This window comes from Brassica rapa, chromosome A04 (genome assembly GCF_000309985.2).
Source record: "Brassica rapa cultivar Chiifu-401-42 chromosome A04, CAAS_Brap_v3.01, whole genome shotgun sequence".
Taxonomy (NCBI): Eukaryota; Viridiplantae; Streptophyta; class Magnoliopsida; order Brassicales; family Brassicaceae; genus Brassica; species Brassica rapa.
In genome coordinates, this window is record NC_024798.2 from 17,191,245 (window position 1) to 17,410,955 (window position 219,711).

The 219,711-nt window shown below is 33.3% G+C and overlaps 31 protein-coding genes, 5 long non-coding RNA genes and 6 pseudogenes across 48 annotated transcripts; 25 read left to right on the forward strand and 17 right to left on the reverse strand.

Annotated features, from left to right (window-relative positions):
* Nucleotides 1-509: 509 nt before the first annotated feature.
* On the reverse strand, nucleotides 510-3,223 carry LOC103865203 (mitogen-activated protein kinase kinase kinase 17). Of its 2 annotated transcripts, XR_004457586.1 has the most exons (2): nucleotides 829-3,223; nucleotides 510-776 (listed from the first exon to the last, which is right to left on the reverse strand). XR_004457586.1 is itself a non-coding variant. In XM_009142996.3 (1 exon), the coding sequence occupies exon 1, from the start codon at nucleotides 2,710-2,712 to the stop codon at nucleotides 1,639-1,641; it is 1,074 nt and encodes a 357-aa protein (XP_009141244.1). In that variant the 5' UTR covers nucleotides 2,713-3,223; the 3' UTR covers nucleotides 510-1,638. The 2 variants fall into 2 exon arrangements, 1 of the variants encoding a protein (XP_009141244.1); XM_009142996.3 differs by having other exon boundaries at nucleotides 510-3,223.
* A 7,373-nt stretch (nucleotides 3,224-10,596) lies between these two features.
* On the reverse strand, nucleotides 10,597-11,989 carry LOC103865204 (protein usf). Its single transcript, XM_009142998.3, has 4 exons — nucleotides 11,782-11,989; nucleotides 11,553-11,695; nucleotides 11,086-11,407; nucleotides 10,597-11,017 (listed from the first exon to the last, which is right to left on the reverse strand). The coding sequence occupies exons 1-4, from the start codon at nucleotides 11,827-11,829 to the stop codon at nucleotides 10,811-10,813; spliced, it is 720 nt and encodes a 239-aa protein (XP_009141246.1). The 5' UTR covers nucleotides 11,830-11,989; the 3' UTR covers nucleotides 10,597-10,810.
* A 1,244-nt stretch (nucleotides 11,990-13,233) lies between these two features.
* Nucleotides 13,234-18,526, forward strand: LOC103865205 (cellulose synthase-like protein B3). 2 transcript variants are annotated; one of them, XM_018658654.2, is made up of 9 exons: nucleotides 13,234-13,730; nucleotides 14,935-15,253; nucleotides 15,350-15,475; nucleotides 15,712-15,834; nucleotides 16,455-16,655; nucleotides 16,725-16,860; nucleotides 17,117-17,298; nucleotides 17,429-17,639; nucleotides 17,707-17,783. In XM_018658654.2, the coding sequence occupies exons 1-9, from the start codon at nucleotides 13,468-13,470 to the stop codon at nucleotides 17,781-17,783; spliced, it is 1,638 nt and encodes a 545-aa protein (XP_018514170.1). In that variant the 5' UTR covers nucleotides 13,234-13,467. The 2 variants fall into 2 exon arrangements, with proteins under 2 accessions (XP_018514170.1, XP_009141247.1); XM_009142999.3 differs by adding an exon at nucleotides 17,862-18,526 and having other exon boundaries at nucleotides 13,246-13,730; nucleotides 17,429-17,779.
* A 4,588-nt stretch (nucleotides 18,527-23,114) lies between these two features.
* LOC103865206 lies at nucleotides 23,115-29,854 on the forward strand (annotated as a pseudogene).
* A 191-nt stretch (nucleotides 29,855-30,045) lies between these two features.
* On the forward strand, nucleotides 30,046-34,609 carry LOC103865207 (annotated as a pseudogene).
* Nucleotides 34,610-34,929: 320 nt separating this feature from the next.
* On the forward strand, nucleotides 34,930-39,565 carry LOC117133663. Of its 3 annotated transcripts, none has more exons than XR_004457598.1 (4): nucleotides 34,930-37,441; nucleotides 37,711-37,874; nucleotides 37,989-38,618; nucleotides 38,721-39,565. It is a non-coding gene; the product is annotated as an uncharacterized LOC117133663 (long non-coding RNA). The 3 variants fall into 3 exon arrangements; XR_004457597.1 differs by having other exon boundaries at nucleotides 37,989-38,201; nucleotides 38,299-39,565; XR_004457596.1 differs by having other exon boundaries at nucleotides 37,989-39,565.
* A 252-nt stretch (nucleotides 39,566-39,817) lies between these two features.
* Nucleotides 39,818-49,061, forward strand: LOC117133654 (receptor like protein 23-like). Its single transcript, XM_033290378.1, has one exon. It carries the CDS (start codon nucleotides 42,214-42,216, stop codon nucleotides 44,833-44,835), a length of 2,622 nt encoding a protein of 873 aa, XP_033146269.1. The 5' UTR covers nucleotides 39,818-42,213; the 3' UTR covers nucleotides 44,836-49,061.
* On the reverse strand, nucleotides 48,157-48,622 carry LOC117133377 (protein yippee-like At3g08990). Its single transcript, XM_033289404.1, has 2 exons — nucleotides 48,441-48,622; nucleotides 48,157-48,367 (listed from the first exon to the last, which is right to left on the reverse strand). The coding sequence occupies exons 1-2, from the start codon at nucleotides 48,620-48,622 to the stop codon at nucleotides 48,157-48,159; spliced, it is 393 nt and encodes a 130-aa protein (XP_033145295.1).
* A 3,264-nt stretch (nucleotides 49,062-52,325) lies between the features above and the next one.
* Nucleotides 52,326-60,667, reverse strand: LOC103865210 (condensin complex subunit 2). 3 transcript variants are annotated; one of them, XM_009143002.3, is made up of 13 exons: nucleotides 56,272-56,810; nucleotides 56,090-56,191; nucleotides 55,880-55,997; nucleotides 55,466-55,530; nucleotides 55,326-55,386; nucleotides 55,049-55,249; nucleotides 54,659-54,954; nucleotides 54,430-54,574; nucleotides 54,078-54,337; nucleotides 53,938-53,968; nucleotides 53,631-53,776; nucleotides 53,408-53,518; nucleotides 52,326-53,318 (listed from the first exon to the last, which is right to left on the reverse strand). In XM_009143002.3, exons 1-13 carry the CDS (start codon nucleotides 56,533-56,535, stop codon nucleotides 53,112-53,114), a joined length of 2,007 nt encoding a protein of 668 aa, XP_009141250.1. In that variant the 5' UTR covers nucleotides 56,536-56,810; the 3' UTR covers nucleotides 52,326-53,111. The 3 variants fall into 3 exon arrangements, with proteins under 3 accessions (XP_009141250.1, XP_009141253.1, XP_009141252.1); XM_009143004.3 differs by having other exon boundaries at nucleotides 52,329-53,318; nucleotides 54,078-54,334; nucleotides 56,272-60,667; XM_009143005.2 differs by lacking the exon at nucleotides 56,272-56,810 and having other exon boundaries at nucleotides 55,880-56,001.
* Nucleotides 60,668-60,900: 233 nt separating this feature from the next.
* LOC103865212 lies at nucleotides 60,901-62,073 on the forward strand. 2 transcript variants are annotated; one of them, XM_009143007.2, is made up of 2 exons: nucleotides 60,901-61,126; nucleotides 61,501-62,073. In XM_009143007.2, exon 2 carries the CDS (start codon nucleotides 61,527-61,529, stop codon nucleotides 61,938-61,940), a length of 414 nt encoding a protein of 137 aa, XP_009141255.1. In that variant the 5' UTR covers nucleotides 60,901-61,126; nucleotides 61,501-61,526; the 3' UTR covers nucleotides 61,941-62,073. The 2 variants fall into 2 exon arrangements, with proteins under 2 accessions (XP_009141255.1, XP_009141254.1); XM_009143006.3 differs by having other exon boundaries at nucleotides 60,995-61,126; nucleotides 61,492-62,073.
* Nucleotides 62,074-63,277: 1,204 nt separating this feature from the next.
* Nucleotides 63,278-67,050, forward strand: LOC103865213 (receptor like protein 22). Its single transcript, XM_009143008.3, has one exon. The coding sequence runs from the start codon at nucleotides 64,629-64,631 to the stop codon at nucleotides 66,942-66,944; it is 2,316 nt and encodes a 771-aa protein (XP_009141256.1). The 5' UTR covers nucleotides 63,278-64,628; the 3' UTR covers nucleotides 66,945-67,050.
* Nucleotides 67,051-67,299: 249 nt separating this feature from the next.
* Nucleotides 67,300-68,989, forward strand: LOC117133661 (annotated as a pseudogene).
* Nucleotides 68,990-69,626: 637 nt separating this feature from the next.
* Nucleotides 69,627-72,185, reverse strand: LOC103865214 (receptor like protein 22). Its single transcript, XM_009143009.3, has one exon. The coding sequence runs from the start codon at nucleotides 71,963-71,965 to the stop codon at nucleotides 69,737-69,739; it is 2,229 nt and encodes a 742-aa protein (XP_009141257.1). The 5' UTR covers nucleotides 71,966-72,185; the 3' UTR covers nucleotides 69,627-69,736.
* A 367-nt stretch (nucleotides 72,186-72,552) lies between these two features.
* Nucleotides 72,553-75,342, forward strand: LOC103865215. Of its 2 annotated transcripts, none has more exons than XM_033290405.1 (10): nucleotides 72,553-72,709; nucleotides 72,776-72,932; nucleotides 73,032-73,305; nucleotides 73,421-73,511; nucleotides 73,606-73,730; nucleotides 73,799-73,998; nucleotides 74,081-74,238; nucleotides 74,551-74,665; nucleotides 74,744-74,929; nucleotides 75,003-75,342. In XM_033290405.1, exons 2-10 carry the CDS (start codon nucleotides 72,912-72,914, stop codon nucleotides 75,180-75,182), a joined length of 1,350 nt encoding a protein of 449 aa, XP_033146296.1. In that variant the 5' UTR covers nucleotides 72,553-72,709; nucleotides 72,776-72,911; the 3' UTR covers nucleotides 75,183-75,342. The 2 variants fall into 2 exon arrangements, with proteins under 2 accessions (XP_033146296.1, XP_033146297.1); XM_033290406.1 differs by having other exon boundaries at nucleotides 74,744-74,923.
* A 9,772-nt stretch (nucleotides 75,343-85,114) lies between these two features.
* LOC103865216 lies at nucleotides 85,115-87,386 on the forward strand. 2 transcript variants are annotated; one of them, XR_004457592.1, is made up of 5 exons: nucleotides 85,115-86,596; nucleotides 86,701-86,793; nucleotides 86,894-86,987; nucleotides 87,090-87,247; nucleotides 87,333-87,386. It is a non-coding gene; the product is annotated as an uncharacterized LOC103865216 (long non-coding RNA). The 2 variants fall into 2 exon arrangements; XR_004457591.1 differs by having other exon boundaries at nucleotides 85,115-85,953; nucleotides 86,372-87,247.
* Nucleotides 87,387-90,534: 3,148 nt separating this feature from the next.
* On the reverse strand, nucleotides 90,535-91,015 carry LOC117133667. The gene is made up of 2 exons (XR_004457604.1): nucleotides 90,838-91,015; nucleotides 90,535-90,692 (listed from the first exon to the last, which is right to left on the reverse strand). It is a non-coding gene; the product is annotated as an uncharacterized LOC117133667 (long non-coding RNA).
* Nucleotides 91,016-91,257: 242 nt separating this feature from the next.
* LOC103865217 (vesicle-associated membrane protein 725) lies at nucleotides 91,258-93,802 on the forward strand. 2 transcript variants are annotated; one of them, XM_018658615.2, is made up of 5 exons: nucleotides 91,258-91,795; nucleotides 92,193-92,334; nucleotides 92,468-92,588; nucleotides 92,727-92,789; nucleotides 92,962-93,802. In XM_018658615.2, the coding sequence occupies exons 1-5, from the start codon at nucleotides 91,573-91,575 to the stop codon at nucleotides 93,106-93,108; spliced, it is 696 nt and encodes a 231-aa protein (XP_018514131.2). In that variant the 5' UTR covers nucleotides 91,258-91,572; the 3' UTR covers nucleotides 93,109-93,802. The 2 variants fall into 2 exon arrangements, with proteins under 2 accessions (XP_018514131.2, XP_009141263.2); XM_009143015.3 differs by having other exon boundaries at nucleotides 91,262-91,762.
* A 69-nt stretch (nucleotides 93,803-93,871) lies between these two features.
* Nucleotides 93,872-96,849, reverse strand: LOC103865218 (receptor-like protein 42). The gene has a single exon (XM_009143016.3). It carries the CDS (start codon nucleotides 96,593-96,595, stop codon nucleotides 94,022-94,024), a length of 2,574 nt encoding a protein of 857 aa, XP_009141264.2. The 5' UTR covers nucleotides 96,596-96,849; the 3' UTR covers nucleotides 93,872-94,021.
* A 751-nt stretch (nucleotides 96,850-97,600) lies between these two features.
* LOC117133378 (vesicle-associated membrane protein 725-like) lies at nucleotides 97,601-98,421 on the forward strand. Its single transcript, XM_033289405.1, has 2 exons — nucleotides 97,601-97,840; nucleotides 98,109-98,421. The coding sequence occupies exons 1-2, from the start codon at nucleotides 97,654-97,656 to the stop codon at nucleotides 98,246-98,248; spliced, it is 327 nt and encodes a 108-aa protein (XP_033145296.1). The 5' UTR covers nucleotides 97,601-97,653; the 3' UTR covers nucleotides 98,249-98,421.
* Nucleotides 98,422-98,919: 498 nt separating this feature from the next.
* Nucleotides 98,920-102,096, reverse strand: LOC103865219 (annotated as a pseudogene). The gene has a single exon (XR_632388.3). The product of XR_632388.3 is annotated as a receptor-like protein 40 (transcript).
* Nucleotides 102,097-104,486: 2,390 nt separating this feature from the next.
* On the reverse strand, nucleotides 104,487-108,711 carry LOC103865220 (receptor-like protein 41). Its single transcript, XM_009143017.3, has one exon. It carries the CDS (start codon nucleotides 107,308-107,310, stop codon nucleotides 104,650-104,652), a length of 2,661 nt encoding a protein of 886 aa, XP_009141265.2. The 5' UTR covers nucleotides 107,311-108,711; the 3' UTR covers nucleotides 104,487-104,649.
* Nucleotides 108,712-109,003: 292 nt separating this feature from the next.
* Nucleotides 109,004-109,969, reverse strand: LOC103865222 (glycine-rich protein 23). Its single transcript, XM_009143018.3, has one exon. The coding sequence runs from the start codon at nucleotides 109,884-109,886 to the stop codon at nucleotides 109,239-109,241; it is 648 nt and encodes a 215-aa protein (XP_009141266.1). The 5' UTR covers nucleotides 109,887-109,969; the 3' UTR covers nucleotides 109,004-109,238.
* A 7-nt stretch (nucleotides 109,970-109,976) lies between these two features.
* Nucleotides 109,977-115,480, forward strand: LOC103865223 (annotated as a pseudogene).
* A 1,263-nt stretch (nucleotides 115,481-116,743) lies between these two features.
* Nucleotides 116,744-118,876, forward strand: LOC103865224 (cyclin-dependent kinase inhibitor 4). Its single transcript, XM_009143021.3, has 3 exons — nucleotides 116,744-117,430; nucleotides 118,093-118,311; nucleotides 118,401-118,876. Exons 1-3 carry the CDS (start codon nucleotides 116,988-116,990, stop codon nucleotides 118,468-118,470), a joined length of 732 nt encoding a protein of 243 aa, XP_009141269.1. The 5' UTR covers nucleotides 116,744-116,987; the 3' UTR covers nucleotides 118,471-118,876.
* Nucleotides 118,877-120,310: 1,434 nt separating this feature from the next.
* LOC103865225 (cytochrome b5) lies at nucleotides 120,311-122,129 on the reverse strand. Its single transcript, XM_009143022.3, has 3 exons — nucleotides 121,886-122,129; nucleotides 120,909-120,975; nucleotides 120,311-120,818 (listed from the first exon to the last, which is right to left on the reverse strand). Exons 1-3 carry the CDS (start codon nucleotides 121,970-121,972, stop codon nucleotides 120,568-120,570), a joined length of 405 nt encoding a protein of 134 aa, XP_009141270.1. The 5' UTR covers nucleotides 121,973-122,129; the 3' UTR covers nucleotides 120,311-120,567.
* Nucleotides 122,130-122,844: 715 nt separating this feature from the next.
* LOC103865226 (26S proteasome non-ATPase regulatory subunit 1 homolog A) lies at nucleotides 122,845-127,774 on the forward strand. Its single transcript, XM_009143023.3, has 13 exons — nucleotides 122,845-123,110; nucleotides 123,497-123,566; nucleotides 123,725-123,830; nucleotides 123,996-124,104; nucleotides 124,181-124,349; nucleotides 124,506-124,990; nucleotides 125,100-125,235; nucleotides 125,334-125,582; nucleotides 125,675-125,895; nucleotides 125,985-126,243; nucleotides 126,351-126,583; nucleotides 126,667-127,171; nucleotides 127,249-127,774. The coding sequence occupies exons 1-13, from the start codon at nucleotides 122,965-122,967 to the stop codon at nucleotides 127,573-127,575; spliced, it is 3,015 nt and encodes a 1,004-aa protein (XP_009141271.2). The 5' UTR covers nucleotides 122,845-122,964; the 3' UTR covers nucleotides 127,576-127,774.
* Nucleotides 127,775-128,009: 235 nt separating this feature from the next.
* On the forward strand, nucleotides 128,010-130,819 carry LOC103865227 (probable xyloglucan galactosyltransferase GT13). The gene has a single exon (XM_009143024.2). The coding sequence runs from the start codon at nucleotides 129,093-129,095 to the stop codon at nucleotides 130,515-130,517; it is 1,425 nt and encodes a 474-aa protein (XP_009141272.1). The 5' UTR covers nucleotides 128,010-129,092; the 3' UTR covers nucleotides 130,518-130,819.
* A 291-nt stretch (nucleotides 130,820-131,110) lies between these two features.
* Nucleotides 131,111-133,949, forward strand: LOC103865228 (UV radiation resistance-associated gene protein). Of its 2 annotated transcripts, none has more exons than XM_009143025.3 (6): nucleotides 131,111-131,550; nucleotides 132,036-132,242; nucleotides 132,505-132,685; nucleotides 132,879-133,018; nucleotides 133,103-133,330; nucleotides 133,429-133,949. In XM_009143025.3, exons 1-6 carry the CDS (start codon nucleotides 131,359-131,361, stop codon nucleotides 133,543-133,545), a joined length of 1,065 nt encoding a protein of 354 aa, XP_009141273.1. In that variant the 5' UTR covers nucleotides 131,111-131,358; the 3' UTR covers nucleotides 133,546-133,949. The 2 variants fall into 2 exon arrangements, with proteins under 2 accessions (XP_009141273.1, XP_009141274.1); XM_009143026.3 differs by having other exon boundaries at nucleotides 132,882-133,018.
* Nucleotides 133,950-133,983: 34 nt separating this feature from the next.
* On the forward strand, nucleotides 133,984-135,110 carry LOC103865229 (small ubiquitin-related modifier 5). Its single transcript, XM_009143027.3, has 3 exons — nucleotides 133,984-134,337; nucleotides 134,610-134,759; nucleotides 134,859-135,110. Exons 1-3 carry the CDS (start codon nucleotides 134,239-134,241, stop codon nucleotides 134,913-134,915), a joined length of 306 nt encoding a protein of 101 aa, XP_009141275.1. The 5' UTR covers nucleotides 133,984-134,238; the 3' UTR covers nucleotides 134,916-135,110.
* A 280-nt stretch (nucleotides 135,111-135,390) lies between these two features.
* On the forward strand, nucleotides 135,391-137,667 carry LOC108871645. The gene has a single exon (XM_033290446.1). It carries the CDS (start codon nucleotides 136,037-136,039, stop codon nucleotides 136,262-136,264), a length of 228 nt encoding a protein of 75 aa, XP_033146337.1. The 5' UTR covers nucleotides 135,391-136,036; the 3' UTR covers nucleotides 136,265-137,667.
* A 398-nt stretch (nucleotides 137,668-138,065) lies between these two features.
* Nucleotides 138,066-140,743, reverse strand: LOC103865230 (F-box/LRR-repeat protein At2g43260). Its single transcript, XM_009143029.3, has 2 exons — nucleotides 139,575-140,743; nucleotides 138,066-139,488 (listed from the first exon to the last, which is right to left on the reverse strand). Exons 1-2 carry the CDS (start codon nucleotides 139,966-139,968, stop codon nucleotides 138,632-138,634), a joined length of 1,251 nt encoding a protein of 416 aa, XP_009141277.1. The 5' UTR covers nucleotides 139,969-140,743; the 3' UTR covers nucleotides 138,066-138,631.
* A 1,396-nt stretch (nucleotides 140,744-142,139) lies between these two features.
* LOC103865231 (beta-galactosidase 9) lies at nucleotides 142,140-147,916 on the reverse strand. The gene is made up of 19 exons (XM_009143030.3): nucleotides 147,658-147,916; nucleotides 147,493-147,588; nucleotides 147,285-147,397; nucleotides 147,138-147,204; nucleotides 146,972-147,064; nucleotides 146,670-146,813; nucleotides 146,254-146,342; nucleotides 145,984-146,089; nucleotides 145,550-145,637; nucleotides 145,335-145,456; nucleotides 144,960-145,136; nucleotides 144,429-144,661; nucleotides 144,118-144,233; nucleotides 143,819-143,916; nucleotides 143,628-143,738; nucleotides 143,386-143,496; nucleotides 143,090-143,298; nucleotides 142,679-143,027; nucleotides 142,140-142,593 (listed from the first exon to the last, which is right to left on the reverse strand). Exons 1-19 carry the CDS (start codon nucleotides 147,871-147,873, stop codon nucleotides 142,450-142,452), a joined length of 2,682 nt encoding a protein of 893 aa, XP_009141278.2. The 5' UTR covers nucleotides 147,874-147,916; the 3' UTR covers nucleotides 142,140-142,449.
* A 2,131-nt stretch (nucleotides 147,917-150,047) lies between these two features.
* On the forward strand, nucleotides 150,048-153,480 carry LOC103865232 (beta-glucosidase 33). Its single transcript, XM_009143031.3, has 13 exons — nucleotides 150,048-150,400; nucleotides 150,500-150,569; nucleotides 150,677-150,735; nucleotides 150,831-150,906; nucleotides 151,042-151,119; nucleotides 151,212-151,299; nucleotides 151,386-151,641; nucleotides 151,748-151,869; nucleotides 151,947-152,164; nucleotides 152,249-152,277; nucleotides 152,533-152,635; nucleotides 152,740-152,848; nucleotides 153,001-153,480. The coding sequence occupies exons 1-13, from the start codon at nucleotides 150,107-150,109 to the stop codon at nucleotides 153,293-153,295; spliced, it is 1,797 nt and encodes a 598-aa protein (XP_009141279.1). The 5' UTR covers nucleotides 150,048-150,106; the 3' UTR covers nucleotides 153,296-153,480.
* On the reverse strand, nucleotides 153,416-155,588 carry LOC103865233 (protein RALF-like 17). The gene has a single exon (XM_033290445.1). The coding sequence runs from the start codon at nucleotides 154,285-154,287 to the stop codon at nucleotides 154,057-154,059; it is 231 nt and encodes a 76-aa protein (XP_033146336.1). The 5' UTR covers nucleotides 154,288-155,588; the 3' UTR covers nucleotides 153,416-154,056.
* Nucleotides 155,589-157,266: 1,678 nt separating this feature from the next.
* On the reverse strand, nucleotides 157,267-161,392 carry LOC103865234 (zinc finger CCCH domain-containing protein 26). Its single transcript, XM_009143033.3, has 7 exons — nucleotides 159,589-161,392; nucleotides 159,181-159,341; nucleotides 159,053-159,109; nucleotides 158,659-158,775; nucleotides 158,335-158,571; nucleotides 157,988-158,167; nucleotides 157,267-157,901 (listed from the first exon to the last, which is right to left on the reverse strand). Exons 1-7 carry the CDS (start codon nucleotides 159,650-159,652, stop codon nucleotides 157,491-157,493), a joined length of 1,227 nt encoding a protein of 408 aa, XP_009141281.1. The 5' UTR covers nucleotides 159,653-161,392; the 3' UTR covers nucleotides 157,267-157,490.
* Nucleotides 161,393-170,665: 9,273 nt separating this feature from the next.
* Nucleotides 170,666-178,496, forward strand: LOC103865236 (E3 ubiquitin-protein ligase COP1). Its single transcript, XM_033289406.1, is given in 6 exon segments — nucleotides 170,666-170,845; nucleotides 171,033-171,088; nucleotides 171,345-171,423; nucleotides 171,522-171,806; nucleotides 171,876-171,986; nucleotides 172,073-178,496. Coding segments are annotated over 6 exon segments (882 nt in total). The 3' UTR covers nucleotides 172,244-178,496.
* Nucleotides 178,497-183,012: 4,516 nt separating this feature from the next.
* Nucleotides 183,013-187,056, forward strand: LOC103865238 (tyrosine-protein phosphatase DSP2). The gene is made up of 6 exons (XM_009143036.3): nucleotides 183,013-184,226; nucleotides 184,326-184,419; nucleotides 184,787-184,876; nucleotides 186,329-186,386; nucleotides 186,486-186,529; nucleotides 186,625-187,056. Exons 1-6 carry the CDS (start codon nucleotides 183,940-183,942, stop codon nucleotides 186,808-186,810), a joined length of 759 nt encoding a protein of 252 aa, XP_009141284.1. The 5' UTR covers nucleotides 183,013-183,939; the 3' UTR covers nucleotides 186,811-187,056.
* A 196-nt stretch (nucleotides 187,057-187,252) lies between these two features.
* Nucleotides 187,253-188,556, reverse strand: LOC103865415. Its single transcript, XM_009143205.1, has 2 exons — nucleotides 187,782-188,556; nucleotides 187,253-187,722 (listed from the first exon to the last, which is right to left on the reverse strand). The coding sequence occupies exons 1-2, from the start codon at nucleotides 188,554-188,556 to the stop codon at nucleotides 187,253-187,255; spliced, it is 1,245 nt and encodes a 414-aa protein (XP_009141453.1).
* Nucleotides 188,557-190,269: 1,713 nt separating this feature from the next.
* Nucleotides 190,270-198,163, forward strand: LOC103865239 (annotated as a pseudogene).
* Nucleotides 198,164-202,197: 4,034 nt separating this feature from the next.
* Nucleotides 202,198-207,964, forward strand: LOC117133666. Its single transcript, XR_004457603.1, has 3 exons — nucleotides 202,198-202,616; nucleotides 206,168-206,617; nucleotides 206,927-207,964. It is a non-coding gene; the product is annotated as an uncharacterized LOC117133666 (long non-coding RNA).
* Nucleotides 207,328-208,921, reverse strand: LOC117133665. Its single transcript, XR_004457601.1, has 2 exons — nucleotides 208,048-208,921; nucleotides 207,328-207,435 (listed from the first exon to the last, which is right to left on the reverse strand). It is a non-coding gene; the product is annotated as an uncharacterized LOC117133665 (long non-coding RNA).
* A 5,829-nt stretch (nucleotides 208,922-214,750) lies between these two features.
* On the forward strand, nucleotides 214,751-219,457 carry LOC103865417 (putative F-box protein At5g51000). The gene is made up of 2 exons (XM_033289408.1): nucleotides 214,751-216,538; nucleotides 218,033-219,457. The coding sequence occupies exons 1-2, from the start codon at nucleotides 215,445-215,447 to the stop codon at nucleotides 218,703-218,705; spliced, it is 1,767 nt and encodes a 588-aa protein (XP_033145299.1). The 5' UTR covers nucleotides 214,751-215,444; the 3' UTR covers nucleotides 218,706-219,457.
* The last annotated feature ends 254 nt before the right edge of the window (nucleotides 219,458-219,711 follow it).

Sequence of the window (219,711 nt, forward strand, 5' to 3'; positions counted from 1 at the left end):
TTTTTCCACCAACAGTTGGGTTTAGTAGAGATATACGGTGGATGGTTATAATGTGCATGTTCTTTGGTTATAATATTGCTTTCCCTCACTGTGTTTAAACTTTAAACTCCTGCCCTCATTATTGTAAGACTGTTTCCAGGGGAAATTCAAGTGACATCAGAGTTACACTTCAATCTATCTGAAGTGTGAAGCTCAAGCTTGAAGCCCTAAAACCATCGAACCAAGAACTAAATGTTAAGCCACAACACACAACATTCTTAGGATTTTTCTTCTAGCAAATAAAAAAAAATGTTTACCTCAGACACACTTCTTTGAATAATAGCTGCTTGAGGGAAATCCAGTAAAAAGCAGAGACAGACTCTTGTCGTCAAACCAAAACTCAAATGACTCAGCTACCATGGAGACTTCTTACAAAAAAAAAAATGGAACCAACAACCATAACGGAGAAGTATGGAAACCGCGGAGACGCAAATTTGTCCTTATCTACTAACAACAATATCTTATCTTCATGGCTCTCCTCTGCAAATTTCAACTAAAACTGAGAAAGAAATCTTATTTGGGATTATTCCAAATGTAATACAAATCCAGACGGAACAAAAACAAATTTAATTATGAAATTACAAATCCTGATTCCATTAAAACTCCATTACCAAACGTTGAACGAATCCTTGGCATATCACTTTGATCTCTACTCTTTGACTCTTCATCTTCACCATTTATAATTTTCACCTTTGTTCCAATCTGGATCTCCAATCCTACACGCGATCGTGTCATATCTGATTTAAGATGTTGAACATCATTTGGATCCAGCTCACGCGCGAACTTCACCGTAGACGTCGCGATCATTATCTCTCATTTTTTGGGTGACAGTGAAGGGATCGTAGGGGAAGGTGGCGGGGAGCTGGTTGGGATTCTCAGGGAGTAAAGCAAAGTTGAAAAACAAAGAGAGATGGGAAACAGAAGTATATGAATCGAGACAATATTATTAGTTAGGGAAGATGAGAAGAAAAACGATCTAAAATTTATTAGACAATAAAGCAATACTTTTGGATGAATATTAGTAGAATGACGTGGTAATACATAGCACATAGCCTAATTTCATTGGCCGATTTTTTTCTGAGGATGTGGCAGCCTCACAATAGAGTATATTGGCCTTTTAGTATTGTGATTAGTTTTGGATCCATGCAGTGATTTCTAATATACTGACATCATATACCTATAACTCTCAATAATATGCCAGCTTGTTTAACAAGTTCATTTATTCGTTATATAATTGAGAAAGTAGACATTTGAGACATTGGGAAAAGCTTATAATTAAAGTATATTATTCTCAAGACTAAATTTGAGTAGTCAAACAGAAACAGTAGTAAAACGTGGAATAATAAGATTTCGATGTAATAGTTCAACATTAATTCTCTTGTGCAGGCCAACAAACCTTGAAACTCTACAGAAATCTACATTGGATTTGGTTTTTAAAAAATCGTGATTTTAATTATGTACATCAATAGAAGCTTCAAAGACTAACAAGCTACTACATTGATCTCTCTAAATTGGAGATCTTCACTAAGACCAACACCCAATACTTTTTCTACAATTCAACAAAATGACCCCAAATCAACTTACAATTCTCCCAAATACTCATGTGAGTGACCCACTAATCATTGTTCCTTCACAGCTCACCCTCACCGTGACCCAGTCCCCACCTTCCATATCCCATCTGGGCCCATCCAACCCACCAACACATCTCAGCCGTCCGATCCTCTCCAAATGAAAAGCCCACAAGTTTAAACGGTCTAGATTTCTTGACTCATCTTGCAAGTCCACTGCTTCTTCTTCTACTATTTCATCCTCCACTGATCGCCAAAACGTTTGATCTGTCACACTTGTCGGTGAGCTCGAAACCAAACCGGAACCTAAAACCGGTTCAATGTCCGGTTTACCTATCAGAAACGGATGGTTTAGGAGTTGTGTAGCCGTCCATCTCTCTTTCGCTTCTCTCTTAAAGCACATTTTCAAGAAATCCTTTGCTTCTTCCGTAAGCAAACAAGGAAGCTCCGGAGTCTCACCCGAATACCCGACCCGGTAAAGAACCGAAACCGGATCCTCTCTTGAACTCGCCTCCGTCCACGGCGGAGAACCCGTAGCCATCTCAATCACCGTACACCCAACAGCCCATATATCACTCTCACTCCCCTGTTTCTCCCCACGCGCTACCTCCGGAGCCATAAACGCCGGCGTACCCGTCACCGCCTCCGAGCCCACCCGTTTGGCACACCCGAAATCCGCAAGCTTGGCCTCACCCTTCTCCGCAACAACCACGTTGCTCCCCTTTACATCGCAATGCGCGATCCCTTTCGAGTGAATATACTCCAAGCCTCGTAGTATCTCGCGCGTGTACTTCACGATCATAGCTTCCTCGAGTCGGCCTCCGTTTTTCTTTGCCGCGTCGGTCAACGTTCCGTACGGTGCGTACTCCATCAAAAGATTATACGTAACGACGCCGTTTGACTCTATCTTGGTTTCTGATCCTCTGTACCCGATCACGTAAGGAGAATTCAAAGACGAGAGGATCTTGGCTTCTCTTTGCAAGAACTCTGACCGGTGAATCTCGGAGGATTTGACGGCGAGGATTTCGTTTGAATTGTGACACATGGCGGAGCAGACGGTGGCTGTGGAGCCTCGGCCTAGGATTCTTCCTCTAGTCCACTCCATTAGGACAAGACTAGAGAAGTTCTGAAGGAAAAAATAAATGTTTTTTATATGTCTTGTTTTGTTTCTTACACTCTGCTACAATGCAACAGAAGGTTTATATAAGGATGGATTAGATAGTGTATACTTTTGGTAACATCGAGTTTTAATTTCTACCAGCTTATGAATATAATAACACGTAAATATGTTCTTGTGTGTACACGTGAATTTCTTTTAAAAGTTGATAACCAAATGAAAACCTGTTTCGATTTGATATATAATTATTTATTAATTTCTGAAAAATCCAAAAATAAAGAAGAAAATGTGAAAGTATCAAGTGCACAAAAAGAGGTGTTTTGAGAAACGTGAGTGAAATATCAACTGGCGTATGACGTGGCAATAGAACGTATCTAACGTAATAAGTTCGTTGAGTCTTGTGACGTGCCACTTCTTTGGTTTTGGCGAGTCTGTACTCTTCAGATTACATTCTCTAGAAACAATGACGTGTCGACCTCTATGTGGTCAGAAAACTTTTAGTTCTTGCTCCGACCGTAGTTCCGACTTTCCGTATATCTCTGGAGCCACGTGTCCAAAGATGTTATATGCTACGTGGTGTTTAGTATTTACGATTGGCGTTTTGTTTTTTTTTTGTTTTTGAACACTTTTTGAACACCAATTGGCGTAATGTTTATTTGAATCTATTTGGTTATTGTAAAGAAAATAATAATTATAATAATTTGTATAATTTTGATTTGTGGTTTCTTATGAGTTTGGTTGGTAGAGGAAAAAAAAAGTAGTGGAGATGAGAAGTTGGGCACATTGGTAGATTTTGATCGATCATCTGCACACTTGGAGCTTTGGTGTTACACTTCGTAATCGTCTATATATATGTGTGTGCATATGGTTTTCTTCGAATTTTTTCCAGATTTTTCTGGTCTTTTATTATTTTATAAAATATAAGTCTTGTCTGACAGCGTCTTAAATCTGTTGTCTATTATTTGTATCCTTTATTCTGTCTATTGTCTTGTTTTCTTATTCGTTTATGATATCGTTGTTATTATTATTATTATTATTTATTTAGCAAGCTGTAAATAAAATATCAAAGTTTAAATTTGTCTTCATGTATAACCAAAAAAAGTCTTCATGCTACAAAGTACAGTACATATATTATCATGGAAGACCTAACATTGTAAAGAAGACTTTCTGACGTTCGGAGACTTTTCCTGGTTTTGCTAGTTGTGTAGTATATAATTTACATTCCTAACAAAATCACTTCAAGGATTCGGGATATAATTTGTTCCACCGGAGGCCAAGACTATAATATTTAACTAGATATTTTTTCTAATTTAGTCAACTTGTTATCATATAGATAATAGACGTTCGTTAAACAAATATTCTGACAAGAATACAAAAATAAAAATAAAATAGATTAAGAATCTTCGTTGATAAATCGTTTAAGACTTGGAAAGAAAATAAATGACAGTGAGCGGTGGGTTTAACCACCATTATCGGTTGAGATTTAAGAAATAAATAATCACTTTCAAATATGATTAGGTCTGTTTTATGGTTCAAACTTGCAACTTACATTCAAATTAAAGTTAAGTTCACATAAAGCACTACGACTAATTAGCCTAATGATGATCTTTCTTCATCTTTCTTTCGTTATTTGCACTCCAAATAGCTATTTTTCAATTTACATATGGATTTTTAAAAAACTTTTATTAGTGACTAAAAGTTTGAATGCCATATCACTTATTGATTTTATAAATTTGGAATGAAAAAATGGTACATAACGCTTAAGCAGAGTTGGATGTCATAACTTCGTCGTGTAAAATGAAGATTATCTTCATTATATATATAAAATATTTTATCTAAGAGTAAACACATTTCGGCCAAGATATCTCCAGACATCGATCTTAGATATTACAGAATCAAAAGTTCCATACTTCTATAAATAGTTCTCATCATATATAATTTTTTCGGTGAGTAGCTAAGATTTCAAACATAGTTCTTCTAGCTGGGTATGGATCAACTCGGCGTAAGCAACTTGGATATATTGTTACGCATATGCTATGATTTTCAGAACTATTTTATAGGTTAATTATTCAAATGCTGAATCGTATAACTCTGCGCGCTTATATTTTATTTTTCCAAATAACACGTATAACTTGTGTGTTGTTTTGTAAGCTTTTCCAGTATGTTCCTACCATATATATACAAATCATATGAAAACGGAAATTTGTATAACTATTGCGTGTATGTAACACATGGCATGAGAACAAGAAGGGATGTAAAAGGGCGAGAACTCCTGCTTCAAGCAACAACCTACTCAATTTTAATAGTAGACATCTCACTAGAAAAATATACCAAAAAGGTGGAAAGGAAAAAAAAAAACTATTAAACGAAACAAATATTTCAGAGAAATAAAAGGAAGCACTTATACCTACGACTTCTGGTGGTTTAACGCCAACCATTCATGTACAGCCAATCCCTTATATATTAATTGAGGAACATTTGAAAAGATGTAACCTCAATTTTGTATTAATTAAAAGAGGCCCCAATGCATAGGTGGCACTCAATTAGATAGTCAATTACATTCAATTGAAAATAAAGTAGGTCCACATTCGATTTTTATATGTTGTTAAATACATAAGTTGGTCAAACTATATGATATAATGATATGATATGCTATTTTCTTTCCTTAAATAAAACCTACGGAATTACCATAAATGACTAATATATATATGACAATTAATGATTTTAATGATAAAGATTTGATAACAATTTATATCTCCTCCATCATTTTTTGTTTAATTTTATATTATTAAAATAAATTAAACAATCAAATTAGCTATAAAAGTAAAATTTAGATTTTTTCGTATATGTTATATTTTAAATTTTTAAAAACGACAATAAATGACTAAAACTATTAAAATTATTATGTTAAAAATTAATGATCAATGGTTTAACATTTTTATTATAAGAAGATACACATGATTAAAACCATATGAGTAAAAAATATCATTTAATAATAAACTAAATATATATATATATATATAGATTAAACACTATATACCATAAGATAACATAAATATTTTAATATTAAAACTTTCAATGAATTTTCAAGAACATTTATAAATTATAAACTTATTAAAGATTTCAGATTGAAAATTTTGTTATCGATGATTTAAATATTTTGTAATAAAACGATATGAATGATCATAGAACCGTATGATTATAAATTCTTATTTAATAAATAACTATATAAAATATACTATTCTTAGAAAAATAGGTTGATCCATCTTAACTTATATTACACTTTTTATTAAACTAACTATCGAATTGATAAATAACGTACCAAAAAATATTTTGCACTTTCCTTAAATAAAAGCTACGAAATTACCTAATATGATTAACATATATGTGAAAATTAATTATTATGAATAATAAATATTTGATAACACTTTTGCGTATCTTAGTTATATTTTTAAATTTTATATTATTAAAAGATATTAAAAATCACATTAAATATATAATAAAAACATTTACATTTTTTCTTATATGTTATATTTTAAATTTTTCAAAACGTCTATAAATTATTAGAAATTTGAAGATCCCACTCTGAAAATTTTGTGATCAATAGATTATTTTTTTGTCATAATAAGTTACAAATGATCATAAAATTGTATTAATATGAACTTTTATTTAATATTATAAGAAGATACACATGATTTTAAAACCATATGAGTAAAAAATATCATTTAATAATAAAACATATATATATATATTTATAGATTAAACTATATACCATAAGATTACATAAATATTTTAATATTAAAACTTTCAATGAATTTTCAAAACATTTATAAATTATAAACTTATTAAAGATTTCACATTGAAAATTTTGTTATCGATGATTTAAATATTCAGTTATAAAACGATATGAATGATCATAGAAATGTATGATTATAAATTCTCATTTAATAAATGACTATATAAAATATACTATTCTTAGAAAAATAGATTGGTCTATCTTAACTTACATTATATTTTTTATTAAACTAACTATCGAATTGATAAATAATCTACCAAAATTTTTTTTTGCACTTTCCTTAATTAGAAGCTACGAAATTACCTAATATGATTAACGTATATATGAAAATTAATTATTATGAATAATAAATATTTGATAACAATTTTGGTATCTTAGTTCTTTTTTTTTTAATTTTATATTATTGAAAGATATTCAAAAATCACATTAAATATATAATAAAAATATTTATATTTTTTCTTATATGTTATATTTTGAATTTTTCAAAACGTTTATATATTATTAGAAATTTGAAGATTTCCACTCTGAAAATTTTGTGATCAATAGATTATTTTTTTTGTTATAATAAGTTACAAATGATCATAAAAATATAACACATATGAATTTTTATTTAATAAATATTCAAACTAAATAATATATATATATATAAATTCTAATGATTTAAAGCAACAAGATTGGCTGATCAATTTAGTCGTCCAGCTGAAATCTTTCAAAAATATGTGAAAGACTAAAGTCAAAGCAAATATGGATTTAGAATAGTAGTTATATTTTACTAACCGAAATACCGAAAAAAAACCGAACTGAACCAAAACCAACCCGATATCTGGATTGAACACCCCTAATCCAAATGAAACCAAACTATTGTTTCATTCTCCAAAATATAATAAAAATAATAACTTAATTCTGCGCAAGGCGCGGGTCTTATCCTAGTGGGCTTATGATTTAAGAGACTGTTATAAAGAACATGTAATATAAATTTTTAAAATCCATTTAATTTTTGACTAGTTCTCTATTATATATTCATCAAGCAAGGTTTTATTCTAAAAACTTGTCTCAACCACAGAAATAGGTTTATTAATAAAAATTGAAGAGAAGACTATAATGCGTGAGAAAAGCAATATAGACCTCTTTCGTTGCTTCAAAATATAAACTCTAGATATCAAGAGTAAGAGTAAGACGTAAGGAACTTATATTCCCTTCTCCCTTTTATAGAAAAAGAAAAAGATTTCATTTGCTTTTCAGATTAGAATATTGGAATAGTGAATCTATTTCATATGGACCATATATTTCAATTTACTTCAATCGACCGATGTTTTAAACACTTATGTAACTCGTAAACTTGTATGATGAAAAATAAGTGCAAACGATTTGCTCATTGCACACTAGTCATCGATGGTACTCAAAACCCGTGACAATACTTTATTCAGAAACTATTTTAATTTATTTCTTATCCGTAGAATAAGACATCCAGCCAATGACAGGCCAAAACACTCATCTCCAATGATTAGAAAAATCAATATTAGCCCAAGATATACGTGTACTCTGGGAAATCGACCAATTCCTACATCAACAAGGACCAACGGTCCCGATCAGTACATAAACATGTTACCTGTGCGAAAACATACATCAACTACTAGAAAGTTTAATTTTCATACGCAAACTTTCAAAATTTAGTTTTATCATACATTGACTTAATTTCCGTTAGTCAAACGTTGAGCTGTCGTTAACCAGTAACAGAAAATCGGCTAATTCCTACATCAACAGTGATCAATGGTCCAGATCAATACATAAACACTTCACCTGTACAAAAACATACATCAACTAATACAAAATTTAAATTCAATACATGAACTTTCGAAATCTGTTTTTAACATACACTAAAGCTTGACATGCGCGTCCGTGCGGATATTTGTTGTTAATTTTTTTATAAATTGTTTAGTGACATTCCTAAATATATAAATTTTTGTTAATTATTATGTTCCTATACATAAAAACCAAAGCCATCTGGATCTGAAAGACCCTATTCGAATCTCACCCAAAATTTTATAATACCCGAACAAAGCATAATTTTAAAACCTAAAAAAATTTGATATCCGAAAGAACCAATCCATACCCAACCGTATACTTGATATCCATATCTTAATGAAGTAGTTAAGAAGTATAAAAAAATGTAAAAGATATAATAAAACACTTAAAAATAGGTAAGTTCTGTTTTATATTTTTATAAGACATGCTGTCAAATTATTTGAAAAAAATGCAATTAATAAAGTAGTTAAGTTGAGTGAAAATAAGGAAAGAAAAGATGTAATAAATCTGTTGAAAATAGTGTTAGTTTTATTTTGTAATTAAATTTAATAAAATAGATTTACCTAATTTCCACTAGTCAAATAATACCGAAAATAAATGGTATGTCATGTATTGATTAAGTAAAGTTTTTTATTGTATTATGTGATAATTAAACCATAGTACGTAGTAATTGATAGAGAGAAATGAAAATGTTTAGCTTATCGAAGAAATTCTCTTTTCTCTTTGTTCAATTTTGTCTTCTTTCATTTTTTTGGTGTTAGTGTTTTCTGTTGTCGTAAAAGTTGAAGAAAAAATTAAAGAGAAAAACTAACTAATAAATTACACACAAAAAAAAATCGTTTGACATACATGATTTATTTTTCTCATTCAATTACCGCGTAATACAGTTTAATTACCACATAATACATTAAAAACCTTACTTAATCAATACGTGACAGACAATTTATCTTCGATATTATTTGACTAGTTGAAGTTAGGTAAATATCAAGCTTTAGCGTATGTTAAAACCAGATTTCAAAAGTTCATGTATTGAATTTGAATTTTGTATTAGTTGATGTATGTTTTTGCACAAGTAAAGTGTTTATGTATTGATATGTATCATTGGTCCCTGTTGTTGTAGGAATTAGCCGGTTTTCTATTACCGGTTAACGACAACTCAACGTTTGACTAACGGAAATTAGGTCAATGTATGATAAAACCAAATTTTGAAAGTTCATGTATGAAAATTAAATTTTGTACTAGTTGATGTATGTTTTCGCACAGGTAACATGTTTATGTACTGATCGGGACCGTTGATCCTTGTTGATGTAGGAATTAGCCGATTTCCCCGTGTACTCTCTTTAGGTGTCAATGTAGATTTTTTTTGTCCAATTAATGTAGATATTGTTTTAATATTTTCAACGTAATTTAATAATGAAGTAAATATGATACTTTATTAATTCTCTTTAAAAACAGAAAGATCTTGAATTTCTGTTTTGCAATGTTATGATTTACTTAAGTTTAATTAGTATAGTAGGAATCTCTATCAGCATAATCATCCCACGCCCTTGCGACCGGATTCCCAAGTTAAAACTTGATGGTCATGGACCTCGTGGTTCTATCTAGATTTCTACGAGGATCAAATTTGATTTCCTTGATTCTACTGAGTTTGGGAATAGGAGAGTCATGGACATCTCTTTTCATAGGAGTGTTTCTACCTTTAATGGGTTTAGTTTCCACCTTTTTATCAGTGTAAATGTTCATCATGGTGAAACTTTTCTAACTTTATGGTTTTCCTATTTTTGATATGTGTTTGATCAATGGATCTAATACTCAAAATTTTCAACATATATTTTTTAACTTCTTTTATTTTCAACATATATTTTATGGTTTTCAGATTTATAGTGTCACCTGCCGACAAAAAAAAGTAGAAGAATACAAAGACAATGCTGGAACACGTGCAAAATCTAATTTCAATATTCTTTCGGGTACTAGTAGTCCCAATCTTGTTGGTACAATTTTTTTAATTTATGTTCATTATAAATCAAATAAAGAAAGGAAGAAAATCGGTTATCCCATCATTTTCGAATTCCTTGTTAATATCATAAGAGTAGCTAAAATTTGTACATATGAATACATACTGCCCTACAAGTAAATGGTTTCGACTGATTAATTTCAAGCTCAATTCATGACTGGTTACAAAGTGACAAATAAGCCCAACAAACTTAGCAGAGATCCAGTTTATCTATATACACATTGGGCCCGTTTATTATTTATTGGAGACCGTGCTCTATGCCGATGATAGCCCCGACACTATCACTTAATAGTTTCCACAATTATAAAATCAACAAACACCAATTTCAGCTAAAAGTCCACACAACAAGCAAACCACTTTATTCGATTCTGATAAAAGTCCTCAGTGCAATCTCCTTATTTTAGATCTATCTTGGGCATCACAAAACGTTTCAGGACATAGAAGAACACTATCTGAGAGAAAGCATAAGCTTAAGCCAAGTAACGTTTCATCCACGAAGTGAAGCGAGACCAAGCAAGCTCCACCGCAGCTTCATCTTCATCAGAAAGCCCCATGCTTTTCCTCCTGCTCACTCCTTCAGGACTCCTGTTCAAGAACGCGTGCCCGTTCCCCTCGTAGATATGAACCTCGTGCGCCACCCCAGACGCTTTCAGCTTCTCTTCAAGACTCTTCGCCGCCTGCACAAAACACCCTCAGCTAAAAACTTTCCAAACAACTCAAGAAAATAACTAACTCAAACCCTTACCGTGACATCAGAGAAACCGACAAAGTTATCAAGCTCCCCAAAATGAGCCTGGACAGGCGCCTTGGCTTGCGCCGGATCCGCAAGCTCGGAGGAAGGAGTGCCATAGAAGCCAACAACAGTGTCAACCTCAGGAACCAAAACAGAGCTAGCTATAGCTAATGCACCTCCCATACACATCCCAGTCACACCAACCTTCTTGGATCCATTAGCTTTAAGCCAGTTAACAGAAGCGCGGATGTCTTTAACAGCTCCTTGCCAGTCAAGTCCATCCATAAGATGCTGCGCCTCCGCAGTATCAAGCCCAACCTTTCCTCGATACAAGCTACACGATGATGAGAAGAAGAGACTCAAGTTTGTATTTATACATATGGTTTAGTAAAAGTAAGCTAAACCAACGGTTAAGCAAAATGAAACATAACCAAAGTACAATCTAATTAAACCGGGTATTGGAATACATATGAACTCACTCGGGTATGAGAGCTTTGAAGCCAGTGTCGAGTTTCGAGATTTTGACGGCGTGGTTCTTGATCTCGAAGTCAACACCCCACCATTCTTGAATCACGACGATTCCAGGTGCGTCGTCTTTTCCGACCACATACGCATCAAATGTCTGAACAACATATCACATAAAGGATACGATCAGACCAAAAAAAAAAAAGCTCATGGAAAGAGAGAGAGAGAAGAGGAGAAGCTTACGGTGTCGTCTCTTTGGATTTGGATTTTCTTGAAAGCGGAATCGGCCATTGATCTGATTGATGAACGATAAAACGAAGGAATCGAAGATCTACGGAGAGACGAAGAGACGAAGAGGAGGAGAAGAAGAATCTGGAAGATGAAGATGATACACTAACTTTTCAGGGTCAGCCCAAAAGGCCTCGTAATGGGTATTATGAATATATGGGCCCATAATGATTTTATGGGCCTTTAGGTCCAGTTGATTATAATGTCATTTTTTCTTCAAAAATAAATCCATGAAGATAAATACGTTGATGATACTAGCCGTGTATATGATGGATTCGTGAGTGTAAAGAAATGGATGGTGGACATCACCTCCTAATCTACGGACTTGTCTCTTCTGTGTTTTGGATTGTATCAGTTTGTCTATTTTAATTTTACTCCCAATTATAAGGTGAAGTCCACATGAATACAAAGTTTTATCATTGTATGCGTTTTAACAATCACAACTTATTGGATTTCGTTTTTGGACATTCTTGGTTTCTTGATTGTACGAAACTGACTCAATAATCAGGGCCAGTCGTGAGTTTTGCATTAAGGAGTCCATGTGACGGCTCCACGGACCACCATCTTACACCAATAGTACCAAATCTTCACGCAAACAAACCCTCAACGATGTGACGCCTCTTCTTGTTTTCTTGTGTCCACATCATTAATGTTATACACTGATTTGTCTGATTCTTGCTAAATCATTCAACCATTAAATCTAGACCTACAAAAAAAAATCTCAGAAAACATCATAAGAAAATCACATTATACAGCATAAAAATCACAAAATAACATGTGTTAGATAGCAGAAAAAAAATTATATTACTTGCCAATAATAACTCTAATGTAAACAAATACTTTAACTAAAATATTTGTTATCCCAAACCCTAATTCTTTAACCTTCACAACGAAACCATTATCCCTAAAAACTAAAACTTAAATTAGGGTGTCTAATAGATGGTTAATCTAACTATCTAAGTCATATTATAGAAGCAGAGAAGTGAGATCAGAGCATGTGTCGAAGGACAAAGCCGCTAAACAAATCCGGAAAAATGAGAGTCCATCACGTATGTGTTTGTGTTTCCATTCCTAAACCGCCCATGATGGAACCATTACTTGTCGTTAAACTTCGTTTTCTTACTAATAAATTTTCAAAATTCAATTGATTTTTTCTTTTGTTACAATGATAATAACAACCATTACGTGACTTCATTTTCTTTCTGCGACAACTACTCATCCATTATTCAATCACCACAAAATCAAACGGAATAAAAAGACAACTTTATCGTCATCCTAATCTGAATCTGACCACACAAAAAAACCACAAAGATATACGCTTCTTTCAGAAGTTCATAACTTAATTATATATACTGTTTTATTTATGAATTGGTTATTTATATGACATGACTCACACCACACAAAGGGTTCACTAAATCTCGATGATAGTAACGACTAGTTTTTGCTTTGTCCATTTTCTGTTAATAGTTTTAACAAAAAAATCCACTCAAGTTAACCTGATCTTCTCATGCACAACTCTTTTTTTTTTCTGTTGTATGTACATAGTTAAGCTAGTATATATAACGCACTACTTTACTCTAATCCTTTAGAAACATATCCAAAAAAACGCAAGAAGTTAAAGCTCATAAGAAGGCTCCTCCCATGGCGGATAAAAGTTCTTCACTTCCTCCTCTTTGCGAAAGGATCTCATACAAAAGCCGTTCTCTAAGAGCTGTGGATCTCACGATTCTCGGGCTTCTCTTTTCTCTTCTATTGTATCGAATTCGACATATGAGCCAAAACGACACCGTTTGGGTCGTGGCTTTCCTATGTGAATGTTGTTTCACTTTCATATGGCTGCTTATTACTTGCACAAAATGGAGTCCTGCTGAACATAAACCATATCTAGATAGACTTGATGAAAGGTACCGTTTTACTTATACCTGCAAACAATTATATATATAACAAGCATATCATCATATCATCTTAGTATATTTGCATATCATTTTAATTTTAAAGGGCATGTCAAAGCCGTTCTATTTTTTTTCTTAACTTGAGTTTATCATGTCTGGTATAAAACACAAAATTACGCGACTGATGAACGTGAGAAGCCTTTAAAAGAAATACATAAACGTGAGAGAAATTTTTTTGAACGTAAGAGAATTATGAGATTTGTTTTTTCTTTTTGTATTGTGAATAGATTGGTTATTTTCTATAACTATATTAGGTCACACATAATTCTATTCATTATTGAATGAAAGTATTTTAACAATTCCAACCTCATGTCATAAATTCCTATACATTATATACACCCGTAAAACATTATATTTATATACATATACATTTAAGTTTATAGAATATAAAATTATTAGAATTGGGATTAGTACATGTTAGGTCAAACAACATATTTGTTTAGTTTTTAGAATGGCTCTCTTTTAATACTACAAATCACAAATCAAATATTTTATTCAAATTTATGTACTATTAAAGCGTATATCATTTTTTCTAAAAATATATCAGCAGAATTATATAGGTTTTTATAGGGCAAACCATTATCTAATCAGTGGATTAATGATGGCTTTTGAGTTTGTACCAAATTTTATCAGATTTTAGTTATCACGTTTTAACTAAATCCAAACCGGATTATACATAGATCACTGAAATTACCTATTTGACTAATGGGCTGGGTCGTGTACAATAACACTGATAAAAATTATTAACAACCAAAAAAATCTATAATAAGTAAATCTTATGTCTCATCAGCTCAAAAATTTTAATTTTTATAAAATATACACCAAATATGAAGATGACTTTGAAAAGAAAAGTGTCCATAAAAATCTCAAATAAACTAATTGATAAATTATATAATTTTAAACAATAAATCATTTTCTTTTCTGATATAATACAACTTTGTAACTTATTAATGTACATCAAAACCATGATATTAATTTATATCTAACATTGTTATTATAGAAAAAAACCCGTCAAAATCTAGTAATCTTATTATATTTGTATATAGTTCTAGGGTTGTAATTAACTCCTACCATGCTCTAATTTTACTTTTGATCGTATAGTGAACATTTCCACAACAAAGCTGTAATGAAATAACCTAATAATTATTTATATCAGGGTTCATGAGCTTCCATCGGTAGATATGTTCGTAACCACGGCGGATCCGGTTCGCGAGCCACCGATTCTTGTCGTGAACACCGTGCTTTCGCTGTTAGCTGTGAATTATCCGGCGAATAAACTAGCATGTTATGTTTCAGACGATGGATGCTCAGCTCTCACTTACTTCTCTCTCAAGGAAGCTTCTAAGTTCGCCAAGATTTGGGTTCCTTTCTGCAAGAAATACAACGTTAGAGTTAGAGCTCCTTTTAGATATTTTTTGAACCCTGTAGACGCAAAAGAGGATTCAGAATTCAGTAGGGATTGGGAAATGACAAAGGTAACTAAAGAGCCATGCTATGTTTTTATGTGTACTTTAACTTCTCATGTTTTACCTTTCTTGAAATTATATCTTTGTTGTTGTAACAATATATAGAGGGAGTACGAGAAGTTAGTGCAGAAAGTGGAAGACGCCACCGGAAATTCTTATTGGTTGGATGCTGGCGATGATTTTGAAGCTTTGTCAAACAAAAAACCAAGTGACCATTCAACTATAGTGAAGGTATTTCTACAAGCTATTTAAGTTTACAAAAGATCTAATATAATATATACTAATATTTACTTACATAGCAAAAGGTTAAAGTCAACTTGGACTAGGCGATGTATCTTTGTAGAGTGTTCTTTTTTTCTGGGTTGGACTAATCAATCTAGGATGTTCGTTCTAATATAATGTATAGTTGACAAAAAGATTAATTATAAGATTAGATGTAGCTGAAATTGTGGTTGTGTGTTTGAAAGGTGATATGGGAGAACGAGGAAGGTGTGGGAGACGAGAAAGAGGTCCCTCATTTTGTTTACATTTCAAGAGAGAAAAAACCGAATTACCTTCATCATTACAAAGCTGGAGCCATGAACTTTTTGGTTGGTTAATTTTCTCACACATCTCTATTTTTTAAGACAGAAGTTTTCATAGTACATAAGCTGTGTTAATTATTCCGGTGAGTCCATACAATCAATATTGGTTAGAATTAGATATTGACTATCATAAATCATACATCTATTTGGCTGAAATGGTATACATTCGAAGGAAGGTAACATAGTAATGGAGAAAATGGCACCTGCTTCCCTGATTAATATCACTTGATTGATGGGCCCAACTATTTAATTTATAATACAATGTTTCATGTGATATGACCATTAATTGTACATTTTGTTGCATGTGACATTCAGTTTAACTGTTGAAATGAAAAGGTGAGTAACAAACCATGCATTATGGGTAGATATATCTGTGATAAGCATGCATCTTAAACTAAACAATCCTGGTGACATTGCCTTTGAATATAATGCGATACATATCTTATACATAGTCTTTGAGTAATCCTGAACATTTTTTTTCTTGAAGTAATCCATGGCTTTTAAGACGCATCATATATTGTAAGCGCCATGCATGAACAACTATCATATACTGTAGATCTTTCTTTTCTTGGTTATAATAATTAAAATATCTGATGATGGAGCGAATAATAAATTATTTTGAACAGGTAAGAGTGTCAGGGTTGATGACAAATGCACCGTACATGCTGAACGTAGACTGCGACATGTACGCGAATGAAGCAGACGTAGTGCGGCAAGCAATGTGTATATTTATGGAAGGATCTATGAATCCAAACCATTGTGCTTTTGTTCAGTTCCCTCAAAAATTCTATGATTCTAACAGCGATGAAATCGTCGTCTTACAATCAGTAAGATTTCTCTTCCTTTACTTATTGATACTTTGGATCAATTCGATGTGAATTTTAACTGGAAAGTAGTATGTGGGACGAGGTTTTGCGGGAATCCAAGGACCAGTTTATGCAGGGTCTGGATGTTTCCACACTAGAAGGGTCATGTACGGTCTTTCTGTAGACGATTTAGAAGAAGATAGAAATCTTTCTTCAGTTGCTACAAGTAAGTATATAAATTTATAAACCACGTTCTCATAGATTTTAAAACGTCAGTAAGAGTTTTTTTAAAGAAAAAATCATTCACAATAAAACTAAACTTTCATGATTATCTGAAAATTTTCCGATTTTTTTTCTAAACAGTTTTATCCCTGTTCTATCGTTCTTTTGACAGACAATGCATATTATGTTCGTTATTCGGTTATTCCACCATTCTATCATTCATTCACGGCTCATGCTATGTTTTTATTTCACTAATTAAGGGAAGCTTTTGGCTGCGGAGAGATTAGAAAGAGATTTTGGGAAGTCTAAAGAGATGGTGAAATCGGTGGTCGATGCATTACAAAGAAAATCAAATCCCCAAGACACCCTTATAAACTCTTCAGAACCGGCTCAAGCTGTGGGGCATTGTCATTACGAATACCAAACTAGCTGGGGCAAAACCGTAAATCCCTCTTTTTGTCTATAAAATAAATTAGTCTATAAAATCAAGCAATATACATTTTGCGTTCTTAAATCTCTTTTTTGCAATATTTACATTTTCATAATTATTATTTTGTTACATAATCGTCCAGGTCGGTTGGTTATACGATTCAACGACGGAAGATGCACACACGAGTATTGGGATTCATTCAAGAGGGTGGACTAGTTCATATATATCTCCGGAACCACCGGCGTTTCTTGGATGCATGCCCCCGGGAGGACCCGAGGCAATGCTTCAACAGCGGCGATGGGCGACGGGTTTGCTTGAAATCCTTTTTACCAAACAAAATCCATTGAACGGAAGTTCTTGCAAGAAAATCAGATTCCGACAAAGCTTGGCTTATCTTTATATTTTCACGTGGGGTCTGAGGTCAATTCCTGAGCTCTTTTATTGTCTCTTGCCTGCTTATTGTGTACTCCACGGTTCTGCCTTATTTCCCAAGGTAAATTTTATCTCTATATGTATGTGGTGCTTTTAATGAAACTAATACTAAATGGTCTTATATATTTTTTTTGTGGCTGTAGGGAGTTTGTTTAGGTATAGTCTTCACACTTGTGGGAATGCACTGCCTCTACACTTTATGGGAATTTATGAGCCTTGGGTTTTCCGTACATTCATGGTATGCCTCCCAATCGTTTTGGAGAATTAAAACCACTGGTAGTTGGTTATTTAGCATCCCTGATATCATACTTAAGCTTCTTGGAGTTTCCAATACCATCTTCATAGTCACTAAAAAGACCATTTCTAAGACAAGGTTAGAGTCCGGGGATAGACCATCTCAAAAAGAAGATGATGGTTCAAACCCAGATTCCAATAAATTTGAATTCGATGGTTCACTTTACTTTTTGCCGGGCACATTCATTCTGTTGGTGAATTTAACCGCTATAGCCGGTTTTTCAATGGGTCTACAACGGTCGAGTCGTAGCTATGGAGGAAATGGTTCGAGCATGATAGATGCTTGTGGATGTATTTTGGTGGTTATATTGTTCCTTCCATTTCTAATTGGTTTGTTTGAGAAGGGAAAATATGGCATCCCACTGTCTACTCTTTCTAAAGCTGCCTTTTTAGCAGTTTTATTTGTTGTTTTTTCTGTAAGAAACTAATATATATATTTGGGGTTGCTAGGAAAAGTGTGCTAAGTTTATCATGACAATAAATCCTATTTATGCAATTAATCGTTAGTTTCTTATTACTTGTGTATAGTAGAAACTCAACAAACTAATATTCGATAAATGAATAACCCGATAAATTAATAAATTCTGGTACCGAGAGTTGGGCCGATTTAAAATATAACACAAACCAATAAAATAATAATAATTTTTTTTTAAAAAACTATGTAAATATTTAATCTCACATAAATCATAAATTATTATATAATAAAAACAAAACATTATATTTTTTATTAACGATAAAATTATCTCTATATTTATTAATACTTCAATATACTTTGATAATATTAAGTAAACTAAAACATACCTATTAAATTCTATGAAAGATATACTCCATTCGTTTCTAAATAAATGTCACTTTGACACTTTTCACACAGACCAAGAAAGTAGCATAAATATATGTAAATTGTTATTAGTTACATATTTCTAATCAATAGTATTTGAGATAAATAAAATTATTTATAAAACCAATGCAGTTTGCAATTAATTTTCAGCTGAAAATAGGGGAAATTACATGTTTACCACTTTCATGGTACCACTTTTCATTTTTACCACCACTAATGAGACATTTTCAAAAATACATTCTCCATTAAGTGTCAAAAGACTCATATGCCCTTGTTATTTATATATATAATAAAAAAATTAAAAAAAAAAATTAAAAAAAAATTTTAAAAAAAAAATTAAACAAAATTTTTAAAAATTTAAAATTTTTTTTAAAAATATAAAAATTAAAAAATGTATTTTTTATGTTTTTGAATTATACTTTTTCAAATTCAAACTTTTTTATAAATTTTTTTTTGAATTTTTTTTATTTTTTTCAAATTTCTTTTTGAAAAACGAAAATTATGTTTGAAACTATTTTTAAAAAAAAATTATATATTTTTTAAGTATTTATATTTATTAGAATCATAAATTTCACATTCTAAAAACCCTACTCCACCCCTCAACTCTAAACCCTAAGTCTAGATTAGTTAACCCTAGGGGTATAATTGTATTTTACCTTTCATTAAAAGTGAGGATAAAATTGATTAGTGTAAACATGAAAAGTGGTACTATGAATGTGGTATTTGTGGCAATTTCCCCTGAAAATAAGTATAATTTACATTGAAATTGTAAAATGACACTTTTTGTGTAACAAAAAAAAAGCTAAAATGACACTTATATGAAACAAAAAGAAGTATTATATAACCTAATAATATAATAAACAAATATAAAGTCATGTTTTAAAAATCTATCAAATATATCACCAGTAAAATCAACTATTTGTCTTATTTTATAATAAATAATCTCTTGTTTATTATTAGCTGGAGTCTAAGAGCAAAATGATCTCCCAATCTAACTACATTAAAAGTTCTACAAATTAATATTGTTAAATTAATAAATACAATAAATTAATGATTTTTGATCCCGAATTGAGTCGATTCAAAATTTAATATAATTTGATAAGATAACAAGATAATACATTCTAATTTTTATAGAAATAAATAATCCCATTAATATCATGAATTAATTATTTTATTTAAAATATATAAAAGAAATTACCTTATTCTATTATCTTCAAAGTGAAATTCATCCCTAATGTTTTGGTATTACTTCATTACATTTGATGTAATTTGTATTTAAAATACATCTTCATACTAGAATGAATATTTTAATACATAAAAATAAAGAATTTAATAATGAAGAAAGATAAAAACCAAACTTATAAAGCTTATAACCAATATATAAAAAATTTTAAACATACATTTGTGTTATTTTAAATCAAAATAATTAAAACTATATATCAAAGCAATTTGTACCTAATAACTTACAAATTAATAAAATACCACTGGTACAACAGTATCCCTTATATATTAATTGAGGAACATTTGAAAAGATGTAACCTCAATTTTGTATTAATTAAAAAAGGCCCCAATGCATAGGTGGCACTCAATTAGATAGTCAATTACATTCAATTGAAAAATAAGTAGGTCCACATTCGATTTTTATATGTTGTTAGATATATAAGTTGGTCAAACTATATGATATAATGATATGATATGATATTTTATTTCCTTAAATAAAACCTACGGAATTACCATAAATGACTAATATATATATGACAATTAATGAGTTTAATAATAAAGATTTGATAACAATGTATATCTCCTCCATCATTTTTTGCTTAATTTTATATTATTAAAATAAATTAAACAATCAAATTAGCTATAAAAATAAAATTTAGATTTTTTCGTATATGTTATATTTTGAATTTTTAAAAACGACAATAAATGACTAAAACTATTAAAATTATTATGTTAAAAATTAATAATCAATGGTTTAACATTTTTATTATAAGAAGATACACATGATTTTAAAACCATATGAGTAAAAAATATCATTTAATAATAAAATAAATATATATATATATATATATTAAACACTATTACCATAAGATTACATAAATATTTTAATATTAAAACTTTCAATGAATTTTCAAGAACATTTATAAATTATAAACTTATTAAAGATTTCAGATTGAAAATTTTGTTATCGATGATTTAAATATTTTGTTATAAAACGATATGAACGATCATAGAACCGTATGATTATAAATTCTTATTTAATAAATGACTATACAAAATATACTATTCCTAGAAAAATAGGTTGGTCTATCTTAACTTATATTACACTTTTTAATAAACTAACTATCGAATTGATAAATAACGTACTAAAAAATGTTTTGCACTTTCCTTAAATAAAAGCTACGAAATTACCTAATATGATTAACGTATATGTGAAAATTAATTATAATGAATAATAAATATTTGATAACAATTTTTGTATCTTAGTTCTTTTTTTAATTTTATATTATTAAAATATATTTAAAAATCACATTAAATATATAATAAAAACATTTATAATTTTTCTTATATGTTATATTTTGAATTTTTCAAAACGTCTATAAATTATTAGAAATTTGAAGATCCACACTCTGAAAATTTTGTGATCAATAGATTTTTTTTTGTCATAATAAGTTACAAATGATCATAAAATTGTATTAATATGAACTTTTATTTAATATTATAAGAAGATACACATTATTTTAAAACCATATGAGTAAAAAATATCATTTAATAATAAAACATATATATTTTTATATATATATATAGATTATACTATATACCATAAGATTACATAAATATTTTAATATAAAACTTTCAATGAATTTTCAAAAACATTTATAAATTATAAACTTATTAAAGATTTCACATTGAAAATTTTGTTATCGATGATTTAAATATTCAGTTATAAAATGATATGAATGATCATAGAACTGTATGATTATAAATTCTCATTTAATAAATGACTATATAAAATATACTATTCTTAGAAAAATAGGTTAGTCCATCTTGACTTACATTATATTTTTTATTAAACTAACTATCGAATTGATAAATAATCTACCAAAATTTTTTTTGCACTTTCCTTAATTAGAATCTACGAAATTACCTAATATGATTAACGTATATATGAAAATTAATTATTATGAATAATAAATATTTGATAACAATTTTGGTATCTTAGTTCTTTTTTTTAATTTTATATTATTGAAAGATATTAAAAAATCACATTAAATATATACTAAACATTTATATTTTTTCTTATATGTTATATTTGAATTTTTCAAAACGTCTATATATTATTAGAAATTTGAATATTCCCACTCTGAAAATTTTGTGATCAATAGATTATTTTTTGTTATAATAAGTTACAAATGATCATAAAATATAACGCATATGAATTTTTATTTAATAAATATTCAAACTAAATATATATATATATATATATATATATATATATATATAAACACTAATGATTTAAAGCAACAAGATTGGCTGATCAATTTAGTTGTCCAGTTGAAATCTTTCAAAAGTATGTGAAGGAATAAAGTCAAAGTAAATATGGATTTAGTATAATAGTTATATTTTACTAACCAAATACCGAAAAAACCGAACCGAACCGAAACCAACCCGATATCCGGATTGAACACCCGTAATCCAAATGAAGCCAAACTATTGTTTCATTCTCCAAAATATAATAAAAATAATAACTTAATTCCGCGCAAGGCGCGGATCTTATCCTAGTTAAATTATATAAACTAAACAAACACAAAGGTACCACAATCCTAATATTAATAATTTATAGTATTTTTACAGTAATGTGAAACCATTTAAAGCGCTGAACTAAAAGTTGAAGAAATTATTATGATAAACATCATGATACATAGAATTTAAAATATACTCCCTCCTTTTCGTTTAAATTATCGTTTTAAATCTGTACAACACACCTTCAGAAAATATTTAATTTTTTATATTTTTATAATAAAACATCATTACATATATATCTAATCATATTTCAATCAATATAAAAATATACTAGAGAATAAAAAATATTATATAGCTTTCAAATTCACTAAAACTAAAATGTTAAAACATTGCTTATTAAATGTTAAAACATATTAATTTTGTAAATTAGATTTTGTTAAAAATATTTTTAACGTTTTTAAAACGTAGGTTAAAATCTATTTTAATTACATTACGGTCAGCATATTGTGCGGATTAAAATATATTCAAAAAAATTAAGATAATATCAAAGTATATAAAAAAAAAATATCAGCATATTATACGGATTAAACTCTTGTATACTTTATGTAGTTAGCAAATTGCAGAAATTTAAATTGCACAAATTTAAATAGCATAAATAAAATCGGGAGGCTCTGCCTACCACATGATCCGAGGAGTCATTGACTACCATATTGATCATTTTTAAAATCCGAGGAGACATGGTCTACCATTTTGACTTTTACTTATTTCAAGGTCCGAGGAGACTTAGTGTACCATTTTTGACCTTTTTTTTTTATTTACGGAGGCAAAGCCTTTCACGTAACCCTTTTTTTCAGTTCACGGAGGCAAAGCCTACCACGTGTTTCTCTGATCATGAAGGCATAGCCTACCATAACGATTAATCGGAAAAGGCAACACCTATCATCTCGAAAAATAAACAGAGAAGGTCTAGCCTCTCACTCCGGAACAATAATAAAATTTAAATAAATTAAGTATATTAAAATACATAAATTTAAACATTACCTCGGCTGGTTTAAAAACTTTTAGATTGATAAACCTCAGTTAGTGAGAGCTTCGTACTGATAACGTGTTGTGAACTATTAGCTCAGATGTATATCTTTATATATCTGTATGTATGTATTATATGTTTTGTATTTTGTGACCGAAGAAAAGGAATAAACGTGAGGGAAAGAGAGAGAGCTGAGAAGAAGAACAAGTGATGAAGTTAAATTATATTATTGACTTACCATCTCTTACTTTCGATATCTCTTTAAATAGGAGAGTAAGGTCGGTTAACATATCAGATATTTTTCTGAAATTATGGGCAAAGAGATACATGTCTGATGAGAAGGATAATATTTTACATGTGTTTGAAATATGAATAATCATTATCCTCTAACATACGTGATGTTTTTCTCTTTTTTTTTGCGACGACCACTCATCCATGACTTTAGACTTATCACTACACACAAGAGAAAACGGAGTAAAAAGACAAAACTCTATCGTTATCCTAAATCGAATCAGACCACAAAAGAACTTCCTCAAATACCCAAAGATATGTACACATCACTGAGAATATAACTGTAATACGTTTTTTTTTATTTAAAGTATACGGTTTAATAACCATTTTATTTAATCATTGTATCTAAAGGACACAGTATAGTCCATTTTTGTTTACTTGTGGCTAAAATTTCTCGTCACTCGTTTTTTGTCAACAAAAAATCTACTCAATATCTTCTCACCGGTCCTTTTTATTATAATACATATATACCCCGTTTCAGAACACTATACACATTATGACTACAAGCTTTAGTAGACGTAAAACTATTTAGAAAGCTCACAAGAAAGCTCCTCCCATGGCGGATTCTAGCTCTTCGCTCCCTTCTCTTTTCGAAAAGATCTCATACAAAAGATGTTTTCTGAGATCTGTTGATCTCACGATGCTCGGGCTTCTCTTTTCTCTTCTCTTGTACCGGATTCTACATATGAGCCAAAACGACAACGTTTGGGTCGTAGCTTTCTTGTGTGAATCTTTTTTCACTTTCATATGGCTGCTTATTACTTGCATAAAATGGACCCCTGCTGAGCATAAACCGTATCCGGATCGACTTGATGAAAGGTATCATAGTATATATATGCACATAGAAAGCATATATGCTTATCAATTTTTGTATAAAGATCTAGGCCTCTAGGTAGCTGCTACCATGCTCTAATTAAGTCTATTTTTATGAACTAACTTTTGATTTCAGGGTTCATGAGCTTCCATCGGTAGATATGTTTGTAACCACGGCGGATCCGGTTCGGGAGCCGCCGATTCTTGTTGTAAACACTGTGCTTTCACTGCTAGCTGTGAATTATCCGGCGAATAAATTAGCATGTTATGTTTCAGACGATGGATGCTCACCTCTCACTTACTTCTCTCTCAAGGAAGCTTGTAACTTCGCCAAGATTTGGGTTCCTTTCTGCAAAAAATATAACGTTAGAGTTAGAGCTCCTTTTAGATATTTTTTGAACTCTCTCGACGCAAAAGAGGATTCAGAATTCAGTAGGGATTGGGAAATGACGAAGGTCAGTATTTGATTATATTTTTAGGTCTTTGAGTTTGTTTCTACGTTTACAACAAAATAATTATATCATCTTTACTTTAAAGTAAAACACAAGACCTTCCCCTTTTTTTTTTCTAATTATCAACATTAAAACTGCAAGCAGATGGAAAGTTTACAAATTCCTTAAATGATGGTTAAAAAAAAAGAAGAAATCAATCTTTATAGAAAATAGAAGAAAAATAAAAATTAATCAGTCAACAAGAAACATAATGTTCAAAAAAAAAAAAGAGAAAAAAGTTTTCTGAGAAATTGCTCTTAGCTTTCCTGTTATTAATAAATCTACAAAATCTGATGTTCTTATTCTTTCTAATTTATGTAATGATATGATATTCAAGAGGGAGTACGAGAAGTTAAGCGGGAAAGTGGAAGATGCCACCAGAGATTGGGACGCTGACGATGATTTTGAAGCTTTCTCAAACACAAAACCAAATGATCATTCAACTATAGTTAAGGTATTTCAACAATTATATTATAAAAGAGTTAGTTATAAAAATATTATAGTTACCGTCACATATATAAAATCTGAAGGTGGTATGGGAGAACAAAGGAGGTGTGGGAGATGAAAAAGAGCTCCCTCATTTTGTCTACGTTTCAAGAGAGAAAAGGCCAAACTATTTACATCATTACAAAGCTGGAGCCATGAACTTTCTGGTAAGTGATTTCTCACATATCTCTTTTTTTTTTCATTTAGTGTACTTTTTGGTACCTAATTGTGTTAAAGTCCCATGCTACCATTACAATATTGGCTGAGATACGAGATCAAACATTTGACCTCATTATTTTAATTTTGCTATAACATGCTTGCAAAATAAATCATGAGCGTTGATATATATAATATGTATATGTATATATATATATATATATATATATATTTATATTTATATTTAAGGGAAGGTAATATATAAAATGACTATAAGAATCACATGATCGAGTCGTACTTCAGGACGATAAGAATCTCATTAAGAAACATTCTAGTCAAGTTACAAAAAAAAAAAACATTCTAGTCACAAAAAAAGTAAGATAATGAGATGATCTTCTTCCCTACCCCTTATATATTATTTGATTGGTGTCATTAATTTTATAATATTAAAATAAATTAAACAATCAGATCGACCAATAAAAATTTAGATTCTTCCTTATATGCTATATTTTTAAATCTTCAAAACAATTATAAATTAATAAAACTGTTACAAATTCCACATTGAAAATTTTGTGCTCAAAAGCTTTAATTTTTTTTTATAGCAAAATACAGATAGTCATAAATTATATTTGTAAGAAGTCTCATTTAATAAATATTTAGATTATATATATTAATATCATTTAAATTTTAATATATATCATATAAAAATACATGAGTAGTTAAAATTCAAAAATTGCATTGAAAAGTAGTGAAAATTTAATATTTTAATTTTACAATTTATATTGAAATTTAAAACCAATTATAAATTATTAAACTATTAAAATTTATATATTAATTTGTTTGTTAATTACTTTAAAAATATTAAATTAATTTAATTTTTTTTGTTATAAAATACAAATTATCACAAAACCCATATGAATAGGAAACCTCATTTAATTGATAAGTATATTAAAATACAATAAATATCTGTTGATTTCTTTTAAATTAAATTAGATATCATATACAATAGATAAAAATCATTGTTTGGATTTATTTACATAAATAACAGCGATTGTTTGATTAAGGTGCTCTCACCAATTTAATTCTATACATATTTAATTATATACATAATATTTATCAGTTTCTCAATTATTTGATATATATATATATAATAATTATTCAAGACACGGATCATAATCTAGTTATAATGTATTTTTTGAGTGAGATAATTGAGCCCAACTATTATTTATTTTTTTGAATAAACATTCAATTTATTGGAGGTGACATTTTAAAACTAATAATTGTTGAAGTGAAAAGGTAACCATGTATTATGTTCAATTAATAATCATGTAATAACCAATTATAATCATGGTGGTCTTGCCTTTGAAATTTATATTTAAACATCATATCGTATATATGACATGCCATACAAACTACATTAGATCAATAAAATTTGAATGGAAGTCTATATAGTTTAATTTTTTTGAAGCATCAGTTTTTGCAACTATAAATGATTGTAGGTCTTAATTAGTTTTATTTGTTTGTTATAATAATTAAAAATGTAATGATCGCAAGATGAATTTGAACAGGTCCGAGTGTCAGGGCTGATGACAAACGCACCATACATGTTAAACGTAGACTGTGACATGTTTGTGAATGAAGCAGATGTGGTGCGGCAAGCAATGTGTATATTTTTTGCAAAAATCAAAGAATTCAATAAATCATTGTGCTTTCGTTCAATACCCTCAAGATTTCTATGATTCTAACTGCGAGGAACTCGTCGTCTTACAATCAGTGCGGTTTCTCATCCTTACTTTTATTTGTTTATTTATATTATCCATATATAAAATTCATTAATTTTTTCAATCAATGCTTAATCGGTCTTTGGTTGCTACTATTTTGTTTGTTTTCTTGTGGAAATTAGCATTTGTCACGAGGATTTGCGGGAATCCAAGGATCAATTTACTCAGGGTCGGGATGTTTCCACACTAGAAGAGTTATGTACGGTCTCTCAGTAGATGATTTAGAAGAAGATGGGAGTCTTTCTTCAGTTAATGCAAGTAAGTACTATTGGCAAAAACCATAAGAGATACTAGGTATATCACACTGTCATATACTATAATTTCGTTAAAATATTATTTTAACAAAGTTTCATGCATATATCACTATTATATTCACCTTTTTATTCTATCATACAAGATTTGCACAATAGTTTTGTTGTTCTACTAGTCTATTATAATCATGGAAAATTAGGTCTACTAACCAAAAAAGCACAAATTCACTAACTACCCAAAAACCACCCCCTCTCTCCTACTCTCTCTTCTATCTTTCCTTACCCTCTCTTTACAAATCTAATTTCCATTTTTTGGTTATTTGGTAAATAAGCCCTATAAATTATTCATTTATCAAATCATTTACTGCTCATCTTATTTCATCAAGGGAAATTTTTGGATGAAGAAAGTTTGGCGAGAAAATTTGGGAGTTCAAAGGAGATAAGGAAATCGGTGGCCAATGCATTGCAAAGAAAATCAAATTCTCAAAATATTCTTACGAACTTTCTTGACGAGGCCAGAGAAGTAGGGCATTGTCAATATGAGTCCCAAAAGAGTTGGGGGAAAACCGTAACACTCTTCTCACCTTAATCATAATAGTCTATAATAAAACACAAATATTTATATTGTTATTATATATATATCATGTAGATCGGGTGGTTGTACGATTCAACAGCGGAAGATGTGAACACGAGTATAGATATCCATTCGAGAGGATGGACTAGTTCATATATATATCCGGATGAACCCGCATTTCTAGGTTGTATGCCACCAGGAGGACCAGAGGCGATGGTTCAGCAACGGCGATGGGGGACGGGCATGCTCGAAGTCCTTTTCAACAAACATAGTCCTTTGATTGGTATCTTTAGCCAGAAATTGAGATTTCGACAACGATTGGCTTATATACACATCTTCACTTGGGGTTTAAGGTCAATCCCTGAGCTCGCTTATTGTCTCTTGCCTGCTTATTGTTTACTCCACAACTCGGCCTTGTTTCCGAAGGTGACTTTTCTCTCTCTCACTTTAATATACTGTTTGTTGTTTAATTTTTTTTGCACACAAATAAATTTATTTTATGTTTTATTTCTATTTGATATACATTATTTTGTTTGATTTTGCTAATTAATAAACAACAAATAAGAGAAGAATTAGATAATTGATTTAATATTTCATTAAAAATGTAAAAAGGCATTTATCATGAAACGATGGTAGGATCATAATTTCGTTATTAGTGTGGTTCTATTTTTATATCATACTAATAATTAGAAATGTCCTTGTTCTGTGTTGCTTTAGGGACTTTGTTCAGGCATAACTGTCACACTTGTGAGTATGCATTGCGTTTACACTCTATGGGAATTTATGAGCCTTGGTTTTTCGGTACATTCATGGTATGTCTCCCAGTCATTTTGGAGAATAAAAGCTACTTGTATTTGGTTATTTAGTATCATTGATATCATATTCAAGCTTCTTGGAGTTTCGAGAACCGTGTTCATAGTTACAAAAAAGACTTTCACCGAGACAAGATCAGGGACTGGGGATGGACCATCTTGTAGTGCGGACCCAAATGCTGGTAAATTTGAATTCGACGACTCAGTTTATTTTTTGCCTGGCACGTTCATTGTGTTGGTCAATCTAGCCGCTATAGCCGGGTTTTCAGTGGGTCTACAACCATTAACTCATATCTACGGAGGAGGTGGTTCGACTTTTGTAGAGGCTTGTGCATGTATTTTGGTGGTTATGTTGTTTCTTCCATTTCTAAAGGGTTTATTTGAGAAGGGAAAATATGGTATCCCATTGTCTACGCTCTCTAAAGCTGCCTTTTTAGCAGTGTTATTTGTTGTTTTTTCTGTAGGAAAGTAGTCTATATAGCGATGTGGGCTTGCTATGAAACAAAACTAAGACCATCCGCAATAGTGAGACTCATTGGAGTCCTTAGCACAAGGGCATTTCAGATTAATCTTGGATATTTTGGATTTTAAAAAAAAAAAAATGACTATTCACGGACCGCCGTACGTAGTCAATGGAACCCGTGAACAGTGTAAGGATCAATCCTTATCAAAGGATTTTAAGGATTCTTTTTTGCACAAACTCTAAGAAAGTGGGTTCCACACCCTCTAAAGATTCCCTTAAGAGTTTCCATTGTGGATGCTCCAAGGTTATCATTACATTGTCCCAATGAAGAATTAATGATACTTTATGCACTTAGTTTTTATTATTATATAGTCATATAAAATAATAGCTCCACCAACTTGAAGAACAAGGTTCGTCACGTGAGCATGGAACATGCTGAGATGTATATGAATCGATAGAACCACGTTAGCACTGGCGCATTTCAAGGACTTAGCGGTAAAACCTCGGAATTGATCAGTACACCCGTTTTCGTTACTTATAAGTTTATTATTAATTAGTTTGCAGTGCTAACTATGTAAACATACATTACTTAACGCTAACATCTCCAAACCATCTACGCTTTCTTAGAAGTCAAACACCTCACGTGCTTATATTTTAATCAGTAGCATTTTCGCCTCGGACATCAAGATCATACATTAAAGTATTTGGCTAAATATTATTATACTAATATAGATTCATGTTCCTTAATTTCATATTAATGATATAATATTCACATAGGCAAAAACAAATCATATCACATAGCTTGATTTTGCTTTATGTTAATATACACATTTATTGCTTAATTACGGTCCACGTATTGACGTATAATAACATCACGTTGATGAATATAATACTTTGATAGGATACTAGATAGTAGATACTAGTAGAATTATATAGTAATAGTATATATAGACGTGACGCATTTAAACTATTCAGAACATATACAAAAAAAAAACCTTAATAAAGCTTCTCCTATGGCGGATTCAAGCTCTTCACGTCCTCCTCTTTGCGAAAGGATCTCACACAAAAGCTATTTTCTAAGAGCTGTGGATCTCACGATTCTCGGCCTTCTCTTTTCTCTTCTCTTGTACCGGATTCAACGTGTGAACGAAAACGAAACCGTTTGGGTCGTGGCTTTACTCTGTGAATCTTGTTTCTTATTTATATGGCTACTTATTACGTGCATTAAATGGAGTCCTGCTGAATATAAACCTCATCTACATAGACTTGACAAAAGGTACCCTTTTCTGGTTAGTGATTTTGCTGGTTAAGTAAACAATAAAATTTAAAAATCAACATAATTTTATTTTTAATATATTTAAATTTTAAAACTTTTATTTATATACATGGTACATGAAAACTCTTAGTTTTATGTATAGCTCTAGCTAACTGGTACACCATGGTCTTTTCGGTTGTGAAGTTAATACTCCAAACTTTTTATGAATTTACCTCGTAATTATCATTTCAGACTTCATGACTTTCCATCGGTAGATATGTTCGTAACCACAGCGGATCCGGTTCGGGAGCCGCCGATTCTTGTTGTGAACACCGTGCTTTCGCTGCTAGCTGTGAATTATCCGGCGAATAAACTAGCATGTTATGTTTCAGACGATGGATGCTCACCTCTCACTTACTTCTCTCTCAAGGAAGCTTCTAAGTTCGCCAAAATTTGGGTTCCTTTCTGCAAGAAATACAACGTCAGAATCCCTTGAACCCTCTGCCCTCTTCAAGGGATTCTGAATTCAGTAAAGATTGGGGACTGATGAAGGTAATGAGTTCAATTGTTATCTTTTATTTTTGGAACTCAAAACGCAAAATAAAAACGCAAAATGATAACAATTGAACTATAGTTGTTTTCAGATGCGTTAAATTTAAATATGAAAAAAAAAAATCAAAACTAACTCAAAATTAATTGGAAATGATGGATTAATTTATGTCTTATATAGCTGTTATTTACAGCTTAGCTGGACGTGTATTTTTTTTTTAAACAGTGTTATTGAGTATTTACTTTGAATTTTTTATCGACTAATATATAGACGGAGTACGAGAAGTTATGCCGGAAAGTGGAAGATGCCACTGGAGATTCCCATTGGTTGGATTCAGACGATGATTTCGAAGCTTTCTCAAACACAAAACCTACTGATCATTCAACTATAGTCAAAGTATGTCTAGAATTTAGTTACCAAAATATTTTGTTAATCTCCTACAACTATTGTTACATAACAAAAACTTTCAAAATGAATATTACAATTATACGACTCTATCTTGTTATATATGTGTGTGTGAAGTTGGTATGTGAAAACAAAGAAGGTGTAGGAGACGAGAAAGAGGTTCCACATTTTGTATACATTTCAAGAGAGAAAAGAGAAAATTACCATCATCATTACAAAGCCGGAGCCATGAATTTTCTAGTTAGTTATTTTTCTCTCCTATATCTCTCTATATATGTTTTTCTTAGTTTTAAAGTAAGAGCATAAGTTCTGTTAGTCCGCTAATGAAATTATTATGCAATTCCTTAAAATATCATTCAGAAGAAATTGAATATATCTGTTAATCTATATGTCTTTTAAGCAATTTTCTATATTATGAACCCTTTATGTATTCTCCCCAACTGACCAAAAACCCCTCAAAAGAGGTTAAGCTGAAATAAACCCTCCAAGCAAGTTTCAAACAAGATTTGAATGTACTGAATGGAAATCAAGATGTGATAAACAGTTAGTCCTGCAAGATAAATAGTGGACTTTTGGATACCTATCTTGAGGCCAGATTGGTGTTCAAAAAAAAAAAAAAAAATCTTGAGGCCAGATCTCCATGTTGAACAACTATCAATTATTGTAGATCTTTGTTTTGTTATAGTTTTTTTCATACTAATGAATGTGATGAGTGTATAATGATTTGACCAGGTAAGAGTATCAGGGTTAATGACAAATGCACCATACATGTTGAACGTAGACTGTGACATGTATGTAAATGAAGCAGATGTGGTGCGACAAGCAATGTGCGTATTTTTGCAAAAGCCAATGAATCCAAACCATTGTGCTTTTGTTCAATTCCCTCAAGATTTTTATGATTCTAATGCTGATGAATTCATCATCTTACAATCAGTACGATTTCTTCTTACTTTTTATTTATACTTTTGATCAATTCAATATCTTTTCCAATAAATAATTTTTCTTTTGCTTATTGATTTTTAGTATTTGGGACGAGGAATTGCGGGAATCCAAGGACCGATATTTACAGGCTCTGGATGTTTTCACACTAGAAAAGTTATGTACGGTCTTTCTATCGATGATTTAGATGACAGTGGAAGTCTTTCTTCAGTTGCTACAAGTAAGAACTTTTCATTACTCTACCTATATACATCCAGCTATTTTGATATTCACTTATAAAACAAAATATATTTATGCCTCTCTTAATATGTGTGATTAAGAGAGGATGTTAGCTGAGGGGAGTCTAGCGAGAGAATTTGGGAGTTCTAAAGAGATAGTGAAATCGGTGGTCGAGGCGTTACAAGGAAAATCAAATCCCCAACAAACCATTACAAACTCCATAGAAATAGCCAAAGAAGTGGGGAATTGTCACTATGAATACCAAACCAGCTGGGGCAAAACCGTAATTCCCTCAAAATTTAATAACAATAGAATAAAATCAAAATATAATATTTTACAGTATGCTTTTGTTTTATTATATATAATTGGTTTAGATTGGTTGGTTATACGATTCAATGGCTGACGATGTAAACACAAGTATTGGAATCCATTCGAGAGGATGGACAAGCTCATACATTTCTCCAGATCCACCAGCATTTCTTGGCTGTATGCCGCCAATGGGACCGGTGGCCATGGTCCAGTGGCAGCGATGGGGGACGGGCATGCTCGAAGTCTTTTTCAACAAACAAAGTCCGTTGATGGGACTATTTCACCAAAAAATGAGATTCAGACAACGATTGGCTTACATTTCCATTTCTATGTGGGGTCTAAGGTCAATCCCTGAGCTCTTTTATTGTCTCTTGCCTGCATATTGCCTACTACACAACTCTGCCTTATTTCCCAAGGTGACTCTCGTTTATTATCTCTATTCATAATCATATGATAGTTTCATAATTAATGTAGTTCTGATTTATTTTCATGTATAACTAAATAAGCTAATGTTTTGTGTTGCTTTAGGGACTTTGTTTAGGTATAATCGTCACACTTCTGGGGATGCATTCTCTCTACACTCTATGGGAATTTATGAGGGTTGGTTTTTCCGTACAATCATGGTATGTCTCCCAATCAATTTGGAGAATAAAGGCCACTTCTTGTTGGTTATTTAGCATCCTTGATATCACACTCAAGCTTCTTGGAATCTCGAAAGTCGTGCTCATAGTCACCCAAAAGACTATTCCTGAGTCTAGGTCAGGGTCAGGAGACGAACCACCTCAGCATATAGATCATGGCTTAAGCCCATCTTCCGGTAAATTTGAAATCGATGGCTCACTTTATTTCTTGCCAGGCACATTTATTGTGTTAGTAAATCTAGCCGCAATAGCCGGTTATTGGGTAGGTCTGCAATCGTGGAGTTGTAAGCATGGAGGTGGTGGTTCAGGTTTGGCCGAGGCATGTATTTGTGTCTTGGTGGTTATCATATTCTATCCATTTTTAATGGGCCTGTTTAAGAAGGGGAAATATGGTATCCCGTTGTCTACTCTATCTAAAGCTGTCTTTTTAACAGCTTTATTTGTTGTTTTCTCTGTGAGAAAATAGTATAGTGATATGAGTTTGCTTGGTAAATTATCCTGACACTGTCTCAAAATTCATAGTATTATTTATGCAACTAGTGTCATTTATCACCACCATATACAGTAGAACCTATATAAATTAATACTCGATAAATTAATAAATTTCGTCGGTCTCAACTTGGACCGGTTCAAAATTTGACACAAATCGATAAAATAATAAAATAATAATTTTTTAGAAAATTCTATGTATATATATGATCCTCTTCAAATTATAAATTAAGAATTTATATGTATAAGAACATGTTTTTATATTGTTTGTTTTATATTCACAATGAAATTATCTTTATATTTTCTTTATACTTCATATATTATTTTGATGAGATTTTGTAATATAATATCTAAAACCACATTTAAGTTCTATGCAATATATATTATATACAATAAATAATATAATAAAATTAATATAAATGTCAAATTTTAAAAAGTAACAAATAATGTTTATACACTAAAATCAGATATTTTTCTTATCTTAGAATAATTATATCTTAAAATAAAAAATTAAAATAAGGAAACTTTTGTAAATTAAAATCTTTATAAATTAATAAAATTTCAAAATCTCAACATTATTAATTTATAGAGGTTCTACTATATGTAAGTTTTAATTTGCGTGCAAATTGTCTTTCTAAACTGATGTGAAATAATTTAGATCCGGCTCTTAAAACACTACACTAATGTGACCAATCCAGAAATATAAACATGATCCTGGTAGTTATGTCCGAAGAACTGTATATACTATATCCTCCAAATTCTCTAACTCTTTGCAGGCAGTGCACAGATCAATATACAGTAAAAGGGTAATAGTTTTTATTCCTGCATATAACACAAGTAATACATAAGAATAAAGTTTTTGAATATATGATATTAATAAACATATATCTATGAACAATGGCAGTTTGGTATAAAAAGGTGTAAACTATTAAGTATACCAAAATCTAAACCGTAAAATATAATCTGAGCAACTATATATGTATTATAAGAAAATCACGTTTCTTTAAATACTGTAAAAGCGTTTTCTCAATTGAATTTGATTTTACATAACATATAAATAAAAAGGCTTCGTCAGAAATACTAGCTAGGGTTTGATTTGCAAAGCACTAGCATAAGCAGTATGCTCTATATTATCCAATCAATAATTTTTTTAAAAAATATTTAAAATAACAAATGCTCTTGACCAAATGTTTTCATATGAAACTTTTGGTAGATCATTTGCATTTAGAATATATAAAGTCTTTATTTTGTATATCCAAAACTATATAACATTTTAAAAAATATAAAAATTTTAAAAAATTTCTATCTTTAAAAATTTCTTTTAATTTTAAAAAAAAAATTTAAAAAATTTAAAATTTCTTTACAAAAACTAAATTAAAAAAATTAATTTCTTAAGTAACAATTGATTTTTTGAAAAAGGAAAATTTATTTTCCAATAAAATATATCATATTTAAAATACAATTAAATTAAATTAAATATAACTTTTTATTGTCAATAAAAATATATAAATTAATATACATATATATTATAAATATAATATATCTATATTATTCATAAATAAGCAAATTATATATCACATACTAATTTTATATGATACTTTTATATATAAATCATTAACTGCTCGCCAATCATGTTATTAATTGCATTTATGAAAACATACTACTTCTGTAGAAATTGCTTCTACAGCAAATTGTTATCGTTTTGCTATCAGCCTTACCAATCGAGGCGTAGAAAACATAGAAAATCTCTTAAGCTAAAACAAAACATAATTACTACAAACAAAGCCACAGTATGACCGGGTCGGAAATGGAAAACAATGAGCATATTTGTAAGTTTACTGTGGAGATTTTGACAGAAAAAAAAAGATATTGCAGTTTTGACGAAAAATGATTTTCACCATTTCAAAGTTTTTATTTGTAATTCTTGTGGGTTTTATCCAAGCATAGTAGATCTATAACATAAACTATAAAAAGAAATAGTTTATTTTGATTTTTTGCAAGTTTTTTCAACTCGTTGCTATTATGCAAAAAAAAAAAAAAAAAAAAATCCTTCAATATAACAAGTTGTCGACGAAAAAAAAATTAACAATAAGTTGTCCAAAAATCCCGAAAAGTCTTCAAACGGCACTTCCTTTGAAAAGAATGAATTAGTATCTATCTATAATAATAATATAGAGTTTTCTCTCACCTCCTGCAGCCACATCAGCATTCTCATATGGGCAATTTGTGACACCTGTCCACTTTCAATTAAATTGTTTTCGTTTACCAGATTTCGTGGGCTTCATAACAGATCACAATTGGTAGGGCTTAAGTATAACTCCGTACACAACCTGTTTATAGGCTTCGTTTGTTTCTGTTCAAATAAAGCCCATCAAATGATGCCCTTTCTTCTCCCTGGAGCTTCAATCGACGTGATTGTCAAACCTGAAACCTAACGATCCCATTCCACTTCCCCGATGAAACAACTCTCAGTAGTTATGGCATTCAATCAACAAAACCCATTAATCCCACTATCATCTCTTCATTGTATATTTAATCCATTGTTCTTAAACTTTTTCCAGTGTATATATATATATATACTTTCTCAGTGGCCTCTCCAATTCCTTTAGAATGTATTTAGATATTCTGTGATTTATTGTTCGAAATTAAGTCCAGTGTCTAAACTTCTGTGCACCTTTAGGTATCGTATTTAGAAATGCGATTAGCCAGTAGCTTCCGTATGAAATGATTGTATCTAGAAGATTTTTTTTAAAAAAAATTTCTTCTTATTTGGTGTGTTGAGGTTCTGTTTTATGAGATGCAGATTAGTTGTAGCGAGTTTGGGAGATGCCTGTGACGAAAAGATGGGAATAGTTTAGGAACAGTTTCGGTTGCTGGAAAGGACTATGGTGAAAGGTGATACTGCCAAGGATAATTCCTTTCTAGATAATTTTCTTCATTCCATTATTTTTTCATGATTGCAGTTTCATCATGATGCATATTTTATTATTCATCATAGTTTTTCCTCTTAGCAGTGAATATATATCTGATAAATGTCAGTGAAAGGAGATCTTTCTATATTCTTTTCCAAGATGTGAACTGTTGATTGTGAATTGTCTGTATTTGTAAAATCAGGTTTAAAGTTATTTAATGTCTTTATACTAACGAGATCTTTGTTGTGTCAGATTTCTTCTATTGTGGTGAGGTTACGAAGGGAATCTGTTCAGACGAAGAATCATGTCCCTACAAAAGGGGCGTATTGCCCTGCTGTAGAGAAGGCTTTGGAGATTATTAAGTAGAAGAGAGTTCATCTCTTGGCAGCAACTGAACTGTTACTAGAAATTTGCAGGTAAAATTTTAAATAACAAGCAGATGAGATATTATCATCTTATTCAATCCCTCTCTTTCTCTCTCTCTCTCTCACGTTATCTCAATTCACGTTTCGGATTTTTCACAATTGTAGAAGGCACTGGTGAGTTTGCGTGGATGACCAAGGCAAACAAAGAGTTGTAGCAGCAATGATACATCATCGGACCTTGGAGATCCTGAGAAGAAGAAGCTTTACGAAGCGAAATTGTGGGTGAAGCCATGGTTGAACTTCAAAGAGCTGCAGAATTTAAGCTTGGTGGTGATGATGGCCCTACCATTACTCCCTCAGAGAGCTTGGATGAAAAAGGTATGACTACAGGATACAGACGTTACATATATATATGCAACATAAAGATCGATCTTAAGAAAGTCTGATCATGAAAATTTGGTTTTATATGGATCAGATGACAATGCATCTGGAAGGAGGAAAGTTTTACAAGATTGTCTAGAAGACACCTCTCAGTTCAAGGCAATATATTTTGGCTTCTCAGATTACAATGACCGTCTACTATCAACTCTCCAATTATAGCCAGAAATTAATAAGAATGTTCTATACATGCAACGATGATCCGACGGTTCCAACAATGCGAAAAGCCTGAACACCTTTCGAGCCCTGCTTAAGGAAGATTCTATTTACTCAATAAATGCGGTTGACGTAGCACGGAGCACCACCACCTTCAAGCATTGTGATTCATCGCTTTCCATACTCTTCAGTGACCTTGCGGTATGTATCATACGAGGCTGGGTCTTAAAACCGTATCTTTTTCCTTCAGTATGGTAATATAATGTGTCTTAAAATGTGAGGCCGGGTCTTTCTGATTATCAGGTATGGTCTCTTTTGTACCGGAAACAACACCTTTAACAAATGCTATGGAAGTCATTTCCATTTCTCTGGGATGGCGTTTGTTACATAGATTAAAAGACGTTGTAGGTATTATAACTGTCCAAGATCTGTATCTTGTATTATAATTGTTTTGGCTTCTAAGTTCACTAAACAACTTACTTTTTGCTGACTTTGTAGGTATGAACGCTTTGTCAACGCCCTTGATGAATCATCTAAGGCTTTAAAGGTACATTCTATTTTCCACTCTACACCCCTAGCCTCTTACAGGCACTGTGGTTTTTAAGAGTTTTCATATTGACATTTGAGTGGTAGCAATTTAATACTGTTATCTGAACGATGCATGATTTCATGGTCGATGTCTCAGTTTTCTGATATATACGATTTGTTTTTTTTTTGTTAACAAGATCTGGATCTTAACAAATGTTGTTGATTTTTTTAATTCGGTGTTAGCCTATCTGTTTCATGTTGACAAGCAAATCAGAACAGGAGCACAAATTGCTTGTGTCATTGGTGAAAAGGTATTTTCAATTGTACTATGGAATATATATATATATAGTAAAATTTGATTAACTAATACTTGTGTCATCAGTGAATTACTTTACACAGTTAGGAGATCCTCAAAACAATACTGCATCTAATGCTGATTTTCACCTGAAAAATCTTTTGGCTGATCATCCTAATATGAAGGTGTGACTGTTTAGGTGAAAGCTGTGAGAGATGTGAGGGAGGTGATGAATCAGTTGGCATGGAAACAGGTCCCAGCTTTACCAGGGAAGGTTGCTCCACCAAAATCTAATACTTCTTCTAATGTTATCTTTCCTCCATTAGATTTTTAGCCAAATTAGGAAATTATTTGTTTCATACTCTTACTATTCTTGGTTAAAATCCTTTGTCTATTAGCTTTGTTTGGATGTGTTACTTGATTTTAGGTGATGCAAGTGATGGACGATACCCTTTATAAGGCTCTAGAGTTGTGTCAACACCTGCATTAGATCTTTAGACTCCACCGGGGAGTTTAGTAGCCACCACAGCTGGGAAAGAGACTAATATGGTAAGCAAAGTCTGAAAAAAAACAAGTTCAGTTCCATCGCATACAGAATTTAACATAAGAAAACTGACATGTTTTAGTCTTCTTTCTGCAGATTTGAGGCTACGAGAAGAATAAGGGATAAGGAAGAGGAAATGAACAAGAGAATTATGAGTAGTCAGGCTTTGACAGTAGAGTATGTAAACAAATCAAGTTGGCATCTTTCGGTATTTGAATTGTCGGCAGACGCGATTCAAGCAACCGATGAGAAATTTATGAAGTGTGGAATGGATGGGTATCAAAACCCTTTTGAAGCAGAACATCTATACCGGGTAGTTTCTCTCTTTTTTAAAAAAATTGTCTTCAAACACATAATCATAAGGGATGGAAGAAGAAGGGTGTCTCTCTTTTCATCTTGAAGTAGTAACAAGCATATATATATTTTTTTCTTCCCATCTAAATTAGTTCTCAATTGCCAATAGTGTCATGTGCCAAGTAAATAGTTGGTGGTGATTCTCCTTCTACCACTACTGAATCGTAACAATGGCAACCATTATGAGACTGTGAAAAACTGTAAATGCGAGTGCCACTTCTTGCAGTCATTTTTACTTTGATACACAGACTGCTTAAAAGAAAATGATGAATATCATGAGAACGTTCATCTATATGGCATATCGATGCTGGACCAAAAGGCCCATCCAGGCTTTCGCTAAAGTTGTAAGACATCCACCTGTACAGACCTGAATATGTATTATAGGATGACGCTCATCTTAAACAACTCATTGTCTTTACATTTTCTTGAAAGGTCGAAGTTGATGAATCAGTGACTGTAAGAATTTTTTTCACTAACACGATCTGGTTAGAAGTAAACATTCAAAATGGACACATCATCAACGACGGGTTATTGACTTCCAAAAGGGAATTTGTTTAGCACATAATTTCACTGAAAATAATCTGAAACATTATATATATTATTTCAGCTAAACAAGAATATCCAATAAATAAATAAAACCATTTTAATAATATGTATAACAAAGTTGCCAAAATATAAAATATACTTATAACATAAATAATAAGATAATATAAAAATAAATATCAGAAGTTATTTTATAAAAACATTTTAAATAATGAGTACATATATATCTAAAAGCAATATTATATTTGTATGGTTCTAGGAAATGTTTTTACAAAAAAAACGAGGAATCAATGCCTATTAATTTAATAGAAACAGAGATAATCAACTGTAATATATTAATTTAATTTTATTCACTATATAATAACTATTGAAAGATGTAAAACAACTACATTTGAATAAACAAATTTAGTGATGAGAAAAACCTATGCTTTTTAACAAGATCAACAAATACAAATAGTTAAAATTATTATCAGCTGCATAAATGAAATTTTAGCATATTAAAATAAATAAATTATTTCGTTAATTTTCATTTAATTTTCCTATCATGAATAAAAAATATAATTAATTTATTTTTCCCTTAAAGTTACAAAATATATTCCTACTCCCTCCTGACTCTTAAATTAAACATATAAAAACTGTAATACATACGTAAGCCAAAAAACTGGCATCTAACACAAGTAAAAAAGCTCATTGATATTACCTCATGACATCTACTGACATGCACTCCTAAAATATATTATTAGTTCATGACCCCCAAATCTTAAATGGCAACAACTAATAATTCAGACTCAAATGAACTACCAATTAACAGAAGAGAATCAAATAAATGGAATGCATAAGAGAAATTAACGTCTGATCCCGGCGCGTAGCGCCGGAATACCCCTAGTAACCAATATTCAACAGATATTTCAATCACAACGTAATCACTTTGACAAAATAAACTAGGAGCTAGACCATAACGTGTTCACTTTGTCATAGTTACTGACTTGATGTTTCAAAACGCTCTCACTCAGTCATAATTACCATGCTTTTTCGCACAAATATAAACGAGACTGTTAAAGAATCAAAAATGAAGAATCAGAGGATTCTATTTCTCCACACTATACTACATTACACATACCAAGAACGATTCCGTTTCATTAGCTGATGAATTTTCATAGTTCAGGATCGTGCTTTGGTTCGGTTTAATGATATTTTGTTAGCTAAACCATAATGTGTACGTAATCATTTTGACAACAACTTTGAAACCTGACAATCTACAAACAAACAATACTCATTAGAAACTTGTCTATTCGTTTTACTAACTTGACTTCTGTAACTTTGAACATTTAATGTAAGAAATTTCAATGTGATGTCATTCTAAATCCAAATTTCACGTCAGAAATTGAGTGGCTCTTAGACATTCTTCTTCACAAGATACCTCAAACTTCTTCTAAGTAGACTTTTATTCCAATGCAAAACCACATATCTCTATTTATACCAGTTTGTTTTCTTTCACTTTTCTTTAAAACAAATTTTCTTTAAAAGATTTTATGGCCACCATGTCCGAATGGCTTGTGCGTTTGCATTTTCTCTTGCTAGTCTTGCTATGTTGTGTCTCCCCTTCAAGCTGCGCCACTATAAAATTCATTACAAGTGATCCTCTTGTTGGTCTTGTCGGTTGTCATCCCCACCAGATTAAAGCCTTTACGCAGTTCAAGAACGAGTTTGATGCCCGCCGTTGCAACCACAACTATAATGGAATCTGGTGCAATAACTCGACAGGTGCAGTCACGAAGCTACGACTCAGGGGATGTCTCACCGGAACTCTAAAGTCCAACAGTAGCCTCTTCCAGTTTCACCATCTTCGGTTTCTTGATCTTTCTCACAACAACTTTGCCTCCTCTTCACTTCCTTCCGAGTTTGGATATCTCACCAAATTAGAGGTTTTATCTCTTTCCTTTAATGGCCTCACCGGCCAAGTTCCTTCCTCATTTAGTAACCTAAGCATGCTTTCTAAACTAGACCTTTCCCAAAACGATCTCACTGGTAGTTTCCCACTTGTGCGGAATCTAACCAAGCTCACAGTCTTAGACCTTTCTCACAACCACTTCTCTGGAACTTTGTACCCCAACAATAGCCTCTTTGAGTTGCACCACCTCCTCTACCTTAATCTAGCTTTCAACAACTTCAATTCCTCTATCCCTTATGAATTTAGCAATCTCAACCAATTAAAAGCCCTTTCTCTTTCCTCCAATGGCTTTAGCGGTCAAGTTCCTTCCATATTTAGTAACCTAACCCGGTTAACTTTGTTGTACCTCGACCGAAACAAGTTAATTGGTAGCATCCCATTTTTACAAAATCTAACCATGCTCTCTGTTCTAAATCTTTATGAGAATCACTTCTCTGGACCCATTCCTTCTTATCTCCTCACTATGCCATCCTTAACATATCTTGATCTGCGTGGAAATGACCTCACCGGTTCTATCAAAGTTGATTACTCATCTAGGCTCCAATACATGTACCTTGGGCATAACCATTTTGAAGGAAAGATCATAGAGCCTATCTCAAAGCTCACCAACCTCACACATCTAGACCTTTCTTACCTAAACACAAGCTACCCAATCGACTTAAACCTCTTCTCCTCTCTCAAATCTTTGTTGCACCTTGATCTTTCTGGTAACAGTATATCTCCAGCCAGCTTACGTTCAGATTCATCCATCCCGTTGACCTTATCAATGGTGTTCTTCAAGCATTGTGGAATCAAGAAGTTCCCAAACATGTTGAAAAAACTTCATAGCATGCAGTTTATAGACCTATCCAACAATAGAATCAGCGGGAAACTTCCTGAGTGGTTATGGAGCCTTCCTCAACTAGGCACCCTAAACGTTGTAAACAACTCTTTAAACGGCTTTGAAGGCTCAACAAAAGCTTTATTAAATTCGTCAGTGCGGATATTACTTTTGGAGTCAAACAAGTTCGAAGGAGCACTCCCAAATCTACCACTCTCCATCACTGTCTTCTCCGCGGGTACTAATAACTTCACAGGGGAGATACCTCTCTCAATCTGCACCAGGAGATCGCTCACCGTCCTTGACCTAAACTACAATAACTTCACCGGTTCAATTCCTCAATGTGTGAGTAACTTCACTTTCGTGAATCTCCGGAAGAACAACTTGGAAGGAAGTCTTCCAGACATGTTCTGTGTTAGTGCCTCTCTTCGGACACTTGACGTTGGCTACAATCAACTAACCGGAAAGCTTCCAAGGTCGCTTCGAAACTGCTCCTCTCTAAAGTTTTTAAGTGTTGACAACAACAATATCAAAGACACGTTTCCTTTCTGGCTCAAGGCTTTACCGAACTTACAAGTTCTTACTCTCCGTTCAAACAAGTTCCACGGTTCGATATCTCCTCCTAATCAAGGTCCTCTTGGGTTTCCGGAGCTACGAATATTAGAAATATCTGATAACAAATTTACCGGAAGCTTGCCACCAAGATATTTCGAGAACTGGAAAGCAGCATCATCATCACTCACAGGGAAAGAAGATGGGAGTTTATACATGGTGTATGAGAAGAATCCATACGGCTTGATTGCATATACCTTCACGGATCATATAGATTTGCGATACAAAGGTTTGCGTATGGAGCAAGCGAACGTCCTCACTTCGTATAGTGCTATTGATTTTTCAAGAAATCTTTTGGAAGGACAAATTCCTGAATCTATTGGTCTTTTAAAGTCGTTGATTGCACTAAACCTATCAAGCAACGCCTTCACAGGCCATATTCCTGAATCGTTGGCTGATCTTAAGGCTCTCGAGTCTCTAGATATGTCCAGCAACAAACTCTCTGGAACTATTCCCAATGGACTTGGGAGCGTGTCGTTTTTGTCGTACATAAATGTGTCTCACAACCAACTCAAAGGTGAAATACCGCAAGGAACACAAATTACTGGGCAGCCTAAATCTTCATTTGAAGGGAACGCAGGGCTTTGTGGTCTTCCTCTTGAAGAAAGTTGCTTCGACACTAGTGATGAACCTCAACCACAAAAAGAAGAAGACCAAGACCAAGAAGAAGAAGAAGTGTTGAACTTGAAAGCAGTGGCCATAGGGTGTGGATTAGGAGTGTTGCTTGGATGGGCTATAGCACACAAGTCGTATCATTTGTTCGTCCGTTGATCGACTATCTATTAGGAAGATTAGGCCTGTTCGTTTAATAAACGCAAGCGACAGCGGCAAATGCAACGCTAGAAATAACAGCGGTAGCGGCAACTCCGGTTTACTTCCGTAGTAGCTTTATTTATTGCCGCTGACTGACGCTAGTTGCTGCGTAAAACGAACATGCATATTGTGTCAAGTATAGATACATCTGTTTAACCGATATGACAAGTCATTAATCATAAACTCGAGCTATGCTTTCTTTTTTCTTACAGAACACCTGTTTATTATCTAGAGATTCTTGTGATTTTCGCAGATATTGATCTGGATTTGGTTTACGTTAGAAATTTTTCTAGAGATGTATTTTCTCTTTTGACTCGCAGATAGTGAAATTTTTGGTGATTAGCGTTTAATCATTTTAGCTTACATTTCTTCCTTCGTAGCTCTTTAAAGTCTTTATTTTCTTATTAGTTTTGTTGAATACAGACTAGGAATTTGCTCCGAATTGCTATTTTCAACATCCTGAGAGAAGTATTTCAATGATAAATCCGTTTGAAAGAAAAATATCACTGGAAAAAAAGTTTTGTTTATGATTATTTTTTATTGTAAAATTTCTTGCAGAGCATAATTTTGCATTTCATGGTATTAGTGCTAAATTAAATGAAAATAATAATGGGAATTGTTTTAGGATTAATTGAAATTTTAGTTGAATTTGATTGAATTGTCTAAGAAAATGTGGAAAGAATAATTGAAGAGGATATCTATTTTTATTATCTTGGTTATAATATTCAAAATGAATTGATAATTTTGATTGCTTCTACAATTAAATCTGAAATTTAAGTAAAATAAAACAATCAAATATTTTTCTATGAATTAGGAACTTATGCAAATATTTTTTTTTGGTCGTATTCTATAAAGCTTCAGAGTATAAAGTTTTAGAGTATGATTAGTAATGAATTCTCGAAGAGTTTGTCACCATCAAAAATAAAGAAAAATAATTAAAAAAGAGAAAGAATATAGAGGATAACTTTTGAAAAAACTTTTTACATCTTCAGAAATCAATTCTACATGTGGTAATTAATTAGTGTGCCAACACTTATAAAAAGTAAGAAAAACGGAATAATATTAGTTTGTCTTTCAGAGAAAAACTTGGTGGCTTTCTACCACTAATGTTGGCTTCTTGCAGAATACAGAGAATGATTTATATATACTAATAATGGGCTCAATGACAAACGGCTAGGCCCAATATAATTCTACCAAGCCCAAGCTTGTCACTTAATTAAATTCACCGTCTCCTCTGCTGGTACTAATAATTTCACAGGGGACTGAGGGAGGAGATACACCTCTCTTAATCTGCAACAAGATATCACTTACTGTCCTTAGATCTAAACTACGACAACTTCACCGGTCCAATTCCTCAATGTGTGCGTAACTTCACTTTTTTTTGTGAATCTCCGGAAGAACGACTTGGAAGGAGACATGGAACATGATGATCTCGGCTTACGTTCAGCGCGGTCTGATGTCGGAAGCTCGCCAGGTGCTCGATCAAATGCCTGTGAGAGACGTGGTGTCATGGAACACCATGCTCATAGGTCTGAAGAAAAGCAGAGATAATGATGGTGAGAGAGCGTTCGGTGAAATGACGGAGAGGAACATCGTAACGTGGCACACAATGTTGATTGGGTACGTAAACAACGAGGAGATGAGTAAAGCTAGGGACTTTTTCGATAAGATGAGTCAAAGGAATGTCTTTTCTTGGACTGTGATGATCAATGGTTACGTGCAGTGCACGGAGTTTAAAGTAGCCTTGTTGCTTTTCCGTGAAATGGTTGAGTCTTGGAGTAACAGGCCGAGTCATTACACGTTTTCGAGTGTTTTAAAAGCGTGTGCAGCTTCATCGTCGCTTCTTATGGGGAGACAAGTGCACTCGTTGCTGCTAAAGGAATCTCAAGGTTGAGAAGAGAGCATCCCGCAGCTTATGATGTTCTGTGTAGAGTTCATGGCGAGAAATGGGATTGGACTAGTGTTATGGAGTTGAGGAGATTGATGAGGAAGACTAAAGCCAAGAAACAAGACGCTAGTAGCTGGATTGAATAGAGCTGATGTGAAACAGGGCTTTTTGGTCTTCCTGCTCCTTTGAAGGTAATGCAGGACTTTGTGGTCTTCCTCTTGAAGAAAGTTGCTTCGACACCACACAAAACCATAAGCAAAAAGAAGAAGACCAAAGTTATCTGGATTTAGTTTACGTTTGAAATTTTCCATTTTCTCTTTTGATTCTCGCAGATAGTGAAATTCATCGTTGCTTCCTAGTGATTAGCGTTTATTATTTTAGCTTAGGTTTTTGATGGTTCCTTTTCTTTATCATTGATTCTATGATGCCCTGCAGAGGAAGTCGCTCATGTTCTGCATATGTTAAACAGTAGATGGTCCAATGCTTGCAAGTTCTGGCGAGATGATGATGATTAGCTTGAGAAAAAAAGTGTAGTTAAGTGGTCGATAGCTGAATTAATTGCTGTTTCATGGCAGTTTACTCTATAATTCGCGAGTTTGTCTTATGTTTTGATTGAGAACTGGTTCATAGTTCACATGCTTTATGATTTTCATAGAGATCAGGAGTTCATCTTGCAAAATGGTTCCTACACTACGATGATCACTACATTTTGCTTCTGCTCCAGCGCACCATTGTGATGAAGCTTCTGTACTAAGATGATGTGACAGTATGGTTATAGCCTTGTAAATTCTATCAATCCTGGTGATAGCACTGCAGCTTGAATAGAGAGAGCTTCTTAACTCTGACTTCCAGACAAACGATAATAATAAGCATTTGAATACATTTCCTAGTTTACTGATTAGGTTTGCACACTTGTAATACAAGTATGCAAGTGTACAACTTTGCCTAGGTTGCTGATTACTGGTTAACTACATGTACCAAAATTATTTCCCTCTAATACTTGAACCATAAGTTAAAAATATATAGTCAAAACCATAAAAATCTCTTTAGCATCAACAAAAAACACATGGTAACACCATTATGATTCAGACAGATATCTCTCGATTGTAAACACAGAAGAGAACTGAAAATGAGGAACCTAAAGTTTCAACACAGTAACTCCCAAAAAATAGTTACTTGTCAGTCTCGCTACCATCTAATCACAAGATGCACTGAAGTAAGGGAAAGTATGTATATATATAATGCCAAATATCTCCTAAAAATCTCATCGATGCTTCCTTGCAGTCCAAGAAACTCAAGACCCCTAGAAAGAAGAAAACGTTTTGATTAGAGAGAGAGAGATAGACCCAGTCCATCAAAATCAAATCAAATTCATTATAGAGTGAACTTACTCAATCTTGTGGTAGATTATCCGGTGGTGGAGCAACACGGCCATGCTCAAAGACGAATGCTGGCATGATCTCATCTCCTGGTAATTGATCTGGCGGCGGTGCTGGATTTCTCCACCCGAGAAGTGCGCAACAATTGACGCATGACACCTCATGGCCGGAGAAGAGATCGTCGTGGTAGAGAACAGGGACTTCGGCAATCACGACATTGTACCTGCAGACAAAATCCTTTACATTCATTTTTTTTTCTTTTTCAAATTTTAACAGTTGAAGAAAGGGAAACTTACACAAGGTAAAACTGATATAAGTCGAGCCATGCATCCAAGAGATCTTCACTTTTTGCGATTTGAACGTTGCATGTAGCGCATGTATAGACTGGTCCGTTGTTTTCGATCAAGAACACTCTTCCCATAACTCCAAAACTGCAATCATTAACGTATACTACTTTGACTCGGAAGAAAGAATCCATGGAAACGTATACTACAAGAAACACAGAGAGTAACTCAAAAGATTTCTATTGCCGACAAGTTAAAGATATTTCTAAATGTTGAGGTTTAATAAAGAGAGTGATGATCACTTTCCTGAAACAATACGGGAAGAAACAGATAGAAGTTCCAAGATTCCAAGAACATGCGCTAAACATTTATATCAGATACTATTATTAAAAAGACTGATCGGAAGATAAGGAGAGATCAAGAGAGATAGACAATCACCTTAGAGGGTGATATTAGCGGGAAACGCGACGAGAAATGACGAGAGAGTCAGAGAGAGAGGGAGAATCTCAGAGAGAATGAGAAAGACGAGAGGGTATTTCAAAATTTCCCAAGGATTTATATGAATTTAAAACTTAAGGCCCAATAAGAAAGCCCAATACGCACGCAAAGTTTTGTCTCATTTCTATTTAACGTCTCTCTCTCTTAAAGCATTCTCGAATTCTTCTAGAATTTATTACTTTCTAGGACACTTTTTGTCTTTCAAATTACACTATCAGGCACTTGTGGCTGGAGACACACTTCTTGCTTGTGCAATGTCCTACTTGCCCTTTAAGTAAATACACTCTCTCTTAACTACAACTCTTCTCACTTCACCAACTATAATAGTTTTATGTTTTTTTTAAATGGATAAAGCTTCCTTTTTTTTATCATACGTAAACCAAACCAATATTCTTTCTTCATCCTTTTTCTTTTGAAATCAGATCCACATTCCCAAATATCTTTTAACGCTAATCCGCCAACCCTCTCCTATTTTTCAATTGATTTTCAAAATCATTTTTCCAATTTTATGAACCTTAATTATGGTGATTTTCTCTGTTCCTCTTTTTCTTCTCCTTGCGCCGATCTATTGACGTTGTTGGTAACGGAGGCGTCGCTGCCCAGCTCTGTTCTCTTGAATCTTTTCTTATTTCTGGTTCCATTTCTCAGCCATGGATACAGCTATGGAGTCAACCAAATCTCGTTCGTCGAATCAAAAGTGACATCTCCAAAGTCACCGAAGTCACCTCCATCAAACTATCTGAGCTCCTCCGTGGTTACTGAAACCAAATCTGGTAAATGATTGTCCAGTGGCCAAATCCCCTCCTCACACTACACCTTCCGTTATGGAGGTTTTAGGTTCTTCGGCTTTCAGTTTTTATGGTATCAGTAGCTGAAGCTTTCACTTTGAACATCTCCGAAGACTTACAAAAAAAGGTGTGAGAACTAATCTGAATTGGCATACGGTAACTCTAACACAAAATTTCCAGATTCTTCTTTTTTTCTTCATGCATTAAAACCCAAAACACAAAGGGATTATGTGTTTGTGATTCTGTTTGCTTCCAAAAAAACCCAAATTCTTTTTCTTGTTCTTTCACAATGAGTTTGTGATTATGTTTTGTAATGTGTCTATTAGAGATTTTACTTAAAAAATTTACAGATGATGTAAGCTCTTGTTTGTTGACTATTATAAAGCCTTGTAATATAATCGGCCCTCCTCTGTTTATTGAACATGTTATATTTGTTGGTTAATTGTCTTCATGTCCACAAATTTAATCATATTGACTAGGGAAAGAAAAATCATTAAAAGCTTTGTTTGACAGAATTATAACCTATCAGGCACTTGTGGCTGGAGACACACTTCTTGCTTGTGCAATGTCCTACTTGCCCTTTAAGTAACTACACTCTCTCTTAACTACAACTCTTCTCACTTCACCAACTATAATAGTTTTATGTTTTTTTTAAATGGATAAAGCTTCCTTTTTTTTATCATACGTAAACCAAACCAATATTCTTTCTTCATCCTTTTTCTTTTGAAATCAGATCCACATTCCCAAATATCTTTTAACGCTAATCCGCCAACCCTCTCCTATTTTTCAATTGATTTTCAAAATCATTTTTCCAATTTTATGAACCTTAATTATGGTGATTTTCTCTGTTCCTCTTTTTCTTCTCCTTGCGCCGATCTATTGACGTTGTTGGTAACGGAGGCGTCGCTGCCCAGCTCTGTTCTCTTGAATCTTTTCTTATTTCTGGTTCCATTTCTCAGCCATGGATACAGCTATGGAGTCAACCAAATCTCGTTCGTCGAATCAAAAGTGACATCTCCAAAGTCACCGAAGTCACCTCCATCAAACTATCTGAGCTCCTCCGTGGTTACTGAAACCAAATCTGGTAAATGATTGTCCAGTGGCCAAATCCCCTCCTCACACTACACCTTCCGTTATGGAGGTTTTAGGTTCTTCGGCTTTCAGTTTTTATGGTATCAGTAGCTGAAGCTTTCACTTTGAACATCTCCGAAGACTTACAAAAAAAGGTGTGAGAACTAATCTGAATTGGCATACGGTAACTCTAACACAAAATTTCCAGATTCTTCTTTTTTTCTTCATGCATTAAAACCCAAAACACAAAGGGATTATGTGTTTGTGATTCTGTTTGCTTCCAAAAAAAACCCAAATTCTTTTTCTTGTTCTTTCACAATGAGTTTGTGATTATGTTTTGTAATGTGTCTATTAGAGATTTTACTTAAAAAATTTACAGATGATGTAAGCTCTTGTTTGTTGACTATTATAAAGCCTTGTAATATAATCGGCCCTCCTCTGTTTATTGAACATGTTATATTTGTTGGTTAATTGTCTTCATGTCCACAAATTTAATCATATTGACTAGGGAAAGAAAAATCATTAAAAGCTTTGTTTGACAGAATTATAACCTCCAATGTTTTACAAAAAAAGATTCGTCCACAAGAATTTTTTTGCTAAGCTTCCGAAACCACAAACACAAACGATTTTTGTGTTCGAGTTTTCAAAGTTTTTTCACCTTTCTTATCTATCCATGTCCACATCTTTTTTCTTTACGTATTCTTTTGTACATGATCAAAATTTTCTCATCCACACTTTTTATGTCCATGCATTTTTATATAATTGCTAAAAATATATAAAATATATATACGAACATGGATCTTAAAATATAGAGGAAAAAAATTATAATTTATTGTAATAATTATATTTCTTTTGTGTATCTTAAAATCTGAAAAGAAACAAATAAAAATCGAAACCGGAATGAATAATAAAAGTATAAATAAACAACGGTAAATTGACCTTTGTATGATTTGTCTAATCATGGACCGGTGCTTTGAACCTTTGTATGATTTGTCTACAAACTTTGTCCACAAAAATCTTTTCCACAAAAGTTTTTACATAAAATTTGTAAGATTGAAATTTTTGTCCATAAAATTTTGTACATTAAATGTTTCTGCCATATCAGTAGATATTTTGAATTTGTCCATCAAAAATGTATCTACAAAATACCAAAACACTATCCACAAAGCACATGTCCACGACTATTTCAAATGTGTCCATCAAAAATGTATCCACAAAATTGTATCCACAAATAGCAAAATACACAGTATAAAATTTAAATTTGATTTTTATAAATATTAAAATACATATATACATATGGATATCAAAATATAAAGAAAAAAATTAATAATTTATTTTATGTGTTTATATATTTATTTATATAGTAAGATATAAAATAATGGCATATATAATATGTTGGAAAATTTAAAAAGTTACTTTTAGTATAAAATATTCTTGTTAGATATAAAAAGAGTCAAAAGAATACTCTCTCTCTCTCTCTTTTATTTTTGTACGTGCTTTCATTTTTTTATGGCAATCGTGCTTTTTCAGCCATTGGATCTTCTTTTAAAATTTTAAACTTGTGGCCATAATTACTTCTCACATGCTTTCATAACTCATACAAAGAAACGAAGCCATAACAAAAGGCTCTGGTCCCACTAACTCAACTGAATCAAACAAAAAAAGAAAACGGTCTAGTTAGGTCAAATAGAGGGCATTCTGGTCCGAAAATTACTTTGGGAACCGGGAATGTGCTCCTCCAGCGAGAAGTGTCTTATACTGTCAAAAAAGAGAAAAATGTGTCTTAATTGGTAACGCACTCATTCTTCTATTGGTTCTCTGTGACTTCTTCCTCATGCTTGATTCCTTGTGGTTGGTAGTAGATATAAAATTTTAATACTAGTTCTGTTAATTTTATCATTAATAAGAAATGATTTTAAAATCTTAGGAGGTAGGTTTTGATTTTTGAACTATAATTGACTTATGAAACTATATTTAAATCCATTCTAACAATTTTCAATCCAAATTATTGTAATAATCTATTAAACACGAATTACACCAGAAATTTAAATTCTTTTAATGAAAAGAAATTGTAAATCTAAGAACCAATAATACAAGATCTCAACATCTTTTAATTGAGGCATTATATATTCTGAATGTAATAACCAATAACACTAGGTTTTAATATATAAATTACAATCAATCATCTAATAACAATGGATTATAAAATCAATAGAATTTGCTTAATAAATCTACTATTGAATAACACCACCTTAGCTACGACATAAAACTTAATAGGCAACATAAAACACTTGGCTTCTCTTCTTGGTTTCGCTTCACTTTTCTTTCAGGCATGCTGGATCGTTAGATCGTCCAAGTCTTGAGAGCCAATTAGTCTGAGATTGTGCTCATTCGCCAAGTGCAGCAAACAGATGAAACATAGATGTGGAGAGATGTCTTTGGTTGTACCAGCCGCTTTGCAATCATCTGGAAAGCTAGCCAATAGCTCTTTGAACGATCTATTTTCAAGTGGTTCTTGTTGGTGTTCCTCATCCTACCACAGATCAGATTATGTCAATTTCATCACAATAACGGGTAGAAAAGACGAAGCAGAAAGCAGGAACTGTGTTTATGTTAGTTAACCTGAATTGGTGGTTGAGGAGATTCCTGAAGACACTCCCAAAGGGTTTCCTTTAGCACTTGCACATCAACTTGTTTTGAAGCTTTATCATATTGAACCTCGATTTTGTTGACCTGAAGCATGAATTGTGCAGGTCAATTACATCAATGTTTGATTGCTAACCATAGGTCGATTACATTCTTTTGAATTGTAACGCAATGACCATATGTATATCAATATACATACCTGGCGTGGCTGAGAGATTAATGAGTTGGTGGTATCCTCTGCATCACTATGATCATTTCCATTATCAAACGGGCCATCATCATAGACATTATCATTTTCCCAAGATCCCGCATGTTCATAATCATCATTTTGCTGTCTTGCTTCACCTGGAATACATAACATAATAAGTGAAACCTAGGTTCTTTTCTCAGAGTCCCAAAACAGTATTCACTGATATTTTTAAAGCCATTTCTTTGTAAAGGCAATTTTATAACGGTAAGGACAACAAAAAACTGGTATGTGCCTTGCCTCATGAATGACTTGTTACCTGAGCATTTTCTTCTCTTCCTCCCAATGCACTGTTACCGTTCAGAAAATTTACTTCAGAAGAGATGGCAAATAATGGATGGAGACAGAAAGGAAAAAAATAGCAAATAGTGCGCAGGTCAGTGTTTAGCAAGCCTTTACCATCACATTTGGTAGTAAAAATAGCTTTACTAGATTCTCAGGTTGATAATGGCAATCCTCTGGAAGCTGTGTTTGACAAGGGGCTCTACTTGCAGGGAGAAGTAAAGACTTTGGGTTTTTTGGAGGGGCAAAGATATCAGGCATCTCTTCCTCCAAAGCTTTTGTAAAATCTAGTTCAGGCTCTGCTTGTTTCTTTTTCCTGGTTTTCTTTGCTGGTGGGGAAGATCCGTTTTCAGAAGCAAGGTGATCATCTGGACCTGCTAAGAAGGTTCAGAGAATATAAACCCTCAGAGAAACTAGACAACCAAGAGGACTTGTCTTATTGCTTGAAACTGGAGATATATGAGAATACCTTTTGTTTTCCTATACTTCCAGTGATCAGGACCTGCCCAAGAATTTTGCTTAGATGAAATTCCCAACGACAAAAAGAGATATTTATCAACATTCTCGACTCTGTCATCTGAATCTAGGTCTTGCAGTGAGTCTGGTTCCACTTCCTGCAAAACGTTAAGGTCAGAGTCAGGTTTTTACGGCACAAAAGAAAAAAACGATGTGAACATTAGAAGAGAGATGGTTAGAACCTCGGGAAAATTTGAATAAGCTGGCTCTGCATCATTGTGGCCGAAGTTTTCCTCAGCAGCACCAGCTTGACCATCATAATCAAAAGAAGCTCCAAAGTTATCATATCCATCATCATCGTCGGCATAGCTAGCTTCATTACCATGTGATATATCAAATGACTCGGTCCTCTTCTGACCACAAGAAAACGTATCAGATGGTCTTTGGTTCTCTTCATCAAATTGATTGATTATAGCCCGAAGAGATGGTACAATCTCATTCTTCTGTCGCATGTTTAGCACCATTTTCTCCACAAATTCTGCAAATTCAACCACGAAATCAGAGAAAGATTAGTGCAGAACAGATCCTCTGTACAATGGTACAGCGAGGCATATTAGCCAACAAAGGCAGACCTTTAGCAAAGGATAGATCGATTGTTTCTGATTTATCATGCTGATTTGCAGAGGAAACAAGCTTTCCAGGGATTTCTTGTGAATCAAATAGAACTTGACACCCTCCATAGACTCCTAAACTGTTTAGCAGAAGACCCTTTGCTCCACCTTCATCAAACTGTGCTGAAGTTTGATGATAAAGGGGATCCACTGCAAACGCCACTGTAACCAAAAACGAAATGTTATCCTGTATTTTTTCACAAACGACAAAGGGAGTTAAGCTAAGTCAATATAATACCGTCGAACTTCTTCACGTTAAGGGCATCAAAGGAATGTTCCAGTGTTGATAATGGCGATATCTGCAGTTTTAAAGCTCATCAGTAAGTACTAAGTAGTGCCCTCTACTATATCCAGAAATGGGATTTGTCTATAAACTACCTTTCTCTCTGTCTGTTTCTTTTGGTTTGTTGCATTTCCTACAGAACCAGCAGCATCCTCGTTGTCTAGGTTCATGAAAAAAAGAATCAGAAAAGGGCATAAGATACAATTTTACTTGCAGTACATTCTTTAAAAATTAGAGCTAAACAAATTTAAAATTAATGCATAGCATAGCCAATAACTGTAGTTCTTCAGATGTCCTCTTTGATTTTAAAATAGAAGCCAAACAATAAAGAAACATATTCATCTGCATACGTCACCAATCAAAAGACTAGTTCGCCAAACCAAAAATACATGAAGAAAACACTTCCACAAATTGACAAAGCTAATATCTTTTCAGTCAAAAGCTTACACTGGCAGATATAACCAATGCTAAATCTAACAATAGTTCCGTGTGTAAGATATGGAAGTAACCTCCGGTGTCATCATGGCCAGCTCGAGTAATCCCACCCAAAACCTTGTAAGCCTCTGAATGAACCGAGTCAACCCTCATCGAGTAAATCTTAACTCCAGCTTCAAGAGTGCAACTTGCCTGACTTTGAGTAAAAAACAATTACTTCTCCTTTTTCTTTCATCCTTTTGTAAGTATCCTCCAAAGAAGAATTAAACCAAAAAAGCCTTTACCTTTTGAAAATTAGTTTCCGCATTGTTCTCATCCTCAACTTTAATGATCTCACAGAGATGGTCAATCAAATTCAACTCCCACGTGTTCTTCTGATTGATTTTCTGCTCAACACAAAAACCCACACAACATTAATAAAAATCAAATACCCAAATAAAAAATGTACGAACTTGCAATTACTTACGTTTTCGCTAGCCAATTTGATACAGTTCTGGAACAACTCGAGAATCTGCTGCTTGTCGAAGCACGGATCGGACTCCTTCTCAGGCTGCTGGGGTCCACGAGCGAAGACCACTGATTTACGACGGCTAGCTGCGACTCTGGCGGCTCGGGCTTGCTCTCGCTCCAACCTGTCGTCGTTGGATCCCAGGAAGAAGGGACTCGTCGGAGCTTGGATCCGAGTCGAAATCGGCTTTTGCTTGGGGTTTGGAGTTAGGGGATCCTCCATGATAGAAGTTCGCCGGAAAGTTACTACACTGTTTGACGAAACGTCGGTTAGGTTCGACGGAGGTTGTGAGAATTTGGGAATTAGGGATTTTTGATTTTCCCTCCGCTTTTGCTGTTTTTGAATTTCGTTTAGTTGAAGCAGCTACCTAGGTAACGGCTGTGTCGACGTCAATTTTTTTAATAAACTTTTGTTCGTTTTATTGATGTCGGTACTGCGTCTGCGTCTAAACGCTGCGTTCTCGCGTCGATCGCCGAAAAAATCTTTGTCTGCGATTAAAATTGCGTCGACGTCGACGTCTACGAAACGTTAATGCCGACACTGACGCCAACGCCGACACTAAAAACTGCGGCAACCAAACGAACATAACTGATACTGTTGAAGCGCGTTTTACGTCGTCCCTTAATTGTTTAATTTTTGGTTTACTCGGTTCATTCGATTAAAACACGCACAATTAATTGGATAAAATCTAGTCAAGTTCGGTTTATTCCAGTTTACTAAAATTATTCGATTTATTTGATGCTCTTTATTTATCCGGTCTATGACTGTCGAACTGATTGATATCTGCTTGCCGAACCCAACACCGATTAAAATTTTCTAATCTCGCTGATTGTTCTTAGCTAAACCGGATGTGAAACACGAAACCAAAAAATTTTCAGTTCAGACGGTTCGGTTCACTTAAATGCTAGTGATGAACCGATATGTTCAATTGCCCTATTCGGATATTCCCCAATGCAAAAAAACAAACGAAAATTTATTTAAAAGAGAGAATCAAACATGTCAAAGAGAGTCAAGTTAATACATGTCAACCTTATGACAATAACTATCAATATATCATGTCAAGGTATTTTCTTTAACTTTCTTTTTTTGTCATTTGATTACTGAAAGATTTACATTCTGCAAATATTTACGGATTCATGGCTCTAGTATGTCAACATATATTACTGGACATTGTCGGCTGATCATGTTTCACATCTGTTTCAGGTTCCTAGCGCAGAGTCAACCTCAAAATTCTTCTCTCACTGGGATCCAGACTCGAAGATGTTTACTGTAAGTCCTTCTCATCATAACCCCATAGCTTTGTTTTATTTTCTAAGATCTAAAAACGTTTATAAATGATGTACGTATAGCCGAGAATCGTGTGTTATGTACACCAAAATATATGGTTCTTATTTGATATCTTTTTGAAAATGACATTTTTATGGAGTGGACCATCTGTGTCCGCACATGAATAAATAGTGCAACAAATACAACACCGTAAGGAAGTTTTTATGCATCTATTCTCATTGTCCTCTCAACCGTCTCTTCAAAAAGGTCTCTTTCCTTCACCCTTTATTTTTGTTTTGTTTAGTTTCCACGCATCTTATGAAGAGAAACAAAACATAGTAAACCAAACAACAAATGATTCGATTTCGACTTCTTTGCCTCTTTGTTCTTCTCTTCACTCTTGTTTGTGTTTTCTCCAAAGCCCCAAGCACTCATGCTGCTGGAAGACGAAGCTTTTTCTCAGGACCTTCTAGAAGAGAGAGAGAGTTCTCACACTCTTATGCCACACGTGTAATCGGCTCTGGACAATTCAAGCCGGAGAAGAGAAAGATTCCGACGGGGTCAAACCCTTTGCATAACAAGCGATAATGAAGGGTTTATTTATATGCCGGCAACAAATTAAAGAATATTAGTTTCCTTTTTATCTTTTGTTTTGGGTCTCTCTCCCTCTCCTTGTTTTTAAACTGGAGAATATATGTAAAATGTCTAAATATATAAACTTATGTGATGTATACATACTCCCATATAACTGGAGTAGCTAGGAGTTTTCTAAACGTAAATTTAAGGATTCAGATCGATTGCAATTGATCATATGATGTTTATGTATGTAGAAGTAAGTGTTGTATAGTTTGTGTAATTGTGTTCTAAGAATTATGATTCCTTTTTTTCATCAATTATGATTCCTTATATGGTTAAATAACACACATAACATGATTTTTTGTTTAATCGTACCATACTATAGTTAGCAAAGATATGTTTGATCAAAGATGATTTTCTGTTTATAGCTAATATATTTTACTGTTTAAAGACTATTATTTAAAATAATTTCATCTGCTTGAGAATAACAAATTTCAATGATTTTCTGTTGATAGCTCTGTTAAGGGCTGCGTCCTTGCGAGTTAGGAATTAGTCTATTCTCTGCAATCACTGTTAAATTATTTTCTGCAGGTTCATAAAAATAAATTTTCAATAATTAGCGGATCGTTAGCATAATATAAACAATATATAAGGGTGGGAAATTTTCTAAAATTTGATGTTGATTCTTAATTATTATGGAAATAGAAGAAGAAGGATAAAATAATTGTTATAGTTGTTGATGTAGAAAATTGTGGTTTAATTATTTGGTTTATGGTTAATGATGGAAAATAAGCCTGTAAGATTGACTACTCCAATCAACTCTATGAAAATCGAGCTTTTATCTAAAAAGAAACGTGACTAGATTATCTCATTTTAGATAAAAGCTCGATTTTCATAAAGTTGATTGGAGTAGACAATCTTTTTTTTTTTTAACTTTGGTATGGAGTAGACAATCTTACAGGCTCATTTTCCATCATTAACCATAAACCAAATCAATAAATCACAATTTTCTACATCAACAAATATAATATTTATTTTATCCTTTTTCTTCTATTTCCATAATAATTTCAGATTATTAAAAGAGAGTATGAAGAACTCACCGAAGGAATTTACACCCATTTTATATTCATCACGACTTCAATTTATTTTTTGTGTTTAGCGCAGGCGCATTTGTTTATTGTGAAATAGGAAAAATCAACTTTGATCAACAAAATTATTATGCAGTTGAAAGTGGAAAAAGGGTATAGTTTTCTTGATATCAATTATAGCACAAGGCATTATAATCCGAAAAAGGCTAACTCAAAGTCGTATACGTATCTATATGCGAATATTACAAACATAGAGTATATATATATAGTGTTTTTCTCAAAAAAAAGAAAGTATAGTGTTACTTTGATCTAAGTGTGACACTTCAAAAGATCAAATCATGTATGCATGTGTTGTTATAAGAAAAACACTAAACTAACCCGAAAAAAACATTTGGGAAAATTAATGACTACATGTACTGTGACAGAAGGACATGGACTGAACGCACAGTATCAACTTATCCAAGCTGACCACAAATTTCTCCATTGAGGCCTGAAGCAAAATAAGAGAACATCTTGTGTTTCTTTGGTTTGATCATAGAGGAGACAACGCAGGAATGTCCCAGAAGGTGACGAGCTTTCCACCATACGTACCAATCTTATTTTCATTTAGAAAATAGCCTATTTTAAATAAGCATCATGTCCAGTCAAAGTACCGTTGATATTCTCTTCCATTTTCTTTACTTTATCGCATAATAATACCGTACAGTCTCTCCCACTCAACCAAGTATTGGACCATGAACTGCATGCTACAACACTCCACAATTCAAGTCTTTAGCGCAGATAGCAAAAAGGCGATCTCAATGACTTATAACAACTAAGTTTATTACACAATTTTTCAAAAGAGATCAAAGAACTTGCAAGATTAAGTAGACAATTTCAGTCTTTTAGTCATTTTCATGTTCCTAGGGTAACTAATTCTGACAGTTGAATATTTGATCAAAAGTGTTACTTCATTTCGTGTGGATTTATATTTTATCGGTTGTTATGTCCAGACAATTTTATTATGCAATAATAGAATAATTAATCTTTTGTTGTAAAAAAACAAGTGTAAGCTCACGGTTCTACGCCAAGTTCTAACCCAAGCCTTTCTTAACAACTTCTCATTTATTTTATTTTAGAATGTAATCAAATTTCTTCTAAATCACTATATCACCAGTTTGAGCTTTTTACATGGACTAACCACTAGTAAATAATATATATAATTCAAAATTCGTGTTGCTTGGGATCCAAACATAAACACGAATACTTCAACCTAAATCGGAGCTTGCGGTACACCCAGCGAAGGAGCTCCTTCATCCACCACATGCTTAACCGTGGTGGTGAACTCCACCTTGTCACACTTCTCAAAACCAGATTTGAACCGGCCATAATTAGTCATCTCAACCGGTTTAAACGGACGTTCACCCAAAACTTTCAAAAGATCATCCTGATGCAACACCTCTTTCTCCAGTAAAAGCTCAGCAACCTGAGCCACTTACTCTTTGTGTCTCTTAATGAGCTCCACCGTCGTCGTAAGCCTTTCTCAACCATTCCCTAACCTCCTCGTCTATGATCGCACGTGTTTGGTCGCTATACGAATTGCAAAAATCTATACCAAATAAGACCAGCCCCACCTTGTCACTGAAACCATACACAAGCACCTTGTCAGGGAATGTAGCAAAAACAAAAACAATTGGGTAACAATAGCACAAAAAAAACTTCCGGTGTAAAATTAAACTATATCAAAATAGTAGGGTCGTTTCTGTAATTTATTATTAAATCCTCCACTCTGTTATAATCTCATCAAACTGGGAAGTGGATAAGCCTGGGCTCAGGGTTTTAGGGTTCTTGAAGTCACTCACTCACACTCTTCCATCTCTATCCACTATCTTCACCATACACAGGTAATCAAAAACTCATATAGATGAGAAGGATGTGTCTTAAATTCTGAAATTGATGACATTTCATGTAATTTTCTGATTTTAATCGACCCATATGCTCTGTTTGGAACCAAACTCGTGTTAGGTTCGGAACTGAAACAATCACCATGTTATTTCGAGATTTCGTTTCTCATTAGTAATTGAGCATAAAAAAAATCTCTTGAATCCTGAGTTTATTACACCTTGTGTCATTGATTCATAAGCTATTACACAAAGATTAGATAACAAAGCCTAATGCTTTACAACAATTCACAATCTTTCGATATGTGTTATAGAAATCTCATTGTGGGTCTAAGGAGATTCAATATCTTAACGTCTCTTCTCTATAGCTTCCACAGATTCTTAAATTTGAAGAGAAGCAGCCATGGCAAGTCTGATAATGTCCACACCATTCCCAGCTTCTCTCACTCAATCCAAGAAAACGAGTAAACTCTCTTTTCAGAGAGCCTTTAAGGTAACATCTATGCAGACACCGTTGGAGGAGCTATACAACGTTAAAGTGGAGCGTAAAGTGTCGCAGAGACGGTTAGACGAGCTCGGCGTTTCGAGATGGTCGGTTTGGAAGACGGGCAAGTGTAAATTGCCATGGGACTGGCAGGTGGATCAGCTGGTTTACATAGAAGAAGGAGAGGTTCGTGTTGTGCCCGAAGGAAGCAAGAGGTATATGCAGTTTTTAGCTGGAGATCTTGTTCGGTACCCGAAATGGTTAGAGGCTGATCTTTTCTTTAACGCTCCTTATAGCGAACGGTATTGTTTCAAGGCCTATGGTGATGACTGATTGAAGAGTAGAGTTTGAGTTTAGAGCCAAGAAAGTTTAAAACTTGTGTGTGTGTTGTTATAGCCTGATGGATCTTTTGTAACAATATAAGAAGACGGTTATCTTTTTCTTCTTCAAAAATTTGTATTACTAATCAGAGCAGAGATAAAGAAATCAATAGTGAGCTCTCAAATCAAAGTATCTTGTTTTGAAGAGAATGAAGCATTTTAAAATGAACTAAAGGACTTTTACAAAGGAACAATAAGGGGCCGTTTGTTTCACCATTTGTCATTTCCATTCAAATGATTCATTTGTATGATCTATTCAAATGATCCATTCAGATTTTTGTGATTGTTTGTTTGTCCATCCACATAACCCATCTAGATGAATCATCTAAATGGATCTTATGTTTGTTTCTTTATTTTCATTTCCATTCAAATGAGTTTAGCAAACAAATTACCAAAATACCCTTATGTTGATTTAATCATATGTTTGACATTAATTTTAACTATATTACATTTAATTATTTAATTTAATATATTTACATTAGAATTATTTCAAAATTAACGAGTTTTCTTTTTTGCGGTTTGAGCGGGAAAACAAGATTTTTCGGTTTTAGCGGAAAACAAGATTTTTCGGTTTTGGCGGGAAAACGAGATTTTTCGGTTTTGGCGGGGAAATACAAATTTTCGGTTTTGGCGAGAAAACAGGTTTTTTGCGGTTTTGTCGGGAAACACGTTTTTGGCGAGAAAACACGTTTTTGCGGTTTTGGAGGGAACCACGTTTTTGCGATTTTGGCGAAAAAAACGCATTTTTGCGGTTTTGGCGGAAAAATGCGTTTTTGCAGTTTTGGCGGGAAAACGCGTTTTTGCGGTTTTGGCAGGAAAACATGTTTTTGGCGGGAAAACGTATTTTTACGATTTTGGCGGGAAAACATGCTTTTGATGTTTTGGCGGGAAAATGCGGTTTTGCGGTTTTGGCGGGAAAATGCAGTTTTAGCGGGAAAGCACATTTTTGCGGTTTTGGCGAGAAAACGCGTTCGGGAAAACACGTTTTTGCGATTTTGGCGGAAAACGTGTTTTTGCGATTTTGTCGGGAAAACACGTTTTTGGCGGGAGCACATTTTTACGGCTTCGCGGGAAAACAAGATTTTTCGGTTTTGGCGGGAAAATACAAATTTTCGGTTTTGGCGAGAAAACACGTTTTTTGGTTTTGGCGGGAAAACATGTTTTTTTTTGGTTTTGGCGGAAAAGTACGTTTTTTGCAATTTTGGCGGGAAAGTACGTTTTTGCAATTTTGGCGGGAAAACACGTTTTGCGACTTTGGCGGTAAAACATGTTTTTTGTGTTTTGGCGGAAAAATGTATTTTGGGGTGTTGGCGTGAAAACATTTTTTTTTGTGATTTGTGCATGAAAACATGTTTTTCAATTTTTGCGGGAAAACACGTTTTTGCAATTTTGACGGAAAAATATTTTTGTGCAATTTTAGCGGGAAAATACGTTTTGGGGTTTTGGCGTAAAAAATAGTTTTTAGCACGGGAAAAAGTGTTTGTAGTTTTGTCAGTTTTCGTTTGTGACAAAAATGATTTTATTTTTAGGTTTGTAATTTGTGAATTACATTAGGGGCATAATAGACTTTATACCATTTTGAATGAACTATCTCCATCCAAATGATCCAAATTGGTTCAGCTGAATGGACTTTAAAATTAAGCCTAAATTTCCAAAAGTCATCCGGATGATCCATTTGAATGAATTGCACTTTTAGTGCCTAAACAAACAAAACTCTCATCTTCATCGAGATGATCCATCCAAATGGAGAAACAAACAGGCCCTAAGTAAAACAGAGTAGCTTCAGACAGATTTTGAGAGAGGAATGAAGAATCAAGAAGGATCTTATTTCCAAGAAGAGAATGTAGCATTTTAATTGAATTAAAATGACATTTTCAAAATGAACAATTATTTTTAAAATGAACAATTAGTTCTTGGAGCACTTTGGTCGATGACTGGCCCATTTTTTTTTTTTTTTAACTGGCCCATTTTTGGTGCAAACTTGGTAGGAATTTTTGGTGTGTCTTTGGTATGCTTGCATAGGACGTCTCCTTATGTTTAGGGTAGCCTAGACTTAAACGTTGGGTTTGCGTTTATTTTTCATGTTTCCAGGTTTGAAACTGATTCTCTTAGTACTTGAGTGTTTGTTTGACTCAGGAGATGTTTGCTTTGTCTCCGTTGTATGACTATTGCTTTGCCATAATATGTGAACACTTTGGTCGTTACTGGCCCTCATGTTACCAAGTCCGAAACAAATTAATTTATGTTCACATGTGAGAAATTTCAAACTGATTCCCATCCACGCTATAAAAATCAACTAACGTGGATTTCACTTCAGGATTGAGCTAGCCATACAAATTACGAAGACTTAAACTTAGCCCTATCTTACAAGTCAGCGACGGCCCATACTTAGCAAAGGCCCTACTCCAGTTTAGAAAATGTATGGCTAACATATATTTAAAATTAAATATATTTGAAATTTTCCTTTGTAATTAAAATAAAATTTGAAATATTTTTAAATTTCTTCTTTTTTCTAAGCAAGAAAAAAAACACACAAATTTTTGGGGCAGATGTATATATAATAACGTTCTGATCATCGATTCATATGCCAAAGAAAAAAAAACTCATTGCAATTTCTAAATTTTCACGCACATCCATCTAAATGTCAAACTCACGTTTGTGTTTGCTCTCAATCATGTCCATCTTATCCTTACTCATCACTACCACAACCAATCTTGTCGCCGCTCAGGGATGTCGTCCCGACCAAACCGAAACCCTCAAGCGTTTCAAAAACGAGTTCACCTTCTCCAGCAGCTGCAGCGACGACGCGGACTTCTTACGCGGTGTGACATGCGATAACGTGACCGGTGCGGTCACCATGCTAAAACTCCCCAGTGGATGTCTACGTGGCACTCTCAGAGACAATAGTAGCCTCTTCGAGCTAAGCCATCTCCGTTACCTCAACCTCTCTTTCAACGACTTCGCCTCTTCTCCTTTACCCTCTTCTTTTGGTCAGCTACACAATCTTGAGGTCTTGCTTCTCTCCTCTAATGGATTTTTAGGTCAAGTTCCTTCCTCTATACGCAACCTCACAAAACTAACTCAGCTACAGCTTTCTCATAATAAGCTCACAGGTGATTTAACCTTACTTCTACAGAATCTAACAAGCCTTGTAGCTTTAGACGTTTCTTCTAATGAATTCTATGGAACCATACCTTCTTTTCTCTTTACTCTGTCTTCTTTGTCTTATTTTGATTTGAGTGAGAATCATCTCTCTGGCTCACTTCAAACTCCCTTTTCTTTGCCTAATCTCCGAGTTCTCAGGCTCTCTTACCTAAACATAACCCACCAGCTTGACTTAAGAATCTTCTCCTCTCTCAAATCTTTGTCATACCTTGATCTCTCCGGAATCAGTTTAGCACCAACAAGTATGTTTTCAGACATCGACTTCACAAAGAACCTGAACGTCTTGATCTTGTTGGAATGCAACATAAGTAAGTTCCCTAGATTCGTGAGGTCTCTAAAGAATCTAGAGTATTTAAATCTTTCCCACAACAGAATTAAAGGGAACGTTCCTGATTGGCTATGGAGTCTTCCTCGTTTGACCACGCTTTATCTTTTTAACAACTCTTTCACCGGTTTCGAAGGCTCATTAGATCATGTTCTAGCTAACTCACCGGTGCAGGTTCTAGACATGTCTTATAACAGCTTCAGAGGATCATTCCCTAATCCACCACGCTTTATCATCAACTTGTCTGCTTGGAACAATAGTTTCACCGGAGAGATCCCTCTCTCAACCTGTAACCGAACATTTCTTGATGTTCTTGATCTGTCCTACAACAACTTCACTGGCTTACTCCCTCCATGTCTCGGTAATATGAACGTAGTGACTCTCCGGAAAAACAAGTTGGAAGGAAGCATTCCAGACGTGTTCTATATCGGTGCTTCTACGCAGACACTTGACGTGGGATACAATCAACTAACCGGGAAGCTTCCAAGATCTCTCCGGAATTGCTCACTCCTAAGGTTTTTAAGTGTGGATGACAACAGAATCAGTGACTCGTTTCCCTTCTGGCTCAAGGCATTGCCGAGTTTGAAAGTCCTTACTCTACGTTCAAACAGATTCCATGGTCCTATATCTCCACCTGATGGTCCGGGTCCTCTCGCGTTTCCTAAGCTCCAGATACTTGAAATATCGCAAAACAGATTCACCGGAAGCTTGCCAAAAAATTACTTTGAGAATTGGAGTGCAACATCTCTCAAGCCTAATGATGAAGAGAAGTATATTGGAAACTATACCAGTGAGGAGTATATCTATGAAGAGAATATGTATATGGGAGACTATACCAGTGCTAAGTATATGTATCAAGATACTTTGGATTTGCAATACAAAGGTCTATACATGGAGCAAGGAAAGGTACTTACATTTTACTCGGCCATCGATTTCTCTGGAAACAAACTGGAAGGGGAGATTCCTGAATCTATTGGTCTGTTGAAGGCATTGATTGCTCTCAACTTATCAAGCAACTCATTCACAGGACATATCCCGATGTCTTTCGCCAATGTGAGTGAGCTCGAGTCATTAGACCTGTCAAAGAACAAACTGTCTGGGGAGATTCCTCAAGAGCTAAAGAGGCTTTCGTATTTGGCGTACATAGATGTTTCTGATAATCAGCTCACTGGTGAAATACCACAAGGGACACAGATCATAGGGCAGCCTAAATCTTCATTTGAAGGGAATCTAGGGTTATGTGGTCTCCCTCTTGAAGAAAGTTGTTTCACAGAAAACACACCATCAATAGAAGAGCCAGATGAAGAAGAAGACGGAGGAGTATTGAAGTGGAGAGCAGTGGCAATAGGGTATGGACCTGGAGTTTTGTTTGGATTAGCAATAGGATATGTTGTTGCTTTGTACAAGCCTGAGTGGTTCATCAAGAATTATATTCAGAACAGGCTCCTAGGCATTGGACGCCTTTAGGATCAATTTGTTTCTGCTTATCTTTTTGTTGTTGTAATTTGATCTTTGAATGTGTGTTAAGTTAATCAAAAACATAATTCTGGTATGTTTAGTGTTACTTTTAATTCTCGTCTTAAAGTAGAGTAGTTGAAACCACAGACTTAGTTACTTGATTATCAAACAACATTCTCATGTAACTGTGGAAACATAAGAAACAAAATAAATTGTGAGTTCTTGTTTATTGACAACCCAAACATAAGAAACAAAATAAATTTTGAGTTCTTGTGTGTTGTTATAGCCTGATTAGATGTTTCGTGACAATACAACAAGAAGACAATTATTTTTCTCTTCTTCAGAATTTGTATTACTTATCATAACTAAAAAGAGCAGAGATAAGGAAATCGAAAGTGAGCTGTGAAAGTATCTTGTTTTGAAGAGAAGGTAGCATTTTAATTGAACTAAACAACTTTTCAAAAGGAAAAATAAGTAAAACAGAGTATATTCAGACAGTTTTTGAGAGAGGGATGAAGAACCAAAAAGGAACTCTCATACACGAGCCCTGGCGGCATCGATCAATGTATCAATATTTTGCATAGGTTAAACAGAGGAGATGGTTGAGGTTTTGGAAGCAGCAAAGAAAGCCTTGACGTGGCCAATGCCCAATGCTAAGGGGATTTTGTTGGGTTCTTGCTGCGTTGAGGCTATCTCTTTACTTATGAGGTTCAATGTCATTCCAGAAGCTGATGAACCAAGGAGGATGATGGAGAGACCGTATTATTTGCGGTGCTGCATCAGCCCTTCAAACTAAACCCACCAACATTTAATATTTTCTTAAATCTTAAGTTTAATGTAAAATATCTAATGTAATCTATAATGTTGGAAAGATATTTAATACATTTGGAAAGATATATAATTCTTGATTTTCTTTCTTTAGTCCAAAACAAAACGAACACTTTGGTCCACAGAAAAAACAATACCAACTCTTTGGAATCTGACATTAGGAACCAAGAATTCGTCAGGAAGGTTTGTCGAATGCTGCATCCCACACCTTTCTTCTCGTAACTGGATGTGCATCAGTGGTGTTCTTTACTACGCAGCTGCAGCCAACAGTTCTTCCGGGCGTACCATGGTAGCTTGTTTTGATTTGAGGTCTGAGAAGTTCAGCTTTGTGAATTTCAGTAGAGCAGTGCCCGGTTCGACAACTCTGGTAAATTACAATGGGAAACTGGGTTTGCTTATGGCTGGAGATTCTGGTGATATTGGTGAAGCAAGTAAAAGTCTTGAGCTGTGGGTTCTACGAGATGCTGGAAAAAAATGAGTGGTCCAAGCATGTCTACGTATTACCGTCCACCACCATTGTGGAAGGATGTAGTTGCCAGAAACATGCGCATTGCTGGACTGGTTGGTGTAAATGAAATCGTCTTGGCTCCTTGGTTCGAAAACGTGCCTTCCTATGTCATCTACTTCAACGTGGAGAGAAAGACCATCACAAAAGTTGGAATCCAAGGAATGGAAGTGTTTCAGGGTAAGAGATTGGACACCCATCTAAACTATGTTGAGAATGTGAAACTTATTTAAGCATATTTTAAGACAGAGAGACAAATGTAGTTTGAAAAACCCACCTGGTTTGGATGATAGAAAATCTTCTTGTTACAAAATATTTAAAAATTTAAATACTTACAACCATTTTGCTGAAAGCAACCTACAAAGGAACAGAATATGATTATGGTTTCATGTACATGCACATATATACAGTATTATATTTAACCATAGGTTTACATGTACATATATTAAGGCTATAGTTTGTGCTATTTTTTTTTAACAGAAGTCAAAACAAGTTCTAAAAGTAAAGTACGTGCATTAAAAACAGAGGCATGATGGAATAGGCTTTGTTGAAATCCTTGGCACATTTATCCGGAAGCGAAAAACCAAACCAAACAAAGCCTCAACACGGAAGCGAAAACCCATGAATCAAAATGAGGTTTGGTTTAGGTTCGGATCCTATCAATTATCTGAGCGGATTTTATATGTTTAGAACAAAAAAAAAATCAAATCAGAACCAAACAAAAAAATGAATATGTACCCAAATTTCTATAATATAGTTTATATACTTTTTAATATTAATTATATTTAATTATAAAATAATTAAATATTTTAAAAATACTATTTGTAAATCAAATGATCTGAAAACCAATAACTCGAATACTTTTTAAAATACTTAAAGTTATCTAAATTTCTTAATTTTTATCAGAAAACCGAAAAATCGGATATTTAATCCGGCAAATTTCTGATTTTTAAATCTAGATTAACTGAAAAATTGAAACTGAACCTAAACTAAATTGGACCCACAATTATCTCTAGCCCTTCTTCAAATTTGGAAGCAGAGGGTCAGAGAACAAGGATCTTTGTAGACGAGGTAACTAGTGATGTGAATCATAGTAAAAGCTCATGAACCATTGTATCAAGAGTATGAGTGTGCGGAAGAGATGGAATCCATTTGTAGAAGTTTATGAAAAACTTTCGCTAAGAAATTGCTTCGGTTGTCAATAAAAAAGATCCCACATTTTATATTTGATTCTTATGTCTTTATTTTGTTTCTTATGTTTCCACAGTTACATGAGTACGTTGCTTGATATGCAAGTAACTAAGCCAGTGAATTCAACTCCCCTGCTTTCAGACAAAAGTTTAAAGTAACACAGAACATACAAAAATTATGTTTTTGACTAACTTGGCACACATTCACAAACTATATTTTTGATTAACTTGGCACACATTCACAGATCAAATTACAAAAAAAAATAAGCTGAAACATCCTAACTCTTGAAGAACCACTCAGGCATGTACAAAGCAACAACATGTCCTATAGCTAACCCAAACAAAACTCCAGGTCCATACCCTATTGCCACTGCTCTCCACTTCAACACTCCTTCTTCTTCTTCCTCAACCTCTTCTATCGATGTTGTCTTTTCAGTGAAGCATCTTTCCTCAAGAGGAAGACCACACAACCCTAGATTCCCTTCAAACGACGACTTAGGCTGCCCTGTGATCTGCGTCCCTTGCGGTATCTCACCAGTAAGCTGATTATCCGACACGTCTATATACGCCAAATACGTAAGCCTCCTCAGCTCCTGAGGAATCTCCCCCGACAGTTTATTCTCCGACAAGTCCAACGACTCTAGCTCACTCACGTTAGCGAAAGACATCGGTATACGTCCCGTGAACGAGTTGTTCGATAAGTTGAGAGCAATCAAGGCCTTCAATAGACCGATAGATTCAGGAATCTCTCCTTCGAGTTTGTTTCCAGAGAAATCGATCGCCGAGTAGAACGTGAGAACCTTCCCTTGCTCCATGTATAAGCCTTTGTACTGCAAGTCCAAAGTGTCTTCGTAATTAAACCTATCGCTCGAGTAATCTCCCATATACATCTTCTCTTCATCGTTAGGTTTGAGAGATGTGTTAGTCCAGTTCTCGAAGTAGTTTCTTGGTAAGCTTCCGGTGAATCTATTATGCGAGATCTCAAGTATCTGAAGCTTAGGGAAGGCGAGAGGACCATAAGGTGGAGATATAGGACCGTGGAATCTGTTTGAACGTAGAGTGAGGACTTTTAAGCTCGGCAGTGCCTTGAGCCAGAAGGGAAACGTGTCATTGATTTTATTGTGATCCACGCTAACAAACTTTAGGAGTGTGCAGTTTAAGAGAGATCTTGGAAGCTTCCCGGTTAGTTGATTGTACCCCACGTCAAGCGTCTGCGTAGGAGCGTTGATGTGGAACTCGTCTGGGATGTTTCCTTGCAGCTTGTTTTTCCGGAGATTCACTATGTTGATGTTACCGAGACATGGAGGGATTAGGCCGGTGAAGTTGTTGTAGGAGAGATCGAGAACGTCGAGGAATGTTCTGTTGCATGTTGAGAGAGGGATCTCTCCTGTGAAACTGTTGTTCCAGGCGGATAAGTTGATGATGAAGAGTGGTGGGTCAGGGAATGAACCGTTGAAGCAGTTGTAAGCCATGTCTAGCACTTGAACCGATGAGTTGGCTAAAACATGGTCTAGTGGGCCTTCGAAGCCGGTGAGAGAGTTGTTGTAGAGATTCAGTGAGGTCAAATGAGGAAGACTCCATAACCAATCAGGAATGTTGCCTTTGATTCTGTTGTCGGAAAGATATAAGTAGTCCAGATTCTTTAGGGACTTCACGAATCTTGGGAACTTACTTATGTTGCATTCCGACAAGAGCAAGATCCTCAGAGACTTTGCAAAGTTGATGTCTGAATCCACACTTGTTGGTGTTAAACTGATTCCGGAAAGATCAAGGTATGTCAAAGATTTGAGAGAGGAGAAGACTCTTAAGTCAAGCTGGTGGGTTATGTTTAGGTAAGAGAGTTTAAGAACTCGGAGATTAGGTAAAGAAAAAGGTATTTCAAGTGAGCCAGAGAGATGATTCTCACTCAAAACAAGAAAAGACAAGGAAGGCATAGTGAAGAGAAAAGAAGGTATGGTTCCATAGAATTCATTAGAAGAAACGTCTAAAGCTACAAGGTTTGTTAGATTCTGTAGAAGTAAGGCTAAATCACCTGTGAGCTTATTATGAGAAAGCTGTAACTGAGTTAGTTTCGTGAGGTTACGTATAGAGGAAGGAACTTGACCTAAAAAGCCATTAGAGGAGAGAAGCAAGACCTCAAGATTGTGTAGTTGACCAAAAGAAGAGGGTAAAAGAGAAGAAGCGAAGTTGTTGAAAGAGAGGTTAAGGTAACGGAGATGGCTTAACTCGAAGAGGCTACTATTGTCTCTAAGAGTGCCACGTAGACATCCACCGGGGAGTTTTAGAACGGTAACCGCACCGGTCACGTTATGGCAGGTCACGCCGCGTAAGAAGTAGGCGTCTTCGGTGCAGCTGCTGGAGAACGCAAACTCGTTCTTGAAACGCTTGAGGGTTTCGGTTTGGTCGGGACGACAGCGCTGAGCGGCGACAAGATTGGTTGTAGTAGTGATGATGAGTAAGGATAAGATGGACACGAGTGAGAGCAAACAAAAACGTGAGTTTGACATTTGGATGGATGTGTGTGAAAATTTTAGGAGTTGCAATGAGTTTTTTTTTCTTTCTTTGGCATGTGAATCAATGATCAGTCCGTTATTATATATACGTATATACAAGTTGTAGATAATGAAGCCTTTTTTAATACAATAATGACGCCTTTCACGTTGCTTGAGTTCTTGAAATACACAATTCTTAGCATTATGGCATATATATTTTAAGAAAAAATATTGAAAAAGAAGAAATATATGATGAGGTCTATTTTTTTTTGAGCAACATATGATGAGGTCTATAATCTATTCTTTCAAGACGATGATGACGATAGGGCCGCGTTAATATTTTTTTTCTATTTCTTTGGTTTGTTAAATGTAGTGTTTACACAGTGAGAATATTGACTATTTTCGTAGTCAATCTATATATATATAAAATTGTTTGGTTCACTCCTGGAGTGTCCACGTGGAAACTCAATTGATATATGGTCGACACGTGTCCCTGCCTCTGCCCAAACCGTGCGTGTTTTATTTTTTCACGTGAAAACTCAATTCATATGCGAGTTGTTTTGGGCTTCGTTTAACAGGCCCGTAAATGCGGTGAAGAGGAACCCTAGATCGCGTTCTCAACGTCGCCTCCGTCGTGGCTTTACGTTTCCGGTAACAGTTCAGGAGAGACTTCACTCCCATTGATTGTTCTCTCCACGATGTGTCTTCAATGCGATCCTTGCGTCACAGAGGCGGTGAGTTTTTTTTGTATAAATAGATGTCAGATCTCTCATCCTCAACTCACCAAATCTTTGTTGCTTATTACTTATATAGATTCTGCTTTAGTTTTGTCATGTCTACTCCGAGAGTTTTCTTCTCAGACCTCAAGTCCGGCAAGTGCTCATCCGCTGTTGAGGCCCGGCTTCTGCGATTCTGGGAGGCGAAGAATGTCAAACGCGGTGGAGAGCTGATATAGGTCGACATGATCTTGATTGATGTCAATGTGAGTTATTTTTGTACATGATTACTCCGATTAACCTCTTCGTGTTTGTTTCTTTTTTCCTAAAGTTTAATCAAAAAAACAAAATTCTTCATGTATCAGGCGACAATGATGCAGGCCACCATCTATGCTAACCGTCTTTCAAGGTTCCGTTCCAAACTCGCCGCCGGAACGATGTACACCATCTCTGGATACGATGTGGCTCGATGTGCTCAGAATTTCAGGCTTACCGACTCCCCTCTGATGATCCGGTTCAATGATTCCACCGCCTTTGATGAGCTAGCCGAGCCGGTTAGTCCATTACCTGAAGAAGGATTCCGGTTCCGTGATCAGTCTGAATTGATTGGTCTAGCCAACACGAGTACACAGCTACCAGGTTGAGTTAGATTAGTTCGATTAATCATATATTATTTAATTTCGGTTTATAAATTGTAAATATTAATGAACGGTTAACCATATGGTCTACTGAGATATTCCTTGGCCTTGCACAGACATTGTAGGTGAGATCATTGCAGTGAAGAGTAATGTGAGTGATACTCCTGGAGAAAAGAGTCGTCTCATGGCAACTATCAAACTGGATAAGTACACCTATTTTTTTTTTATTGCTTAGATGAGTTTCCATGCGTTCCTACCGTTTTTTATATGATTTTTATTGATGTGAAATACATAATTAAAGGGATTCAACCGTCACTTTAAGTCTCTTTGAAAGTCAAGCTGAGGCTTTTCACAAAAGGCTTGAGGATATGCATGGTGACCCCAGAGTTGTTGTTGCAACCAGCATTAATCCAAAGATGATTGGAGGTATTGTGGTTTTCATTCTACTTCCTGCTTTATATTTCATGAGATATAAGTTTCTGTTATGATGGTAGGTGGTTTGTTCTTAAATGCGACATCTGGAACCCATGTCTACTTTGACAAGGAGACGAAGCCAGGGGAGGACTACTTCTATAAATTGGTCGCCAGAGACAATGGAGTCCCATCTGCTGCACCATTGCTGAAAGGATATGCAAAGGTGGAGACCTTGACCATATCGGAACTTATAAGTTTTGTCGCCTCTGCTCAACCACAGGTACCATATGCAGATATGATTTTTAAAAAAATTCTGTTTGGATTCTTTACTTAGTATGTAGAGTCTAATAAACAATCTGCAGGACATTGACTTTGTCTGCACCGGGAGAGTGGTTCGACTCGACGTGGACAAGGGATGGTGTTATGTTGCATGCGCTAAATGCAGTAAGAAATTGCAGCGTACTGTCTCTGCTTTGGAGTGTGTGCGATGTAGTAATCCTAATGCTGTCGGAGTTCTTCGGTATGTATTGTATACATTGTGTTTTCTTAACCTACACGTAAAAGATTGAAAACGATCTTTAGATTAAAAAGACTGAAAACGATCTTAACCTACATTGTGTTATATAGATTAGTTTAATAATGTAAAAAAACCAGTTAGTGCTTTTTAGATTAAAAAGAAAAAATAAAAGATTCCTATACACATATTTACATGAGTATCCTTATGATCGGTTTGCTCGGTTATATATATAGATATAGATACATAATCACATGCGTGTAGATTAGCTGGTCTTGAAATTGAATATTTGATCCTCTTTTCTGTAAACTTCCACAGTTATCGTCTGGAGTTGGCAATCGCTGATAGCACTGCTGAAGGTACATTCGTGTGTTTTGATGGTGTGATGACTAAGCTGCATAATCTCCGAGCAAGTGAGGCCGGTCAGATGTTGGTAAGATATGTGTATGTTTTTAAAAGCGTTATTCAAAATAAATGATAGCATGCCTGATGTTTTCAAACTTTCTAACAGGCGGTAGAAGGAGAGAATCCTGAGGACATGATAGTGCCACCGTTTATCAATGACATGGAAGGAAAAACTCTCACTTTCCAGGTCAGAGTTAGCGCGTTTAACTTCACCGCGCACCATCAGACTTTTACCATCACCCGCATCCTTAAGGAGCACGAGCGTATTCCAGCTCCTGATTTTGTCGTAAGTGTATGGGTGTATTTGCCAGCCTTTTAATAACTATGTACGTGTGTTTGTCTGTAACGCTGGCCATATGTATCAGGGAGGAAACGATGAGGATGATAATAACCTTGGAGGTGGTGGTCATGTTCCAGTCCGCAATGACTCTGGAGAAGGCAGCAGTGGTCCTGATAAGAAGGCTGATGGACCTCCAGCCGATACTGCGGTGGAGAAGAGTTCTCGCTCATCTACCAGTGCAGCCAAGAAAGCTCGTGTTGTTTGAAATTGAGTACCAGCAGTTATGGTTTCATGTTTCGAGTTGGAAAATTTCTTATCGTCTTACGTTCGCGACCTTTATTGTCTTTGTTTCAGTTTGCTCATTTCCCTTCATCTAAAACTCTGTTTCAGTCAGTTTGATGTTAATAAATAACTATTTTTAATCATTAAGTCATATAGAGTAGTTTAGTATCTTTCTAATGAAATAAAAAGTGAAAATTAATTAGCAATCATGATCACATCATTGTTTAGTTATTGTGAACGTATCATTTGGTTTAAGTACACATGTATTCCGACCAATAAAATTGATTCACACTCTTATTTGTATAACTAAGTTGGAGTTTTAGATTTATTAGGATTTTAGTTGTCCGTAGTTGGTCATAATTCGTTATTAATTGGGAGTTGATTGTATGGATAATTCGATCCGGTTTCATATATTATACTAGGGATTAACCCGGGCTACGCCCGGATTTTTTTTTTTTTTTTCTAATTTAAATTGTTAAATCATTTATATTTAGGTTATGATATATATTTATATAAATGTTAAGATACATGTCATAATTAAAATTTGTTTTTAAACTTTAACACGTTAAATTAACATATTTTTTACTATTTAAATATGTTTTTGTAATTTTGTTGGCTATCTATTTATCATATTTAGCAAAACTATATGTTGAGTGTTGGAATAAATGTTTTAGATATTTAATTAAACTGTAAAATATTTTTGGATCGACCACATGCTCAATAATCGATTGATCCGTAAAAAGATGGTCGATCTCCTTGGCCAGGTTAGTACAATTTTAGCAAAAATATCTTTGATTTTCAAATATTAAGTATATAACTATTCTTTTGAATATTGTTTATGTAAATATTTTTTGTGATGTTTGAATTTGTGATGTTCGTATACTTAACCAAGATGATATTGATGTTTAACAATTTATTGTTTTCTGGAAATAGAAAATAATGATATATCAAAACGTATCTAATACTTGTTAAATGATAGTATAATGTAAATTACATCCATTATTTGAAAATAACCATTTGTTGTTTTTATTTTTTTTTAAATCAGAAATTATTTTTATCTAAAAACATTATTCATATATAATATAATAGTTTAAGTTTGGAAGATTAATCTATATATATAAATTATGTATATTTTTTAAAAAATAATTGAAGATATTATATATTGAGTAACTAAATAAAAGCTGAATTTCTTATCTTGAAAATCAAATATTTATATTTTGTCTTCACGTTAGACTCACCAATCCATCATAGTGTGAGGTTGATGTTGATGTTATAATGAGTTTTATAGGGACTTTCTTGATGTAAAACTATACATTTTTATTTTTTTTGTTTAATATGGTATTTCCATTTTAATATAATTTACTACCATTTTAAGATAGATGTACATTTTAAGATAGATGCTTAAATCTTAATGTTCTTTTTCTATTTTTTAAAATGTTTATTTCCATTTCTTATATTTTTTTTATGTAATATCTATATTTTATATTTTAAAATAGATATTTAAATCTTAATGTACTTTTTCCATTTTTTCAAATTGTGTATTTACTTATATTATATATTTTACATTTTAAGATAAATGTTTAATGCTTAATGAACTTTTTCCATTTTTTTAAAATTTTTTGTGTATTTACTTATTATTATATAGATAATTCATATATTATATATTTACATTATTTACTTATTATTTATTGATAATTCATATATTATATATTTAATGCTTAATGTTTATTTCCACTTCATGACTTCTTATTTACTTAATATCTCTATTTTACATTTTAAGATAGATGTTTAAATCTTAATGTACGTTTTCCTTTTTTTTTTAAATTGTATATTTCCATTTGTTATACTTTCTATTTACGTAATATCTATATTTTAAATTTTAAGATATATTTTTAAATCTTAATGTAATTTTCCATTTTTTAAATTGGGTATTTACTTATATTATATATTTACTTATGATTTATTTTTCTTTATATTGTGTATTTCTATTTCTTATACTTTCTATTTACTAATAATTTTATATTTTAAGATAGATTTACATTTTAAGATAGATATTTAAATACTAATGTACTTCTTCCATTTTTTAAAATTGTGTATTTCCTTTTCTTATACTTTCTATTTGGGTAATATCTATATTTTACATTTTAAGATAGATGTTTAAATCTTAATATACTTTTTTCATTGTTTTTAAGTTGTGTATTTCTTTTTCTTATAGTTTATATTTACTTAATATCCATATTTTACATTTTAAGATAGATGTTTAATATTTAATGTATTCTTTCCATTTTTTAAAAATTATGCATTTACTTATTATTGGATATATTATTCGTATATCTATATATTTATAATATTTACTTATTATTTATTTTTCTATATATTGAGTATTTCTCTTTCTTATACTTTATATTTAGTTAATATCGATATTTTATATTTTAAGATAGATGTTTAAATCTTAATGTATTTTTCCATTTTTAATATAAAACGGCAATGTTTAATACAAGAACTTGGACAAATAGTCAAATAGTTATATTTATGTTTTTTTTCTTTTTTATATAAAATGGTAATGTTACATTATAAAGATAAGCCATTTTTTTTAGTGAAAATGGTAATCTTACATATGTTTAATGTAGTTTTTCTATTTTTTTATGTTGTATGTTTACGTATTATTGTTATTTTTAAATGTAAAATGGTAATCTTACATATGCTTAATGTATTATTTCCATTTTTTATGTTGTATGTTTACATATTATTTATTATTTTCTAAATTATATATGGAGATAAACCGTCTTTTTTTAGTGAAAAATGGTATATGTAGTTTTTCCATTTTTATGTTGTATGTTTACATTTTATTTTTTAAAAATGAAAATGTAAAATGATAATCTTACATATGTTTAATGTAGTATTTCCATTTTTTATGTTGTATTTTTACATATATTTATTATTTTCAAAATTATATAGAATGTTTTTTGTTTTTTTTATAAAACGGTAATGTTACATTACGAAGATAAGCCGTCTTTTTTTTTAAGTGAAAAATGATAATCTTACATATTTTTAATGTAGTTTTTCCATTTTTTGTGCTGTATGTTTACATATTATTTATAATTTTCAAAAATTAGTAAAATTAAAATGTAAAACTATATTTTATGCAACTTGTCATCTTTCGGGAGAAGTTTTTTTTGCTGATGTGGACGCTCTATGGAGCCTTAAAATGTCAATTTTATTAGTATCTTTTTTATAAAACGGTAATGTTACATTATGGAGATAAACCGTCTTTTTTTAAGTGAAAAATGGTAATCTTACATATCTTTAATGTAGTTTTTCCATTTTTTATGCTGTATGTTTACATATTATTTATAATTTTCAAAAATTAGTAATATTAAAATGTAAAACTATATTTTATGCCACGTGTCATCTTTCGGGAGAAGTTTTTTTGCTGATGTGGAAGTTCTATGTTGCCTCAAAAGGTCCCTTTTATTAGTATAGATTTTAATCTTATTACTTAAAATATCTAGCCACCTGGGATTAAACCGATAAAAGTATGTAAGGAGTTTATAATGAATTTACAAACATATTAGGTTGGGATCCTATTGGGCTGTGTTGGATTAAAATCCGTTAATGATACTCCTCTGAGCTTTGGGTTTGTGACGTTAATATAGAAAAGGAAAGAATAAATTTGGTACTCTATAAATTACGCTAGAGTAATTATCAGACAATTAAGGCATACTGTTGGAAGGTGAGGTGTCCTCCGAAGCTAAAACACTTTCTTTGGCAGCTGGTTTCTGGTTGTATAGCGGTGACAAAAACATTAAAAGCACGAGGGATGCAAGGAGACACCTGCTGTGCCAGGTGCGGAGCTCCGGAGGAATCAATAAACCATGTGTTTTTTGAATGTCCTCCGGCACGTCAAGTGTGGGCATTATCCAAGATCCCATCAAATCCAAACATTTTTCCAATTGGCTCTCTTTTTGCTAATATGGATCACCTATTCTGGAGACTTAATCCACAAATGGTGGATCACCAGTTTGCATGGGTATTATGGTATATTTGGAAGGGTCGGAACAACAAAGTGTTCAGTAATTTAGATATGGACCCAAGAGACGTACTGAGATTGGCAGAAGTGGAATCAACATTGTGGGCTGAGGCACAAGTTATTACAGATCGCAGATTGGTACAGGAAGTACAGGTACGGCCTGATATAGGGACCATAGGAAGATGGTGTTTTACGGATGGTTCTTGGAAAGATAAGGATCTTTTTTCAGGACAAGGATGGCATAGCACGCTGCCAGGGTTTGATGGCTTATTGGGAGCACGAAATGTAAGGGCATCCCTCTCACCCCTACATTCGGAGATGGAGGCTTTAATTTGGGCGATGGAATGTATGCGAAATTTAAGGCAGTCTCAGGTTACGTTTGCAACGGATTGTTCTCAACTGGTGAAGATGGTTTCGGAACCAGAGGAATGGCCAGCATTTGAAAGCTACCTGGAAGATATCAAGATTTTGCGACAAAGTTTTGTCAACTCAGAAATTGTTCATGTTCCTAGGACGGAGAACAAAAGGGCAGATAGTTTGGCACGGAGTGCTCGGCAACAACTGTCCTTCGTCGTGCACATGGATGTAGTTTTACCACCTTGGCTTACAGAGTCTACATGAGTCTGTAAATGTTTGCTGTAAATGTTTGCTGTCAAAAAAAAAAAAAAAAATTATCAGACAATTAGTTTACTAATTAGTTAACATACATACTCCCAGATGTATTCATCTCTTTGCTTTACATGATCGTACCAAAGGAATGAGGCACATCAAGCTCTCAGCAACAAAAAACTATAAGAAAGGTAAGTATATGTACGCACTACTTAAGCTACTCGCAGGTGACCATGTTGAAGGGATGAATCTTCTGGACGTTCATAAATGGAGAAGCAACACCTATGTGGTTGATAAGCTGTGGAAGCAAGTTAAGAGATCGTTGCATGAAGTTCCATTCATAAAGAACAGCTTCTATGGCACGAACATGATTCTTATAATGCCACCAAGAGTTTGCGAACTCAACAAACTTGAGGACAGATGCAGTAAGTGCTTCTATTATAAAGAGATGGCGAAGTTTATGGAGTTAGTGCACCGTGACTAACAACTCTCCTAAATTCACCCTTTATTAGTATTTCTATTACGATGCATGTTTCAATTACTACCTTTTTTTTCTTCCTTTTTCCTGTATTGTATGCATTGTTTCATGTTTACTTTAAAGAAATTACTAGATTTTGACCCGCGCTTTGAAAGCGCGGGTTTTTTTTTGTTTTTTTTTTCAATTGACAAATATTTAGTAAATGTCACATTTTCATATATTTGTGTTTTATTTTATAAAAGACTTAAAAAATTTATCTTTATTTATCGTATTTCATTTTAAATGACTATTTATGTTAAAAAAATTAAATTTTATTTTTTTAATGAATTAATTTGGTATAACTCTGATAAATTAATTTTATTATGGGGTTAATATTTTAATTAAAAAATTATATACTTTTAATAAAGATTTATACTTTTCAATAAAAAATTCAATTATTTTTATGAATGCTTAAATTATATTAAGAAAAGAAAAAAATAATAATTAAGAATAATTGAAAAAAAATATATTTGAACTTGGACTCAATGGCCCAAAGGAAAAAAAAAGTGAGAATTGAATCTGATTTTTTAATATGCCCAAATGGCCCAAGAGAGATTTGATTTGGGCTGGATCCAAAAATAATGACCCAATATAGATTTGTTATTAATATTACTTAATTGCTCTTAATGAAACATGCAATGTTAGTGAATGAAACATGCCCCTAAGGTAATTATGACAATAGGATCCTGCTTTAATAGTATAGATGATAGCTGCTAATTCCATATCTATTAGACTATATTTTAATCCTGTTTTACATATGCACATTCAATTATTCATATTAAAATTCTACGATATCATAAAAGTTAATTTTACTTCTACATAATTATCAATGACTCAAAACTTGTGGCACAAGTTAACATTTCAACGATTTGGGCTACTAATAACCCATACTAATAAACCGATAACTATTGGGCCTAGAATATTAACAATATATTTACCGTTCGGAAATCTACGGAAGTTATAGTTTCATCATGATGTATACTAATTCACTCAGACAAATAAAAGATACCACCACTACAGTATTTTGTTACAAACACAATATCAAACTTCGCCTTAGTTACCCAAAATGCAAATTCGGAAATCATATATTAAAGTTAGCGTACTCCACTGTCCATCCACAAAGTATGGAATTCAACCTTTAATTATTTCTTGCAAATTATAATCAGAACAACCAGTAAAATAATACCATTAGTATAATTAAAAATATATCAAAAATTAAATATGAGATCCCGCCCGTAGGGCGGGCCGACCCTAGTGTTGTATAAAGTAAATGAAAAACTACGAGTGTATACATAGCATACACGTTTCAGTTGACAAAAAAAGAAGAAGAAAGAATATCGTGTCAATATAACTAGTTGCACATCCTAACAACCGCCGTAAAGCTGACTAAAGATGTGGTCTGGACCACCTTAAATCTACAAAGAGAGTTAGATAAGGAACTTAGTAATGTGAAGAATGGCTGAGTAAAAGAAAAGAAATGAAGCCTGTAGGGAGTTCAAAGGGTTTGAAACAATGTATCAGAAGAGGATGAGCGTGTTAGGAAAAGATGAAAATCATTTGTTTGCATTGTTGAGTGAGAAGCAACTATGCTAGTGGGTTTCCGGGATGTTGCACCATCTTCTTTTGGATAACAAATTGGTTTATAAAAATATAATAAACTATAGTTTAAGAGATAGATGCAGTAGGTGTGAACGCATGGATTACCAACCAACCATTCATATGACCTCATGGCTTCTATCATATATTTGGTCAACTATATATTTTTTTTCCTTTTCTGGTTAGGAAAATATGAATATCGTTACCTAAATAGAATAGTTTCAGATTTGTAGGAACAATCTGGTGTCAGTGAAAGTCATATATCATATATGGATGGATTCTTAGTTCAAAAAGTCATACGAGGATTCAAACATTACCATATAACTTTTACCAAAAAAAAAAAAACATTAACATATAACGATATATTATATGGTTAATAAACTCAACCTTCAGAGTATCCAATTATTCTCGGACTCTCAGGTCCTTGTGTCGGCCCTGCGATCAGGGTCGGACGTGTTAGAGATTGCAGGTGTCCTTCACGACATCAGGAACCTTGCCACTCTCTTCTGTCCCCTATCTTTTAATTTTATTCCTCGTCTAGATAATCGTCAAGCTGACTCTTTGGCACGAGCAGCTCTTGAACGTTTGAATGCAGTGTAAACTCTTTTATTAAGTAATGAAGTAGTTGATTGACAAAAAAAAAGTAAAGAGCGATTTATTTCTGATGTTTCATAATAACCATACTTTAAAGTCCAGGAACCTACGTCAAGATTTAATTGCAAGCTATATTAAAAGGTTTAACAATAAATTTAATTATTTTCTAAGAAAAGGTTCATGCATTTCAAGAGCATGTTTTGATTGGTAAGTAATAGAGTAAAATGGTAGGATAAAAAAGTTAAAAAATAAGGAAGTTAAAAAGTGAAACTGGGAATAAAACTTTTCCTCTTACTATTATGAGAAGACGACCTATTTCCACATAAGAACTACAATATAATAACAAATGTACACAATTTTTTAATCTCGTCTTAATTACACACCAGTTAAATATAATAACATATTTCCACACACGATGAAAGTTCGAAACCCCGTTTCCACACAGACCAAGATTATGCTTGGTTTTAATGGTTTGTGAAATTAACCAATAGTAAACCAATTTGTATCGGTTGATATTTGTACAATCCGACCCAAACGAAGATCCAACTACAAATCGATTAAAATCAGACCAAACCCCTATTAAAATCCCCCAAATCGATTTCATCCTTTAGAACCTTAAAATCTAAAAATCCAGAAAAGAGATGTGGGAAAGACCAACCCATAAGATATTTCAATTTCCACACACTCTCTTTATTCCATTTATTCTTGAAGAAACTTGATAAAGTCTAAATGAGTTTGGTTTTGAGTTTAATTTATAAGTAGAAACGATTCATCTCTTCATTTTCCATCCTCATCTTTGGAATCATCATTGTATTCTTCGATCTTAAAGTCATTCTCCTCCTTTAGCATCATCTTTCATCACTGTCCTCTTCATTCTTAAAATTACTGTCTTGTAGAGAGACAGAGGAAGAAGATTTGGGGATTTAAGTTTTTTGGTTTCGAATTGGCTTCAGTTGGGTCTTGGGTTGGTTTATTAGATCCGATTGTATTAGGTCAATTTAATCCGGTTTATATTCTCTAATCGGGTCGTTTTTAGTTTAGTTAGGTTAGTCATTGGTTAAATTTTTAAAATAGAAACACACAAACCAACTTTAAACTACTATTTGTTGGTATTAGTTTGTCATTCAAAGTTTAGGGGGAAACGGGTTTTGAACTTTTATCGTGTGTAGAACTAGGTTGTCATACTTAATTTGTGTGCAATTAGATCTAGGTTGAAAGATTGTGTATATTTATTACTATATGATAATTCTGGTGTAGAAATAGGTCGTCTTCCCCATTATCAAAGTAACAAATTAATTTATTTTTTCTCTTCTTTGGTGTTAATGGGTGAAAAACACGTTGTACCTGACTGACTGGCTAAAAGTCAGAGTAACTGAGTAGAAAACACTTTTGCTCCAATTTATTATCGCTATATATACTTTTCACTCACAACCAATATAGTGGACATACAAATTTGCATTAAGTGATCGAAATTCTCTTTCTACAGTATATTATGTTGGTCATCTAAGACTAGTTTGAATTTCAAACTAGCTACTAGTTTAAAATCTATACTATTAAAAAAATTCATCTTAAAAATCTACTTATAAAAAATTGTTGCATCTATTTATTACTTTTTTTATTATTTTGGTCATACTCTAACTATGAAACATTATTACTATTTTTAAAGAATTCATATACACATTATACATCAAATACTAAAATGAGGGTACTTATTCATCACAACATAATATTATGCAACATATTATACAATATCATTTGAATACTTCCTAAATTTCCCGAGCCAACACGAGAAATACACAAAATCCAAATAAATACCAAAAAATATTTAAATACGCAAAACTTAACATTTTAAACGAAAAACTAAAAATATCCAAAGTTTTATCCGAATAACTGAAATATAATTCAAAATTTTTGAAATTTTACTAAAACCCAAAACTATAACCAAAACCCTGAATACGAAGCTTAAATTTTTTTGCAACACTGAAAACATATCTAAAATATCCATATATACATAATAAACACAAAAAAATTAGGGTACTTTGGATAGCCGGACTAGGAGAGAGACACGCGGATCCAAAAAAAAACTAATAGGTATTTTGCTCGATCCCGAACCGAACCTGTATTTTTGTGTAGGTTTAGTTTTTTTTTTGTCCAAGTAAAATGTATATGTTAAGAGAGAGTTACATAAGAATGTACATAAAAATCTAAAATAAATTTAAAAAATTTAAAAAATTTCTCTTATTTGAGATAATACGACTTTAGAACATAATAATATATAAAATTCCAAAATACTAATTAATATTAAACTTTGATTATAAGCCAAAAATATTGTGTTTTAGAACCGTAGATCAAAATCGAGTAAATTAATTATTATTGAAAAGAATGTAACTAACCCTCTGAGTCATCTAAGATAGAGTTTCAAAAAGAAATCCAAAGTCAAAAACTTGGATGTAATTCAAACATACATCATCCCAAAATCCACTGAATTTAAGATAGATGTTCATTACAAGTTTTTTTCAACTAGTCCATTACTAGTTTTATACAACGTAGAAAGCAGAAACATTTTGGGAAAATTTTACTTTTACACTTTGTTGGATACCACTTTTCAACTTTACCATCAGTCTAAGGACATTTTCAGAAATACACACTTTCATTAATGAGCAAAAGACAAGAACACCCTTACCTTATCTTCTTCTCCACTATTGGTTTCTCTCCCTGTCCTCGAGTCACCGTCATCTCTCTCTCACCGTCGTCTCTCTCTCTCACCGTCAATTTCCGGCGCCTCTCTCACCGCCTAGTTCTGGTGTCTCTCTCACCGTCGATCTCTCTCTCACCGTCGATCTCTCTCTCACCGTCGACTTCCGGTGACGAAATCGATTCAAAATCTCCAAGATGTCAACTCATATACGTGATTCACAACTTATGTCTCTAATTTCTGTATTTTTGTTTGATTCGATTTTGTGCTTTCTCTTATCGAAAAATCAAACAAGGTTCTCTTAGATATCTCATTTAAAGAGGTCGATCTAAGAGAAACAGATTTGATAGTGAAACGTTGAGAGTGAAAACATTGAGTATTTGAAAACTTAAATCTGGTTTTGAAATCATATTAAGATTGATCTGAATGGTTCCGGCTAAGAAAAGAGATTTTCCGATAGTAAAAACTGCATATTAAGGAAGAGATAATTTCCGATAGTAAAAACTGAATATTAAGGAATTATAACCCCTTATAAATCTGGGTTTCATGAGATTGTTGATAAATACAACTCAATGATTTATAAGGAATTATAACCCTTTATAAATCTGGGTTTCTACCAGGAAACCTCTTCTGCAGATCTGTTATGTCTACATAGGGACTCAACAAGGGCTTCGACAATTACTGAAGTGTTGGAGGTGGAGAAGAAAAATAATGTGAGTTTTTACTAAAGTTTATAAATATATTTGTACTGTATTGTTTAGAAAGAGGTTTATAAACATACTCCTTGAAAAAGGGTTACAAGCAGACGCCTTGGTAAAAAATGTGAAGCGTTTAGACATTTTAGAATATTTTTCATTTTGTACTTTTTCTGTAACACGTTGCTTGCATCATTCACACACTAGCCCTTAACATTCACATTAGATTATTGAGAATGGTTGCTCTGTTTCTTCTTGGCTTGTGTTTTGTGTGTTAACTCGCATGTTTCACTTGTCTTAACACCTTGCTTATGTCATGCCCTCATTAGCTCCTGCCATTTACATGAGATTACTAAGTTAACTATATTGTTTCATAATGGTTTATAAATAAGAGATTTACAGAGACTTATAAAACGTTGTTTTATCTTTGTTACAGGGTGTGGTTACTACAGTGTTTGGATTCTCTGAGGAATTCAAACATTTGGTGAACCCAACACATCCTCATGATAAGGACTTTGAAAGTGTTATACAACTAGTTCAACAAGGATACAATGTGTAGAAAATCGATTGGGAACAAGGATTTGTGGATGTTTTCTTACAACAGAAGACATTGGTCGACAAAGCAGGACAGAAGACAAAGATGTACAGCAAAACCTCTAAGGTCATTGTGTTTTTGATGTTTTATAAGACTTTATCAAATTTGAAATTGTTAAGTTATGTTAATATTATAAGCATTTATAAATCTCTTATTTTTGTTTGAAATAGGAGCAAACACAATATCAAGAAGAACAACAAGTGGAAGCTGATGCTGAATTCGGTGACGGTGATAAAGAAAGAGAAACATCAAAAATCAATGAAGTAAGCTAATATATAAACCCTTATAAATTTGGACTATCATTTAAAAAAAATTATAAGCCATCCTAAATTTGTTATTGTTTTTTTTCTCTCTTGGAAATAGGGTTGAGGAAGAATAAGAAGAACAAATGGAAGCTGATACAGAAGTTGAGGAGTCCGTGCAAGCTGAAAGGCAGAAATGAAGAAGAGGAAATAAGGTAAATAACTCTCTTTATAATGGTTTATAAATGTTATTTTCTGATCGTGTTCTCAAAATTGAATGATGAATATGTTTATATAGCCATCATAATACTGTTTAGGAACAAGAGCATAAGAAGAATAAAGAGAAAAGAAAAGATGAAGCGTATGAGAAAGCTAAGGAGAAATTTCAAGATGAAGATGGTTCCAAACTCGATAAGTTAATCCAAATGCTTTATGATTTGAATAAACGAGTAGAAGTAATCGAGAATGTCAAGTGGTAAGCAAATAACTTTACCAAGCACTTATAAATATTTTCACATGTTATTTTCTTTACCTATTATGACATGATTTTTTGAAGGCAGACGGTTATGAGAGTCCATGCAACTATGATGATACAAAAGGTGCACCAAATGATGAAAATGAAGAAAAGAAAATTCTGGTGGTAAAAGAAATGCAACAGATGATGAAAATGATGAAGAAGAAATTTCTGATACACAGCAACTAACGGAAGTGAATATTCTTAGGGAAAATGAGAATACAGAGAAAATCACTCCAGACGAAGACACTGAAAAAAGTGAAAAAAAAAGATGCATGGAACAAAAGTCACAGTTACAATTCTAAAAAATAGAATATAAAGGTTTATAAAATTTTTTATATTAAGCTTAACTAATCTTATCTTTTGTAGATGACGTCATCTACTCCAACATTCACTACTCCAAACTTTGATATAAGGGTATAAAATTTAATATATTTTATAAGGCCTTGTAAATTTTAATGTATAAAGCTTAAAATTATAGTTTCTAAATAATTTGTTTACAGATTACATCGCCTATAAATAAGTATTCGCAAGAGATGATTAAACCATTTATAAGCATTATCTATGGATTCATAAATAATAATGTATTAAAATTTATTAAACATCACTTATAAACCTTCGTAAAACTCAGATATACTAGTTTATAAAGTATTATATAAACTCATAGATGAAATTTAAACACAAAAAATGATATGTAAAGGCTGATAAATAACTTATAACCCTTTATATATCTTATAATAATATTTTAGAAAGCATTATGAAAATTAATGATAAAAAGTTTAAAAAATAAAATCGGTGATATAAATACATGAAGATGCTCGTTACTAATTTTCTTAAAAAATAAACTAGAGTAAATGTAAAGTGCAAATGATTTACAGCTTACAATCACTTATAAGAACACGTGCTACACATATATATTACAGAAAGACATGTGTCTTGTTTCTCTTATATGTGTCAAGAACATATATATTACATATAAAAACATGTGTCTTCTCTCTCTTTCTGCAACTCTTATCTTCTTGAACATTGTGTTTCCCTCTGAAAACATAAAAACATAAGGCTAAATATATATATTGTTTTAAGGTTTCTTTTATAAGGTCTTATAAATATAAAAATTGTAATAAATACCTCAAGGGGGTTTACTGTTTCCAGCAATATGCAAATTATGAGTAATTAAAACTTCATCCCGTGTCTGAATCGTATTTGACACAATCCTTGATGATAAATGAGTTCTTCTGTGAAACGTTAACAAAAAACATAAAGCTAATAGTAAATCTCCAAATGACATCATTATATTTATAAGGTCTTATAAATGTAAAAGTTGTAATAAGTATTGCTATGACATACTTCCGGCAATAAGCAAATCTTGAGTATTACATACTATCTTGTAAAATAACTAACTGATAACTATCATAAACGAAAACCTTAACAAGGAGTTCCATGTAGTTACCTTAATGGTTATACATAGATGAAGGCATCCATTCTCTTGAAGTTTGTTCATATATGATGCTACTTGACGATCATTCCTAATAAATACCGGAGGGAGCTCTTTTGAACTAAAGTTTAACTTTGAAGGTGAGACATAGCTAAGATTTATACTGTTTAACTTGGAAGGTGAGACATCGATTCCAAAATTTTCTAAAACAACCTCAATCAAATCATTGTAGCTGATATCTTCAAGAATCATACTAAGACAAGATCCCCTTTCATCATCGACTATGAAATCCTAATGAATTCCATTTATTAGTTTCCAGTCTCCACGTATAGAACACAATTTGATCTTCATAACCTGATTATAAGAACATGGAGATTAGAGAAGGAATGATCAACAAGATATATAAAAAAAAATACATAACACTATGTTCCTCATCGATAAAAATTTATAAGGTTTTATAAATCTGAGATTTGAAAATTTCATGAGAAAAACTTCGTCTCCTTTCCAGAAACCGATCGATCTTGAGAAACCAAGCAAAAATTACAAAAAAAAAGACGAAAATCACTATCTATTATCCTCTGACCTTTGTTACGCGTTCGTGAAGAGAGATTGTTATGTTCGTTTGAGCTGTAGTCTTCGCCAAATCTCGTCGGACGTCAACGTCGTCGGAACCGTCAAATCTATAAATCATTTATAAATGTTTATAAGAAAGTTATGAAAGTTTATAAATAATTTATAAGGGGTATGTATACTATTAATAAGAGTTTATAAAAACTGTATAAAAGATTATATTCAATTTATAAGAGGTATTATAAGAGTTGTATAAGTTTATAAATCAACTAAAAGAGTCTAAAACCATTTAGAAAGCCTTATAAGATAATTTATAATGGTTTGTATAATAATTTATAAGGGTTTATAAGGGTATGTAAATAATGTATACGGGTTTATAAAAATAATTTATTAAGTTTATACACCATTATAAAATATTATAAAATGATTTATAAGGGAATTTAAAATTTCTGAAGCGGTGGAGTCTTGATTGCTGTCCACATGTACCTCAGAATCTGCCACGTATCATCATCTCCTTACAAATCCTAATAAGGATATGTAAAATTATTTGTAAGAGTTTATAAACCATTAATAAATGCATATAAAACAAGTTATAAAATCTATAAACCATTTATAAATGTTTATAAGAAAGTTATGAAAGTTTATAAATAATTTATAAGGGGTATGTATACTATTAATAAGAGTTTATAAAAACTTTATGAAACATTATATTCAATTTATAAGGGGTATTATAAGAGTTGTATAGGTTTATAAATCAACTAAAAGAGTCTATAACCATTTAGAAAGCCTTATAAAATAATTTATAATGGTTTGTATAATAATGTATACGGGTTTATAAAAATAATTTATAAAGCTTATACACCATTATAAAGGATTATAATAAAACAATTTATAAGGATATGTAAAATTTCTGAAGCGGTGGAGCCGTGCTTGCTGTCCACATGTGCCTTAGAATCTGTCACGTATCATCATCTCTTTACAAAGCCTTATAAGGGTATGTAAAATTATTTGTAAGAGTATATAAACCATTAATAAAGACATATAAAACAAGTTATAAGATCTATAAAACATTTATAAATGTTTATAAGAAAGTTATGAAAGTTTATAAATAATTTATAAGAGGTATGTATACTATTAATAAGGGTTTATAAAAACTTTATGAAAGCCTTATAAAATAATTTATAATGGTTTGTATAATAATATATAAGGGTTTACAAGAGTATGTAAATATTTTATAAGGGTATAAAGAAGCCAACTCTGCAACTTTTATAAAGAGTTATAAATATTTAATTCTTTGATCGTACAAACCACATTCTGGATACTCCTCCCTAATCTTAGAGATCAAAAGCGTTCCCATCCCAGATCTAGTTCCTCCTCCCAACGAATGACAAAACTGGAAACCTACACAGAGATCAAAACCAAATGTATCACAATGATAACAGCATCAACGAAACCTAAATCAAATACACCACAGAGATCTCAAATCAAATCACGCACGACGATAAAACATATCGAGATTCAAAAACAAAATCAGTTATCCTCTCACCTTGTAGGCAATCTTTGTTCTCAGCTTCCTTCCTCACAACATCGAGAATTCGTTGAAGTAGACATCGATACGTTCGAGCTGGAGGGGAGAGTCGCCGACGTATTGGCCGGTGTGGTCAACGTCGTGCTCGTCGCAGATCACTTCCCAGAACTTGGCTCCGATCTGGTTTCCACATTGGTTGCCGTGGATGTGGAGGCTCTCTCTCATTTTCTCGCCGGAATCGTCTCGTCGAATCTCTAACTAGAGTCGTCGATCAATTTGGGAATTTTGAAAATTCTTGTTAGAGAATATGTTTATGTTTCATTAAATAAGGTTATAAATGTCTTTTACCCTTCATTAAAGATGAGGGTAAAAGTGGTTAGTGTAAAGTTGAAAAGTGGTATTAGGAAAGTGGTATTAGTAGCAATTCCCCAAACATTTTTAATTAAATTAACTAATTATATCAGATAGTTAAATTAGGTAACTAATATTAATTAACACGAACGAAACCGTGATAAAAGGAGAAACTTTCTCCCTCTGTCTCACAAACGTTTTCAACTTTTGTTGTTTGTTTGTTGTCTCTTCAACAAAGTCTCAAACGATCGCTGCGTCGTCCCCATCTCTCTCTCCCCCTTACATTCTCCCTTCTATTTTGGATCTTTCTTAGTTGCGTACACACCAAGGTAACAAAAACAAAAGAAGAAAATCAGATTTGTTGTGCGTTAGGTTTTTTTTTTCTCTCCTCTTCGGGACAAAATGGGACAAAAGAATTTGATCTACAGCTTCGTCGGTCGTGGCACGGTGATTCTCGTCGAGTATACCGAGTTTAAAGGCAATTTTACTTCCGTCGCTGCACAATGCCTACAGAAACTCCCTTCTTCGAACAACAAGTTTACCTACAACTGCGACGGTCACACCTTTAATTACCTCGTCGAAAATGGCTTCAGTGAGTTTCACTTCTTGATCCCAACACATTTTTGTGTGGATATGATTCTCTTTATGACTTGAATGTGTCTTTGTATTCGTATTGCAATCTATTACAGTGGATCTATATGGTTGTTGGTGGAACCAGTGACATTGGGGTGTATATTTGTTCTGCTTCTGTGAAAGTTTTTTTGTGTGTTTCCGTATTATAAGGTTTCTTGCCAAAGAAGTTAGCTTTCTTTTGTATTGATAGATGTATGTAGGATTAGATATTTTTATCTTTTTAATTATTGCTACATTTCTTGTTTTCGATCTCTCTGGTCTCTGTTTTAGGCTGTATTTGAACTAGGTAATGTATGACAATGTTTTGCAGTTTCTTACTTGTCATGGATCTTATTTTTCATGGATGAAGGATCTGACAAAAGAATTTTATGTGTTATGGTTGTGTGTAGCGTATTGTGTTGTTGCTGTTGAAGCTGTTGGGAGGCAGATTCCAATGGCTTTTTTGGAGCGAGTTAAGGAAGATTTCAGCAAGAGATATGGTGGTGGGAAGGCTACCACTGCTAAGCCTAACAGCTTGAACAAAGAGTTTGGGTACTTTATCTTTTCCATCAGAATGAAAAAAGAAAACTTCAATTCTTTTTTTTTTTTTTTTTTTTTTTTTTTTAGAAAACTTCAATTCTTGTCTCTGTGGATATGATTTTTAACTTGTTTGGTTATATAATAGGTCTAAACTGAAGGAGCATATGCAATACTGTGTGGATCATCCTGAGGAGATTAACAAACTTGCTAAGGTTAAGGCTCAAGTGAGTGAGGTGAAAGGAGTTATGATGGAGAACATTGAGAAGGTCAGAATAGTATATCTATGTCAACCTCACAATCCCGTCTTATTCTTTTAAGCATATTTGTGCTTGAATTTTCCTGCCCATTGAGGTAGAAGTGACCTACTCCTGCTGAACTCACTGAACTTATTCATTTATTTGAAGGTCCTTGACCGTGGTGAGAAAATTGAGCTTCTAGTGGACAAAACTGAAGATCTTCGTTCACATGTTAGTGCTTACCTTTCACTTATATGTGTCTTAGGTTTTTAATAACATTATTTTTCAGCAATGTTAAATTCATGCGAGAAGAATCAAAGAAAAACTTATGTGTATACATATAAAAACATAACAAGGCATTAGAGTTCTAAGGCTCTTGTATTTGCCATTTGAATATCAACAGGCACAAGATTTCAGAACACAAGGAACGAAAATAAGAAGAAAGATGTGGTGGGAGAACATGAAGATTAAGCTCATAGTCGCTGGTATCATCATTGCCTTGATTCTCATCATCATCATCTCGGTTTGTCCTGGCTTCAAGTGTACTTGAAAAGTAGAACAGTCTGAGAGATTATAAGCCCCTTATTGTTAAACTAACCTAACTCCTCCCGGTATTTGCCCTTCTATTTTGATCTTTTTGTTTTTGCAGTGTCTCTTTTATAGTTTATTTTTATTATTGTTAGGAAAAAGCAATATGATGGCTCAGTATTGAGAAATGATGATTTGGGTTGTGAATGTTTGGAAAGGGATATAAGCTGTTGGGGTTTGCTTATATATAGGCTAGGTCTTTGTGCTATTGGTGATCACATGTCTTTTTGTAATCTTGAATCGAATGTTGGGTTTTTGCTCCTTCAAATCTCCTTAATTTTCTCGCTAGGGAAAAACATATTTATATTAGATCTTTGTGCTCATGGTGATAAAATCCACTATACTTATTTGATAGAAGAAGAAATTAAGCAAAGTATTAGATTAAGATACAACAATCATAAGATAATGCTTTAATACAACTAGTTGACAGACAACGAAAGATCAAAGTCAGACCGCTAACAATTTCTACGATAGGCACAAAATAACACAAGGAAATGCTATAATACAAGATCAACAACTACTTGACAGACACTGAAAGCACAAACTTAAAATTGGAACAATCGTAACGGTTTATGCGGTCGCACCAGTTATCTTCAGGTCCATAGAATTTGTTTCAACTGAGGATAAGGACTTGGAAATTTCGTATAGCCATGAGCGAAAAAAAGAAGAAACTTGTATGTGAATATGTTGTGATCAACAACTAGAAACCTTAATGACTGAGAATATAGAAAAGACTTCGGAATCTTTATTTAAAAAAAAGGAGAAATAGAACAAAACATCAGATAATGAAACAACAAACATAAGGAAATGCTTGCATACATGAGCACTTAACTACTAGACATACATTCAAGGATTGCACTCAAACTGAAACAATATTAACGGCTTCTGCGCTTACTGGGACCAACTATCTTGACAAGCCACTCCGGTTTGTATGAAGCAATGACGTGCGCTATTGCCAGTCCAAGCAACACTCCAGGTCCATATCCAATTACTACAGCTTTCCAGTTCAACACTTCTACTTCTTCTTCTTTGTCTTCTTGCTTAGGTCGTTGTGTGGGTGTAGCATTAGTCCCAAAGCAAGTTTCCTGGAGTGGATGGCCACAAAGCCCTGCATTCCCTTCGAATGAAGATTTTGGTTGTCCCGTAATCTGTGTTCCTTGTGGTATTTCACCCTTGAGCTGGTTGTGGGACACATTTATGTACGCCAAAAATGAGAGGGTCCCAAGCCCATTAGGAATAAACCCTGAGAGTTGGTTTCTTGATAGGTCTAGTGACTCGAGATTGCTCAGATTTGCCAACGACAAAGGAATATGACCTGTGAAGGCATTGTTTGAGAAGTTGAGTGCAATCAGCGCTTTCAAGAGACCAATGGATTCAGGAATCTGTCCTTCAATTCTATTCCCAGAAAAACCAATGGTCGCGTAGGAATTAAGGACCAACGCTTGTTCCATATATAGACCTTTGTATTGCAAATCTACAGCCTCTACATTGTTATAGTACAAGTTCCCGTTAGTACTTTTTTTGCGTAGCATATAAAGACCACCATCTTCATTCATAGTAGGGGATGTTGCTTTCCAATTGACAAAGTATGTTGGTGGCAAGCTTCCAGTAAACTTATTATCAGATATCTCAAATATACGCAGCTCCGGAAACCCGAGAGGACCTTGACCAGGAAGAGATATAGATCCATAGAATTTGTTTGAACTGAGGATAAGGACTTGCAGATTTGGTAAAGCCTTGAGCCAAAAAGGAAACTTGTCTTTGATTCTGTTGTGGTCAACAGCCAGAAACTCGAGAGATGAACAATTCTGAAGAGATCCTGGAAGTTTCCCGGTGAGTAGATTGTGTCCAACATCAAGTGATCGTAGAGAAGAACTGATATAAAATGCGTCAGGAATACTTCCTTCCAAGTTGTTCTTCCGTAGAGTCACAAATGTCAAGTTACTCAAGCATTGAGGAACTGGACCTGTGAGGTTATTGTAACCTAGCAATAAATCCGTGAGAGATCTACATTTGCACATTGAAAGCGGTATGCTCCCTGTGAATTTGTTGTACTGTGTACTCAACATGCTGATAGAGAGTGGTAGAATAGGAATTTCTCCTTCGAAACAGTTTTGCTCCAGATTTAATTCTTTCACTGATGAGTTTACCAAAACATCCACTGGACCTTCGAAACCATTAAGCGAATTGTTTTTTAGAAAAACTGTGGTCAGACGAGGAAGGTTCCATAACCACTCGGGGATTTTCCCTTTGATTCTGTTGTGTGACAATGTTATAAGCTCCAACTTCTCAAGGTTCTTTAAGATATTTGGGAACTCGATGATGCCACAGCTTTGTAACAACAAACTCTCCAAGTTTGTTGGAATGTCTAAACTTGTATCTAAACTGGCCGGAGATATAGGATTACCGGAAAGATAGAGAACCGACAAAGATTTTAGCGGGGCGAAGAGGCGTATATCAATCGGGTAACTTGTGTTTATGAAAGAAAGGTCAAGAATCTTGAGGTTGATGAGCTTTGAGATAGGCTCTATGATTTTTCCTTCAAAATGGTTCTGCCCAAGGTATAAGTACTCGAGCATAGATGGGGTAGAGGAATTAGGAAAATTAATAGATCCGTTGAGATCGTTTCCACTAAGATCAAGATCTGATAAGGAAGGCATGGTGAAGAGAGAAGAAGGAATGGTTCCATAGAAGTGATTCTCATAAAGATGTAGAAGAGAGAGCATGGTAAGATTTTGTACAGGTGGGAAACTACCAGTGAACTTGTTTTTGTCAAGGTGCAACTCTTTTAACGAGGTTAGGTTCCTAATTGTAGGAGGAACTTGCCCGAAAAAGTCATTGGAGGAAAGAGACAAGAGCTCGAGTCTGTTGAGATTTCCAAATTCAGAAGGTAGTAACGACCTGAACTTGTTGTAGCTTATATCTAAAACTGAGAGATTTAATAGATTCTGTACAAGTGGGAAACTACCGGTGAGCTTATTTTCGGAAAGGTCTAAAACAGAAAGAAGGCTTAGGTTATTAAACGAGGAAGGAACTTGGCCGAAGAAGCTATTATTGTAAAGAGATAAGACCTCTAACCTGCTGAGATTGCCAAATTCAGAAGGAAGTGAAGATGAGATGAAGTTGTTTCCACTGAGAAAAAGGTAACGAAGATGGTATAACCTGAAGAGGCTACTATTGGGCTTTAGAGTTCCACTGAGACAGGCCTTGAGTCGTAGCTTCGTGACGGCACCCGTTGAGATATCGCACCTGACTCCGTTAAAGGGATCACTGAGGTTGCAGTGGCTGCTATCAAACTCATCCATGAACTCAGTGAGAGCTTGAGTCTGATGGGGACCACAAGCAACATAACTACTTTTATCGATGTTTAATGTGAATAAGCTTGAAGGGGAGACACAACAGAGCAAGATTAGCGAGAGAAAATGCAAACGCACACGGGATTCAGACATGGTCTTTATGAAAAGTTTTGAAGAAGATTTATTTTGGTTTAAAAAAAAGTGAGGGAGAAGGTTGGTGATATAAATAGAGATATGTGGGTTTCAACTGGAGCTATTATGTCACCCATACAACTCGACTTATAAGAAGTCAGAGCTGAGTGATGTCTTTGTATTCTAGCTTGGAAAAAAAAATATGGCTAAGTGGCTAATTTCCATTCATATCATGAAGTGAAATCCACGTTAGTTGATTTTTCTAGCGTATAACTTGGATTGGAATAGTTTAACAGAAATAAACAAAACTTGGTTCGAAATTTCTCACATGTGTTCAAAACGACATGCACATAATGTTTGTGGAGTGTCAATTTGCAGACCTGTTAACGTGAAGGACCGTCACAGACAAAGTGGTCACATATATATTGGTTTAGCTAACAAAAGACCTTACATGTCTGATGTATCACACACTAAGCGCAGTTTCTCGGAATCGCAACCGACGAACATCTCATGGACCTTAGCCGACTGATGATTATAGATCACTTTCAGTTTGTCGCCGGATTGATGATTAGATCTATTAACGAAATCATCGGAAAAATACAACCGCAGGCGATTGATGATTAGATTTAAATCTACATGTTCCATACCAGTCGGTCTGAATCACTTGATGATTCTGGCTATGGATAAACTTCGCTCCATCATGTTCATTCTAAAATAGTAAAAATCTACTCTCAAAAGATAGAAGATCAAAGCATAACCGATAACACAAAGAGATCTACACATCAATCCAACATTTGGAGCTTTCCGAAATTAGATCCGAAAGCTATATGAACATGCATAAGGTGAGGAAAATAAAGCAAAAACAAAGATAGCCGAATATAATTGGAGCGAGTTAAGGAAAATTTCAGCAAGAGATATGGTGGTGGGAAGGCTACCAATGCTAAACCCAACAGCTTGAACAAAGAGTTTGGGTACTTGAGCTCCACCGTCAGAATGAAACACAAAAAATTTCTTTCTAGTCTCTATTGATATGATATTAACTTGTTTGTCTTTCTCGTAGGTCTAAACTAAAGGAGCATATGCAGTACTGTGTGGATCATCCTGAGGAGATTAACAAACTTGCTAAGGTTAAGGCTCAAGTAACTGAGGTGAAAGGAGTTATGATGGAGAACATTGAGAAGGTCAGGATAGTATTATCTATGTTAATCTCACAGCTCTGCTTTATAATTAATTTGAGCATATTTGTCATAACTGGCTTGAATTTGTGAAGCTGACTAAGCTTTATGTAATTCATTTATTTTCAGGTCCTTGACCGAGGTGAGAAAATCGAGCTTCTAGTGGACAAAACTGAGGATCTTCGTTCACATGTTAGTGCTTACCTTTCACTTATATGTGTCTTAGGTTTTTAATAACATTCTTTTTCAGCAGTATTAATTCCTTTTGAACTAATCAAAGAAAAACTCATGTGTATACATATAAACACATAACAAGGCATTAGATTTATATTTGCCATTTGAATAACAACAGGCATAAGATTTCAGAACACAAGGAACAAAAATAAGAAGAAAGATGTGGTGGGAGAACATGAAGATTAAGCTCATAGTCGTTGGTATCATCATTGCATTGATTCTCATCATCATCATCTCGGTTTGTCCTGGCTTCAAGTGTACTTGAAAAGAAGAACAGTTTGAGAGATTATAAGCCCCTTATTGTTATACTAACCTGCTCCTCCCAGTATTTTCCCTTCTATTTTGATCTTTTTGTTCCGCAGTGTCTCTTTTATAGTTATTTTTAATTTTGTTAGCAAAAAAGCAATACGATGAGCAGTATTTAGAAATGATCCTTTGGGTTGTGAATGTTTGGAAACTGATTTAAGCTGTTGGGGTTTGCTTATACATAGGCTAGGTCTTTGTGCTCATGGTGATGGCATGTTTTTTTTGTAATCTTGAATCGAATGTTGGGTTTTGCCGTTTCCTTCAATCTCCTAATTTTCTCATTAGGGGAAAAACATTATATTAGATCGTTGTGTTCATGCTTATTTGATAGAAGAAGAAATAAGCAAAGTATTAGATTAAGATACAACAAACATAAGATAGTGCTTTAATACAACTAGTTGACAGACAAGGAAAGATCAAAGTCAGACAGCAACAATTCTAACGATACACACAAAAAAACACACAAGGAAAATGCTATATAATACATGATCAACAACTACTTGACAGACATTGAAAGCACAAACTTAAAACGGAAACAATCCCAACGGTTTATGCGGTCGCACCAGGTATAGCCTTGAGCCAAAAAAAGAAACTTGTATTTGATTCTGTTGTGGTCAACAACTAGAAACCTTAACGACTGAAAGACTTCGGATTCTTTACAGAAAGGATAAATAGAACAAAACATCAGATAATGATACAACAAACATAAGGAAATGCTTGCATACATGAGCATTTAAAACTAAGACATACATTCAAGGATTACACTCATACTGCTTCTGCGCTTACTGGGACCAACTATCTTGAGGAGCCACTCCGGTTTGTATGAAGCAACGAGCTGTGCTATTGCCAGTCCAAGCAACACTCCAAGGCCATATCCAATATCTACAGCTTTCCAGTTCAACACTTCTTCCTCTTCTTCATCTTCTTTAGGTTGTTGTGTAGGTGGTACATTATTAGTCCCAAAGCAAGTTTCCTGGAGAGGAAGACCACAAAGCCCTGCATTTCCTTCAAATGAAGATTTAGGTTGGCCAGTAATCTGTGTTCCTTGTGGTATTTCACCCTTGAGTTGGTTGTGAGACACATTTATGTACTCCAAAAAAGAGAGGCTCCCGATTCCATTAGGAATAGTCCCTGAGAGTTGGTTGCTTGATAGGTCAAGTGACTCGAGCTTGCCAAGATTGGAGAGAGAGAGAGGAATACGGCCAGTGAAGGCGTTGTTTGATAAGTTGAGTGAAATCAATGCTTTCAGAAGACCAATGGATTCAGGAATCTGTCCTTCAATTCTATTCCCAGAAAAATCAATAGTGGCGTATGAGGTAAGGACCCCCTGTTGCTCCATAGTTAGACCTTTGTATCGCAAATCTATAGCCTCCATAATGGCAGCGCTGAATTCCCCATGTATAAATTCTCCGTGTTGCATATATATATCACCATCTTCATTCATTGTAAGTGTTGGTGCTTTCCAGTTGACAAAATATCTTGGTGGCAAGCTTCCAGAAAACTTATTATCAGATATCTCAAATATTTGCAGCTCTGGAAACCTGAGAGGACCTTGATCAGGGGGAGATATAGAGCCATAGAACTTGTTTGAACTGAGGATAAGGACTTGCAAATTCGGTAAAGCCTTGAGCCAAAAAGGAAACTTGTCTTTGATTTTGTTGTGGTCAACAACTAGAAACTCTAGAGATGAGCAGTTTTGAAGAGATCTTGGAAGTTTCCCGGCGAGTAGATTGTGTCCAACGTCAAGAGACCGTAGAGAAGCACCCATATAAAACGTGTCAGGAATACTTCCTTCCAAATTTTTCTTCCTAAGATTCACAAACGTCAAGCTTTGACTCAAGCATTGCGGAATTGGACCAGTTAGGTTGTTGTTAGATAGCTTCAAGAGCGTCAGAGACCTATAATTGCAAAGTGAAAGAGGTATGCTCCCTGTGAATCTGTTGTCTGAAGCAGAGAAAAAGTTGATAGAGAGTGGTAGAATAGGAATTGCTCCTTCAAAATAGTTTTTCTCCATAAATAAATTCTTCACCGATGAATTTACTAAAACATCAACTGGACCTTCGAAACCATCAAACAAATTATCTGAAATAAACACTGTGTTTAGATGAGGAAGGTTCCACAACCACTCGGGGATTTTCCCTTTGATTCTATTGTCGGACAATGCTATAAAATCCAACTTCTCAAGGTTCTTTAAGGCATTTGGGAACTCGGTGATGCCACAGTCTGATAAGAGCAAGATCTCCAAGTCTGTTGGGATGTCTGACTTTGAACCTAAACTGTCCGAAGGTATGCTATTACCGGAAAGATCAAGGTGCACCAAAGATTTTAGCGAGGAAAAGAGGCTTATATCAATTGGGTAACTTGTGTTGAGGAAAGAAAGGTCAAGAACCTTGAGGTTGATGAGCTTTGAGATAGGCTCTATGATTTTTCCTTCAAAATGGTTGCGCCCAAGGTACATGGACTTGAGCCTAGATGGGGTAGAGGTGTTAGGAAATTTAATAGATCCGGTGAGATTGTTTCCATACAGACGGAGATCTGATAAGATAGGCATATTGACTACAGAAGAAGGAATGGTTCCAGAGAAGTAGTTATCATCAAGATTTAGAACAGAGAGCATGGTTAGATTTTCCACAAGTGGAAAACTACCAGTGAGCTGGTTGTCGTCAAGGTACAATTCGGTTAACGAGGTTAGGTTACTAATTGTGGGAGGAACTAGCCCGAAAAAGTCATTAAAGGCAAGATCCAAGAACTCAAGTTTGTTGAGATTTCCAAATTCAGAAGGGAGTGATGACCTGAAGTTGTTGGAACCTAGATCAAGGTAACTGAGGTGGTGCAACTCAAACAGGCTAGTATTGTTGGGATTCAGAGTTCCAGAGAAATGATTATGAGAAAGGTCTAAAAACGAGAGCTTTGTTAGATTCCGTACAAGTGGGAAACTACCAGTGAGCTGGTTGTGGTCAAGGTACAAATCGGTTAACGAGGTTAGGTTACTAATTGTGGGAAGAACTTGCCCGTAAAAGTCATTGGAGTGAAGATACAAGACCTCTAACCTGTTGAGATTTCCAAATTCAGAAGGGAGTGATGAGGTGAAGTTGTTTTGACTTAGATCAAGGTAACGGAGGTGGTGCAACTCAAACAGGCTAGTACTCTTGGGATTCAGACTTCCAGAGAAATGATTATTAGAAAGGTCTAAAAACGAGAGCTTCGTTAGAATCCTTACAAGTGGGAAACTACCAGTGAGCTCGTTTAGGGAAAGAGATAAATAGGAAAGAAGGCTTAGGTTATTAAATGAGGAAGGAACTTGGCCTACAAAGCTATTATTGGAAAGATATATGACCTCTAACCTGTTGAGATTGCCAAATTCAGAAGGAAGTGAAGACGAGATGAAGTTGTTTTGATCGAGGACAAGGTGACGAAGATGTTGTAATCTGAATAGGCTACTATATATTGGGCTTTAGCGTTCCACTGAGGCAGGTCTGGAGTCGTAGCATTGTGACCGCACCGGTCGATTTATCGCACCAGACTCCATTATTGGGATCACTGAGGTTGCAGTGGCTGCTATCAAACTCGTTCATGAACTCAGTAAGAGCTTGAGTCTGATTGGGATGACAAGCAACATAGATACTATCATCGTATGTGAAAGTGTAGAAGCTCGTTGAAGGGGAGACACAACAGAGCAAGATTAGCGAGAGAAAATGCAAACGCAAACGGGATTCAAACATGGTCTTTATGAAAAGTATTGAGGAAGAGGTATTTTGGTGTAAGAAAAGTGAAAGAGAAGATTGGTGCTATAAATAAAGATATGTGGGTTTCAACTGGAGCTATGTCACCCATACAACTTGACTTAGAAAGAAGATAGAGGAACTAAGTTGAAGTCTTTCTATTTTGGCTTCAGGTACAGTATGGCTAAGTGGCTAATTGCCACTCAATCCTGAAGTGAAATCCACGTTAGTTGATTTTTATAGCGTATAACTGTGGATACGAATAGTTTAACAGTAAAATACAAAAACAAAACTTCAATTCGAAAGACATCAGTTTGAAACTTCTCACATATGTTCAAAACTACATAAATCAGTTTAGCATAACGACATACTGTTAGTGGAGTGTCAAATTGCAGACTTGGTCATAGACAAAGTGGTCACGTTATGGTTTAGCTAACAGAAGACCTTACACGTATCACACACTAAAGGAACTAGAATCTTCATTTGGTATGTGTAATGTTGTGTGGAGAGATGTGTGAATTAACTGAGTTACATCTCTGTGATTCTTCTTTCTCCTTTGGTGTTACTGAGATTTCTGGAGGTTTTGTAGTCTCTGTACAATAAGATATTGAGTCGTATCGTTTCTTTTCGACAAAATAATGAGACTTTATAAGATGAGGAAAACTTTGGATTTGGAGTGAAAGTAACATAAAAGTAATTGTATAGTTGTTTTCTAAGGAATTCACAAGTTTGTGTGGAACGCAAACTAATTTCGTAAAGACATATCTGTTTCTTTCTGTTCGTATTGCAATCGATTACAGTTGACATATTGGTAGCACCAGTGACATTGGTTTTGTATATTTATGGCATTTGCTCTGCTTCTGTGAAGTCTTTTTTTGTGTGTCTCTCTGCATTTTAAGGTTTCTTGCCAATCAAGTTAGTTTTCGTTTGTGTGCATGGATGGATATGTATGGCGGAATATATTTTTCATTATATTTATTTATTAAATTGCTACTGCATGACTTTCTACTTCTTGCTTGCATAGTGTTAGTGTGTTAGTCGCAAAGAAACTTTCTTACAGAGGAAGACCACAGTGCCATGCATTCTCTTCAAAGGAAGATTAGGTTGCCATGTAATCTGTGTTCCTTGTGGTGTTTTTCATCCTTGAGTTGGTTGTGAGACACATTTGCTAACTCCATAAACGAGAAGGTTCCAACTTCCAAGTCCTTAGGAATCTGTTTTTATTTACACATTTAAACGTCATGACTGTTTTTATCCCTTATCTGTAAAAGTCAAGCCTAGTTGACTTTGATGTATCAACCAAATGATTTTCTTTTTATTAAGCTTTTATTTTGTGCGTATCTGACATCTGTCTTCTCTTCTAATAGTAGTGCTTAAGCGTTAAAGACGTTTCTTACTTCAGAAAATTTCCATGTCGTGTTCTTTTTAATCCCACTCCTTTGCTTGGTCCACATTAGACTTTGTATTTCAATCGCTTTGTATACCATATATAGACCACCATATACATTCATTCTAAATGATGCTTGGTGATAGGCTTCCAGTAAATTTAGTGTCAGATATTTCAAGTATTCTCATAGCTCAGGGAAACCAAGAGGACCTTGATGACGAGGAGATAAAAAGACCATAATAAAAATTGTTTGAATGAAAGATAAAAACTTGCAAATTTGGTAGAGCCGAAAGGAACTGTGTCATTAATTTTTGCTGTTTTCAAGGATAAGAAACACTACAGAGGAGCACTTTACAAGAGGCCTTGGAAGCTTCTCTGTTTAGCCGGTTATATCCAACTTCAAACGTCTGAATCGATGCACCAACACTGAACTTGCTAGGAATATTTCATTCCAGATTGTTGATAGAGACTGCCAGAGTGGTAGAATAGAGTTGATCCTTTATTTTTTGAGACATTTTTTAGTCCTCTGCTTTTAGCCTTTTTTGTATATAAGTCAACCCTAGTTGACTCTGTTTTATCAATGAAGTGATGAATTTGTTTTTACTTAGCTTTTATTTATCAACGATAATGGCATTTTTTTAACTTTTAAGTGCTAAGGACATTTCTGAATTCAGAAAAACTCCCTGTCGATTGCATATTTTGTAGTCTTGAAAAATTAACATGTTGTGATCCTCTGCTTTTCCTCACTCCTCTGCTTCGTCTACGTATACAGAATCAGGTTTATAATTTCTCTAGAAAGAGTAGCTTCCATATACGATCAAGATTTTGTAGTATCTTGAAGCTTGAAAGGCAGAAATCTCACACGGCCAACTTTAAACTAATAACTGACCCAATCACAAAGCTTTCTATACAAAACGGCCATTTAATATATTAGTTGTCTCTATATGGCATTAGGTCTCTACAGTTTCTTGGCTTCTTCTTATCGTCGTTTGATCAATCTAATCTTTGAACCCCAATATGACCACCATTCACCATCTTCCATGCTTTTGCCATTATAATGATCAGTAGAATAAAAAGAGAGACGCACATGAAATTGACTACAAAACATTCACCATTCTTACTTTATAGAAAACGAAATAGAAACAAAGCATCAGATAACGATACAACAAACATAAAAAGATGCTTCCATACAAGAGGAATCATCAACCACTTGACATACATTGAAGGATCATACTCAAACTGAAAACAATCCTAGCGATTTCTGCGCTTGTTCGGTCCAATTATCTTAATGAGCCACTCCGGTTTGTATGTTGCAGTGAGGTGTGCTATTACAAGTCCAAGCAACACTCCAGGTCCAAACCCTATAGCCACACCTTTCCAGTTCAACACTTCTTCCTCTTCTTCTCCTTCTTCTTCAGAAGGTTGTTGTGTAGGTGGTTTGTTAGTCCCAAAGCAAGTTTCCTGGAGGGGAAGACCACAAAGCCCTGCGTTCCCTTCAAAGGAAGATTTAGGCTGCCCCGTAATCTGTGTTCCTTGTGGTATAATCCCTTTGAGTTGGTTGTGAGACACATTAATGTACTCCAAAAAGGAGAGGGTCCCAAGTCCACCAGGAATGGTCCCTGAGAGTTGGTTGCTTGATAGGTCTAGTGACTCGAGATTGCTTAGATTGGAGAAAGACAGAGGAATATGGCCTGTGAAAGCGTTGTTTGATAATTTGAGTGCAATCAGTCCTTTCACGAGACCAATTGATTCAGGAATTTGTCCTTCAATTCTATTCCCTGAAAAATCAATAGCCGCGTATGAGGTAATGATCCTCTCTTGCTCCATCAACAGACCTTTGTATTGCAAATCTATAGTCACCATAACGTAATAGTAAAATCCCCCGGAGCTAATTTGCCCGTGTACCATATATAGACGTTCGTCATTTTCATTCATTGTAAGTGACGATGCTTTCCAATTGACAAAATACCTTGGTGGCAAGCTTCCAGTGAACTTATTATCCGATATTTCAAATATGTGTAGTTCCGGAAACCCGAGAGGACCTTGACCAGGAGGAGATATAGAGCCATAGAATTTGTTTGAACTAAGGATAAGAACTTGCAAATTCGGTAAAGCCTTGAGCCAGAAAGGAAACTTGTCTTTGATTTTGTTGTGGTCAACAAGTAGAAACTCTAGAGATGCACAATTCTGAAGAGATCTTGGAAGTTTACCGGTTAGTCGATTGTGTCCGACGTCAAGTTCCTGTAGAGAAGCACCGGTTACAAACACGTCAGGAATACTTCCTTCCAAGTTGTTCTTCCGGAGATTCACAATCGTCAAGTTACTCAAGCATTGAGGAATTGGACCCGTGAGGTTGTTGTAAGATAGCCACAAACGCTTGAGAGATCTACAACTGCAGATTGAAAGAGGTATCCTCCCTGTGAATCTATTGCTTTCTGCATTAAAGAAGTTAATAAATAGTGGTAGGACTGGAACTGCTCCTTCAAAATAGTTTTGCTCCAGATCTATCAACTCCAACGATGAGTTCACCAAAACGTCCGCCGGACCTTCAAAACCAGTAAATGAATTACTTCCAAGAAACACTGTGTACAGACGAGGAAGCTTCCATAACCACTCCGGTATTTTCCCTTTGATTCTATTGTTGCCTAATGCAATAAGCTCCAACTTCTCAAGGTTCTTTAAGATATTTGGGAACTCGCTGATGCCGCAGTCTTGCAACAACAATCTCTCCAAGTTTGTTGATATGTCTGATGACTTTGATTCTAAACTGGCCGGAGATATACTATTACCGGAAAGATCTAGGTACGACAAAGATTTTAGTGAGGAAAAGAGGCTTAAATCAATGGGATAGCTTGTGTTTAGGAAAGAAAGGTCTAGATGTGTGAGGTTGATGAGCTTTGAGATAGGTTCTATGATTTTTCCTTCAAAATGGTTTTTCCCAAGGTACATTTTCTCGAGCCTAGATGGGGTACAGGAGTCATGAACTTCAATAGAACCGGTGAGATCGTTTCCACGCAGATTGAGACGTGATAAGAAAGGCATGGTGAAGAGAGAAGAAGGAATTGTTCCAGAGAAGTGATTCTCATTGATATATATAAATGAGAGCATGGTTAGATTTTGTACAAGTGGGAAACTACCAGTGAGCTGGTTGTGGTCAAGGTACAAGTAGGTTAACGAGGTTAGGTTACTAATTGTGGGAGGAACTTGCCCGAAAAAGTCATTGAAGGAAAGAGACAAGAACTCTAGTTTGTTGAGATTTCCGAATTCAGAAGGGAGTGATGAACTGAAGTTGTTGTAATTTAAATTAAGGTAACGGAGGTGGTGCAATTCAAACAGGCTAGTACTGTTGGGATTCAGAGTTCCAGAGATATAATTGTAAGAGAGGCCTAAATAGGAGAGCTTTGTTAGATTCCTTACAAGTGGGAAACTACCAGTTAGTTCATTTTTGGAAAGCTTTAAAACGGAGAGAAGGCTTAGGCTATTAAACGAGGAAGGAACTTGGCCTACAAATCCATTATTGGAAAGAGATAAGACCTCTAACCTGTTTAGATTGCCAAATTCAGAATGAAGTGAAGATGAGATGAAGTTGTTTTGAGTGAGGTTAAGGTGACGAAGATGATGTAACCTGAAGAGGCTACTATTAGGCTTTAGAGTTCCACTGAGACAAGACTGGAGTCGTAGCATTGTGACCGCACCGGTCGAATTATCGCACCAGACTCCATTAAAGGGATCATTGAGGTTGCAGTAGCTGCTATCAAACTCGTTCATGAACTCAGTGAGAGCTTTAGTCTGATGGGGATGACAAGCAACATAACTACTGTAATCAATGTTTAGATCGAAGAAGCTTGAAGGGGAGACACAACAGAGCAAGATTAGCGAGAGAAAATTCAAATGTAAACGGGATTCAGACATGGTCTTTATGAAAACTTTTGAAGAAGAATTGTTTTGGTTTAAAAAAATGAGAGAGAAGGTTGGAGGTATAAATAAAGATACGTGGGTTACAACTTGAGCTCCACACAACTTGACTTATAGAAGAAGTTAGAGCTAAGTGAAGTCTTTGTATTCTAGCTTGGGGTACAGAATGGCTAAGTGGCTAATTGCCATTCAAATCATGACGTGAAATGAAATCCAGGTTAGTTGATTTTACTCTAGCGTATAATTTGGATTAGAATATTTAAAAAATAAAACAAAATTGGATTGGAAAGACAGCGGTTCGAAATTTCTCACGTATGTTCAAAACTACATAAATAAATCAGTTTAGAATATAACGTGAACGACGGTCAAGTTGCAGACCTGGTAACGTGAACGACGGTCACAGACAAAGTGGTCATGTATATATTGGTTTAGCTAGCAGAAGACCTTAATTACACGTCTCACACACTAAGCTCATCATTATCAACTAGGGGAACTAGAATCTTCATTAGGTGATCTGCGAGACTGCGTCATGTCGTGTGGAGAGATGTGTGAATTAGCGGAGGTGTTTTCTGAGATTTCCGGAGGTTTTGTGGACTAAGTAGTATGCGCCTTAAATACACGAATATGATGAGTCGTGATCATTACTTCATCTAAATAATGAGAGTTTATGAGATGAGGAACGTTTCCGATTTGGAGTAGAACATAGAAATAATTGTATAGGCTGGATATTAGATAAGGTCATAAGGACATACTCATATGATACTTTTTCTTCTTCTTTCTTTGTCGGTGAAATCCAGCACCGAGACTTACGTTAAGTCCCATAATCATGTGTTCTTGACTTCTTGTTACTTTTAACCATCAGTACGGATCAACTATCATTAAAATCTTAGTAAAAAAAACCGTAAATGTTAATACAGAAAGCTTAGTTTAGATAAACATTTGAGTTTGCTTATCAGTTTTAATATTAAGATTTACTACATTCGGAGAATTTATTGCAACCATTTTAAGTCTGAGTACACATTACACAAGGGAATTTCACACCTCCATATACTGAACTTCATATCTGATATGGACACTTAAATGCTTCAAACCATTTTGTTACTGGTTCACCACAACTAGTCAAAATGGTAGCAACATCTAAAGAGTGACCAGTTTTTGCAATAAAACTAAGCGAATTTACAGATCTATAAGAAAATCATCAATATAACAAGCTAGTTTACGGACTTATTTGCAAAAAATGCTCGTACTATAAACCATGTTTTCTCCTATGTTAAGCCATATGTGCATTATACTGGATAGAGATACTAACCATTCACCTTTGGCGGATTTGTACTAAGTATTATCCTTTTACATTTTCTGTGGTAAAACAAAAATAATCGACAGACAAATCAGAGACACAATACTTGGCAAGAGACACCGACCGAAATTCAGTGACCTCATATGTGCTTGGGTTGCAAACGAGTACTAAACTACTAATCCAATCTTCCATCCTATCCAAGGATTGGTTGATCCTTGTAGGCTCAACTTTGTTTTTAACCTTTTTGCATTGGTTGATCCTTATAGGTTCTCACCCTATTGTAATATTTTACAAACATTTCTCATTTTTAATGGAATTCAAATATTTGGGAAAGAAAAACTTTAAATAATTAGCATATTTAAAAATTGACAGTTTATAAGATGTATCTCGTCATTAATACAAAGGTAAACATATACTCCAATAGTTTGGAAACAACAACTCAATAACTGTTGACACAAGGCACAAATCGACCATTTTAAAAACCAAACATGAAACCAACCAAAGCATAACATGAGAACATAGCATACACAATTGCTAATTATCATTTTATTGTAATAATTAATCTCACTGTTTCGTTTAATTAAATAATAACAACGTACGAATGCATGATCATGAGCCTCATTACTCATCAGTGATGGCCACCGCCACCATAACCGCCTCCCAAACCTCCTCCACCACCAATGCCTTTACCAAATCCACCACCAGCTCCACCGCCGAATCCTCCTCCGCCTCCATATCCTCCTCCGCCACCAAATCCTCCTCCTCCTCCAGCACCTCCACCGCCTCCAAGTCCTCCTCCAGCACCGCCACCGTATCCTCCTCCAGCTCCCCCGCCCACACCGCCACCGCCGCCTAGACCTCCACCGCCTCCTAGACCGCCACCGCCTCCTAGACCTCCACCTCCGCCCAAACCACCACCATGTCCTAGACCGCCTCCTCCACCCAAACCGCCACCGTGGCCTAGACCGCCTCCTCCGCCCAAACCACCACCGCCTCCTAGACCGCCACCTCCACCTAGACCGCCTCCTCCGCCCAAACCACCGCCACCGCCTAGACCGCCACCTCCTCCAAGACCGCCACCGCCGCCCAAACCCTTTCTAAAACCCTTCTTGTAAATGCCATGCTTGTGGAAGTAAGGACGAGGTTTATGGAAGTATGGACGAGGCTTGTGAAAAAAGTGTTTGTCGTCATTAACCTCGACATTTCCGAACGCAAATTCGGCCACAAGGGCAAATACAAAGATAAACACACACACCTTACGGGCAATTAAACCCATAATTAAGCGGTTTTTCTAAATGAACAAAATAATTTCACGAGTTTTATTTGATGGATATGAAAGGATGAAGACAGTTGTGTCAGTGAAGCCTAGTCTTGGTCTGTTTATATAGGCATAACGTTTACTCGTGAGTACGTTGATGCATAACCGGTTTGTCATCTTTTTCTATTGGTCTCTAGTTAAGTCCAGTTTAGTTTAATTCATCTCCATATTCTCTACTGATTTTTTATTGACAGATTCCGCGTAGATAGTCTAGTCATTTTGAGATTGTTAATAAATAATTTTTGAATCTGGATCAGTGTTAATAAACTTATATGCATTCAGAGTTAATCTGCCTCGTATACCGTGAGGAGAACCGGCAATGAATAAGCCGTGTGTACAAACTTCAAACTTGTAGCAAACCAAAGATACTATAATTGGTTGAGGACAACAATCAAATTAAATGTCATCTACCTGTCGTTGGACAATTTATTTATGTCTGCCAACTGCACCGTTGATCTGATCTCATCCGACCTATGTTATCATCCGAGATCCAACATAACAAGAAACTGAAATATTTTCAAGAATTGATAAAATCTCTGATACATAAATATGCATATAGAAAGTGAATCGTATGTATCAGTATCCGAAAGTTTGAGTGAAATACTATTGAATACATGAAATTGAAGGATATATTATATATATTGTCTCTATATTGTTTAATAATTGGTTCATGATCATTAGAGTAATCAGCTAGAAATATATCCAATAAATGTCCATTTCTTGACTTATAGCTAGCAGTGCATAAAAAAAAAACAAATTACTTTGATATTTCTCAAGAGAAAAACTAGTTTAGCACATGAATAAATTGTGTCCTTATAGAAAACATAAAATTTAAGTAATCGTGGCTGCTTTAATTTTCCTTTTATAGTTGGACATGCTCTACTATAAGCACCTCAATAATTTAAGGACCCTTTTGCATTATTCAAACGCTAAATGTGATATCATTTAGTGAAAAAGAAGTGATCTCATTTATTATATCATTAATGGTTCAAACCAAACATAGAGTATTAACTTTTCATTGTCCAAACTAACAAAGAAAGAAAAACAGTTAGGCAAGGTTTTATATACATGCACCATTTACTTTTAGAAAACAAGGTTAAAATAATGCTGGATTCGTTTGATTATATATTCATAGAAATTCAGATTACATTGCTATTGACAAGGATATGTAACATAGTATCGAACTTTGAGTTGTTTCTCATTGAAGATATGCAATTATATTTGCTAAGTGCTACTCACTCAGTTTTATAAAATATGTAATTAATTTTGTTATTTTACGCAAATTAAGAAAATAAATAAAATATATTTATGTTTTTAAGAATTGCATCTATTTAACCAATGATTTTGAGATAATTAAAATAACCTATTTAGGTTATTTTACTTTGTTTGAGCTTATTCAGGTTAGCTTACTTTCTAATCAAACAATCGAAATTGTGAGTAGAATTGTTCTGAATTGCGATTGACTCACTTTTTAACTACTTCATAGCTCGAGCTCGGGCTGAAGATATGGCGCAGAGTAATTGGGAAGCTGATAAGATGTAAGTGTATTTGAGTTTAAAAGTGAAAACATTTTCAATTACCCATATTTGTATTTCTTGGTAGAAAATTAAATTTTTTTTATTCTTTTTGTTCACTCTGTAGGCTTGACGTTTACATATATGATTATTTGGTGAAGAAGAAACTGCACAACACTGCCAAGTCTTTTATGACTGAAGGCAGAGTCTCTCCTTGATCCTGTTGGTAAGTAATTATCTATTTGGTGAAGTTTATGTTTTGTCAGAGTTTTTTTTGTCATGTTGGTTCTTGAATGTATTTTTTATTAATTATCAGAGTTTAAGCCGTTTTTGTTTCATTGGGAACTGCGCTTTAAGCTATGTGATTATTCCAACGTAGCAATTAATGCGCCTGGAGGGTTTCTGTTTGAGTGGTGGTCTGTGTTCTGGGACATCTTCATTGCAAGGACTAATGAGAAACATTCTGAGGCTGCTGCAGCTTATATAGAGGTTGGCTATCTACCACTCTGGGAGGTATGTTTTTATTTTCAGTTTGGTAGCTGACAAGTGGCTTTGTGAATTTTAGGCACAACAAGGTAAAGCGAAGGAGCAACAACTTCAAATGCAGCAAATGCAGATGCTTCGCCAAATGCCAGTCAAGTCGCTGCTAAAATGTATGAAGAACATATGAAGCAGCCAAATGGAATGAACACTGAGACATCCCAACCTCATATGGATGCAAGGATGGCTCTTCTTAAATCAGGAGCGAACCAGTCAAATGGTCCAAGGAAATCATCAAGGAGGTGTTTCAGCAGCATTGCAGCAACTTCAATCACGTAATCAGCAGACCCCTGTAATTACCTTACTTGATGACTCTTTTAATATTGTTACCGAAAAGTCTCCAATCAACTAATTGACATTGGACTCCAAAACTAACATATTCGTCCCTATTTTGTTCTGAAGGATTAAACCCTGGAGTAGGTGCTCTTCCTTTAAAGGGATGGCCATTAACTGTAAGCACTGGGATTCTTTTGCAGGGTTTATCTGTTTGTGATTTTAATCCCTTTTTTTTCATAAAGATTTTTTGATAAATGTTACAGGGCATTGATACAATCCGACCAGGTTTAGGCCCTCAAGTTCAGAAAGCTTTCCTTCAAAATCAAAGTCAATTTCAGCTCTCACCACAGCAGCAACAACAAGAGAGGTCTTGGCTCAGGTTCAAGGGCAAGGAAACTTGAACCAAGGAAATATGACTAACCTGTATGGCGAGATGGGCCCTCGAAGATTTACAGGATTACCTAGATGGATCCATAGGTTCCCCTATAGTTCTTCAAAAGTAAGACTTTTTTCTCAAATCAGTGAAAGTTTCGCCTATCTGTTCGTTAGGTGGTGAAATTGATCAATACGTCTGTCTTTGTATGCATTTTTCGGTAATTTCTAGTGTATGATGTCATGTAGTTGTCATTTGAAAAGTCTAAGAGAATGTGTTAGTGTTATCCTAATGTAGATCTATCTAGGGAACACAATTTGGTTTCTCCTTGTTAACCACACGCTCTCTACTAAGAGGATTTATGTGCAAATTTATGTCAATCAAACATCTTTCTGATTTTCCATTTTTCCGTTGCTGTTTGTTGGTCTGTAGCATATCAACATGCCGCCAGTACATCAATCTTCCTCTCAGCAACAAGATCCTTTACTATCACAGCAATCACAGCAGGTACATTTTTGTGGATCATGTGGTTTGGTTCAAATTAGTATACTCTTTAGTGTGTAAGATGAATGAGCCACAACTTCATTTTGCGTCTCATTGATAGAACAACCGCAAAAGAAAATGACCTTCCTCTTCTGGTCCTGCTAACAGTACAGGGACAGGAAACACGGTCGGCCCATCCAACTCACAGCCGTCAACTCCCTCAACGCATACCCCTGTCGATGGAGAGTTGCTATAGCTGGTAACATGCAGCATGTGAATAACATGCCAAAAGGGCCAATGATGTATGGTTCTGATGGAATAAGTGGTCTGGCATCGCAGCAAACCAACTGGTATGTTTCTTAATGCTACTAACAATCTAGCTTTGTTCCAGTGTTAAGAATCTTAGCGGCTTTAGCATTTTCTTGCATATCCGATGGAGCAGTGTTATATTCAACTTTATTATGACAAGGATTAATAGCTGCAGGATGACATGGAACCGTTCGGAGATGTGGGAGCTCTGGAAGATAATGTAGAATCGTTTTTGTCCCAAGATGATGGAGATGGAGGAAGCATATTTAGCACCCTCAAGCGGAACCCTTCTGAGCGTGCAGAAACCCCAAAGGGTATCCTCTCGCCCTGGTCAGACTTATCATGCTACTAGTAAACCAGATATACTAACCATGATCCTTTTTTTCATTTTTCAGGGTTTAGTTTCAGTGAGGTTAGTTCTATATGAAGAAGTGCTCGTAAGGTCATCTGCTCTAGTTTCTCATCTGATGGGAAGTTGTTGGCTAGCGCTGGGCATGATAAAAAGGTACATACATTTTGTTTATAAATATGTCAGATCTTGTTTGTTTAATGAAGATGATGTGTTTTTGTCGGTAGGTTTTTATCTGGAACATGGAAACACTACACACTGAGAGCACTCCGGAAGAACATGGTCATATTATCACGATGTTCGCTTCAGACCTAATACAACTCAACTGGCTACGTCATCGTTCGACAGAACAATCAAAATCTGGGATGCTTCTGATGTATAGTAATTCATCTCTTTTAGTTGCAGCCATTTTTTTTGTCTTCTGTTGCGACTTACTACTACTACCAATTTGCTGTGCAGCCTGGTTACTTCCGACGAACCATTTCTAGTCATACTGCACCTGTAATGTCCCTTGATTTTCACCCCAAAAACCGAGATCTTCTGCTCTTGTGATGGCAACAATGATATTCGCTTCTGGAACATCAACGCTTCTAATTACATTCGTGCTTCAAAGACAAGCTCATGTATTCTCGTGTGGCTTCTCCAACAATTGAACTATTGTTTTCTGAGTTTTTGAATTTTTCAAGCACAGGGAGCTAGCACGCAAGTACGGTTCCAGCCGATAAGTGGAAAATTTCTTGCTGCAGCTTCGGATAATACTTTTTCACTTGTGGATGTTGAAAAAGACATACGGGTCCACTTGTTAAAGGTAAAGCCAAAGATTTTTTTGTTTACTCTTTAGTTCAGTCCACATAAGACGTTGTTTTCTATTGTTAAGACTTGTGCTTACAAGTTACCTATGCAGGAGTGAACTTATGTCTCATGGCTTGATTTTAAAATTTTGTTCTGTCAGGGACATTCCTCAAATGTGAATTCTGTTTGTTGGAACACAAGCGGAGAGTTGCTAGCTTCTGTTAGTGAAAACTCTGTTAAACTATGGTCTCCGAGCTCAGGAGATTGTATCCACGAGCTCAGTTCTAGTGGGAACAAGTTCCACTCTTGCGTTTTTCACACTAGCTATCCCAATCTCTTCGTCATTGGTGGCTACCAGGTATTAGCTTAGTTACAATTTATTCAGCTTAGAACGAATCTATGTTTACCATTTTTACAAATCCATGTCAAGCTCTAATGTTGCGTGATGTGATGATTTTCTTGTTAAGAGTTGCTTTTAACTTTTGGTAAACGAAACTGTTGCAGTCACCGGAGCTGTGGAATACAAAGGAGAACAAATGTATGACAATACCAGCTCATGAGTGTGTGATCTCTGCCTTAGCTCAGTCACCTTCGACGGGAATGATGGCGTCTGCAAGTCATGACAAATCCGTGAAGATTTGGAAGTAGAAATTTTTACGTTCTTCAAGAAAAAAACGTAAAAAAGAAAAGCAGAGTTGGGGACTATTTTTTAGTCTAATTCTTTGTTTAGTGTTCACATCAATAAGTTGTTTAATGGGTTTGTTTGCATCAAAAAAGCAAAGAGACTTATGATAAAGTTACAATCTTTGTTGTATGATCCTACTCTCTTTGGGAGGGTTTGTATTTGTTTTCTTGTTGTTGTTGTGATCAAGTGTTTAAAAGTGATTCAGAGAGATGTGTCCTATATTCAATCTCAGTTTTGCAAGCTTGGTAGGCTTTAGTTGTTAATTTAGAGATCCACTATTGTCATCCCCTCGCACCTAAAGGAGTTCGACTCCTTCCACTTGAAAGTGGGTTTGACAGAAGAAAATTAAAAGACAAATTTAATTCTTTTTGAACGTGTCTAAATATTGTGTGTACGTTTTCTTACATCCTATTGGGATTTGAACTGTGACGTTAATATGATATATTTAAATGTAAATATTAAAAAAGTAAACGCACATGCGAAAAGCAAAACAATATTTTGTGTTGACAAGTTATAATATAATAGTTGTACAACATAAATGAATAAACATTTTGTAGAATATTTATAAAACGCTGAAAATTAATATTATTAGATTATTAATATTTTGATTCTTTAAATATAGATTTAACATAAAAAAACTGAAATTACTTTTGAAAATGCGAAAAAAAATGTATAGTAAAAATAGCGCGTTTAGAGAAATTATTGAAAACATGGACAAGTGAATATACCATTACAAACTTAAATACTTGAGTACTAGTGGTTGAGACATTAATTTGATATATGTTTTTCAAAATTTTTTTGATAGAAGTTAACAATACTCATTTCCTCCCTTATATTAATTTGCAAGACCACATCAACTATGTTTATATCATAGCTGTCATTAGTATAAACTTATGTCATTAGATCCTTTTTAGCTTATACTCTTCTAGATTCGAAAATGTGTAACCCAATTCCATCAAACAACAACTTAGACACTAGTCCTAATTGGGAAATCTTGTGTATATGCTCTCATTACTTTTTCTTTTTTGGTAACAATGCTCTCATTACTTGGTAAGTTGGTAGTTGCACAACGCTCTCTATTGTATCCTTGTGCTTCTTCACAAAAAGTAATTAACTACCCTGAAATTCACATAGGTCAGTAGTACTAGACTACTAGTCAGTAGACTAGAAGTTGACATTCCAAAATAAGTTCGATCACTCCTTAAACGAGATCAAAAGCTTTTCCTTGTGCTATATACAAAATACAGTAAAAAACAAGGGCAGCAAATAAAAGAAAAATACTACTTAAGTTACCAACTGATAAATATATGGTCATAACTCATAAACTTATATATATATATTATAAATTTTCGAATTAATTCAGGTTGCGTAGCCGTTACACCTTTCCTAACGTTGGACATCTATTTGAAGCAAACATTATTCAAAGTGAGAATTGCAACTCAAGTTACATTTTGTAAAAAAAAAATGTTCATTATATATAAAGAACAATATACGTCATCATTTCCGTTTAAAAGCATCGAAATTATTACACTCGAGTTTTCAATATAAAATAAAAAATAGTAAAAGTACAGTGTAGTAGTGAAGAAGAAGAAGCCACCTGAAAAATAAAAATAAAAAATAAAAATTAAATAAATAAAAAGAGGCAGAGAGAGGACCCCACACAGCACCATCTTCAACCCTAACTCTAATAATCTTCGATCCTTTTTTCTCTCTCTCTCTCTTTCTCTCTGAGCTTTCCATGAAAAGCGTCGTGAAAATGGGGAAATACATAAAGAAGAGCAAACTCGACGGAGAAGCTATATCCCTTATGGACGTCTCTCCTGGTGTTCTCACTCGAGCTAAGTCCCTAGCTCTCCAGCGCCGCCTTCAAAAGCCCTCGCCTTCCTCCTCCTCGCCGTCGAAACAGAAGACGCCGACGGATTGCGGCGGCGGCGGAGGCGGAGGCTCGTATCTTCAGCTAAGGAGCCGTCGGCTACAGAAGAAGCCGCCGATTGTAGTGATTCGTCGGAGAAAGAAGCAGAGGAGGGTCCGAAACCCTAATTCCCAAAATCAGGATTCGGGTCGTGGGTCTGGTGGTGGTGACGGGTCTAGGTCCGATTCGGTTGCTGAGAGTGTTGTGTGTGGGAAAGGGAAGGACTTTAATGGTGAAATCAACATGGATGAGCTTCAAGGCAGTGAAAGGTATAATCTTTTTTATTCTTAACTTATTTTCTCAATTTTTATACTTTAAAAGTTTTCAAATTGAATATTTTCAAGGCAGTGAAATTTAATGTTTTTTTTTTGTTTACCTTGTGTATGATATTATGCCATCTCTTCTTTATACTGACACACCAGTCTCTTCTTCTCTCTGTTTCCGGAAAAGAATTGTATATATTAAAGAAAGTTTTTTTTTTGCTTCTTCTCTTCTTCATTTACTTATGCATATAAGAAGGTGATAGTGACAATTGGTTTCTCTTTGATGTATTTGTGTATGAGATCACTCCTATCACCGTTGTTACTTGTGGGATTATGCAAAGTGTTCTTATTTATGATTGTAGAAATGTTTGGATACTATGTTCTCTCGCTGTTTGATAGTTTTTAATGTTTAAGGGTCAGTTGAAAGTTTAGATCTTGTTTGATTTACACTGAAACATTACTTTTTTTTTTACTCTGCAATGGGATCAACAAGACGTTACTCATTATCCTTTTTGAGTAGAGCGAGACTGGGTTAGCTTTAGTAGTAATAACTATAGGCAGTAAAGTCTGTTGGCTTTTACTACTAATTAAGGAAATGTAGTTAATTGCTTTGTTTCTTGAGAGCATTGTGTGAGAGTAACATATTTACTTACTCTCAGTTTCAACAGGACCACAAGGGAATCCACGCCATGCAGTTTGATGAGAAAACCGGAATCCATCACAAGCCCGGGTTCATCTCCAAAGCTTAACACTGGTGTAAGTGATGACAGCAACGACCAAAGAGAAGAGAGTTTGTCTGGCAGCCGTTGTCACCTACCAACCACACCTGAAATGGACGAGTTCTTCTCTTGTGCTGAAGAAGAACAACAAAAGCAATTCATTGACAAGTATGAGTTTTTCGTCTGTTCTGTTCACATTTGATCTTACTCTGTTCTGTTGTGTACCTAACGGTTTCTGTGAACTTTTTTTGGTTCAGGTACAACTTTGATCCTGTGAACGAACAACCACTACCAGGACGGTTTGAATGGAAGAAGATAGACGATTAGAAACAACCAAAACGAAAGGGTGGTGGGGTGTTAATAGTTAACATTTTCCTGCTAATTATCGGTTTGATCTTTCTTTCCATCATCCGTTTTAACTTGTAAAGAACTTAGGATAAAAACCCATCTAGCGTTTTTAAACTGGTGTCTGTAACACAAGTGGCTGAGAAGGGTTTGTGTAACACAGAACTGATACCAATCCTTTTCAGGTCTAAACAGATCACCTTAGTAGTAGTACTAAACCATAAGAGAAGGTTAACCCAAAGTCTGTTTAGGGTTTAGGGGTTTAGAGTTCTTTCGGTTAATGGCTAGTGAAGTCTTTTTTATAACTCTTTGTCTTGTATCCATTTGTGGTGTATACATGTACTGATCTGAAAACTCTTTTCAATAAAGACTTATCCTTCTCTGTCTTCTTCTTCTCTTACTTCCATCTTGAGTTCTTGTTCTTATCTTCATCATCATCATTATGGTCCATGTGTTGTGTTCTTCACACATATAACATCACAGTGACAGGTAAGAAACATGCAAATATATATATGCCAATTTTATTTACTGATAATAGAGAGACAGAGAAGCTGTTCGTTATGGATATGAATAGTTCTCATAGTGGTCTTTGTTTTTGTCTCTTTTCTCACTAAAATCAAAAGTTCTAGAAAGATTCTCTATTTCTATCACTCTGGTGTCCCTGTTCGAAAACGCGGCCGCCTAGCCGCCTAGGCGGCCGCTTAGGCGTTGCTCGGAGTCCAACCGCCGCGATTATGACCTGATCGGTCACACTAGGCGCTGGACCGCGTTAACACGCTTTGACCGCATATTATCCGCGCTGACCGCGTAATATTACCAGTCTTAAACGCTTAAAACTCAAAAAAAAATTGAACTATTGGGCCTACAGCAGGTTTATGGAAACCCAATTGCAAGTTATAATGATGGCAACTCTAAATGAGTATTTATAAGCGTCTTTAACATCACCCCTCCTTATGTTTAACCGATGTGGGACTTTGTTTCATAGGTGTTTTTTTTAAAAAAAAATTAATTAAAAACACCCTATTGGTGGATCGATCCCTGCACCTCATAAGAGGTTGACAACATCAAACACCAATAGACCACAACGTCTTTGGACGTATGTACATATACTGACACATATATAAACATTATTGTAATAAAAATATGACATTAACAATAACTTTTGTTAAACCAATAAATTAAAACTTCAATAATATACAAAAAACTATTACATTCTAATATATTTATATTATATATTTAATTTAAATATTATTATAAATATAATAATAATAAAAACTAGTCCCCGCGTATACTCCGATTAATCCCCGATTTTTTGATAACTCGCTAGGCCCGGAGTCACCGCCCGACTAGCGCCTAGCGTAGTTTCGAACAGGGTCTGGTGTTGTGTCCATTGTACTTTCCACTTACTGAGTTGTGCCCACTATTTTTTTTATCGTAATATGTACGTTCGTGCCCACTACACATCATCATTGTGATCGTCTTTTGTTTGATCTATCATCTAAACATCGTCACAAACCTCTTTTTTGTGATTGCATTGATTAGTGTCTCGACACGACGTCGTTGAAACCGTCGCCAAACCTACCGCAGAAACCAAACCAACCTACTGCAGAAACCAAACTAGATGTCTTTTTAAATAAAATTTATTGCTGTCCAAGTTTAACAAGAATCAAACTTTGTGTCTGCGGTTGTGAGCTCAAGTGACTAACTTCCACACTCTATGAAGTATCTGCCAAAAACTCTAAACTGTAGCTAGAGAGCTTCTTGGTTAGTATCTCCTTTTGACATTGCGAGATAAGAAAGTGTTATAATATTCAAAATTTATCACTCAAAAGTCATAAAACTTTGCTTTCACACTATGAATTATATTTAGATTAATATAAGCTGCATTTCTGCAAGACTGCTTGTTTAAATGCAACTTCAACACAACACGTAAGAAACAAATGCAAAACACGTTCACACAACAACATATGAGAACAGAGAGACAGGAACAAAGGGAGAGACTTAGAGATTTGTCTTCTCAAAAGACTTAAATCTCTAACTCTCTATATATGGTAGATACGGTGGTCAGTAAAAAGAAGACTATCCTGACTTGGTGTAGATACGAATCCCAACTGCCAAACCGAGAATGGCAATGGGCACTAGGAACTGGAGGATCTTGATAATGAACTCAGAGGTCTTGTCTTGGTTATAGTGAGGCTGTTTAGGAGGTGTGTATTTGGTTTTCTTTGGGATTGTTGTGGGATCAATCTCTCCAACGTAGTATTGTTCCATCATCTCTCTCGCGCTCTCGCTATGCCCCACGTCCTCAAAATCATCCGTTGCATCCTTACCTTTAAAAGGAAAGGAATCAACATCAAAATGCTATGTATATCGATCAACACTTAAGTGATTTTTGATGGTTGTGTGTTTATTATACAGACCTGTTGAAGACAAGAGAACTTCATCTCCACCTGGATGGTCTTCAAGGAACTTGGTTACATTGTACACCTGCGATGTTTGCAAACGTTTGAACTACGATATGAGAAATGGAAGTGAGCCAGCTAAACGTTGAAGATTTCTTTTTAAAACAAGAAGTTTGAAACACGAGAAGACATACAAGAACATTGCCATACTTATGATGCAAGAGACTATGGAGAAACAGAGAAGAAAGTTCATAAGGTTCTTGCTCCTTTTTGATGAAACAAGATTAAAACTGCTTGGCTATGTGTCTGGATGCATACAAACTAGAATGAACAAACAGAGCAACACTCCAAACAAAATACTCCACTTGAATCTATGCTTAGAGAGAGATCTGAGGTGTTCTGAACTTGATAAAGGATTTGTTCATGAATCATGTACATAGCAACAAGCTTCTTGCCCCCAAGTAAACTCCCAAAAAGAAAAAATAACCCAAGTGGCAAAAATAAGAGAACAACACACCAAAATGTTTAATGTTTCTAATTTTCTTGTAGATGTGACTGAAGCAGATGATCTAAGCACTTCAAGCCAATCAATGAAATAAACAGGAAACAATTTGTCAATATGAAAGGAGACTACAAGTTAATCACATAGCCAAAATGATCCATCTTCAGGACCAATTACTCATAGCCACGTGACAGCTAATCAGTAATCACTCCAAACAGAGATGTAAGAAGAGCTACTTCCAGATTTGTCCATCTTCAGTTCAAAATCAGATAAATAGATCAAAAGAGCTGAATCCTAAGCATAAGTTTGATGATTACAACTTTTACCACTTTACCCATCTAAAGATTTGATCCAATGAAGTAAAAAGATAATCTTTTAAAATCTTAATCTCATGCAATCATCACGACGGCCACTCAAAAAGGAGGTTTCAACTTTCAAGCATGAGATCCTAAGTTTAATAAGAGCTGAGAATAAGGAGAAAGAAGAAAGAAACCTTTGCATTGATGACAATCCAACAGTCATGAGCGTGATTGTGCTCTGAAACTTCTGAAAGAGTGAAGATCTTCGCTTCCTCCCCCATTGTTTTTTTGCTTCTTCACTAACAATAATAATCCCCACCAAAACCTGACACTGAAGATTTAAAGCTACAAACTTTATATGAAAGAAACCGAGAGGAAAGAGTTGTTGAGAGATGGGAACATTTAAGACATCTGGTTTAGTTTTGTTCGGTTTGTAAGAGAATCGAAACCGGTCTAGTTAAATAAAATTGTGAATTTGTCCTCAAAATACAAATACTGTGTCACTAAATAGCATCTCTCCAGTACATTTTTATATTTGATTCTAAAAGTTATTCTAGGTGTCATTTTCTATAAATCACATATATTTTTGTTTTAAAATAAAAAAAACTGTTACTTTTTAATATTTTCGATATTTATTATTAAAATAGACAAATATTATTTGAAGATCACAGATTAAAATAAAATTTATTTGATTTTAGGTTTTTATATTTTCAAGAAAAACAAAACATATGATTTTACTTTCTATGTATGTTTAGTTAATTAGGCCTAGTTTAATTGTTACGATTGACATATAGGTGTTTAACTAAACACCAATGTTGAACCGATTGGTTCATTGGTTTGGTACAGTTGCTATTCCCGGTTCGGTAGGTGGGGTAGGTGGGAAGTGCAAATGTTGCGGTTGTGCTCCACTTTCGCCGTCTTCAATTCAAGATCGGTAGGTGAAATGACGTGCAATTTGGCAAATTAATCTAAAATTAAACTTGGACAGACCAATCAATTTAGAAAAAGTATTAGACGCATTTCGTAAATATTAAACTATAAAGGACCTACAACATAAATTTAAAAGTATAAATGACCAAAAGTGTAATTAACTTAAACTTTCGGGAAAGTTTCTTAATTATCTGACTTGTTGGGTAAGTCGAAAATATTCGATTAAGTCCCTTTTCTCTTTCTCCAACTCAAACACTTCGGATCCAGCTGAGATTCAAGACGAGTCCTCTCTTGTTCGCGTTCTTTTTAGGGTTTTTCGATTTGGATTAGTGTTTCTTCGTCAATGGCGGCTGTTATGGTTAGTTCAGCGGGAGGGTTACTGGCAATGCTCAACGAGCCTCAGCCTTCGTTGAAGCATCATGCGCTCTCGCATCTCAACAACTTGGTCGATCGGTTCTGGCCCGAGATCTCCACTAGCGTCCCAATCATGTAACTTTTCTTGATTTGAGAATTAGGGTTTTTTGTTTCCCACTTGATCTGGTTTTGGTTTCTGGAGAATTGGAGAGAAAGGTTGTGGATTTGGGTTAGTTGAGCTCGATTTGTGAATGGGTCTTCTTGATTTGGGTTTATTAAGCTCATATTTAGGAAGATTAAATGGTTAGGTTAAGGTAAAGATTGTGTTTTTATTTGATCTGATTAGCTTTAGCAAGGTTCTGTAGTGATTATTGTGTAATTGAGTTCTAACTTGTTTGCTAGTGGTATAGTTGTAGAGTCTGTGCTGGCAGAGGGAGTAGTTATTTTTGAGACTATTAGTTGTTAGATCTCTACTGTGATTTTTTTTACACCGCTTGACTAATGGGAGTTTCTGTGTGCAGTGAGAGTTTATATGAAGATGAAGAGTTCGATATGCATCAAAGACAGCTGGCTGCTTTGTTGGTGTCTAAGGTACGATCTGGCGTTTGTTTACTTAAGTGGTGTCTGGTTACAGATGATATTTGCCATATAAATGTCAGTGGAAGGATTTGTAATTGTTTCACTGAACGCATGATGGCTGTTTTTCCCCTCGGTAATTTTCTCTTGCTGATGATTGAGTCTTATCTCAGGTTTTCTACTACTTGGGCGAGCTTAATGATTCGTTGTCCTATGCCCTTGGAGCCGGACCCCAGTTTGATGTTTCTGAAGATACTGATTATGTTCATACGCTTCTAGGTGAGGATTGAGAAGCTTTTTTTTTTCTGTGCTTACTCTTTTTCTTTGTGGTTCTCTTAGTATAGTCTCTAGCTAGGGTACTGTTGACTGCAATATGTATGTAAGACAAGAACATATCAAAGTTGGATGAATGTTGCTCACTCAATGCTTCTGTTATGTTTTCAGCCAAAGCTATAGATGAATATGCCAGTCTCAGATCAAAGGCAGTCGAGTCAAATGATATGGTGGACATTGATCCCAGGCTTGAGGCCATTGTTGAAAGAATGCTTGAAAAGTATGTATGCCTACACATCTATTTCTCTGATCATCTTAATGCCTCAGTAATTCTTACGTATTTTTTTCTTCTGCAGATGCATCACTGATGGGAAGTATCAACAGGCCATGGGCATTGCGATAGAATGCCGGAGATTGGATAAGTTGGAGGAAGCTATCGTAAAGAGCGATAATGTTCAGGGGACTTTAGCATATTGCATCAATGTTTCTCATTCCTTTGTTAACCGCAGAGAGTATAGACATGAGGTAAGATAAGACTAATGGTTTCAGACTCAGAAAGTAGGTGTTCTGATACTATTGATAGAGTAGAACAGTGTGGTTCCGCTCTCATGCTTATTTTTGTCTAGCGTGTTTTAGTTTACTCGTATAGAAAGGTGATGACATCCTCGTCTATTCTTTCAGGTGCTTACTTTACTTGTTAAAGTCTACCAGCAGCTGCCTTCTCCTGATTATCTGAGCATTTGTCAATGCCTCATGTTTTTGGATGAACCACAAGGTGTTGCAAGCATATTGGAGAAGCTTCTTCGCTCAGAGAGCAAGGACGATGCTTTATTAGCGTTGCAAATTGCATTTGATCTTGTAGAGAACGAGCACCAGGCCTTTCTCTTGAGTGTTAGGGACCGCCTCCCTGCTCCCAAAACACGCATTGTAGAAACAGTTCAGACCGTTGAAATTACTGATGCTCCAGCTGAGAATCCCTCGGGGGATGTTCAGATGGCGGATGGAGCTCCAGCTCCAACTCCAACTCCAGCTCCAGCTCCAACCATTGTGCACGAGACCGATCCAGTTGACGCTACATATGCTGAAAGGCTAACCAAGATTAAGGGAATTTTATCCGGGGAGACATCTATTCAGCTGACTCTTCAGTTTCTTTACAGCCACAACAAGTAAGTTACTGTTGAAGTTTGAATGTCTTAACACGAGATATTTTTTCTTGTAAAGTCGTTTATCTCAGGAAGTAATCATTTGCTTCGTTGATATATTGTCTTCCTGTAGGTCGGACCTGCTGATACTGAAGACAATCAAACAGTCTGTTGAGATGCGGAACAGTGTTTGCCACAGTGCTACAATATATGCTAACGCCATCATGCATGCTGGAACTACAGTGGACACTTTTCTCAGAGAGAATTTGGTAAATTTTGACTCCCACTATAATATTGTTCAAGGTTGATTGTGTGGGTTTAGTGTTTTTAACTCTATTCTCATTTTTATTCATCTCTTAATTGACAGGATTGGCTAAGCAGGGCCACCAATTGGGCTAAGTTTAGTGCTACGGCGGGATTAGGTGTTATTCACAGAGGTCACCTTCAACAGGGTAGGTCATTGATGGCTCCATACCTGCCTCAGGGAGGAGCAGGTGGTGGTGGAAGTCCTTATTCGGAAGGAGGAGCTTTGTACGCCCTCGGCCTCATTCATGCAAACCATGGGGAGGGCATCAAACAGTTTCTTCGTGACAGCTTACGCAGTACCAATGTTGAGGTGATTATTTGATATCTTACTTGATATAGTCACTCTCAGTTCTCTGTCAGTCTCTTTGCTTAGAGAGTATGTATTGCGCAATGTGGATGCAGGTCATTCAACATGGAGCTTGCTTAGGTCTTGGGTTGTCAGCACTTGGGACAGCTGATGAAGAGATATATGATGATGTCAAAAGCGTGCTCTATACTGACAGCGCGGTTGCTGGTGAAGCTGCTGGCATCAGCATGGGTTTGTTGTTGGTTGGAACTGCGACTGAAAAGGCAAGTGAGATGCTCGCTTATGCTCATGAGACACAGCACGAGAAGATTATAAGGTAATGTTAAAGGGCCTTTTTGGTGATGAGGGTCCAACATATCTTGATTTAGCATTTCACTAATCAGCATTGTGGTATGCTTCTTTTAGGGGATTGGCTCTAGGCATAGCTCTTACGGTATACGGCAGGGAAGAAGGAGCCGACACTTTGATTGAGCAGATGACGAGAGATCAAGATCCTATCATCCGTTACGGTGGCATGTACGCACTGGCATTGGCTTACAGTGGAACAGCAAACAACAAGGCAATCCGCCAGTTGCTTCACTTTGCTGTATCTGATGTTAGTGATGATGTTAGAAGGACTGCCGTTCTGGCACTTGGATTTGTCTTGTACTCTGATCCAGAGCAGGTCAGTTTCAGCTGCTCCATTGTTACCATTAACTTCTGTTTCTTTAGTGTTTGCTTATCCTCTTTAATGGATTTCACTGATTGTCTTTTTTTTTGTCTTTACTGTAGACTCCCCGTATTGTATCTTTACTTTCTGAGTCGTACAACCCACATGTTCGCTACGGAGCGGCACTTGCAGTCGGTATTTCATGTGCAGGCACTGGCCTCAGCGAAGCAATATCCTTGTTGGAGCCGCTTACATCAGATGTGGTTGACTTTGTTCGTCAAGGTGCTTTGATTGCAATGGCCATGGTGATGGTCCAAATCAGCGAAGCAAGCGATTCTCGTGTTGGAAAATTCAGGTTAGTACATATCCATTTCTCTTCATCATCGGGAGGTAGAGAATATTATTCGTAGACTTGAGTTTTTGTATATGTTTTTGTAGGCGCCAACTTGAGAAGATCATACTCGACAAGCACGAAGACACAATGAGCAAGATGGGAGCGATTCTGGCCTCTGGTATCCTCGATGCAGGTGGTAGGAACGTTACTATAAGATTACTCTCTAAGACCAAACATGACAAAGTCACTGCTGTTATTGGCCTCGCTGTCTTCAGCCAGTTTTGGTACTGGTACCCTCTGATCTACTTCATTAGCTTGGCCTTCTCACCAACGGCTTTCATCGGATTGAACTACGACCTTAAGGTCCCAAAGTTTGAGTTCATGTCACATGCAAAACCGTCTTTGTTTGAGTACCCAAAGCCCACCACAGTGCCTACAGCCAATACAGCTGCCAAACTTCCAACTGCTGTTCTCTCGACCTCGGTTAAAGCCAAAGCTAGGGCTAAGAAAGATGCAGAGCAGAAAGCTAATGCTGAAAAAGCATCTGGTGCTGAAAAGCCTGTCAGTGAGAGTGGATCCGGAAAAGATAAGGAAGGAGACTCTATGCAGGTAATGTTCTAGGCTCTTATTGTGATTGATTGCCTGATCTGGTTACTTCTTTTCTTACAATCAAATTTTACTGTCAGGTTGATAGCACAGCAACGGTGGAGAAGAAAGCTGCGGAGCCAGAGGCAGCGTTTGAGATTCTAGTAAACCCAGCTAGAGTAGTCCCGGCTCAAGAGAAATACATAAAGTTACTTGAAGACAGCAGATACGTACCAGTGAAGCTAGCTCCATCGGGTTTTGTTCTTCTCAAGGACTTGCGTGAACACGAGCCAGAGGTTCTCTCTCTCACCGATGCACCAACTTCAACAGCTTCTCCTGCAGCTGCGGCTACACAAGGAACTACAGCCTCGGCTATGGCTGTAGATGATGAGCCACAACCTCCACAGGCCTTCGAATACGCTACCTGATTTTAGTTTCTTTTAAAATTAGTGGGAATTTGTTGTTGGTTCTTGTTTGAAATGCAAACGCTGAGGAAAGAGACGCAGAATCTTTGAACTTTTGGTACTTCTTGTCATTTGAAATTGGAATCAAGTTCAACTGCTATCTTGTGGTCGTTTCGTGTAATGATATTTTGAACTTAAGTTTTTGTGTCATTTTGTTTTCATATGGCTCAGTCAAATATCTAACTTCTACAACACTGTTAACTGAATATTATTGGAACAGTCTCTTCTTAAAGCGTTTAATTCATGTAGTAATATAAATCAATTATATAACTATATATTTTATAAAAAAATAAACCGCTAACAAAATGATAAATAACTCCAAAGTTTCTTGATTTTTGTAATGTTTTTCCATCAAGAAATTATTTTGTTCTTTCTTTGAATTGTTTCTCTTTCTGATACGAGTACAGTGGCAGGAGAAGAAGAAGTGCAGGAAGAAGAAGAAGAAGCTATCATTGAACCAAACCGACGCACATTGAACCGGAGGAAGATTTCTAACTGGAAGTATTTGAATTATTAATTATTTGAGCTATTGTCTAATTTCTTGTTTATTGTTGATAAGAAGAGACTTGATCTCCTTGTGTTGAGGAACCAACTCTTCCACTTTTCCATTTCCATGTTAGTGGGAGTTATGACTCCATCTAGGTTGTTTACGTTTTCTATTTAAACAAATAAAAAAAAAGACAAAAAGGTATGTCAATCCTACCAACAAAACATTGCGTCTTTTACGTTTAACTCTTGAAGCTATATCTGGGACCATCACTTTCTCTAGTAAATAACCGGTAAATGTGTGTAAGAACTGGCATTCATAAATTAATGAAATAACATAAATATAATATAGTAAAAGATGGAATATATTCATTCTTCATCAAATTTATTTTGTCTATTTGTTTATGGAATTGATGGAATGACTATTTCATTCCATTTAAATTAAATGGTAAAAAATATTTTAGAATTGATGGAATAAGTTATTTCATTCTAAATATTGATAATGTCACCAATAATAATAATTATGTTTTAATGTGTTAGTTATCTAGTGTTTAGGTCTTTCTTTATTGGTATTATTTTATTTGTCAAAGATATTAAAACATTTGAGTTTGGAATGATTGTATCAATATAAGCTTGACGTGTTTCATTAGATAATATCACTAACCATATCTATATAAAATTCTCTAAAATATTAGGACCAGTGGACCATGTCATTTTATATTCTGACACATCATACATGTGGTGTAATGCAAAAAAAAAAAAAAAGCATATGAAACCATTTTAATTGATCTTTTCCCCATTCGTTATTCATAAAATTAACTTATCTAAGTTGTATCCCTTCTATTTAAAACTAGTTGATGCACAGAGAAAACAAATTAAAGATTCATATGTCCACCAAGTGGAAGAACATTCTTTTTATTTTTCTCTACAACAACTCAACGTTTGTATCTTATTTCACGAAATAGACTTTTGTTTCTCCATCATCAAGTAAGATAATGAAGAAATTCAATTCAAGAAAGAGAAAGGTTGTGAGGAAACAATCTCCAAATCTTTTGATATACATCTTACCAACACTTGTGTTCTGTGTACTCTTTGTCCCTCACATCAATCAAACCGTAACCTATCTCTTTCCTTCCGACCAAGAAACCCTAAATCTCACTCTAAAGATTAAACAAGGAGAAACAGATACTTGCACTGGAAGATATGTCTATATCCACAATCTCCCCAGTAGATTCAATGATGATCTGATCGAGAGTTGTGAATCATATGCCGGGTTACGCAATAAGTGTAAGTACCTGGTTAACTCTGGCTTCGGTCCACCGATCTTGGAGGATGATCATAACCACACAACTAGAGTATTAACCACCGAGACTGGTTCTTGGCACTCAACCAATCAGTTCATGCTTGAGGTTATCTTCAGAGAGAAGATGAGACACTATGAGTGTTTGACCAACGATTCCTCCCTTTCTTCTGCGGTCTTCGTCCCGTTCTACGCTGGATTCGACGTGAGACGCTTTTGGGTATACAACGTGAAGCTTAGAGATCAACTCGGTGAAGATCTAGCTCAATGGCTTAGGGAGAGACCTGAGTGGAAGAAAATGTACGGACAAGATCACTTCTTTGTCACGGGACGGGTTGGTCGGGATTTCAGAAGGGTGCCTGATCTAGATTCAGACTGGGGGAACAATCTGATGCGCTTGCCTGAATTTGAGAACATGACTATGTTATCTATCGAGACAAATTCTTGTAGCAACGAGTTTGCGGTTCCTTATCCAACTTACTTCCATCCAAAGACCAGAACCGAGGTTGAGACATGGCAAATGCAAGTGGGAACGGTTCAGAGACGATACTTGTTCTCGTTCGTTGGAGCTCCAAGGCCGGAGATGGAGGAATCTATAAGAGGAGAGGTTATAAAACAGTGCCTTGCATCACAAGAAAGATGCATGTTTCTTAACTGTGACACACCAAGTAAAGATTGTGGTAACCCGGTTAAGGTAGTGGAAGTGTTTCAAGATTCAATTTTCTGTTTACAACCATCAGGAGATACACCTACAAGGAGATCAACGTTTGATTCGGTTTTAGCCGGTTGTATACCGGTTTTCTTTAGCCTCGATTCGGTTCAGTACAAGTGGCATTTCCCGGTTGATCATACCAAATATTCGGTTTACATTTCGGAAGAAGATGTGAGAGATGGTAAGGTTAGTATAGAGAAGATATTGAGTATGATTAGTGAAGAAGAGATTTTGAGTATGAGGAATGAGGTTGAGAAGATCATACCGAAGATTATCTATGCTAAACCGGGGGCTCTTGGACCGGAGAAGATTGAAGATGCGTTTGAAATTGCGGTGAGTAGGATTCTTGAGAGAGTGTCATCATTATTCAAGAATCAAGATAATGACCAAAATCTAGGAATGACATGAATGGTTCATAATAATATATATATATTTTTAAATGCCTTTTGCTACTAAAATAAAAATCTTCATTCAAAAGAATAATATAATTTCCTTACAATTAATATACATAAATGGTTCACAAGAGTGATAAAATCTCTCTTTCTTCTTTTTCAAAATTTTCTTATTTATTACATATAATAATAATTATATTGTTATTTTTTAATAGAGATCTTTATTTTTTAAAAAAATATAGAGATATACATTAGAAATGATCTAAATCGAATTGTAAATTTGCTCTAAATGGAATTCTAAATTAAGATAGATAGTTGCAACATGACTCTTTCCACTTCCTGAGTTGCATGATTGAGATATCCAAATTTGATTAGACAATAAGAACACGATAACCGCTCGAAATCGAAATAACCGGTAGGAAAAGTATTGGTTTGGCACAAACAACTTTTGGTTAAAAGAAGAATCATGCTTTTCAGTTAAATCGTGGATCCAACGGTCCGTAACTGGTCTTTACCAAATACCCGCCCGTAAAGATCCGACCCGGTAGATTCTCTCTCTCTCTCTCTCTCTCTCTCTCTCTCTCTCTCGCCTAACTTCAAAAAAAAAAAAAATCTGCGAAAACTGAAAAGAAAAATTCAGAGAACGAATCAAGCCTGAGAAGCTTCTTCAGCCTGCATAATTTGATCTCTCATTCGTTTTGCCTTCGTAAATTGAACCAATCATCGCCGATTGATTCAGTTCTCTCATCCGATTCCGATCAGTGTAATTAGGGATTTGTGATTATTCTAATCCGATCCATCGTGGTGATGAAATTCGAAGACTTGATTCCGTTGCGTAGCTTCCGAGACAATTGTTGATGGAAAGAGAAACGGAGCCAAGCTCTTCGACAAAGCTGAGAAGAGGCGATCGAGAAGAAGAAGATGTGAAGGTTATCGAGTGGGAAGAATTCGACAATGAGCTCACTCGGTTATGGAGTCTTTCCTCTGCTCTGAAGTTAGCCACAGAGAAGAAGCTAACCTTACAGCCAAAACTCGAGTCTCTCATTCAGGTTTCTTTCTCTTACCCATGTGTTGTCCTTTTTGAGCTTGTCTGGTTTTGATTTGAAAGCATCAGTGTTTGGCATTGTATTAAGGAGTGTTGATGAATCTTAGCTAGAAACTCATTCAAAGCTATGACCTTTTTGTTGTTGAGTGTTATTGTTTTCGATGCATTGCTTAGTTACCGTTTGAGACTTTCACTGTAAGAGGTTTATTGTGAGGACCGGAGCTACTGGCCTTATGTTGTCTGGTCTGAAAGCATTAATCTTTATTTAGTGGCATTGTCTTAAAGCTATTTTAATGAGGACCAGTTGTGTGGTTATTACACCGAAGCTATGGTCTTTTGTTGTGTAGTCGTATTGTTTTTGATGCATTAATTGGTTAGCGTTCGAGGCTTTATTGTGATGCATCTTGCTTTTATTATCTCTTACGTTGTCTACTCGATGAGCTTTAATTGATTAGCCCGCGGATTAGCGGGCGGCTAAATTTCGGGCAGGTTAGTGCTGAATCATTGAGACGTACTAATGAGCTTGAAGAGATGCGTCAGAGGCTGGAAGCAAAGAAATTGATGGTTGACAAGACGTCAGTTACTTGCAAAGTTACTGAGCAGGATGTTAAAAAGAAAGAGGATGATCTCAGTGCAGAGGTTAGGTCTTTGCTTGTAGGCGGCACAACCCTTTCCATCGCTAAAACCAAATTGCAGGTAATAATCATTTTCTTAGAGAGGCAAATGCATCATATTGGACTATGGTGTTTGGCTATTTGTGTGTGGTGTGTCTATTTTCGTTTTTCAGCTTAAGTTTTCTTCATTCAACTGTCTCGTTGTTCTATTATGAGTAAATGATTTGATGACAGTTGTCTCAAGAAAGCAAACTGGTTTTCTGATATAGGTTCTCCTTGCTTTGATCAATTGGTGAATGGTTGAATCGTAGATGATTTATCTAAGCTTCCTTTTTCTGTTGCAGGAGTCAAACTGCCAACTAGAAGGAGAGAGTGGTTATTCTCATCTAAAGACTGTAACGAATAAGCTTAGGAAGAGGCAGCAGTATATGGTATCTCAAGTTTCATTTATCTACCCTTTGAAGATCGAGGCTGGACCTTCTCAAGACCAAGAACTGGAATCATTTCCAGGTGGCAGTAGATTAGGTCAGTTGTGTAATTTCACTCTTAAAAGGTTATAAGAAGTAGGCAAATAGATTTTGATGAGAACGAGATCAACTCCTTTACATCTTCCAATGCATGCCTTTTTGCCTCTTGTTGTCGTTAGTGTTTGAAAAGAAGTTTCTTTATTGCAGCATCTGACCTTCTTCACTTGTTTATATCTTATCTTTGGCTTTAGTAGGGACTAAGCCTGTGAGTCAAGGATCCGTGAGAATTTTGGGGTTGCCTTTTAGTATGGCCCCATTTACAAAGATGAGCTTCTTCACTGACAAGAAAGAAGTTCAAAAGTCGGCAACTGCCCTAGGCTATGTTGCTCATGTATGTTCGGTTCTCTTTCCTCAGCTATTTATCTATGCATTAAAACTTGAAAGTACTAAAGGCTTCCTTGCTTGGATTTTGCAGGCCGTGTCTCTGTTAGCTCCTTACTTGGGAGTGCCTATTCGTTATCCTTTGCGCCTAGGTGGTTCCAAAACATATATTCGGGACTATGCGCCTTACATTGAGCCTTCAGCCTCTGATATGTCTCCAGTTTCCACACTTTCCGAAAATGCTAAATTTGTAGAGTTCCCTCTGTTTCTGGATGGTCAAGATACAACTCGAGCTGCTTATGCTGTCTTCTTATTAAACAAGGTTAGTTAAAAGAAAGTTCTGTAGTTTTTTGTTCCTCTTGGTTATTCTTGAAAGCTCATTTACTTCTCCCTTCAACTAACCATAGTATCACATCACAGAACATCGAGCAACTCTTGAACTTTGTTGGAGAAAGTAGTCTAGGACCACGTCAGGTTCTAGCTAACCTCAAGGAGCTGATCAGGATCATCCAGTCGCCAGATTTTATATATTCTTGATGATGATGATGACCACAAAATAAGGATGATGATCGGATATTCAACACTGTTAGTCTCCTCTTGTAGATGGATCCATTCCTTCTCAGATCTCACACAGATTCAGTGTCTCTTACATCTTCTCAAGACAACACTTTGTGGAAGTTAAAAAAGGTCAGATTATTTATTCGTTAGAGAAGGTTTAGACATGGACATTCACTTTAGGATGAGACTCCTCTCTCTAGGTGTGATGCTATTGAAGACTTGAAGTGGAGAATAAACGAAAGCTTAGTCTAGTTTCTTATAAGTTCTAACAGATGTATCTCATTTTTGTTTTGTTTTTCCCCCTTTTTGTATCATTTGAAATATGTTTGAATTTGTACTTTTATGAGCATTTTTCATGTGACTCGTACAAGTTTCAACGCACTGTTGAATGTTGGGATGTGTAACAATGCATGATGTTGATGACTCAAAGGCAACAACAAAACACAAGACCAAGGGTAAAAAGGGAAAAGTAAAAAAGAGAGAATGGTGGACCAATAGTAAACTTGTGCGAGGATCGTCCTTTAATGCTCAAAAGCTCTCTTTAACTTTCCTCAGCATCTCACTTTTCTTTTTACGCTGCTCTCTCTCTCTAAAAACCAAGAAACCTCTAAATTAGAGTACAGAGATAAGGTTTGTTCACTCTTTTAGTTCACTTTTAGTGTTGACACAACAATGGTGAGTTCCTCAACGACGATCTCTGCTTCTACTGCATCAAAGTCTCGATCTCTTACTCCCCAAAGGAAGATTACCCTCAAGGTCAAGACCCAACAGGTCTCTTTCTCTCTGCATCTTCTCAAGATAGCTGCCCTGAGATTTTAGTGTTCGGTGTTCTCTTTCCTTAAATAGAAACTTCTCTTATGCTCTTGCTCCTGCTCGATCTGGCTAACTTTCCTTAAACAGAAGAATATCACCTTCTATGCTTTTTTGAAGTTAAAAGAATAGTGGTTACAACATTTTGTTTTAAAAAATTCTTGATATTATTTAGAAACTCTATTATTTATAACAAGAACTAAATTGAAACTCTCACATGTGTTTTAAACAAGGATGGAAGAGAGGATGTTTATAAGATTGGTTATAATGCACATATGAAGAAACTGATGGATGCATGCTGCACCAAGAGAAACTTTGAGAAAGACACTGTCAGATTCATCTTCGGTCGTAAAGAGCTCAAGCCACGACAAACTCCTGCTCAGGTTCCTTTTTTAAATTTAAAATTTCACCCTCCCCTACCCATTTTTAATCCTTGTAATTTTTGCGGATTCAAGGTTAATTAATATAATTGTTTATCACAGCTGATGATGGAAGAAGGAGATATCATTGATCTTGTCACCGAACAAGGTGGTGGCTAATCTCGCCGGAACAAGGAAGATATTTTTAGGCCTTTTTTAGTTTAAAAGACTTTTTAAACTATTAAACAATTTCATTATTAGACTTGTAATTTCTGGTTTGTAGTTGCTGTTGCATCTTATTATCTGAAACGTTGTTGTCCGGTTGATTTTAGTTCGTATTGTCGAGGAAATTAATAACAGTCAGTTTTCTCTATCTCTCGGTAGTTGTGGTTTGAATAATTAAATTTTCAGAACAGGAATATTGATACCCGAACAAATCTCTGTCTCTTTATCGTACAGCTTTAACTTTGACTTCTTACGTTTACATTCATGTGGATTTTTTTTTTTGGTCAAATACATTCATGTGGATTATGTGATTAGTTTTGTTTGAAAACATATATAAGTTACACAAACTATGATCTTTGTTACTACTCGAGAAATTTCAACATTTCTTTAACCGGTGTACCAAGTTTCTGGTTAAATTGGTGAAAATGTAGAACACAAAAACGAGTTGAAGAAACATATTACTAATGAACAAAATCCTCTCAAACGGCTGTTTTTGTTATAATTCACTTAAATTAGATGCATTCTTTTGTGTAGTAAGAATAATTACTTTGTGAATTGACTGACACCAAATTTTAAAGATATCTAGTGTCTACTTTCAGTAGAGATGTCAAAATATGTTAAATTTGTGAGTAAATTTAACCATCAACCAATCGGAACCCTTAATTCTAGTGAGTTGAAAATTTGGATATTAACAGAAGCTTTATAATTTTACTATCATGTGATTTTAGCAAATAAACTTCCATACATGATACATCCTGTTCTGTATTCATAACCAGAAAGACCTATTGTGAATCTAACGTCCACATATATCTTTACGAATGCACTATTTAAACTAATAACAATAATCTTTTTTTTGTTAAAACTAACAAACAGTAGCTATAATTGTAAAAACTAAGTTCTTGCTAAAATTACGTAACTAAGGAACCCTCTTAAACTATTAACTTTATTTAGCGTACAAAATCAACCATTATATAAAGCACCAACAGAAACTTCGAAATCTACAAAAAAGAAGAAGCAAGTGAATAAACAAAACTAAGTGAAAACCCATTTAGGTCACTTCTTCTTCTTAAAGATTCATGGCGACGTTGAAGACGATCTCGGTTTTGTATCTCGTTCTATCAATTATTCTAGTTTTCGAGGGGATTGCGATAAGCACGGAGGATGTTTCATCCCAAGAAAATAGCTCGGAGAATGTTATAAGCTATGATGCTATGCGTGCGAATCATGCATGGGGATGCTCTCCCAAGTACCCTCAGTTTTGTAATAAAACTCAGGCAAATCCATATACGAATCCGAAAGTTTGAAATTATTAAAGATTAATGGAATACTCCAAGATAGAAATCAACGAAGAGATTACTGGAGGAGGGGGAGGGGGATGGGTTATGTTTTCTTTTATATAAATTCAAATTTTCTTACCGCACTACCTCTGTTTCATATTAAGTGTTATTTTGTCATTTTTTTCTTGTTACAAAAAGAGAGTCATTTTAGAAATTCAATGCAACTTTCAGCTTAAAATTAATTATAAATGCATTGATTTTATAAATAATTTTATTTATCTCAAATACTATAGGTTGAATATGTGTAATTAATAAGAACTTTAATGCATTTCAATCATTTTCTTAATGTGTAAAAAATATCAAAATGACATTTATTATGAAACGGAGGGAGTATTTAATATTCCTGTATTTTTAGTTTTATCATTCCATGAGAAAAATGAAAACAAATTGTAATTCGATTATCTTAAGATTACATTTATGGAAAAATATACTATTGATGAAAGCGATCAGTCATAGTAAATGTATATGGAATTACGTACACAACTGTATTTTATATGTTACTATTTGTTAACAACTTGTATTTATACATATTTAGATTCGAGTGATACATCCATGAATCATGATGTTAACACAAACTTATAAGTTATTAAGTTATATGTTTAAAAGGCGATAACCTAACCCGGAGGTGCTAGCTGCCTAGCTCTACTGGTAAAGTCTTTGCCACTTTTGAAAAACATAAATCTTTGAAGCCATCCAATGTACCTTGTTCCCGAGCTACTGGAAGAGATCTTCCTTCGAATGTCGTAGAAAGCCATCCTCAACTTCAAAACCCTCTCAAAACAATGGAGATCAATATTCGAGTCGAGGAGGCGTATCATATCATGAATGTTCAAACGAAGCAGATGATCATGGCAGTAGGACAGCGAAATCGAATCCCACAAGGATTCCAAGGAGACGAAGAGGTGGAAATGGTCTACTTACACTTTGATGTCGCCTCGCGACCGTCGCTGTCATGTGACGGTCTGGTCTGCATCCCCGTACCTGGATGGGTCAACGTTTTTAACCCTTCCACGGGAGAGTTTCGCAGATTCCCTTCCGGGCCATATCCAGTGATGCGCCGTTATGCTAATCATAGTAAGGTAAATCATATCGTAGTTTCTTTTTAGGTAAATAATAGCTTAGGTAAATCGTTTCGATGAGATTGAAATTGTTCCTACGGGATGGGATTTACTATATAAAAAGTTGAACAAATAGTTAAAAAAAAATCAGAAAAAGAAACAAACTTAGGTTAGACACGTAAATTAAGACCGAAGTCCGAAGCATGACCGGCCTAGCCTTATGACTTGGGTTTAGTTATTTAAGTCCAGAAACCTGGGATTTTAGGGGTAAATAAATCCATTTGGATTTTAGATGTTTTCGGATCAAACCTCAGGTTTCTTTTTGTGTATCGAACTTTAAAATTATTTCAACAAATAATTTTTTTACAAACCAGTCTTCGTTATGAGTTCTAAGTCTCTCACGGTTTCTTTTAATATCTTCTCTCTTTTTCTGTGAAACTTTTATCATTCATTGCCTAGAGTACTTTGTATGATGGGTTTTCACTAAGTTTCATAACGAGTTTGCAAAATATGAGCAAATAAAATCATTAAAACATCAATCTTTGTATTATTTAGTTTTTGAAACTATTTGTTTGCTATAGACGTGTATGGGAAATCAAAGGTACAAGAAGAAGAAGAAGAAGATATGAGCAATCAAAGAAAAGGGTGGGTGAGCAATGTTTTGGGTAAAGTTAGCAAAGGTTAAAGACGATCGGAAGAGTTGCATAATGTTTGACCATTCATAATTTAGGTAAACAATAATTTTGATTATTTTTTTGTCTTTACGATTTCGAAACTTAAAATTTTAATTGCTTTCTGCAATTGAATTTTGAAAATTCACAAGTTTTGTTGTTTTATAAATTTCCTAGGTTGTTTTAATAGCTATCTAAAAACAAAAAAGATAATTAATATTTTTAGATAACAAATTTTCCAGCGAAACCTGTAAATAATAATTCAAGAAAACAGTTTTCTTTTAATGAAACAAGCCAAAAAAACTCAGTTCAAGCCATCTCCAAAAATTAGTAAAGGACTATGAAATGACATTTCCAGATGTTAATCACATTTCCAAATTAATCATGTATCCTCATCTCTGAACTAATTTTATATGTCTGTGGTTAACCAATGATAATGTTCTTTTAACACTGATAAATGTGTGTTAATAGTTTGTTTATGTATATATATTTCCCTCTAATAAATCAAAGTTATTATACATGTAATTTAGTGATATATAAAACTGATTTTGTTTTTGTAACAGAAAAAAGATTCCCATGCATAGCATGGGGTCAACACTAGTAAACTATAAACTCTGATCATGATAAATACTAATAGATCTAGACAAATGGGAACAATAGCGAAACATTACAAGAGTCACAACAGTGGTGGTTACCAAAATGCTCGATCTCTTAAGTTCCATTCGTCGGAAAAAATTGAATATCCGCGAGGACAACGGCACGTGATCTAGATGTATAAGTCCATATGTTTTGCTGTCTAAACGTCCAAGGGGGACCAAATTTTCAACAAAAGGAGATATCACACAAATCTCTGCAGCGATTAAACGAACTTCACCCGTCTCTGGGTAACATTTGAACAACCTCTTGTAACTGTCTTGGACGAAAAGGTTTCCTTTCTTAGAAACCGCCACTGGCCTAGTCCAATACCATAAAGGGGAAGAAGGGTCGTCGTAAGGGTGGTCGAGAGGGAATAAACGTATGGAGTAAATCATGCTCCATGTTTCTTCTGGTGCTTCCACGCTCCATATCTTCACGTTCCAATGATCGTTCTCAATATAGGTTGCAGCTAAGGCTAGACGGTTTTCAAGGTTTGCTACCTGGAATGATTTTCCGAGTGCTCCTAACGGTAGTCCAACGTCACGCCACTCTTGCGCATGAAGATCCAAAGCTAAAAGTTTTTGATCAGGCAATACTTCTACCCAATAGATGGACCCATTTACACATGTCGACTTCCTTCTATATCCTATCTCGTAAGGAGGCGGACTCAGTTTCTGCCATCTCCCAATGTTAACGTCAAGAATCTCGCAACGGTGAATCTCCCAATGATGGTTAAAGCCCATCCTCACTATTTTATAGCTCCCACTCACATTGTCTCGCCCGAATCCCATCCTCCAATATCCAGGGAAGACATCAAATACACAATCTGTGGTTTCATGGTTTCAGTGCTATCAATGAATATTTATATATACAAAAAAAAAATCAAACTATATATATATTTGTTTTTTGTACCTACGTAATTATTAGCATAACGGGGAATCGGTGGATCTCGGCCGGAAGAGAATCTAAGAAGCTCTTCGGTGGAAGGGTTGAACACGTTGACCCAGCCTGGTACGGGGATGCAAACTAGACCGTCACATGACAGCGACGGTCGTGAGGCGACATCACACTGCAGATAGACTATCTCGACCTCTTCGTCCTCTTTGAAGCACGTTTGTGTTCGGCTTCGGTCTCCTGCCGCCATGATTTTCGTCTTCGTTTGAGCATTCATCATACGCCTCCTCTCCGCGAACCTCAGGGACTCGAGTATTGATCTCCATTGTTTTGAGACCGTTCTGAACTTGACTACGGATCTCAATGGCAGTCCAAGGAAGATCTCTTCCAGTAGGTCGGGAACTAGGTACATGGGATTATGGTTATCTTCTTCCGCAAGTTATTGTCTAGAATGTTTGTATAAGACAGCCCGTAGAGTTTTGTCGTAAACCTATAAATAGGGATGTCAATAGAGCTACCGGACTCGGCCCAAAAACTGTAAATATTTGAATTCAGTCTAGCTCGGTCCGAAAATATTTTAGATCTATATTTTACATTCCGGTCCAGTCTTGCTATAGCGTTTTCGTGTTTTTTTTTTTGCTTCTCAAAATAAGTTGTTAAAAACATTGTAAATACTATTTTCACCATTTTAAAACATGCAACAAGTTTTCAGAAAAAAAATTAGTTTAAATTTTCCGTCTTCGAATATAAAGCCAGTTTATACCGTTCAAAACCATAATATAAACAAACCAAATTTAAATAACAAAATATATAAATTAAAATTAAATTAAAACTATGTATATAAGAGAACAAACTCTTGTGCTAAACACTGACAAATGTTTCATACTTTGTATTTTGAAAATACATGTTGAACTTAAAGAAGAAGATACATTGTATGGAATTTAGAATCTCACTATCGGATGATCAAACAATGAAGTGCATTCATAACTTCCATATTTTTCTTTGTTAGAGTTTGAAGCAAACCAATATTAAAATATATGTTAATATCAAGAATAGTTCTGATGCAAGAATCATATTATCTAAGTTTTGGATTATTGGACCAACACTAGTCCAAACAGGTTTGTAGGGGTGGGCGTTCGGGTATCCGTTCGGGTTCGGGTCGGGTATTTCGGATTTTCGGGTATTTCGGTATAGAGGTGTAGAACCCGTTCGGGTATTTTTGTACTTCGGGTCGGGTTCGGATATTTTTAGTTCGGGTTCGGTTATTTCGGATCGGGTTCGGATATTTAGATTTTGAAAAAAACAAAATTAAATTTTCATTTTTCAAATTTCTTGTATTTTAAAATATAACTTTCACTTCACTAATCTTTTATTTTTAATAGATTGAATGGTTAATAGATTTGGACATAACATTTTGAAACTAAAAAACATTAATTTGATTATTGTTTTTAAATTTTGGATGTAACTTTTTGTTCATTCTTGAAATAAAAAATTTGACATGTATTTTAAGTGAGTAGCAAATCATTTTTTCCGTAATTGTATGTATATCTTATGAACTTAAAATATGTGTAGTATCAATATAAATACTTTATATAAAATGAAAGATGTAAACTAGAAATATAAGGTTAATTATACATATGTTCGGTTATTTTCGGATATCCATTCGGGTTCGGGTATTATCCGTTCGGGTTCGGATATCCAATCTCTCTTAATTCAATACCCGTTCGGATATTTTGCTACTTCGGTTCGGATTTCGGTTCGGGTTTTTCGGATCGGGTTCGGGTGCCACTTCGGATATCGGGTAAAGTGCCCACCCCTACTTCATCGGAAGAAATCTTAATTGTATTAATGATGTATTTAATTTTAATTTTAAAATTATATTAATGAAGTGTCAAAAATATAATTGGTCATGCAACTTATGTTTTAGTATATAAAAGATAAGGAAATTGTCAATTTATATTTAGGCTCCAGAATAAATAGGAGATGCAAAGAAATATTCAAAACTAACTATGTTTCTATAGAACTTATTGACACATAGATAATGACTTCAAATAGTTGATAAGAAAAAAAAACAAAAAACTGCTTCACAAGATTGGATCGTTAAAAAAAGTTGGTTATTGGTCTTATTTTGAAACTTCCATATTTTTATTTGCTTTGTATTTTTGCTTCACATGTTTTGCTTTGTATTTTTCAATTTTTTTTATAAAAAAACCTTTCCTTTTTTTTGAGCAACAAAAAAAAAAGATTTTCCATGTGTCAAATTTTAAGTGGTGAGGCGAATTGCGCTTTAGTATATAAGGGATATAAAGAAATATGGACAAGAATGAAAATTACTTTGTGTTTGAGATATTCTAAAGGACCAAACACTTTCAGTTGCTCGTAGTAAGCCCTAGCCTTTATCTTCTTCTCGTTAATATCGTGCTTAGAATTTACTCATTCAACCATCCATACATAAACAATCCACTGCTATTCGAATGATCTAGCCATTGTGCACACACACAAATTATTTGCATATATATCTTAAAATGAATAATAAATTGATGTTCAAAATAATAAATGAATATTAGTATATATATGCATGACTTGGACACACATAAATATTTGCATTTATAACAATCGAGATCTAAATCATTACATCAGCTGAGTGTTGCCGAACATTCTCAAGTGTTAACAACAAACTGTACAAGCAGAAACACATTCAAGATGGTTTCTTGTTTATTGGTTTCAAGTGGAGAAAGATTGGACACAACGATGAACAAGACCAAACTCAACTGTTCAGTCTCTGAAAGATAAAAGATCAAAGCAAAAAGCTTGTGATGAGGCGTGTTCTTCTTACTAGTTGATCAACTGTGGTCTTCTTCAGGATATTAATCATGTAAACAACAGTTGGTCATCAATCTGAAGCAGTTTCACTCGTGTCCTGAGAAGGAGAACATCGTGCCATAACCACTAATGTCTTTAAAGTTCCTTTACATGGATCACTCTGAAATGCAGCATTCGACACTTCAATGAAGCAGCTATTGCGTCCTTTACAAGCCTGCAGAAAGAGAACAATGATTTTTTTAAGTCATCTTTCACAATTGCTAAGAACCAATTTTGTAGCTATGTATGTCAACACTTACCTCAGAGACGATTGATAACGATTTGGATGCGTGGCATTTCCCGGTAGAGAACTTGTCACAGCTACCTCTTGGAGTTCCGTAGCTAGCAAACTCGATGGAGGATATCACATGCCCTTCTTCACAATGCAGATGCATCTCTGGTGCCACACTGTTTATCGACATTGTTCCATTCATGAAACCTGGTGTGGACCATTTCCTCAGAGGTGGATAATGAGATTCCGAGACTTGACCGCAGAGAATTCCAGCAGTAACCGTCTTAACCGAGATTTTAAATGGGTTTCCCCCGGTTTCTTCAAAGAGCACTAGTAGATTACTGTCAGGCTTTAACCAAGAACGTGGTACATGGTACCTGTGCAATGATATTAGATCAGTCTCCCATGGGGTTTTAATAGTCACTGCTTAGTTATTTACCTGGTTTGAGTAGGCTTTCCACAATTTGTTGTGCACTTGTCTGAATGGTAAGCTCCACGGTAATCACAAGTTTTGTCACATCCATCCTTTTGGGCAATGATACTCCAGTACCTTCCAATATGGTGTCCGTTGACCCAAGCTTGTCCCTTTCCCATACTTCCCAGATCTAGAACAACAGGATCTGTTCCGTCTGGGGTGTTGAAGTATGTCTAGTTCAATAAGGGGAAAGAAAAGGAACCATGAAGATGATAATAGAAGATAATTGAGGCAACAAAATGTCAACATGTTTCACATACCTTGTACCACATAAAGATGGAAGGTGAAGCTTCGGTCTCCAAGGTACTCCACTCAGCTTTTTCATTGTGTTCAACAGAGTATACTTTCTCAGCCTCTCCCTTCAATCCCACCTACAATGAAACCCCAAACATTCAAATGCTTCCACAATCAGATTTTAGATAAAGCGAGAGAAAGTAAAAAGAATCCACAAAGTTCATCTGTTTTAGTTCTCTTATAGAAATCGTATACACTGTAACTACACCTGATAGGTCCAAGAAGATTTTGAGAGGTCCACATCTCCATTTTTGAAGCCAGTAAGCTTTGCTTTGCCTCTAAAACCTGCTCCATCCTTCTCCAAGAAAGCACCGTAATTCTATGCCATGAAATCGAAAATGATCACAGTTAGCTGTAAGAAGAAAAGTAAAAGAAGAAAATAGGTAGTAGAATTTTTACCTGTAAACCAACTGTTTGAGTCAAGAGAAGTAAATCATTGTTACCCTGCACAAAAAGTACAGGCTGCACTGCCTTCACCCAGTGGCCAACAATACTGCCTTTACTTCCATTCAGCAGGAGAACAAAGTTAGTGAACATGACCGACAATAACTCCCAAGACTTTGCACTTCATGAAACCAATGTAACCCTCTTGTAAGGATATACACAAAAGCGGTACCGTACACAGACGCAATACGGGACCAGTCCATTTGTAAAATGACGGATATGCATAAGAAGCAAGAGAAAGTTATGTAAATTACCTGAGAGTTGTTTGTTTACAAACACACGCAACACATCCCTCATGCTATCAACTGACAGTGTTGGGTTAGCTCCATTTTTCTTCCAGAACGAGATATCATCCTCAGTTACGCTTATTCTACATTGGTTGAGAAGAAGGAAAGCTATTACCGCTAAAAAGACAAAGAACTAGTAAATATTATAGATTTCACAGTATTAAACTCCTCTATAATAATGAACTGTCAAGAGCATAACAGTCAAATTTTAATGTAAAAGCTTCTTGAAATGATTGTTGTTAGTTTAGATCATGAAATAGATAACAACGCATAGCTACCTTGTCTTATGCCACAGGTAATCAGACTGGTCTTTTGTGACATTCAAATGCTCCAATAATCCTTGGGTAGTGAAATTGTTTTCACCCCATATGCCAATAGGCTCTTTCAGAGCCATCCATGATTTTGAGATGTAAGAAGCATTATCCTGCCTCGCGACTTTTTGCAGTATAGACAAACTACCTAAAGGAGGCCCTGCAGATTCAACTGTTTTAACAGAAGTTTGTGCTCCTACCTGTTCAAGAACATACAGAAAACGAGAATCTCAAGAAACATCTTGGAAGACTAAAAAACGGAAACAACTATCTGAAGCAAATTAAAAGCCAGTTGCCTGATTAAGACAGAAACGTCAAGTTCAATAAATAAGATATTTGGGCAGTTTCCAAAAGGTCTTAATGGAACATCAGAAACAGAACTAGTCCTTCTAAGTGTTTTCACAGTGACAGCTCTATTTTTAAGATTTCATACAGCAAGCAGTATTCTGCAATAAAGAAGGATATAAGTGAATGTTCCTTCGGAAGTGAATATCAAACCTTGGCAGTGTTGTAGGCCACATGTCGACAGTCTGGCAATATACTAACTGACCAAGGTGGTAAAGTATATGATTGGCCATTAAATTTCACATATGCGGTTTTATGCTCATCAATGTTTGCGAGAAATGCAGCGCACACCTTTCCTCCAGTCTCACCATCTCCATGATAAACGTGTGCCTGGACATTGCGTTATTTTACAAGTAAGAATCCGGAATCTTCAGCATATATAATATATAAATTCATAAATAGCAATTGAAGACTATACTTGGATCATAACCAAGTAAAACTTTTGAAACCTATCTAACAGCACTGGTCTATTATAACTTAGAAAAAGAGAGAACTATATGCAAAAAGCATTTGAGAGTAGTAGCATACCTCTTGATTTGATCCCAGTTTTTTATACTGAGGTGCATCTGCCGCAACAAGGGCAGGTTCAGAAAGTTTTATGGCAGCATGAAGATCCTTTAGATGCCCCCACTTTGGCTCGCTCCTCAGACCTTAGTATAGGACAAACATAATCTCATTAGATAAATAAGTAACTATATTTTTCTTAGGAATCTGCGTTCCTGTTAGTCTTAGCTTGAACCCACCATATTCATCAAGAGGAGCATCATAATCGTAGCTGGTAATGTAGAAAGGACCACCAGAAGTTCGACCAAAGTTTGTTCCACCAAAATACTGCAACAGTAAAACAGGCTCAATGATATATGCAGCACAAACAGGTTGAGAACAGGGAATGTTTATCACAGGCATTATATAATCAAGTTGGGCAAAGACAATTTATTAATTATCTCCTACATAGCTCGCCTTTGAGGGTTCTAAGGGAGTGATGTAAAGTAAATACTATGGCTTACTAGAACCTAGTTTCTCAACTGAAGGAAAAAGCTTGTGGAACTAATCATCGTTGATTTTGAATCTCATTCGGAATCAGCTGCAAAGAAATATCAATCAGCAAGACGATGATGCAAATGAACTTGGACAGGAAAAGAGAAATAAATTAAAAATCTAGTGTGTTGGTGTGTACCATGTAATAGTTTTGAAAGCTTCCTCCGCGCTGATAAAATCTTGCGACTGCAAATGCAAGATCTTCAGCAGGTCTGTGAGGCAAACTTCCACCCCATTTCGTGTACCTTCAAAAATCCAACCTAACATATTCAATCCAAATAAGGAAAATTGTCTGAAACAAACTAAAGCCAACTGTAACATTGGCCTTGAAACAAAAACTTCAAGGAGACACACTTCTTTGAAAAGAGCAAAACTTTGTCAGAAGACTGCATGACAGAAAAAAACATACCATCCATCCCAATCCTCTGTCCAAAGTACTGGCTTGGTCTTCGAATTTGGTTTAAAACCATCACAATAGTATCCATTGCATGCATCAAGCTAAAGAAAAGGAGATTAATAGACGTCATTAGGAATACTTCTTACAGGGAACTAAAACATATGTGCAGCATCTTTTCTTATTAAGAAACATAAAGGACTCTTTTCAAATACAAGTGATCATTCATTCCTAACAGAAACATAAATCCTTTAAAAAGAAAAACTGGTTCAGGACCTATTATCAGTGCCTGAAGGTCGGTAAACACTGGGCATCTCAGCTATACTTTAAGAAGTAAATCTCTATATAAAGTTATCAGACTGGTGACAGGCTAAGCTACAAGATAAGTGAGGGTCATCTTAATCCAGAAAAAGTCAAGTTCGCAACATTACAATATTCTCCGGAGCATCTGTTTGCTTGCACATAACCCAAGGAACTCCAGCACCAAGCCCTAGCGCCATACTAGCAGCCCATTTGACGTAATCCTTTCCCTTCTGCCCATATGATTTCTCAACATCCCCATATTCATTCTCAATCTGTGCCCAAAAAAAAAACATTTATATCTCGATAAGTCAATGCGAGAGAATGTCACCAACATAAGCATCATCATAGCCTTTATAGCAAGAGTACAAAAGGAAAAAAAGCTCAGTCCTCTGGAAATAAGGTTCAGAAAATACAAAAACACTCATAAGACCTGAAGCATGATTACAGGACCGCCTTGCCAACAGAACAACTCTGCTTCTCGCATCAGATCCACAATCTTCCTCACAAACTTCTGCATCTCCTTCTGCAAAACATCAAACAGAAACATATGATTATAACCAAAAGCTAAAACAGACTCTAAGAAAAGGAAAATGTACCTTGAAAGGCTCATTGTCTGTTCGAAACTCTATGCCAGGGACATCACGCAACCACACTGGGAACCCTCTAACAACAATCAAAAGCGAAAAAAATAAAGAGAGCTGAATAAAAAAAAAGAGACACAAGCACTTGTGAGAAGACAATACCCAAAGTTCCACTCAGCACAAACGTAAGGACCAATGCGTAGATGGAGATAGAGACCACTCGATCCAACAAGCTTCACAAACTTAACAAGGTCGTATCTTCCTTCAAAGTTATACTGAACACCACATTATCAAAGTTTCCACCTTTAACCTCACATACATAGAGATAGAGAGAAGACACAGAGAGAGAGAGAGATATAATTTAACAAACCTGACCCTTAACAGGCTCGTGCCCACTCCAAAACACATAAGTTTGAACCACGTCAGCACCTCCTTCTTTGCTCTTTGCTATGAGGTCAGGCCACATCTGAAAAATCCAATTTCAATAATTTAATCAAAATGATCACAACAATTAGCAACCAATCAGATAGTTTACTTGAGGAGTGGCGCGAGGGTAGTGAACTCCGGCGGAGACTAACATGCGCCGTTTCCCGGCGACGATTAGAGCCCTGTGGTCGTAGCTGACATTGAACGGTTTGAAGAAACTTCCCGAGACTATCGGGAGAAGCAAGAGTAAAGCTGTAATCGGTGGTGGTATCCTCCACTGAAGAGAAGCCTTTCGTGTTGACTCAGCCATTGAAGTGAAGCTCATCAAAGTCCACAGATTTTTTTTTTATGTAAACAAGAAGACGATGTTCCAGTTGTATTAATTATTTTTTTAATACCCATGTGTTTCTAATAAATGCTAAAATATCCCCAGAAGTATATAAAAATGCAATAAACCCCCCAGTATACAGTTAATAAAGGACAGAACCTACGGCGTCGTTTTGAGGAAATAGTGTAACTGTCTCAGATCCTACGGCGTCGTTTTGAGGAAGTAGTGTAACTGTCTCAGATCCTACGGCGTCGTTTTAAATCTATCTGAGAGTATAGTTTACTTTGGACATACGGAAGCTTCTTTACTTTCCTTTGTTTGTTGTGGTCTCTAGTCTCTGACTCTCTAAGTCTCTATACAATATATCATAGACATGACACTCTCTTGCTTTTCAAAATCGAGAGTGAAACCGAAGCTAGTTATTTGCCTCTTTCTTACATTCCAACCTTTACATCCTCTAAGAAAGGTTAACTTGAAGTACGAAGATGGTGAATGTCACAACTGTAATGGATCAGGAGATCTTTTGAACGAACTTAACTTTAACATGTAGCATTAGTTTGATACTTTTCCACTACCACATTTATTAGGACCGGACCGGCCGGTCTACAAAACTCATCCCGGAGAACATAACTAAACGATATTTATTTCTCTGACTCCACCATTAATGAATGATCTAAGAAGTAAAATCCCACATTGGAATAGGTAGTCTCGATCATATTATCTAATACGAACATTAATTTATTATGTGAAAATTAAATGACGGATAAATGCTAGTAAAACGATTGGAATATTTTGGAATAATTAATTTATTAAAGATTTGAGCAAGGTATTAGAATAATCTTTTTAAAACAGCGCGGTTCGGGATGGTTACATCGTTTTAGAAGATACTTTGAAGAGACTTTTTTTGGTCTTTTGTCAAACTTCAAACATTTTCTTCTTCATTACTTGAAAAAAGGTCTTGAAAATACATTTGATTTCTTCATTGAAACTATATCAAACTTTATTTCAGTAAAAAACTATATCAAAAGTTGTTTCCTTATTTTGTTGTATCGTTTGGAATTGGATTTCCAAAAATAAAATCAACGGTGATATAACCTCAATGCATTATGTTGCTTATTGTCGCGTTAATGACTACAAAATGTGGTGAATAAATGACGTAGTTGAAGGCCTAAAAAGGGCAGTAGATGAATATTACAGATGTGTGCTACCAAAGAAGATTGGAATAATTATACTATTTAACTTTTGAGCAAGGTATTAGAATAATCTTTCAAAAAGTAAAATGCATTTCGTGCTTTGTACTGGAAAAAGACGCTTGACAAATTCATAAATATTACTAATAGTATAAGTATTTTGAAAACTAAAGAAAATTTTGAAGGAAAAAAATTACATTGAGCTAAAAAGTGAAACAAGTACTATAAAGTAAAATGACAGAGACAATGGCTTGTTTCTATTTCTAAAGAATCTACAAGCTTTTCTTTGAAAGGTGTGCGTATAATAAATAAGTATGATCTCATATTCAAAACGTGAACTTAACATTAACAAAAACTAGTTTGATGATGAATTTGACAAACAATACCATAACTACCATATAGTCTCGTGCACAGCGTGTTATTCTTCGTGTTATTCACAAACGACGTTTTCCAGTATTACGTGATATATAGATACGCAAAGACATATTACACGCTAATTATATATGGAGTTGATGGTGCTTTTTATATGATAATGGGGTTTCTTGCAAAGCTGAGCGAGGTGACAAATTTATTTTTAGAAAACCCTTTTTAGCAAATGATGAATAGAAAAGTACTATAACACTTGTCCAATAACCAAACCAAAGAAGTCTCACAAGATATGAAATGGTTTGGTACGATTTTGGTTTCATCAATCTAATTCTAAATAAAAATAAAAAAATCTAATTGAACTAAAAATTTGTTATTTAGTTTGATTTTCTGTGTGTGTGTTGGACTGGAATTTGCATATATATATGTTAAAATATTTATCATTAAAGGTAAACATTTTATATATATAGAAAGAATACAATACTAAAACTTCTTCAATAGCCAAACCAATGATGTCGCACAAAATATGAGTGTAACAGAAGTAAAATATCACGAATTCCCTTTCACTTACACGTCAGTTGAAGCTTCCTTTCTATAAATAGAAGACTCCCTGGAAGTAGAGGAACCATAACAACTCACTAATAACGTTCACAAGAAAACCACTCATATCTATAATGACTACTACCCTAACTCTTTTGTTAGGGTTTTTAGCCCTATTGAGTACCCTTAGCTTCAACGCTGAAGCTAGGCCTCAACCAAGTGATGAGGATCTCGGTATCGTCATTGGACCTCACACTACTTTCGAAGACGACCTTGGCATCGTAATTGGACCGGAAGAGAGCGAAGACATACAGCAGGTCAACCTAGATGATGAAGACTTGGGCACCATCATTGGACCCGAGTTTGAAGTCCACAAGAGTGATTTCCCTGACGATTTCATCTTTGGAACATCCGTTTCCGCATATCAGGTCAATATACATTAATTAGATATTATTATACACATTATATTCACATACATTGTAACATAGATAAAATAATTCTATCATTTTTATTGGTTTCGGTTTTAGGTTGAAGGTGCTAAAAAGGGATCAGGGAGAGGCTTGACAACATGGGATGAATTTACACACATGTTTCCTGGTATAAATTACATTTATTTGTTCTTCTGTTACTTATAAAGTGATTATGAATTTGGACTCTATTCTACAAAAATTAAAATATATCATCGTTGATTTGGTATCTTCAAGACAAGGTTGAACAACGTAGTGATGGAGATGTCGGAGTCGACTTCTATACTCGTTACAAGGTACGTCACTGTTTACAGTGCGTTTATATTTTATTGAATAACTTTGGTTTCATAAAATACATATTGAAAATACTGCGTGGGATGTGGTATTATAGGATGATATAAAATTAATGAAGGAGTTGAAAACGAATGGGTTCAGATTCTCAATCTCATGGACCAGAGTCTTGCCTTGTAAGTCCATCACACTAGTTCTTGTAATTAATCAATCAAACCACATATTTTTCTAATCTAAAATCTATATTGCAATAAGTAAAGAATCTTAATTTTTTTTAACTCACATATTTGTGTATATATGTTAATTTTCAGATGGATCAATTGAGAAAGGTGTCAACGAGGAGGGGGTGAAGTTCTACGACGATCTTATAAATGCACTTATAGCTGATGGTAATCATCTTATTACTTATGATCCATTTTCATGTATATCTTGAATGTTTTCACCTAATTGTTTCAACATGATTTGTAATAATAATTGACAGGCATTCAGCCAGCGATTACTCTATTTCACTGGGAATCTCCACTTGCTCTAGAAATGAAATACGGAGGTTTTCTAAGCGAACAGATTGTGTAAGTAAATATGTCTATAAGAATTTTTTAGGATTTCTAAATCATTCTTCTTTCTATAAAGTTATTTTGAATAACCTTTAATGTAGTGAGGATTTCCGGAAGTTTGCAAAGTTCTGCTTCGATAAATTTGGAGATAGGGTTAAGAACTGGGCAACATTTAACGAGCCATCGGTATATAGTGTTGCGGGTTATTCAAAAGGTAAGAAAGCGCCAGGACGGTGCTCTCCATTTGAAGTCATCAAATGCCCCTCAGGAGATTCATCCGAAGAGCCTTACAGAGTTGGTCGTAACCAAATTCTTTCTCATGTTGCTGCTGTTGAAGAATTCCGAAAATGTAAAAAGGTTATTGTTAGAAATTTTCATATAAATAACCATAACCTTAAACCATAAACTCTGTATTATATAATTGTTCGAGTTCATTTATTTGTTATGTTAAAAATATATATAGTGCCAAGAGGGAGGAGGGAAAATTGGAATAGTGTTGGTGTCTCACTGGTTCGAGCCTAAAGATCCAAACTCAAGTAAAGATGTCGAGGCAGCAAGACGTTCCCTCGAGTACCAACTCGGCTGGTGAGTTGTTGTTTTTATAATGTTTGATTATATATATAAGAAGTGATATCTAATCCTTTTGAGCTACGTGTGGACAGGTTTCTTCGCCCTCTCGTGTATGGACAGTATCCAAAGGAGATGCTAGAAGGTACCACAAGCCGAGTGGAAGCATTTACACCAGAAGAATCTAAGAGACTAAGAGGCTCTTTGGACTACGTCGGGATAAATTACTATGGAGCATTCTTTTCTACTCCACTCACTAATGTTAATTCATCGCAGATTACTTATCATTCCGACATGCGTGTAAACTGGACAGGTGCTTATATAATAGTTGAATAATTAACATATGTTTCATTTTTTTTTAAATAATGATATCTTTGCTTCTTCTTCGTTTTCGTAGTTGACCAAAACCATTCACCACATCTCAAGGTACTCCGAATAACAACTCCTAGAACATGTGTGCATTTTTTTCCATATCAACATACATTATACAAAAACATAGGTAATGTATAGAGTATATATGTTCACTGGAACAAAATTTATAAGAATTTTGTTAAATTCTATCTACTGGTTTTATATTGCTAGTAGAATATTTCAGCTGCAAATGATTCTATTTTTCATTCTTCGACCAATACAATTTATCAGTTACGTACAGCCTATATATATATATTGTTTAATTTGCAGTCAACAGCAATGGGTATAGTAATATATCCAGCGGGTTTGATGAATCTGATGAGACATATCAAAGATGAATACATGGATCCAGAGATTTACATTATGGAGAATGGTAACCAATTAGCAGTATACAAATATATTAATATATGTTTGCAAAATATGTGTGTGTGTACTTAGTACGATGATATGATGGTATTTGTTAAATTTACTTGGTAGGGATGGACGAGCTCGACGATGGGACCAAGACCTTAGTGGAAGCCTTAAACGACTACGGGAGAAAAGAGTTCATCAAGAGTCACATCTTAATTATGGGCAAAGCCATCAGGTATACCACTAACTTAATACTCTAACTTCATTATTTTTTATAATTGTGATAGTTCACCAACGTATCTTTGGCCCTTTTCTTACATTTATAATTAACTGAGTTTGTCCGAATCAAAGATATATATGAAAATGATGTTGATGGATTGTTCGCAGGATGTACAATGTGAGACTGAAGGGTTACTTTATATGGTCGTTAATGGACAACTTCGAGTGGGAGAAAGGATATAAAATCAGGTTTGGGCTGTACCATGTCGATTTCAATGACAACATGAAACGATATATGAGGTCATCTGGGAAATGGCTAAGCGAGTTTCTTGATTCAAAAGAGTCTCTGCATAAATGCTACTTCGAGGGCCATCGTGAGAAAGGATATGCTCCCAAGCTGTCTGACAGGGAGATATATGATCGTGACAACTGGCGTATCAGATACACGAGCGATGTTATGTGAAAAATAGTGAAAGTATGATATGATCATCGATATGCAGTATGCTCAAAATAGTAAGAATAAGATATGAGATGGTCTTATTTATGTTTTAAATGTATGTGTGATTTTATGTGAAGTGTTTTATCAGTGTTTGTATGCACATGCTAATAATGAATAAGAATATTAATTAGCTAATGTTTTCTTTTAAACTACGGAAACCTCATACGCTTTCTTATGTTTAGTCTTCTTCTCAATATGCATAGAAATTAACTAGCATCTAGTGCTTGTGAGATGACCTGTGTTAAATAGAGTATTATGACTTTTTTTGTCTTGGAATCATGAGGACGTAGGAGTGTTAATCCATTGATTACTTGCGGCTTATAAAGAACTTGAGTCAACCAAATCTATTTCTTGAATATTAATCATCCCATCTTGAAATTTTAGAGTGGAGTCTGTACATTGGCACATAACATAACCACATAAGGAAACTACAAGGTACATTCAGGCCTATGTGTAAACGTTTAAAGAAAACGACATTCTACTAAAAAAATTAAGAGAATCATGGGATGTTAAATGACTTAAAACATGGAAGGTTGAATGACAAAAATGACTAGAATCGCATGGTTCAGATCACAATTTCTCTCATTAAAGGAAGGAAAAAGAAAGATAAAATTAAATTATAACAAATACAGAATAATCAATGCCAGAAATAAAAAAAAACGAGCTTAAGAAAATATAATGTATGATTATGTAGCCCTAAAACATAATTAAATAATGAACCATGATCAAGCATATATCCTCATTTTGTTAATTACTTTAAAAACATCATCCACGTCATTGTCGTCATGTTCTTTGACCGCCTCCACGCACCGCTCATTATCGTCCCCTAGACTGCCGGCGCCTCCGCCACATCGTTTTTTGGTGATGTCAGCAGCACCAGACTCGATTCTCATGAAGAAACTGCACAAGAGAAGTGTTAATAGGCAACATATGATAAATTCTCTAGATGCAGCCATTGATCATACACTTTCTCTCTTTCTTTCTCTCTCTCTAGTCTAAAACAAATTACAATAGGTCAATCGAATTGCTTTTAAAGCTTTGGTTCTTTTGTTATGTTTTTCTCTTACATTTATCTTTATATATAAGAAATGGAATTTACTATTATTGGTATAGAGTTTTCCTTTGCGCTGGTCTTAAGGCTAACTAATTGTTGCAGTATTTTAAACTTGTTTCCTCTTCCAATATCCCTTTCTTATTATTTGAAGAACATTATTTGAATCTAACCTTCATCTCATGTGTTATTAACAAAAATGCCATTTCTTATGTGGCAACACTACAATCACCCTCACCCCTATTAATTAATTGCATTCTTCTCACTAGACTATTTACATAGTTTGCCATTATACACTAGACTAACATTTCTCTCATATATTATGCTTTATATCTCTACATAAGTATTATATCTAATTACTCACTTAAACCATTCGCGAAATACATGTTTGGTTAAGTCTTGGTTTTTTGACGATTATGGTTCTTTGACTATTATGGTTCATATAATCATGCCGAACCAAATTACTAACATCTTATATGTTTAACATATAATCATTTTTGATTCTGTGACTATACTTCGATAGCAACCTTACATATATATTTATTTTTGCTTGATAAGAGCACATTCGTCGATGAAATCGGCGGTTTTATTTGGTCTGACCGTGATTAGCTGACTTGGACGAACCTTTGGTGTCTATTGAGTTGGTCATTTAATTGGTGCAGCCATCACAGCTATTGCATATTTACGTAGGTTTTCTACTTCGGTATCAACCTCAATTGTATATTTATGTATTACGTATTATGCTTTAGAACTATAATGTTAATTGTAGTCGAATATAGATTAAATTGTGTATAAAATGTATTCATAGCTAATGTGAGGTTTTGGGTTTTAATATATACAGACATCAGTAATATACTATACGTCATTGACATATCCAAGTCATTTGTCTAACATAAATTAATATTGATAGTATTAGCATAATCAAACGTAAAATATGTATTTTGAGCTAACTTAACTGGGTATCTACGTCAAATCGAGTCCTTACTCCTTACATAATTAGTGGTTGTATATATATGAAAGTTTGATCACGTTTCTAAAATTGATCCAACATCAGCTACGTCAAATTGATTGTATATAACTGAAAGTTTATCAAAATTTCAAAATTTTAAACTACAGCACACGGTTAATAAATGTAGATATAATAACAATTTTAAAAATAAAAAGTGAATTAATATGACAAAATCAAGATACATAAATTGATACGGCAATTACGTTTGTAAAAAAAAAAAAAGGAAAGTTTGATTATTTTCCAAAATTTTAAAATTTGGCACACGGTTATGAAAGTTGGGGTTATCGTCCCAGTTTGTTTTTAATTTTCTTTACCTTATTTGATATGGTTTGATTTAATATATTTTGTGTTAAAGCATGTTATAATTCTTAATTGGAGCGCAAGTAAAGTTACTGTAATTAGTAAAAATTCTCTATAATTAGGGAGATTTGATTTTATCACATTAACTCTAAAGATTACCGTCAGCGATAATCATACGTATATAAATACGAAACCTTGGACACATCTCCTCATCACATTCTTATTCCGACATCAAACTATCAAAAACCATTCTTTCAAGCAAAACACAAATGACAGGCTTCAACTCCGTTGTTGATTTAAAAACCAGGAGTCCTGAAGAAACTATTCACACCAGCTGTGTTTTTATCAGTTTTTTTGTTGTTTCTTTTATATTTTATAATTCTATTACTTTTGTTACATTTCATATTTTAATCATATTTTTTATGAATTAAATAATAATTATATTGCCTATGTTTTGTTTTATCTTAAACTCATTATAAATTTATATTAAGTATTTGCTTATTCTTAAAGAATATTTCCAATTATCTAAACTTTGATATTGGGTAAAAATTGCAGGTTCACAAATAATTAGCATGTATTTATTTATTTATTTTATTTTTTAGAAATAACATGTATTTATCTTTAACATAATTTAACATAACACAAAAATTGCGACGAAATATGAAAAATTTCAAAATCAGAATTGATTATTGATTTGAGATTGATTGATTTTTCAATCAAGCCGCAACCTTTGTTTCCTTATATTAAAAATAAGAATAAAATGTTTTCTGATTTTGAAAGATCAATTCACAAATAGAGTAATAAGGCGATTATCACTTTGTGTGTATTATATCTATAATATGATTTTTTAGTTTATTCATCCTGCACAAAGCGCAGGTTACCACATAGTAATCACTTATTTAGAAAATGAATTTCTTTAATTTGCCTATATTTAAAGCTACATTATTGAACGTACAGTTTCTTTATAAAGTTCATTTAGTGTACAATTAAGCTGTTAAATATTATCTTACATCCACATTAAAATCATCACTTTGTTGAAGAGTTAGTATGCTTTGATGAGGAAGTCATAAACCCACTAAAAAGTTAATACTCCACTAAAGATCACTGATTATATGGTTTGTTCATGTCTCTTGAAAATGCTCTTATCTTACATTCTCTTTTTTTGGGAAATAAAAAGAGTGGGAAACGTTCAACGGTTCACAATCCAAAAGTAGTGGAATCAGGTCAAACCTTGGATTCTTCACAACTCATCCTTGGTACCAAGTACCAACATTAACGTCATCACCTCCCATGAGTTATTCAAATGAGAGTCTTCCTCCATCACTTCCCTGTCCTTACCGTCCCAAGCTTTTGTCTTCACGATCTCTAGTATTCCGTTCATAGGCAAGTCTCCTTTTCCACCAGCTCCAGCATCCTTCATGTTGTAATTCTTTGAATCTGTTATTTACTTATTGTGAACATATTGTTCACAAATAAGAAATGTTCTGAACATGATCACTATTTGTTCACAAATAAGAAATGTTCATCAGAACATGGACAAATGGACGCAGACAGCCCAATTGACAACTATAAAAATTGATAGCTAAATAGTTGAGCATATGAAAATGGCTAAATGAAGTCAAACTTTATCAACCAATTAAAAAAAAAAGAATGTTCAATTCCTATTTTGTTTCAGCCATGGCTGTCTTAAAAATCCAAAAAGAAAAAAGATAGAAACATGTTCAAGCCCTTCTTCCAAAAAATTCACAAAAAGGGCAGAAAAAGATCTTTAGAGATGGTTAGAAAGTTGGATCATATGATCATGCAGAATTGTCAGATGATTCCTGCTTTCCCGAGTTGTCAGCTGGTAAAGGATCATCGTCCTCTTTCTTAGTCTCTGGACCTGGATTCTCTGCATCATTGGATAAGGCAGTTGAACCATGGCTTAGCTGTGACGAGTCATGCACTTCTGCCTTGTCTGGTCCATCCTCTTCTTTCACAGTCTCTGAGCTGTTATCCTCTGCAGCAGGTTTGTCACCACCATTGGAGCGGCCTGGCGGTGATGTGATCCTCACAGGAGTTGAAACCGGTGGAGCATAAGCAGAAGGGGGAGAAGGCATGGTGGAGCCTGTGTTGTTGTAAGTGTTTACTGGCACAGGGTGATCAAACTTGCAGTTTGCTCCATACTTGCAAAACCCATAGGCCTTGAAGTTACCACATGCGGGTAGTCCCTGAGCACAACAAAGGCAGAGTCATTGGTGTCACCACAAGCTCCACTGATGTTGACAAAATAAACAGAAAGAGAAGAGAAACTCACTGGTCTAGCAGGGAGGACCACAGGGTTAAAGAGATTTGGTGGTGGTGATAGTAACATCCTTTCTTTTGGATGACTGTATTTGCAATTATCTCCATATTTACATGTCCCAGTTTTCATAAAAAAACTACATTCAGCCTTTTCAGAACTGGAGTCAAGCTCAGTTTTCATATCATAACCACCCTGCACCACAAGAAAAAAAAAAACGCACACACAAGATCTTTCAGATTAAGACAAACTCTTTGGTACATTGGTCTCTGTGAAGAGAAAGGCCAGAGAGCCACATCAAGACCAACAGAGAAAAAAGGCCTCCATTGGAGCCATGACCAAACATATATATAAAGACATACCATGAAAGTAGACCAGCCTTGAGGAGGTGCAACCATAAAGGAATAGGCCTGAGGGTGAAGAGCTTGAGGACGTGACATAGCTTCATACGTTGCAGGAGCCAAAGACATCACCGGCAAGCTACCACCAAAAGGAAAGCTAGTAGGTTGGGCATTATGAGTCTGAGGATGATGGAATTTGCAGGCAACTCCGAACCTACACATCCCTTTCTGCATGTAATACGGGCATGACTTCTCACCCTGGAGAGACAAGGAAACATAAAAAGCTCTCTGTAAAACCATGCAAAACTGAATAACTGATGATGAAAATGTAAAAGTAATCCTCACCTGTCGCATAGGATAACCGAGGGCATTAAACAGCACCGGTCCAGCACCGTTCCTGTCCTTTGGGTGGTTATATTTACATGCTGCGCCATACTTACAGGCTCCTGTCTTGAGAAAATACTAAAGAGAAAATTGCATATAGAAGAGTAATGTGTGCTCGTTAAACATCTCCAGAGAGAAAATGAAACAAAATCTAATAACTATTACCACTTTCAAAATAAGGAAAGACACAAGACAATGTATCTTCTTCACCATAAATGCAATTAAAGACTCAAAAGCAAGTTTTAAAGACTATTGCTAATCCTACAATTGCATTCATTCAAGAGACAGAAACAGGTACTCAAAACTATTCAGACCAACACAAAAATACAAAAATGAGAGATGATAAGCAGTGCACCTCACAGTCTGGCTGACCAACCCTCTCAGGCAGTTCCTCTCTGTGGTAAAACACAGCCTGCAAAAGACATTACAAAACTGTAAGCTAGGTGTAAGAGATAATGTGCTGGAAGAAGAGTCAGACCCCACCTCTGGAACATGAGAAACAGGATGATTGTAACGGCAGCTGCTTCCATAGCCACACTTGCCAGTCCTCATAAAGTAGTGGCAATCTCTCTCACCAGGACGATCAGGAAACAGACTTGGTTCATCCATATTCTCTTCGTTAACCTTCACCTTCGTCAAGGTATCTAAAACAACATCATAACATCCAAGAGAAAACATACGAGACATGAACATCATAAAACTTAAAACAACACTAATCAAACGTGAATAGACCGATCAAAATCTAAACTTTAAATACATTATCATCAGAGAACGATTTACCACGACGTAAGAGCGTGATCAGAATCGATGATCCGACAAGATAACTCTAAAGATCCGAACTTTTCGACGTATTGATCCATGATGTAATAAAAAGAAAAGAAGAGGAAGTACCTTCAGTTTTGTCGGAAGATGGGATTGACCCAGTAGAGTTCTGAACCTGCGGAGTTTCAGACATGGCTCGTTATTACAGGAGACACAGTCACAGACACAAAAGAAACTCTTGTTCTCGTCTCTTATCTTCTGAGAAGAGTATTTATGAGTATGTGAAGAGGAGACGATGATCACAATGATCAACACCTAATAACAAATAGAAGGAAAAAAAAATCTGTGAATATTAAATAAGGGAATAGATTTGTTTCTTTTTTACAATAAATGATAAAAGAAGAAGAAAATGTTGAAGTCTTAAAAATTATTAACTTTTTTTTTGGTTCTTTCCCAAAGATAGAATTTTATTGTTTGAACAAATCTAAAAAAGAAAAAATCTTTGCCCAAATATTCTATTATTCTCTCTCTTTTGCATTTTCCTTTTTTCTCTCAGAATACTGAGATTTCCGTGGGAATTTTTCGGATCTTGCTTTTTTGTTTTTTTTTGGCTTTTTTTTTTCTTTCCCAATGTTAATGCGTTTCAATGTGAAAAGAAGAAAATAAAGACAGAAAAACAAATGATTTAAATAAAATATATAAATACGAGTGCAGATTAATGAGATTTTCCCTTTTTTACGGATTTACAAATTCTGCCGGTCCTTCAGTAATGACAATTTTACCTATATATTTAAATATTTTTGCGTTTGATTCAATTTTCAGTATCGTGCTCTCACTCAGAACCCTTGTATCAAAACTTTGTGAGATCCGTTTTATTCTCTTATTCTTCCGGCCCCATACTAATAAAAACTACTAAATCTTCTATAAACATTTAATAAAATATATTTTATGAAATTTGTAATCTTAAAATATTAGATTTTTTCAATTATTACCATGAAAATTTTAAATTTAAAGCAATTTATTCACATATCTAAATGAAGGTGACTAGGAGTGTATATTTTTTTTGTTAGATTTTTTTCTAATCTTATTTTTCAAATCTCCAACTCACTATATTAGATGGATAAATACTTGGATTGACTAGTGAGCTCTAATTTTAAGAGAATTTATGTAGCTTTAAATTTTTTTTGTCAAAATAAGTTTCAGAATTCAAAATATTACTGAAGTTTATACGTCTTTCGTATACAAAAGATTGATATTTTAGTTTTTTTTTTCTTTCTTATATACAAAAGATTGATGCATATGCTTTAATTAATACATTTTGTTTTAAAAGTAAAACATAAATTAACATATAAAATGTAAGTAATAATTTTATTGGGAATTAAATAAAATGTTATACTAATTAAAATAAAGCGAAAAGCAATAGACAAAAGTAAATATTTTTTTAATATGTGTGAACAACTTTAAACATCAGTATTTTTATACAGATGGAGTAGTTCTTAATAAAAGACTTATGGACGTTTTATATAGTGGGGATGATTGGTAAGTGCTGTAGCTTTATATTTTTTGCTGTAGAATTTAATCTGTAGATTTATTTGCTGTAGCTTTCTTTGCTATAGATTTCTAAAGCACTAATTTTTTGCTCTGGAAATAAAGCTCTCTACAGCCATATTTTGATTTTTCAGAGATGTTTTTGCTGTGAGTTTTTTAAGGAAATTAAAGCTTGATTGGTTGACATATATAGCTGTAGACTAAATTTTAGCTGTCCAGAGCATCTACAGCCCCAACCAATCATCTCCAGTATTCTCCTTTTTTTTTTTATTTTGTAGCTACCTAATGACCAATAATTAAGTTATATTTGGTTGACAGTGTATCAAGTTATTTAAAATCTTATTCAAAAATTAAAGATATATCTAAAGATAAAGACATAATTTTGAAAGTTTTTTAAAACACAAATCATAAATTTAAAAGTATAAAAAAAAATTTTAGAGTTTTAAACCATTAGTCTATGCATTTATTCAAAAATATTTTTTTTAATATTTATAAAAGGGAAATTTGGCTGTATGACGCTGAAAAAAACCATAATTCACCTTCTAACCAATTTCCCTAATATATCGATACACCATCTGTCTTTCCTATAATATTGCCAAAATACCCTTTCATTCTACCGGTGAAACCTGAAGAAAATAAAAATAAAAAATCCTAGTTATTAGCTGTTTCAAATTACTCGTGGCGTAATCATATTCACATCTTTCCTTTTACCTTTATTTGGTAATTTTTCAGAAATTGATCCATGATTTTCTCCACCTCTTCCAACCACGTTTCCCTCCTCCCCATCGCCACCGTCTGTGTTCTCTGAGTTTATTTCTTTCTCTAATTGTGTTGCAAAGGGAATCGTCTCCACTTTGAGAATCTATTGTGAGAAGACGTCGTGACAGTCCAATCGGGGAGAAGGAGCACACTGACCATTTTTCCATTCACATCGGCGCTTTGTCTCAGATCTATTGCAATACTGTAAGTTCTAGGGTATGTGTTTTAGATTCTATTCTTGCGATGCTCTTTTTCCCTGTTTGGGTTGCATGTCGGATCTAGTAGACAAAGGTCACCGAATCGATTTAGGGCTGAACTTTTACCGATTTGTCTTACTCATCTGTTTACATCGAAATCTATGGTAATTTTGTTTGGAATCGAAACAAAGATAGTATATGTAGAGCTATTTGATCGGTCTATGCTATGTGACATGGAATAGCTTAAATTGTTAATCATTCACGTACCCTTCCGTTTTGCACTTCTTTATGATGTAGAAACAATCATAAGGTATTTAGAATTTATATTCCATTCAATGTACTTTTGTGTTCCAAGTTATACGTATATATACAATAATATATCAAATAGAAATAATTATCTTGTTTTATGTATCGAGTATAGTTCACTCCTCGCAAATGGAAATGTATAACAATTCCATTCTATGTAACCATGTGTACCATGTCATATATAGATTTACTATTCCATATAAATAGAAATGTTTATCTTGTGCTATGTATCGACTGTATTTCGCTCATGTCATATTCTCTTTGTGATTCCAAGACAAATACATTTGGTTTAGAATAAATGTTTTTATAGAACTAAGCGACTTTGGCTTTGTATAGGTTGCTCCGCTGTAATGACACTTATTATGTTATAAATGCACGCTGTTGGGATGGAATTGAAGTGTGTGGCTTTCACTGAAGAAAATGTTTGTGTAGCTGCGGAGAACTACTTGCTTGAAACACTGGCACTGTGTCAATCCGGAGCACTCACCCAGGACGTGTAGACATGGGTTTATGGTTTCTAAGCATAGTTTTAATGTTCTAGCTTTGCTTCTTGTTTTTAGATACTACCATCTAAACTACCTCCGTGTTGTAGTAATGTTTTATGTAATGACTCCAACTCTATGTATCTTCTTCCTTTTTGTTGCTTACACTGGAAGAATGAAATCATATTCCATATGCGTCAATTTGAATTTGGTGTAAGCATTATCTCCTTCCCTGCAATCATAAACACTTCAAAATGTGAGCAATATGTATTATATAACGTTGGTTAGATGAAATAGAACAATTAATTATATACTATTTCCGTATTTTGATTTATTTAAGTTATTTTTACATTTGAGTTTGGGTTTATGAATTTAGGTTTTGGGTTTAGTATTTAGGGCTTCCAGGTGGGTTTGTTCAGGGTCTAGTATTTCAGGGTCGGAGGTTGGTTGAGGTTGGAGGTTGGTTGTGATTCTGATTATGGTTATAGTACTATACTATGTTGGTGAGATGAAATAGAACAGTTAAATTTTACTATTTTTGTATTTTAATTTATTAAAGATATTTTATATTTGGGTTTGGGTTTATGAATTCGGGTTTAGGGTTTAGTATTTATGGCTTTAAGGTGGGTTAGTTTAGGGTTTAGTATTTTAGTGTTGGAGGTTGGTTGTGATTCTGATGGTTTTAGTATTATACTACGTTGGTGAGATGAAATAGAATAGTTAATTATATAATATTTTGTATTTTAATTTATAAAAGATATTTTACATTGGGTTTGGGTTTATGAATTCGGGTTTAGGGGTTAGTATTTATGATTTAGAGGTGGGTTGGTTTAGGGTCTAGTATTTCAGGGTTAGAGGTTGGTTGGGGTTAGAGGTTGGTTATGATTCTAATTGTGTTTATAGTACTCTACTATGTTGGTGAGATGAAATAGAACATTTTCTTTTCCATCATGTGTGTTGCATACAGCTGTCATATTTTTGCTTCATATAATTAAGTGTCCCTAAAAAAACCACGTCTCTTATATTTGGAAGTGAAACTGGCAACCTGTTAAGTAAAGGGGTAGAACCGGTTTGATTGAGACCAAAAAGTCTGACATTAAATTATGTCAAAATCAATGTTATTTCCTTAATTTGTCTCTCAAATATAGCTATTTCGCTAATAAGCCCTTTATAAAATTGGATATGATTTTATCGTTTCACTTGCACATGCCAAAAAATGTTTTTAAGTTAATTAAGATTATGGTGGCAACTCGAAAGTTCGTGCCACATTTTTTATAAACATGTTTAAGTTTTATTTTGTTTTTTCAGTTTAACTTGTATGCCCCAATTTACTTATATAGTAGTTGTAAATAATATATATATATATATATATATATATCATACATGTAAACTACGTTATTTCAATCAAAATTGGTAGACTGCACAACAATTCGATTGTATGATCATATACGAAAAGTACACCTATCATCGAGTTAAGATAAAAAGATCCAATGAAACGAACCTGAATCATGGCATACGTTAAATTGGTAGTACTATAAGTGTTCAATTAATTTTATTTATAAATTTCATGTTTCTTATTAAGTAACGTTGGAGAGTAAAATTTACATTATAGACTAAATGTGTTTTATAGTTTCAATGTAAAATTTGTTAACTCAGATATCATATGATTTTTTCTATTTTCCAATTTATTTTTCAGTTTGTTAAAATATGTTTAGGTGTATAAGTAATGATATTTTTAAAATATATTTTTTTAGCAAGGATTTGAAAACATATAAAGTTTTTTTAAAAAAAATTGTGTGCATAAAAATTAAAACAAATACTCCTCAAAAATTCTTGTGTGCATAAAAAAATTCTTGTGTGCATAAAATTAAAATAAAACTGAGAAAGTATATTGATTTCTCGTTTTGGGGTAAGTCTCTTCAATATTAAAGTGACAACTAGGCGATAGTAAACATTGGTTAATAAGCAAATAAATAAATAAACAAAACAATAATTAACATTTAATGAGTTGGGCACGAATCTATTATCTACCAACATGTCGTTCTGCTGTATTCCATCATATTTTTTTAATGGACACAGAACAAGTGTAGACTATTAGGTTCAGAGATTACACGAGGGTTATTGTCTTAAAAGCAATCGAATGTCCAAGGATGATGATTATTTCTCTCAGTTACAAAAAAAAATGATGATTATTTCTTTTCTCTTCAAAAAATCAAATGTTTATTTTAATTGATTTGTATTACCACTCAAATTTAACTTAACGATAACACAAATAAGGAATTAAAAAGTTAAATAAGTTTACTCAAACCGGCTTTTGATATAGTATATTGAGGGACAGAGACACAGAATATAAACAGCCTTTGGGACCAAGCCAAGCCTTTGACTCGTGCAATAGAAGAAAACAAAGTTAAAGAGGGGGCAAAATGGTGAAAAGAAAAGATTGATTCAAGCACAAGAAATCTTATGCATTGCAGTTTTAGCAGAGCCAGGTAGGAGCCACATGTGGGGTGAAGGAGAAGAAGAGGAGGTGGTATTGGGAATAGCGTAAGAGCAAACGATACTGACCGTCAATATTTTGCCACGTAAGCAGTTCTGAAAGGTAGTTGTTGTTTCTATGGTTACGTCCACTTCATACTTGCACGTGGGTTTTGACACCGACCGGTTTGACCGTTTGAAAGACTTTGGCGTCAAGAGTTTTCCTCGCTTTTCTGGTACACTCCCAATAATATAAGGAGAATAAAAATAGCCAAAGAAACTTTAAAGAGTTGTTAACGATTGTCTACCATTTTAGTCTGGTAAAATCTAAATGCCTTGGTCGTTAGTTCGTCTACACTCTAATGCTTAAAAGCTTGCATCTGATTCATTTGAACTCGAAATTCTTATCATCTTATTCTTAATCATTCTTTCACCAAAACAGGTGGTTTTAGTTTTGTTACTGATTCATAGTATCTTAAGGAAGATTGGCTAACCATTTTACTTGATTTGAACATTAATTATCATAACTTTCAGAGGTCAGGGCATGGCTTAATTAAGAACTTATAAAAAATTTTTTATCAAGTTAATGATTTAGAATTCGAAGTGGAGTTATATCATTATGCTAAAATTTTGAAAATTAATCTATTTTAATTATTGATGTAAGAGTTAAACTATATATTCATAGCTCTAGAACAAAAAAACATATGATTTAACCGCAAAGGTGTAAACCACTGTTCGGAAAGAATCAACTAAGTCAGTTCTCTAATAAGAGAATCTCCAATAAAAGTATTAAGATGAGTATCGTACATTTAAAATAAATACAAAAACTAAAAGAAAAAAATGTAAAAAAGTTATCAAATGAGGATTTATAACAAACTCACTAGAACTCCTAGCCACATGTCTATTTATTATCCACTTATTGATGATTTCAATCTTCTTAAGATTAAAATTTAATTATATAAACTAATTGTATTAAAATAGTAATATTATTTTGCTGAGGTGCTTGTTTTGAGATAACCAATAATGTTACTCTAAGCAACTTGAAATAAGTTAAAGCCTATGAGCGTCTTTCAGAAAAAAAATTCTACGTGAAGGCTCTTCCTTCTCCAGACTCCTAATAAAACTGTACGCTAGATGACCATTGCGTATATGCAAAAAAAAAACGATAAGCAATTCCTCTAAAAAGAGCTTACTAGGTCTGAGAGAGAAGACAACCTACTGCTAATATTACTCAGCAGAAGAACATATTGCTTTCAACCCTCTTGTGCAAACACGGAAGCTCCGGAACTTTCTGGCCAGACATATCTTCCAACTTACTAATTGCCCAAATTGAGCTGCAGTGAGATGAGCGTATCGTACTAGAGCCACTGAGTACAAACACGCAAAGAGAGGACACACTGAATATTGAGCGGTGTGTGTCTCTAGATAGTAAAGACTAAAGATGAAGGAAGAGGAGTTTGCATTTTATAATAGAAGTGTTACCAATTGAGGTTGAACTTGTGCTCCGTTGGTTGCTGAACCGATGATTAAAGAAGATAAGATCTTAGTAATAGTTATACATATTTGTTTTTGTAAGTGAAAATGCGGATTATTGAGTAGAGAGGACTTGCACATAGGAGAGAGAGTGGATGAGGTACTGCAAGTCATCAGGAGAGAAACCAATCTCATCCAGCTACACATTATATTGAGCCGGTCTTGAAGTTCCCTGAGAGATCACCAAAGGAAGCATAGAAGTAGAGTGAAATTTATCCTCAAGAGTAGATGAACTAATGACCAACTGGTTCTGAACTTACTATAATTCCTGCATGAGCACACATGTAGAACCATGTCAAACCATAAAAAGAGTAAAAGCTCCATGCCTATCTATCCACAATAGTTAATAGTGATGAAAGGAAACCTTTGCAGACAAGTTAGCTTGTAGTTAAAGTTCCACCGACCGCTGCGAGGTAAAATATCCTTGTTCTTTCCAAACCACACATTCTTTCGTTTCAAAGAACCAAACCTTCTTTCCTTTCAAGATCTCTACGCCATGTGGCACATCTTCTTTAGAGAGTGGCTGAGAGATTTACGTACTAGGCTTCGTTTCTAGCCCATTTAATTCAGATTAAAAGCCTATTAAATCTGTCTCGGGGTTTTCCATTAAAACTGAATTAAAAACAAGACTGATATAATATTTTAATAAAACAGATAGTTTCATAAATTCCTGAAAAATTTTGATGGCTCAGTGGTTTAATCGCTGCTGAGTATGTCCTTTTGCAAATGTTGAAGGGTCCTTTAAGTGTTATTTTCTTTATAAAAATTTATGTATTATATATAGTTTTATGTGTACAATAATAGTTCAAGGAACTTACTTTCTGGTGGTTAAGATGCCTTGTTTTGAATGTTGTTGCCAGAGTTTAAGCCCTACAAATGACAATTTGTTTTTGATTTAACAGTTAAATATATAAAAACACGATTTCTAAATTAATGTAGTTTTTTAAAAGACTACAAAAGGGTTTATTCTAAAAATAATTTATGAAGTTTAAAAAATATATATATATATTTAATTTGTTATGAAATATGTAGTATACTAAAATGTGTAGGAAAAGACACAATCTACAAATTTTATGTTGAAATAGATTTTTCTCTTTAGTTTCTATATGTTACATGGCAAATCTTATTCATTAGCGACATCTTGTTTCCCTCCCTGCTTTCGCCTGCGAGATAAACAAATAAAAATATATAAAATGCAAATTGGAACTGAGAGCATATTCGCTAGAGAATTATCGGTAAATGTTGAGTGTTTATATTTGAATCCTACTTGTATCATTACCCATTATACTTAGCACTACTATTTGTCTCTTGAATACTAGTTGTTTCTTTTTCCATGCCTATATAATAATACCCTTCTATCATACACCTCAATGCTTTTATACAATAGTCATTTTCTGTTTGTATCTTTGTATCCTCTCCATGTTTCTCTTGAAAATTTCAACCACGGAAACATTTCTTCAATTCTTCTGCTGCTTCGTATTCTTCTTCATTTATTTTTATTTTTTGTGTATTTTGATGCAATTTAGTTGTTGTAGACTTTTTGTTGTAATTTTAGTAGATTTAAGCACATGTTCACTGATATGATTGGTTTTGTATGGTTGATATAGTGATAGTGTGCTCTTTTTGAAAAATTTCTTAGTGAACCTTTCGATTATGAGGAAAAATGTGGCAAATCTTACGTCTTTAATTCATGCAAGTTGCAAATTTTAAGTTTTTTTCTAGAGTATACCTTGGGAAGAAACTTAGGATCATGACTTAACATGGTGCAAGTTTTGGTATTTTTGATCGAGGTAAGATGTTTCGTTTCTTTTTGCATTCTAGGGAGTTTGCACTAGATTTGACCACCACATTGTAACTTGTTCAATAACCTATTTTAGTTTGAGTCATTCTTTCTTTTCTCCATAGTGGTTTGCACATTAAAGTGAAACATATCTATTTTGAATACCAGAGTCTTCAATAATCATTACAATTAAGTCTTTACACTCCATGTCATTATCTATGACTAAAAGTGACGAGATATTGTTGTTTCCACAAAAAAACTCTTACTATCATGCTTCTTCAAATGTCATTTAGAGAAATAGCTGATTGTCTTTCATATACAGTTGGGTCAGTAACAATGAGGCTTGTGTTAAATAGCTAATAGTCTTTCATATACATTTGGGTCAGTAACAATGATGCTTGTGTTAAATAGTTGATAGTCTTTCATAAGGTTTCGAAAGTTTGTAGTTTCAGCATGTAATCTTGTCAAGCTTATGATATAGGTAAACTATCTCTTGATGCAAACTGTATAATGTAAGCTTTTTAAGGGTTTGTGTAGTGGAATAGATAGAACTTAATTCTCCAAATAACTACGTACTCAATAATTTTTTTTAAGAATTCTTAATTAAGAGATTAGCATTGGAGCACAAAAATGTTGGTGTCACTTAACTAAATTTTTAACTAACATTTATTATTAAAAAGTCAGTAAGAACCCTTATGGGATCGTAGGGTTAATCATGGTCTAAGTTATTTACAAGATATTCACTTTCACACACACAATAGATATCCATCATATTCTGGAAACACCATAAACTTACCAAAAGAAAGAGAAATAAGAAGTATAAGTGACCAAACATCATTAGTGAGCTAACGCAAAATCACAATTTTATTGTCAATTCCTCATTGTATATGTTAGTTTATGATTGTCTAAGAAATTTACTATTGATTAACTATTAAATACATCATGATTAAACTGTAATATTCAAATGTGTGCACATTAAAAATACCTTCTTAAAACATAAGAAAACAAATGATAAATGTGATTACGATTTCAACTGAAACTAGTGAGGATATAAATTGTGAACTATCACCCAATCATTCTACAATCAAATGATCGGCTGGTCATATTCGTAGTTGTTTGAACTAATGATTGATTCAAGCTTTGATTTTGAATGTGGTTGATCAAATCTTTGGATTAACCTATGGAAGTTTTGGCGTCTGATATGGTCAAAATTCCAAATGATATGCCCAAATCAAATCTTTGAATAAGTACAAAAACTTCATCTCTTGTAGAAAATACGATTTCTCATATCCAATAAAAAAACATAAGATGTGAAAAAAATTAAAATTTATTTTAAGTTAATTTAATATAATTTAATTAATGATATTTGGAAATAGAAATATAATTTTAATTTATCTATTTATCTAATGCAAAATTTATTATTTTGACTCTTATGTGTATTTTTAAAATTACAAGAGTTTTGGTGTTCATTCAAACTATTTCTGTAAGATTATATGATTTAGCATTAACAAATATATAATAGATAAATATGTAAAAATAATATGCGTTGATTTGGTACGATAGATAGTTGAGGATAATATGTTGAAATCATGTAAAATTTAGTATAGTTTTAATATTTGTTAATATAATGTAATTGAAATATAATATATTGGATGATAGTAAAAAATCTGTTAATCTTTAAATTCATTAGATGTCAAAAAAATATACCTTTAAATTCATTAGACATTTAACTTTAAAAAAAAATAAGTGAAAATTTAAAGTAGAAATAGTTGTACTTTATTATATGCTTATAAAATAGAGAAATCGTTTGTTTTTTTTTCCTAAAATGGATATATATTTGAAGAATTTTACGAAAATATACAGAGTTAGGTTGATGAAGCTCAACAAAACTCGGCCGTGAGATAGACTGCTAAAATGACTCGTACCCGCGAACATGAAGAAACGACAACCATTAGCGCTAAACAAGCGCGTAGGCACCAAGTCACCAACGTGTACCTTTTGTATCCTCAGACTCTCAGAGAAGAACCACATCACTCCTCAACTCCGCCAAACTCACCACTCTTCTTCCTCACATCTCTGAAACTCTCCACAAACTAAAACTATTTTCGAAAAAAATAAAAATAATCATGGAAGCAATTTCGAAGGATCCGTTTGTTCCAGCTGTGAAACCCGACCAGAGAACAACCTCCATCGGGGAAGCTGCTCACCGTCATGAAAACGACGACGTAGGAAGCGGTGGAGGTGAGATTGGAGCCAGGAAGCTAGATAAGGACTTGATGTGTCCGATTTGTATGGAGATAATAAGGGTTGCTTTCCCCACGGCGTGTGGATCTAGATAAGGAAGCTGCTCTCCTTGTTCGTTATATCAGATGAGAGATACATATAGTGTGAGTAATGAAAGAATGTCGTGATGATGAGCTGTTCGCCACTGCTGGTGTTTCTAGATGTATAAAGGTTTTTGACTTCTCTTCGGTACGTTCAAAAATCTTGTAGAGAATGCATCTCGGAATGCTTGACAGTGGAAACTTAGATGTCACGTTTCTTTTCAGGTTGTAAATGAACCGGCAGATATACAGTGTCCAATTGTGGAGATGTCAACTCGTTCCAAACTTAGTTTTTGAGTTGGAATAAGCATGAGAAAAATCATATAGCAAGCAGTGATTATGAAGGAATAGTTACTGTGTGGGATGTAACTACTAGACAGGTGAGTACTTTAGTCCTACAAATCAAGCACCACACCTTTAAAATATTCATTTCATGAACTGTGCAATGTATCCAAAAATGCAAGTAAACAACTGGTGACAGAGTCTTATGGAGTGTTGACTTCTAACGAACAGAACCATCTATGCTTGTATCTGGTAGTGAGTCTAGTGACGATTGTAAGGTACCCTCCAGCTTTTTTTCTCTCTTTTCACTTTCATCTCGCATAGGGCTTTGTCTTGTATGGAAAGTAGTAAATTAACTTTTTGTGAATTGAAACAGGTTAAAGTTTGGTGCACAAGACAAGAAGAAAGTGTGCTTAATATAGATATGAAAGCAAACATATGTTGCGTCAAGTACAATCCTGGCTCAGGCAACTTCATTGCGGTGGGATCAGCTGATCATCATATCTACCACTACGATTTGAGAAACATAAGCCAACCACTTCATGTCTTCAGTGGACACAAGAAAGCGGTTTCCTATGTGAAGTTTTTGTCCAACAACGAGCTCGCTTCAGCATCTACAGATAGCACACTACGCTTATGGGACGTCAAGGACAACTTGCCAGTAAGATTACTTCCCGAGCTAGTCTTGGCTAAGTTGTTCAATATTTACTTCTTCTTTTTTTCTTTTCAGGTTCGGACATTTAGAGGACACACTAACGAGAAGAACTTTGTGGGTCTAACAGTGAATAGCGAGTATCTCGCATGCGGAAGCGAGACAAACGAAGTATATGTGTATCACAAGGTTCACAAAATCTATAAGCCTCTGCTCTGTTTTTCTACAGTTATATTAATTTACACATATTGAATCTCAGATGTGTAATATTGCAGGAGATCACGAGACCTGTGACATCGCACAGATTTGGAACACCAGAGATGGACAATGCAGAGGAGGAAGTTGGTTCGTATTTTATAAGTGCGGTTTGCTGGAAGAGCGATAGTCCCACGATGCTGACTGCGAATAGCCAAGGAACCATCAAAGTTCTGGTACTCGCTGCTTGATTGTAATTAATATATTTTCAACAGATTTTAAAAAGCTTCTTGAATCAATAAAAACGATAAGGTCACCATCTATTGTATTTAGTGGGAGTAATAGAGAGAACAATTTGTCCAAATTAGGGTTCATGACTTGGAAAGCAAGTTTGTATTATAATGCTTGACTTGGACCCCCCTCAAGAGAAGATTTTGTATCAAACTGTATATAGATATCTCACGGTTCCTTAAATCTCTTTTTTTTTTTCTTTTTTTGTTCAACGGTTCAATCTCTATAGTTTATGGGTATAATCAAAATGCTTTGACAGGTGATAAGTCAAAAACCTTGACTACCTACTAAGCGTCCAACCACATGCACTTATAAGTCATCAATGTGTGCATGTAACAAGATCGTTGATAATTGGAGACTTTGTGACATTAGAGTAGTACTTAAATACTCTAGAGAACGTATAAAATGGGATTGTATGTGTGTACACTTTCTCATTATACGGCCATGTTAATATTGTAATAGTAATCCTTTTACATTTGGATACGTAACTCGGAATGTCATGAATTCTATGAGCATGCATGCTTTGGGAAGTTTGAATCCCATGGCCGACCATTTTAGTTATTTAAAGAAAAACAACTTCCTGAAATTGAAAACGTTACATATTTCAGTACTAGCTCATCATAGTCATTATAATTATAGGTGGCTTGATAAAAATAAATCACTAACAAGTTTTCTAGTTCCCTAAGTCTTTGACTCCGTATTTTAAAAGTTGTAACTTGTGCTGTATTTAAGAAGTCAGAAACTCTTTTAAAAGGAAAGAACGACTTTTTTTCGCAACGAGGGGGACACATGAATGTGTTTCTTCCCTTTAAGCAACCATATCCATGAAATCCTTTTATTTATGTACTTAATTTTGTACAAATAAACTCAAAACCACTCTTTTCACAAAGATTTTTTTTTAAGAATAACCATAGCTTAGATTAGTAAAATGTTAATTAATCAGATTGATAACAAGTATGGTCGATCACGTACGTCAATAGTAATTTAATTTAATTTGTTTAGAATATAAGTATAGTTTGATAGGCACATATTTGGATTTTTCGTTGTTATGGTAAAAGCAATCGTTTCACGGTTGCCACATATATTTCCCAAGTTCACATCGAATTATAATACTTATGTAGGTCGAGTTACGTAACCATATACCTATGAAATCTAAATGTGATGTATTCTTTGTTTGTTTCCATCATGTATAAATTAAATAGTACAACATTTAACTAGCACTCTGATTATTTTATCCTCACGAGCACGAGTCATATAATTATTTAACTTTAAATTCGGAACCCCCTCAGGTTAATCGGTAGTGGATAGCTGTGAAGAAAAATGGCAATAGGTGACTCGGAGCCAACAGTTTCATCAACACTTTTTGTTATCATGGTATATCATAATCATATAGTTATTATTTAGGAAGAAATAGCAAGGTGACTCTATAAATTTTATGTTAAATCAAACCAATAAGTATTTGTCACAGATGAAGGAAAAGTATTAGGCACAGTCGTTGGGATTTCTATTTGGGTTCCTGTGAGTTTTTAATTTTTTTTTTAATTGTGGGTGTTCTATATTTCCTTCAAATTTTATATATGTTTGAGTTTGGTTCTGTTAATAATATTTCGATAAAATTTTATAATATATCTAAGACATTTCAAATTTGAAGTTACTCAGATTCAATTAACAATGATTCTGAAGTACTTATTTAACTTCTAAATACTAAATTTTAACTTAGTTTTTATATTTATTTTTTCTTTCTTTTGAAGGTATTTTTAAGTTTTTGAGTTTTTATGCATAATCGAGTTGGATAATACTTGATATCAAAATACCGTCATGCAAAATTTATTCCAATAATTTTGTAAGTCAGACAAGATACAAATTCAAGTTTTTATTTCAGATTTGGTTTTCAAGTTCAGTTTGAGTTTGGTTTGGGTTTACAATACTCAATTAATTAGGTTTTCACATCATCCATTTTTAACCTCAACCTAACCATGTGTACATCCATCAGTAAAGCTAATGAATATATTTGAATAAAGTAAGGACATCCCAGTTCATTGATTAAGAACCATTACAATAAATAAAAGGCACTAGACCCTAGTAATCAACCATAATGGTGGGAACAATTATGAACTCTTCTCTGGTTTAACGGCTCTAGTTAATTTAAATAATCTGAGAACATAGTCGTCACATATAATTTGATTAATTAATTTGAAATGTATGCCTTAGTTTTAGTAGCAATAATCATTTGCTCCATAATCATTTTAAAATTATTTGCTCCATATGTAGAACAAGCAACATCTTATTTATGGTATTCGTAAAGTATGGTAGCAAAAGTCAAAAACAAAATGGCTATTGTAACATTTTTTAATGAAAAAATAAAAAAAAACTACTAAAATTTAGTTTGCTTGTTTTAACCAAAAATACTGGAATTTTTTTGAGAACTCTAGTTTTTAAGAATAATTTTATGAAAGTGCTCCCAAAAACCTTTTTTCAAAAATAGCATCTTATTTTTTTGAAAGTATAAAATTGATGTATAATATAACTTTCAAAATGAAAATTTATGATATAAAATTGCACAATTTAAAGAATTTATAATGAGCATCATAAGCACCTTATAAATTTATAAATCAAATTATAATAATTTATATGAGTTTAGCATCTTTAAAATTTTATTTTATAAAAATGCATAAAAATAGACATCATATAGTGATTTTAAAGGGTATCATAAGAGTTATGACTTTATATGTGTTTTTAATAAAACATTCTTTGATAATGCCAAAACATTGTTTTCGATTTTTATGTTTGCAATAAAATTTTGTAAAGAATAATGATATTTTATCGAAGAATTATGACATAAAGAGGCTTTAAGTTGCATATTTGACCACTTGATCCAAGTAATCGATTAATAATTTTTTTGATAAATTCTATCGGTTGATCCGGTCGGTCTCGTGAGTAATTGATTAATAATTGTACACTATTTTTATGAATTAATTTATTTTCTACCAGTGAGATTAGATTAATTCCGTCCACACGAGTAAAATATTCGATACATAATATAACCATATTGGTGACAAAAAAATTATAACCATATTAAAACAGTTTTATCATTTCAGAAGTCTATAATAAGTAAATAAATAACTATCACGAGAGAATCGAGTTTTAGTCTAGATTTACATGATGAGTCACCGTATATCAAAAATACTTTGAGTTTAATTTTGAAATGTCGAAACTCAGTTATTTTTTGTTGGAGGGTAAGAAATATTATTTGTCTTTTACCTTTGCCTATTTCTTCATCTATTAGTCTATATTATCAATCATTGAAATATTCCAAAATCATATAAAATCTTAATATTCCATTGTCAATTGTGTAAATGTGTATGGATGTATGAGGCATTATTATCAGTCCGGTCCTACTAGGCTGATTCGATAAATTCGACCACAATTAGAAATGACGCTTTGAACTTTTTAGTTTGAATCAATTTATTCTAACAATAGAAATGTGACCGGAATATAGAAATGAATCTTTAATTTTTATTAAATACTAACTTGTACAGCCGTATATAGTAAATTCCAATGTGTTAGATTAGTGTATTTATTTATGGATTCTGCGATCTAAAAGATAATCAGATTCACTTGTCTAATCAAAACGCTAAACTCAGAAAATTATATAACAAGTATACTTTAAAAATATAATCCCGGTTATTATCATCTAATTGGGAGTTTTTTTGCCAACTATAAGGTGATAATTATTAATTAGGTAAATGACTATAGCCTAAAAAAAAATACAAAAATGAAATAATATTTTGGAACCATATATACTGTAAACAACATGGTAGTTTTAAGAAAAGATAAAACATGGTAGCTTTTTTAAATATCATGTTAGTCAAAAGTATAGCCCTGATTATAGTTTGAATCGAATATTACAAAACGTTTATTTGATTTAAAGTTTCATTTCATGTTGTTAATTTCGAATTAGAATATCTTTTTAAAAGACAAACGAACTTTCACTACTAAATATAAATATATTCGAATACTAGTGTATTTTACCATCGGTTCACATGGTTGGAGACAAAGAATATTTAGATAGACAGAGAATATATTTATACGATATGATTTTTAGTCTTGTCCTTTTGGTTTGAAGAAAGGTTGGAATGATTGGATCGGCTTCTCGTCGTCTCTTCTTCTTCCATACAGTGACCAACTCGAGAACAGAAAGTAATGGGAGAGATAGGAATGAATTCCCACTTACTAATGCTAAGACCATCTCCAACCCACCTCTATTTTTATTTCTATATTTTCCTCTAAAATAGAGAAACTCTATTATAGAGGTGGATTTGCTCCAATGTATGCTTCTATAATAGAGTTTCTTTATTTATAAAGAAAAATATAGAGATTTGCTATTTCTATCTCTAAATATAGAAATAAAAAGTAGGATTCCTCTATATTTTCCTCTAAAATAAAGGAATTCTATTATAGAGGCATACATTGGAGCAAATTCACCTCTATAATAGAGATCTCTATTTTAGAGGAAAATATAGAGATATACATTAGAGATGCTAAGTCACTTAAAGTGGAACAATAATCAAAACTTAAAATAGAGTATTCTTCTAGCTAAAACTTTTTCGTTTGACCAATTCAATCCTATAATAGTATTATTTCTACATACCGACATTCACCATTCAAGGTGTTTCCCAATAAGTGTAACTCGACATTAGATTCTATAATTTCGTTTTTTTTTTTGTAAAGTTTGGGGAATTCATAGTATAGTAATTATCAATTAAAAAAACCATAATATAGTACTTCGACATTTTTCAAGTAGTTGAACTTATAGCATTTCATGTTGATCCAACTAAATTTTACAAGACTTGAAATCAATATTGAAGACGAAGTTGTAACGATATCTAAAACATGCATTTGAAATGGTACAAAAAAAAACATTGAAAAAAATATAATATACATATTTAACAGTAAGAATAAGAACTACTCATTTTTTCCTTATTTAAAATGGTCATGGAATCTCTTTACAAGAGTCTTAAGAAGACCAATGTTCACATTTGATTGAAAGGACAAGAATACATAAAACTAATGGTGGTATCAACCATTTGAGGCGATGTGTCTCTTATTGATCAATACTAAGTTTTTTTATTTATAGTCCGCAAATTATTGTGGAAGGGTTATGTTATCCACAAGTTAATAAGTTATTCCATCAATTTCATTTTTTTTGTTTATATTTGTCTGTGGTCAATTATATTAGAAGCCCGACCGAGAGATTGAGCCAGTTTGGATACCAAAGAAAAAAATTGTCTCTTGCGTAGGAGCTCCACAGGTGTTTGACCCTCTATAAAGAATTAGAGATACCAATATCGGGTCCTCACCTACATGAATCTCAATTTTGAAAAAGCCTCCTCGACGACATCATCCCTAACCCAATAATTAATTTACGACAAAGCTTTTTTTCTATTTTTCTTGACTCACCGGTTAGTCGCGTTTAAGAAACGTGAATATTGGATAATCTTTATAACAACACATTATATTAAGTTACAAAAAAAAAAAAAAAAAAAAAACAACACATTATATTATCTCATAAGTATTCCACCTAATTCTTCGTGTTGCAGGCATTATTCGATGGCAAATTATGATTATCATGACTCTAGAAATGTCACTATATCAAAATCATTCCACATTATTTTCTATTATTTCCCAACCCGTCTTATTAACAATCCTAATTTTTTTATAAATATATTTTCTCTTTATATAAATTTCTAAGAAGTGGACCGAGAGCTTATCAGCTATATCTAATCCCATCTTCCAAAAATGGGTTTCACGATGAGCCAAAATGTAATATATCAGAGCATCTCCAAAAAACATTCTATAACTTCAAATACAAAGTTTTTTGTTCTCTAAAAATAAACTTCAAAACTTCAAAAAAAGTAAAATTCTATTTGAAGTTCCACTACTCAAAATTTAAAATTTGAAGTTTCATATTTTTATTTGCATTTTGGTCTCTACAATCACACATCACTTTTATGATTCATAAATATTTTTACGTTTATTGTTTTAATCCTTAATAAATTTATATCTCATAAATATTTTAAATTTTGTTTACAAATTTTAAATTTTACACATAAAATTAAATAAAACTTTAAAATGAGATTTAAATTATTTTAAGATAGATTTAGACAATAATAATATACAAAAAAAACTTAACAAAAAGATTTTTAAAAATTACATGAAGACATAACTATTACACAAATTTAAATATTACAACAACACTAATAGTCAGGTAAGTTTGATCCGGAACCTTCAAAATTTTCAAATATTGTCCAATTTTTTTTTGTGTAACTAAAGATGGTTGTTGTGGTTATTTTTGATGTTTTTTGGTACAATTCTTTCTTTTTCATATCAAATATATTCACGAGTATTACTATCATCGAAAAGAAATTAGTTTTTAGCAATATTTTATGTTTCTCTTTTACTTTCTTGTTCTGATCTAATGTATTTACAAGTATCAATATTATCCGATTTCAACAATTTTTATCTCGTAATCTACAAAATAAAAAGAAGGAGAGCCATTTTTACTTGAAATGCACTAATAGATCATATATGCATTACAAAAATTATTTTATGAAATAATATGATATTTTTTTGAAGTTTAATATTAATTAAGTTATTTTTATTTAAATTTTTATATTTTAATAGAATATTTTATTAATTAATATTGTTGTAATATGTTTATATATGTGCTAGTTATTTACTAATTCAAATTAGTTTTGACAAATATAAAAATTATATTATTAAATATAAATAGTTTTGAAGTTTTATTTTTGGAAATAAACACTTTTAAACTTTAAATATATAGTTTTGGAAACTTCAAAATAGAATTTTTTTTGGAGATACTCTTATAATTCACCTAATGAAAAAAACCTTTTTAGATGGGACTGAATCTTTGTTTCGGCACGTTCGAATATACAGACCTTTCTATCACTGGTTCGAGGGGACTAAATTTAAAAAAGAGACAATATGTGGAATATCTCCAATTAAGGTTCAAATTTGCTGAATGTCCATAATTATGGATCCAAAAATGAGTAACCTTTTGACATTGTACGGACGAAAATGTCCTTATGCTTTGTCGAAAACAAGTAACTCTAGATCTATCAGCTAAATATTTACATAGCAGGTAACAATCTATATACCAACTAACATATCCGCTAATAATTTCAGTATCATCTAACAATCTATGTATCAAACAAATGTATCGACTAACAAATTATATATCACTTAATGAAACTATTAACAATTAATTAGTTATCTATTAAATAGTTCCAAATCTATTTGTAACAGCTAACACTTCATGTATCGATTAAGAATCCATTAAAATCTAAATAGTAGCAGGTAAGTAATAAAATACATACTAACGTATATATTATCTAAAAGTTGATTGTGATTCGAAATTAGAAACATTAGAATTGGGGTGAGATAATAAGATTAACATTATGGGTGTCAAAAGAATCAGAATAAAAAAATAAAGATTTGTGTTGAATTAGAAGATGATTTGAAGAATTTGTACGAGAGATAAAGAGATTAGAACACATAAAAGGGAGAAGAGAGAGAGATAGAGATAATGGTATTATAGTTATTAAAAAATTTAAAAAGAAACAAGATTATTTGACAAATTACATGAATTTCTGGGTGTACCTACGCCAATTACTCTTTAAAAAATTTGGTTAAAAACCAATACACATACCATTAAATTAATGTTAATCGACAAATCTGTTTTGTGAATCTTCTGTCCTAAAGGTTTGTGTTATGAATGTTTCTTTAACAACCTTGGTCTGTGAACTTTTTGAGACAGGAAACCCAGCAAAATGAATTCAGACATATATATATAAAGTCATAAAGAGATATTTTCTTTTTAACTTTTTATTATTTCCAGATATACACATATTAAAACACAATGAAGTTTAATCAAAAAATCATCTCTGCTTAATTGAATATTTTAATAAATTTAATTCAATAATTAATTTAATAAATGCAATTACTTTTTTATGCTTATTATTTGTCCTTTATTAACCAATAAAATACATAAAGTTTAAATGTTTATTATATTTCTAAAACATTTTGTCCTTTGCAAACAGAAGGAATATGAGGTTGAAAATTGGTTGAAAATTAACAAATTTATAGCATTACTTAATTGTATGACGTCAAGTTTATCGAAGCAATTTTCTGAACTAATGTTAACACATAAATTGTGAATTAATACAAAAGTTAATTATAACAAAAATACTAAACTGAAAATTAGGGTTTATATGTACATTCTTAACTCATTACGGTATGTGGAGCCAGCTCAGCTCGGGGCCCAATAACCTTTCCCAAATCTGAAGCATATTCCACAGAATGTGCCTTTTCAATTTCTCATTAGTTATTTTATTTTTCTTCATTTTTAGAAAGAAGCGACGAAAAAGAAACCGGCTTGGAATTCGTCTGTAATTGGGTCTTCTAAAATATACAAATTTTAATTCTGTAAATCAACTGAAGAACTGTTCTTATCTTCATTAATATGATAACATTGCATTGATAAACTACGTATTTTTAGTTAGATACGAGCTACGATCAAATCCAATAGTTAAATTAATAACAAAAGAACGACAACAGTGAATAACAAAAGATTCTATAGTTTTGAACCACTTGCGGTTGAATAGAAAAAAGATTCTATAGTTATTATATCTCTGTGTATAATAAGTTTTGGCTTTATCTCCAGTTTTATTTATTTTAACTAGCTGTTTTTAAATAGCTTTATTTCCATTTATATGCTGTGAATATTGTATATACAATAACATGACGTGGATGGCACAACTATTGAACCAATTAGAAGTTTTTGTCTATTAAAACATTAGAGTGGAACACATTTGAGTAGATTGAACCAATATAAGTTTTTAGTTTTCCGGCTTCTAACTTTTCATCGTTTTCGTCCATATTATAATGTTGATCTAATATTGTTACAAATTTCTTAAAATGTCTAATGTAATTTTTTTTTTTGAGCAAAAAAATGTCTAATGTAAGTTATGTAAACAAAATTCTCAAAAGAAAAGTTATGTAAACAAGGAAAACTGCACAATCTTTGGAGGGAGCCCTTTGCAGCATGTTTATTGATTCGGAGCTCATGCGTGTCCACTCAGTCTTTTGTATGTCTTGTTGGTATACAATCTAGCCGTTGAGTTGATCATATGAGATTCACGTATCTTAACTATTAATCATTTTTGAATCGTCCATAATTTACAATCTTTCTAGACAGTACTAGGACAAATCACTAAACTATATGTGTACTCCATATATATGTTCCTAAATATAAAATATTTTACGTAAAACACACCTATTAAGAAATTTACTTTTTATTTAAAAAGTATTATTAAAATTATAAATTAAAACTATTCAAATAATTATAAAATAAAATTATTAAATTTGATTGGTTACACAGATTTTGATAAAGTTAAACTACCTAAAAATATGAAAACATCTTATATATTGGAACATATTTTTTTTTCTAAATATCTTTATATTTCAGAACGGAGGAAGTATGTTATTATACTAGTATCATTTATATTTTCTATATATACATGAAAATAAAACATTTCGTGAAACAAAAGAGAAATTAGCGCAACATTAATAACAGTCTTAAAATAGTGGCTGTAGCTACTAAACATTTATGGAGAATTGTACTAAACATACGATTATGGAAACCATGAAGCCTAAAATAAAATATATTATCATAATTATTCTACAAAATAGACAGTTATACATTTTCAGCCGGTTCTTCTATACAATTAAATTTAAAAACAAAACAATATATAATACGGAGGGAATAACAAAATACCTGATATATCTTTTATCGTTACTGTTAAATTGCCAATCAAAAACATACTTGATTACTTATTTACTTGAATCATACGAATTAATGAAAATAAAATATTAAAAGGAAACTCACATATATAAGCAATTACAAATTGGGAAAACTGTTTTTTTAGAGTAAAAAAATGGTAATTATGTCCCTTTAGACTAATCTATATTTTGTGTCATATTTTCCTATAACACCCTTTAATATTTTTGAAAATAAATTTAATAAATAGTTTTACAAACAAAAAAAATTTGGAAAAATAGTAACTTTTGATAAAATACCTATATGAACTTAGTGATATTTTTTCCAGTTATAAAAAAGTTAAAATTATAAATTTCATATTATGTTCTAAATAAAGTAGAAATGACATTCTACGAAGTAGAAAACAAAATCCACTTTTTTCATTGAATCTACAATGTTTAGAATACGTGATCTACGTAAATATGAGTATTCTAAAAATATTTAGAATATACATTCCGCACTTAACTTATCGTTCTAAAATCTTTAGAAATCAAAATCTACACATTAATATAAATCTAAAACACGTAGAAACCGACTTCTACAGATTTACTATAAATCTAAAACATGTAGAAATCAAAATCTAAACATTACTATAATTCTAAAAAACTGTAGAAACCGATTTCTACATATTAGTTGTATTCTACGGATAAGAAATCAGTTCCTAAAAATATGGAAACAAAATATTTGGGAATATTCACTTTTATATTTTGAAAAAAAAAAATCGATTTTTTTTTAAAAAAATAAAAAAACGAAAAAGGAACAAAAAAATAAAAAAAAAAATAAAAAGGAATAAAAAATTACAATTTTAAGGACATTACTGCTATTTTAAAAAAAAATTAGTCTAATGGAACATAAAGTAGTATAAATTAGTATAAAGGGACATAGTTACCATTTTTTTGCTCTAAAAAACAATTTTCCCTTACAAATTTTAAAAGGAACTCGCATATAAAAACAACAAAATACGACACGATCGGGTCGGTTAAAGAACTGACCTAGATACGTCCGCGAACTACGACAACAACAACATCCTTTATTTATTACAAAACTATTGTTCGGGTGTTAAATGACTCACAATATTATTGTCAGCAGTTTCATGATTTCTTTTGTCGTGAAAAAGAAAAATTGTAGTTTTACCCAGCAACTTAAGTTCCATGTTGAATTATCGGCTTGATCACCATCATAGTTTATCTTCAATTGAGTTTGACTTAATTTGCCATAAACCCACAAATATGAACTGTATTTCTTTGGTGTGCGATTTAAATAAGTAGTTAACAAAATATAAAATAGCGTATTATAATATTACGTGAGAAATCTTATTTTATCTACTGAAAGTCTGAAAAAAACAATTAACCAACTTAACTTGTAAACCAGTTTGTCATTTTCTGTTTCTGCAAATAAAAGGTTGTGGAATCTTGGCGTATGTATGCTTTATATTTACCATTTCACTCGAATTAAGTATTATTTATATTTTCATATATCCCGCAAAACAGAATTAACATCATGCAACGCTTTTAAAATTAATTAATCGAAAAACACTCGCAAGTCTCATTCACCATCCCCTCCAAATTGTTCTTTTTCTTTTCTTATCTCTCTAAAATTCACAAAAGCGACAACAAAGTTTCTCTCACTCTACAATGGCGTGTCTATATAAAGCAACAAGGTTGTCGAAACATAACGACCATCTTCATTACTTCTCCATAACCAAACCGAGAAATCGAAAACAAGACAAGAGACAGACCTTCAGAACTCGTTTTGAGGATGAAACTGATTGAGAAGACGATGAACAAGTCTATCAAGGAGGAGGAGAAAGATGATGGAAGCAAGATCTTCCAGACGATCGAAGTAGCTAAGGTTGACCACCGGAGCAACGTATCTCCGCCGCCGTCGGCTGGTACCACACCATTGCTAGAAGTTTCCACTGGCGACGAATTTAGCCTGCTTCCTCCGTTGAACTTTGCCATGGTCGATAACGGTATCTTCCGGTCTGGATTCCCGGACTCGACCAACTTCTCCTTCCTCAAGACTCTTGGCCTTCGCTCAATCATGTAAGCATTTCGATCAGTTGAGTCTGTCTTCTATTCTATATAAAAAAAAACATATGGGAATAGTTTATTCAAGATTTTCTTGTTCTTGTTGTGTGAAAGATCGTTGTGTCCAGAGGCGTATCCTGAGAACAACATGCAATTCCTCAAATCCAATGGGATTAAGCTTTTCCAGTTTGGCATTAAAGGCTCTAAGGTTTGTGTCTGTTTTGCTTTTTATTTTGTTGGCACTTTCTTGCTACTCTGTTTTCCCAAATTCCCATTTATATTTGTTTTGATCATTGTCTTGCTTGCTTTGTAATTCTGTTTTACCAAGTGTTATTAGCTCAACTGAAAAGTATACACTGCAAATCTTAAAGGTCACGTTAATGACTCTTGAGACAAAACTTATATTAGAGCAATATAATGTGTTTTTGAGCAAAAAAAAAACTGATATTAGAATTCCCAAGAACCCTTCTAGATACCCTAGTGACAATTATTCCATTTTTAGTGAACCTCTCTTTTCCCTGAATTACATAAAGGGAATTCTCAGAATTTAAAGTTTTATATCCTTAAATTTGCAGTGTCTCCCAGGATTAGAGAACGAGGTTTGGTTGCATCTTCGGAAGCATCAGAAAGAGGGTTCCTATACGAATGGAAATTCCAAAACTACGGTATTAATCTGAATACTATTTGGATGATAGCTTCTTATCACAATCTGAATTGCTTAATATGCATGTGTCCTAGCTAATTCGTCTTTAATCCTCGCTTAGTTTCATGTCACTTCAGAGTGGTCATATCGTTGCCATGTTATGATTTAGACTTAAAATGGCATTTCATGTGTGTGGATTTTTGTCTTGGACTTGACCCTTGTAGGAGACTATTCTAAACCACATTTTCTTTTATATGACCTCCCAAGAAAAGCGTACACCATTCATTAAAATTCATGGCCCCATTGTTTGTTTCTTCTTGCCTTTTTTTTTTGATAAGTATATTTCGTCTTGCCTTTCATCAACTATAATACCGCTTTGTCCTTTTACCGTATATATATATTTAAAATTAGATAATGGGCTGCGTCAAATAAGTGCTGAGTTGCTTAATTCAGTTCCTGTCAGAGATGCACTACTCTGAAAGTTTTTACTTTTCTTTTGTGTTTTGTTGATACTGTTTTCTTGTTCATGTTAGTTGCGCGTGCACTTTGATGCATGAGTGGTATGTATACCTTGAACCAAAAAAATAAAATAAAAGTGGTTCTTAAGGCAGCACAAGTTGTAGCTGAAAAGGACAATACATCTCAAACTTTTTGGTTCTGATTATGAAAACTTGCAGAAAGTGACTCTTCGAAAATGTGTTAGTGGTAAAATTATCCACTTATGAACTGGTGGTAGGTATGTATCTAGATAAAGTTGGAAATGTGAAAGTGATAGATAGATAGTTCAGTTGCTGTTATTTAAAACCTACCTATACCTGTCTCTTCGTTTCAAGTGGCTTGTGTTTTGGTAAAATGACTCTTCGTTTCAAGGAAATGTTGGTAAGGGAGGGAAGAACAAAAAAAACTTGAGCGTAGAGTCGTTAACTAGTTGTCTTTATCGTAAATGTCTTAGTGTAACTTTTTAGATTTCTACCGCAGCCATAAGAAACCAAACATTTTAATTTGTTGAACTTGTGATGGGGCGGCTAGTTTTATTTTGATATGGATCATCTTTATAACCGAAAAGAAAAAGCTAAAAGTAATAATAATTGTGCCAATATATATTGTTGTGGTAGTGATGAGAATTTTCTCTCCAATATATATTGAGCTTTTTAGACTAGAAAACGATGTGTTGTTCAAAAAAAAAAAAAAAAGACTAGAAAACGATGTAAAGTGGCTTTTATCATCTTGTTAGAATGATTTGACTGGAAGGGCATGAATATTCCAGTCATATTTTGTTTGTTGTGGTCTCTACTTCAATCTTCTTAATGGCTAAGATTCTTTATGTTGGGTGTGACAACTCTCTAGTCCTCCTAGGAAAGCATTTTGGTTTTCATATTCGCTGCTTTTGATGGACCTTCTTTGATTTTGTGGCTGAAACTAAAACTTGCTAAGAAATCGATTGTGTGATCTAATCTTTCCTTATTGTTTGCAGGAGCCATTTGTAAATATCTCAGATTATAAAATCCGTGAAGCACTTAAAGTCCTTCTTGGTACGAATCATAAAAAGCCCTAAAAGATACTATGTAAAAAAAACATGTTTCACGCTAATATATGTCTAATAGTCTTTTCATCTTCTTTCTAATCTTCAGATGAGAAGAACCATCCACTTTTGATTCATTGCAATCGAGGAAAGGTATGTAAAAGCGCGTAAAATCTCCTCTTTAATTAGACTAGTTGATCATATCTGTGTTTTTAACTTTAAAACAAATGGTTATGTTGATATTGCAGCATAGGACAGGGTGTCTTGTTGGGTGCATGAGGAAACTCCAGAAATGGTGCTTGACATCGATCTTCGATGAGTACAAGCGATTTGCAGCGGCTAAAGCTAGAATATCAGATCAAATGTTCATGGAGTTATTCGATGTTTCGAGTTTCAAGAACACTCCAATGTCTTTCTCTTGCTCCAGTAGCTAGGTAGATGAAGCAGCAGCAAACAACAACGTTGTCCTTTGGATTTGATTGATTCAGTCCCTTGAACCTTTTTCATATATCTTCTTAGTTGAATAACAAAAGGAGGAGAGCAAATGAGCTACCAGAGGAATATCACCATCATTCTTCTTGTTTTTGTTTCTCTTTTCTCCTTATCCAATCAATAATAATACAACTATAGTAATTGGAAGAAGAAAGAAATGGAAAGAACGGACATTCCTATCTAGCGAATCAGCAATTCTATTTACAGTATTTTTGAATTTAAAATTTTGAATATTTTAATTTAAACTATATTACATTTTATTTAAAAACTAAAACATGAATTAAAATATAAAATTATTAATGGTAAAATTTTATTTGAAAACTATGTGCAAAAAAGCTTAAAAATATTATTTAAAGATGGAATAAATTAATAAAAATCTGATTTTTAATCATCTAAATAAAGCTCGTGTAAATGATAGCGTGAAACAATGACTTGACCTAATTGAAAATGAAGACTGACTACTGGGTTTGAGAAACGATGGCACATGAACGACCAAACATCTCCTCTATGAGTTACACACGAGTTAACCAGAGTCCACTCGTTCTGATCACCGTTCTCAAGAGGCCACCGAAGGTTAGTGTGAGCCACAATAGCATAACGTTCGGCTTCTTCATCAAGCCCTTCATATTCACAATGCTGAAAAGTCACAGACATTGCTAATGGGATTAGACGGCGAGGATTGAATCTCGACGAAGTGAACGGTTCGATCTCGGCGTTGGTTGGGTAAAGGAAGCTTCGAGTAGCTTCGTTGACGGAAGGAACGCCTCTCACGGCGACAGCACCGAGTCCGGTCGGGAGAATCGAGCTCAAGGGGACAGAACCGTTGAAGTACTTTGAATAGTTATGCATGTGTACTGGAACCAGTTGGTTTGAGAATTCTCGAAACCGAAGAGGTTTAGAATCGAAGTGAAACGAGCAGTTTCATCGGCGGCGTTGACACGTGTCGCACCGGCGAAGACGGAGCTCCAGAAGGCGCGAGCGGAGGCGGTTTGCTGAGGTGTGGAGAATAGTGAACCGCAGAGTTGTGGACCGATGCGGTTCAGCTTGTTGTAGCCTTGACTGCTTTGAGAGAAGACGTTACCGTACCATTGAAACTGAAAGCTGTCAGTGTCGTCGCTGGTGGCGAAGTGGTGAAGCTGGTCGAGGATTATGGCAGTTATAGGGATCTGTCTAGCGTAATCAGCGTTTATATGAAACGCTGAAGCGTTCCATAAGGATGTGAAGTCAGGGATGATCGGGGTGATGTCGAAGAAGCGGCCGTTAAAGGAGGATAAGGACTGGAAGAAAGAGACCAAGGGACCAGGAACTATACAGTGTTTTAGGAACTCGAGTTCGTTCAAGATTTGATAGTATTGAGAGAAAGATCCTAGTCTGGAACTGACGAAGTTGCGGAGGATGGTGAAGTTCCAGAGGAGAGAGATGTAGAGCTGTGAGACGATCGGGAGCCAGGAAGGAGAAGAACGGATAAACTGGGTGGTGGTGAGCATTAGCTGGTCGCAGATTCCGAGGACGTGGAATAGCATTTGAGCGTCGGGGACGAAAGAGTTGAAGCGGGGAGGGTGGACGGTGATGTAAGGTTGAGAGGCAGCAATCTCGAGCATGGCGTTTTTAGGAGCTATGTTGTGATTAGGGCTTTGAGGCACTGGGCCTCGGGGTGTCCGGTCGTGGCGGGAGGCATGTGGATGCATTGGTTCTCCGGTTAAGGAACAACGATGATGTAAAACGCCAGGCGACAAATGGGAGTGATTTAAAGGTAATTATAGATGGTAAGAGAGAAATCATTTAGGGTTTCGATTTATAAATGTAAAAAGAGTCCAGTTACTAAAAAAAAAATTGGTAAAAAGGGTAGAGCCACTCTGTGTTTTCCTATGTCACAAGTTACTAAAGTCACTCTGACTTTATCTATGTCACAAGTTACTAGAACTAGAGATTTTTTCCGCGCTTCGCGCGGATTGTGTCTTATAAATTTATTTTATTTATAATATTATTTGTCGGTTTGTTTCTTTTACATTAATTTTTTGTTTTTCCAATGTTAGTTTTTCTTAATTTAAATTTATATGTTTATAGTTTTTCTTTTTTCTGGTTGTAGATGGAGAATTATATTTTTTATTGATGGTTTTTTGTATGTGACATAAACTTTTTGAAATTTTAAAATAATGTTATATATAGTACAATTAACACATTAAAGAAGAGAAACATATTTAAGCACATTTTATACAGGTTTTATATACATAATTTTAAACATTATATATGTATATATTATAAGTTTGAAACATGTAAATGTTTTCTAAAGTTAAATACTTGTTCTGAGTTTACATAACTTATCGAAAGTTTTATCTTTTTAAAATTTAAATCACAGAAAAAAATCAAAAAGTCAGTATAGATGGGTTTTCTTGGGCTTTTAAATCAACACTGAAAATTTACATGAATCATATAACAACAGTTTTATAAACAACTCGATAAAATTTGACCGAGCCAAAGATTTTCACACAATATGTTCTTTCTTCTTCAAATTGCGAAGAGCCTATAGGCACAAGAAAAAAATCATAATTTTGTTTTCACTTATATAACATTTTTTTTCCTTTACACACGGAATTTATTACACTGCTATAAGCAATTGAGAACTCTATTCATATAAGATTCACATCTATGTATTTTGACAAAGAAGAATTTTAGCCATCTTTAGTTTCGGAATGAATCAACTTCAGTCATATATACTATATTTTCTCTATGATTCAAATCTTACAATTTTAATATATGTGCAGATTTCCATGTGAAAAAACACGCACGCCATCTATCGTTCAACCTATTACTTTTTCCAAAGTAAACACTATAATCCTCGTTTGGTTAGCTCCACAAACTAATCTCTTTGGATCAGTGTAACCTTTCAGAAAATGATAATCTTAACATCTTACAAAAAAAAACAACACATATTGACTTATTTATATGATATATATATTATTTTAAATCATTATAGTGGACGAAGAAATCACCATAATTTGTACAACAAATTTTCTTAGATTCACTTCATCATATTCACCATTTTACCATTTTAATTACATAATTTTATATGAGCTTCTTCACCTTTCCCGGTTATTTTCTCTTTATTTATAACTACAATATAAAGTTATAACTATATATATATATATATTATAATTAATAATTTATTTACTCTTAAAGTAACGATTAAAAATAGAACATAATTCAATATAGATATATGATTCTATTAATAAATTAGCAGTTACAAATTTGAAATTTTTAGAAATATCAAAAGTTTTATATTAGTTAATTATCTTCTAAATGACATTTATTTTTAATTCTTTTTGGATGAGAATATTTTGGCTGAGGTGGATAGTCTCAAAAGCCTTGAATTTAGTCCCTTTTATATAGTAGGATTACTCTGACTTATGTCACAAGTTACTAGAGTTTGACTCCAGTTAGTAAAAGAGTACTCCAATCGATAAAAGACGCTATGACATTTGCAAGAAGATGGAGTCTCCTTTCTTTCCTATATAGAGTGAGGTACCAACTCTGAAAATTGTTTCTGAAGATACAAAGCTATCAGATACTGTGAAATGACATGACTTCAGATATGAATTAGCAGTAGGATAACAAAAGCAATAGAGTTTACTTGGTCCTGGAAGTAGCAAATACTATTAAGTGAGATGACTCGCCTGATATTCTGCTTCAACTGGAATACAATCTAGTGAATAAGGTTCAGTGCCGTGCGAAGGTTTTCGGAGGCCCGAGGCGAGTTCAAAAATATATTTTACATGATATATTTTAATATATATATATATATATATATATATATATAACACTCAAAAGTTTTGAATTATTACATAAACGTTTTCTAAATTTCTTCACCAAAATTTTATAAAATAAAATTTTAAATCATGAACAAAAAGTATGAATTTGTAATATAAATACAAAGATATAAATTTTTGATTGAAATGTTGGTAGCTGTCAAAAATGTAAATCTTAGCATTTAAATTAACTATAATAAACTATATATTAAAAATATTATATTTTCTTTATCAAATTCTCATAAATATATAAATAAATCTAACTCATAGCATAAAAAAAAAGAGCAATGTGATCAAATATTTATAGTTTTTTAGAAGTAGAATCTTTATAGCATAAAAAAAAAGAGCAATGTGATCAAATATTTATAGTTTTTTAGAAGTAGAATCTTTATAGTTTTATTTAAAATATAGCAAAAATGATTACAAACCTAGTTACTTTAAACAAAAGTCCAATTTAAATTCAAATAAAAATAAAAATGTAACTAATAGAATATGTTAGCTACCATGTAAAAGTATTTTTTTTTATAATTTGGGGCCCTAAAATTTCTACAAAATTTGGGGGCCCTAGGCGAATGCCTTTTTTAAAAGGCTCTAAGCACGGCTCTGATAAGGTTGTTGGAGACGAGAGATGATGCGATCCTGCCATATAAACAGGCAAAATGTGCCACATTAAATAAATCATTTTGAACATAGTAGGAGATAACTTAGCACACACGAATATCCGACGGTAAGACGCTCAAACTAATAATGGGCTTTAGTTTAATACGGCCCAACGTGTTTATACGAACAAGAAATATAGCTATTGAAACAGTTGATACGTGAGTAACAAACGAAAACAAAAAACCATATTAAGGAATATATTTGTTTCCTTCCCTTCAGTCTCTGATTATTATGTATAAACAAATATAAAAAATCTAAATTTAGAAATCAAGAAACAAACCTAGTTTTGTCAGGTGCAATTCGGAAAGATCGCACAAAAACGGAAACAAACAAAATGTGAAACTATACTAAAACTAAAAGCATTGTTACTAAGAAGTTTTCATGAGAATATATCTTATAATAAAAATTAAAAGATGATAAAAAAATAATAAAATAGGATTTTCAAATGAGATTTTTATAGGAAGCTGAAGCGGATCGTTTGTGAGCACGAAAAGCCTATCTTAATCTACATGACCACAACGAATCAAACGCATTAAGAAAAGCTCAGCGGATCATAAGATAGTAAAATACCAGTGTCAATAAGTGCAATATTTGTATTACGATATTGTCGATGGACATGTGAGTCATGTACTGATGCCAAAGAGATTATGGTCCACCGCATGTTACATAGTTATACAAAAAAACTTAACACTCCCAAATTTTTTACCTTGAGGAGTTAACAAGGGCCAGTCCCAGGAACAAAGCAATTTTCCCACCTTAGTGGTAGCAATATAATACAGTAGTAATTCTGTTAAGTGGTTCTGCACGTTTATTAAATGTGATGGCGATTGGCGACGAGCTGCGGGACCGTCGGTGGAAGATTATGAATAGTTGGAACGTCTAAAATATTCGATCTATGACTATGAAACTTCTCTTTACCTTTTGATTTGTACAAAGACTCTTTAGTTACGTAAAGATTTTGACAGGTCTGGTCATTAATTAGTTTCTTAAACAAAAAGATTATGATTTGATTTGGACGAAAAATCCTGCATTTTATTGTTTTGCTACTTAAATATTTTATGCTATTCTTTATATTCAAGAGAGAGCGTGAGCGATTCATTCATCAGATAAATCTTAATCTTTGTCATCATCAATCTTAAATGTGCATTAATGGAGTCTGTGCATTGTACTTAGTAAGCACCATTAGTCCATTACTTCCTATGAGCAATAAAAAGACTCGTTGTGATGAAATAAACAAGCAAAAGGGAGTTTGATCAAAGTGATCAATCACCATGGTAACGGCTTAATTTCAAGAACATGACGATAGTGACTTAAATGTGAATGGACTTTGAAGATTCCACGTGTTTAATGTGCAATGACTTGGAGATTAAACCAAAAACGGTATATATTGAGATTTCGGAAATGTCATAAGAGATGGTCAAATCGAGCGCTGGTCGTACACATGGGAAACCGTAAAACATCCTTTCCTAAAGGTTAACTAACACGAATATTCAAACTCAGACACACAACTACACAAGAAATCTCAATCTCTGTCCCAAAATATATATCTACTCACAAAATCAGCTAACCATACAGGGTAAGAAATAAAGTTATTAATGTTGTGTAATAAGTGTCCATTAAAAAGTTAATTAATCTATTAAAGTTTCTTTATAAGATCGTAGGTGGGAATAGTGTAGCTTCGGTGGAGTGTGAGGGCGTCGGTGATGTGCTGGAGAAATTTTTATCAGGGAGGACATTTGGCACCCAATTATTTAATACTATTGTATAGTTTTTTTTTGGTAAATGGAATGAAGATGTGGACACACCATCGACAGCATTATTAACTCCGTAGATTTGGAGTTAATTGAGATAGGAGTATGGCTTCCCGTGCGTTGCACGAACCACACACACCAAATGGCAAAATAACTTCTTTTTGTAACTAATGGCAACATAATTTGCGTATGTTTATAAAATATAAATAAGACTTTTTTGCTTAAATAAATAAGACATTTCATACTAACAAAAATCAAAATAATGAAACCTTACATGATTGTAGTTGCTTTGTGTTTATACAATACCATTTGAAAAATGTCACTGAGAAATTATCTCAGTGCAAGTTCAAGCATCAAGTTTAAAACAAATAAACACACTTGTTTTACATTACATGTCAAAATTACGCCTCCATGCTTAGTGGCGCTAACAAAAATAAAAAAATAATGACACCTTACACGATTGTAAGTTGCTTTATGTTTATACGATATAACTGAGAAAATGTCATTGCCCAAATCAATTTCAAGCATCTGTTTTCTCAGCAGGTGTTATATAGTAAGTTTAATGATAAACTAATAAACAACGCATGTTCCACGTTAACAACATATCAAAATTTACGTCTCCATGCTTAGTGGTGCTAATTGTACCTTTTGGTTGCTTAAGTCGACGTATTTTGACTAAGTTGTCGGTCGACGCTCGAGGTAAACAAATGGTAGGTCCATACTCCACACCAAAATGTCGGTGCTCGGAAAAATATACCGTCCAAACCGGTCATCAAGCGAAATTTATGGATGTAGGAACTTGCACACGTGTTGGTGTCTCTTAGTGGCACACTCCTCTCCGTCTCGGTTTGGTGTGGAAACTGTACTTAAATCCAGCTCGATCTGAATATTAATTTTGTCGACGAAATATATGACGTTATTATAAGAATAATTTTGTCAACCGGAGATAACGAAATGAACACAATTGCGTTTAAACACATACTACCATTGAACCACATTATAGTTTTTTTAAAAAATTAATTGGAGTGTTTCATGGAAACCTGTTGTAGTCATTATAATCAGACAAAGAATCTAATTAAACCCACTTTCCTACTATTCGCTGTTACACTTTCTAGGTTCTACAACGGACTTTCTCCTTATGCTTTTAAATTTTTTTTAAAACCACTAAAATTTTGAAATTATTATAATATACACTTTTGACAAAATTTCATTTTCTGAGAAATGTCTATTTTTGAATTTCAAAAAGTAGAATAAAACAGTAATAAATTAATAATATACACTTTTAACAATAAGTAGTCCAGATTTTCACAGCCAACACAATAGCTAGCTGCATAAATTACGCACATTAAGCCGATTATACTATGTAGAAAAAGCAAAAGTGTCATCTCACGTTAAAGATTTAGAACATCTCTAATCCAATTTCATTTTTATTGTAAATTTTACTTGGAAGTAAATCTTTTCACACCTACTCGATTTTCAATTCTTAAAAATATTTATCAAAATAAAATAATTATATTACTTTATTTAATATTCCAGTTTTACCCTTTTAAATAGAGTAGAGTTATTAATGTAAGAAAAAGTAATAATAGATGTTCTTACAAAAAAAATTTTCTTTTGGTAAAATGTTAAGATCTTACAAACAAAAGTTACCACAAAATAAAAGAAACAAGTCACATCATCTCTCTCTCCTTACTCCACCATTCCACACAGCTTTCAAATATCCCCTACGAAGAGCAGAAAAAGAGAGAGACTAGTGAGAGAGTCCATCGCTTTCTGTCTCTCTCTTTTCCTCTCCAACAGAGACTTAGAGAGAGAGAGACACACACACACAAATATGACAGTGAAGGAGATTCACAGAAACAAGCGATGGCATTTTCTCCTCCTTATTCTGATCACTATGTCCCCCGCCGAGTCGTTGATAGGTGTTTCTCCGGAAACAGACGTCGGAGGATTCGACTACGGCGAAGCATTGTCTAAAAGCTTACTCTACTTCGAAGCTCAGAGATCAGGTCGACTTCCGTACAACGTAACCAGCGCGTGACTTGGCGTGATCATTCTGGTCTCACTGATGGTCTCGAGCAAGGGGTTAGTGTCTGCTACAAACTTAAGCTTAAAATGTTTTTTCTCTTTTTTTTGATTTTTTAAAAAACGTATTTTACATTTTTTTTTTGCTATAAGATTACTTAATTATCATAAGTTTTGAAAGAGACTTGAAAATGTGATCAATGTGTTTAATTTTTCTTTAATGTAGATAATTATTGAAATTTATTATTGATTCAAGAAATATTTTCTTTAGTTTTGAAAGAGACTTAAAAGTTTTTAATTAATTGAACATTCAATCTATAGTTAGTATTGAAATTCGCTGTTGGTTTAGTCAGTGATTTGACTTTAATTTATATAACTTTTAACCTTTGCATCCTTGGTTATAAAGGTGGATTTAGTGGGAGGATATCACGACGCCGGAGACCATGTTAAATTCGGACTACCAATGGCTTTCACGGTGACTATGTTGTCGTGGAGTGTAATAGAATACGGTGACTCACTCGCTTCAACCGGCGAGTTATCTCACGCACTTGAAGCTATCAAATGGGGAACCGATTACTTCATCAAGGCACACACAAGTCCAAATGTTCTATGGGCTGAAGTAGGCGACGGTGACACTGATCACTACTGTTGGCAAAGACCGGAGGACATGACAACTTCACGGCGAGCTTTCAAGATCGACGAGAATAATCCGGGATCAGATCTCGCCGGAGAAACCGCCGCGGCTATGGCTGCAGCTTCTATCGTTTTCCGCACAACAAACCCACATTACTCTCACCTTCTCTTGCACCATGCCCAACAAGTACATACACATTTTAATTTTATTTAATGTTATTAAATGTTACAGTTGAGCTGGAACCATCGTTTATTTAATCTGGTTATGGTTTTGGTGTAGTTATTTGAGTTTGGAGACAAGTACAGAGGAAAATACGATGAGAGTCTAAGAGTTGTTAAAAGTTATTATGCCTCGGTGAGTGGTTACATGGACGAGCTTTTATGGGGTGCAACGTGGCTTTATCGAGCCACCGACAATGATCATTATATGAGTTATGTGGTTGACATGGCTCACCAACTAGGTGGCCTTTCTTGGGCTATGTCCGAGTTTAGCTGGGACGTAAAGTTCGCTGGCGTTCAACTCCTCGCTTCCATGGTTAGTCTTTCATATTATCAATCACATAATTAAACTAAGAATTTGGTCTGGTCTGGTTGGCTAATCCTAATTTTTTTTTTCTAATCCTAAAAAGTTAACAAACGAACTAGCAACATTTCTAATTCTAGCATAATACAAACAAAGGTTAAGCTCAAGAGTTTAACACCATGAATTAAAAAAAATTAGTTTTTTTAGTAAATAAAGTCTTAATAGGACTAACCTCTTATTACACCATTTAAGCAAATTAACGGACCTACTTAAAAGCTCTTATTATTGCGTTATGTGAACGGATTATCAAGCTTTAACTTCCTCGGAAACCATGATTAACCCCAGTCTCTTAACTGGAGTTTTTAGTTTCGGCTAAAAGACGGTTCTTAGTTTTTTTTAGATTTTAACAAAAAAAAAAACTAAAAACCGTCTCTTAAATAAGAAATATAAGAATCGTCTCTTAGCTGAAAAGTGAAAAAAAAATAAAAAAATATCAAATCATAAGTTAAGAATCTCAGCTAAGAGACCGGATTTAATCATGCCCTTATGTTTAAATAGGTTGTAACTTTTCACTTTGTTTTAATGTTCGAAAACAAAAGGTAGGTCGTAACCAAAAGTAAGGTATATTTATCCCACACCATATCTAACATTCAACAACTATTCAAATACTTTATCTTTGTATGCAACAATATAAATATTAAAAATTTAAAATTAACAAATTTTCATTTTAAGAAAAGTTTAGTTATAGAGCAGAAACAGAACTAAAAGTCACGTGCTTCTGTTCCTTCTGTTCCTACTTCTCTTTCGAAGGCTTTCTCTGTTATCAGAATTACCCAAGTATTCCCTCAATTAACATTTAAATTTGGAAAAAAATAGATTTTTTGTCTCTTTCACTTGCTTGATGGTTTTTTGCCTTATTTTTTCAGTTGATAAAAGAAGAACAGCACAAGCAACACTCGAAAATCATACAACAATACAAATCAAAGGCGGATCATTATCTATGCTCAATTCTAAACAAGAACATCAACGGCACAAACGTCCAACGAACTCCGGCCGGTTTACTCTACGTCCGTCAATGGAACAACATGCAATACGTTTCCACCGCATCATTCCTCCTAACCGTATATTCCGATTATCTCCGAAAATCAAACTCCGATCTCCAGTGTCATGAAGGAACTGTGACTCCTGATGAGATGATCGTGTTTGCGAAATCCCAAATAGACTACATTTTAGGATCAAACCCGATGAAAACAAGTTATCTAGTCGGATACGGTCCGAAATATCCGACTAGGGTTCATCATAGAGGTGCATCAATCGCTTCGTATAAAGATTACAAAGGATTCATTGGATGCACTCAAGGATATGATTATTGGTACGGGCGTCCCGAGCCAAATCCAAGTGTTTTAGTCGGGGCTTTGGTTGGAGGACCGGATCACCGAGATGAGTTTGTTGACCGGAGGGATAACTACGTTCAAACCGAGGCTTGTACGTATAATACTGCCCCTTTGGTTGGTGTTTTTGCGAGACTTATAGAGCTTGAAGAGCAAACACTTGAAGAAGAAGATGTGAGTTTGGTTGCAACTTATAAGAAATAGGTTTTACAATACAAGAAAAAGAAAGAAAAGAAGATGGTTTTATTTGCACCCATTTAATATATTGAGGGAGTTTTACTTCTTAGCAATTTTCTTATCCAGTGAAAAGTGTGTATAAATATGAATTGTGAATATAGTATGTTTTGCTGTTGCTCAAAGGTCTTTTAGTATATTTTGTACTTTACAGGCTAGAGGGGTCTTTTTTGCCTTGTTTTTTACTTTTTAGTCACATTTTACCTTTCCCGTTATGTGGATGTAAAAGAATCACACGAGCTGCTTTAGAATATACTATAGTAAGGTTTAGCTGACTTGTTTTGAGGAGATGTATATGAGTAATGATTCTTGCCTTGTGTAGAGAGGAAAAAAAAAGTAGAACACATCAGCTTCATACTTGTTTTGAGATAGGAATTAATAAGAATAGTGTACTCACCATAGGTTTGACTACAGTTACTAATTTTGATGGAAACATAGAGGGAACTGAAACAACAATTGTGTCACATGTTTCTTCATCAACACTCTACAAAACAGAGCAGAGGCATATTTTCCTTTTGATAAATGTATTGTAGATTAATTTTACAGTTGTGACTTATAAAATCCAATGATGCTTATCAAATACTACTTTTCTTTGCCATTGTCTCCTTCAACTTGATCCCTCAAGAGGTCAAGGAAGGTAAAGCATAGGTGTAGTATATCATTACAACTATAGAATTTTTTTTTCTTATTAGAAAAGAAATGAACAAAACATCGGTATATATATAGAAAAACATAAAGGAATTGCTTCATTACTAGACCTGGCAACCGCTTTACACACTCAAAAGATCATGCAAAAACAACCAGAACAATTCTAACGATTTTTGTGATAATATGGGCCAATTATTTTGACGAGCCACTCCGGCTTGTATGAACACTTGTGTATGAGAAGCAATAACTTGATATATTGCCACTCCAAACAACAGACCAAGAGCATATCCTATAGTTACTGCTTCCCAACTCAGCATCTCTCCTTCTTTGTCTTCTTCACGTGCTGTATTGACGCCATATGAGGGCCACCGGTGCATATATCCTCGAGAGGAAGACCACAAAGCCGTTCATTCCCTTCAAAGGAGGATTTTGGCTGTCCAGTAATTTGTGTTCCTTGTGGTATTTCACCTTGGAGTTGGTTATGAGACACATTTATGTACTCCAAAAACGAGAGTGTCTTGAGTCCATTAGGAATAATCCCGGAGAGTTGGTTTCTGGAAACGAGAGTGTCTTGAGTCCGTTTGAGAAGTTGAGCGCAATCAGTTCTTCAAGAAGACCTATCGATTCAGGAATCTGTCCTAGGAATCTGTTTTCAGACAAGTCAATGGCCCTGTAGAAAGTGAGGGCTTTCACTTGCTCCACATATAGACCTTTGTATTGTAAATCTACAAGATCTGCATAGATATCGTAAACATCTTTGAAATTTTCTTTTCTTTTTTGTGGTCCATATATATACTCCCATCTTCATTCATCTGGAGTGATGATGCTTTCCAGTTCATAAAGTAGTTTGGTGGCAAGCTTCCGGTAAAGTTTTGATCTGATATTTCAAATATACGCAGCTCAGGAAACGCACCTTGAACAGCATAGCTATACCATAGAATTTGTTTGAGCTGAGGGTAAGGACTTGTAAATTAGGCAAAGCCTTGAGCTAGAAAGGAAAAGCGTCTTTGATTCCATTGTGTTCAACGTTTAAAAGCCCTAAAAAGGAGCAGTGGATAAGAGACTTTGGTAGCTTCCCGATTAGTCGATTGTAGCCAACATCAAATGACTCTAGAATGGGACCATCATGGAACATGTCCGGAAGACTTCCTTCCAAGTTGTTCTTCTGGAGATTCACAGCAGTCAAGTTACTTAGATTTGAGTTTGTGGTTTGCAAATTCGGATAACAAGAATATTTGTGGATAGTTGTGTATTTTATTTGAGTTTTTCATCAATAAGTTGTACTTTTAAATAATTTTCTTAAAAATTGCTATTTTTGGAAAGTTTTCATTTTTAGAGAAATTTTATAGATTTGAGTTTGTGATTTAGAAATTAGGATAATAAGAATATTTGTGGAAAATTGAGTATTATTTAAGACTTTTTCATGAATAGGTTGTATTTTTAATAAGTTTCTTAAAAACTGCTATTTTTTTAAAGTTTTCATTTTTTTGAGAAATATTGTGGATTTGGGTTTGTGATTTACAAATTCGGTAAAAAGAATATTTGTGGATAGATGAGTATTCTTTCCGAGTTTTGTATCAATACGTTGTATTTTTAAACAATTTTCTTAAAACTTGCTATTTTTGGAAAGTTTTCATTTTTTAGAGAAATTTTATAGATTTGTGTTTGTGATTTAGAAATTAGGATAACAAGAATATTTGTGGATAGTTGAATATTCTTTCAAAGTTTTTCATGAATAGGTTGTTCAACAAGTTGTATTTTTAAATAATTTTCTTTAAAACGGCTATTTTTGGAAAGTTTTCATTTGTTTGAGAAATATTGTAGATTTGAGTTTGTGATATAGAAATTCGGATAACAAGAATATTTGTGGATAGCTGAGTATTCTTTCAAAAAATTTCATAAATAGGTTGTATTTTAAAATAATTTTTTTAAAAAACTGCAATTTTAGGAAAGTTTTCATTTATTAGAGAAATACTGTAGATTAGAGTTTGTGATTTAGAAATTAGAAAAACAAGAATATTTCTAGATAGATGAGTATTTTTTCTGAGTTTTTCATCAATATGTTGTAGTTTTAAATAATTTTCTTAAAATTTGCTATTTTTGGAAAGTTTTCATTTATTCAAGAAATACTGTAGATTTGAGTTTGTGATTTAGAAATTAGGATAACAAGAATATTTTTGAATAGTTGGGTATTTTTTCAGAGTTTATCATCACTAGCTTGTATTTTTAAATTATTTTCTTAAAAACTTCTATTTTTGGAAAGTTTTCATTTTTTTTTAAGAAAAGTTGTGGATTTGGGTTTGGGGTTTACTAATTCGGATAACAAGAATATTTGTGGATAGTTGAGTATTTTTTCTGAGTTTTTCAACAATAATTTGTATTTTTAAATACTTTTCTTAAAAACTGTTGTTTTTGGAAAGTTTTCATTTTTTTGAATTTTTTTTGTAGATTTGGGTTTGTGATTTAGAAAGTCTGATAACAAGAATATATGTGGATGGATGAGTATTCTTTCTGAGTTTTTCATCAATAGGTTGTATTTTTAAATAATTTTCATAAAACTGCTATTTTTGGAAAGTTTTCATTTATTAGAGAAATACAGAAGATTTGAGTTTTTGATTTAGAAATTAGGATAAAAAATATTTGTGAATAATTGAGTATTTTTCAGAGTTTTTCATCAATAGCTTGTATTTTAAAATAATTTTCTTAGAAATTATCTTATTTTTGGAAAGTTTTCACTTTTTTGAGAAATATTGTAGATTTAAGTTTGTTATATAGAAATTCGGATAACAAAAATATTTGTAGATAGTTGAGTATTTTTTTTGAGTTTTTCATAAATAATTTGTATTTTTAAATAATTTTCCTAAGAACTGTTATTTTTAGAAAGTTTTCATTTTTTTGAGAAATACTGTAGATATAAGTTTATGTTTAGAAATTATGATAACAAGAATATTTGTGGATAGTTTAGTATTTTTTCTATATTTTTCATCAATAGGTTGTATTTTTAAATAATTTTCTTTAAAACTGCTATTTTTGGAAAGTTTTCATTTTTTTTAGGAATATTGTAGATTTGCGTTTGTTATTTAGAAATTCGGATAACAAGAATATTTGTGGATAGTTGAGTATTTTTCTGAGTTTTTCACGAATAAGTTGTATTTTTAAATAATTGTTTTAAAAACTGCTATTTTAGAAAAGTTTTCATTTATTAGAGAAATACTGTAGTTTAGAGTTTGTGATTTAGAAATTAGAAAAACAAGAATATTTCTAGATAGATGAGTATTTTTTCTGAGTTTTTCATCAATATGTTGTAGTTTTAAATAATTTTCTTAAAATTTGCTATATTTGGAAAGTTTTCATTTATACAAGAAATACTGTAGATTTGAGTTTGTGATTTATAAATTAGGATGACAAGAATATTTGTGACTAATTGAGTATTTTTTTCAGAGTTTTTCATCACTAGCTTGTATTTTTAAATAATTTTCTTAAAAACTGCAATTTTTGGAAAGTTTTCATTTTTTTGAGGAATATTGTAGATTTGGGTTTGTTATTTAGAAATTCGAATAACAAGAATATTTGTGGATAGTTTGATATTTTTTCTGAGTTTTTCATGAATATGTTGTATTTTTAAATAATTGTTTTAAAAACTGCTATTTTAGGAAAGTTTTCTTTTATTAGTGAAATACTGTAGATTAGAGTTTTTGATTTATAAATTAGAAAAACAAGAATATTTCTAGATAGATGAGTATTTTTTTCTGAGTTTTTCATCAATATGTTGTAGTTTTAAATAATTTTCTTAAAATTTCCTATTTTTTGAAAGTTTTCATTTATTCAAGAAATACTGTAGATTTGAGTTTGTGATTTAGAAATTAGGATGACAAGAATATTTGTGAATAGTTGAGTATTTTTTCAGAGTTTTTTATCACTATCTTGTATTTTAAAATAATTTTCTTAAAAACTGCTATTTTTGGAAAGTTTTCATTTTTTTAGGAATATTGTAGATTTGAGTTTGTTATTTAGAAATTCGGATAACAAGAATATTTGTGGATAGTTGAGTATTTTTTCTGAGTTTTTCATGAATAGGTTGTATTTTTGAATAATTGTTTAAAAACAGATGTTAAGTTTTCATTTACTAGAGAAATATTGTAGATTAGAGTTTGTGATTTAGAAATTAGAAAAAGAAGAATATTTCTAGATAGATGAGTATTTTTTCACAGTTTTTCATCAATACGTTGTAGTTTTAAATAATTTTTTTAAAATTTGCTATTTTTGGAAAGTTTTCATTTATTCAAGAAATACTGTAGATTTGAGTTTGTGATTTAGAAATTAGGATGACAAAAATATTTGTGAATAGTTTAGTATTTTTTCAGAGTTTTTCATCACTAGCTTGTATTTTTAAATAATTTTCTTAAAAAACTGCTATTTTTGGAAAGTTTTCATTTTTTTAGGAATATTGTAGATTTGAGTTTGTTATTTAGAAATTCGGATAACAAGAATATTTGTGGATAGTTGAGTATTTTTTCTGAGTTTTTCATGAATAGGTTGTATTTTTGAATAATTGTTTAAAAACTGCTATTTTAGGAAAGTTTTTATTTACTAGAGAAATATTGTAGATTAGAGTTTGTGATTTAGAAATTAGAAAAAGAAGAATATTTCTAGATAGATGAGTATTTTTTCTGAGTTTTTCATCAATATGTTGTAGTTTTAAATAATTTTCTTAAAATTTGCTATTTTTGGAAAGTTTTCATTTATTCAAGAAATACTGTAGATTTGAGTTTGTTATTTAGAAATTAGGATGATAAGAATATTTGTGAATAGTTTAGTATTTTTTCAGAGTTTTTCATCACTAGCTTGTATTTTTAAATAATTTTCTTAAAAACTGATATTTTTGGAAAGTTTTCATTTTTTGAGGAATATTGTAGATTTGAGTTTGTTATTTAGAAATTCGGATAACAAGAATATTTGTGGATAGTTGAGTATTTTTTCTGAGTTTTTCATGAATAGGTTGTATTTTTGAATAATTGTTTAAAAACTGCTATTTTAGGAAAGTTTTCATTTACTAGAGAAATATTGTAGATTAGAGTTTGTGATTTAGAAATTAGAAAAAGAAGAATATTTCTAGATAGATGAGTATTTTTTCTGAGTTTTTCATCAATATGTTGTAGTTTTAAATAATTTTCTTAAAATTTGCTATTTTTGGAAAGTTTTCATTTATTCAAGAAATACTGTAGATTTGAGTTTGTGATTTAGAAAATAGGATGAAAAGAATATTTGTGAATAGTTTAGTATTTTTTCAGAGCTTTTCATCACTAGCTTGTATTTTAAAATAATTTTCTTAAAAACTGCTATTTTTTGAAAATTTTCATTTTTTTGAAGAATATTGTAGATTTGGGTTTGTTATTTAGAAGTTCGGATAACAAGAATATTTGTGGATAGTTGAGTGTTTTTTCTGAGTTTTTCATGAATAGGTTGTATTTTTAAATAATTGTTTTAAAAACTGCTATTTTATGAAAGTTTTCATTTACTAAAGAAATACTGTAGATTAGAGTTTGTGATTTAGAAATTCGGATAACAAAAATATTTGTGGATAGTTGAGTATTTTTTCTGAGTTTTTTATAAATAAGTTGTATTTTTAAATAATTTTCCTAAAAACTGTTATTTTTGGAAAGTTTTCATTTTTTGAGAAATAATGTAGATATAAGTTTATGATTTAGAAATTAGGATAACAAGAATATTTGTGGATAGTTGAGTATTTTTCAGAGTTTTTCATCACTAGCTTGTATTTTTGAATAATTTTCTTAAAAACTGCTATTTTTGGAAAGTTTTCATTGTTTTGAGGAATATTGTAGATTTGGGGTTTGTTATTTGGAAATTCAAATAACAAGAATATTGGTGGATAGTTGAGTATTTTTCTGAGTTTTTCACGAATAAGTTGTATTTTTAAATAATTGTTTTAAAAACTGCTATTTTAGGAAAGTTTTCATTTACTAGAGAAATACTATAGATTAAAGTTTATGATTTCGAAATTAAAAAAACAAGAATATTTCTAGATAGATGAGTATTTTTTCTGAGTTTTTCATCAATATGTTGTAGTTTTAAATAATTTTCTTAAAATTTGCTATTTTTGTAAAGTTTTCATTTATTCAAGAAATACTGTAGATTTGAGTTTGTGATTTATAAATTAGGATGACAAGAATATTTGTGAATAATTGAGTATTTTTTCAGAGTTTTTCATCACTAGGTTGTATTTTAAAATAATTTTCTTAAAAACTGCTATTTTTCGAAAGTTTTCATTTTTTTGAGGAATATTGTAGATTTGGGTTTGTTATTTAGAAATTCGAATAACAAGAATATTTGTGGATAGTTGAGTATTTTTTCTGAGTTTTCATGAATATGTTGTATTTTAAAATAATTGTTTTAAAAACTGCTATTTTAGGAAAGTTTTCTTTTATTAGAGAAATACTGTAGATTAGAGTTTTTGATTTAGAAATTAGAAAAACAAGAATATTTCTAGATAGATGAGTATTTTTTTCTGAGTTTTTCATCAATATGTTGTAGTTTTAAATAATTTTCTTAAAATTTGCTATTTTTGGAAAGTTTTCATTTATTTAAGAAATACTGTAGATTTGAGTTTGTGATTTAGAAATTAGGATGACAAGAATATTTTTGAATAGTTTAGTATTTTTTCAGAGTTTTTCATCACTAGCTTGTATTTTTAAAAAATTTTCTTAAAAACTGATATTTTTGGAAAGTTTTCATTTTTTGAGGAATATTGTAGATTTGAGTTTGTTATTTAGAAATTCGTATAACTAGAATATTTGTGGATAGTTGAGTATTTTTTCTGAGTTTTTCATGAATAGGTTGTATTTTTGAATAATTGTTTAAAAACTGCTATTTTAGGAAAGTTTTCATTTACTAGAGAAATATGGTAGATTAGAGTTTGTGATTTAGAAATTAGAAAAAGAAGAATATTTCTAGATAGATGAGTATTTTTTCTGAGTTTTTCATCAATATGTTGTAGTTTTAAATAATTTTTTTAAAATTTCCTATTTTTGGAAAGTTTTCATTTATTCAAGAAATACTGTAGATTTGAGTTTGTGATTTAGAAATTAGGATGAAAAGAATATTTGTGAATAGTTTAGTATTTTTTCAGAGTTTTTCATCACTAGCTTGTATTTTTAAATAATTTTCTTAAAAACTGCTATTTTTGGAAAATTTTCATTTTTTTGAGGAATATTGTAGATTTGGGTTTGTTATTTAGAAATTCGGATAACAAGAATATTTGTGGATAGTTGAGTATTTTTTCTGAGTTTTTCATGAATAGGTTGTATTTTTAAATAATTGTTTTAAAAACTGCTATTTTATGAAAGTTTTCATTTACTAGAGAAATACTGTAGATTAGAGTTTGTGATATAGAAATTCGGATAACAAAAATATTTGTGGATAGTTGAGTATCTTTTCTGAGTTTTTCATAAATAAGTTGCATTTTTAAATAATTTTCCTAAAAACTGTTATTTTTGGAAAGTTTTCATTTTTTTGAGAAATAATGTAGATATAAGTTTATGATTTAGAAATTAGGATGACAAGAATATTTGTGAATAGTTGAGTATTTTTTCAGAGTTTTTCATCACTAGTTTGTATTTTTAAATAATTTTCTTAAAAACTGCTATTTTTGGAAAGTTTTCATTGTTTTGAGGAATATTGTAGATTTGAGTTTGTTATTTAGAAATTCGAATAACAAGAATATTTGTGGATAGTTGAGTATTTTTCTGAGTTTTTCACGAATAAGTTGTATTTTTAAATAATTTTTTTAAAAACTGCTATTTTAGGAAAGTTTTCATTTACTAGAGATATACTATAGATTAAAGTTTGTGATTTAGAAATTAGAAAAACAAGGATATTTCTAGATAGATGAGTATTTTTTTCTGAGTTTTTCATCAATATGTTGTAGTTTTAAATAATTTTCTTAAAATTTGCTATTTTTGTAAAGTTTTCATTTATTCAAGAAATACTGTAGATTTGAGTTTGTGATTTAGAAATTAGGATGACAAGAATATTTCTGAATAGTTGAGTATTTTTTCAGAGTTTTTCATCACTAGCTTGTATATTTAAATAATTTTCTTAAAAACTGCTATTTTTGGAAAGTTTTCATTGTTTTGAGGAATATTGTAGATTTGGGTTTGTTATTTAAAAATTCGAATAACAAGAATATTTGTGGATAGTTGAGTATTTTTCTGAGTTTTTCACGAATAAGTTGTATTTTTAAATAATTGTTTTAAAAACTGCTATTTTAGGGAAGTTTTCATTTATTAGAGAAATACTGTAGTTTAGAGTTTGTGATTTAGAAATTAGAAAAACAAGAATATTTCTAGATAGATGAGTATTTTTCTGAGTTTTTCATCAATATGTTGTAGTTTTAAATAATTTTCTTAAAATTTGCTATTTTTGAAAAGTTTTCATTTATTCAAGGAATACTGTAGATTTGAGTTTGTGATTTAGAAATTAGGATAACAAGAATATTTGTGAATAGTTGAGTATTTTTTCATAGTATTTCATCACTAGCTTGTATTTTCAAATTATTTTCTTAAAAACTTCTATTTTTGGAAAGTTTTCATTTTTTTAAGAAAAGTTGTGGATTTGGGTTTGGGGTTTACTAATTCGGATAACAAGAATATTTGTGGATAGTTGAGTATTTTTTCTGAGTTTTTCATCAATATATTGTAGTTTTAAATAATTTTCTTAAAATTTGCTATTTTTGTAAAGTTTTCATTTATTCAAGAAATACTGTAGATTAGAGTTTGTGATTTAGAAATTAGGATGACAAGAATATTTGTGAATAATTGAGTATTTTTTCAGAGTTTTTCATCACTAGCTTGTATTTTTAAATAATTTTCTTAAAAAACTGATATTTTTGGAAAGTTTTCATTTTTTGAGGAATATTGTAGATTTGAGTTTGTGATTTAGAAATTAGGATGACAAGAATATTTGTGAATAGTTGAGTATTTTTTCATCACTATCTTGTATTTTTAAATAATTTTCTTAAAAACTGCTATTTTTGAAAAGTTTTCATTTTTTTGAGGAATATTGTAGATTTGGGTTTGTTATTTAGAAATTCGGATAACAAGAATATTTGTGGATAGTTGAATATTTTTTCTGAGTTTTTCATGAATAGGTTGTATTTTTGAATAATTGTTTAAAAACTGCTATTTTAGGAAAGTTTTCATTTACTAGAGAAATACTGTAAATTAGAGTTTGTGATTTAGAAATTAGAAAAACAAGAATATTTCTAGATAGATGAGTATTTTTTCTGAGTTTTTCATCAATATGTTGTAGTTTTAAATAATTTTCTTAAAATTTGCTATTAGGTTGGATCGGATGTCATTTATTCAAGAAATAATTTAGATTTGAGTTTGTGATTTAGAAATTAGGATGACAAGAATATTTGTGAATAGTTGAGTATTTTTTCAGAGTTTTTCATGACTAGCTTGTATTTTTAAATAATTTTCTTAAAAACTGCTATTTTTGGAAAGTTTTCATTTTTTTAGGAATATTGTAGATTTGAGTTTGTTATTTAGAAATTCGGATAACAAGAATATTTGTGGATAGTTGAGTATTTTTTCTGAGTTTTTCATGAATAGGTTGTATTTTTAAATAATTGTTTTAAAAACTGCTATTTTAGGAAAGTTTTCATTTACTAGAGAAATACTGTAGATTAGAGTTTGTGATTTGGAAATTCGGATAACAAAAATATTTGTGGATAGTTGAGTATTTTTTCTGAGTTTTTCATAAATAATTTGTATTTTTAAATAATTTTCCTAAAAACTGTTATTTTTGGAAAGTTTTCATTTTTTTGAGAAATAATGTAGATATAAGTTTATGATTTAGAAATTAAGATAACAAGAATATTTGTGGATAGTTTAGTATTTTTTCTGTATTTTTCATCAGTAGGTTGTATTTTTAAATAATTTTCTTTAAAATTGCTATTTTTGGAAAGTTTTCATTTTTTTTGAATAATATTGTAGATTTGGGTTTGTTATTTAGAAATTCGGATAACAAGAATATTTGTGGATAGTTGAGTATTTTTTCTGAGTTTTTCATGAATAGGTTGTATTTTTGAATAATGGTTTAAAAACTGATATTTTAGGAAAGATTTCATTTACTAGAGAAATACTGTAGATTAGAGTTTGTGATTTAGAAATTAGAAAAACAAGAATATTTGTAGATAGATGAGTATTTTTTCTGAGTTTTTCATCAATATGTTGTAGTTTTAAATAATTTTTTTAAAATTTGCTATTTTTGGAAAGTTTTCATTTATTCAAGAAATACTGTAGATTTGAGTAAGTGATTTAGAAATTAGGATGACAAGAATATTTGTGAATAGTTGAGTATTTTTTCAGAGTTTTTCATCACTAGCTTGTATTTTTAAATAATTTTCTTAAAAACTGCTATTTTTGGAAAGTTTTCATTTTTTTGAAGAAAATATTGTTGATTTGGGTTTGTTATTTAGAAATTCGGATAACAAGAATATTTGTGGATAGTTGAGTATTTTTTCTGAGTCTTTCATGAATAGGTTGTATTTTTAAATAATTGTTTTAAAAACTGCTATTTTAGGAAAGTTTTCATTTACTAGAGAAATACTGTAGATTAGAGTTTGTGATTTAGAAATTAGAAAAACAAGAATGTTTCTAGATAGATGAGTATTTTTTTCTGAGTTTTTCATCAATATGTTGTAGTTTTAAATAATTTTCTTAAAAGTTGATATTTTTGGAAAGTTTTCATTTATTCAAGAAATACTGTAGATTTGAGTTTGTGATTTAGAAACTAGGATGACAAGAATATTTGTGAATAGTTTAGTATTTTTTCATAGTTTTTCATCACTGTCTTGTATTTTTAAATAATTTTCTTAAAAACTGCTATTTTTGTAAAGTTTTCATTTTTTTGAAGAATATTGTAGATATGGGTTTGTTATTTAGAAATTCGGATAACAAGAATATTTGTGGATAGTTGCGTATTTATTCTGAGTTTTTTATGAATAACTTGTATTTTTGAATAATTGTTTAAAAACTGCTATTTTAGGAAAGTTTTCATTTACTAGAGAAATACTGTAAATTAGAGTTTGTGATTTAGAAATTAGAAAAACAAGAATATTTCTAGATAGATGAATATTTTTTCTGAGTTTTTCATCAATATATTGTAGTTTTAAATAATTTTCTAAAAAATTGCTATTTTTGGAAAGTTTTCATTTATTCAAGAAATACTGTAGATTTGAGTTTTTTTCTGAGTATTTTCATGAATATTTTGTATTTTTAAATAATTGTTTTAAAAACTGCTATTTTAAGAAGAGTCAGAAACAAATTGATTGTTGCTCACAACTCTTTACTTAATGGATGAACTTGGATTGAGATAAAAGATTTTCTCTAATCGCGGAAGAACTAGATGATTCATAGTTATAATATCTTTAGTGGTTTGTAGCTTAATGGAGTTTTATAAATTTTGGTTACATATAAATATATTATGTGCAAAGACCTTGTAATGATGTATAATATGTTTATATTAATATGATATTTTTTTTGACATCGATATATATATATATATATATATGTATTTCTCTTATTTCATATTTAAATCTACATAAAATTTATAAATTCTACAAACATATAACTCTAAATATTATAAATATCTATGATATGGCCATACGAACTGTATAATTTATATAAGCTTGTATATAACCTATAAATTATATTACGTGTGGAACATCCACTTAATAAACAGTTTATTTAAATAGTAATGTTTGATAAAGTGTTTTATTGATATTTCGTTTAAATTAACTTATAATTCTCAAAATAGCAATATCTTTGAGAATATAAAAATTAATTTCACGCATAAAACCATATCCTTCTATTTATTTATAGGAACACAAACGAGTTTAAAGCTTTCACATATTATATGAGCAAGAAATTTGGAATTTTTCTAAATTGGATTCGCTTAAATCGGAACATAAAAATATGAATAGCTTAAATTAGATATTTTTATTATATATATATATGTAAGAATACTTCTTCTTCTATTGTAAAAAATAGAATACTTCATCTATTTCCTATTTTTTTTAACTCACTATCAATTCATTTCTATTATCGAAGATGGGGAAATCCATTCAACTCTTGTTCACCTTCTTAACTATCTTCATCATTCTTTCACTAGGTTTGTATTTACATCCTAATATACTGCATATAGTAATTTTATAATAATTTGATTATACTATTTAGGTCCTTTAAATTTTATTTATAATAATCTTAGACCACATATATTAATTTTTTTACCATATAAAATTTAGTATTAAATTGTCTTTAATGTAAAGTTCATAAATATCTAGCAGGCTAAAAATATAGAAAACTGAGTCAAACATTTTTGTGTTGAACTTAAAAGGATCACCCCTCAAGTATTTTAAGAGTTTTCCCTATTTTAGTCCATTATTTTAAATGTATACTCTTTGTACATGAAGAAGAACTACAATGATAAAACAATTCTTGATATTTTCATTGTTTTATAATCTATTTCTTCAAATTTTGTCATGCACATACAAATATGTTAACCAGAATTTTTCATAATATGGATGAACTATAGTTCTTATGTAAATTTATGCGATATTTTGAATCACATTTTTATATATTTTATAGTTAATGTGTTATGATTTTGCAATATATAAAGTAATTGCGCTTAAAATAGATAATGTTTTTATATTAATATGCACAGAATACTTCAAAATATTTCTTCACAAAATAAAATTAATATTTTTATCAAATAATGTTGTCCTTTTTTATTTACTAATAAAATCTTTGTCTCTTTTTATTTATAATGCTTAAAAAACATTTAATAGGCAGTTTTTTGATAAATAAATTTGATATTTCAGAAATATATATATATATATATATATATATATATATATATATATATATATATATTTTTTTTTTTTCTCCTTTATAAAATTTGATATTTTGTGTCATATAGGAATGATGGCAGATGCGCAAAAAAAAGAAGCAAAAATATGTCCTTACAAACTCCAAATTGACAAAACCAAGCGTTGTGTTCCACTAAACTGTAAGGATCTGTGTAAGAAGAAATATGGACCTACTGGTTCTGGTAGTTGTTCAGAGGAAAAGGGATTTTGTAACTGCACAGCTAATTGTAAGGGTTCTCGTTAAGTGTTGTTAATATAATACACAACCAAAATTCTATATTACTTTTTAACAATAAGGTCTAAATATTTATACTGTCATGAGAATAAAGTATTAATATATTTGTATCAGATCTGTAGATTTATTTATAATAAATAATAATATGAATGTTAAATAAATACAACTCTTAATAACCAGATTGAACCTCTTATAAAATAAATGATCACGATGTTGTTACACATAGACAAAAATTTATATAAGATCATAAAGACTCTTAATACGAGTTAAAAAAAAGTTAACAATAAAACCACGAACAATATTTAAACGTGAGATCATAAACTAACATGTAAGTTTTGTATACATTGTAAAATTAATAAAAAAAATCTAGAGTCAATTATTTAAAACTAGTAATAGAATTAAATTATTAATTATGTTTTATATATAGAGAAAATTAGACAATTATACATTTAGTGACTGCTAGCGAGCAACTAAGTGAAAAGATTTTATTCATATGCAATTTTAGAAAAATGGGAATATCTATTTGATTTGATTGTTTTAGAAAATTAAAATAATTAAAATATTTTTATACAAAAATTTATTTAAACAAATTTCTAAGAAGTGGTCCAAATAAAATAATCACACATGAAATAAATCATGACTTCTGTTTTAATGGTATTAGTGTACAGATAGAAAGCATATAGTATATTATGTTAAGCTGCATTGTAATGAATACTGGTGGTATATGTAATTAGTCTAGTAAGAATATGATTATTAATTATAGGGTGTGAGAATGATTATAGTGTTGACACCTAAGTAATGACAATTTGGTTAATTACACATGAGCTCAAGATTAATTTATAATAATGTTCCTCATTTAATATAAAGAGGATGAATAATAGCAGTATATGTAATTAGTCTAGTGAGAAGAGAGCTTTTAATTATAGGGTGTGAAAATAATTCTACTGTTGACACTTAAGTAATGACAATTTGGTTAATAATACATAAGCTCAAGGTTAATTTATAATAATGTTCCTCCTTACTATTAACTAGATCCTAACTCGCTTTAAAACGTGGGATTGATTTTTATAAAATGGTGTTAGAAGTTTTTTTTACAATTTCATTAAGTTTAAATTTCATTCAATATATAATGTGTGGGTTACTTGTTTGTTTTCTTAGTAAATCTTATTTTTTTATATATATAAATAGGGCCCATATAAATATTAGGATGAATGTGTTCCAGTATTTGTCAAAAACATAATTTGAACATTTCATGCTAACAATCTTGGATATTTTAAACCGGCATCTAATTCTACATGCTAGCAATAGATTATTATTAGGATTTTTTTACTAGTTTTATGTTTGATAAATTATTTATAGGGAAAGAATAAAGAGAACTACATGATATAAATATTGACCATAATTTGCGGCTATTATAATTTTTAGTAAAAATATATGGATTATATGTTGGGTTAGAAATAACATGTGATGGTAATTCAATGAATTACATACATGATAGGAAATTCACAATTAACCGATTTAGTTTAGTTGCTCTAAATATTTGACAATTTATATGTACCAAAAATAGACAATGGCTTGGTTAAACCAATTCTTTATAGCACCGGTTATTAATTACCAACACATATTAAAATCTTGATAATACGTAGCAGTATTATACTGTATAAGAGTTTCTTTTTGATGTTTATGTTATTCGTAAGTTTTCTTAAATGATGTATTCATAATTCCCATTAGATGATGATTGAGTGGGAAATGCAAAAAGACATAACACATGATGAAATGATTTCAGATATACTATACTGTATTGTGTATGTCGTATTTAGAGATAGATATTTTGTATGTCGTAATTAAATGTCATTGGGTAAAAGTATCCGTTATGTTTATTGATTTCCATATCATTGGTAAGTAAAATGAATTAATGTAACAGAATATTCATATTTATAAATTTAACATCCAATCTAATCTATAAATGGAAAAGTATATAAGTCCAAAATTTAAATGATTACTTTTTATCATTATATAAAAATAGGACTCTAAATTAATAGATTAGATGCCGAAATTAAATTTTATTTGTTAAAAATATCGGTTATGTTTATTGATTCTCGAATAATTTGTAAGAAAAATGAATTAGTGTAACAGAATATTCAGATTTATATATTTAATATCCATTATATTATTAATGAAAAACTGTATAGGTCCAAAATTTAAAGGACAACCTTTATCTGTAGATAAAAATAGGATTATAAATTAATATGTTAGATATTTAATTAGTATATTAATACTTCAGAAAATATAAGATAATTAAATGAATATCAAATACCATTTTTTGATTGTTACTAACTAAATATTTGAATATAATATAATGACTATCTTTATACATAATATAGATTTTAGTTAGTATGATATAATGAGCAAAAAAACACCAAAGGTTCTTGACGAAGTGCTTCTGAATCTGAACAAAATGTGAATGTAAATCACAGGAATATCTTATATATTAAAAAATAAATCACATCCTTGATTCATGTATGATTTTTTTTTTAAAATAGACCTAATGGACATATTCCTAGAAAATCATATTACATTTAATCTCTAATTTTATCATTCAAATTTTGGGCCTACTAGAAATTTTTATTGGGCTATCAATGATTGGATTTAAAGAATAGATGATTCATTGGATTTATAGAGAGTATAAATTAAATAGATATAATTAATGTTGTAATACTATACCTCCATATGTTAAATATTTAAATATTTGTCGTTGTTAACTTTTAAAATTATAAAGATTTTTTTTAAAAAAAAATCATATTATCTAACAATGATTAATCTTTACTACGTTAAACCAATGAAAACAAATTTTAAACTATATAGTTTATTTTAAAAATTAAACAAAACTAAATGTTTAATTATTTACTCAATAATATAAATCTATGAGGCGAAAAGTTTATTTTTTAAAAAACTTTCTAAATTTGTGAAATATTACAATATCTTTGAATATGACAATAAAACAATATTTTACTAATCTTTATATATACAGTTATGATTTTAATAATAAAATAATAATCCAAAAATATATATATAGAAGAAGATACAAATACATGTGAAAGTTTAAAACAATTTATTCAATGAAAAAATATATACCATACACTTATTATGTTTTAAAAATTAATAGACACATATATTATAATATATACCAATTTAGAATTAAAAACAAAATATTTATATAAAAATAAATGAAAACAAAAATCTGCGCGATTGCGCGAATCGAGATCTAGTTTATTATTTAAAAAATAAAAGAAAAAACCTTTGAGCGAAGACTGGTGCTCTCAAGTCTCAACAAGAAGCCAGCAAAGGAAATTGATTTCAGTACCCTCTTAAGAGTTCACAACACATGTCTTCTCCTTCGGTCTAGGCCTCGGGCAAGATCTCTTCGCGGCTTTTGGTAGTCAACATGTCCCAGAGTTTCTTGAAAGCTATATGACTTCGCAGTGAGACTTTGGTTGTTTGACTGGTTGCAATAGTTGGCATATTCCATAATATTTCAATAAAATAACTAAATTGACTAAAATTTTAGAAAATCACATTGTAAAAGGAAAATAGTTATTTTATCGGAAATAACTCCTTTCCAAACTTTTTTGTTTTTAAACAACTCCTTTCCGTACCTTATTTGTCTATATATAAACAAATAGAGCTAAAACCCCTAATTAATTTCTATACGGAAACAATGACGATGATCACTGATCTTTCATTAGATTTGGTGGAGGAGATACTCTCTAAGGTTCCGTTAACTTCTCTCAAAGCAGTAAAATCCACATGCAAAAGATGGAACACCCTATCCAAAGATGAGAGCTTTACAAAGAAACACTCGGCCAAAGAGTTTCCGTTGTTCTTGACTTTTGATTATTATTTTTCTCAAAGAAGATTCAATGTCCACAGAATCCATTATAACACCAAAGACTTGCCATGTATAAAGGAGATAGGTAAACTACATAGTCCTATCAAATTACATATACTCCATCACTGTGGCGGCTTATTGTTAGGCTACGCTGAGGAGAAGCTAGTGGTATGGAACCCGTCTTTGGCGCAAACCAGATGGATTGAACTCAGAAATAAGCGGAGGGGTCTTGGTCAGTGTGCTATTGGATACGACAACAACAAGAACCATAAAGTCTTGGTGCGTTTCTATAATGTGCATGAGAATAATATAATTAATGAGCATGAAATCAGGCATGGAATATACGATTTTAAGTCTAGTTCGTGGAGGGGTCATGATATCCCCAATCCTAAACGGTTAAGAGAGAGAGGTGTGTCTGTGAAGGGAGATAATTACTTTGTTGTTGACGGGAAATTATTAGGTTTCGATTTTACTAAAGAGAGATTTGGACCGTTTATGGACCTACCATTTGAAAGTAGTGATGATTTTGAGTATGATAGGATTCCATATTCTTGTGTAAGAGGGGAGCAGCTTGCGGTGCTATTTCAAAGGCACCTATGTGACTTGGTGATATGGATTACAACTAAGATTGAGCCTGATACAGTGTCGTGGAGCAATTTCTTTAAAGTTGATTTGAAACCTTTCCTTGGTTTCGACCATTGGTTTAAAGTTCGCAGTTTCGTCATTGACAAGGAGAAGAAAATAGGAGTGGTTTGTGGTACTGAACTTAAAAGTCATATAAACGAGGAAAAATGTTATGTGGTTGAAGAGGATGGATGCTACCAAGCAAAAACGGGGAAGCAATATGTCTTCTCTTATGTTCCAAGTTCTGTGCAGATCCAAGTACCTTCATCATGTGGCAAAAGAAAAGGAAGAGATTATTAGTCACATTTTACAGTAAGCTTGTTTGTTTCTTGCATCATCTCTTCTTATTCATTAGTGAATTATATTGTTTTGAGAAAACCTGGTCAACTGCTCCTATCTAGTTAACAAGACACAAAAAATGCTTGGCTGGTCTGAAACTATACTTTGATTATATTGTCGAATGACCTTTACTCATGCACAAGATTGCATTTAATCGTGCAAAAGCTTTGATATATGTCGAGTAGCATATAGATTTTTGTGTTGTTAGTAACTTGGTACATTCGTGGTCTGATTCTCAATTTATGTTAGTTTAAAATACTACGAAACTACCCTGGTGGTACTTACTTTGTTCTATCATCGCCATCAACCCAAATCAGAGTTTGTTTAGTCCTTGGAAACAAATATGCATATTAACTGTATGATATATATATATATATACACCGTAGTTAGTCGCTGTGGAATTACATGTTAGTAAATTGCTTAAGACCATTTCTAATGGTTCACCTTATTTCTTACTCTGAACTAGAGTAATTCCATAATAGAGTTGTGATATATCCCAATAGTACTATATTTTAGAGTGTAAAATAGAATGATGAACAAAAAATAATAATTTACGAGTAAACTCATTTTTACACTATTATAGACAATGGCAGATCTAGAAATATTTGTTATCTGGGGAAGAATTATAAAATACAGTTTTATATTTCTATAAATTTGAATTATAAACCAGGGCATTACAAAAAATCAGTACAAAAATACATTGATTTGAAAAATTCATGGGGGACAGCTGCCCCTCCTACCCTAGGTGTAGTTCCGCCATTGATTATAGAATGAGAAATAAAGTATTATTGTAGCATTTTTAATTCAGTCTTTATTTTAGTCTAAAAAATAGAGTGGAGTTGGTGATGCCCACGATTATACTCATACAAGCAATTTACTAACATGTAATCCCACAGGCCACAAGAGATGAAATCACTTCTTGTTATTTTCATCAATAGAAAAAATCACTTTCCTTTTAGTATATACTGTAAAAGGCAAAAAAAAAATAGAAACAATGTATATATCTTCGTAATATTTTAATTAAAGTAACTAAATTGACTAAAATTTTAGAAAACCACACTAAAAAAGAAAAACCGGTTTTAAGCCTCTTTACAAAAAAAAAACGATTTAATCGGAAATAGCTCCTTTTCCATACCTTATTTGTCAATAAGAAAAATAGAGACGGCAACCTAAGAGTTAAAAACCCTAACTAATTTCTATACGGAAACAATGACGATGATCACTGATCTTTCATTGGATTTGGTAGAGGAGATACTCTCTAAGGTCTCGTCAACTTCTCTCAAAGCAGTAAAATCCACTTGCAAAGGATGGAATACTCTATCCAAAGATAAGAGATTTACAAAGAAACACCGCAGAAAACTAGGGCTCCTGGTCTGGTGGTGATTAACTTGAGGGAAAAAGTCCAATATGGTGAAGCCATCAGGATTCAAATCTCGGCCACTGGAGAATTAACATTTCGGCATCACCAGAGACAAAGCAACAAATCGGTATGCCACAGGATACGACAACAACAACAACAAACTCTTGGGGCTTTTCCATGATGAGTATGACACTAATATTATCGCCAAGCATGAAATCTACGATTTTGAGTCTAGTTCATGGAGGGTTCTTAATATCGTCACTCCTAGATATTTTGAACGGATATGGAAGAGAGGTGTGTCCTTGAAGGGAAACAGTTACTTTGTTGTTGATGGGAAACTATTAGGTTTCGATTTTACTAAAGAGAAACTTGGACCGGGTATGGATCTACCATTTGACACTGATGATGATAATAAGATTCCATATTCTTGTGCAGAGGAGAGCAGCTTGCGGTGCTATTTCAAAGGTATAGCTAAATCTGAGTTGGTGATATGGATTACAACTAAGATTGAGCCTAATGCAGTGTCGTGGGCTAATTTCTTTAAAGTTGATTTGAAACCTTTCCTTGGTTCTGAACACTGGTTTGAAGTTAGCAGTTTCTTCATTGACAAGGAGAAGAAAGTTGCAGTGGTTTGGGGTAAAGAATTTAGTAAGTTTTTTTACGAGGGCAAATGTTATGTGGTTGTAGTGGATGGATGTTACGAAGAGAAAACGAATGTGGAAGATGTGTTAACCTCTTATGTTCCAAGTTTGGTGCAGATCCATTAATTAAGGTCAATAAGTACCTTCATCATGAGGCAAAATAAAATGAAGAGATTATTATTCATATTTTACAGTAAGCTTGTTTGTTTCTTGATTTATCTCTTTTTATTCATTAACTATTATTCTCTTTTTATTCATTAATTATTATTTTTTTTTTAAAACTGGTCCATTGCTCCAATCTAGGTAACATGAAACAAACATGCTTGGCTGGTCTGAAACTATACTTGATTATATTGTCGAATGACCCTTACTCATGCCCAAGATTAAATTTAGAGCGATTTGCAAGAAAAATATACAATAAATGAAAAATTTGCAAAAATAGAAAAACACAAAAAAACATGGTTGTGAGTAGTCTCTCTCTGGAGTATTTTACCATTTGCCCCTTACTCTAACTAGCTAGTCTAAATTAATATAAAAACCAATTATATTATAAAGTATATATATATACACACGTAATTATCGATCCAACGCAAGCTTCAAAATCAGGGATGTAAGACTTCACCTTAGCGTGAAGCAACTTCTTTGCAACCAAAGTCACGAAAAAAATTATCTGCTCGTTTATAGTCAAAACCAAAGAACCTAAAGTAGTGATGTTCATCTTAAGCACTTCTACAGCTATATCCATAAGATCTTTACACAAAAAAACCCCGGGTTTGCCAATATCCACTACAAGAAAACACAAGTTTTACGAGGGCAGTTTTCCTCGCTAATTCGTCGTAAAAGCAGTGTTACGACGAATTAGCGAGGAAACCCGTTTCGTCGTTATACGTTTGTCGTAACGCATATATCCTCGCTAATTCGTCGTAAGTTAGCGAGGAAATAATTTCGTCGTAAAAGCGAAGGAGGATATTTCGTCGTAAAGACCACGTAAAGATTCCTCGTAAGGACGTCGCTAATTTTCCTCGTAAAGACCACGTAAAGATTCCTCGTAAGGACGTCGCTAAGTTTCCTCGTAATTACCACGAAAAACTTTCCTCGTAAAACCCACGTAAATAAATACTCGTAAAATTAA

Coding starts and splice junctions, on each gene's coding strand:
- LOC103865203 (XM_009142996.3), bottom strand. CDS start 2,712: ATGGAGTGGACTAGAGGAAGAATCCTAGGCCGAGGCTCCACAGCCACC.
- LOC103865204 (XM_009142998.3), bottom strand. CDS start 11,829: ATGGCCGATTCCGCTTTCAAGAAAATCCAAATCCAAAGAGACGACACC. Junction 11,408..11,552: donor TTCAAAGCTCTCATACCCGA/GTGAGTTCATAT, acceptor ATCATCGTGTAG/CTTGTATCGAGGAAAGGTTG. Junction 11,018..11,085: donor TCGGTTTCTCTGATGTCACG/GTAAGGGTTTGA, acceptor TGTTTTGTGCAG/GCGGCGAAGAGTCTTGAAGA.
- LOC103865205 (XM_009142999.3), top strand. CDS start 13,468: ATGGCGGATAAAAGTTCTTCACTTCCTCCTCTTTGCGAAAGGATCTCA. Junction 13,731..14,934: donor CTAGATAGACTTGATGAAAG/GTACCGTTTTAC, acceptor TATTTATATCAG/GGTTCATGAGCTTCCATCGG. Junction 17,780..17,861: donor GTTCTGCCTTATTTCCCAAG/GTAAATTTTATC, acceptor TTGTGGCTGTAG/GGAGTTTGTTTAGGTATAGT.
- LOC117133654 (XM_033290378.1), top strand. CDS start 42,214: ATGGCCACCATGTCCGAATGGCTTGTGCGTTTGCATTTTCTCTTGCTA.
- LOC117133377 (XM_033289404.1), bottom strand. CDS start 48,622: ATGGATTCTTTCTTCCGAGTCAAAGTAGTATACGTTAATGATTGCAGT. Junction 48,368..48,440: donor TTATATCAGTTTTACCTTGT/GTAAGTTTCCCT, acceptor TTTTGTCTGCAG/GTACAATGTCGTGATTGCCG.
- LOC103865210 (XM_009143002.3), bottom strand. CDS start 56,535: ATGGAGGATCCCCTAACTCCAAACCCCAAGCAAAAGCCGATTTCGACT. Junction 54,955..55,048: donor CGATCTATCCTTTGCTAAAG/GTCTGCCTTTGT, acceptor TTGAATTTGCAG/AATTTGTGGAGAAAATGGTG. Junction 53,319..53,407: donor CTCCTCAACCACCAATTCAG/GTTAACTAACAT, acceptor GATCTGTGGTAG/GATGAGGAACACCAACAAGA.
- LOC103865212 (XM_009143007.2), top strand. CDS start 61,527: ATGGCAAGTCTGATAATGTCCACACCATTCCCAGCTTCTCTCACTCAA.
- LOC103865213 (XM_009143008.3), top strand. CDS start 64,629: ATGTCAAACTCACGTTTGTGTTTGCTCTCAATCATGTCCATCTTATCC.
- LOC103865214 (XM_009143009.3), bottom strand. CDS start 71,965: ATGTCAAACTCACGTTTTTGTTTGCTCTCACTCGTGTCCATCTTATCC.
- LOC103865215 (XM_033290405.1), top strand. CDS start 72,912: ATGATCTTGATTGATGTCAAT. Junction 72,933..73,031: donor TGATCTTGATTGATGTCAAT/GTGAGTTATTTT, acceptor TTCATGTATCAG/GCGACAATGATGCAGGCCAC. Junction 73,999..74,080: donor TCGCCTCTGCTCAACCACAG/GTACCATATGCA, acceptor AACAATCTGCAG/GACATTGACTTTGTCTGCAC.
- LOC103865217 (XM_018658615.2), top strand. CDS start 91,573: ATGGGACAAAAGAATTTGATCTACAGCTTCGTCGGTCGTGGCACGGTG. Junction 91,796..92,192: donor CTTGATCCCAACACATTTTT/GTGTGGATATGA, acceptor GGTTGTGTGTAG/CGTATTGTGTTGTTGCTGTT. Junction 92,790..92,961: donor CTGAAGATCTTCGTTCACAT/GTTAGTGCTTAC, acceptor GAATATCAACAG/GCACAAGATTTCAGAACACA.
- LOC103865218 (XM_009143016.3), bottom strand. CDS start 96,595: ATGTCTGAATCCCGTGTGCGTTTGCATTTTCTCTCGCTAATCTTGCTC.
- LOC117133378 (XM_033289405.1), top strand. CDS start 97,654: ATGCAGTACTGTGTGGATCATCCTGAGGAGATTAACAAACTTGCTAAG. Junction 97,841..98,108: donor CATAACTGGCTTGAATTTGT/GAAGCTGACTAA, acceptor AACAGGCATAAG/ATTTCAGAACACAAGGAACA.
- LOC103865220 (XM_009143017.3), bottom strand. CDS start 107,310: ATGTCTGAATCCCGTTTACATTTGAATTTTCTCTCGCTAATCTTGCTC.
- LOC103865222 (XM_009143018.3), bottom strand. CDS start 109,886: ATGGGTTTAATTGCCCGTAAGGTGTGTGTGTTTATCTTTGTATTTGCC.
- LOC103865224 (XM_009143021.3), top strand. CDS start 116,988: ATGAAAAGCGTCGTGAAAATGGGGAAATACATAAAGAAGAGCAAACTC. Junction 117,431..118,092: donor GAGCTTCAAGGCAGTGAAAG/GTATAATCTTTT, acceptor CAGTTTCAACAG/GACCACAAGGGAATCCACGC. Junction 118,312..118,400: donor CAAAAGCAATTCATTGACAA/GTATGAGTTTTT, acceptor TTTTTGGTTCAG/GTACAACTTTGATCCTGTGA.
- LOC103865225 (XM_009143022.3), bottom strand. CDS start 121,972: ATGGGGGAGGAAGCGAAGATCTTCACTCTTTCAGAAGTTTCAGAGCAC. Junction 120,976..121,885: donor GGATTGTCATCAATGCAAAG/GTTTCTTTCTTC, acceptor CAAACATCGCAG/GTGTACAATGTAACCAAGTT. Junction 120,819..120,908: donor AGTTCTCTTGTCTTCAACAG/GTCTGTATAATA, acceptor TTCCTTTTAAAG/GTAAGGATGCAACGGATGAT.
- LOC103865226 (XM_009143023.3), top strand. CDS start 122,965: ATGGCGGCTGTTATGGTTAGTTCAGCGGGAGGGTTACTGGCAATGCTC. Junction 123,831..123,995: donor TTATGTTCATACGCTTCTAG/GTGAGGATTGAG, acceptor TTATGTTTTCAG/CCAAAGCTATAGATGAATAT. Junction 124,350..124,505: donor GCAGAGAGTATAGACATGAG/GTAAGATAAGAC, acceptor CTATTCTTTCAG/GTGCTTACTTTACTTGTTAA.
- LOC103865227 (XM_009143024.2), top strand. CDS start 129,093: ATGAAGAAATTCAATTCAAGAAAGAGAAAGGTTGTGAGGAAACAATCT.
- LOC103865228 (XM_009143025.3), top strand. CDS start 131,359: ATGGAAAGAGAAACGGAGCCAAGCTCTTCGACAAAGCTGAGAAGAGGC. Junction 131,551..132,035: donor AACTCGAGTCTCTCATTCAG/GTTTCTTTCTCT, acceptor AATTTCGGGCAG/GTTAGTGCTGAATCATTGAG. Junction 133,019..133,102: donor CCCTAGGCTATGTTGCTCAT/GTATGTTCGGTT, acceptor TGGATTTTGCAG/GCCGTGTCTCTGTTAGCTCC.
- LOC103865229 (XM_009143027.3), top strand. CDS start 134,239: ATGGTGAGTTCCTCAACGACGATCTCTGCTTCTACTGCATCAAAGTCT. Junction 134,338..134,609: donor TCAAGGTCAAGACCCAACAG/GTCTCTTTCTCT, acceptor GTTTTAAACAAG/GATGGAAGAGAGGATGTTTA. Junction 134,760..134,858: donor CACGACAAACTCCTGCTCAG/GTTCCTTTTTTA, acceptor TGTTTATCACAG/CTGATGATGGAAGAAGGAGA.
- LOC108871645 (XM_033290446.1), top strand. CDS start 136,037: ATGGCGACGTTGAAGACGATCTCGGTTTTGTATCTCGTTCTATCAATT.
- LOC103865230 (XM_009143029.3), bottom strand. CDS start 139,968: ATGTACCTAGTTCCCGACCTACTGGAAGAGATCTTCCTTGGACTGCCA. Junction 139,489..139,574: donor TTATGCTAATAATTACGTAG/GTACAAAAAACA, acceptor ATGAAACCACAG/ATTGTGTATTTGATGTCTTC.
- LOC103865231 (XM_009143030.3), bottom strand. CDS start 147,873: ATGAGCTTCACTTCAATGGCTGAGTCAACACGAAAGGCTTCTCTTCAG. Junction 145,137..145,334: donor AACTGGGATCAAATCAAGAG/GTATGCTACTAC, acceptor CGCAATGTCCAG/GCACACGTTTATCATGGAGA. Junction 143,497..143,627: donor AATCTTCTTGGACCTATCAG/GTGTAGTTACAG, acceptor GTTTCATTGTAG/GTGGGATTGAAGGGAGAGGC.
- LOC103865232 (XM_009143031.3), top strand. CDS start 150,107: ATGACTACTACCCTAACTCTTTTGTTAGGGTTTTTAGCCCTATTGAGT. Junction 150,736..150,830: donor ACTTCTATACTCGTTACAAG/GTACGTCACTGT, acceptor GTGGTATTATAG/GATGATATAAAATTAATGAA. Junction 151,120..151,211: donor AAATGCACTTATAGCTGATG/GTAATCATCTTA, acceptor AATAATTGACAG/GCATTCAGCCAGCGATTACT.
- LOC103865233 (XM_033290445.1), bottom strand. CDS start 154,287: ATGGCTGCATCTAGAGAATTTATCATATGTTGCCTATTAACACTTCTC.
- LOC103865234 (XM_009143033.3), bottom strand. CDS start 159,652: ATGTCTGAAACTCCGCAGGTTCAGAACTCTACTGGGTCAATCCCATCT. Junction 159,342..159,588: donor ATCTTCCGACAAAACTGAAG/GTACTTCCTCTT, acceptor ATGTTGTTTTAG/ATACCTTGACGAAGGTGAAG. Junction 158,572..158,658: donor TCGGTTATCCTATGCGACAG/GTGAGGATTACT, acceptor TTGTCTCTCCAG/GGTGAGAAGTCATGCCCGTA.
- LOC103865238 (XM_009143036.3), top strand. CDS start 183,940: ATGAAACTGATTGAGAAGACGATGAACAAGTCTATCAAGGAGGAGGAG. Junction 184,227..184,325: donor CTTGGCCTTCGCTCAATCAT/GTAAGCATTTCG, acceptor GTTGTGTGAAAG/ATCGTTGTGTCCAGAGGCGT. Junction 186,387..186,485: donor AGCACTTAAAGTCCTTCTTG/GTACGAATCATA, acceptor TCTAATCTTCAG/ATGAGAAGAACCATCCACTT.
- LOC103865415 (XM_009143205.1), bottom strand. CDS start 188,556: ATGCATCCACATGCCTCCCGCCACGACCGGACACCCCGAGGCCCAGTG. Junction 187,723..187,781: donor CGCCGCCGATGAAACTGCTC/GTTTCACTTCGA, acceptor AACTGGTTCCAG/TACACATGCATAACTATTCA.
- LOC103865417 (XM_033289408.1), top strand. CDS start 215,445: ATGACGATGATCACTGATCTTTCATTAGATTTGGTGGAGGAGATACTC. Junction 216,539..218,032: donor AGAAAAGGAAGAGATTATTA/GTCACATTTTAC, acceptor GGAGAATTAACA/TTTCGGCATCACCAGAGACA.